The sequence below is a fragment of the Pinus tabuliformis genome, chromosome Q (genome assembly GCF_031772625.1).
Source record: "Pinus tabuliformis cultivar Carrire ecotype Pingquan chromosome Q, CPIR1, whole genome shotgun sequence".
In the NCBI taxonomy this organism is placed as follows: Eukaryota; Viridiplantae; Streptophyta; class Pinopsida; order Pinales; family Pinaceae; genus Pinus; species Pinus tabuliformis.
Window position 1 is genome coordinate 511,801,155 of NC_142296.1, and position 288,358 is coordinate 512,089,512.

A 288,358-nucleotide genomic window follows, 5' to 3' on the forward strand; every position below is an offset into this window, starting at 1 on the left:
AGTGCTTGAGGCTTGAGGATGTTTTATGCGCTAAAATAAGAATATCAAGCTTAAGGGAGAGGACAAGTCATAATCTGAAGGATGAAAGGGGCTCAATGATCCTTGTTGATGTGCCATGTGCTCAACTAGAAAATCCTATGCCAAAAGGAGGGTGTAAGGCACAATGTGAAGGCTAAAGGAGGCTCTATGTTCACTACTGATGCACCATGCACTTTGTTGAGGGATTAGTAAGGGTGTAAGGAATATATTGAAAAGGGAAGGGAGGTTTATTGTTGTTTGATGATGTGTTAGGTGCTTGGCTGAGAAAGAGGATTGGTTTTGGGTACAAATCAAAAATCGAAGGAGGGGTTGTTTCTTGGGAGTGTGCTATATGGTTTGGGAGAGCGTAGGGTGCTGTACGAGAAAGGAAGGATTCCTCATTGGGTCTGAACAGTGTTCTATATTCTCTCTTAGACTTGGTGGGTAGATTATACAAACCAAAATTTGTCTAATTATGAAGGATAAGACGAGGAAAACATAATGAATTAAGCACAAAATCAAGTGCGAAACATACCAACTCATCAATTAAAACTAGACAGGATTAAATACTGAGAAATACACATCAAAATGCTAGTTCTCAAACACTCTCCAAGTACAATAGACAAAGTGTGTGTGACTGTGACTGAAAGTGTCATTTTATGACTAACCAATTTGTTATAACGAAGGAGTACATTATGGATGTTATAAACAATGCGATGAGACTTAGGAATGAATGTGAACACTTGAAACATGTAAAATGGCATGAAAAAAAATTGATATGATAGTTAGGAAGGCTCCAAGAGTTGAATGTAGAAAACTTTTGGAGGGTGTTGTGGTTGCAACAAAAAATTCTTCCAATACATCCCAAGTTTCATGTCCTAAGAAGGGGCAACATATTAGGGCATGTGATGGACTAATCATACCACCTCATCCATGGAAATTTTCTCATATAAGTGGTTCATTTTGACATGGGCTCACCAAAGAGGCCATCTGCTAGGTGATCTAATAAATAGCCTCTTGAAGGTCTCGTTGTGGCTCTTCTATAATAGTTGACAATATCCCTCTCAATATCCTTATTCTCTAAGTTGTTTTAAATATATGTACCTATGAGGAGAGAGATGATGTTCACACTACGATTGTTGATCATGACTTGTGAAAAAAATTGGTTTCTTGTTCACCTTATTTGAGTGGTCTGATTCTAGCCTTTTTGTGCCATATGGTTTCTTCCTAGCTTTAACATTCTTGGTGATGGTGAACATGAGATGTTTATTGCCTAGATAGATCAACTGACTTTCTTTCCAAGATTATTTTCTATTGAAGATAAAACATTCTTTCTTCAAGTTGTTTTTGGGCCTAAAATACATTACCAAACTCCTCTTGGTTACATTTATTTTATGTATGATTTTAGATATTTGAGATTTTTTTGGAATTGTTGCATAGGTGATCCAATGGTGGGTTGACTTCCAAACACTAGTCATTTTTTCTGTTGATAAAAGTTGGATCATGAATCCAAAATCTCTCAAGATGAAATCATGTGTTTTTTGGTTGTACTTTAATGCCCAAGTTCAAGCAAAACAACTAGTGATCTAATCTTCTATAACACATAATGGAGGGTTCCAAGAAAAGGTCCTTTTACACATGGATTCAAATATAAGGAAATGCCTAAGAAAATACAAAAATTTATAGGTTTTCCTCTTTCATTTTTCTAGCTAAAGACATTCAACTATTTCTAGATCAATTAGAGCCAATTTTTACATTATTTATGTGAAGCGATCCACCTTCAAATCTAGGCTTCTCACTCACCCTATCCTTTTATCTAGAGACATAAAAGCATTGCAGTCCCCTCCAACAATCCAAGGGAGAAAATTAATTAATTAATGAATATTGTTTAGTGTATAAAGGAAACTTACCTTTTCTCCTGGTATATGTGGGTCACAGATATTGGAAGCATATCCTTCTCATTTGATCCTATGGGCTTAAATCAAGTTTAAATATCCTAGGAGAGGTGAAAAAGGCTTTATGGAGAACTTCTTCATGGTGCTAAATAATTTCTAGCTTACTTCCCTCGCCTTTACATATATGGTTATTCTTATAGCACTAACACAACATTTATAGGTGATAGTAGGTACTTGCTCACAAGAAAGCTTATTCTCTTGGATCATAATTCTTTTTTCCTAAGCTTGACATATTTTACTTCGAAGGAGCATCTTCTTTCATTTATCATTGAAGCCTCTTGGTTTCCAATATATGATTTTCATTAAGAAAAGGAGCTAGGTAGGAAAATGGCTCTATCATTAGATTTATTCTCCTCAAATTCACAAGCATTTCCCTAGCTATTGTAAGAATATTTTGTTCCTACTATGATCTAGATGTTTTTCACATCTACCATATTTAAGTTGATGTTTAAAAGACTATACATTGACATCCAAACTAGAAGACTAAGAGATATTAATTGTGAGATATTGTGGGTGGTGTAGCCTCGATATCGATCATTTTTCTTTAGAATTTGAAATTTATGGCACTCTAGGATTGAATTTGGACCCTTTCCCTTCAATTTTTACTGCCATTTCATAGAGATTGAGGGAGCCAAAGTTCATGTCTTCCATGCCATCTTGTGATTCCTGGGTTAGTAGCTCTATCATTACCCCTTCATTCTCAATCACAAGTTGTTTCCCTAGTGGTACCAAATATATCAATGGTTTCTAATTACATGTAATAACTCCTTTCACCTTGTATTTCTTATGGTGGAATGATTGTTGGGTACAACATTGAACCCCACCCTCACATATACTACCTTTAGATCTACTAGTTACTCAAAATAATTTTGTGTTGGGATCACTAAATTTGAATATTTAGATGGTTGTGATTATGGGTATTTAAGCTCAGGGTTTGGATTTATGAATCCATACTTGTCTTTAGATGGATCTTGATTTTAGGGAGGCGTTTTTAAAAAAATGGGAGATATCTATAAATATGCCCATATTCATCACAACTTCTACATTATAAAGGTAGGTGTCCATAGTCTAAGGGTTACTTCAAGATTTCTTCCTAATAGTATTTTTTAATGGAAGATGGGAGGGGTAGTGATGTAGGGTAATGAACACAGATCTAGGCATAGGATGTATATTTTCTCCTTCTCCTACCATATTATGCTATAAAGAAATGGCCAAGTGAATTTTAAATGCCTTGAAAAGTCTCTCCCTCCTAAAATTCCTTTGGAACTGAGAAGAATTGAATCAAACGTGTTGTGGCTAACAAGTCCTCCTTATTAGGGTTAAACATTCCATCCAAAAATATATATATATAGGCCAATAAAGTTAAAACATTAAGCACCATTTTCAAAATTTTTTGTAAGATATTTCATATTAAGAAAGGTGACTAGAAATAATCCTTTGAGACCTAGCTCTAGGCCTATTTATCATTTCAACTTTCATTTTTTTTGGATCTATGTGATGGGGGATTTTTCAGTTGGCCAAAACTCTAGAAACATTCTAATAAGAGCATGAGCTTTCATATATTGGATGTATTATCCAATTATTTATTATTTGAACTCAAATGCATGTTTTGTGGTAGCTTTTGGAATGTAATGAATTGATCCATTGGATTTCCAGACGACTCCATCCAATTGCTTACTAGAGGAACTAGGGTGTGTTACACAAGATTTTGGCACAGCTCCTACACTTCCCTGTGACATACCCCGAAGTGCCTGCAACATTACCATAATGCAGTGTACTCATTCATATATGTAGTTCACATCCTTCTTAAGACATTGACTGGAGAATTCTTTGAGCTTCCCTTGAAGGAAATAACTCTTAAACCCTAATTTGAGAATCATCGCTCTTATGAGTCTAAAAACTGTGATGGTCACCTATTACACTATACCAGAACCATGATGGCATCACCCTAGTTGCTTGTATACCTGTGATGATCCCAAAAATAAAATTTTCCCAAAGAGGATGAGAAGCTTTATGATCTAGAAGTTTCCAGAGTAGCCAGCTGGAGGTTGTTCGACGTAGATGAGGTCGAATTATCCCAAATTATCCTCTTTATCTTATCCCTATGAGCTATCTCCTTGAGATGAGGACCTAATCCTATTTTTGGAGAGGTCCTAATTCCCTTTCCCGGGCTATATATTCATCCTCTCCCATTCCCAATGGTTACTGGTTGGTTGGTCTGTGCCTATTTGCACCCTTATGCTAAGATTGTGCCTATATGCTACTCATTTGGCTTGTAGAAGGAGTGCTTGGAGAGCCTAGCTTGGACTTGGATATTAATTCAAGGAGAGCCTATCAACATCAAGGCTTGGTTGTATGCTTCCCCTTATTTTCTATTAATATACAACTTCTAGTTGATTTTCCCTGAAGGTGTATGCTCATGTATTATTTAGCTTAACATTACTTCATCAGTTATGTAGGTTGTTTTGAATATGCTATTTGTATTTGCATGCCTTGTTGTGTCTTGATCCCTTGTGTAGGTGCATAAATAGTGAGAGAAGTAGGAACAAGCCTGTGATGCAAGTGATTAAAGGTCTTCAACAAAGGAGATCGAAATAGCATCAGAACAAGGTAGGTCATCTTCTTCGTCTCTATTTTCAATTGCAACTTATGAAAATGTCTAGTAGATTGTCACTTCACTTGCTAGACCCACTCATTGGGCTAGAGGGATCGTCTATGTCTGCAGAGAGGATTTACCTAGATAAAAAAAGGGCGACTCCACTTGGGAAGCTATAACCCTTTCCATTCAATCCTTCCCCTTGGATTTGTGATGAGTTTGACCAAACATCAATTTTCTAGTTGGTTTGGTTTTCTGTAACTATTTTCATTTGCTTGTGATTGCTTGAGGACATTGATTTTTGTCTATTCTTGAAGATTTCTTATTTTTTCTTTATTTTTTTTCACCCATCGTGAGTTTTCCTCTCACAGTTGCGATGACATCACAGATGTTTTAATTACAGTTGCGATTATCATTGTTTTTCCTATGATAGACGCAATGATCCCAGAGTGTAAGAAAAAATAAATTTTTTCTTCTTGTTTTCAGTCTTTATGTCCTCTATCAGTGATTTTCCAGAGTGTCTATGGTCTTTTTGATTGATTATCTTGACTAATTTGCAAAATTTGTCTCATTAGTTTTGAAGTGAAATATGATTGATTTCTCAGGTTTCTATTCAACCCGTCATCACTTGCTGCTTGTTGGTGTCATTTAAATGTCTGTTTTGCTAATTGATTAAGTGTTGTTTTCTGCGGAAATCATTGGAAACATCGTTTGACAATTGTTTTAGCTTGTATTTCAAAATCTCCTTTTCGTGAAAATGCATTAGATTAGTTGTTTTGAAAAGTTATTTTTTGAGATTCATCAATGAAAATAGATCACATTTTTCAGTGATTGAAAGCTAAAAACAATATTAGGTGCATCAAATCATTCAAAATGGAATGAAAAGCATGATTCATACAAGTTCATCTTTGTAAGGTAAAACCATTTTTCTTTTGAAAAAGTTTCACTTAAGATAGTTAGAATTCCAAACCATTTTTACTTTTGGCATTGCATTGGGAAGACGAAAGTGAAAGTTATTGGAAGGCATTTTGCACGATGTATTTTGTTTGATTCATTTTTGGTTGAAATTTATTCCCTTGGTTAGTCCAGCTTTCATTGAAGTGGAAAATTTCCTTTTCTCATATAGTTGCATCATAGGTGTTCAGGTGACATCATTTTGAGACTTAAAACCGAAACATAATTTCAATATTAATTCTAAAATATATCAATTAATATAAGGAGCATTTGAAACATTAACATTCATGCTTAGTGGTGTAGGCTGGAGACGTCTTCTGGGATCTATAAGACTTAGCAGTTGTCATTCACTCTTTCATTAGATAGTGCTAGCATGGATTTGTGCTCCCCGTACCATCGAGTATATAAAGGGAGACCCTCATAGGTTGCAAACCTTTATCCATAGGAACCCAAGTCTGTTGCCCTGTAAATGTGGTACAACAAAAACAACATTCGAGGAGATTGCATGCACGTACATAAGTCCCTAGTAAATTTATTTTCTAAGGTGTATATTGTAGTTCACGGTTACTTGGTAATCCCTTTTTCCTAGAGTATCCTGAGTAGTCATCTAGATCTTTTCTTACTCCTTAAACATCAAAAGATCATCAAGCACTTGTCCTTTCAAGCTCGCTAAAACTTCAAAAGTGATTAGAGTCGCATTTTTGTCCTTTTCTCAACTCTTAAAACATGAAAAGGAAAATTTTTTGTTTCAAACTATAAAATTAATTGACCACGGAACAACATCCTTCCTGTGGAAATACTTCATAGTGGATCTTAGGTTGATACTAATGGAAACATTTCCTGAGTCTACTAGTTAAGGAAACCGCTCTGATGGGAATCCTAGTCTTTTTCCTTCTTTCGAAAATATTGGTGCTCCTTATATGGCAACATTGGCCCTTCCTAGATTGACAATTGGTTGACCAGTTTGGTTATTTTCGATCTAGGTGATTCCGAGTGTCCAAACTGCTTTTACGCCAAGTTCTCCTCCACATGAACAACATCAACATCATGATGATCTTAAAGTTGACCCCTCGCCTTCTTCGCCTGTCTCTTATCCCCATTTTTCCTCTTCCCCTGCTGAAAGTTTGGATTGTAGTAATGAGGAAGCTAAGAAGAAGAAGAAGAGGACGAAGAATAAGAATAAAAATAAGCAAGGGGACAACCAAGCATTCATTTATACGTATGCAAATGATGTAGAAAAATCTTCAAACCATCCCCAGAAAGTAAAATGCCCTTACATGTTATGTAAGGTTGACCACCTTCTTCGGAATTGTCTCAGTATTCCCAAGGTCTTAGAGGTGTGGTCTACAGGTTCACATCAACCTTTGTCATCAGCCTCTGGTGATCATGCTAGTGACAGACCCTCAACTAGTAACATTAAAGCTCATGGGAAAATGTGAAAAGTCAAATTTCCCTTTAAGTTGTGTGAAGGTAATCATCCCATTCACCTTTTTCCTCTTATGGATGAGGCCTCCAAAGAGTTGGAAAACCTTACATCCTCTCAACCTTGTCTTCCAACTGGGTATTGAAAGCTTTCCCCTGATCCTTCACTAATTGATCCAGTCATTGATCAAAAGTCATCTTTGGTCAACCCCACTATCTTTGAAAGTGAGTCTCATGAGTTTGTTCTCGACTAACCATTGGTTGAGAAACTAGTAGAGTTGACTCCACCTTTAGTTAACCATACCTTTTCAGTAGAGAGTGAACCTCATACTGCTTAGGTTCTTCTGGTTTCTTCAATTTCAAATGAACTAGAGGGAAATATTCTCATTCCCTAGGTGCATGAGAGTAGTTCTCATGTTCCCATAGAGCAAGAGGATAGTGCTCACGTTCCTACAACATCCCCTCTAAGTAGTTTAGTCACTTCTTTTGATTGGAGTCGACTGACAGAATATCATCTTCCGTCTTATGTGCCTTTCCAGATTATAGTACAGGCTTACCATATGGCCATACCTAGCACAGTCATAGACAAGGGAGCATCTGTTAGCATCCTATCCTCAACTGCTCGGCAAGATTTAGGTTCTCCTCAACTTGTTACTATCATCCAAAATCTGTTAGTTTTTAACAGAGGAACCAGTAAACCATTATGGATCCTTCCTAAGTTATCTATTACTTTAGGAGGAAAGACTATCTATATAGACATGATGGTTGTCCAACGCCCTTTATATTTTAATCTACTCCTTGGTCATGACTATGTTTACATTGTGGGAGCTCTTGTTTCATCCCTCTTTCAAGTGATGTGTTTCCCGCATGAAGGAAGCATTGTGATCACTGATCTAATTGGCCTTGAATTAGCTCCCACTCCACCATCATCTGTAAATGGTTCTTATGTGCATGTAGTATCATCCCATGTATTGGGGGAATTGGAGCCCGATTTTCCATTTGGATCCCTAGACATGTATCCCTTCTGGAGTGTTTTTCTCCCATTTGATGAGAACCTCTTGGAAGCCATGGCCTCTATTTGTTTGTGATAAATGGATACGGAGTAGAGTTCCTTGTCTTGTCTCAAGCTCTTTAAAAAATGAAACAAGGTATTTGGAGGAGAGTTCCTTGTCTTGTGTCAAGCTCCTTAAAAATCAAACAAGGGATGTGGAGTAGAGTTCCTTGTCTTGTGTCAAGCTCGGTAAAAAATGAAATAGGTATCGTCAACATGGTTATTTTCTTGTGTCAAGATCGTTAAAAAATGAAAAATATCCCCTTATGAGTTGAGCCTCACCTGATCTTGTAAGTCAACCTTCATTCCATCCACTTGTTAGTAACCAGTAGTCTACTTAGGACAATGAAATGAAGCTTGGGTGGCATGTACCTCAAATTGAGTCATTATGCCGGGGGAACAAAAAATCATCTCAAACATAATTTATCTTTATTTCAAGCTTGTGTACAAATGAACCAAGTCCAAGAATATTTTATATTTGTTTCAAGCTTGTGTAAAAATGAAAACAAATCTAGGCATAGTTTGTTTTCGTTTCAATCTTGTGTAAAAATGAAACCAAATCCAAGCATAGCTTCTCTTTGTTTCAATCTGGTGTAAAAATGAAACCATATTCAAAGTATACTGAAGCATAGTTTCTCATGTTTCAATCTTTTGTAAAAATGAAACCATTCCCATTTTACATCTTATGATTATTGTTTTTATCAGCCTGTCTCTCCAGATGAGCCTTGGTTTTATCATTCCATCGTCACCATCTGTTTGGATAATCATATGATTTCACTTGGCTGTTTTACCTATGCTTGAGGAATAGCTACGATGAGTGTTATTATTAGTCAGAGCCTTGACCATTACATGTTTTGAGCAGTTCTATCATGGCCGGAAGTGGTTGTTATCGTTTTATACCACTCATTCCTCCAGGTGGAGTCCCCTTTCAGCTCTTTTAGGACTCCAAAAATATGAAAAGATTGCCGAGTACTTGTCCTTTCAAACTCGTAAAACTAAATGAAATTACGTCTACCCAATATAAGTTTAACACTTTTCCAAACTGATATAGACTATTGTATGAAAACGGAACACCTCAGTCGAAAATGGCTGAGAGGTTCTCTCAAATATTGTTTTCTACCTTTTCAGGTTGGAGAGACAAATTACAAAAAGGGACTTGATGGAGTTTTCTTGTCACCATGATGAGACCAAGATTCTTCTTCCTAGGACTCGTAAAACTTACTAGGATGGATTCATCCGAAGGGTGAACTTATACGACAAGAATATGGTATCCTCTTCAAGCTTGTGTAAAAATAAAGCGATACTCACTAAAAATAGTGGGGAAAAAGTGAAATTGAAACATCTATTGTATAGGAAGCATGTCGCTCTTCAACATGACACTCATCTGCATCTCGTGTCAGGTTTGGGATATCTTCCCTTAGTCACTTATCTTTCCAGGTTTGGGTGATCCATTTTTCCTCTCATCTAACTATTCCACTTTGTCATTATGACCATTAGTCCTATGTTGAGTATAATTCTCCCACACTCCAGAGTCGTGTCGCCAATATGTTCAAGATAAGTCATATCTACAGTGATTTACCTATGTATTGTCTGACCCACTGTTACAGTATTTGATCATACTCATTTCATTCCACTTTATTCCTTGTTTCATGCTAATGATGGGGGACTCATTATGACCCTCCTTCAAAGGTTCTCTTCCTGTCGACTTCAGCTCATTATCCAGCAAGATGACTTAGAAACTCCATTTCAGTACCTTACAACTTGCATTCTCTAATGGGAAGTTCTTCGCATCCGATGATAGGTTTTCACTATTTTCCTTCAATTGGGTGATTCCATGATTGTTTGACTTCAACTTTGCTATCACATTCATGGATTGTATTGTCATACCTTGAGATCCATTGTCATTATGGGTGGTTCCTCTTGTGCCCGTTAACGGTCCACATCAATGGCCTATAATCAAGTGATTTTCTAGCATGGTTTAACTGTGACACATTCATTTGCATGTTAGAATTCGTACTTTAATCGGGTTAGGATGGAGCACAAGACCCTGAGTTTTGTTCGATATAACTCAGAATGTGTGGAGTTATGTATTGTTCATGATTGTACACATGTTTCTTCTATACGGATGGTTGTGATCATACTGTGGGACTTTACATTTATGATAATCATTCTATATCAGATGGCTGCATCTATGCCTTGGATCTTAGATTACAGATGATCCTTCTGTATTGAATGGTTGTGCCCATGCCATGTATCCTTTCATATAGTCCTTACTATCCAAATGGCCACGTCCATATTATCGATTCATGTTTTGATATCATCTATGTATATGTATACACATCCTTGATTTGTAGGTCTCCTGATGGTGATTGTCCTCTTCCTTACAAAATTGCGTAAAGCATCTTGGCCATCACTCCTCGTTTTCCCTTCATGCTTTATGAGGCATCTGTTACACAGTATTTTGGCACACCTTCTCCACTTCCTTGTGACATACCCCAAAGTGCCCGAAACATGACCATAATGTAGTGTACTCATTCATATATGAAGTTTAGATCCTTCCTAATATCTTGATTGGAAAATTCCTTGAGCTTCCCTTCAAGGAAATAGCTCTTAAACTCTAATTTGAGAATCATCACTCTTATGAGTCTAAAAGCCACAATGGTCACTTGTTGCACTATACCAAACCCACAATGGCATCACTCTATTTGCTCATATACCTATGATGATCCCAAAAAGGAAAATTTCCCAAAGAGGATGAGAAGCTTCGTGATCTAGAAGCTTCCCGAGCAGCCACCTAGAGGTTGTTTGGTGTAGGTGAGGTTGAATTCTCCCTACTTGACCTCTTAATCTTATCACTATGAGCTACCTCCTTGAGATGAGGACTTAATACTATCTTTAGAGAGGTCCTAACTCCCTTTCCTAGCCTATATATTCATCCTCTCCCATTCCCAAATGGTTAGAGGCTGGTTGGTCTATGCCTATTTTCACCCTTATGCTAAGATTGTGCCTATATGCTACTCATTTGGCTTGGAGAAGGAGTGCTTGCAGAGCCTAGCTTGGACTTGCATATTCATTCAAGGAGAGCTTATCAACATCAAGGCTTGGTTGTATGCTTCCCCTTATTTTTTATTAATATACAACTGCTGGTTCATTTTCCATAAATCTGTATGCTCATGTATAATTAGGTTGCTTTTGAATATTCTATATGTATTTACATGCCTTTTTGTGTCTTGATCCCCTGTGCATGTACATAAACACTGAGAGTAGCAGGAACAAACCCGTGACACATGTGATTCAAGGTCTTCAACGAAGGAGATCAAAATAACATCAGAACAAGGTAGGCCTTCTTCTTTGTCTCTCTTTTCAATTGGAAATTAGGAATTTCTCTAGTACATTTCCACTTCGGTTGCTAGACCTACTCATTGGACTAAATGGATCATCTCTATCCACAGAGAGGATTTACCTAGACAACAGGGTGCCACACAACTTCCTCTAGTTGTGCACCTTGCTAGTGTGCATTGCACACATATCTAGTTAGATCCATTACATGTTCATCCCTTGAAATCAAATTTTGATAAGATGGGGATGGACCCCATCCCTCTCCACACTTCATCTATGTAGTCAGAGACCCCAATCAAAGAACTTTAGAAACCATAGGTTGTAGGAAGATACCTCCAAATGAATTTTGACTAGTATTAAGCATAATTAACAAATTTATGGTCCCAGATGCGGGTGGTTTTAATGTATAACAGGACAGTGGCTCGTCATAAGGGCATGTGTCCGCCCGGACGAGCCACGTATACCAGGACGATACGCATATGGTCTAGCTGCGTGATGCATTAAAGTTCGGAGGCGATGGTTTATTGCAGTCGAGTCCTTTCGGCATTTACTACCCTTCTTGGTAACCGGAGAATGGCGCTACAAAGCCATGGCATTTCTGTCATTCTCCCGCAGTTTGTGTTGGCTCATGCACTGGTTCTGAGGGAGGTTCTGGTGGTTCGCTCTCTGGTTCTGAGGGAGGTTGCGAGGGGGTATCTTTACTATCTGAACAATTCGGGGATGTATGGCATCTCTGTCATTCTCCCGCAGTCTGGCATAAGGTTTGGGTGCTCGGAGGTGGTGTGGGCTCATTCTCTGGTTCCGAGGGAGGCTGCGAGGGGGTATACCTGCTATTCGCACAATTCAGGGATGCAGCGAGAGCGCCAACGAATGATAAGTCGGCGCGGGAGTTCCAGAGGACGGGCATCGTCTCAGAGGCCAGCCCCCTCCCCCTCCTCCTCAATCGAGGTTTCTTCCGACCGCAGGCGCTCCAGGGGACGGGCTGTTGGCAGAGGTAGAGCAGCGGAACACCGAGAAATTATGGACTGTGGGCACTCTGCGCATCCCATGGTGAGATATTGTATTCCATGTACTCTGTCGAATTCTACTTTCTTTGTTACGGTTTCGGTGGAGCATTGCAGCAATCCTCGAGGTCAATATGATGCTCTTCAAGCCAGCCTGTCGCGGATTCCTGGGTTGGCTCCCACAATAGATATGCAAGTTCCAGCCACTGATATGCTGCACCCTATTCAAGACAGCTTCTCCCCAGATCCTGGGGCAGGCCCAAGTGAACCTGTGCAGCGTAACATTCTCACCGAACCGGACATCCACAAGCTTCCCAGATGCAAAACGGAGGAAGATCCGCACACCACTGATGATGACTAGTTCGCTCTGCAGTTCGCCTCAGGTTTCTGAGAAAGGAATTTTTTCACTGTCTGCTCTCACCGCTATCTTATATGTGTCAGGTCTTTGTCCTTATGTAATTCTGTCCTTATCTGTTACAGTGACGGCTATCCATAGTTGTTCCAGTCTTTATGTGTTTCAGTGTCGGCTAATCGTGTATGTTCAGTGTCGGTCTCATGAATGTCGATTTGGTTCAAGTGTCGGTCTTATGTAATTTTGGAGATGATTATTCCTGAGCTTACTGTCAGTCCTTCGACAGGAATCACAGGGCTACGGCTCTTTTGTAATATGTTGTAATTTTTGCCTTTTTGTAATATAATAGCTTAGTCTTATTCAGAAAAAAAATAAAAATAAAAAAATTAACAAATTTATGGTAAAATGGATATTGATTTATAGTTAGTATTTATAATTTATATATATGTCACATGTCTATATATAGAAATATTCTTATTTCTAATTATATGTTTATTACTAAACTTCCATTATGGTTACCAATATGAATGATCATTGCTTAAATTTCTTTTAATGTGATATTCATGTTATGATTTTTTACCAAAGAAATTGTTTAGAATTTTATTAAAAAAGAACTTACAACATAACACATTGAATTGAATTACTTATTATTTTTATTATCTTTTGTTATATTTTACATTTCATTACCTTTTAATTGACCCAAAAGTATGTTTAATATTATTATTATTATTATTATTATTATTATTATTTTATCTAAACTTCCACAACAACATCTCACTTAACACATTGTTACATAATCTCCCGATCCACATAAAAATAATTAAATAATAACCATACAAATAACCTGAGAATCATAGTTTCAATAATAATTATGACTCCTTCATGCAACAAGCATATAATACAATGAGCATAATCATAAAACAACAAGTATAATGATCTAAGAGTGATGGGATTATGAAGATTTTGGTATCTAGTTTGGATTGTATATTTGTTTAATTGATATATTAGTAATGAATTAAGTGAACCTAAAGTTTGGATAAATTTATTTAGTGTTGGTAATAACTAATCAAGTCTTGATTAACAAATCTAGCTAATTAAACTAAACAATGCTAATATTTGTGACACAACATAATCCCTCCCTCTATCGCTATTTAATTGATTCTCTTTGCATGAATTTTTTCACACAGTGAAAACTCTAGCCACTAATGTAAATAGTTTCTTCCATACTCAATAACACCTTTCAACCAACCCTATTAATTAATAAATACAGTTGCATTAAAGGCTTTTATTTATAATATTTTAATAATAGATTCATGTATATGATATTATTGGTAATATTTTAATTGTACATAATGTTTATCTTCATATTCACACATTTCAGTCAACCATTCACATTTTTTTTATTAATTGATAATTATGTTCACAATAAAGGGTTTTATTGCTAATATTTTAGTCAACGGTTTATGTATACATTGTTATTGGTAATATTTCAATTGTAAATAATGCTTATCCTTGTGTTTTAGAATATCTATTTGTTTAGGATGTTGTGAGGAAGTGCTCTTTGTGCAAATCTTCGCACTTTGCATTAAATTTTTTTTGTTTATTAGATGTGTAGAATTGCAGAGAAACTTTATTGTGCGGAAGCATCTTTCAACTTTTCATTGTGTGGATCTTTGCACCCCAAGCCGAGGGCTTTCATTACTAATGTTTCAGTATTAAAACATAATCCATATTTGTTGTTCGCAATAACATAGTTTATGTTTATATTATTTATAATATTTAAATTGTAAATAATGCATACTACTACCATTTGATTGATTCTATACAAAACCACATTTCATTAAGAAAAAGCTTTGTTTATGTGTTGTGCGGAAGTACAGAGAAGGTTCATTGTGCAAAGGAAGCTTATTTTAGTAAGTGGTTGATGTATACAATATTATTGGTCATATTTAAATTGTAAATAATGCTTATTTTCATATTTTTGATATCTATTTCTTTAGGATCTTGTGTGGAAGTGCTCTTTGTGCATATCTCTGCACTTTGCATTAAACTTTTTATTTATGAGATGTGTAGAAATGCATAGAAACTTCATTGTGCGGATCTCCACACTTCACACTTAAGGCTTTCATTGCTAATATTTTAGTATTAAAACATAATATATATTTGTTGTTCGTAATAACATTTTTTGTTGTTTATATTATTGATAATATTTCAATTGCAAATAATGCATACTACTGTTATTTAATTAATTCTGTACAAAGCCACATTTCATTGAGTAGAAGATTTTCTTATGGGATGTGCAAAAGTGTGGAGGAGGTTCATTGTGTGGAGGAAGCTTTTAGGCTTTCATTATGTGGATCTCTGCACTCCACAGTGAAGGATTTTACTACTAATTTTTGAGTAACAAAACATAATCCATACTTGTTGTTTGCAATAACATTATTTATGCTTATATTATTGATAGTATTCTAATTTTAAATAATGTATACTGTTTCTATTTAATTAATTCATTATGAAGCAGAATATTTGAAGACTTCATTGTGTGGATCTCAACACTTCACATTGAAGATTTCATTTCTAATATTTTAGTATTAAAGCATAATGCATATTTGTTTTTGCAATGAATTGACTCACTTCATTTTACAGCACAACACAGTTTATTTAGCAATACCATCTATGAAGAGGAGCCTCAGTTATTTCCCCACAGTGGAACCTATGGGCACTTTCATATAAATCTACTTGTGTGGTCAATAACAAATTTCAGTCAACTATTGATTATGCATTACGGTTAAAAGATCCCTCCACGCTTCCTTCGTTTCACACAAATTCCAAAAATTCATTTTTTCTCTACATAACCTATGCACATGCACAACATACTTCACTATAAATACTAATCTTCCTTTTTTCATGGAATATATTGTTATCTTGTTTCATTCACAAATGTTTCCAAAACTGTGCAGAATGAAGATTGACATAAAATATTGCTAATATTTTAGAAGGCAAATGATGTATACGATATTATTGGTAAAATTTTAATTGTAAATAATGCTTATCTACCAGCACCCCCACCACCCCACCCCCACACAAGCTTCTCCACAAGGATTCATTGCTCTATAAAATTAGAGCTCTACATAACTGTGTTCCCACACATACTCTGTCTTTCACACAAGGAAAGATTTTAACATTAATTTTGTCCGTCTGAATAAAGTTCTCTATGCACCCCCATTCTCCCATACATACCACATATTGCATACAATAAAATCTCTACACATTGAAACATAATAATATTAATTTGGAATTTTTTCATAGTTAAACTGACTAAAGTTTCCTCTACATCCCGGTAGAAATTTTTCGATAGCTAAACTAATGTGTTCATAATAATATTGATATTTTAGCTATAAATAATGTTTATCTATATATTCCCTTTTTCTCAAAGAGACCTTTGGATTAAAAAACCATATCTTGTTGAGGAAAAAGTTGGTTTATGGTTATGTTCCTAAAATTAGGTAAAGGCTCATTGTGCATGTCTTTGATAATATTTTAATATTAAAACAAAATCCATATTTGTTGTTCATAGTTAGATTTTTTATGCTTCTATTATTGATAATGTTTTAATTTAAAATAATGCATATATTCATATTTCCAAATATGTTTCAAATTAGGCACGTGTGGAAGTGCAAAGGAATTCCATTGTGTGGAGGAAGCTTTCATTGTGTAGATCTCTGCACTTCACACTAAATAATTTTATTGCTAATATTTTAGTGTTAAATAATGCCTAATTTAAGCTTATATTATTGGTAATATTTTAATTTTAAACAATGCATATTGATGGGCCCAAAAATTGGACATTTTATAAGGCCCATTTGGTCTTTCCTAGATACCTAAAACATTTATTTAACCCATTTACTTGCACATTATGGATTTAATTCATAGTATTAATGTGTCCTTAGGAATTTGATTTATCCTTGCTTATTATGTGCATAATATTATTATTTTTTATAGAATATTGAAAGAATATTGAGTGAACTATAAAAAATCTGCAAAATGAGATAATCTAGGGACGTTTTCCCCGCCAATAAATGAATGGAATATTATGAAGATATTAAGCAGATTTTGGAGTTCCATTGATTGAGAAAATGTAGGGATGTGTTCCCCACCAAAATAGCATCTTGAGCTTGGCTGGCCTACATAGGATGTATCATCCTTGGAATTATAATTCAATCACGAAACAAGAGGGAAACAATCCCCTTCTTTAAGGAGGCTGCCACTCAAGTATTTTTGTATAAATAAAGTGACCTATAATGCCAATAGGGCATTCAAACCAGTGGAGAATAGGTTAGGAGAAGTAGCAAGATTCTTTTCCTACTATTTTGTTATGTACTATTTTGATAGTGAATGAAATCCATCTTATTTTCATTCTTATCCATCTTTAGAGGATTGATTCCTCTTGGGTTAGGGCCCAACCCAAAGGCTCTAGTCCCTCCCTTCTGCGTATTGTATTCATGCATATTTTTTCTTATACGTAGATAGAAGTATTTACTTTCCTTTGTGGCATAATTCACTTATGAGAGAGTTGGTTGTGAAAGTCTGTTAATCACCTCCCTTGTGGGAAGTGTGGTTGTATATATTGTGTTGGAAATCCAAAAATATAGATAGTTATTGTTTGAATTGTTAGATCTTCAATTAGTGTCCTTTTTCATCTATGTTTTCTGCAATTAAATCATTTTCTTGGTAGTCCTTTCAAGCATCAAAGGGACAATATATCTTGTGCGCATGTTATGGTATGGGATTATAGGGCTAGGACTCATCATTTAAACTTTCCACTCCATAACCAAGATTTCCCTTCTTTCTCCAACAACCTCTTCAAGCAAACTATTTACAAATATCAGTTTTTCAGATTTGTTAGAGGCTACTATGTGCATCTCTCGTTGTGAAAGATGGGCTTCTCAGGAGCGCTAGGCTTGATAAGGGATTAATACACTCTTCCTCTACCTTATTCTACCATATCATTCCTTCATAACACCTTTTAAGCCCACATATTTCTCTCGGATCTGATCCTATAGTAAAAGAAAACAATCTTGTAGCAGTTTGTCCTGATCCTGCAACACTATGAAAAAAAGCCTCCAATTGCAATGTGATTTGACCCACAACACTGTTGAACAATCCTAGGCACCCCATAATTATCCAAAGACCATAAAAATGAATAAAATGGATTCATATACCTTGTAGGAACTTTTATTTGGTTAATAAAGCAGATAGACAATCATTCCCAACAATCTTTGTAGCAAAAGAATAGTAGTTTTCATCTATTTATTAGTGCATGTTAACGAGGCTCTTTTGAGTTGATTCCACTTGGATTGAATCATAAATAATTTCTATATAATAAAAAAATTCACCCCATAGAATTTTTACTTGTTTAGGTTAGGAATTTGGTAAGTTGACTAGGTTGCTCACTAGTTCTAGGATTTCCAGTGTTTAGAGTAGTAATTTTATGTTATTTTTTGGCACATGTTAACAGCGGTATTTTTGAGTTATTCTAGTTGGAATGGAGTCCTAGGAAATCCTATTTAGTAATAAAAAAATTTCCATATCTTTTTCATTTGATTCTCTTGGGCATTTGATAAGTTATCTCGAGGGGTAGCAATCCTATGACAATGTTATAACAATCCTGTAATAGTTTGTTTTGAAGATCTTTATTGCCCAAATTCTCTCCAAATTCGTGGTATAAGTAGCTTTATAGCATATGAATTATCTGAGGCCACTTTAGTTGAGATAAGTCATGGTTAGGTCGCTATTTAGGTCTTACATTGCTTTCCTCTTGAATGTTGAATTCTGTGATTAGATTAGATTTCCTTTTTGCACTTTACTTTATTCAAAGTGTGATTTACTTCATACAGGCATAATATAGGACTCCTTTAATTCCATATCATTTCAATCAAGATATATTAGATTTTATTAGTTTTCATTATTCTTTAAATTTTTACAAATAGAATATATTTCCTTTCTACCATTTACTTTCTGAAAGAAGTAGAATAAGCTTTCTTATTGTTATTTATGTTTTGCAACATAGGATTGGGAGCTTACTTAAATATTTGATCATTTGAAGTTACTTCATTGTCCTATTTCACTTGCATCAAAGGGATTTAGGCTAGGAAGAGGAAGTTGTATGTTGCACATACAATGTCGACCCCTCTTAAGTTTGTAGGAACACTAGGTTGATAATTTAAGTTGGTAGCACTCAGAGTTGCAACACTACTATTGTAATAAAAGGGCTCATCACTTTTTGGCACCATTTCTAGGGAAGGTGTCCAAGTAAGCACTCTCTTGTTCTTGAAATTATTCCCTCTTTCTATTTATACAAAACATGAAAGTTACGTTAAGCGTATTTCATTGCATTGCATTAGCATTCTCAATCAAATAATTTTATAAAAAGAAAAAAATATTTCTTGAACACCACGAACCCCCAACTTGATCATGTGTAGGTAGGAGAATAATGCATGGAAGAGAAATTAGAAGGAGGCATGGAGCATCCCTACTCAAATAAAAAAGATACGAACTACCCCTCCTCTTTCAATGCAGAATTTCAACCTTTTCTTCCACCTAGCACCTCACCTTGGTCTCCATGGTTTTATCCTTCCCAATGGAGTGATTGACATTCATGGTCTTATACTCCTCAATATGTCATTCCTCCCTTTCATCCTCAATAGGATGATCCATGTTTCCCTCAACACCCTCAATATCCTACATACAACACTCAAGACTATCCATCCCGTCAACCTCCACCACAACCACATCCTCAACCACAACTGTTTCAAACACCCACCCCCACTCAACTACCTACACAACCATTCCCAATTCCAAGAAATAAAGTAACTCAACCCAATTAAAATGCTAAGATACCAAATATCCAAACAAATCCTCTTGATTCAAATGATATTTATTTTGGATCAAAAAGAGTATCAAAAAGAAGAAATTCCCTTTCTCCTACTAAAGAAAAACATCAAAAAGTAGAATATCTAGAGGAGAATAAAGAATCATGGAACACATTCGAGGGAGAGCATCCATTGGAGCCTAAAATTGAATAATTTGTACTATTCTTATCAGCAAATCCTTTATGTGTTTAAGGGACCAATAAGAAAATAGTAGAATATTTGAATGACATGGAAAATGAAGACATGAATAATGATCCACATGAGCTAGCAAAACAAGGGCATCACAACTATATTGAACTTTGGTTCCTGAAAACCACTAAGTTGGAGAAGCACTCTCTTCAACAATGTTTGGCATCATCGAAATCAAAGCAGTTGGACTCTCATATTCAGGTACATGAAAAAGTAGATGTTTCGACCCTACACATGATTTTATCTATCATATTGTTATGCACATGGCTCCATTGGAAGTATTCCTACACTTGAAAGAGATTTTATTTGTTCAAGTAGAGTAGTATAGAGGAATAATAGAAAAAATGAAAAATAGGAGAAGAAACTAAGAGAAAAAATAAACTCTTAGGTGAAAACCTCCTTTGAGGTGCTTGAGATTGGCTCACTTATTGAAAACCTCCATTAGGAATTTAGTGTCTTGCAAAGAAAAGTAAAGAGAGAAAAAATATAGTAGGTGAAAACCTCCTTTGGGGCACCTAGGCAGACCTGCTAGTTGAAAACCTCATTGAGGCAACTAGTAGGCCTAAAGAAAAAAAGAAAAAATAAAAGAAGAAGATATTTTTTGTTCCAGTTGTGTCTATGTGTTTCATGTAGGTACTATTCTACCCACATAAGTAAAAGAAACAGGTCAACACCACAAAAAGGGAAAAGAGAAAAATGAGTAGTTAGGCAAGCCGAAATCCAAAAATAGTCAACCTTGGGCTTCATACCTCTTGTAAAAATTTCTCATGAATGCCCAACAAAAGGTCAATTCACCTCTCTCCATCATCCTAACATGATTCCATACCTTTTCCCCTTCCATTTAATCAATTTATAGCTCATTTGTAGCATGGTCTCAAAATGATATAGGATTGTCCTATAATGCTACCAGATACAATTAGACTTGTTAAAAAGATACAATAGGAACACTTTTTTTAATTTCTAAAGGAGAGGAAGGTGTCTTTTGACTCAAAAAAAGTATCCCCACCTATCCCAAGTTTCAAAATTCTGCTCTCACAATCCTACAACATCATCTCATGCTCGTTGTAGTTTCATTTATAAGTTTGTTTTAGCAAAAAGCTACACCAACAAATTTTTCTTGTAAATTTGGCTTGGGGAAGGCATCATTTACCTTATAAATTAATATTATATCTATCCTCTGAATCAAAATTGGAATCCAAGCACTTTAATTATGGCCTAAAATTTCCCCATACATTTCTAAGTCATTTACATAAAAAAAAATATAATCTTATTTTCTTCATCATTTGAGGAAAATAAAGGCATCTTAACACTCCTTACCTTCCCCATCAACCCAATCAAGAACATTTTGATTTCAACCAATTTCAAAATATGGTATGTTTTTCATGCACTGGTTCTTCCTCCTCATCACAGTCAACATTTGATGTCTCTACTTCCCACTTTTAGCCATGGATACATGTGCCATCACTTTACCTAATTTCCATTAAGTTCCCAAAACAACAAGAGCTCCAATAAATGGTGATTTTATGGAGTATTTGTGACTACTATAGGAAACTCTCCTTCCTTTAGAAACCCTTAAAATCCCAAGAAAACCACCACTACTTAGCATGAATTGAAGAGAAGAGGCGAGGAGGGCCCTGACATCATCAATTTCACTTGAAGAATACTCCAACAACAAGGAAAGGAAGGTTGGAAAACCATGAAAGAAGCACAAGAAGATATAGCCACAGATCCAAGTAGCTAGACTGGAAGTATCAAACCCCTAACATCAGTCATCAACAGAGTATCAAGCCTCCATGCAACACCTGTAACAAAGTCTTTGGCTCCAACAACACATGAAAAGCAAGTCTTCAATTCAAAGCATCGATACCATCAAGAAGCTCCATAGGTAGGAAAGGTACGTAATCAAATCCTTTAGGATTCATGAGTGCTATGTAATTTATGTTCTATGTGTCTAAGTATTGGGTGTCAATAAATGCAACCATCTACAAGCTAAATTATTGGACAAACTCAATCTTTACAAAATACTGATGGTTATTGTCCTTGTCCTTACAAAATCGCGTAAAGCATCTTGGCCATCACTCCTCGTTTTTCCTTCATGCTTTATGAGGCATCTGTTACACAGTATTTTGGCACACCTCCTCCACTTCCCTGTGACATACCCCAAAGTGCATGAAACATGACCATAATGTTGTGTACTCATTCATATATGAAGTTCAGATCCTTCCTAATATCTTGATTGGAAAATGCGTTGAGCTTCCCTTCAAGGAAATAGCTCTTAAACTCTAATCTGAGAATCATCACTCTTACGAGTCTAAAAGCCACGATGGTCACTTGTTGCACTATACCAAACCCACAATGGCATCACTCTATTTGCTCATATACCTACGATTATCCCAAAAACGAAAATTTCCCAAAGAGGATGAGAAGCTTCGTGATCTAGAAGCTTCCCGAGCAGCCACCTGGAGGTTGTTTGGTGTAGATGAGGTTGAATTCTCCCTACTTGACCTCTTAATCTTAACACTATGAGCTACCTCTTTGAGATGAGGACTTAATACTATCTTTAGAGAGGTCCTAACTCCCTTTCCTAGCCTATATATTCATCCTCTCCCATTCCCAAATGGTTAGAGGTTGGTTGGTCTATGCCTATTTTCACCCTTATGCTAAGATTGTGCCTATATGCTACTCATTTGGCTTGGAGAAGGAGTGCTTGCAGAGCCTAGCTTGGACTTGCATATTCATTCAAGGAGAGCTTATCAACATCAAGGCTTGGTTGTATGCTTCCCCTTATTTTTTATTAATATACAACTGCTGGTTCATTTTCCATAAATCTGTATGCTCATGTATAATTAGGTTGCTTTGAATATTCAATATGTATTTGCATGCCTTGTTGTGTCTTGATCCCTTGTGCATGTGCATAAACACTGAGAGTAGCAGGAACAAACCCGTGACACATGTGATTCAAGGTCTTCAACGAAGGAGATCAAAATAGCATCAGAACAAGGTAGGCCTTCTTCTTTGTCTCTCTTTTCAATTGGAAATTAGGAATTTGTCTAGGACATTGCTACTTCGGTTTCTAGACCTGCTAATTAGGCTAAATGGATCATGTCTATTTGCAGAGAGGATTTACCTAGACAACCGAGTGCCACACAACTTCCTCTAGTTGTGCACCTTGCTAGTGTGCATTGCACACATATCTAGTTAGATCCATTACATGTTCATCCCTTGAAATCAAATTTTGATAAGATGGGGATGGACCCCATCCCTCTCCACACTTCATCTATGTAGTCAGAGACCCCAATCAAACAACTTTAGAAACCATAGGTTGTAGGATGATACCTCCAAACGAATTTTGACTAGTATTAAACATAATTAACAAATTTATGGTAAAATGGATATTGATTTATAGTTAGTATTTATAATTTTTATATATCTCACATGTCTATATATAGAAATATTCTTATTTCTAATTATATGTTTATTACTAAACTTCCTTTATGGTTACCAATATGAATTATCCTTGCTTAAATTTCTATTAATGTGATATTCATGTTATGATTTTTTACCAAAGAAATTGTTTAGAATTTTATTAAAAAAAGGAAATTACAACATAACACATTGAATTGAATTACTTATTATTTTTATTATCTTTTGTTATTTTTTCCAGTTCATTACCTTTTAATTGACCCAAAAGTATGTTTATTATTATTATTATTATTTTATCTAAACTTCCACTACAACATCTCACTTAACACATTGTTACATAATCTCCCAATCCACATAAAAATAATTAAATAATAACCATACAAATAACCTGAGAATCATAGTTTCAATAATAATTATGACTCCTCCATGCAACAAGCATATAATTCAATGAGCATAATCATAAAAAAACAAGTATAATGATCTAAGAGTGATGGGATGATGAAGATTTTGGTATCTAGTTTGGATTGTATATTTTTTTAATTGATATATTATTAATGAATTAAGTGAACCTAAAGTTTGGATAAATTTATTTAGTGTTGGTAATAACTAATCAAGTCTTGATTAACAAATCTAGCTAATTAAACTAAACAATGCTAATATTTGTGACACAACATAATCCCTCCCTCTATCGCTATTTAATTGATTCTCTTTGTATGAATTTTTTCACACAGTGAAAACTCTAGCCACTAATGTAAATAGTTTCTTCCATACTCAATAACACCTTTCAACCAACCTTATTAATTAATAAATACAGTTGCATTAAAGGCTTTTATTTATAATATTTTAATAATAGATTGGTGTATACGATATTATTGGAAATATTTTAATTCTACATAATGTTTATCTTCATATTTACACATTTCAGTCAACCATTCACATTTTTTTATTAATTGATAAGTATGTTCACATTAAAGGGTTTTATTGCTAATATTTTAGTCAGCGGTTTATGTGTACACTATTATTGGTAATATTTCAATTGTAAATAATGATTATCCTTGTGTTTTACAATATCTATTTGCTTAGGATGTTGTGAGGAAGTGCTCTTTGTGCAAATCTTCGCACTTTTGCATTAAAAATTTTGTGTTTATCAGATGTGTAGAATTGCAGAGAAACTTCATTGTGCAGAAGCATATTTCAACTTTTCATTGTGTGGATCTTTGCAACCCAAGGCGAGGGCTTTCATTACTAATGTTTCAGTATTAAAACATAATCAATATTTGTTGTTCGCAATAACATAGTTTATGTTTATATTATTTATAATATTTAAATTGTAAATAATGCATACTACTACTATTTGATTGGTTCTGTACAAAACCACATTTCATTAAGAAAAATCTTTGTTTATGTTTTGTGCGGAAGTACAAAGAAGGTTCAGTGTGCAAAGGAAGCTTATTTTAGTAGGTGGTTGATGTATACAATATTATTGGTAATATTTTAATTGTAAATAATGCTTATTTTCATATTTTTGATATCTATTTCTTTAGGATCTTGTGCGGAAGTGCTCTTTGTGCATGTCTCTGCACTTTGCATTAAACACTTTTTATTTATGAGATGTGTAGAAATGCAGAGAAACTTCATTGTGAAAAAGAAGATTTCAAGTTTTCATTGTGCGGATCTCCACACTTCACACTTAAGGCTTTCATTTCTAATATTTTAGTATTAAAACATAATATATATTTGTTGTTTGTAATAACATTTTTTGTTGTTTATATTATTGATAATATTTCAATTGCAAATAATGCATACTACTGTTATTTAATTAATTCTGTACAAAGCCACATTTCATTGAGTAGAAGATTTTCTTATTGGATGTGCAGAAGTGTGGAGGAGGTTCATTGTGGGGAGGAAGCTTTTAGGCTTTCATTATGTGGATCTATACACTCCAGAGTGAAGGATTTTACTACTAATTTTTGAGTAACAAAACATAATCCATACTCGTTGTTTGCAGTAACATTATTTATGCTTATATTGTTGACAGTATTTTAATTATAAATAATGTATATTGTTGCTATTTAATTAATTCATTATGAAGCGGAATATTTCAAGGCTTCATTGTGTGGATCTCAACACTTCACATTGAAGATTTCATTTCTAATATTTTAGAATTAAAGCATAATTCATATTTGTTTATTGCAATGAATTGACTCACTTCATTTTACAGCACAACACAGTTTATTTAGCAATACCATTTATTAATAGGAGCCTCAGTTATCTCCCCACAGTGGAACCTCTGGGCACTTTCATAGAAATCTACTTGTGTGGTCAATAACGAATTTCGGTCAACTATTGATTATGCATTACAGTTAAAAGATCCATCCACGCTTCCTTCAGTTCACACAAATTCCACAAATTCATTTTTTCTCTACATAACCTATGCACATGCACAACATCCTGCACTATCAATACTAATCTTCCTTTTTTCATGGAATATATTGTTTCATTCACAAATGTTTCCAAAATTGTGCAGAATGAAGATTGACATAAAATATTGCTAACATTTTAGCAAGCAAATGATGTATACAATATTATTGGTCAAATTTTAATTGTAAATAATGCTTATCTACCAGCACCCCCACCACCCCACACACCCCCCCCCCCCCCCCCCCCCCCCCCCCCCACAAGCTTGTCCACAAGGATTCATTGCTCTATAAAATTAGAGCTCTACATAACTGTGTTCCCACACATACTCTGTCTTTCACACAAGGAAAGATTTTAACATTAATTTTGTCCATTCTGAATAAAGTTCTCTATGCACCCCTATTCTCCCATACATACCACATATTGCATACAATAAAATCTCTACACATTGAAACATAATAATATTAATTTGAAATTTTTTCAGAGTTAAACTGACTAAAGTTTCCTCTACATCCCGGTAGAAATTTTTCAATAGCTAAACTAATGTGTTCATAATAATATTGATATTTTAGCTATAAATCATGTTTATCTATATATTCCATTTTTCTCAAAGAGACCTTTGGATTAAAACACCATATTTTGTTGACGAAAAAGTTGGTTTACGGTTATGTTCCTAAAATTAGGTAATGGCTCATTGCGCATGTCTTTAATAATATTTTAATATTAAAACAAAATCCATATTTGTTGTTCATAGTTAGATTGTTTATGCTTCTATTATTGATAATGTTTTAATTTAAAATAATGCATATGTTCATATTTCCAAATATGTTTCAAATTAGGCACGTGTGGAAGTGCAAAGGAAGTCCATTGTGTGGAGGAAACTTTCATTGTGTAGATCTTTGCACTTCACACTAAATAATTTTATTGCTAATATTTTAGTGTTAAATAATGCCTAATTTAAGCTTATACTATTGACAATATTTTAATTTTAAATAATTCATATTGATGGGCCCAAAAATTGGACATTTTATAAGGCCCATTTGGTCTTTCCTAGATACCTAAAACATTTATTTAACCCATTTACTTGCACATTATGGATTTAATTCATAGTATTAATGTGTCCTTAGGAATTTGATTTATCCTTGCTTATTATGTGCATAATATTATTATTTTTTATAGAATATTGAAAGAATATTGAGTGAACTATAAAAATCTGCAAAATGAGATAATCTAGGGACGTTTTCCTCGCCAATAAATGAATGGAATATTATGAAGATGTTAAGCATATTTTGGAGTTCCATTGATTGAGAAAATGTAGGGATGTGTTCCCCACCAAAATAGCATCTTGAGCTTGGCTAGCCTACATAGGATGTATCCTCCTTGGAATTATAATTCAATCACGAAACAAGAGGGAAACAATCCCATTCTTTAAGGAGGCTGCCATTCAAGTATTTTTGTAAAAATAAAGTGACCTATAATGCCAATAGGGCATTCAAACCAGTGGAGAATAGATTAGGAGAAGTAGCAAGATTCTTTTCCTACTATTTTGTTATGTACTATTTTGATAGTGAATGAAATCCATCTTATTTTCATTCTTATCCATCTTTAGAGGGTTGATACCTCTTGGGTTAGGGCCCAACCCAAAGGCTCTAGTCCCTCCCTTCTGTGTATTGTATTCATGCATATTTTTTCTTATACGTAGATAGAAGTATTTACTTTCCTTTGTGGCATAATTCACTTATGAGAGAGTTGGTTGTGAAAGTCTGTTAATCACCTCCCTTGTGGGAAGTGTGGTTGTATATATTGTGTTGGAAATCCAAAAATATAGATAGTTATTGTTTGAGTTGTTAGATCTTCAATTAGTGTCCTTTTTCATCTATGTTTTCTGCAATTAAATCATTTGTTTGGTATTCTTTTCAAGCATCAAAGGGACAATATATCTTGTGTGCATGTTATGGTATGGGATTATAGGGTTAGGAATCATCATTTAAACTTTTCACTCCATAACCAAAATTTCCCTTCTTTCTCCAACAACCTCTTCAAGCAAACTATTTACAAATATCAGTTTTTCAAATTTGTTAGAGGCTACTATGTGCATCTCTCCTTGTGAAAGATGGGCTTCTCAGGAGCGCTAGGCTTGATAAGGGATTCATACACTCTTCCTCTACCTTATTCAACCATATCATTCCTTCATAACACCTTTTAAGCCCACATATTTATCTCGGATCTGATCCTATAGTAAAAGAAAACAATCTTGTAGCACTTTGTCCTAATCGTGGGACACTATGAAAAAAAGCCTCCAATTGCAATGTGATTTGACCTACAATACTCTTGAACAATCCTAGGCACCCCGTAATGATCCAAAGACCATAAAAATGAATAAAATGGATTCATATACCTTGTAGGAACTTTTATTTGGTTAATAAAGTAGATAGACAATCATTCCCAACAATCATTGTAGCAAAAGAATAGTAGTTTTCAAATATTTATTAGTGCATGTTAATGAGGCTCTTTTCAGTTGATTCCACTTGGATTGAATCATAACAAATTTCTACATAATAAAAAAATTCACCCCATAGAATTTTTACTTGTTTAGGTTAGGCATTTGGTAAGTTGACTAGGTTGCTCACTAGTTCTAGGATTTCCAATTTTTAGAGTAGTAATTTTATGTTATTTTTTGGCACATGTTAACAGGGGTATTTTTGAGTTATTCTAGTTGGGATGGAGTCCTAGGAAATCCTATTTAGTAATAAAACTTTTCCCATATCATTTTCATTTGATTCTCTTGGGCATTTGATAAGTTATCTCGAGGGGTAGCAATCCTATGACAATGTTATAACAATCCCGTAACAAAACTTTGTTTTGAAGATCTTTCTTGCCCACATTCACTCCAAATTCATGGTGTAAGTAGCTTTATAGCATATGAATTATATGAGGCCACTTTAGTTGAGATAAGTCATGGTTAGGTCGCTATTTAGGTCTTACATTGCTTTCTTCTTGAATGTTGAATTCTGTGATTAGTTTAGATTTCCTTTTTGCACTTTACTTTATGCAAAGTGTGATTTACTTCATACAGACATAATATAGGACTCCTTTATTGCCATATCATTTCAATCAAGATATATTAGATTTTATTAGTTTTCATTATGCTTTAAATTTTTACAAATAGAATATATTTCCTTTCTACCATTTACTTTCTGAAAGAATTAGAATAAGTTTTCTTATTGTTATTTATGTTTTTCAACATAGGAGTGGCGGCTTACTTAGATATTTGATCATTTGAAGTTATTTCATTGTCCTATTTCACTTGCATCAAAGGGATTTAGGCTAGGAAGAGGAAGGTGTTTGTTGCACATACAATGTCGACCCCTCTTAAGCTTGTATGAACCCTGGGTTGATAATTTAAGTTGGTAGCCCTCAGAGTTGCAACACTATTGCTGTAATACAAGGGCTCATCACTTTTTGGCACCATTTCTAGGGAAGGTGTCCAAGTAACCACTCTCTTGTTCTTGAAATTATTCCCTCTTTCTATTTAGACAAAACATAGAAATTACGTTAAGCATATTTCATTGCATTGCATTAGCATTCTCAATCAAATAATTTTATAAAAAGAAAAAAATATCTCTTGAACACCACGAACCCCCAACTTGATCATGTATAGGTAGAAGAAGAATGCGTGGAAGAGAAATTAGAAGGAGGCATGGAGCATCCCTACTCAAATAAAAAGGATACGAACTACCCCTCCTCTTTCAATGCAGAGTTTCAACCTTTGCTTCCACCTAGCACCTCACCTTGGTCTCCATGGTTGTATCCTTCCCAATGGAGTGATTGACATTCATGGTCTTATACTCCTTAATATGTCATTCCTCCTTTTCATCCTCAATGGGATGATCCATGTTTCCCTCAACGCCCTCAATATCCTCCATACAACACTCAAGACTATCCATCCCATCAACCTCCACCACAACCACATCCTCAACCACAACTGTTTCAAACACCCACCCCCACTCAACTACCTACACAACCATTCCCAATTCCAAGAAATAAAGTAACTCAACCCAATTAAAATGCTAAGATACCAAATATCCAAACAAATCCTCTTGATTCAAATGATATTTATTTTGGATAAAAAAGAGTATCAAAAAGAAGAAATTATCTTTCTCCTACTAAAGAAAAACATCAAAAAGTAGAATATTTAGAGGAGAATAAAGAATCATGGAACACATTTGAGGGAGAGCATCCATTGGGGCCTAAAATTGAATAATTTCTACTATTCTTATCAGCAAATCCTTTATGTGTTTAAGGGACCAATAAGAAAATAGTAGAATATTTGAATGACATGGAAAATGAAGACATGAATAATGATCCACATGAGCTAGCAAAGCAAGGGCATCACAACTATATTGAACTTTGGTTCCTGAAAATCACTAAGTTGGAGAAGCTCTCTCTTCAACAATGTTTGGAATCATCAAAATCAAAGCAGTTGGACTCTCATATTCAGGTACATGAAAAAGTAGATGTTTTGACCCTACACATGATTTTATCTATCATCTTGTTATGCACATGGCTCCATTGGAAGTATTCCTACACTTGAAAGAGATTTTATTTTTTCAAGTAGAGTAGTATAGAGGAATAATAGAAAAAATGAAAAAGAGGAGAAGAAACTAAGAGAAAAAATAAAGTCTCAGGTGAAAACCTCCTTTGAGGTGCTTGAGATTGGCTCACTTATTGAAAACCTCCATTAGGCATTTAGTGTCTTGGAAAGAAAATGAAAGAGAGGAAAAATATCGTAGGTGAAAACCTCCTTTGAGGCACCTAGGTAGACCTACTAGTTGAAAACCTCATTGAGGCAACTAGTAGGCCTAAAGAAAAAAATAAAAAATAAAAGAAGAAGATATTTTTTGTTCTAGTTGTGTCTATGTGTTTCATGTAGGTACTCTTCTACCCACATAAGTAATGGAAACAGGTCAACACCACAAAAAGGGAAAAGAGACAAACGAGTAGTCAGGCAAACCGAAATCCAAAAATAGTCAACCTTGGGCTTCATACCTCTTGTAAAAATTTCTCATGAATGGCCAAAAAAAGGTCAATTCACCTCTCTCCATCCTCCTAACATGATTCCATACCTTTTCCCCTCCCATTTAATCAATTTCTAGCTCATTTGTAGCATGGTCTCAAAATGATATAGGATTGTCCTATAATGCTACTAGATACAATTAGACTTGTTAAATAGACACAATAGGAACATTTTTTTTTATTTCTAAAGGAGAGGAAGGTGTATTTTGACTCAAAAAAAGTATCCCCACCTATCCCAAGTTTCAAAATTCCGGTCCCGCAATCCTACAACATCATCTCATGCTCGTTGTAGTTTCATTATAAGTTTGTTTTAGCAAAAAGCTACATCAACAACTTTTTCTTGCAAATTTGGCTTGGGGAAGGCATCATTTACCTTATAAATTAATATTATATCTATCCTCTAAATCAAAATTGGAATCCTAGCACTTTAATTATGGCCTAAAATTTCCCCATACATTTCTAAGTCGTTTACATAAAAAAAATTATGATCTTATTTTCTTCATCATTTGAGGAAAATACAGGTATCTTAACACTCCTTACCTTCCCCATCAATCCAATCAAGAACATTTTGATTTCAACCAATTTCAAAATATGGTATGTTTTTCATGCACTGGTTCTTCCTCCTCATCACAGTCAACATTTGATGTCTCTACTTCCCACTTTTAGCCATGGATACATGTGCTATCACTTTACCTAATTTCCGTTAAGTTCCCAAAACAACAAGAGCTCCAATAAATGGTGATTTTATGGATTATTTGTGACTACTATAGGAAACTCTCCTTCCTTTAGAAACCTTAAAAATCCCAAGAAAACCACCACCACTTAGCATAAATTGAAGAGAAGAGGCGAGGAGGGCCTTGACATCATCAATTTCACTTGAAGAGGACTCCAACAACAAGGAAATGAAGGTTGGAAAACCATGAAAGAAGCACAAGAAGATATAGCCACAGATCCAAGTAGCCAGGCAGGAAGTATAAAACCCCTAACATCAGTCATCAACAGAGTATCAAGCCTCCATGCAACACTTGTAACAAATTCTTTGGCTCCAACAACACATGAAAAACAAGTCTTCAATCCAAAGCATCGACACCATCAAGAAGCCCCATAGGTAGGAAAGGTACGTAATCAAATCCTTTAGGATTCATGAGTGCTATGTAATTTATGTTCTATGTGTCTAAGTATTGGGTGTCAATAAATGCAACCATCTACAAGCTAAATTATTGGACAAACTCAATCTTTTCCTAGCCTTGTTTTCATTATCATTAACCTTGTTTTCATCTATCCTCGTTTTCATCACCACTAACATCATTTTCATCTCCCATTAGCATCGTTTTCATCTCCATTAACCTCGTTTCCATCATCCTTAATCCATTTTCAACTTTAATGCATCATTTCAAAGCCTTTCCCATTATTTTACTCATTGTCTTATAATTGCTATAGGAAATTTATGGGTTGCTATAGGATTGAAAAAAACATAGAGCGTAAATTTTTCTTACCACATCTAAAAGCCTATGCATCTTTTTACTGAGATATTTCTTGGAGAGATTCATAAGGATGATGGTAGCATGCTCAAGGAACTTCAATAGATTCAAGTGCATACATTTCAAGAAATTGGCCTCCATCACCTACAAACATTTTCCATTTTTCATGATAATCATGCATCCATTGGGAAATATTTTTAATGGGGATATGCACAAGGATGATTGCAACATGATAAAAAAAATTCAGGTGAATCCAATCTACCATTTGAGATAAATGGATTAAATATGTTTTCTATAGGATTGTCTTGTATTGCTATAGGATTGTCCATAACTTCTATAGGATTATGAGTGGCATAGAAAGAGGGTTAAAATATTTTTTTTTTACATCTAGGAAAAAGAGGAGGGATCCACGACACCTTCATCATCCATTTTGCACACCACTTTGCCTCTCCTGCACCAAAACCTCCACTTTTGTCCATGAAAAATGCTCCTTTTCACCCCTTCCTCCATCCCTTCCACCACAGGAGAAGTCTCTAACCCTTGACAACATGATGCTCATGAATTATCAGTATTTTTAGAGGTATTTCATACAAGGAATTATTATCCTAGAAGGATTTGTGTGACTGCTACAGGAATACACACAGTCCTGTAGCAACTTGCACAAACCCTATAGGACCATTGTTGGAGCACCAGATTGAGAAACCAACCATAACAAAGTAATTGGGAAGTAATTTCTTTAACCTTCAGAACTACAAGAATCTACCCAAAACTTCAAAGAAGAGAGGAAACAATAAGAATAGAGGTGATGTTGTGGTGACCAAAAAGAAATGGATGTGTAGATAGTGGAGTAGCAAGAACAAGGAGTATACCAATATATAGAGAAAGGAATGAATAAACCAATGATACCATAGAAATAGAGGCACATGGAGGACAAGTAGAAGTATTTAGTTGCTGAAGGGTAAGAAACAATTTCAGTAAGGGGGAGATGATATGCCCCAAAATTGGACATTTTATAAGGCCTATTTGGTCTTTGCTAAACACCTAAAACATTTATTTAACTCCTTTACTTTCACATTATAGAGTTAATTCATAGTATTAATGTGTACTTAGGAATTTTATTTATCTAGGTTGTTTATTATGTGCCTAATATTATTATTTTTTATAGAATATTGAGAGAATAATGAGTGAACTCAAAAAAATCTGCAGAATGAGATAATCTAGGCAATTTTTACCTGCCAATAAATGAATGGAATATTATGAAGATATTAAGTATATTTTGAAGATCCATTGATCGGGAAAAGGTATGGATGTGTTTATCCTCACCAAAAGAATATATTGAGAGCCACTGACTTGCAGAGGATCTATCCTCCTTGGAATTTGAATTCAATCAGGGAACCAACTTCACAATTTTAGGAAATTGGAGGAGAACATTCCCCCTCTCCAAGGAGGTTTTCTCTCAAGTATTTTTGTATAAATAAAGATACATAGCATCCCAATAGGGGGTTTAAATTAGTGGAGAATATATTAGGAGTAGCAGGCTTCTTTTCCTAGTATTTTGTTATGTGTTATTTTGATAATTAATGAAAGCCATCTTATTTTGAGTCTGATCAATCTATAGAGGGATGAGTCCTATTGGGTTAGGGCCCAACCCAAGGGCTCTAATATCTCCATCTTTTGTATTTTATTCAGCATCTTCTTTCTTGTATCTAGTTAAGAGTATTTCCTTTCCTTTATAGTAGATATCGCTTATGAGAAAGTTTCTTGTGCAAGTATGTTAATTATATCTCTTGTGGGAAGTGTCGTTGTAGATATTGTGTTGGCAAGAAAAAACTTTAGTTGATTTCTTGTTGGAATATTTATATTTTGAATTAGTTTCCTTTCTCATCTATGTTTTTTGCAATCAAATCATTTGTTTAGTAATCTTTTAAGGCATCAAAGGAACACTATATCTTGTGTGTAGTTCAGGGTATATGTTTATAAGTATGAGCATCATAATTTACACTTTTCATTCCATCACCAAAATTTCCCTTCTTTCTCTAGCAACCTGTTTCAAGAATATGGTTTACAAATATCACTTTTTTTATTTGGTAGATGCTACCATGTGCATCTCGCCTTGTGGAGGATGGTATCCTAAGGAGAACTAGGCTTGGAAATGGATTCATACACTCTTCCCATAATTTATCCCACCATCTCTTTGCTTCATAACACCTTCTAATCCCACATATTTCTCTTAGATCGGATCCTGTACGAAAATAGGACAATCATGTACCACTCTATCTCTTTATTGTAGCACTATGAAAAAAAGCATCCAATTTCACTAAGATTTTCCCCACAACACTCCTGAACACCCCTAGCCACTCCACCATGATCCCAATATCGTAAAAATGAATATAATATATTCATAGACCTTGTAGGAACTTTGCTTTGGTTAATAAGGTAGATAGACACACATTCCCAACAATCCTATAGCAAAATAGTAGTAATTTTTTGTTATTTTTTAGCACATGTTAATGAGAATATTTTGAGTTTATTACACTTTTATTTAGTCATAAAAACATTCTATTTAATAACAAAATTTATGCCATATAATTTTCACTTGATTAGTCTAGGCATTTGGGAGGTTAACTACCCCACTAGTTCTAAAATTTATGTTTTTTAGAGTAGTAATTTATTGTTATATTTTAACACATGTTAATAGGGGCATTTTTGAGTTATTCCAATTTTAATGGAGTCATAGGATATCCTACTTAATAATAAAAAATTTCCCATCTCATTTGAATTTGATTTTCTTGGGAATTCAACAAGTTATCTCGAGGAGCAGCGGTCTTGTAGTAGTCCTGTAGCAATTTGTTTTCAAGATCTTCCTTAACCAGATTCACTCCAAATTCATGGTAGACTTATTTTTATAGATTATGAATTCTTTGAAGCCACTTTGGTTGATCTCAGGATTTTTTAGGTTGCCTTTTAGGTCTTACATTACTTGCTTCTTGAAAGTTGATTTCTGCAATTAGTCTAGATTTCCTTTCAGCAATTTACTTTATACAAAGTGTGATTTCCTTCTTGCAAGCATAATATAGGACTCCTTTAATTCCATTTCCTTTCTAGGAAGATATATCATATTTTCTTATTATTCATTATGCTTTACATTTTTTCAAATAGAATATATTTACTTTCTGTCATTTACTTTCCAGCAAAAGTAGAATAGGTTTGCTTATTGTTATTTACCTTTTACAACTTAGGATTAGCGTCTTACCTGGATATTTTCTCGTTTGAAGTTGTTTCACTGTCTTCTTTTTCATCAAAGGGAGTCAAACTAGGAAGCGTAATATGTTTCCTACACATATAGTACTAACCCCTCTTAAGTTTGTATGAACCCCAAGTTGATAATTTAAGTTTGTAGCCTTTGGAGTTGCAACACTCTTGTTTCAATATTGGGGCTCATCACATATCTTGATATTTTTAAATATGTTTCAAGTTAGTGACATGTGTGGAAGTGTGGAGGAATTCCATTGTGCAAAGCATGCTTTCATTGTGCGGATCTCTACACTTTGCATTAAAGGATTTTATTGATAATATTTTAGTATTAAGTAATGCATACTTGTTGTTGACAATAAAACTAAAGAAATCATTGGAATTATGTGATATTGTTGATAATATTTTAGTTATCAATAATGTATATCTTTGTATTTTCTTTTACTGGAAGATCAATCCAAATTATTTTTCATAATATAGAGGCACCACTTGCTTATCAAGCACATCAACTTTCGCATCTTTGATCACAAGATTTGTTTATGGAATTTTTTTCTAAAATTAGGCATGTGTGTAAAAGTGTGGAGAAAGTCGATTGTGTGGAGGAAGCTTTCAATATTTCATGGTATGGATCCCTACATTCCACATTGAATGCTTAGTGTCAATGTTAGAATACTCTTGTCCATGGAAAGGATCCCCATTTTTTCAATAAGACTAAGACATGTGGGGCATACATATGATATTATTGGTAATGTGTTAATTATAAATAATTCTTTTATCACTAATATTCTAGTATTGAATAATCCATTTTTTTCATTGCCAATATTTTAGTTATAAATAATGCAATTTTTCGTGTTCCCAAATATCACTATTCAGTTGAGCAAAAGTTGGATTGTTTTGTTATGCAAAGAACCTATAACCACATCAATGTTTGAATCATTGAGCATAAGATTTTTTTATGGCTATCTTGCTAAAATCAGGCACATATGCAAAATTTCAAAGGAGATCTATTGTGGAGAGGAAGATTTCAAGCTTTCATTGTGTGGATTTGTGCACTTTGCATCAAATACTTTTGAATATTTTTCTTGAAATATGTGTGTGAGTGGGGAGGCTAAGTAGGAAAAAATTCAAATCTAATATACAACACCGCATAATCACTTCATTACCAATATACAATATCAATTTCCATTTATCAAATTTAGTATTGCATATTGTACTTGTTATTTGTGCAGTATAACATTATTGTTTATAAAATATCTTATTATGTAATTATTGTAATGATAACAACAAAAAAAAAAAGAAATGTTTGAAACATTTAGCTTTTCTTCACAATCAAGTTGCATTAACTGTGCATTATCTGGCTGTGTGTTTTTGAATTCTAACAAAAAATTTCGGGAAAGCTGCTCAATATTTCAATTTTTACATATATTCAAAAAAGTTCTCGAATTTTTAGCAAATGTTATTTATACTTTCTGATTGTATGAGGAAGATTTTTTTTATGGTTATCTTTTTGAAAGTATGCAGATGTTCAGAAGTGTAGACAAAGTTCATTGTGTAGAACAAGCTTGGAAGATTTGATTGTGTGGATCTCTAGGCTTCACATTAATGGATTTTGTTCTAAAATTTTATTATTAAATAATTCATATTTTGTATTCACAATAACAACTAGGAAAGTAGTGATCCATATGATTTATTTATAATAATTTAATTTTAAATAATTCTTTTATTCCTAATATTTAAATGTTAAATAATCCATGTTTTCTCTTCATAATATTTTAATTAAAATAATGTGTATCTTTGTATTCCCGAATATCAGTAGTCAGTTGAGTAAAGGTTGTGTGGAGTGTGGAGAAAGTTAAATCATTGAGAAAAAGCTTTGTTTATGGTTATGTTGCTGAAACTAAGAAGTTGTATGGAGTACAGAAAAAGGTCAATGCGCAAAGGAAGATTTCAAGCTATGATTCGATGTACCCCTTCATTTCATCCATGAGGTTTTTGTATATTTTTTATCGGAACACGTGCATGATTTTAGAGTCTGACTATGGAAAAGTTCAAAGCTAATCAATCTCACACAATCATTTTGTTGCCAATATATAGTATAATTATAATTTATGAAATTTGATATTGCATATTATACTTGTTATTTGTGTCGGTTTATAACATATTTTATTTCGCAATTATTGTGCATTCTACCTTAATAGTTGCAAGGGCTAGTGTGAAATCAATGAAACACAATGGTTGAAATCCTAGGCTCACATGAAAGTAGGTTTGGCCAGTTGAGCTATTAAGAGCTCTATTTTCATCAGTTAGAAACGTTAGTCACAAAACTTCAATTTGACACCTATAAACAATGCACCAACACATATCGAGTATGTTAGATCACAGGAAAAGTGATATTTATGTAAATGGACCTGGTTCTAGTTCTTCCCTACCATACTCAATCTATTTCGAATGTTATTTCTTGACTAAATATTTTCAATCTTATTTCTATTGTGATATGCCTATATGAAAATGGATAGTGTTATTTAGTCATATTTTTCTGGTGATGTTCAAATGGTTTTTGGCAATGAAATGATAAATTACAAGTTTTCTGGATGCTGAAAGTTTTGTTAAATTGTTTAAGAGTTTACAATCAAAGATTTTGTTGTGCAGGAAAGCTTATAATAGTTTTTGTATGCTAGTTCTTAGCTTAATGCAAAATCGTAGAAACTATACAAAGTTATAAATTGTTACCCAATTTACTTATTTCAGTAAACATAGTTTATTTAATATTTGGATAATGTGCTAAGGCAATAAGGCATCTAAGTCATGAATTGACATCTAGGATCTGAAATTACTTCTGCAAAGGAAGAGTTGGCCGATAATGAGGAAATTCTACATAGTAAATGTAACAAATACGTGTTGGTTCAGTGAATAATTATAGAAAATACTTTTATTTATTGAAAAATGAGATTTAGTTAATGAAAATATAATGTGGTTCATGATATTAATAAAATATTATCTCGATATCAATTTCACAAGTGTGTAAGACAGATTAATCATGAAACATAATCATATCAATTGGACTATGTCAAGTTGGAATTTAAGTAAAGAATATATGATTAAAAGTAATAAATTTTACAACATTCTTTTCTAATTAAAGATTAGGAAAATTAGTACTATCCATGTTGATGACGATCAATGGTTAATGGATACCATTAAAATCGATAGTAGTTAAATTCGTTTCAGAACTAAGGTATAAATTCATGATTTAGATGACTTATTACTTCTGACACATTATATGTACAGTTGTTGTCTGTTAAAGAAAAATTGTCAACGTTCATTCTGTTCTAAACTCATTACTGCTTTGCTGTCATGAAACTATTAAGTGTTATAAGGTTTTTCTTTATAATTTTTCTATTTTTTTTTTAAATTTGTTACTAGCAACGAAGAAATTGCATAAAGAAAATATGGAAGGAGCACAAAGGGAGATGAACACGCAAAGAGGAAAGATATCATAATTTTGAGTTGAGATATTTTAATGCTTAGCAAAGATATTTTAATTCCAATGGATAAAATAGTAGAACTTCAACAAATGGTTAAGTGAATCAAAGATGTACTAGATGTTGTAAGAATGTTGTGAGAAGAGCTCTTACAAAACATGAACATAGGCATTAGTTCTCAAATATAGTAGCATATTAAGTAGAAGTGTTAATTTTCAGAAACAACAGTTAATTAGTAACAAAATCACAACCAATACAACCAATTTTTTCTATTTGCTGAACCAATTTTCAAATTCAGAATATCCTAAAGGCTATGTATTGTAATGTTCTTAGAAGAGTTAAAGAAAAAAACATATCAAACTATTATAGATTAGAGATGTATGTATAAATGCAATATATTTTATAATTTAATCGTAATATTTCTTATTTGGTTTAGAATTTCATTTCAACCTTGAATGGCACTAACTTGTTCGTATATTTGTTTAAATCCTATATGGAATAACATTTTAAATAGGAAAGAAATACTAGATTGGTCGAAACTATAAACAAATAAAACCATGATTGTAAAGTAATGTCACCAAAAATCACAACATAACCAACTTATAATAGTGCCAGAGTAGTTATAAAACATGAAAATTTGATAAATCAATGAAACAATGTAAGAAATTAGACAACAAGAAAGTAAAATGGCATAACATAGTACAAAACATATACCTGTAACAAAATATAGTTCATTGGATTACGTTTATGTACAATGTCATACTAGCATTTGCATTAGTAGAATAAATCATCTTGTTCGCTCTGATGATTACACTTCTAATATTGTTCCCATGGGCATATTATATTGATATACAATGTGAAATTAGATCCCAAATATCGAGTAAAACAAAAAAGTTGTTCGACATAAAAAATGCAATTCCTGAATCAGAAATTTTGAGGCAGTGTTAAGATGCTTGGCAATGCAAAGAAAGAAAATTGTTCCATTACCAAAATTCTTAACAATGTAAACACATAAACCTATCATCGTATACATACAACTACATTTTGATGGTCTATTGTTAATGTGTCATGCCTCTCAAAGTTGGTCAAGGTTTCAATAACATATGTTTTCTCTGCAGAGTATTGTTCATAGAAAAAAGGTTCTAATGCAAGTAATACGTTTTCTAGTTCGACTCCCCTTAGAATACACTATATTCTAGTCCTGTCACTTACATATATGATGCAGTTTAACCGATGAAAATAAATGAAGCTAGAGTCCTACTTACAAGCGTTGAAGTAAAGCATAATTTTATTCATAGTTCTACTACTTCTAATTGGAGTACTGCATCTCGCACATACAGACTCGAATGGATTCTTACATGCACTAATCGCTTTCAGGTATCCTTGGAAGTACTGTAAAATTGATATATAAAAAAGAAGTTTAGTAACATGAAATCAAATGTATTTTTTATTTCTCATTCTTTATCTATGTCTATTTAAAAAATGTGATATAGTTTACCATGCATATTCCACTTGGAAAGGAAAGTAGGTTTTTTAGACTACTGGCTTTCTCTCTTGTTTTCAATGCACATATGAACGTGATTATGAAGTGCAGAAAAAAAAATCTTGTTTTTTAACTATATTTCTTAGCAAGATCAATGCAAAAACATTTTGTTGCAAATCTTTTCAAATTCAAACACATGTTGAAACAAGTTTATCATGTACATGAACCTCTTAAATATGAAACATTTGAAAAAAATACATGGAAACTGTATAACAAATGATGAATTTTATTTATTTATTTATTTTTATTTTTATTATATATATATATATATATATATATATATATATATATATATATAATTTTATATTTTTTGAACATTGGGATATGAAAACCTCTACATTTTAACTTGTTTTTTATTTCAATGAAAACTATTTTTTCTGGTGAGGGGGAAAACAATCAAATCGACAATAAATTCCTAACAATAAAATGTTGAAATAAAACAAAACTGATTGTAGCCCTGTCCTACTCTCCATTTTTGTCTTTGATTTCAGTACATATTCCATTTTTGTCTTTGATTTCAGTACATATTGAATTTCTGTGTGCATTTTATAAATTTCAATAGCTGCGATTATGCCCACTAGAAACGCATCGTCTTTTAGTGACAAATTTACAATTGTCATGTTTGGGAAAATTCGATACTTTGCACAAATAGGACACATGTTTTGCTAAAACTATTTAAACAAATAGTTTATTCACAATCACTGATATCTTATTGATTCTTTGGATTTATTTTAAAATATTTGCCTTAAGATTTGACTCATGTTGTTTGATTAACGGTGATGGCACATGAAATGTTGTTGTCAGTTATGCTTCCATATCTATTAAGTCTACACAAAGTATTTATTTTCACATATTTTCTTTATCCAACAATGTTTGATATGTAACCATGATAATGCCATGAAAAGTCCTCCTGGTTATATTATTACATATATCTTCAATCAACAATAGTGTAGACTCCACTTCCTTTTACCTAGTCACGAGAATTGAATTGTTTTTTTTAAGAGAGAAAAGAATAAAAAATAAAACAGGGGAAAAAGAGAAAAAGAAAAAAAAAGAAATCATATACAAAGTTAATTGAGCGTCCACAGAAGAAACAATTTGTATTTATTTCTTCTCTAGTTTCTATTGTTTTTGTTTTGTTTGTTGTGATATCTTTTTATCTAATATTGCTCATTGTTATCTCTACACTCTCGTCCATATCTAATACAATTTGATAACTCTTTCCTATTCACAAGTCTAATACCCCCGTGTTCTTGTGAATACTCTTTAAGTAGATGAACTATTGTTAGTAATGGCATGGAAGCCATAATTGATCTTTCTGGAATTACTATGATGATGTAATTAATAGATTTGAATCATTTATGTATTCAGGCTACTGTGATCCATAACAACTTTAAAATATCACTTTGGAAGGACTTAATTGGAAAATAACAAATGAAATAATGTGATTAGTATTCCGATCTCTAATCCAATGTAAATAGATAGGATGGAAATAAAGCTTTCCAAAATCACTCCTAAAAAAAACCCTAGGAGTGGATTTATATGATTAATTAGATGGGGAGAGAAAAATATAAGAAATCACCCAGTGTGGGGGAAACTACATTGGAATGGGTGGATAAAGCACCTTAGTGGAAAATATGAGCTTTAAAGGCAAAAAAAAAAAAAAATCTTTTAAAAAAAATAAGAAAAGCCTATGCTATGCTATGGTGATTGACAGAACCTAGAAAAAAGGGATGTCATTATGTAGAGTGTGCTAGGGGAAGTGAGGCATACAAATTCCTTTACCAGAACAACAGAGGTTATTGATTCTGGAGGAAGGAGGATCTTAGCATGGGGGAGAACCAGAAGAGAAGGTTCATGGTTGAGATGAAAATCGTTCTTTCCAAGTTATTTTGGTTGTCAATGTAAGAAGTTCATTAGATAGGAAAATATTTCTAAGAACTTTATAATGATGATTTATTTGAGAGAATTTGGATGAATTTAATTATATTCTACAAATATTTAGGTTGTGATTTAATTGTAGTAAAAACTTTTTAGTTTTAATGAGTTTGGTTACTTTCTACCATTTATCTATGATATGCACCAGAGATGTTAAAATTACTTCAACTAGGATGGGTTGGAAATATTGCAGTAATTATTACAGGAATTAATATTACACATAATAGTTTGTATTGTCTAGAATTGTTACAGTTCAATTAATTCTAACAGGTAGAAAAACTATTACAATAATTACTTTCTATCTTTTATGTTCATTAATTATTACTTGTAACATCATGAGAAATAATCTTGGGGAGGGGGCATGATTGTCATTAGAGTAAACTAGAGGGACATAAATTACTAATTCATGACTATAGTTCTCATGCACAGTGTAAACAATGTACAAACCCTGTCATATGAGGAATAAAGCCCCGTATTATCATCCTTATTTCATGATAAAACTGTAAGAATTTGCTGCAAATATTAATATTATAGTGCATGTTGTTAGTATCCCAGATGTACAATTAAGTCAGGTAAGCTGGAAGAATTTTTTGGGTCTAACTAGGAGAATGAGAAAACTGGTAAGAGATATTAAATAACCATCCCAAAGGTCATCCCGAAGTCTAAATGCCATGTGAGCTACTGCCAATTTATTTAAATTATTTAACACCCCTAGGAAAAACTAATTAAACCTAGTTGTATCCGAATAGAATCCTTAAAATCTCTAAATATCGGCTTCGTTACACAACAGAGTGAGCATTAATGGTTCTCCATTAGGGGAGTCCCAAAATCTGTCATCAATTCTGTATCAGAACGGAGAAGCCTTTAAACAATATACGTAAGACAAATATTAGGATAGAAACCATAAATTAAGGTATTGCATTCCATTTAAACAATTTTAGATTTGCAGTAAGTTTTACTGTATATGTCCTGAGAGAAGTACATTCTAGAAAAATAGCAGAAGACTTTTGTTGTAGAAAAAAATATATACACATATCTATATAATGACTGCATAATTATTTGACATGAATTTTAAAACTAAGTAGCAGGGTAAAGAGGTGAAAATCCTTATATCGTAATTATATATGTAATATCTGTTGTGCCATAACATAGTACAACTTCAGCCGTCGTAAAAAAAAAAAAAAAAAAATTGTCAACAAAAGGTTATGATGGGTACACAAAAATCAATACAAGGAGCAACCCCGACTCAGGTGTAAAGTAAAAATGAGCACACAATTCATAAATTATTTATCTCGAACAAAGCATTAACAACAAGCACTTATTAGGGGACATTAGAATAAAGTTAAATCGAGCTCATGCTCTAATTAAATTATCTATAACCAACAAAGAATTAAATAAAATATGTACATAATTCCTAAAGTGTGAGCACTAAAGAAATTTCCATCTATAACACTTGCATTACAACACTAACAATGAGCATAATAATATAACGATGCCACTCCTTGGCCAGAAGTGTCACATTAAACCTCCATTTATAATATGTATTGTACATAAATAAACTATAAAGAAAAGGGTTGGGCTCAAGGGCTGGCTCTTCAACCCTAGCCGCACACAACCGTTTTCAACAAGAAGAAGAATCAACAATCTTAGAAACTTAAATATCAAGGTGAGTTCAAGACAGGTGTTGGAACCTTCCCATCTACTAATGGTGGTAGAGTCGCCCAAGACATGAATATTGGCCAAGATCACCAACCTGTAAGTGAAATGACATGTGTAAGTGACCACTGAATGCTCAAAACAAAGTGGGTTCATGGGACCATATTCAGGTTGACAACATACCTCTGAGGAGAAAAACACATTGAATAGAAAACCAACGAAGTGTATCAAACCACGAAAATGTAGGTAACTTAATCTGGTACTGCACATGATATAATTACATGGGTAAAGAACTGGAAGATGAATTATCGTATTCTCTATCTTCGGTTTCCGATTGAAGGTGCCTATCCCAGACGCATAACCAAAACTTTCCCAAGAACCACGACATATGCTAAGGATGCCATGGGGAAAATCAAATTATAGGGGTAGACAAAACTTTATACAAAAGGGTAGTTTCGAATTTACCTAAACATGAGGTTCTCATCTTGGAAATACACATGCGCTTCTCGCTGTCTACTGAAGCCTTGTTGTCGACCCTGTTTCATAAACAAAGGTCAAGCAATTGAGAAAATGAAACCAAAATTTTGCTAGAATAATAATAAGCTAGGTAATGATTGAAATGATGAATTAAAGAGTGGTGGAGTGTTAGTTACCGGTTAAGAATATTGTTCATATAAGTTTATATATAACCCTCTGATGATAGGGAAAATGTTGCAGACCAAGACTGAAAAACCACCTCTACGCAACACGACATTGACCAAGTGACAATATATCGAATGAATAGAATAATAGGTGTTGAGTGCTACAGACTAAGACAAAACTCAGTGGTGGACACACTAGAGGCCACCTGAAGCCATGAACAAACCCTAAGCTCTGGAGGCAGAGTCACAAAATAAATTGAGTTGAAGTGATAGACTCTAGAAGTTATGGTTATTGAAGATGTGCCTAAGCCATATATCGGTTGCAGGAAGATCTGAGGCATCAACATCCTTTCAAATTAGAAATGATGTGGGACCACATGACCAAACATCCATGGCACATGGTCAGCGCTGATGTGTAGCATCAAGGAAATGCCTCATGGACTCCTTCCTTGATTTGTCACCTTGCATGGGCGGTAACCTAGGATGAGTGGGATGTTGATTGATGGACTTTAGAGCTCAGTGGGTACATTAAAGTAATTGACTTAGAGGAAAACTAAAATTGGCTTAACATAGTGACTAGAAGCATGGAGTAAGGTAGATTCATTAAATAAAATATGACCTAGAAACATTTAGGTGCCTTTGAACCATGGAGGTGTAATAAGGATTAGTATAAGTGGAAATCTATATAGACGTGAATAGTTATTATGTTTGAGTAATGTATAGGTGTTCCAAACCATGTGCTTGTAGCATGGTAAATTATTATCATCATGAAATTAAGAACTTAGGACAACTGTAATTTTAAATATATATAGTGGGTTATAAAAAAATAAAAATCAACAGTGCATTATCTATTGATTTTCATGTTGATGACATTTAAAATTAAAATAGGTAAACTTTGGAAGAGAGGTGTGAAAAGTGGTATGAAAGGTCAATTACCACACTAGGCTTAAGATGAAAGGAACCACCGTAGTTGTAAAGTTAAAATTAATAGAAGTAAATGTAACATACTGATGGTAATTGGTTTGTTCTCGTAGGGTGTTGAATTGAAGTAGACCACAATGAAGGATGGAGAATTATCCCGCAACTATTATTGGTGGGGATGGTTTATATGTGGAACTCGGAGAAGGTATTACCCCAATAACCACTCAGGTTTTGGAGATAGTTAAAAATCTGCCACAAAATTTAGCACAACTCTGGAGTAGTAATGAGCAGTTAATAAAAGCTAGTGACAAACAAGAAAAACTTATTAGCGAATGGACCGAGAAATCTAGCCACAAGAGTGTGGAGCTAGAAATGGTCAAAACGAAGGCAGACAGAGGAAATGCTGGAAAAATATGAAAGTGCTGAAGAATCTAATAAAATATATTCAAAGTCTCGTAGGATAAAAAACAATGGAATTACAGGGATAATTCCAGAAAATTAAACCCCCTACCTTTGACGGGGAAAGGGAGGAAGATGCAAAAGCTTGGCTTTCAAATATGGTCAAATACTTCCAAGTGTATGAATATGAAAGTAACTTGAAAGAAAGACTGGCTTTTTATCAGCTACAGGGGAAGTCACCTTGTGGTGGGAGAAAACAAAAATTATATATTTGTTGGATGAGAGGACAGTCTCCTGTGAGGAATTTCAACATAAATTTAAATCTCATTATTTGAGATACTATGACAAACCTGCAAAATAATTCTATGAACTAAGGTTAGGGAAGCTTACTATGGATGAGTTTGTGACAAAATTCACTAACTTACTTCGGTATGTTCCATACATAAGAGACAAAAAAGCCAAGTTACATATATTTATGAACTATGTAACAACAATGTATAATGAAAGAATCGGATTTGGCAATCCAAGGACTATGGATGAAGCAATCACAAAAGCCATACTTTTCTACATATAACTCAGAAATTGGAATGAAGGTTCCAAACCATGGCAGAACAAAGATAAAAATAAGAGAGGGATGAATATGAAAGGACAAAAGCCTACTTGTCTGAAATGTTTTGGGAAAGATCACCGGGGATTTGTTTTTAACAAAGGAGATCAAAGTCAACTGGCACAATCATAGACGAGATTAAAACCCATGGAATTGACCAACAAAAAGAGCACTGGAGGTAGAGAAAGGGAGCCACTGAAATGTTGGGGTTATGGAAAACCACATCTATTGAGGGATTTTCCACATAATCCCAAATCAATTCAAAATGTGTAAGCTATACATGAGGCAACTATTGTGAACAATGTGGCCAGAAATATTTCGAGGATTAGTGCAACATTAGAAGATCAGAAACCTAAACGTCAACCTACAATGGTTCAAATTGAAGGTAATATCCAAAACCAACCTGTGTTTATTTTAATGGATCTTGGGGATAGTTTAAGCTATATTAGCCCTCATATTTTGGAAAAGTGTAAATTGAAGTCAATTTTTTTCAAAATTCTTGGTTGGTATAGTTGACCACTAGTACCAAATGAAAAGTAGCACATGAATTAAAAGAGTGTATGGTGGATTTAAATGGATATTCCACAGATTTAAAATTAAATATGCTTCCTTTAGGACCATATGACATATTAGTTGGTATTGATTGGTTAGAACAACAAAAATTTATTATTAATTGTTTAGAAAAAAACTGTAAATTTCATCGACTCACATGGGCAACTATTCTTGATAAAATGAAAACTAAAACTAGTCTCAACCAGACAAATATCTACCTTACAAATGGAAAGCACAACAAGGAAAGGATGCCAAGTTTATATGGTTCATGTGGAAAAATATGAACAACAAACATAAATAAAAAATGTTAGAAATGTTACCTGTAATAAGAGAATTTCATAATGTTTTCCTAGAGGAAAATCCCAAGTTACCCCCTTTAACAGCCATAGATTTATCTATTTATTTAGTTCAAGGTGCTATGCCTGTATCCAGAGCTCTGTATAGGATGAGTACACCAGAACTGTTATAATTGAAAATGTAACTATAAGAACTGTTAGATAATGGTTATATCAAACCGAGTGTGTGACTGTGGGGAGATCTGGTACTTCTTGTGAAGAAAAAAATAGAAAATTTAGAAGTGCATTGACTATAGGTAGATAAATAAGTTCACCATCAAAAAATGATATCTCGTACTCTGGATTGATGATTTGTTTGGCCAGGTTAGGGAAGCAAATATTTTTTCAAATATTGATTTGTGAACTGGTTATCATCAGTTACGCTTAAAAGACGAGGATATTCCTAAAACAACATTTATAACTTGGTATGGTCATTATGAATTTGTGGTGTTACCTTTTGGTCTTAGCAATTCACCTGCAACCTTCATGTGTCTAATGAGGGGTGTACTCCACAACTATCTTGACTTATTTATATTAGTTTTCAGTGATGACATCCTAGTGTACTCTAAAAATGAAGAAAAATAGGAGCATCTTAGATTAGTGTTACACACATTAAGGGTGTTAATCAAGGTTGTCAATGGTGTCAATATGGCATTGTTGGAAATGGTAAATATTCTTGTAATACATGAATTACCCCTATGTGATGTTTCCCTATCCTCATGCAAACCATAGAAAAAACCCTAAGCATGAAGATGACGCATAAGTCAAATTATGTAGCTACATGATAAAACCCTTACCCTTAATCATAATCCCTATTTATTTGACTGTAGTTCTTAAATTTGGTAATCCTTCAAAAATCCTAAAGAAAAACCTATACATTAGCCCTAATTATATAACAATCTTCATATTACATAATATGCATATGCTCCATTACCCTCCAAATTACATACAAGCTCCATATTACATAATACGGTGAATACATATCACGTTGAATGAATTATGCTAGTCAATGGACGACTTTAAAGTCAGCTCCACCACACACGTGTTGGATCTCCTTCTATGTAACTATTAGAATCACGAGAGATCGTATTAATAAGATGATAACTCGAACGAATTTGAGAAAGAGATCTGAAAACAAGGAATAGACAACGGAGTAAAGTTCACATCTCATGAAGTAAGAAAAATTAAATCTATGATTTAATTAAAAACAAAACTCAAAAACTTGTAATCCCTTAAAGATGAACTCGAGCCTGAAAAATGGATTTTGACTTAGGCTCATTTGAAAGTTTGTATGGAATCTCGCTCACAGTGATATCGGTAAAAAAATAGAGCGTATGGAGTTCTATTGAAGAAATGAAGATAAATCTTTGTTCATCGGACCTGTAGATACAAGTGTTATTATAGAACTATGGTAATTTATGTGCATGGTTTAGAAATCTTTGGAAGGTTCTCCTTGTGCACTTCTGTTTGGGAGTTTCTGATAATGGAGCAAAAAGGGTGTCCACATCACAGTAAAGTTTATTGACTTTCGAATTGAATTTTTCGTGTTGACTATTCTGTGGGTTTCAGATCTATGGAAAAGACTCGAACCTGTAGTTATTTTTTTCATTGAACCTTGTAGCATCAATTTTTTTTGGTGTGTGGAGCATTACAAACGTATAGATGTTGGAGTACTATATTGGACTTCAGATATTGTAGATTGAAGCTCGAGTTTGTTGGAATCTCATTGAAGCTTGAACCAACAATAAAACGTTAAGGAATAGTAAGCACAATTTTGTGCATAGGACTCAGACATACGAGAGGGCTCAACATATAAACCTCACACTATAAAAATCCTTGCTTGTGGAATCTCATTTAGAGCTTGGATCTTACCTCTTATCTGAGTTTGAACATTGAAGTTTGGGACAGTGATTGTGACCATTGCTAAGGTGCAGACCTATAGCCTCAACAAATAAACCTTGGATATATTGTGGTGCCTCAAAGGGTGTGTGAAAACTCACAAGCTTGGACTTGTGGAAGTGCAGAACTAAAGTGGCTCGGTGCAGTGATTATAACATAAACCTTGAAGATATTCATCACTAACAGCTACCTATGTGGACAGTGATACTAGACCTGGTGCAGGTGACTGTGGTGCTGGGACTATACATCCATGGATATTGAGACCTGTGTTCAGTGAAGACCTCAGATATCTCAAAGTTGTGGAAAGTTTCTAAGACCTCATATCTTGGAGAACTATTTCTTGGACCAAGCATTGCAAACTTGAGAAGCCTTAAGAGATCTTGAAGATAACACTGAAGACCATGATGCATTAGTCATCATGAAGTGACTTAGAGAATCTGATTGGGTACCATGAAGAACAGTAGAGACACCTCCATGTGAAGATCATGGTTGTCATTGATGACATGACGTGGAGACACTAATGAAGTTGAACATTGGCAGGGCCCAGTGAAGAAGATATTGGGAGCAGTGAAATACTATCAAACACATATAGGATTGGATCCTTGAAGGATAGGGTTGGATCCCTAGAGGACCAGAGTCCTCAAGAAACCAGGTCGATGCCTGAAGTAGATATAGGATTGGATTCCTTGGGGTTGGTGCTTCAAAATTGACAAGGTCGGTGCCTTGGAAAGTCCAAGTAGGTGCTTAGCATATACCAGGTTAGAGCCTGGGTGTCATCGAAGATTTGTGGATGGGTTTTCAAAGCTAACTTACCCCATTATCTGCCTATAGAAGAAGGGAGTAAAGTTTGAATCGACATGAAAATGCTAGGAGACCCTCGACAAACTAAAGCAAATGCTTACAACAACTCCTATTTTAAAGATAACATATCCAAATAAGGAGTTTACGGTGTGCAGAGATACTTGTTTAGAAGGATTGGGAGCCGTGATATTGCAATACAGTGTTGTTATAGCTTATGAGTCAAGAAAACCGAAAAAGCATGAACAAAATTATGTTGTATATGACCTAGAACTAGTTGCTATAATACATGCCTTGAAAATGTGGAAGCATTATTTACTAGGGAATTTTTTTTGATAACTGACCATATCAACCTGAAGTATTTCTTTAGCAAGCCCGATTTAAATGAAAGGCAGGAAGTATGGTTAGCATTCCTTAGTGAATTTGAATTTGAAATATAGAATATCAAGGGAAAATAAATCAAGATTGTTGATGGACTAAGTAGGGATGCTCATTCCTTGATAGCAAGTGCATGAAGTAGCATCATGATAGGCTTTGAGGAACAGGTGCAACTAGTGGTGGAACAAGACCCTCGATATCAATAATTGCAGTTTAAAATACAACAAGAAGAAATTTTAGGGTATGCTTTAAACCCAAAAGGCCTAATTACTTATCATGAAAGACTATATATACCCAATGTCATGGTATTGAAACAAATGATACTGGATGAGCACCACAAGAGACCATATGTTGGTCACTCGGGATACCAGAAAATGATAACTAGATTGAGGAAAAAAATATTCTGGCCAGGTATAATGAAGGAGGTAGTGGATTATTTGACATGATGCTTAGAGTGTCAACAAGTGAAAGTGGAGCACAAACATCCGACAAGATAACTAAATTGATTACTCATTCCAAAATGGAAGTGGGAGGTGATCTCCATGGATTTTATGATCATATTACCAAAAACCAAATATCAACATGACTCCATTATGGTAGTGGTAGACAATTTGACTAAAGGGACAGATTTTATACCAATACAGTCTACCTTTGGGACTACACAAGTTGCTAACATTTTCATGAAAGACATTTTCAGACTTCATGGCATACCAAAAATGATAGTTTCAAACAGAGATGCAAAATTCACCTCCACATTTTGTAAAGCCTTGTTTGGGGGGTTGGGGACTAATTTGAAGTTTAGTACTACATACCATCATGAGACAGATGGGAAAACGCAAAGGACTAATCACATTTTGGAGGATATGCTCTACATATATGTAATTGATAGACCCGCAAAGTGGGAATATTTTTTGCACTTAGCTGAGTTTTACTACAACAAAAACTATAAAATTTCTATAAAAATTAGCCTCTTTGGAGCTCTATATAGAAGGAAATGTGATAACCCACTCAGTTGGAGGTAGTTGGAGGATAGGTTGATTCTTGGGCCATATTCTTTGCAAGAAATTGAGCAATCAATGCATAGAATTCAACATAATATTAAAACATCTCAAGATCAACAAAAGATCTATGTAGACAAAACGAGAACACATAAGGAACTCAAAGTTGGAGAGAACATATATATCAGGGTTAAACCTCATAAAAGTACTCTCAGAACAAGAAGTTGTGCTAAATTAGCATCACGACTCTACGGGTTGTTTGAAATTTTGGACCGAGTGGGTTTAGTAGCATATTAGCTGGCTCTACCAAGTCATGTTGAAGTTTATAATGTATTTCATGTATCATTACTAAAAATAATATTTTCATGATCCTTCTCATGTGGTTGACTGGAATGTGATATAGGTGGAACTTGAAGGAGACTTTCTATGAGAGCCACTTTGTATCTTGGATAGGAAAGAGATGGTGCTCCAGAATCAGGTAGTCAACTAGGTTAAAGTGCAGGGGAGGAACTTTACTCCCAAGGAGGCTACATGGGAACATGAATATAGCATAAAAGAAACTTATCCAACTATGTTTGGAGGGGAAGTAGTAGAATAATAAACACCGCGGAAAATGTTCCTTTTTTTATAGGGGGACGATGTAATAGCCCTCCATTTTCTTGTGAATAATCTTTTAGTATATGAACTATTGTTAGTAATGGCATGGAAGTCATAATTGATAGTTCTAGAATAAATATGATTATGTAATTAATATATTTGAATAATATTAAAAATACCACTTTGGAATAAATAACTTGGAATATAACAGGTGAATTAATGAGATAAGTATTCCAATCTGCAATCTAGTTTGAATGCATAGGATGAAAATAAAGCTTTCCAAAAGCACTCCTAAAAAAGCCCTAGGAGCAGATTTATGTGATTAATTAAATGGGGAGAGAAAAATCTAATAAATCACCTAGTGTGGGGGAAACAACACTCGGATGGGTGAATAAAGCGTCGTAGTGGAAAAGATGGGCTTTAAAAGAAAAAACGAAAAATCCTTAAAAAAAATAAGGAGAAGCCTAGCTTATGGGGATTGGAAGAACCGAGAAAAATGAGACATTTTTATGGAAAGTATGTTAGGGAGGTGAGGCATAAGAATGTCTTCACCATAACAATAGAGGTTGTTGTTTTTAGAGAAAGGAGGATCTCAACGTGAGAGAGTATCAGAAGAAAAGGTTCACAGTTGGGAAGAAAATCATTCTTTCCAAGTTATTTCGATTGTTACTGTAAGAATTTCATTAGATAGGAAAACGTTTCAAATAAATCTATAATGATGATTTCTGTGACATCATTTGGATGAATTTAATGATATTTTGTGAATATGTAGGTTGTGGTTTAATTGTAGTACAGACGTTTTAGTTTTAATGAGTTTGGTTACGTTCTATGATTTATCTATGATATGCACCAAAGCTGTTAAAATTACTTCAACTGGGATGGGATGGAAATAATGCAATAATTATTACAGGAATTAATATTGCACATAATAGTTTCTATTGTCTAGAATTGTTACAGTTTAATTAATTCTAACCGGTGGAAAAATTATTATAAGAATTACTTTCTATCATTAATGTTCATTAATTATTACTTGTACCGTCATGAGAAATAATATTGGGGAGGGTCATGATTATCATTAGAGTAAACTAGAGTGATATAAATTACTAATTCATGACTACATTGCTCATGAACAGTGTAAATAGTGTACAGAGCCTGTAATAAGAGGAATAAAGCCCCATAATATGAGCCTTATTTCATGATACAACTGTAAGAAATTGCATTAAAGATTAATATGATAATGGTTGTTGTTAGTATCCTATATGTACAAGTAAGTCAGGTAAGTTGGTAGAATTTGTTGGGTCTAGCTCTAAGAGAATGAGAAAACTAGTAAGAGATATAAATTAATCGTTCCAAGGGTGGGTTGGAAGTCTAAATTACCTACGGGCTAACGCTAGTTTATTTTAGTTATTGGACACTCCCAGGCAAAACCACTAGCATAAAATGGCTAATTACTTAAAAAAATTGACTAAAATTTTCATATAAAAAACCATTTTTCAGTCGGTGACCCATAGTAGTTGATTTACAGTATCTTATAATGCGACCAACTTTTAGTCATTTTTGGCTTAGTCATTAATTAGTTGTTTCAATTTTATCATCTAGTATTATATTTAGTCATATATTTGGTCATTGATTTAGTAATTAATTGCCACAATTAATGACCAAATATACAAAAAATATATTACTATATGATCACCAGAGAAAACAAATTAATAACAAAAATGTTGGTCATGTTATATACTGTAAATTAGCTACTAATATTCATATATATGCAAATTTTAGTCACCATTTGAAACCAATTAATGACCAAAGAAATATGACTATATTTTTTTTCATGTTATAAGATACTATAAAATAACTATTAATAGTCATATTATTGAAAAATTTGGTCGTCATTTGTAATAACAAATTTATCATTGCAATAGTCATTTATATTTTTTTGGTAGTTTCATATCTATTATATAAATGACTAATTTAGTAGTTTATATCCATTTCATTTACTTTCATTAATAATTATTATAAACGGATCATATCAAAACGTTTTTTGGTTATTGACTGAGCTCTGGCGATTCAAATTCGACTCCCGCGCGCCTGCTCCTGCCCCCCAGGCCCTGCCTGGCTGGGCCTCCGCCCTCCTCGATTCCCTCACGATCCTGTCGTTCCTGCTGGTCCCTGCCTCCGGGGGCCCAGCCCTTCCCTTTAACCTGCGTTGACCCTTTCACGCAGCCCCTGCGGGCCTCCAATGGCCGGGCTCGCTCCCCCCCCTCCAGCCTCAGAGAACCATGAGGAAATATTTGCCTCTTTATTTTCTGAATCTACAGATGCAAGACCTCGCCCCTCTGTGACCAAGTTCATCAAAAAACTCGATGAAATCCCAGAGGTTAATCTCCCTCCTTCTCTTCCAAGGAAGTCAGCAATATCTCTCGCGGAAAGAGGTCTTGTAGGCCAGTTCACTGGTCTCTGGCCCTCTCCGAGATCAGTTCAGAAATGGGTCGAGCGCAACTGGAGCGCGATGATTCAAGGGAAGATCGCCATCAGATTCTGCGGACGCGGATACTACACATTTCTCTTTGAATCGAAAGAAGACAAGAACCTCATCTTCCGTAATGGCCCTTACTTCATGGATTCAAGAGGACTCTACTTGAATAGATGGACTCCGGACTTTGATCCGGAAATGGATATCCCAAATGCAGTCCCAGTATGGGTTCGGCTTCCTCACTTGCCGCTCCATTGCTGGGGAGATGAATCAGTAAGGGCAATAGGAAATGCAGTAGGAAAATACATTGACAGATCTGAGCCAAGGGAGAACATGCATGCGTGCACGAGGATCTGCGTGGAAGTAGACCTAGGGAAAGGCCTGCCGGAAGCTATTAAGATCAAGGTGGATCAATGGACGCATATTCAGCAGTTGGACTACGAGCAGCTTCCCTTCAAATGCAAGGTATGCCACGAGTATGGTCATTTCGCAAATAGATGTAGTAAGTTAAAAGTAAATGAATCTGCTGATAATGAGGAAAATCCTGAGGGTTCATGGGAACAAGTAAAAAGGAAAAAGCCTTCCCCCACCCAAGGACCCAACTCCAAAACCCCTCCGGAATCCCTCCCCCCCCCTCCTCCTCCCCCCTCCAGTTCAGCCTTCCCTTCATCCTCCAATCCCTTTGAATCCTTGTCCGCCGAAGAACCTTCTTCCCCTCCCCCTTCCCCTCGTGCAGCTTCTCCCCGCTCGATCCCTCCCCTTTCCCCCCCTCCTACCATTGAGAGAATCCTTACCAGAAACAAATCGAAAGAAGCCAGTCAACCCACAGATCCTCCGAGAAAAGTTGGCCGAAAGTCAAATAAAGAACTCAGAGATGAAACAGCGGCAAAAGAGATGGCAACGGGAGCGCAGCAACCTATGGACTCATATTTAGGCAAGCTAAAAGGGAGTGGAGAAAAAGTAAAGGAGAAGAGCGGACCTCACCCAACAAATGGTAAATAATGATCTTGGTCTCTTGGAATTGTAGGGGGATGGGCTCTTCCTTAAAACTAAAAGCAATCAAGGACTTATTAAAACAGGAGCAGCCAGACTTTCTCCTTATCCAGGAGACCAAAATCACTGAACAGGACTTTCAACAACAACTCCAAAACTCCAAAAACTTCACAGGTGTATCAATAGGCTCAGAAGGTGCTTCAGGAGGAATAGGAACAATATGGAATAAGAATAAATGGGAAATTATCAACTCTCAATTTTGCAACTGGTGGGTCAGAACAGACTTGAAAAACAAAGGCACTCAGGAAGTCTACTACATCTATAATATATATGCCCCAAACCATTACAGGGACAAAGTCCGCTGTTGGGACACCATAGCCTCAGATCTTCAATCTGTACAAAACAGGAGAATAATTTTGGGAGGAGACATGAATGTAATAAGAAACGTGGAAGAAAAATTAGGAGGAAATTACCATGCAGATTCCTCAAGAGATATGCTAGAATCCATTATACAGTCTCACAACCTGATTGACATCCCTCTGTCCAACGGGAAATACACATGGAGTAATAAAAGATCCGGCTTCCATAATATTAAAGAGAGATTGGATAGGTTTCTATTACAGGAAGGAATTGCAGCAAGTTTTCAGTCTATTAAGAGTCATTTAATTCATGCTTCAGCCTCCGACCACAAGCCTGTGATCCTAAATCTGGACAAAGGCAGAAATTTGGGGCCACTCCCCTTCAAGTATAATAAAACATGGGATCTTCAAGAAGACTTTCGCACCCTCATCCAAAATCAGTGGGCCAAGGAAGTAATTGGATCGCCCCATTTTGTTTGGGAAACGAAACTAAAACACCTAAGAGCAGTCATCAAACAGTGGGCAAAGGAAGCAGCGATCTTGGAAAACAAAAAAAAATCAGATCTACTCACGAAGATGGAGCAGTGGCATAAAGACAAAGAACTCATACAATATACAGCTGAAGACTTAGAGCAGGAAAAAGACATGTACAGGGAACTCTTTCGACAAAACAGAGTAGAGGAAGAGGATCAAAGACAGAAATCCCGGTGCCTCTGGCTGAAAGCCGGAGACAAAAACACATCCTTTTTCCACAACAATATCAAACTCAGGCGAGCTGGAAACCAAATAGATAAAATAGAGGCTGAGGGAAAAGAGATTACTGACCAAGAAGAAATTAAAGAAGCAGCTTACAATCATTTTAATTCACTTCTTTCTGCTGCTCCTCAGCAAACGGACAGCTCTGACTTTCTCAGTGCAATAGAGAGCAAAATATCAGATACTCATAACAAAGAGTTGGACCAGGACATTACAGAAGAGGAAATTCGGGCAGCAACCTTTAGCATGCAGCAAGATAAGGCCCCGGGCCCGGATGGGTTCACGGTTGCCTTCTATCGACATCATTGGGAAACAATCAAAAAAGACTTTGTGCGGATGGTAAAGAATGTATTCAGAAATCATAAGATGGGAGAAAACACAAAGTCTTCCCACATTGCCCTGATCCCTAAGGAAGCGAACCCTCTCTCGTTTGACAGGTTTCGTCCCATATCCTTATGTAATGTCTCTTACAAGATTGTAACAAAAATCCTAGCCAATAGGCTAAAAAAACTCCTTCCTCTATTAATATCTGAAAACCAGGGAGGTTTTGTTCCAAGCAGGCAAATAACCGACAATGTCATATTGATCCAAGAAGCTATCCACAGCAGCCTTAACAGAGGAGAGCGAGGGATGATAATTAAACTTGACATGGCAAATGCATTTGATAGAGTTGACCACTCCTTCCTAACAACAGCACTCAAAAAATTTGGGCTCTCAAGCAATTTCATCAGCATTATCAATGGGTGCATCTCCAACCCTTGGACTGCTCCCTTGATCAATGGTCGCCCCAGCAAATACTTCAGAAGCTCCAGGGGGCTGAGACAAGGCTGTCCTCTTTCCCCATTCTTATATATTATCATGGCTGAGACTTTGAGTATCCATCTAGAACATCTTCGTAGACAAAAAGAGATCACTGGAATCTGTATTGAAAGAGGGATAAAAGAGATAAACCACTCGCTCTTCGCGGATGATACACTTCTCATTGGGGGAGCTTCCAGCTTAATGGCAAAAAGATTCAAGAAAGTGTTGGATGCCTTCCTAACAGCCTCAGGAGGTAAGTTGAACAATAGGAAATGCAAGATCTACACCTGGAATGTCCCTCTTCAAATACAACAAAGAATATCCTTGATACTGGACATCCCAGTTCAAAGGAATTGGAGCTCTTTTTCCTATTTAGGTCTGCCTCTTGCTAAAGAAACAGTCAAGGCTGAGATTTGGGTCAAACACATAGAAAAGATGAGAGGCCTCCTTCAGAGTTGGGGAGTGTCTTGGCTCAATTTGGCAGGCAGAACGATCCTTATTAAGGCCATTCTCTCAGCTCTTCCAATTTATCAGTATGCGGTCATCATGGCCCCGGCCAGTACCCATAAACATATGGAACTCATCATGCGAAGTTTTCTATGGCAGGGAGGAAAACAGGAGTCCAAGAAATTTAGCCTTGTCAAATGGGATCAGGTAACTCTACCATATGAAAAGGGAGGCCTATCCATTAAAATTCCAAGCCTCTCCAATCGAGCTTTAGGTTTCAAATTGATTTGGAGAATTCTCTCAGGCAAAGGATCGTGGTGGGTGGAGGCCATAAAAAGGAAATATCTCAGAGGTTCGAACTCTAATATTCTTACTGAATCAATAGTTGACAGACCCTGCACCCCGGTCTGGAAACTTATTAAAAAAGTTCTTCCTCAATTCAGAGAAAATGCATCCAAACTCCCTGGAAATGGAAAGGACACAAATATTTGGTCAGATAGCATTATGGGATCTAAGCCGAGAAACCTTCTCCAAGCCTTCCGACCTCTGCAGATATGGATGGAAGAAAGAAAGCTAACAACCTTGTTTGACATATCAATTTGGAACCAAAACAACTGGCAAGACTGGAAGGACCTTCAAACCCCCATTGACCTCAGAGATCTTTGGCTCAATCTCAAGCTCTCTCTCTCTGGTTCCGCGCCTATCAATATTGGGATTGAAGACAGGTATATCTGGGACTCCAGTGGAGGGAAATTCACGGTAAAAGAAGGATACAAAACCCTGCAAGCCACAACTCATACAGCAAATTGGAACCTCTACACAACTGTCTGGAAATCAGAGTGCCTTCCAAAGGTTAAACATTTCAACTGGACTCTCCTTAAAGGTAAGATCCTCACAGCTGAGAACCTAAGGAGAAGAGGAATCCTGGGGCCATCAATATGCTGCTTCTGTCGTGCAGAGGAGGAAAACATTCAGCACACCTTCTTACTCTGTCCCTTCGCCCAAAGCTGCTGGAAGCAGGTGACAAGCCCCATGGGAATCCGTGAAAGTTTTGATCAGATCTCCACTCTTCAGAAAAATTGGGGAAAATGTTATCCCTTCCCCAGGAAAGGCAAACACAACATCAGTAGAATGTGGAAATGTATTCCAGCCACCCTTTGCTGGCATCTTTGGCTAGCCAGGAATAACTATGTCTTCAATAATAAAAAGCCCAACATGACTAGTATCCTTGCTAAAACATTTGCCAGCATCTCTGAAACCATTAGCACAAATTTCATAGCCCTCCCAGATCAGTCAAGCTGGCATCAAGAAGAGAGGGATTGGTACAATAAATTCAGCCTCAGTCACACCAAAAACCAATACCCCCAAGCAAAAGCACGCAAGAAAAGGATGCACTGGAAACTCAGAGGATCCAAGGAAGAGGTTAATCAGTGGATTCTCGATCAGAAGCGCCCTACACTTCATTTCGATGGCGCCTCCAAGAATAACCCAGGGAAAGCTGGAGCAGGGGGCATCATAAAAGATCACAATGGGAAAACTATCCTAAGCTATGAATGGGGTCTGGGGAAAGCCTCCAACAACGTGGCTGAAGCGTACAGCCTCCTTCTCGGCACCTCAATTTTGAATAGAATGGGAATAAGGAATGCAATCATTCTGGGGGACTCGGCCATTGTCATCGCTGCCATAGTCTCGGGAACAGAGTTCAGCAAAGCAGTCCTCAATAATATAAAGATCAGGATTCAGGACAATCTCAGAAATATGGGAGAAATAATTTTCAAGCATGTCTTAAGAGAAAATAATACTGAAGCGGATTTTTTTGCCACCAAGGCCGTCAGCAGACAGAGTGGCCAAATCAGAGAAAATGAGCGAATATATGTTAAGGCAATCCCATAGTAGAATCAGCTGTCAGACAACCTCTCTGAACAACACCATCAGTATACGTTTGAAAGCAGGTCATTTCAGCCGTCACACTCTCCTCGACTTTTTCTATCTCTCCTTCGCCAAGCCAATACCATTCTGCTCCATCGTGATCAGTGCAACACCTCCTTACCATCACACATCCTGGACTGCTCCATCGATCCGACCACCTCATGTCTCCCGTGACCCCTTCTCTTGGAATCCTGGCAAATGTCCCCCTATAATCCATATCGACTGCACCAAGGATCTTACGCATGATCCGGATTCTGCCCAAATCCAAGAAAATATCCCGATCTCCCATCATGCCCAGCCTCCCTTGATGCTATATATCTCCCCTCCTCTCCTCGCCCGACTCAGAATGCCTTCGATCTTTCAGAAGCAGATTAGAGAAGCAGTGAGATTAGAGAAGCCCTTAGAAGCTCTCAGCAGCAGAAGCAGCCAGCGGTCTTGCTCCCCCAAGCATCCTCCGTTTCACATTTGGATCCAGCAGCCCAGCAACAAGCGAGGCAGCCCCCAAAGCAACTTCGAAGAGCGCTCTCCTTTTACTGTACTCAGGTATAAATTGTGTTATTTACAGGCTCTTTTATTGCTGACCCTCTTCTCCCTCAAGGCTGTCTTCCTAGCAATGGCAGAGAACTCAGAGAACAGAAGGCAGAATGAGACTCAGGAGGGCCAAGAGCAGCCGGAGAACCCGCTGGACCGTGTGCTGGGCAACAACACTTGCACCCTTTGCAAACAGCATTGTTTCATGATTGCCAGGTTCATTAAGCATTTTAATGAACTTAAAGAAGACTTCCAGGCAGACAGCCGGTCCAAGAGGAAAAAACTCGAAAAGCAAAGAGCCGAGATCGAGAGCCTTAAAGAGAAATGTAATCATATGGAGGAGGCCTTATCCCACATCAAGAACATCACACAGAGCATGCAAGCTGAGGCATCAACCAAAGCAAGCATCAAAAAGGAACCTCAGGTCGAAGACTCGGTCAACCAGTTCTGGTAATCAGCCATATGTCCAGCAAATTTTGTCTTCTCGCTGGTCTCTTTGTTCGGCAATACAGCCGCTACTTATTTCAATTTATCCTTTTCAAGTTTAATTTCAAGAAGTCAGGGTCTGCGCACCCATTTTGGACTTCCTTTCTTCTACTTTCGCCAATCTATGTAACAGCACTTGCTTTAAGCAGTTTTTTATAATATAAAAGTATCCGACAGTGTTAAAAAATATATATATATATATATTATAAACGACTAATTTAGTCGTGTATTCATTTTATTTTTGTTCATCATTAGTCAATATGAACTACTAATTTAATAGTTTTAGATTGATTTTATGTGTTCATTATTAATCAACACAAATTAAATAGTATGATTTTGTGAACAACTAAAAATAATGGCATACAATGTGCATATTCATCTAGTATGAAAATGCAAAGTTACATATGTTAATTACAATACTAAATAATATTACTTACAACTATCAAGAATTTCAACCATAAATTATATTGTATAAAGTCTCAAGTATTACAATATGATTTTCCAACTTAATATTGGTTGCACTACAATTTAAACATGAAATATTGTTTCATTGCTTCAAAACATTATCACTGTGCTACCAATACATTGCAAGTGAACTCACCAAATTTGAAGACTTGAGATTCAATCTCTATCTGTGTATCTTATGCGAGAAATTGGCTCTAAGGGTATCACTAGACTAGTTCTCTTCTTTCTCTTTTTGCATTTGTCGCTCCAGTTTTAGTGTTCTCCTATTTCTTCAATTCTTGATTTTTACCATCAATATTGAGTTCCTCTCCTGAAAATGAAAGAAGATACAATGTAGATTATAAGACATGAAATACGATGAATATTGGAATATAAACTAAAGTAGACTATAAAATATTTATACGACATATACCTCAACATCAACAATGTCAATGCCATTTTTCTCCATAAAAGTAAGAAACTCGAACAATTTTTCTTTAGTTGGGTCGGATAGTGGACACTATGTGGTTAAATGACCTGTATAAACAATGAAATTCAAATATCACCATAGAAAAGAACAACTTAGTAACTTATTATTCAACCTTTAGAGAAATCTTACGCACAATCAAGCCAACTAAGTTACATGCTAAAAAGCTCAGACTGTAGATAACTTGTGAAAACAAATAATCTGAGGTGTGATGTCTAATCCTTGTCATTTTATTCACAACACATTTCATTCTCTAACACATGAACTTGGTCAAGTATATAGACAACCTATGCTCAAATAACAAGATGAAATTAAAATTTTCTAACAGTCATGATATTTTCTTAACATAAAATAGCTAAAAGGATTTCAATTGATATCATGTAATACTAATCTCATATTCAAGCATTTGATGTTTAAATGGGCATGATACCAATTTTTTTCAATTTCATTGTTAAAAAACATAACCAAATCAAAGGAAACATTCAAAATAAAATAAAACAAAAAGACGAGATATCATGGAATGAACATTTCAATTATAAAATATTTGTTTACCTGTCCACCTGTGTCTTGTCTAGAATTCCTAAAACAAATTTTTTCCCAAAATAGCCATTAGGTGAAAGAATCACAACATTAAAAATCATAGGAATCCCTACTAGAAACATTCCCAAAGTTGACGTCACAAGTCCCTAAAGGATCTCCAACAACAAATGAATCATATCCAATATATTCTCTACATTGTCTCCCCATCCTTTTTCAATCGCATTTCCTATAACCTTCCCACATCAGAGTCAAGCAAAAATCAAACGAATGCATTGCCATTTTTTTATATCTTTGATATCTATAAACTTTGAATTTGATTTGTTCCAGGAGCATATTAATTCATATTTAAAGTCTTCCTGTCATGAGAAGGTATCAATCAAGTAGGACAACACAAAAATCAACCTTAATGAGGTAGGAAAAGGAACATATATGCAAAATAAAAAACCATATATTACTTTTGTTCAAACTTTGTATATGGTGTATTCCTAGGTTGATTTTTAAGATGTTCCTCTACCTTTACCGAAGCATATTGTAGCTTGGTTAAATTCTATATCCTTTCATTCAACATCAATTTCTGCAAAATAAATGTCACATGTTATTATTTCCCATTTCTCAACATGCTACAAATGATAAATTGAAATTCACATAAAACCAAGAGAAAACCCTTTTCTAACCAAAACAAACAAACAATGCCTCTAATAAAAATTTACGCCTCAGAAATTACTCTTCCATGTACTTAGGCTAAAGGTGACATTCTTTTAATCATCCTTAGGTAATACTTAATGGGATATTCATATTTTTATCGTGATGTAAATTTGGTGTTAAAAAAAATATATAAATCTAGGTTATTATCATTTCCACTATTGGTCCATTCTTAACTAGTTGTACCCCATAGTATCATTTTCACATGTTATCGCCACATACCAACAAAAAATATCAAATATGGAAAATAATGGAATTTTGGAATTTTTTCTAAAACTATGTCATTTACACACCCTTCCAATGTATATGACCAAATGTACCCACATGAATTTCTTATTTCATATTTATTTAAATCCTAAAAGATATCCATTTCAGAAACCAAGACAACCCCAATATCTTTGGATCCTAACACTCATCCATATATGATACAAACCATAGGAATTACTAATCTCTTACAATTAAAATTTTTAAGTATAATTGTTTGATGAAGAATAAATAATGGTAAGAGAATAATAATTCTCTCAGAAGTAATTACTAGGATTGTAAATTCAACGTGTAATCAAATCTCAACACTCATTTGGAACCAATGATATGACTTGCACATTCAACATTCTTATATATAAATATTACTTATATTTAAATGTTACTTGTCCTATTATGGATACTACCATATTCCATATATTCTGAATATTTATTAGTGTACAAACCTTGTCTATTACAGACTCATTGAAACCTACCAAATATTCAAGAGAATTAGCAACAACAAATTTTTCATCATGGGGATACCAAAGAAATGTTTCTCCGTTGGATTAGTTATATAAGGTCAGAGGATGATCTATCAAGGCTCTCAATTGCAACCTGACTTTATACATTTCTTCCAGGTTGGATGCATACAAAGTCCAAGCTAAGTTTAAGCTTCATATTTCTCTCTTGTAATTTCCATTGAGTAAATTATTTGTCTTTTACTAGCCCACAAGATTATAGAGCCTTATCTATGAATTGTTACTTAAATTACGACTCTAAAATTTATTAGCTTTATTCAATAAATCTTACACATATTCTTTAAATTTAAAATATCTTCATCGATTAGTGTTAGTGAGGATGCCCTTGCATACAACTTACCACTACTCTTAGAATTAGCTACAATGTGCAATATCTTTAGCTCAATTGGGTGAGATATTGTTCTATGTTCTTCACAAATTGTTTCTATGATCTTTTTCAACTTGTTTGTCTTAGGTCATAGACTGATTGTAATTGGAAATAGAGTAATTAGTCTCAAGAGAAGAAACTCATATAAAGAAGAGACATTGAGTTTGAGAAGAACTGACCTGTGAAAGAAATCTCCACTTGTTTGACTCTCAAGGAAAATTTTTATTTAATATCAATTTGATAATGAGAAACAACAAGAGAAAATCATGCTTGGAAACTAGCTCACATGAATAGCTTTAGTAGAATAAACTAATTCAACTGTGCTTGGAAGGTAAATGGGACAGTAAAATGAGGAATTTATTTATCTGTTTATATGCAAATATAATAATATTGAACAGATATGAAGAATACTTTCTTGACTTTCAGTCACATGCTAAAGTTGAAAACATATGAGAAAAGTAAGTTTAAGATGGACAAAATAGCTGAATCTGAATTATAAATTTCTACATAGTTAGTTTGAAGACATCCATATAAAATGTATATTCTTCATGTGAGAACACTGGCTTATAGGATGATTTTCTTAGTAGTTAGGCAATAAATATTTTGTCAAAGGGATAGACAATGCTAAAGTTTAGGGATCTCACAACTATTTTTTTCCTTCAACTCTATTAAAAGGAATATCATTGACCTGCACCAAGAAGAGTAGGGACTCTACACCAGACTACTTACCATCAATGTAATTGAATATCTTACAGTGGGGCATCTCTACTTTAATAACACTTTTTACCTTCGACAATGTCATGATCCTCTCATTATTCATGTAATTGTGTAGTTGTAAGGATACATTGAAAGGGTGGGATGGATCAAATCATGGAAAAGAAAGGATGGGGATGGTATGGAAATCAACTCACCAATAAGGGGAAAAAATTAAGGTATAAGACAACATGGCTTGAGATGAATGGTGGAAAAACTATGAAATGGGAAACTAATATGTAGTGGAGAAGCAAAGAGGGAAAGGGGAAATAATATAATAGAGTTAAGAAACATAATTTATTTATCCACAAATAAATAAACTTGAGAAAATATAAATGAGTGAGTCTCAGTTATCACATGCCAAAGATCAAAATAAATGAGTTTAAGATGGAGAAAATTCACCTGAGATTTGGCATTATGGATTGTATGTCCATGGATATCTTCTTGAAAAAGTCTTTGTTGTTGAATTGATGAGACCTTCTCACTGGCACATTTGATGCATACCTATCAAGGCTCGGTAAAACTAATTCCAGCCTCCATATCAAGGTTGTGATGGATGAACCTAGGAATATTCTTCCTTATGTGTTTGACTCCCTAATGAAAGAGGGAGTTGGCTGCTAAAATGGATAAGAAGAATCTTGGGTTGATGCCCTATTTGGAACTAGAAGTCTAAAGTTTCCCTTGGGAAAGGGGAGAATGATATCAAGATTCTATTGTAGGTCTATGATCATCATGTGTTGGTAGCCAATTGGGTTACAAAGCTTTTCTGATTAATTTAAAAGTACTAATGATGGAAAAATCACAACCAATGGCTACTTTCGGCTCTCCTATGATGAGAATAAATCAATATTCTACAGCACCCAGTTCTACTAAGGCAAGGTGTATGGTAGAGTTAGGGGATGGGCCTTTCATCGATTTAGGGAACCTGCATTTCATCGATTGTGTCTAGTTCTCTCTTGGAACCATGATTGGGTGTATGGCAATTTTATTTAGACCTTGTATGACAACAACTGCCTCCCTTTTAAATGGATTAAAAATGGCCAACATTACCACTAGTCTTTTATAAAGGCCACCAAAATTCCTATTCTGTCATGTTATTCCACATCCTTATATAATCCTCAGAAAATGAAGGTGTAGACACTCCACACTCAGACATTAGCTTCCAGTTAGCAACCAAAATATCTATCCAATCTATTAAACGTGTTACATCTTTTTCGGCAAGAGCTTCAAATTTTTTGGAAGTTAATCAAGCAGTATTCTCAGTCCCAAGCCCCTTCATATATGTAGTTGTAGGTGGCTTGCCAAAGAAATGAAATTGATATACGTAGTCGTCCACTACCCTTCCCAATGTATGATTTCTACTCACTTTATTTGAATTGATTTTTTGAATGTGTTTGAAGTGGAGGTCACCATAGAAATCTAATGAAATCTTGTTTGAACCATAGTGAAAACAATAAATCATTTTACATTTGAACCTCTATTGCATGTGGAAGAGTGGCGTTGTTTTTTCTAGCTTGGGAATCATTTTATATCCAACCTCTATTTGAACTCTGAGGATTGTTGTGTTATGAAACCAACTCACAAAAATATAGAAAAGATAGATCAATGCCTTGAATTCAGCCTCTTCAAGGGGGCAACCTCCTTTACATTACACAAATGAACAATTCTTGGATGATACAAATGACAAGAACTCCTTTCTATATATAGGATTCTAAGGGGTCATAATATAATTAGAGCCGACATAACAATAATAATGTAAGGGCACAATAATAACAATAGTGGGAATCTATGGGGCACAATAGTAACAATATGGGGACTACATGGGTACAACAATGTAATAAGGGGGTTGTACTAATAACAATAAGGGGTTACACTAGTAATATAGGGGCCTAACATGCCCCTCTCCTTCAAAAAGTGTTGTCCTCAAAGATTGAGTAGTTCTTGATGCTTTTGTATAAAATGCTTGTCCTCCCATGTGGAATCTTCAGCGGTTAAGTTCTTCCACTTGATGAGATACTCTGAAATTGATCGATTTCGTAGCTGTCGGGTTCTTGTTTCCATAACTTCTCTAGGTTCCAATATGATTTTTCCTTCCTCTTCAAGCTCTCGCAATATTGTTTGAATTGGGATCTTCTACAACTTTTGAATGAGTTGCCACACTTCTTCATCCTTCTTCCATTCATCCCTTGCTTCATTTATCCAATTTGGTTGGATAATAGAAATAGCACAAAACAATGCTTCCACATCCTCATCCTTTCTTAAGTGCATCTACAACAAAATTTTTCTTCCCTTTTCTATAGATGATGTCAAAGTCATAACTCAACATATTTGTGACCCATTTTTTCTATTCTTCTAAAGATAATATTTGATATAAAAATTATTTAAGACTATCATGATCCATTTTTAACTTGACGTGTCTTCCCATTAGGTAAAGCTGCCATTTATTAAGTTCATGTAGTATTTCCAACGTTTCCTTCTCATCAATATCTTGCTTGAGATGTAGCCGTAAAAATAGCCAATCACCTACATCAAAACTACTTTCATTGTGATGTTGATCTGCCTCTTGTTTCATTCGATTCTGCACCAAAGTGGTGTTATCCTATAAAAGTTGGAGAACTTGTTGTTGATGCTCGATGTGATCTTTCACTGCTTCAACCTTTTTATTCTTGATATGTCCTTCTATCTTTAGAGTTTGAGGAGTGGTAATTTCTTCCAATGCTTTACATGATATTGTCGGATTCATTTCTTGATGCTCGATGTGCTCTTTCACTTCCTGAACATTTTTCTTCTTGATATGTCCTTCTATCTTGATAGTTTGAGGAGTGGTAATTATGACCAGTGCATTACAAGATATGGTTGGATCCATTTCTTCCTTCTTGATGTGATCTTTCACTTCTTGAATCTTTTTCTTCTTGATATGTCCTTCTATCTTGAGAGTTTGAGGAGTGGTAATTCTTGCCAATGCTTTACAAGATATGGTCGGATTCATTTCTTCTTTCTCTGGGGTTGGTTTGTGGTGCATATCCTCTTATTTTGATGTTTCTTGATCCTTTTCTTCCTCCTCTTCATAATCTATGCAAAATAATTTCTTCTCGGCACACTTATGACCTTTAGTGCATTTGCTATCACAATTGTAATAAAGCCCTTTTTCTCTTTTTTCTTCCAATTGTTGTGGTGTCACCCTTGTAGGTTGTGGAAGGCTAGGAGAAACAACACTTCCATGTTTATAGTTGTGAGGGTAGAATTCCTTGTTTCCATAATTTTGTTTTCCACTTTTCTTGCCAACCTGAATGCCTTCTCCAATGAATCAGGTTCCCAGAGACGAACCTCATGTTGAATGTTATCCTTTAAAGTCCCTATGGAGACATCAATCTTCTGCTTCTCTGGAGTATCATTTTCCCTTATATTCAATTTTTTTAAGTCCTTAATGTGCTATGCCATTGAACACTTTTGTTTGAGATTTATCAATTGGCTAAAGAAGGTGTTTCTCTTTGTATTCTCATAATGTGCTATCATTTCCTCCATGAAAATTGACCACGTGACAAGTGGTTTAAAAGAACAAAGCCCTTTATACCATAAAAATTGATTCAGTTCTAAATAATTAGATGCAATACATACCTATTCTAATAGTGGTACACCATGTAGATCAAAATATTTCTCCATCTGTAGTATCCAATTTACCAGATCCTTGCCATTAAACTTCCTCATATTGCTTTTTCTTTATTTTAGGAGCTTTATCTTGAAACGACTGTAACTTCGTAATTTCAGATCTTCTAGTTCTAAAATCATGAAATCCAGTAGTCCTCTGCGTCCTCTTTCCAATGCCAGCAATCTGATCAAAATTGGATTCTGCAAGAAAGAGTTTTGCACAATCTCCCAAGATGACCTGATTATATACCTTTTCAGAAGAGCGAACTTGTATGAAGTGCCACGTGTCACTGTTTTGACCATAGGATTTGAAAAATACACACAGGAAACTACGGTTAGTTATCTTTCTATAACTTCTTATGAAATTTCAATCTGATGCTCAAAACAAAATTTATGCCTATTTTCCCTAGGTCACCTATTTGGAATGTAATTCGGGAGTATGCAAAAAGGCCAACTTCCTCAGATCATATGTACGCAAATATAGCTCGAAAAGCTCTAAAATTTAGAACCAAGGCTCATAACGAGTTCAACCCAAATGGGTTTTTTTTTTAACTTCTAAAACATCACAGAAAAAAAGTTATAGTGAAAATACCACGATGACCTATTTGGAGCAGCGAAACCCTAGAATCCAAAGCTCTGATACCAAATGTTATGAAACCAACTCAAAAAAATATAGAAAAGATAGATCAACGCCTTAGAATTTAGCCTCTTCGAGGGGGCAACCACCTTTACATTACACAAATGAACAATTCTTGGATGATACAAATGACAAGACCTCCTTTCTATATATAGGAGTCTAAGGGGTCATAATATAATCAGAGCCGACATAACAATAATAATGTAAGGGTACAATAATAACAATAGTGGGCTTCTATGGGGCACAATAGTAACAATATGGGGACTACATGGGTACAAAAATATAATAAGAGGGTTGTACTAATAAAAATAAGGGGTTGCACTAGTAATATAGGGGCCTAACATGTTGGATTAGTTATGTAAATGGTCAAGATTAAATCTGGCATTGAATTCTTGAAAAATATCATGTGCTTTTGGCACTTTAATGCTATTGACAATGACTTTGGGTTCATGGCTATAATTGGTGGGAATTTAGTAACACCCCCAGTTTTAGAATGGGAAGACGAACTTAGATTATTGAAATAAGGTCATAATTGTATGGGTAAGGTTAAGATTCTATTGTTAAATATTACACCAAGGAGCTACTATTTTGAGAAATTCTCCTAGTTGCATATATGATAGAACTTTAGCACTACTAACAAAGGGTTTTCCTTTTGTGAGGGTACTTGTTTTATCAAATAAAATGCACTATATTTTTTTGGCATGTGAAATGTGGGTCATTGATTATTTCACCAACAACATAAGAAATAACACTAGACATACTTGAGGGTCATCATCGAAGAATTGTGATCAGTGAGACGCCTTGATATATCTTCCCCACCATACGAGAGAGTCGCACCTACTATTGGCATAGTGACTCCATCCTCTATACACAAAATAGATGCACCTTTAGCACCAATATTCACAACACATGAAGTCAAAGCTTCATTTCCAAATGTTGCAGAAGATATTCCTGGTGGACTATTGTAGTATTGAGCTACAAGGCCCACAAAAATTATTTCAGTTCATGATTGTCAAATTTTTCTGAACCTATTTTCCTCGGCTCTCAAATTGTTTTCTTATTTTTCTTTTTGTTTCCTCTGAAAATATGTCAATGGTTCCATCTTCAAAAAATCATTGTACACGCTTTGATTGAATTTCAAACCCACTTCCTTAGCAACGGAATCTTGCAAAACTTCAAGCTTAAACTTCTAAGAAACAATAAGTGAAATGAAAACATCGAAGATACCATTCATCTTCTTGAAATGGTTATGTGGAAAGCAAACTCTCACAACTGAAACAATATCTTCTAGACACAAAATTCCACTGATAAAAAATGTGTAATATTTTATTTGAAAATTCTTCGATGTTTTCCGTTAAGTTATCAAATGTGAGATTTTAATTACACTCTCTTTAAAAAAAAACAACAAATCACACTCTTGACGATCTACTTCAAGAAAAAAAAGCATCACACAAATTTGGCAGTAGTTTAAATCCAAAATTATTTTTTTTCCTTCATGGATCCTCTTAAATCATCTCAAAAAAATCTTAAACCACATACCTTTCTAAAGTCCCAAACTACTAGTAGATAATTGAGGTCGCTCATTCTAAAAAAGTCCTCCTCAGGCCATAACATTTGTTGCTGGTAAGAGAATATTTCAGTCAAATAAGTAGTTTTGAAGTTAATAAACTTTGTTTTTAGTTAATTAAAAAGCTCCTCAATTTATAGGTCAAGATTATGGCACACCATTAACAAATCACAAATCTATGCATATTCAATATTTGATAAAAATACCATTGCATTATGTGTATGGCATGCGCATTTGAACCTGATGTTGCTACCATTTTGTAGTTCAAATGGTGCTTCTAGGCTATAGCTTAAATGTTGTTTTTCTAGTTGAATTAAAAATTTACGAGATACATAAAAATTTCTAAAGATTTCACTAAACAATTTCAGCTTCAAAATTTCACATGGAACCTTGAAAGTGCATGGACAAAATTCTCCATATAATTCCCAAAATATTAACAGTATGATAAATTGTCAAACAAACCAACCTATGTGCAAAGATCTGCATTTCATATCTCTTACATGAACCTACATAGTTCATATTCATTCCTTATATCCTTATATATCCTTAATCCTTATATATCTACATGGGGGGGATTAGAATTCAGGAGGGTAATGCTTGTGAAGAGCTATTTTACTAGTCATGTAAACACTGCAAGGAAGGTCCCTTAAAATACTAGTGATACTAGTATCACATACAATCTTATTATAATGAACATGATTTTAAAAATAAATATGCATCCACTTACCTCTGACTTGCTCATTCTGTACTCCTGCAAAGCCATAGCTTGTCTGATATGGAAATAGCCTGCTCCTCATAAAATCATCTTCCTACTCTTCTATGTTAATAGCTTCAGAAACCACGGTTTGCTGACCAAAATTCAGGAACCTTTTCAGTCCCTCAAGAGAAACCTATTGGAATTGCTGAGGAGAATTAGTAATCACCCTCCTAGTAACATAACTATCAGAGCCCCCCATTAGATGCCCATATTTTTCTCTGTATTTTACCTCTCTGGAAAATGGTGGAATTTTCAATGGAGACAAATCAGGTGTGTTAAATCCTCTTTTTTCTTCACAATCATAAGGTGTTGTATCTGAAGGGAATTGGGCATATGAGAAGTTCATTCTATTGTGCTTACCCATGCTATACTTTTCTGCATCTATAACATTTGATGATTGAAAAATACTACCCTGTTTGTCTACACTTTTATACCCCATGTTCTTCAGAGGAGAAACTTTAGCTTCAGTAGTTCCAGGTCCAATGCTTACTCCTGGTCCTCTGCCTTTGGTGAGGAAAGGTCTACTTTCAATAGAGCTACCATTTTTGTTTTCTTTGGAAGCCTTCAATGGGCTCAGTATACCTCTTTCATACCTTGGGCCTGACAAACTCTTCAATTCACTCACACTGGCACAAATTTTCATCATATCTTTGTTGCGTCATTTCTTCTCATTCATATTATTTGCAGATAGAGAGCGGTTAACCTGTACAGAAGAAGCAGATTGATTGCAACTATTTTTCTTATTTTGATGTTGTGCATAAGAAAAATATCCTGACTTTTGATAAACTGAAGTGAAACCAAAACCAAATTTCCCCAGAGAGGGTTTGGTATTTTCCTTTTTAAGATCTGTAAAGTTGGGAACAGATCTAGCTAATTGGTTTTTAGCCATACTAGATTGATTCCTTTTCTTATTTGAAGAAATAGAAATGGGAGTTGTAGTGAGACAAGGGATTGGTTTGGATGGTCTCGTTTTCCTTGGCAGGTCCTTAGAAGATGGAGGAGAAACCATCACAGCAAGAGCATAATTTTTGAATGTAACTTTCTTACTCTGCTTGTTACCTTTGTGTTCCTTGAATAAATCATCAGTTTCCTCTTCTCCATCCTTTGCAGTTTGGGTCAGAACATTAATATGGCTAGCATGATTTCTCTTCCCTTCAATGTCTGCTTTACTCTGTTCTAGGAATTTCTCCATCACCTTAAATTTTTCTTCATTCTCCAACCTTTTTGAAGGCTCTTCCTCCCTCAACTTTGCTTCTCATTTCAACATGTATAAGTCATAGTGTTTCCCTCTTAGCTCCTAAGAGAAACACCCATCACCCAACTACGCCTGTTTGTTCCTGTTTTCAATCATTTCTTCCAAAAGTTGTAGATTCAAATCCATGGAACTTTTGAACATTCCAGAATTATCATCTATTTCCTTCTCAGTGGTTGGTTCTTTCAATGCCATACCTTCATAATCTTCAACATTGATGTTCATTACTAGAGCATCAGGCCCAGCATGGCTTTTGAATTTTCCAGTAGAAGGTGCTTCAAGTTTTCTGGCCTTCTTCCTTATCTCTTCATTCAACTGAAGTTTGGTGTTGCAGTTTTCAACAAACTTCCTTGGAAATAGAATGGGTTCATCTACCTTCAGCTGCAATTGCATCTCGGTGTTTTGAAGAACATAATTCTGTAGACAAATATGTTCTTCATTTTCATTGCTGGTGGACTGTTGCAATGATAAATCCATGCTCATGTCACTCTCTCCACTCCATCTCCTTGAACTCATTTCTCCCGTAGACAATAACATTTGATTTTCTGAATCTATAGATTTATACAACCTTCATTTGAATCACTTATGTTGTTTTGCTTGTTTTCAAATAGACTCATTGTAGCTTGAACGCTCAGTCTTCTGGTGACCGCGTCATAATTATTACTATTTTCATGACTTGCAGATTCCATATTCAAACGTTTGTCTCTGTCAGGGGAGTGAATGGTTGTATTTAAAACTTCCTTCTTTTGAAATTTAGATTCCCAACTTCTCTCGTCTCTACCCATAAAGTCATTGGTTCTAGCATTGGGTTCATTTGTGACTTGAGAATTTTTCATTCGCTATCAAGCACAATCTTACCATAATCCTTAAAGTTCTCAGTGTTAGCATTATCAAAATACTCTAAATGACCAAGTGGGGGGCCACTAGAATGACAGGGCTCCGACTCTTTCTTTTTTTGTTGAAGCTTCCCAAAAGAAGAAATAGAATTTTGTTTTCTAAACATATAAACATCCTTCTTAGCAGGTGCATCGACTGAGATGGATCCTGATTGTCCATCAAGTTCATCATATTCAAATTCCTCTACTTGCCTATTGCTTCCATTTTTATTGGATCATTTGGATCCTAACCGGTCCCTAGATTTTTATATTGGGCTGAAGTGGTTGTACAGTACAGAATAAAAATGACAATTTATTTCACATGAAACACAAAATTGTCTGTAACTTAGTTATTGCTGTCAAGAAAAAAGTTAAAACCTAAAACATTTACAACATCAATAGCCTTGTTACACTTGAATGGGAACTAAATCCTCACCTCAAACGAGTAGCTCCAAAGTATTGTGCGAATTGGAGGAGGTTCTCCAAGTGATCTACTGAAAACCCTATAGCATCAGCACAAGCTATGGCCATGCCTAATTCTTTATGTAGTGCTATGAGTCAGGCATCAATGGCACACAAAAGTTCCTTTCTGTAGGAATATTTAAATGTTGTAATTGTCAAAGGACAATAACCATGTAATAATAATATAAAATTGCAAGAAGATGATCTTGATAGACGACTATTGTCGTGATTGTAACATATATTAGAAAAATAAAAAAACTCACTTAGAGGTATCTATCAATTCTAGTTGTGAACTCACCTATAAAAAAAAATTCAGAGATCAAAACACTGTGAAGGGATATCCAGAAACACAATTATAAGAATAATCACTGACTTGTAAGTTTTCCTAATAAATAATATAGCTATGCTTGAATTTTTTCTAGTAGAACAGGGGTTCATGTTCAGTAGAGAAAATGCATATTTGTAAAATTGTACCTTAAAGGATTCTCTGCAAATGCTGCTATCTATATCAAACCACAATATATTGAAATCTAATAAACAAATATGTCAAATGTAATCTGACTATGGCATGCTAATTTCTATTCCTATTTTTAGATAAAAAGAGTAGTCTAAATGCCTAAATTGAAATATTATATTGTGCAATTGATTCTAAATGAAATGTGCATTGAACAAATATCTCTATTATAAAATTTGTGTAATCATTAATTTTCCATGCCTTATGTATTGAAGTCATTGTTAAAGATACCTGTTACTGATGGCAAACTGGAAATTTCATCGGCATCATCCTGGAAAAATAAACTTATTACATCTTAATATAAGAAAAAAATTCCAATCAATCATTATGCATACAGAGAGAGAATTACCTGTGAATACAAACCAAGCTGGAAGTTCTTGGCTTCCTCCAACTATGAAATCTCAGACTCCAATATGTTTACCTGCTCGATAACTTTAGGATTGTTTACGAAATTTGAGAATCTAACCACAAAACAATATCAAAAATCATTTAGTCAACCATACCACTTTCTCCAACAAACCTTAAATGGTGGCCAGGCCTGATTTCATGCCATAGATTGGACTTGACAGGAGAGTGCATTCATAATGTGTTTAAGGGGAACCAAAGGAAAACTTGACAGAAGTCAACATTATGAATTAATTTATGAGCTTTTCCAAGATATATACTCAATTCTGGGTAGGGTTTTGATAAATTCCCTTAATTTCTATCATCAGATAGCAAAATTCATACATATTGAAGTTGGACATGCTCAATTTTTCAATCTGAAGATTGCTTGAAATTTAAAAATCTCAATTTTTGGATGAGAGTCTATGGTGGCTTTCATACGACCCATCCACACCTTCACCATTTTATCTAGTCTTCCACCATAAGTGATAAATGAACTATCATGGAGATCCAAGGTAGTGACACCGATGCATTTAACAAGACCACTATGCCCCTCAATGCAACATATTTCGATGTCATCCACTTCCCTTTTCCAAACCCTAATCATCGTATTGGCTGAGCCACTAAGGAGCAGATCACCAATGGCCTCCAGACAGAGAATGGAGTGAAGGTGTTCTGTAAGGAAACTGGAGTAATAAAATATTTGGTCTGAGCCATGGTCTTCCTCCCAGTAATGAATATATCCATCGTTACATCTCACTTACAAAATGGGCAAATTATCCAGACCAAGGGCGAGTTATTTCACGTGGATCGTTGCATGTTGAGAGTCATCATTAAGTTGTGTTGCACTCATCCATGATTTAGTTTATTCACGAAAATAGGTGCTGAAAAAATCGATGAACATATCGAAATTCAACCCTAAAACCCTAACTGTGGGTGAATCACTAGAAAACATATAGAAAATTTATGTGAAAATGTAGAACAAATATGCAGCTAAGGCATCAGAGTTCAATGGATTTGAAGAATGGGAATCGATCTAGATATCCTAAAGATTGATCAAGTGACCAATACTTGTTTCCATATATTCCCAGTGAAGATTGGAGATTGATATTTCCCTACCGAACTATTGTTCTCACCTTTGTCTTTTTGGTGGGAATTAGATCATGGTAAAATATGTTTAACAACGCACCCAATTTTGAGCAATATGTGTTAAATTATGGGATGGATAGATATATTTGAAAGCGCTCAATTTTGAGCAATCTATTTTAAATTTATTTGAATATTTTCGACATTTATTTTCTTCTCGACATTTTTTTTTTTAAATGGTGTGGAAAATAAAAACTTTTCTTCATTGTGAAATGTCACAAAAGTATGCATGTTAATCATTTTCGAGGTCAGAAGCTTCTAAGAGCTTAAATATTTGAGATGAAAGTGAGATACTTGACACAATGAGTTTTTACATCTCTGGTAAGATCTTTGTTTCACTTTATATATTAGAATTTTTCGATGGGCACATTATGATGTTAGTAGTGTTTGGTAGCTTACAAAAACATATTTTTCATTTTTTCATAGCATAGGTTTTTTCATCTGCACATTGAGTAGGGTTGTATTCATATGCTCATGCACATCATTGTAACCTTGCTCATCATATCATTTTTAGTAGCGCTCAAAATTTTAGTGATACCCTATCTAGTAGAAATTTCACATACATAGCTCCACCACTAAATTGAGAAGAAAGTGGTGAAAATATCCATCTGGGAGTACCTATTGTGACACATTAGGCCATGATCGTCAAGGAGCATCATCACTAGTAGTTCACCTCCCATGAAGGATCCCTTTCTAGATCTTAAATGCTAGTTTGTTAGTTAGTTGCATATTTTGTTGTTTCTTCTAGCCTTTAATTTGTATGCATGCCAAATTTAAGGATTGACTCTTCAATTGATGATCTCTTTGTAAAACTATAAAAAATCCATTGCCAAATGAATAAGAACCAATAATTTTTCTTTGGGATTCATTTATGGTTTACTTTCTCTATTCTCTGGGTATTGTTTTTGCATTTCTTTGTGGATGTTTGAGATAAATATCATTAAACCTCATAACTTATTCTTCTACATGAAAATTTTCTAGGTTTTGACAACATACCAATAAGACGATGAGTGACATACCTAGACCCTTAGTCTAAGGCATGTTACCATAAATCCAACTTTAATACCATTTTGAAAGAAATGAATGTATGTTGTCTGACATATAGGCTCATGTGACTGTCCATGATTTTAAAATTCAAGAATGTAGATGAATTAATCATGCAAAAAAACATTTAAACATACACAACATAAATTGAACATAACATTCAAGCATAACATTTACATATTAAATAACAGAGTGATTGGAATATTTATCCTTATAAATGTTTTACACAACTAGCTACAAATGTCAAATATTCCATCCAACCATAGTTATTTTTGGACTAATTCTCTCTATAATAGGCCACCCCTAATCTAGGGCTATGATTCCACAAAGGTGAGCATGCTCCTATGGATGTCTATAGTCAACACTAAGAGACCAATACCTACTAAATTAAGAGTGATGTGACCCCTACAATAATTCCTACAATCATATTTCACAATCTAAGGATGATATTTATTTCTATGTATCATAGTCCCTTATACAATCTCCATCCCATCTAGGGATCTAACATAGATTGGTAAGGAATCTCTTAGTTTTGGGATTTAGGAAATCTAGCTACTAGTGGAGCATTTACAACAACCTTTACAGAAGCACTTGAGTGATTTCTAAATGAGAATCCCTTGCAAACATGAAAAGCTAGTTATTATCATAAATATCAACACTAGAGATTGGTTTTGAAGTTAATCATTATTAATTCTTGGACTATAGTAGTCATTTAGGTCAATCATTATTAATTTTATCACTTATTATCGAGTCGTATATTTTAGTACTGCACTAAAATAGTCATTTAAGATAGCCACTTTTGGTTTGGTCACTTATTATCTAGTTGTATATTTTATCCCTAGACTAAATTAGTCATTTAAGTTAGTCATTTTTAGTTCCGTCACTTAAAATTGCTCAAATTTAGAAGTAATTCACTTGAAATAATTGCGGCGACTAACGTTTGTAGTCACCTGGTCACTAATTTCATCATTTTCTACTAGTGAGTTGATTAATCCTAGTTTTATCTGAATAGAATCACCAACATCTCTGAATACTAGCATACTTACACAATAGAGTGAGTATGAATGGTTCTCCATCATGGGAGTGACAAAATATTTCATCAGTTCTTGTCTCCAAACTAAGAAGATTTTAAAGGAAATCTATAAGACAAATACTAGGAAAGAAACTAGAAATTAATGACTTGCATTCCATTTAAACAATTATAGATTGACAATAAGTTTTACTGTATATATCCTGAGATAAGTACAATATGGAAAAACAGAACAAGAATTTTTTTGTAGAAAAAATATATACAACTACCTATAGAACAACTGCATAACTATTTGACATGCATTTTAAAACTAAGTAGTAGGGTAAAGAGGTGCAAAGTCTTAAATCAGAATTACATACTTAATATTCATTGTGCCATATCATAGTACAACTTGGGCCATTGTAAAACACAGAAATTGTCAACAAAAGGCTATAGTAGATACACAGCAAGCAATACAAGGAGAAACCCCAACTCAGGTGTAAAGAAACAATTACCACATAGTTCATAAATTATTTATCTTGAACATATCATTAACAACAAGAACACATTTCTTCAACATAAATCATAACCCAGTTGCCATTCGGAAAGACTAGTGCACAAGACTACATGGGACATAAGAATAGAGTTAAATTGAGCTCATGCTCTGATTAAATTATCTATAACCAATAGAGAATTAAAGAAAATATGTACATGGTTATTAAAGTGTGAGCACTAAAGAAATTTCCATCTATAACACTTGCATTACAATACTAACAATGAGTATAATAATAGAACAAAGCGAGTCCTCAGCTAGAAGCACTGCATTAAACATCCATTTATAATATATCTTGTACATAAATAACTTATAAAAAAAAAGGCTAGGCTTGAGGGCCATCTTTATGGCCCTAGCCACACACAACCATTTTTAACAAGAAGAAGAATCAAAGATCTCAGAAACTTAGATATCAAAGCCAATTTGGGATAGGTGTTGGAACCTTCCCATCTACCAGCGATGGTAGAGACAACCAAGGAATGAAGCATGGTAAAGAGCACCGACCTGTAAGTGAAATGACCCATATAAGTGACCGTAGAATGCTCAGAATGAAGTGGTTTTGTGGCTCCAGAATCATGCCGAGAGCATACATGCGAGGAGAAAAACATAGTGAATTGAAAACCAACGAAGTGTATCAAACCACCAAACTGCATGTAACTTAATATGGTACTGCATATGATATAATGACATGGCTAAAGAACTAGAAGATGAATTATCACATTACCTGTCTTAGGTTGCCGATTGAAGGTGCCTATCCTAGACACGTAACCAGAACTTCACCAAGAACCACAAAATATGTTAGGGATGCAATGGGGAAAATCAAATTACAGGGGTAGACAAAACTTTACACAAAATAGTAGTTTAAAATTTACCTGAACATGAGGTTATCGGCTTGGAAATACCCATGCCCTTCTTGTTGTCTACTAAAGCCTCATTGTCGACCCTGTTTCAGAAACAAAGGTGTAACCCTTGATAAAATTAAACCAAAATTTTACTATAAGAATAGTAAGCTTGGTAATGATCAAAATGATGAGTTAAAGAGTGGCTAAGTATTAGTTACCTGGTAAGCCTATTTTCCATCATAGTTTATTCATAACCCTATGATGCTAGGGAAAATGCTACAGACAAGGATTGAAAAAACACCTCTACGCAAGACGACATTGACCAAGTGACAATATGTCGAATGAATAGAATAGCAGGTGTTGAGGGCTACAAACTGAGATAGAACTCAATTGCAACTGCACTAAAGATCACCTAAAGCCATGGCCAAACCATAAGCTCTAGAGGCAAATTCAAAAACGAAAATGAGCTAAAGTGATAAACTAGGGAAGTTATGGTTATTGAAGATTTGTCTAAGCATTGGATCGTCAAGGGAAGATCTGAAACATCGACAACCTTTCACGTTAGAAACGATGCAGGACCATGTGACCAAGAGTCCAAGGCACATGACCAATGCTGATGTGTAGCGCCAAGACAATGCCTCGTGGACTCCTTAATTTATTTGTCACCATGCATAGACAGTAACCTAGAATGGGTGTGATGTTGATTGATGCACATTCGAGCTCAGTGCATACATTAAATCGATTGAATTAAAGGACAATTGAAATTGGCTTATGATAGTGCCTAGAAGCGTGGAGTAGAGTGGGTTCATTAAATAAAATATGACTTAGAAACATTTACGCGCCTTTGAACCATGGAGTTGTAAAAAGGATTAGTATAGGTGACAAACTATATAGGCACAAATATATATAATGTTTGTGTAATGTATAGGTATGACAAAAAATGTACTTGTAGCATGGTAAATTATTCTCAGCATGAAATTAAGAACTTAGGACAACTGTAATTTTAATTATGTATAGTGTGTTATAAAAAAAAATCAACATTGCACTATCTATTGATTTTCACATTGATGACATTTAAAATTAAAATAGGTAATCTCGGGAAGAGAGGTGTGGCAACAAATAATACAATATAATCACTTTCTAAAAGGACATTATAATTGAAACTAAGTAAGAACTATTTAATGAAAACATCATAGGATAACACAAAGTCATTACTATTGTACATAAATTCTAAATATATTTCAATTTTATCAAATACAAAAGTTTTATAGAAATGTTCAAAGTACCTTTCGCCTTGTAACTGTTGTCCTAGATTAGAATATCTAAACATCATATGTTTCCTGTAAATTTAAAAATATTTTCTTTAGTTATAATACATTAAAAAATATGGCCCAGAAGTGGCGAGGGCAAAAAAAACACAATGGGTTGTTTAATGCAAATATAATCAAAGTAAAATAAATAAATAAATAAAAGTAGCTCTTGGAAGAGTTATCATTATCCTTAACAGTTTTTTCTCGCTTGTATTATTTTCTTCTCCTATGATGATATGAGTTTGATCCAACATAAAATGATGATATGAGTTTGATCCAACATAAAAAAAATAAGAAAAATAAGATGTTCTAATTCCATAACAAAGAAGTACTTCAAACATCATAACTATATGACAGTAACATATTTTGTCTAAACATGCTTTGAAACTTCACATTATAGTAATTGAACTTTGTACATCATTTCTACAAGAGTGTATTGTATATTGTATAAACGTTCCTACTAGTTGCATATAAAACAAGAAATGCACTGTTTATCTGTCAATAATACTACATGTTTTTCACTTTTTGAATAATATTGTACAACCTAGAAAAGGATTCTATTTGTAACCAGCCCTTTGGAAAACTAGTTTAACATGCGTTCGTAATGTGTAAGTTAAAAAGTTTGCATGATGAACACTTTGAAAATGCTTCTATGGAGAACACAAGAAAAAATAGTGGTTAGTATGGTCACATTACCATATAAATATTGAACAAACATATTAGGTACTTAATAAATATGGACCGGCAAATAGGAAAAATTGCAACAGCAAATTTTTTTTTGAAAGTCAACATATTTTGATCACGAATGTTTAAGTCTAATGCCTTCCTTTTAAAAATAAAGAAAAGAATCAATGTCACATGTTCGTAGATGATTAATTTTTTAACATTATTTGGAATAAATGCTTAACTCGTAAATATGATTAATTTCATTAATTTAATAAAAAATTAAAGCTATAGTTTCAATCATGTCATTACCACTGTGGAAATTTCCAAGAGAAATATTGATATATTACTTAGTTGACCATCCAACAATAAGAAATAAACCTTAAAAATATTTCCTAGACTTGTGTCCAGCTTTGGTTATGTAAAGTTTTCGTTGCGAGAAAATCTCCACACATTGCTTCACATGCAAAGCTTCGTAGGCTATTTAAAGATTTTAAACACGGTTTGGGAAAAAAATGTTTAGATATTTTTAATAATCCATTTTTGATACTAAGTATATTTTTCTTTTTTCTTTTTTTTCTAAGAGCACAACATGCTAAATGGTAGTTTAAAGATCTGAAAAACTTTCAGGAAATATTGTTAGAGCGAATCAATGAGATCATCAATTACTTTTCATTGGTTTTGATTATGCTATTTCTTTGTGATATTATGAGTGATTTGACAATGTGTTATTCCTCTAACCAATGGTGATAAAATTGATTTGTTTTCAAGTCTTTTTGCAAATCTGGAGCAAACGGGAAGCACTAAACAAATTTTCAAGTAATATTATTATTTTTTCTTTTGCAGAGTAGTTGATAGGGTATGTGGGGAAAACAACAATGAAGACCAAAAAATTATTATGTGAATAAATTTCATAGACTATTTCTTGAGTTGTGATTTGTAGAATACTATTTATTGTTAGTTTTTTGATAATGTTCAGAGAAAATTGATTTTTTCGCAATGTCATAATGTTGAAAGTTTTATGCATCCTTAAATTTTTATTAAGATATTATCAATATTCTAGTCTTTATTTTTTTTTTATTTGTGGAATATACTATTATCTTCTTACATTTACAAATTCTTCTGACATTGTGTGAAATAAATTAACTGATGTGGGTTTCACATATCATGGGGAGTAATAAATCGTTAAGAAATTCGTTCCTAAGTAAGAATTAAAAAAAAAATGTACGTTTATTATTTAAAAAAAATGCACAGTCCTTTGGGAACAATTAAACCTATGTGCAGAAGCTTCTTCTGAACAGCTATCTATGCACAACGACATCCATAGTTGTGAAATATGTTCCTAAATAATATATATATATATATAATCTTAATACCTTGTGCAGAGTTTCACTTGAGCAGAACTTTCACTCTGTAGGAAGCTCCGCACATGGCTTGTTTGCACAAGAAATGCTTCATAAACTGCTTATTCCTCTTGAGAAAACTTGATGATTATGATAAAGGTACTTAACTTTTGTTTTTTAATTCTGAAGTGAGAATTTCCATTCACATTGTCAACAAGGTTTCATTGGGAGCGCAATTCAATATATACAAAAAAAAAGATGGTTACCACTTGGCAGTTTGCCTGACTTGGCATTCTTTTAGAGCATTAAAATATTCAATCTAAAATCATGATTTTCGAAGCACTGAAATATTAATACTAACATATATTTCCAAAATTAAGACAAATTAAAATCTTTAAATATTTCATTATGATTTTGAAAGAATTTAAATATCAATAGTAACATATAAACAGTCACTAATTGACTTAATTGACAGAACAAGAAGGGCCATTCAAATTCGAGGCCACAAGACATCTAATGTTCAAGTTCATTAATATTCTAATGTTCATATTTTTTTACTAATATGAGTCTACTGTAGAGTGTGGAAGTAGACGTGAAATTTTTATTGTACAAAGCATTTTTGTGCCTTTTCTTACGTACGCATATGGATTTTATGTGAAATTGTAGAAGCTTAAATTATGCAACGGGATAGCCAATGTTTTCATTGTACGAAGTGCGGGGTGGCAATTAACTTCTTTCTACAAATATTTCACAATGTGCAATGCATTAATATGGTAGAATGTGCCGAAAGCAATTTGTGCTACTAAATTTTTGTTTATTATTTATGAATTCTCTTTGTACAATGAAATCTCTCGGCATAATGAAATATTCCCTGCACAAGGAAATTTGTTCACAGAAAAATCCATTGCTAATTAATTCGTTAAAGGTTTCGTAGTGCCACACAAAAAAAATTGAAACTAAAATCGCATAAAATTAATATATAACTTTCATTTCGAAATATAGAAAAATATTCCATTATATACAATATTGAGATACAAGGAAAGTGTAATAAACTCCTTTTTCAGAATACTGTACTTTGAAAAAGTTTAAAAATATGAAGACAATGAACTTTATTCATCTTTCATAGAAATTAGAACTATTTTCACGTTTCATGTTATTTCCATTTATGTACCGATGACATAATATAGGTCCTCAAAACATAAGTATGTATCAATAAGCAATACAATCATAGTAACAAGAACTCTGTCAGGTTTTAAATTCCAATCAACATAGTTATAATTAAAATAAATAAACATAATACAAATGTATATAAGATCAGATGAAAAGCATTAAAAATTATGATTCTTAGTGGGAATCGGTTATATCAGTAATGAAAATCCTCAATGTTTCACTTCACTAGCTCATTCACTATGATGTTTTGGAGTCTTCTCTTTAACTACCTGCTCCTGCACTCAAGAAAAGTAAATTCATGAACCATAACACAGTAAGAGGGAACTGCAAAAGAAAGCAAGGAACTTCATTTGGAAATTAGACTATCTGACGTTAATAAAATTAACAAATCATGATGACTAAATACTAGTAAATGAAAAACGAATATGTGGATACTTAAGGAAAATTGCAATTTCTAAAAGCACATGCACCAATTGTTTCACTATCAGTTTTCATTAAGATGCAGGGCATATTGAACCAATTTCTTCAACTTAGCTTCAATGAATTATTTCATTGGTCCCATTGTAATCACTAGCCTCACATTTTTATTGAATAATTTATTTTCAATCTCCATCACCCCATATTGTAACTAATCAATTAATGGAAGCTTCTTAGTATTAGTACTGACAAATCCAACTAGGAATTTAATAATTTCTTTTGAAGTAAAATCAGTTATATCATCAAACTATTTTTCCATTGACTGTTTCATCTTAGGCCAATTCAAAAGTTACGATAGATTTTTTAATCAATTCAAAATTCCATATGATACATGGGTAAACTAAATATTGAATAATTTGCATCACCTTTACAAACCAATCACTTCTCCTATTCTTTATGCTCTAACTTTCAGAAATAATGTTTTCATTTGTACTGATTCTTTCAGACCATTCAACTTTGGTTCTCCTCGTTTGATTAGCATTTGGTAGTTCTCTATCTTTCTTGTGAAAATTAGACAACAATTCAAGCATTTTACTAAAAGAAAGCAAGTCATTGTTAATGTAATTCTTTTCTTTGTTAGTATTATTTCTCATGAAATCGAGAAATGAGTTGATTTCCTTTACTAACTGTAGCACAATAGAAACCACGTACCATGCATGTTAAATGATTTATAATCTTTGTCCTATATTAGTGAAAATATGACATCTGACTACACTAACCAACTGCAGAGCTCTAATAGATCCATGAGATGTGCTAGCAGTGGGAATTGGAAAATTCTCAGTCTGTATTGCAATCATAGTCATAAAAAAACGACCCAGATTTAAATCATTTTCCAAATTTTCTATTGTTTCTTTTACTATCGAGTTCTTTGCTCCCGTTACTCACTATATCCTAAAAGCACATTCCTGGATAGCTTCATGGAATATAAAAACATATGTGGTTGCAATTCCAGACACATGAACATTCCTTTTTCCTTTATCAATATTTTTTTTACTATGCATCCTTAATTTTTAAATTTTCAATATTTTACCATCCCTATTATAGTTCGCATCTTTAAAAGTGGCAAACTGATCATTAATAATAGAAATTTCTTTCACAATTTACTCTATTACTTTCTGATTTTTTTTCAAAGCAGTATAGATCCAATCAGGTAGCGTAGTTTCAATTTCCCCGTTTATAGTTTCTTAATTGTTTCTTATCTCTAGAGGACTTTTTCATTTTTCGAATTCATTCATGTGCATTTTCTCTAAGGTTAATGTTCAACGATTCTCCTTTTCATCTTTTCCAACTAATAGTTGACCATGAATAAACTTTGAAGCTTCGCTATCTTTTCATTTTATTTCTCTTAAAGATGAATCTAAATAAGTTTCAGATATGCAAATAAAATATTGTGCACATTTTCCACTTCTTTTCTTCCACTTTTTTTTAGTGTTTATAATTTCTTCTTCAACAATGTCTCTAATATTCATTGCTGCTTATTGATTATTGCTTGCAACACCGTGACTCTTTTTGCTTTCATATAAAACCTTTTTTGACAAGCTATCACATTTGACGATGCCTAGATATGTGATAAATAGGCTTTCTATATGAACATCTCACCATCTTTAAAATTCTTCTAAATTAAAACAATGCAAATACTTTGCAAACTCTGTAAGGTGGCTTCCATTCTCCAAGATTACTCATCCAATAGTAAATCGAAAAGAAATAATTTGTTTCTTATTTTTTTTTTTTTAAATTGAACTTGCCAATCGTAGTATTTCCAATAGATTTTGGCAAAAAAATACTTGTCCATAACCATTATCGGAAGAAATAATGGTTTACCTCGAAACCCATAAACTTGAATAATTATGTTATTTCCTCTTTCTTCATGTATCCCTTTTCCCTAGGGGAAAAATTGTGTTTCGCCAAATATTTGATGGGGCTCCAATCTAGTTATCATTCAAATAACTTTCTTTACAAAATTATCTTGAACTGGACCAATTTTTGAAATAGCTTCCTGCCTCCACAGTATGGGATAACAAAGCTACATTGATTCTTTATAAAATTTGAAATTAGTGTTATGTGGAAAGCCATCAAAAGTATTACTCAAGATGGGGGTTGTTATCGAATAGGCCATAATTTAGAATCTATCCATTTTTAACGAATTCACTAATTGAAAATACAATTCATTTGAAATAATATAGGCCCAGTCAAATACACATTTTTCTTATATGAATAATGGATAACATATAGGATAGGTCTTCGGACACTGGTCGTAGTTTCTTGGATCATTAAACATGCATACATCGAACAAAATTCTCTGAACAGTTCTCTCTAAAAAAAATTAGTATCTAAAGAGGAAAGTTTAGAAGGAACCTCATAAGGTGGAGAAATGAACTCTTGTATGATTTTCAAGCCACCTACCTGTGATTCTAAAAATCTAAGTACATATCTAGAATTTTTAGCTTCAATATCTACCTGAATGTCTCTGAAGTCAAATAAATACGAGTATCTTTGGTTGGTAGCCTAATTATTTTTGTTATTAATCAAATTTATTTGCACATAAATAAATGATTTCTCTGAAATCAAATACTCTTGGAATGCATGCAACAGTTTCTAATTTGGTATACCAAACCTTGTCGTTATTCTTTTCTTAAGCATAGAGATTCACATATCACTAATATGTAGCCAAACACTTAAATATTTGATCGATGAGTACAAGTGAGTTAATAGTATCAACACAAATAACTTCTCTACTTCCTCCCAAACCCATTTCTAGTTTGTACTTTTAAAATATTTTGTCAACCAACGACATTTTCAATGTGCCTTAGGTATAGTTAATTGATATGCTAAAAACAACGACCACCTATTATTACTATGCATGTGAAATATATTCTATAAGACACTTTCAATATATAGCAAGTCAGTATAACAATGTATTCATTTAGGGATATAGTAGAAATAATTAGCATAATCTAAATGGGCCACAATTTTTCCCAGAAAACAATAGAAACTCCAACAAATATTTTAGAAACATGGGCACAGATTTTTGGTAATCGGATTATAGTTTCCAATCTTCGAGATTTTTTGTATCAAGTTAATTGTTGATAGTACTAAATTTCCTATTGTTTTTTGTTTCTACAATCTATTAGTATTCTGCATGTGAAATTTTTTTGGTGAAACATTTTGAATAAATAGTAATTCAACAAAAACAAAGCATATGTTTCCGATAAATAGCAAAAATAGTTTAAAAACAAATCTTGAAATTCATAAACCAGATACTCCATGTATGAAACAAATTAAATGTGAATATTTTCTTCTAATGACAACTAGCTTGCATGTTGTAAACAATCGTATCCACTACTATATCGATGTAAGTTTAGAGGTAATAGGATTTATATTCCATATTACATGTCAATCCATCCATTCACCAAAAGGATACGTGACCATTAATGTCATTATGCCATGTAAAAAAAATGAGAAAAACATACTCTACACAATTCTTTTATCTTCTAACCTTCTTTTAGTTGTACATGATGCGATTTTTTAATTGCATATCCTTTCCATCTGCAGTGCGTGCCTCTCGCATTTAATACAATCACTGCTAAAAATTCTGACACAACATTATTAAATTTTTTTTTTCCAGTTGATAAAATTTATTATTAGATATTGTTATTTAATTTAAATTTATTATTTTTAGGTTTACCGTTGTTTAATAAATTCTTTCATTGTGTGGTTGTAGCTTCGTGTGCATAATGTAAGCTTTATTATGGGCTTGGGGCAAGAAATATTTGCATAGTGAAACATGTTTCTATATACAACATGAGTTATGTAAATACTTACTTCTATAGATGCATTTGTTCTCCACATAACCTCTCTATAGACACAACCATTTCCGCCAAACTACTTTTGTATTCAATAATGCTCTACAAATACTTATGTATAATTGATTCTTGAAAGTTTTATGATTTACACTATAATATTTAATATGAGTGTCGGACAAGAAAAGCTCCTCCCAATAAAACAAGTTTCTATATCCATCATAACTTTTTTAAAGTATGTATTTTCTTTATGAAAACAAATACTAGATGTCTATAACCAAATTACTTACAAATATTGGTTTACAATTAACTATTGCAAAACGAAATATGGAATTTTTTTCACAATCCTTCAAGAGAAAATATCTCATAATTTGATGTATTATTATTATTATTATTATTATTATTATTATTATTATTATTATTATTATTATGTTTTACAAATATTTTACTCCCAATATTAAGCTTTCTCTGCACAATGAAAACTCTCATTCTAAGCGTCGTAGAATGAAAACTCTATAAAATGAAACATTGACGTGTGAAATTCTTGCTTGTGTACATGCATTAAAAAATAAAGAGAACTAGGATAGAGAACTGGGACATAAAGAGAATTGGGACAACAATTGTAATTGTGTTCAGATTCAAATGCCAGCCACAAAAATGTAACAAATATCTAACAACCAAAACTTTTGTTAATCATTCATCTCCATTGTAAATAGAACTAGAACATACTAAAGAGTCTTTGTGCTTCACAAGCCTTGAAAAGTAACCAACACAATTACAACAAAAATAATTGTATTAAGATTCAAATCCTAATAAACCTGGTTATAATTCAAATTAACATCACAAATGCAATAGATATCTCTGAACCAAAACTCTTGCTAAATGTTTATTTTCATTTCCAACTATTTTTGTACAATTACATAGAATATAAAATACCAAAATCATAGTATCATGATCTTATTTTCAATCAATGATACTGAGAAATGATAAAGAATCCATAGTAAAATAAGTAGACATGCAAAACATTATCTAATAATGATTTATATAACTAGTAAAACAATTTAGTATTTGAACAGAGTAGACATAAATCCATTTTAAGTATGATTCATTACAGAACATTAGCTAAAATATAAAAGCTTAAAGCAAATACTGGGAAACAGTTGTTCAATTATTGTTTCTTGTATAATGTTAGAGAAACTAGGTCCATACAACATCCCATGTGAAATGTTATCTTTAAATTGTTTGCATAATTAGTAATCATACTAAGAGATAGAAAAGAATGTAACTAGAATTCAAATAAACTATGATTATAAATCCATGGTCCAGGAAATAACCTTTGTTGCATAAAGAATTTATGAAAAATGTTAATACTTCAGTCGCAAAGCTAAATGCATTCATGCCAATGGAAACTTCAATTCGAATTTCGTTGACTGTAATATCTAAAAGTCATATGCAACAAATAACAAGGAACTACATTCGAGAATTAGACTATTCCATCATAACACAAACAAAATATTTCAATAATAAAATGCTTTGATGACAAAAAAAAATGTTCCAATGTATTAAAACACTTACAATATGAAAAATCACATCCTTATATTCTTTATCCCTCAACTATCTCTTGGAATCAGGATTCTTGCAAGGAATTATCACTTTAGCTTCAATGAATTCTTTCATCAAATGAAGTACAATTTCCTACTTAACATGTTCATTCAATATATCCTCCTCAATTTATATATCTTCTTATTGCAACTGAAAAACCGAGGCATAATACTCTTTGTTGACACTACCAAAATTAATTAACAATTTGCTACCTTCCTCTGCAATAAAATGAGTTATGTCATCGAACTTTGTTGTCTGTGATTGTTTCAACCTCTCCAAATTAGCCATCAACTTCTCATTCATGATTAATCAAGACTCATATGTAATTCATGAACTATCTAAATCCTAAACAATCGCCACTGCCTTGATTTTCTAAGACCATGCAACCTTCATCTGCCTCATTTGATTAGCATTAGGCAATCCTTGTTTATGTTTTTCTAGTTCAGAGAGTGAACCAGGATTCCAAATAAAAGTTAATAGGTCATTGTCTACGAGTTCCTTTTCCTCCTCCAACTCACTTTTAACCAACTCAAACAAAGACTCAGTTCTCTTATTTAAATGTCGCAAAACAAAAGAAAAGTTCCATGCATATTTAATAATCCCCAATATTTTGGATATATTACTAATGATATATGATTTCACTTCACTTAGAAGATTGACATGTTTCTCAAATCTATGAAATCCATCTAGATATTTCCAATGGAAGTTCACGTATCACTAGTGGGGTGTTCAACAAAAGACCCGGGCTCAGAGTATCTTATAACTCTTTTATTTTGGAATTCAACTTCATATTTTCTACTTGTCACTAACTAGCAAAATTTTCAAGCACTTCACCACTATGTTGATGCAATTCCATCAACCTTGGCATTGTAAGTGGAGACAGATCAACATTCATTTATGCCTGATCAAAAGGCTTTCTGTCAGAAATTGGCACCCTTTAAATCTTCAATATCTTACATCCCCTATTATAATTTTCATCCTGCAACATAAGAGAACAATTATTGAAAGTAATTTCCTCCATTATTTTTTGATTTTCTTGCAAAGAAGTACTAAACCAATCAGGTAGTACAACGCTTTCAACTTCCATTCCCATGAATTCTTCAATTCTCCCTATTTTAGGTGTAGTATTGGATCTAGATGATCCATTCATGTGCACTCTGTCTAGATTTACTTTACAATGAGGCCCTTTGTCATACCCGCCACTTGATAACCTATCGAAAACTAGTTTTCTACTTGCAATAGTTCTTTCCTTTTTTCGCTGACAAATGAAGTCCCACTACCAATGCATGTGAAATATTTGAGATTTTCCCAATGATCTCTTTTTCAATGATATGTCCAACATCTACTAGCATTTTTTGATCTTATGTTGATACATTGTGACTTTCCTTGCTTTGCTCTCTATTTCGTATGAACAAGTTCCCCTACCTCATAGACTCAAGGTGATCCATGAAAATTATTCCTCTATGAAATCCTTTAATAGCTTAAGATTCAATTAATTTCATCTAAACTATTTCCAAAAACGTTAGTGTGACTTGTACTCTTCACAATGACTATTCCAACAGTAAATGGAAAATAAATAAATTGTTTTTTCTTTCTCTGTTTAAATATAGCCAACCAATGATGATATTTCCTACAAAATTCAGAAACGAAATACCTATCTAGAATTAATATTAGTAAAATAAATGTCCTATCTTCAAAACAATAGGTTCGTATAACCATATTTCTTTCCCTTTTCTCATATTCCCCTTTGCTAGATAAGAATGCCTTATCCTCTCCAGATATTCATGGAGGTTCTTGTCTAGTTACCATGCAATACACTTTTCTTACAAAAACATCTTGAATTAAACAAAAATATTAAAGAAACTTCGGTCTTCCACAATATAGGATACTATAACTGCATTGGTTCCTTGCGAAAATTGAATCTAGGATTACAGGGTAAACAGTCAAACACATGCCTTGACATGAGAAGAGTTATTAGATACATCATCATAAAGAAGCTATTTTTCATGGCTAATGTATTAACTGAAAAACTAATTCATTCGAAATGATGTTAACCCAATCGAAAATATGATTATTTTTTATGTCTCATAAAGCATATAGGAAATGCATTTGAGAACATGTGATGTACGTTTTAGCGCTACTACATAGGAAAAGAGGTAAGGTAAATCCCTAAACAGATTCTTAAACTAAAGAATATATACAATAGAAAGAACATAAGGAACCTTATATATTAGAGAAACAAATTCTCACACAATGTTGATTCCCCATCCTTTTGGCTCCAAGAAATTATTTGCAACGGAAAATTCTAAATTCTTATTTAGTTATGGGAACTTGAAAAACCATTTGAATGCGTTGGGATTCAAAGGAACCTTTGTCACTGCTAGCTTAATTTCCCTCATTCTTAAATCAAAATTATTTGCAAAAAGATAAACAATTTCTTTGAAACCAAAGACCTTCGAAACACATCCAACATTCACTAATCTGATACTCCAAATCTTGTTGCTTGTTTTCTCTTCCATGGACAGGTTCACATATCACTGATATTTTATTGACCATTCAAATCTATCATCAATATCATCAAGTGAGTTAACAATATCACTGCAAATAACTTATTTCTCTTTCCTACTACCCATTTTATGTTTGAAGCGAAAAATACTTTGTCGATAAATAACATAAATTTCAAATACCATTTCACTCTACAATTTCTCATTTGCTTCAAAAATACTGCATGTTACTATTACTCGTGTGAAAACCATTACACATGAAACTTATAATAAGTAATAATTAAATATAACAAAGCCAACTTTTACATATAGTAATAGGAAAACATTCTGAAATTCCAAAAGCATCTTACCCATTTACTTCACACTTTTCTCCTGCTTCATGATAATTGATATACATGTCATAAGAAATAAAAAATCAAGATAAAAAGTAATAGAAGTTTTCTGCAGAGGCAGTTGGTTCGCCCACATAGCCAAAAACCACCGCAACCTAGATTTTTTTAGTTTTTTATTAAAAACCGAGTAGAATGAGTGTTTGAATCATGTTTTGTGATAATGGACATGGATTCAACATCATCAAAAACCCCATCGAAATTTTTCCCATACTGCCAAAAATCACCGAACCGGCATTCTTTTTGTTTCTTTAATAAAATATGACATCAAGAGTTTTGAAACATGATTGACAACCAAGATGATGAATTTTGTCCGATGTAACCTTCAGTTACAAAATATTTCCCACCATATTTTATTAAGAGTGTGACAAATTTTCCATTCTTTTTTAGGTCAAATTTTAACACTTGTAAAGCTATCAATAATAGCTACAATTAGGAAAGTGTGGAAGTATATTCAAAAATAAATACTACCGACACGTATTCAACTATTGTCTACAAAAAATCAACTTGACTATTCGTCCCCACTGCTTGGTAAAACCAAACCAATTTTGATTTACCAATGAATTGACACACCTATTTCTTGCAAAAATTGACACAAAATTTCAATGCACGGGAACCTTATTCCACGCAAAAATATGTAATTTTAAACTCTTTGATTTTTGTGGATGCAAAAAATAGTTCAATTACTAAAAATTGACAGTCATAACCTCGAGTCACAAAAAATATCACCATATTTTATCAAGAATGTGCTGAAATTTCCATTGCATTTTCTAGTCAAATTTGAAGACTCGTAAAACTATCAATCATAACTAAAAATATTTAAGTTACCTTCTACGACAAACCAACTTTTCAACTGATCTCCTCTACTTTGTAAAAAAAATTCAAATTTGATTTACGAATGGTTTGACACATCTATTTCTCACAAAATTTGGCACGCAATTTTGATATAGTGGGAACCTCATTCCACACAAATGAATTTAATTCAAAACTCTTTTATTTATGTGGATGCGAAAATAATTTAATTACTAGGAACACAAACTTTAATTCATAATGTAACATCTACAACTACAAAAAATAAATAAATTGTAAACTAGAAATAAATAATATTTCGTTGATTAAATACTTATTACTATTATTCAATGTTAGATTAAGTGTCCTTTTAATGGATCCCAACAAGTGTTACAGTGCGCTAGATAATATGTAAGAAACAAAGATGAAAAACTTTGATACCTTCTGCGTATCAATATATTGAATGAAGACATGCGCACATAACTACATAATAAATTGAGTGTTTTTTGTTAATAAGGAAACAATCATCGGAATGATTAAAATATGAATGACAAAAAAATCCACTTAATATTAGGATTCATTCAAGATAAAAAATCAATGACTTTGACTAAACTACATAAGTCAAGGAATGGAAACTAACACTATGTCATATACTTTCAACATAACACAAATGCATATACTATTCCTATGTCAAAACTACTACACAACATTATACATATCATAAGAAACAAATTTTTACCATACAAAACAATTCAAACTAACTATAATCATCATAATACTCTAGTAAACTTGCAAATGTGAACAAGAAAGCAACAAAAGTGAATTGGTTTAAAAGCTTGTCTACGAACATTTGAAATAGCTAGTATAGTGAGGGAAATCAGTTATCTACATTTCATAAAATATAAAATATGTTTCAAGATCATTTATATACATGTCATAAGAAATAAGAAATTAGGATAAACAATAATAGAATTTTTCTACCGAGGCGGTAGATTCAGCCATATATCCAAAAACCACGGCAACTCAAATTTTTTTGTTGTTTTAATTAAAACTCGGTAGAACAAGTGTTTGAATCATGTTTTTTCATAGAGGACATGGATTCAACATAACAGAAAACCCTATCAAAAAATTTTCCCACAACATCAAAAATCGCCAAACTGACATTTTTTTTTATTTCTTCAGTAAAAATATGATATCATGAGTTTTGACACCTAATTGACACCCAGGATCATGAAATGTGTCTGATGTAAGATCGACTTACAAAAAAATTCCCACCATATTTTATGAGTGTGCCAAAATGTCCATCGTTTTTCGGGTCAATTTTTAACACTTGTAAAACTATCTATAATAGCTACAAATAATAACGTGGGGAGCGACATTAAAAAATAAATACTATGCCAGAATGTATTCAAATTTGTTCTACGATGAATCGACTTGACAACTGGTCCCCACTACTTTGTAAAACCAAATCAATTTTGATTTCCAAATGACTTGACACACCTATTTATCGCAAAATTTTACACCTATTTTCAATGCAGTGGACACCTTATTCTGAAAAAATGTTTTTAATTTTATACTCTTTGATTTTTGTGGACAAAAAAATAATTTAATTATTGAATGTTGATAGTCGTAACATCGAGTCACAAAAAATATCGCCATCTTTAATCAGGAATATGCCAAAATGTTCATTATTTTTTCTTGTCAAATTTGAAGGCTCATAAAAATATCAATAATAGATACAAATAGTAAAGTTAAGTTCTAAAAAAATCGACTTGATGGATGGTCCCCACTACTTTGTAAAACCAAAACAAATTTGATTTACAAATGGTTTGACACATCGATTGCTTACAAAATTTGACAGGCGGTTTCGATGCAGTGGGAACCTCATTCCACGCAAATAAATTTAAATCTAAACTCTTTGATTTTTTTGGATGCAAAAATAATTTAATTACTGGGAACAAAAACTTCAATTTGTAATGTAACATGCACAACTGTGAAAAACAATTTTTAAGCTATATTAAGCATCCTTTTAATGGATCCTAACAAGTACTGCACCGGGATAGACCATATGTGTGAAACAATGATGGGAAACATTGATACCTTGTTGTGTAGCAGTATATTAAATTAAGGTGTGCACACATATCTACACAATAAATTGAGTGTTTTTTATTAATAAGAAAACAATCATCGTAATGATTAAAAATATTAATGACAAAAAATGCCACTTAACATTAGGATTCATTGAAGATAAAAAAATAATTACTTCGGCTAAACTACATAAGTCAAGGAATATAAATTAACACTATGTAATATACTTTAAACGTAACACAAATGCATATACTATTACCTATGTCAAAACTATTACACAACGTTATATGTGTCATAAGAAACAAAAAATTACCACAAAAAACAACTTCAAACCAACTGCAATCATGATAATCAACTAAGAAACTGCCAAATGTGAACAAGGAACGAGTAAAATTGAATCGGTTTAAAATCTCTTAGTATTGTAGAGATTTTGTATTTGTGCACTACTACTTTCAACCACAATTTAATAGAAACATCATTGAATATGCAATCTCGCTTAAAAGGTAATAGTTTATGCAAGGAAACAGAAACTCAGAAAAAAAGCTAAGCTCTTAAACGTAATTTGCAAAGAGAAAATGCTACATCGTCCGCTACTCAAAATACGTAAATGATTATAAAAGGATCTTATCAATATAAAAAAATAGCTTGTTTCCTTTCTCCATCAATGATTTCAAAATTTGTGTCAACATGTTTCCCTATAAATCACCACTTGTATGTCATGAAATCTCTAGATCATAGATAAAGTTAACATCCATATCTCTCTATCATTCCAATGCATGTCTTGTCATTAGTATTTATTCCTATTATTATATTCTTGGTTTACAAATATAACAATTGGAATGAAGTAAGTTATTTTTTCTATAACCGCAAATAGTGTTTCTCCTTCACTATACTATTTATTTCAAATGTTCGTAGACTTGTTTCCATAGAAATCACCACATCCCACTATTTTGCGTCTAAAACACTCTACAAAGATAAATCTTCCATCCATATTTTTTATCGTCCTGATGTCTATCCTCTAACTAATAGAAAACAACCCTTAGATGTAAATATTGGTACTCTCAACATTCAATGCACCGACTGCACACCTTACCATGCATTAAAAAAACCACATAAGTAATGAAGCATCAAATATAGAAACATGGTTTTCATATACTTTCAACATGATGTTGGACAGTTGGCATTATGTAGATGGGAAATGGCTTAGTGATGGAATCTGCAAGTGTTTTTCTATTTGATGTCTATAGTCATGCTAGGGAGATGTGTTGGGAAGTTGGCAGTGCCTAATGATAGGGAAGAGCATTGGCATTGATGTCAACCAAACAAGCTTGGTGTTTTGTTGCAGAGGATGGTGGTAGTCATCGCCTAGAAAGAATCTCTTGGTAGCTACAGGATTCATGTACAAAATCATCATAGTAGAAGTCTTATTCGAAAATCCATAAAATTATGATTACAGGGATGGCCTAAGATGAAAGTCCATGGGAGCTACAGGCCTCATGCTAAGGACACATTGTGGATGTGATTCCTAGATATCTAGAGAGTATATGAGTAGAATATTTGCAGTGAGGTTGGAGCCATATTTTGAAGTATCATATGGGCTCAATGGATAATTGGACCCCTTCCATTAGAAAGTACTCTAGAAGAGTTTTCGAACGATACGTGAAAGTCCAGAAATGGACTTGTGGGTCAAACGTTATGACTAGTTGAAGTTTAGGGTGCTAAACCCTTAAGCATGGAATAATCCCGCATATCTTAAGTCCTGTAAAGTGGAGGTCCTTGCATATTGACGATCGGGGTATTCAAGACTCAGTGCATAGGTCCCAGAGAATTGCATATCGGAGGACCTTGTGAATCACAATCGATGATTGGAGGACCAGTGGTGCAGTGCAACAGCATATGCATTTCGCTAATTAGAGACTCACAATATTGGTAGCCAGAGATCCCACATATCGTAAGTCGTCATGAATAAGAGGTCCCAGCGAATCACAATCGATGATCCTTCGTGACTGGCATTAGTGCAACAAACAGAAAAATGTTGGGAATTGAGGCATCCTTTGGTAAATCCTCGGGAAGGCCAAAAGAAAAAATAAAAATGAATTTGATAAAAAACAAGGATAGGCAGGCCTCTTTCTCTCTCCTCTAAGAGGAAATGTGCAAGCATTTTATTCGCTCTAATAAGGAAAAAAGGAAGCATTGTAGGAGCTCCTATGAGGACTGATGGTCAGATTTGATTGATTCTGATAAGGCCAAGTGGATGGTGACATCAGCATGATGTGAAGGTACGAAGGGACACGTGGCAGCTAGTTTTGGTGTTCTAAGGTGGCCTAATGGGCCATATTCAGGTGACACGTGTCACCACTCAAAATTCACCACATGGCAAGTGATGATGTCACATAAACGAATGGTGATAGAAGGTTTGGAATGGTTGGCTCATTGGCCATCTTATTGAATTGATGTTTAAGGGGATCCGATATAAGTGCTCGAAAGTGGTCAAGAAGAGTCAAAGAACCAAGGGCTAGGGTTGAACACAGAGGGCCATCGGTGGTTGACGATCAAAGGTTTGTGATGGATGAAATATGGTCACAGTTACAACACCACCAATTAAAGGGATTTGATATGAGATCTAGCAAGCAATCACGAGGTGTTAAGGAACCAATGGCTAGGGATAAACAAAGGGGCCTATCGGAAATCATATATTCGTGATTTTTGGTTACAGACATTTGGTCACAAAGTGGAAATCACTAGTAAGGGGACTCAGTATTAAGTTCTTGGTTGCGGAATAAACACAAGATCAAAGTTATAGATCCATAACAAAGGAAAAAGGATCCCTGCACATTGTTGAAAGACTTAGCGGCCGAGGACTTGGCACTTGATCACCGCACTCAGTCCTATGAAGGGAAATTCAAAAAAGGGGATAGAACATAAGGGCAAAGAATGATCAAAATTCGTTGGTTTCACATGTTTGTTTGTGAATAAAGTTCTGATAGTGGAAATTCTTTGATGGAGCTCTAGAGTGCAAATCCTCTGATAACACAATAGTAAAAAGGTGTATTCATGTCATATGGGTTGCCAACTGTAGGAGTGAATGCAGAACAAAGGTATAGTCACATGTTGAAGGTGGACTGTTGAAGATCTCTGAGAACAAGGCAATAAGGACAATGGTCCATAGAAAGACCATGCTTGGGTAGAGAGGTGCCATGCTGGAGTATTGAAAAGATCTATAATCCATGAAGAGGCATGGAGAGTCTCAGTGGAGCGTGATGGTGGACTAAGATTAAATTCTCATCATGCAGAGCCTCAGTGATGTAAGAGTGAAAAACAAAGAGAATTATGCCTGGTTTGAGTGTGTATTGGACTGAGAATCAAAATCTTAGTATGGAGGAAACTATCACTTGCCCATTGTCAATGAATACAGTGGTAGGGACCAATATCAACGTAGATAGAAAAATGCAGGGACATGCCTAAGTACAGTGGAGAGTGTTAAATAAGAACAATGTGGTAACATTGATTCAAGTGAACAACAGAGAAACAAAACTGAGGAGTTCTGATGAGCAAGTGGGGGAAATGTAGCATATTTTCTAGTGAGCCTTAGAGAAAAGAGCTATGTGTGTGAGTGCACTGCTGTGTAAGGGTGTGTGAGAGCCAGTTCTGTAGAGAGAGGCCAAGAGTTATTGTGCAGAGAAAAAGAGACCTCGAGAGTAGTTCTTTGTGTGTAAAGGCTGATAGTTTCCTATGTGCTTTATGGAAGGCCAAAGGTGCCTGTGAGCTACTTTGAGCATAAGGCCAAGAGATGAGCCTATGCAGTGTGATGCAAGGTTAAGAGAAGCCTATGTGCTATGGAGAGTAGAGAGGCCAAGAAATGAGTGACTGATGATGTTTAGTAGATCAGAGGGTTGCTGAAGATTGCTGAAAAGAGCTGTAAAGTGTAGCAGAGTGAGCTGAGATTAAAATTTTTTATTATGCAATGTTGCTACCAAACTATAAATAAAAAAAATTCTTGGTTGAGTGTGGGTTGGTGTCTACAATCAGGAAGTTGGTGATTCCATCTCTAGTGGAGCTTGAGAAGTCTTGGGGGTCAGTGCCTCCTACAAGTTGGTGCTTGTATAAATCCATGAGCTACAAGTTGGTGCTTGCAACAAATCCATTAGGTCGGTGCCTAATATGGTGCTTTTGGTAAGCTAGATAGGTGTCTACAAAAAGAGGGATTTGGTGCTTCCTTCTAGTTGGTTCTAGTAAACGATCAAAGGTATTTTGTGCTTCCTGTGAGTGGATGCTCACAAAACAGATTGATGTAATATACTAGGAGCTCTTTATTTACATCAATAACAACAATACTTGTATTTTTTTCCCGTAAGGGTTTCCACGTGAAAAAACCTTGTGTCTAATTTGTATGATTCGTATGGCTTGTATGATTGCATGTTGAGTTAATGTAGTTTCTACATTACATATTTCTACTGGTTATATGGATGGGTGCCAAGTTAAATAAGAAAATAAAATTGGCATAAAGAAGTAAAAAATAGCCTTAATATTGGTTCACCCCCCCTTAGTATTATCATTGTTTCCAACACATGATAACACCAATCCATATGTGTGCGACTACAAGGAAAATCCATTGCGTAACCACCCACTCCCACATTTACCCATTTTCACTGGCCTACCAGGGAAAACATTAAACAAAGAGTTATTATGACATGGCCCAACCTACAAGCTCTAGTTATGGAAGTGGGGCCGACAAAATGAACACAGACTCATAACTCACATCATCCCTCAAGGTTACATTACATATTGATGATGGTTATATGGATGGGTGCTAAGTTAAATAAGAAAAGAAAATTAGCATTATGAAGTAAAAATTATCCTTAATATTGATTCACCCCCCCTCTTAGTATTATCATTATTTCCAACAATTGGTATCGAATCCACATTCCTTCATAAATAACTTAATTTCTAGAAGGTATATCAATGGGAAACAATGGCTAATGAAGTTTGGCTAATCGAAGTAGGAGTTACAACTTTAAATGAATCAGAATCTGGGCTCGATTATGAATTGTTGAAGGTTTTAACAATGGAATGTTTATTGGCCTTGAATGTTGACTTGTGGCACTCTATTGACTATAGAGGGAAGAATGAGGAGAATGCAAAATAGAAGGAGGTCATCATGAGAGGGCTATCTAAGCTAGATGTTGAAATAGTGAGGAATTATAAGTTAGCAACATATGTGATGGGTATTTTGCAATGTCTACATAGTGTAGATAGCCATGTGGCTCAAGAAGAGGCTGAGGAGCCTTATTTCTCTAGAAATGAACCAAAAGGTGGAGAATTTGTTACTCATCACACTTTCGTTGAAGAAGTAAAAGTATCAGAGGAGTGACCATGATGCTTAGAAGGTATGATATTGCCTTGTGATAAATATAAAGAAGTATGTCATTCATTATCTATATGCTCATGTGAAGATAGAGACAACCGTGCATCTAGTAGCTATAATGAAGATAGACCTAGTCTAGTAGCAATAGAAAAGAAGGGATCCTTAGATGAAGAAGAAGGAATAAGCATTAGACCTGTGGAAGACTCCATGAACACAGAGATGGGCTTAGATATTTACGATACTTAGCTAGCACCTTCCATAAAGAAAATAAGGATCTAATTGAAAGTATATTTTCTATAAAGAAGTGTTGGCTTGATGGGGCCTAACCCATGTTCAACATTATCTACGCCAACAAACAAAACCCTAACTCTTGTCCAATTCGGCAATATCCCACATAGCGTGGGCTAAAGTCTCACACGAAGAAGTATTGGGGGATGACAGAACCAGGTTTCTACATCCAAAGGTCAATGTGATAGATTTCCTGAGGTTCCTAGGGCTTAGATTTGTCTTCGCAAACCCCTAATCCTTCCGAGCAAACAATTCCTATAAATGCACTTAAAAAACTTCCATATATTCACAAAGGCTATTAATCATCTATAAGATGAACAATTATTACTGATATACTATTTTCATTCTCCAGATAAGCATTAACTCATATAAATTATAACACAGAGAAAAAATACAAAAACTTGCAGAAGTAATAAATAATACACAGATGCATCAAAATTGGCTCAAAACTTGCATAGGTAAGAAATAATACACAGATGCACCACTACAGACTTCTTTTCCCTATGCATTCATCTGCAAGGGCCCACGCACTTAGTTGTAGGATCCTTCCCCTTTCGCTTAAGTACAGGAAATAGACCTTTCCTGCCTTAGCTTACTTTCCCTTACAAAAATTCTTATCCAATAGATACCCTGTAGACTCACTATGGATCATCTAAATATAGAATTTCTCTTACAATACCATGGTCCATAAACCATGGTCAGGTCTCTAAGCCTCCCTATCACTTACCCACCTAAGGGACTAAAGCCCCTTTTACTCATACTAACTTCGCACTCCGCTTCCACATTTCGCAGACACTTTACATATTTACAAAATTTGACCAAAACTTAACCCCCAGGAACCCTATCCCAATAGGCCGCCAACAGAAATTGGGTGACTCACCCTTGAGTGACTCAACTGGTGCTGCAATCTTATTCTATAGTTCATGGAACTCCATCTTCAAAACTTGAAAATCAACAGTAACCTGCACCACAACTTGTTGTACTTCTTCGACCAACTTCTCTGTAGTAGGGCCTTCCACCACGAGGCCCATTGTCCTTTTTGTCTATTGGTTCCACCCCTTGATGGGGCAACAGAGTGATCTTATGGATCAATATATCAGTAATAGGGATGGGTTCTCCTAACCAGAGACACCCATCGTGTACCAGGGTGAGCAGTTGTCGAAAAACACTCTGTTGACGTTTGTTCTGCTGAAATGTGACACCCAGTGCATGCTCAGCAGTCCTGCTTTCTCAACCCCCATGATGCACTTCATTGTCTCTAGTCATGTCACTCCAGTCTCTTCATAGTAGATCTTCACCAAATACTTATTCAGTGAAGGTTGTGGGAAGTTCTCATGATCTGCTAGATCCCAATCCTCCATCTTGAGTGATATAATGTGCCCTAATAATGTGCCTTCAAACACCACCTTCTCTGGTAGCAGTGGTGTAGAAACCATGAATTTTGCAGTATCTGAGTCTTTTGGCACCTTAGCTTTTCCTTTTCATGGTGGGATATATTTCGGGAACTGAGTCATAGGCTCACACACTTTGGCTTCCATCTCTTCAATTCCTTTATGAAGCTCTTCTTCATCAATATCAAGGGGATCATATGATTGATGTGACTTATCCATTTTCCCCTTTTGGTGAAGCTCAATGGGATTTTTCAGCAGTGACTTTCTCATTGGAACTTTTTGCAGCTTCTTTTGTTTCTAATGAATGGGAGATGGCTTAGGTATAGGAGACCCAAGCGCCACTGGAACAGGGGGCGGGACTTTAGTGGTTGCAACTTCTATGGGGCAAGTCATAGTCATTCTCTCCAAGATGATCTCTCGATGCCATGCAGGTAATAAGCTAGTGAATTATAGTCGTGCCGAGATATCTTGCCAAATATTCTCAGACATACAACAATCTCTCTAACAGCAAGGATTAAGGAAAACTCATTGAATGCAAAGTGTTTGAATGGTGGTGATCTTGCTATATTTATAGGAGAATTTGAATTCAAATCCAATTGTTCCCTCCAATTTTCTATCATTAATGCATCTTTGGCGAATATTTCCAAATATTTTCCCCATAAATGCACCCTCCTCGCTCCTTCTAACGGAAAATTTTCCATCCAGTCATCTACATTGCACCCAGTGACTACTTTTTGACCTAGCTACATGGCACCGAACGCCATGGTGCAACTCTCCTCAATGATCTATTTCCTTCCATCGTGCAGCCCCCTTACCTCGTCTTTTCAAATTTTTGGTAGTGTAGTTTATAGTCTCATACTTCCTTGCAGCTGCCTGGAGTACTAGGAGTATCCCACCATCATATATTCATTTCATAGGGGCGGGATCACCCATGTACAACTTTAATCGATTTCCATTGACTCTTCCTGAAAGCAATTCCCCATTCAGCTTCGCAAATTGAACTGTGCCACCGTCTGTAATTTCTTTGACAACATATGGTCCCAACCAATGCATTTGAAATTTTCCAAGAAACTTCATAATTTTCTATCATAAAGTAACACTAAATCATTTACTTGGAAGGTGCGCTACTTAATATGTCGATCGTGCCAAGCCTTTTCGCACTCCTTTTGTACCTGTTGGTGAAATCCTACCAAAAACCTATCTTATTCCAACTCCATCAACTGCATGAGGTGCTCCTCCATAGTCTCCCGATCATCCATATCAGTGAGTGCTGCAATGCGTAGGCTCAACACAATATACTCCATGGGCATCATAGCTTCTATCCCATAAACCAATCTGAATGGAATTTGGCCTGTCAACTTTTCACACATTATCCTATATGCCCATAGGAGTGCTGGTATGCATACATCCCAATCATTCTATTTCACATTGCAGACCTTTGTAAACACGCTCTCCAGGATCTTATTGAATGCGTCAATTGTACCATTAGCTTGAGAATGATAGGGCGTACTCTTTTGGTGATAAAATCAGAATTATTCCAACATCACAGCAATTGTTTCGTTCAAGAAATGCATACCCTGTCGCTCATCAATATCTTCGGGCAACCAAACCGATTTAAGACAAACACAAAAAGGAGCTTTGTAGCTATAGTAGCACTACAATCTTTGACCATCTATGCTTTCACCCATCTCTTCAAATACTCAGCTGTAGTAATGATGTATCACGCGCCCATATTCTTTCCTGGTGGTTGTATTGCACCCACAAAGCCAATCGCCCATTTTTCAAACACCTATAAAGAAATATGTGGGGTTAGGGTCAGTTCATACCTCCGTGATGCCTTTCATATCCTTTAACAAGCATCGCATGCCATGCAATATGCCTTAGAATTGTTATGCACCATTGGCCACCACAATCCTCCGCATGGGATCTTTTACGTGGTTTCTCTACCAACATTATGTCCTCCCACCACTCCTCCATGTGTTTCAGTGAGGATGCTCGATCTTTCAATCTCTGGAACATATCAGCGTAGAATTTCAATGAAGCCCATATTATACAAGTGTCCAACGACAATAGAAAAATGATCCACGCAGACCACCAATTTCTTTTTTTACTATGTAGAATATCCCTCTGGGTCTCTCCAAGTGGTTAGAAACTGGATTATGTCATCAAATTGATCATCTGCAACACATACAGCAGAGATATGTGCATTTGGCAATCCTTCTTCGAAACTGTTGGGTTTTTTGCCTGTCAAAATTCTGGATAAGTGATCTGGGCCGCATTCAAGTGCTCGGGCTTCACAATCACCTCAAAGTCATACTCTTGAAAAAGAAATAGCCATCTATAGGTATTCTCCCCCACACAAGCTTTTTGACGAGGTACTTGAGAGGGGAATGATCTGTGTACATTTTGAAGTGCACACCCAACAGGTAATGTCAAAATATTTGTAGTGCGTACACCATCGCCAACCCTTCGCGTTCTATAGTTGAGTAGTTCTTCTATGCCTTTGATAATTTCCTGGTCGCGAATGTTATAGAATGATTGATCTCACCTTCACCTGGCTGGGTCAGTACCACACCTAATGCAATATAGGAGGAATCCACATGAACATGAAATTCTTTCTTCTAGTTTGGGAACACCAAAATGGGTGCAATCACCATCTTTTACTTCAAAACATCCAAAATATGCTCACACTCTCATCCCAACAGAGGTCACGTCCTTCTTCAGTAATTTCTCCATTGGTGAATTTATCTATGCATAAGCTTTGATAAACTTCCTGCAGTATTCAGTGTGGCCCGGCGTTGAGCGTAGTTATTTTACATTCTTTGGAGCATCTAAATTGACAATAACAACTATCTTCATAGGGTCTACCATTAATCCCTTCTTACATACCACATGGCCTAGCAATATCACATAGGGCACATAAAAGATACATTTCTTCGAATTCAGGGCAATCTAGTATCTGCGACAAGTATCCTACATAAGGCACAAACTTGCAACGTGGTTATTTACCAACATGAACACAGTCCAGTCATCAAAATAAAATTCTAAGAATTTATCAATGAACTCCTTAAAAGTTGTAATTACGATCCTTGAGAATATCACGGGTGCATTCTTTAGTCCGAATGGCATCACTGTGTGCTGGAAGCATCCCCATTTCATCACGAAGGTAGTCTTGCTGTGATCCTCCAGCGCGATCTTAATCTGATGGTACCTCGAGAACCCATTAGTGAATGAATAGGCCTCCTACCCTCCAACATTCTCCAAAACTTCATCTGTAAATGGCATTGGAAATGGTCATGAACACACACATCGTTGAGCTTCATCAGATATACACATATCCTGATTTCATATTGTTGCTTCTTCTCCTGAACAATCATAGGGCTCACCCAATCGGACTCTTCCACCGGCTCAATGATTCCAGCCTCTAGCATGTTGCTTGGCTCTTTGTGCACCCTCTACTTATACTTGGGATTTAGATGGTAGGGTCTTTGTTTCATGGGCTTTACATTGGGCTTTAAGGTGATCTTCATTACACCCATATCCCCTACTATTCCCTTCGGGTCTGAGAATTTTGTGGGAAACAAGTCCTGCTATTTTCACAATAGTTTTGCAACCTTATCAACTGTATCTTCATCCCAATAATTTCTTATATTTGCAAACTCACTGGGGTAATCACTAGTATTATAGGGACCTAACATGCCCCTCTCCTTCAAAAAAGTGTTTTCCTCAACGCTTGAGTAGTTTTGGATGCCTATATATAAAATTATCATCCTCCCATGTGGAATCTTCAGCGGATACATTCTTCCACTTGATGAGATACTACGAAATTGATCGATTTCGTAGCTGTCTAGTTCTTGTCTCTGTGACTGCTTCCGGTTCCAATATAATTTTTCCTTCCTCGTAAATTTCTGGAAATATTGTTTGAACTCGGAGCTTGTCACCTATAACCTTCTTTAAACATGAAACATGGAAAACTCGTTGCACTCGAGAAGCCGCAGGAAGCTCCAATTTGTATGCCATAGTACCAATCTTTTGCAACACCTTGTACGGACCATAATACTTTGGTGATAATTTATTATCCTTCTTAGCTTGCTTCAGGGATATTTGTTTATATGGTTGTAGCCATAGGAATACCCAATCACCTACATCAAAACTTATTTCGCTGCGATGTTGATCTGCTTGTTGTTTCATTCTATTTTGTGCCAACACAAGGTTATCCTTTAAGAGTTGGAGGACTTGTTGATGTTCGATGTGATGCTCCACTGCTTGAACCTTAGAATTTTCTCTTAAATATGATGTGATGGATGGTGGCTGATATCCATAAAGTTCCATAAATGGGGTCATTTTTGTTGCAGTATGGAAGGAAGTGTTATACCACCATTCAGCCAGAGGAAACCATTTGACCCATTGTGTCTGCTTATTAGAGACAAAGCAACAAATATATCCTTCCAAACATTTTTTTACTATCTTAGTTTGCCCATCAGATTGAGGATGATAAAATGAGCTATGAGCTAACTCAGTACCAAGACAAGAAAATAATTCTGTCCAAAAATTTCCAGTGAAGATGGGATCTCTGTCACTTACAATAATCTTTGGATTTCCATGTAGCTGTTGAATTGTTTCCATAAATGCAGTATAAACTGTACTAGCTTTAAATGGATGTGATAATGCACAAAAGTTTGCATACTTGGTAAGTCTGCCAACTACCACCATTATGACACTCTTTCCCTCGGACTTGGGTAAACCTGTGATAAAATCCATTGAAACCTCCTCCCAACGTTGGCTTGGATTGGATAAAGGTTGTAATATACCTGGGGTCTTAATTTTTTCAACTTTATTTTGTTGGCAAACCAAACATTCTGCCACAAACTTTTGAATATCCGATTTAAGGCCATCCCAAAAAATTCCTTCGTAACCCTGTGGTAAGTTTTTAAAAATCCTGAGTGCCCTCCTAAGCGAGAAGTGTGCAATTCCATAAGAATCTTTTGTTTGAGTTGGGAATTCTTACAGAGTTCTAAGCGATCTTTGTACCATAACGAATCATTTTTCCAGCTAAATGTATCAGATGTACTCGAATCTTGTTGTCACTTTCGAATAAGTGCCCACACTTCTTCATCATTCTTCCATTCCTCCCTTTCTTTGTTTATCCAATCTGGTTGGATAATAGAAATGGTGCACAACAATGCTTCCACATCCTCATCCTTTCTTGAGAGTGCATCTGCCACCACATTTTGCTTCCCTTTTTTGTAGATGATTTCAAATTCATAACCCAACATCTTTGTGACCCACTTTGTTGCTCTTCAGAGGATAATCTTTGTTCTAAAAAGTGTTTAAGGCTATCATGATCTGTTTTTACCTTGAAGTGTCTTCCCATTAGGTAGGGTTGCCATTTCTTAAGTGCATGTAATATTTCCAACATTTCCTTCTCATAAATAGCTTTGTGTAAAAACTTTCCCTTGATTGGACAACTTTCCCTTGATGGGTCTTTCATCTTGCATTAAAACAACACCAATTCCATTTCCTGAAGCATCACATTCCATAATAAAGTTTTGAAGTCTGGTGTGGCTAAGACCGGTGCTTGGCACATTGCCTCTTTAAGATGTTCGAAGGTCTTTGTTGCTTCTGGAGTCCATGAAAATGCATCTTTCTTCAATAATGTTGTTAGAGGTGCTGATATTCTCCCATAATTCTTAACCAAACTTGTGATAATACCCTGTCAACCCGAGAAATCTTCACAGATGCTTTATGGATGTGGGAATTTTCCATTCCTTAATGGCTTTAATTTTGCTAGGGTCAACCTTAACTCATTCATGAGATACAATATGACCCAGATATTCCACCTCTTGTACTCCAAAGAAACATTTGGATCTTTTTGCATATAATTGTTTCTCCTCCAATAGTTGTAGCACCCTGTTAACATGTTCAACATGATCCTTCCAAGACTTGTTGCAGATTAGTATATCATCAAAAAATACTAACACAAATTTTCTAATGAGGGGTTTGAAAATGGAATTGATCAAACCTTGAAATGTAGAAGGTGCATTGGTAAGGCCAAAAGGCATGACCAAAAATTCATAATGACCCTCATGAGTTCTAAATGTTGTTTTCGAAATGTCTTCAGTCTTCATTCTGTTTTGATGATATCCTGAAAGAAGATCTAACTTGGTGAAGTAAATTGATCCATGCAATTCATCCTGTAATTCATTAATGACAGGAACATGAAACTTATCTTTAATAGTGAGCTTGTTGAGCTCCCTATAATCCAAACACATGCGCCATGATCCATCCTTCTTGTGCACCAATACTACTGCAGCAGAGAAAGAACTTTGACTAGGTTGAATTATACCAACCTCTAGCATTTCTGCAACCATACGTTCAATTTCACTCTTTTGGGCATATGGATATCTATATGGCCTGATGTTTGGAGGAACACTTCCTGGAATCAGATGAATAGCATGATCATAATCACAAATAGGTGCGAGACCTTTGGGATTCTCAAATACCTTGGAATGATTGTCCAAGGCTTTTTGGAGATATGGAGAAATATATGATTCTGATGTGGAAACATCTAGCAAACATAATTGTGCAATTACACCTCTTTGTTCCTTTTTTAGAAGCTTTGTCATACCATTAGAGCTGATTATCTTTCCCATTTTCCTTGCAATACCCCTTAATTCAACTTCCTTTCCTTCCACATAAAATTTCAAGAAAAGTTCTCGAAAATTAAAAGGTATTGTACCCAAGGATTGTAGCCATTGGACTCCTAGTACAACATCGGCACCTCCCATTGGAATAGAAAGCATTGGGCTAGTCAATACATATTCTCCCATGGATAACTTGATATTATGGCACTTTCCAGAGCAATTTATCATTCCTCCATTTGTAACCATCACTTGACACTCTGGTGCTGGATATCGGAAGAAATTTAATTCTTTTGCTACCTTACAATGAATAAAATTGTGGGTACTTCCTAAATCAATCAACACTATTACCTTTTTCTTCTTGATTTGTCTTTCTATCTTGATGGTTTGAGGAGTGGTAATTCCAGCCAATGCATTACAAGATATGGTTGGATTCATTTCTTCTTTATCTAGGCTCTGTTCTTGGAGTATATCCTCTTCTTTTAACCTTTCTTGCTCCTTTTCTTCTTCCTCTTCAAAATCTATGTAGAAAAATTTCTTCTTGGCACACTTATGACCTTTAGTGTATTTGCTATGACAACTGTAACAAAGCCCTTTTGCTCCTTTTTCTTCCAATTTTTGTGGTGTCAACCTTATAGGTTGTGGAAGACTAGGGGCAGCAACACTTCCATATTTATAGATGTGAGTGGTATGCTTCCTGGTTGCCATAATTTTGCTTTCCATTTTTCTTGCTAACCTGAATGCCTTCTCTAATGAATCAGGTTCCCAAAGGCAAAGATCATGTTGGATATTATCCTTTAAAGTCCCTATGAACACATAAATCCTATGCTCCTCTGAAATATTTTTACCCTTATGTTCAATTTTTGGAACTCCTCAATGTGTTGCATTATTGAACCCTTTTGTTTGAGGCTTATTAATTGGCTAAAAAAAGTGTTGCTTTTTGTATCCTCATAATCGGCTGTCAATTCTTCCGTAAAAATTGCCCAAGTGATAATTCATTTATGAGAGAAAAGCCATTGATACCATAGAAACTGATTTGGTTCCAAACATAAAGTTGCAATACGTACCTTTTGTGTGTTTTGCGCATTATTGAGATCAAAAAATTGCTCCATCTGTAATATCCATGTTGCGAGATCCTTGTCATCAAACTTCCTCATATCGATTTTTGGAATATGGTGGGTCTTCGATCCAACATTAAAGTCTATGAAATCGTTATTAACATTTCTTTTGTTCTCATCATGAGTTTCCTTTACTACCCTTTCACCATTGGTAAGCATTTCTTGTAGAAACTTTGTCAAATCTGTCTTCAAATCTTCCATGCCTGTCTTCAAATCTTCCATGCTTTTCTATAAACAATCCATCTTAGCTTCTACGCCTTTCCTTAAACCATCCATCTTAGCTTCTACATCTTTCTTTAAACCATCCATCTTAGATTCTATTGCTTTTTGTGCAAGTGACACTTGTTGCACTTGGTCTCGTAATTTTGAAATATCATGTTGCATTTCTTCCTCTTCTTCATGAGCTATGCTAGAGCTTTCAGGTTGCCTACTAGGATTTTGCATTTTCTTTCCTCAAGGCATCAATTACCAATAATAATGCTTTACTCTGCCCTATGAATTCCTTCAAACTAATTTTTCAAACCAATCTTATGCAAAAATTTAAAAAAAAACTACACACCTTTTTTCACTTTGTAGGAGCTTGATATTGAATCTGATGTATCTCTGTAATTTCAAATCATCTAGTTCTGAAATTGCAACCTACGGTAGCCGTCTATGTCCTCTTTCCAATTCCACCAGTGTGATCCAAATTGGATTCTCCAGGGAAGAGTTATGCCAAATATCCCATAGTGACCTGATTATAGACTAGTTTAGTAGAGCGAACTTGTATGACATGCCACGAGTCACTATTTCGACCTTCTGCTCTAAAAAATATATAGAAGAAACCAAATTCTATCCTCTTTCTGTACCATTATACAAAATTTCAATCCAATTCTTAGAGAGAAAGTTATGACGATTTTCCCTAGGTCACTTGTTTGGAATGTAATTCAGGAGTCTGCACAAAGACCAAATTCCTTAGATCATATCTCCGTAAATATAGTTCGAAAAGATCTGAAATGCGGACCCGAGGTTTAGTGTACTTTCATCTCAAATGGGTTTTTTTTTAGCTTTTGAAACGTCGTAGAAAAAAAGTTATAGCAAAAATTCCACGATGACCTATTGGAGCAGCGAAGCCCTAGAATCCAAAGCTCTGATACCAAATGTTATGAAACTAGCTCACAAAAATATAGAAAAGATAGATGAACGCCTTAGAATTCAGCCTCTTTGAGGGGGAAACCTCCTTTACATTACATAAATGAACAATTCTTGGATGATACAAATGATAAAACCTCCTTTCTATATATAGGGGTCTAAGTAGTCACAATATAACCCAGCCGACCTAACAATAATAATATCAAGCCACAAAAATAACAATAGAGGGATTCTATGGGGCACATTAATAACAATATGGGGACAATAGGGGCACAAAAATATTAATAAGGGATCCAAATACAATAGTAATGGGGTAATCACTAGTATTATAGGGACCTAACAGCGCATTAGATACAATGTTCACCTGACTAGTCCTTAAAGGTTCTGTTATATCAGGGTTTGCTACTTTGGGTCCTTCAACCTCGTGTTGTCCCTCGTACTCCAGAATGTTGATATTTCATGGATCCAATTCTTCTTCTTCTGCATTAATGTTGTAGCATTTTAGCACGTGGCGCAATTGTGTATTCCAATTCATTTGAACCCACTCTACAAGTTCCTGAAGCATCCTGAGGATTGCAGCCTTAATTTCCTAGAGTGCTTCAGCAATACACGCAAATCCATCCTTAAAGCTGAAAGTTAACAAGAAACTTTCCCTCAGGATATCCCACTCGATCGTCCATTGGCATAGCTCCATTTCCAAGTACCAGTTCATCATAATATTATCCAGGGTGTGACAAAAGATATATACCCATTCTGGTTGAGGCTCCTCCCCCCAGGCTTTAGTCCATCATGCTGAATTCTTGCGTAGATCATCCTTGCCTGAGTATTTCTCTGTAAAGAGGGTATTTGCATCCTCAAACCTTAGCTTCATCATTCGCTTGTACTCATTCCACTCAGAGAATCTATTCTTGTGTGTCCCCCACCATCTTGTACGCGTAGTGTGCAATGCCAGATCTGGCACTTGGAATCAATATTCCTATGGCACCTCCTTTTCAAACTGATCCAGAAACAAGTTAGAATCATTCAAGCCATCATAATGAGGTAGATTTTGTACCTCTATAGATACGTAGCAAAGCGATTTTGTCATCATGTTGTAGCATATGGTTGAGACTTCATGTATCCTATTCTGCCAGTGCTCGAGTTCTTCATCTGAATCTAAGGTACAAGAGCTATCTCTATCCCATGTAATTCACCCATTCGCAGTGGGATTGACTAATATTTATCAAACGCAATGATCTTGTATATTTGATCCAAATAATCTTCTTCTTCGTACTCACGGACTGGTTCAATGTAGAGCACTCCTTTAGTGGGATCCAACGAGAAAATAACCCGAAGTGCCTTCCTTTCAAATGTCATTCTTCACTTTTTCATAATAATTATTGCATCCATGTCAAAGGCCCAATCAATTCCTAATAGCACAGGGTAAGGATTGTTTTCATCCACTATTTCAATTACTTCAAAGTTAGCTAGAGCACTTTCTCCCTCAATATCTATTGTTACCCCATACAAGTGCCCCATAGGAATGATCTTCTGTTAATTGGCCATGTGTATCTATATAGGATACCATTGTACTGCAGGTCTCCACATCATTTCCCACATCTACTTTGGTAGCACATTCACATCAAATCCTAGATCTAGGATGACTTAATCAATTTCGTACTCTCCAATCTGTGGGTTCAACCTCATTTCACACCATGTCTAGTTCTTATGTTTACCCAATTTCCTCATAGTTTGTTGTCCACTAGGATTCTTGGTTTTACCTGTACAATTTTCAATTATCTCATGGAGCCCTTCCACTCCCTTCCTATCCCACAAGAAGTTCATACAGATTTTCAAAAAAGTATCCAATAGTGAGGGATCCACATCCTACGCTTCATTTTTTTCAATTGTTTTCTCTTGACTTCCTGACATAGAAGCCTCATCAAAGTTCTTCTTGGCTTCCATAAAAGTTTCTTTAGCCTTGTTGAGATAAAACCAAACCTCCTTTTTGGTAGTCTTTCACACCTAGCCTTCGGTTTCTAGTTGCCTTCCTTTATCTTCTCTCATGGAAATACCACTTCACGTCACGATATTGATGCTATGGTCTTCTTCTCGAGGCTCATCCCTCATCATCTGTCCTTTCTAAGTAGTTGGTTGAGTCCTTTTCTCTCGCATTTTGGCTATCAACACTGCGAAATCTTCTATCACATGGTCAAACTGTCTACAATACTGGTAGGATGGATGCATTGGGTTTTTACATTCACATGCAAAATGTCCTGCTTCTCCACGGTTGTAGAAAATAATTTGCCCACAACCTCTTCTAGCCTCTCCTTCTCTTCCTCTTCCTTGGCCCTGGAATCCTCCACGCACTGCACCCATGCCATGATCCTGAGGTCAAGTGTCTGCTTGCATTTGATATGTAGGGGTCCAATCCATCCTTAATTTGTAGCTCAACAATTTTTCTCATCATGCCCAACCAATTTACAGAAGGTAGAAAACAACTATTGTTGAGTCTGTACAAAATTTTTCAAGAGGTGACAATGGTCAGTCACATGCTTCCTAGCTATCTGATAGATCGCACACCATAAGGGTACTCCTGCGCTTGGTCCCGCAATGTTCTACGTCTTCAAAGGAATAATACCTCCTCCAATTAGGTAATTCTGATAAACAGGACAATGATCCTTATCATGTCCCTTATCTTTACATTTTATGCACCAAACTTCTGCGCACACCTCACATTGAGCTTCCTTTCCTGTCTTCAATCTCTACAACTCCGTGTGTAGGCTTGCTAGCTACGACTGAATTTGTTGTACTCCAATGTCTGTATCTCTATGTTGACCATAGGTGATCTTGATACTAGCCTGTCGGATCAGGAATTTTAACCTTTGATCGAAGTCCCATGCAGACTCGGTTACCCTTTTTTGTATTTCCTTAAACTCTATTACAGAATGTGCCTAAGACTTGAGCTTTTTAAACTAATTTTTTAGTGCCTGTTGAGTCTCTATCATCGTCATGCCTAGTTGATCCATACATAACTTGATATATGACGTCAATGCCCTATCCTGTAGTGTTGTGACCAGCCATGATTTCTTCCTATTATCGTCAGTAATCTCTTATGCCTTCCACACAATATCTGCTCCTAGCCAAAATTGTTCAGGGTCCTCGCTTCCCACCCCTTTAAAGATCAACATCTTCATCATGTTCACCATGTTGGATTGTTGATGAAACGGTAGAGGTGGAGGTGGAGGTGTTGATGTATGCAGCAGAGGTGGAGGTGGAGGTGGAGTGGATGGATGGGGTATCCCTGGGACACCCTTGCTTACTATATGCAGCGTGCTTCATGGTGTTCTCAAAACAATTCCTTCATTGTTTCTATCAAAGTATCCTAATAGCAGACTATATTTAGAGCCTCATTATTCATTTCTTCTTAAGGGTTTTCCACTTCGCCTAGTCCCAAACATCAATGTAATGGCATAACCCACTTTTCACACAATAACATCTTTGATCCAGGTTTTAAGAGAGTTTAAGTACTTACCTCTTTGTCCCTTGAAGAACTTCTGCTCTGCTTCACTATAGCTAGAAGACGAATCGATCGCGAACTCAATGATGAATCCTCCTAGAATACGATCAATCTAGTGATCAACGACCCACATGATATTATTTTCTGAGGCCTCCAAACACTTCACTAGTTCTGGGGTCCACACAATGGGTTCATCAAGCTTCCAGAGACCCTCACTATCCACTAACCTAGACGACCACTCATGCAATTCACTAGGAATATAACAAAAGAATATTTCTATCTCCTCTATGTACAGGTATCTATTTAGCCCCTTTTTCTTGGAAAGGAGTGGATTTCTATTTTCTTGCGCTGCAAGAGTTTACAATTTTCAATCAATCCACTTCTCAATTTATTTCTTCATGGGGAACCATTTATCACACATCCCTTTAGCAAAATCCCAATCCCGAAAACGAAATCATTTGTTTGCTTGATGGGGTCTAATCCAAGTTCAACATTATCTGTGCCAACCAAAAAAACCCTAATTGTTGTCTTGTTCAGCAAAATCCAACGTAGCACAAGATGAAGTCTCAATCGAAGCAGTATTGGGGGATGATAGAACTAGGTTTCTGCATCTAAAGGTCAATGTGATAGGTTCCTGAGGTTCATAGGGCTTAGATCTATCTTTGCGAACCCTTAACCCTTCTGAGCAGAAAATTCATGTAAATGCACTTAAACAACTTCTTCATCTTCGTGGAGGCTCTTAATAATTCATAGCATGCACAACTATTACTGATATACTATTTCCATGCACCATATAAGCATTAATTCATATAAATTATAACACAGAGTGAAAATACAGAAACTTACAGAAGTAAGAAACAATACACAGATGCATCAGAGTTGGCTAAAAATTATCTTTATTAATTATAATCAATTCAATACATACGTCTTTTCCCTGCACACTCAACTGTAGGGGCCCATGCACTCAATCGGTGGACTTACCAAGGTCTCTATGCACTCAGCGGCAAGAGCCTTCCCCTTCTGCCTAAGTACAAGAAACAAACCTTTCTTGCCTTAGCATATTTGGCCTTACAAAAGAATATTATCCAATAGATACCTCTTAGACTCGCTATGACTCATATATATAGATATTTTCTTCCAATACCATGGTCCACGAACCATGGGTGGGGCTCAAAACATCCCTATCACTTACCGACCTAAGGGACTAAAGCCCCTTTAACTCATACTATCTTCACACTCAGCTTCCACATTTCACAAAGACTTTACATATTTACCAAATTTGACCAAAACTTAACCCCTAGAGACCCTATCCCAACAAGAAGTTGATCTCTGCTCTAAAATAGATCAAAGAGCTATCAGAAGCAAATCTTGACAAGAAATAGGAGAAACTAAAAGTTTATGATCTTGAGAATGAGAAGTTGAGAGAAACAATAGTTGAACTAATTTCTCAACAAGAAAAGGCTAGCAGTCTGACTAGGAGGTTAACCCATTAGCTGAGTATAAAGAAGGCTTGCTATGACAGACTACAAGCTGAAGTAGTCTCATTGATACATGACTTAGATTCAAATAGAGATTTGTCTCAATGTCAAAGTCTTGAGGGTTCCAACAACGAAAAAAAAAATGTTGTTGGATAGAAGAAGCAGCAAGGAGTGCAGCAACAACAACAGAAAAAAAAGTAGCAACAGAAGGCTAGGATGTAGCAGGTTGTAGTGCAGCAAAAGCCAAAGCAACACCAGCAACGAGTACAATAGAAGAGGGCAAGGTAGCTACAATGGAGAGTGCATGATAGAAATGATTACTATCATAGAACAAACAAGAAGAGCCAACAGAGGACCCCTCCTTCGAAGAAAAGGTAACCTCTTTCATCAAAATCCTTTTCATGGTTTTTGTTTTTTTTTGCAAAATTTTGGACATAATGCCTTATACTGTAGATGGCTTGCAAGGAAAAAAAATGTGTTGGGTAGAAGAAACCCAAGAATGTATAGAAAGGTTGGGATAAGGCATATTGCCCATGGTAGGATTTTTGAAAAAATATTTTTCAAAAGGAGTAACTCCTCTGTCCCATTCTTAGGCCAAATTAAAGGCTGCAATTGTCGAAAATTTGGGCACAAGGAACCTTGTTGTAGGCATGGGAAGTCCAAGCATTTATTTCATTCAATGAAATGAAATGAATCCAAGGATGTCTTCACTGCTCTGTGTCAAAAGTGAAATCTACATAGAGCAGGAAGAATTCCAAAGAGTGATCCTCCTACTCTTGTAGAAGTCCCTTATGAAAGCAAGAGAGGCTCCAAGTGGATTTGGGTGAAGAAAGAGGAGATGAAAGAAATATTTCCTATGCCCATGTGCAACAAAGAAGAAGCCCAGATAGGGGAAAATAATAAGCAAGATGGGAATGCTTCTGTCAAGTCTCGACCTTTAAAGGTCTGGAGACAGCAGGGGGATGATCTTCTCAAGGGGAGTAGATCCTCTATTTCACTTTAGAGAAGGAAGAGAAGGGCCTCAAGGGAGGCCAAGTAAGTTAGATGAAAGAGGAAAATAAGTATAATAAGAATGGTGCATATGATGGATGAAGGAGGAGTGCAGCCAACATGAGGATTATATAACAATTTTTTTGTTGTGGGAAGAAGATGGTCCGCAGCTCACATTCATGTCAGGTCCACAAGATTAGTCCCCACACAAAGGAAAGGAAGCTTTGCAGGAGATCAAGGAGCATTGGCTTGGGGGGGCTGCTTTGACAAATAAGTAGTAGGAAACAATGGGTAACCTCAGAAAGGAAGATTGTTGAGCAAAGAGAAAGGTTTGCATATTTGATGAAACACTTTTATTTCATTTGCGTTGTAAGTGTATAATGTATATCAGTCTTTCGTTCATGAAACACAATTGGTGTATGATTTTGCATGTCCCTTAACCCTCAATTGGTATAGTTATGTCCATTGGTTGTAATGGGCTCATGTTGAGTAACCATATGTGAAAATGGAAATTTCTTTCTAAGAAAAGAAATAACAGAGTTTCCCTGGTATAATGTTCCACTTGTATCATTTCTTTTGATGTAATTGGTATGATTTGTGAAGAATTCCCCATAGTATGATAATGATCTTAAGGGTAGAAGTGGAGAATCTTAAGAATGAGAGCAGTCTTAGAAGAAACAACAACAACAACAAGGGCGAGCCAAAATGCATCATTATAACTTGGTAATTTCAACAACAACAATACCATGCACAGTTCAATGGGTATCAATATTTTTGACATAAAAGATGCATTGGTGGATAGAGTTCTCAGCAAATAGCCATAAGGTGTCCAAAACTAGAAAGAAAAATCATAGGTAGTATAGGTTCAGGGGGAAAAGATGACATTTACTCAGTTTATGGAGTAGCAACAACCATGGTCCTGGTAGATAGGTCTGCAAGGCAAAATGCACACTCCAACAACTAGACTCTGGTCCCCACAATTAGTGATAGCATGAGGAGAGTAAGCTAGTGTATGGGCTCTTGCCATTGATGTCAAAGGGGGAGAAAAGTTGTGGATAACTTGTGATGGAAAGAAGGTAATTGGTGATTCATGCCATAAGATGTGTGGATTTAGCTTGAGGTCGTCCCGTCACTTGGAGAAAAGGAGGGTGTGTTGCCATCAATTCCAACCGGGGAGATTGTTGGATAGTTGGTATTTTGTGGATGGTCAATGTCCTAGTGAGGCAATCTGCAAGCATGTTATAATTTTATGTCAACAATCCTATTGGGGGGATGTATTGGGTAGTTGGTAGTGCCTAACAGTAGGCATGAGTGTTGGCATTGATCTCAACCATACAATCTTGGCTTCTTATTGTAGAAAATGGTGGTAGTGATGGCCTGGGAAGAATCTCATGGTGGATGAAGGCTTCATGTAGAGAATCATCATAGTAGAAGGCTTATTAGAAAAGCCATAAAATGATGATTACAGTGATGGCCTAGGATGGAATTCCATGGGAGATGCAGGCCTCATGATAAGGACACATTGTGGATGTGATTCCTAGTTGTCTAGAGAGTTCAGGAATAGAACAATGGAAGTGAGGTTGGAGCCATATTTTGAGGCATCAGGGAGCTCAATGGATAATCAAACCCCTTCCATTGGAAATTTCTCTAGAAAATCTTTCCAACAATATGAAAAAGTCCATAAACGGACTTGTGGGTTAAATGTTATGACCTGCTAAAGTTTAGGGTCTTAAAGCCTTAATTAGGGAAGAATCCCACACATTGTAGGTCCTAATAATCAGAGGACCTGACATATCAATGATCGTGGGATTCAAGCCTTAGTGCACAGGTCCCATGAATCACATATTGGAGGTCCTAATGAATAAAAATCGTTGATTTGAGGATCAATGGTGCAGCGCAATAGCGTATGCATTTTGCCGATTAGTGACTTGTGATATCGGTGGTCAATGATCCCGCATATCGGAACTCCTAGTGAATCAGAGGTCCCAACATATCACAATCAGTGATCCTTTTTGGTTGGCATCGGTGCAACAAACATGAAAATTGTCAAGAATTGAGGAATCCTTTGTTAAATTGTCGGGAAGGCCAAAAGGATAAATACAGAGGAATTTGATGCAAAACAAGGATAGGCGGGCCTCTTTCTCTCTCCTCTAGAAGGACACATGGAGAAATCTAATTGGCTCTGATAAGCATAAAAGGCAGCACTTGAGGAGCTTTGATGAGGACACATGGCAAGATCTGATTGGTTCTGATAAGGCCAAGTGGATGCTAACATTAGCATGACATGATGGTATGAAGAGACACGTGGCAAGAATTTTTGGTGTTTTGTGGTGGCCTAATGGGCCATATTCAGTTGACATGTGTCACCACTCAAAAGACACCACATGGCTAGTGATTTCATCACATTGGTGATCAACGATCAAAGGTTTGCAATGGTTGGCACATTGGCCACCTTAGTGAATTGTTGATTAATTCACTCTGATATAAGGGTTGGAAAGTGGTCACAAATAGTCGATGAACTAAGGGGTAGGGTCGAACACAGAGGGCCATTGGTGATCAACGATCAAAGGTTTGTGATGGATGGCAGATGGTCATAGTTGTAAAATCATTGATTAGGAGGCTTCGATATGAGGGCTAGCACATGGTCATGAGGTGTTAAAGAACCAAGTGCTAGGGCTAAACAGAGGGTCCTACCATCAATCGACGATCAAAGTTTTGTGGTTGCAGACACTTGGTGACAAAGTGGAAATCACCACTAAGGGGGATCCGATAGTGTTAAGTGCATGGTTGCAGAATAAACACGAGATCATAGGCATAAATCCTTAACGAAGGAAAAAGGCTCCCTGAACGTCGCTGAAAGACTGAGTGCTTCAGGACTTGGCACCCGATCACTGCCCTTGGTCCTATGAAGGGAAATTCGAAAAAGGGACTAGAACGAAAAGGGCCAAGAATGATCAGAATTTGTTGGTTTCACATGTCTATTTGTGAATAAAGTTCCAATAGAGGAAAAGCTTTGATGGTTCTCTAGGGTGTAAATCGTCTGATAATGAGCCAGTACAAAGGTGTATTGATGGTGTATGGGCCAAAAATTGTAGGAGGGAATGCAAAACATATGTGTAGTCACAGGACAAAGGCGAGATGCCAAAGATCTTTGAGAACGAGGAAATAAGGATAATGGTCCATAGAAATACCATGCCTAGGTACAGAGGTACCATGCTGGAGTACTAACAAGCCTTGTAATCCATGAAGAGGCATGGAGAGTCTCAGTGAGGTTTTCTAGTGCACTAAGATTAAATTCTCAGCATGGAGAGCCTTAGTAATGTAAGAGTGGAAGACAGAGAGGATTGTGCTTGGTTTGAGTGTATAGTGGACTGAGATTTAAAATCTTAGTATGGAGGAAATTGTTAGTCAGGTGCCCATTCTCAATGAACATAGTGGTATAGATCAAGACCAATGAAAAAAAAAAATGCAGGGCCATGACTAAGTAGAATGTAGAGCGTTAAACAAGGATAGTGTGGCAGCATCAATTTGGGTGAACTGCAGAGGAAAAAAACCCAAGAGCTCTGATGACCAAGTGGGAGAAATGCATCATAGTTTCTAGTGATCCTTAGAGAAAAGAGCTATGTCTATGAGTGCATTGTTCTGTAAGGTTGAGTGGGAACCAGTTCTGTAGAGAGAGGCCAAGAGTTCTTATGCAAAGGAAAACAGACCACGAGAGTAGTGATATGTGTGTAAAGGTGATATTTGCATGTGTGCTCTGTGTGCTCTGTGGAAGGTCAAAGGTGCCTATGAGCTGCTGTGAGCATAAGGCTGAGAACTATGCCTGTGCAGTGTGATGCAACGTCAAGAGCAAACTATGTTTTCTGGAGAGTAGAGAGGCCAAGAGCTGAGTGACTGTTGATGTTAAGAAGATCATAGGGTTGTTGAAGATTGCTATAGAGAGATGTAATGTGTAGCAGCGTGAGCTAGGATCGAAACTTGTTATCAGGTAGAGTTTCTACCAAACTATAGAGAAAACTTATTCTTATTTGAGTGTGGATTTGTGCCTGCAATCAGGAAGTTGGTGCTTCCATTTCTAGTGGAGCTTGTGAAGTCTTCGGGATCGGTGCCTCTTGCATGTTGGTGCTTCCATAAATCCAAGTAGCTACAAGTTCGTGCTTGCAACAAATCAATAAGGTCAATGCCTCATATGGTGCTTCTGGTAAGTTGGATAGGTGTCTACAAACATAGGGATTTGGTGCTTCTTGCTAGTTGGTGCTAGCAAACAATCAAAGGGATTTTGTGCTTGCTGTGAGTGGGTGCTCATAAAATAGATCGATGTAATAGAGTAGGTAATCTTTATTTACATCAATAACAACAGCAAGCTTTGTGGTTTTTTCCCAGAATGGTTTCCACGTGAAAAACCTTGTGTCTAATGTGTATGATGTGTATGGTTTGTATGCTTGTGTGTTGAGTTAATGTTGCTGCTACATTACATATTGTTGATGGTTATATGGATGGATGCCAAGTTAAATAAGAAGAAAAATTGGCATGAAGAAGTAAAAATTAGCCTTAATACTGATTCACCCACCCTCTCAGCATTATCATTGTTTCCAATGCATCATAGCACCAATCCATATGTGCAGGACTGCAAATCAAATCGATTGTTTAACCACCCACTCCCACATTTACCCATTTTCACTGGTCTACCAAGGAAAACATGAGACAAAGAGTTATTATGACATGAACCAACCTAAAAGCTCCAATTATGGAAGTGGGGCTGAAAAAATGAACACAGACTCATAACTCACATCATCCCTGAAGGTTACAAGACACTCATAGGCCAAAGGAACACCCCAGGTGCCCAAAACCTAAGATACAACTCTTTTTCACTAACCTAGACTCCCAATTGCATGCATAAGCCTACAAGGGAGCGGTAATGACCCTCTAGCAGCATTCACAACAATGCCTCTAAGTTGTTGTAACCCATCTTGCCCAGTTCAGAGGGTGCGGTCCCGAGATATGAGCCACAATTCAGGGCCAGCCTCTAGACCACTACCCTGAACTGTCTAAGATTTTCCGAAATGATTATCTACAAGAGGACAAAGTTAAAAATTCAAAGTCAAATAAAAAACTTGACCTAGACTATCTAAAACACACTAGACATTTTATCAAACACATGGGAACATGTAAGATATAGGTCATGAATGCATATATAATCATAAAAGACTGAGATTCACCTTAGATTCACCAAGATGGCCCTAATCCCTATCCACATAGCATAAATAATACTTATTATTCCATACATTCATCAATTAACCAATAATTAATGATTCATGATGAACCATGGATGGTACACATCATATAACTAGCATATAACCAGAAATGAACTAGTATAGAGACCATGGAAACTCATTCATAATACCACCAACATAGTCACTAGAAAATATACATGAATCACAATAGAATGATAGTTGTTATTAATATATGAAAGTGTTGATAAATGCAATAAGAAAATCATAATTTAATTTTGTCCTTGAATTAAATTAGGAATTAAATTGTAATGCTAATTCGCATCGGAAGTTGTAATAGTTAACTAAGATAATTTGACCTAGTTGGCTCAGTTAATTGGAGTTGGGGGTCTATCTAGAGTTGTTTAGAGTGGTTCCTAAATTTTAGGGGCCTAAATTGAGTTCTTTTGAGTTTCAATTATGTAATTCAGTTTAACTGAGTTAGATTTAGTTAAACTAGTTTCGATGGAGGAATTAGTGGGAGATCTAGTAGTGGGGTGTAACTAGCACTGCTCAACTAGTAAACTAAATATTCACTCACAATTAACTCATGAATGTCAGATCAGAGAAATACCCAGTTGAAGTTGGATTTTAGGAAGTGTACTATTAGTTGTATAATCATCTAAATTGTACAGGTGGTCCATGCAATCACAGGGAGGCCTATGATGGATTGTGAACTTATGGATGAGGAATTTCCGAATTGAATATGGGTTAATTCCCTAGGAAACTGCACAAGGAAATAGGATCTCGGCAGGAAGTAGATTTGGCTAAGTATTGGCTTAAGAAAAGTATTTTAATCTTCTCATATTTTATTATTAATTAAATATACATATAACAAGGGTTTTTAAGTGTGGCTTTCCCCAAGAAAATATTTTTTTATGTGTGATTGAATTCTTTCTCTTTTATGCTTCATGATTTCATCAATCATTTATTATTTCCGCTGATGAGTGGAGTAGATTCAAGTAAATTATTTTATCATATCACAATTTGTATGTTGAATCTACAAGGAATTTCTACATGGTATTGGAGTTGAAATCACTATAAAAGAGGAGAGTACGAGTTTGTCTTTTGCAAGAGAAATTGAATTTGCATTATCATAGTTCAAGAGATAGAAGGATTTCATTCTATGGATTGAGACTCAAATATGGCCTTGAGGGTAGTGGTTGAATACAACAGGCTAAAGGAATTGATAGATAATGATATCTCGAAGCCTCCAACATCTGATGCTAAGGATCTAGGAATGTTGAGAAAGTTTATGGGAAAGGCGAGAAGGAATATCCTAGGAGGAGTTCGAGATCATATTGTCTTCAACCTCCATGGTAAGGAAACTCTATTTTAAATGTGCAAGGATGAACCTATTTCAAAACAACAATGACCACAGGAAGTTAGCACTGAAGGACAAGCTTAGAAAGATCAAGATTGAGAAGGTTGACTCAATAATAAAGTACTTGACCAAGCTTATCCAATGTTGGGATGATCTTGGAAGTGTCGGTGTTACAATTTCTGAAGAATAACTCGTAAGCCTAACACTTCTAGGACTTACCAAGAGATGGTACAACTAGCAAGACTTAGTTAATGTGAGGGAGAAGCTACAAGAGTGGGAGCTATTATGGTCCAACTTGGTACAAGAAGAGATCCGATGGAACACCATAGATGGATCCTTATTAAAGCATGATGATGAACATAATTGTTCCTTAGCTGGAAAGACGAAGAAAGAAAAGGGGAAGTCATCCAACTCCAAATCATATTACAGTCATGGAGGAAAGAATAAGGACATGTCGAAGATTAAATTTTTTCATTGTCTCGAGATGGGACATTTTGCCACAAAGTGTCTGCAAAAGACGGTCGGTAAGAATCCCTCAGGAGGAGTAGCAAGTGAGGCTATTTATTCAAAATTCGAATTGGATTTCACCCTCATTGCTTACATGGTGACATCATTGATGGGTAGTGTGTGGTAACTAAATAGTGGAACCTCATTCCATATGACTGGAAACAAATATTTCTTCAATGACATGGAGGAGAAGGACCTCCAGATGTACATCGATATGGGAGATGATGGGAGGTATAGCGTGACCAACATCGATACTATTACCTTTCAGAGGGAGTATGGTTCTCCTCTCACATTAAAATATGTCATGTCTGTTCCATATTTAATGAAGAAATTGGTTTCAATTTCCATGTTAGAGGAACATGCCTACAATATGATATTTAGTAGGGGATAGGCTTTCCTTCATCACATAGCCTCAGGACAAGTGAAACAGATCAAGGTTTAGGTGAATAAACTCTACAAATTGAATGTAGAAGATTTGGTTACTTTGATCACTAAAGCAGAGAATGTGTAGATCTGAGACATCAATGAGTTTTGACATATAAGATTGGGTAACTTGCACCATGGAGCCTTGAAGGTCATGAAATAAATTTCTGTAGGACTTCCCAACAGTACACTAGAGCAGAGAGACACGAGAAAAGGGTGTACATCGGGAAATTAGACAAAAGCTTCATTGCATGATAAATACATTTGAGCGCAAGTAATCCTTAATAGATTTCACTCAGATTGGACCATTCTTGACAACATCCATGGCCAAGCACAAGTATTATGTAATATTTTTTGATTATTTTTCCCAAAAGTGTTGGATTTTATTCATGCATAAGAAAGATCAAACATTCACTAAATTTTGTGAATTTAAAGCACTTTTCAAGAAAGACACTAGCGGGACAGTTAAATCTCTCAGAAGCAATAATGGTGGCGAATATGTGTCGAATGAATTGAAGAACTTATGTACATCAAAAGTCATTTGACAGGAGTTGATAGAACCTCATAACTCATAGTAGAATGGGGTCACTGAAAGGAAGAAAAAAAGTTTTTTAGGAGAGGCATGGGCGATGTTACATGACTAGAGCTTACCATTGCACTTGTGGGAAGAAACATGCAACATAGGCGTTTATTTGCAGAACATAAGCCCTCATCGAATTCTTGGGATGATTACACCAGAAGAAGAGTTATCAGGTAACAAACTAGATGTAGCACACTTCAATATCTTCGGTTCATCATTCTATTGTCATGTTACCAAGGATTCACAGAAAAAGATAGAGCTAATAACTAAGTTGGTCATATTTGTGGGGTACATTGGTACACCTCACAACTATTAGGTGTACCTAGCATCCAACAGGATGATAGTGGTTCATAGAGAGGTGAAGTTCAATTAAGAGAAGGCCATGAGATGTTCCCCTGAGATGGAGATTTACTTACATGCAAATGACAAGGTTTTAGCTCCAAAGGAGGAACCACAATATGATTTGGAGCAACCACATGTAGAGTAGCAGAGAGTGGAAACACCCACTCATGCAGAGACTTCCATAGATGGAAGTTCACCAAAGAGGCTGATATATTGATGCATGATGCTAGAGAGAATGTGGGATCTCCCACGTCATAATGCAGGTAGAGGAGGTCACCAGATTGGTACACTAGGTACATGGCTCTGATGAACGAGAGTGTAGAGATGGAGCTATCCTCTTTCAAGGAAGCAGTTCAGCAACCAGTATGAGTTTATGACATGGTTGAGGAGTATGAATCCATTATCAGAAACAATGTTTGGGAAGTGGTCCCAAGACCAGCAAACAAGTCAGACGTGAGTTCTATATGGATTTACAAGGTAAAGCAAGCAACAGACGGGAGTATGAAGAAACACAAGGCCAGATTTGTGGCCAGAAGATTCTCTTGAGTGGAGGGCATTGATTAGAATTAGACCTTTTCTCCAATAGCAAGATACTCATCAATTAGATTTATTCTATCATTGTCAGTGTAGATGGCATGGAAGATGCATCAGATGTATGTGAGGACAACATTCCTTAAAGGTAAGATTGAGGAAGAGGTTTATATTGGGCATCCAGATGGATTTGAGACCTTCAACAAAGATTCGCACACGTGGAGACTCAAGCGAGCAATGTATGGACTAAAACAAGCATCCCATCCTTAGTATACTAGGATTGGCAACTATTTCACCGAGTTGGGCTTCATGAAAACTAAATCTGATGTGAAACTTTACCATATTGTGGTTGAAACTAAATTATTAATTAGAGTATTAGATGTTGATGATTTGGTTCTAATAGGTGACAAGAAGCTGATAAACTCTTGCAAGAGTATTAGAGATGAACGACCTAGGGCTCATGCATTAATTTCTTGGTATGTAACTATGGTAAGGAGATGAAGACTTTTTTGTCTCCCACGGAAAGTATGCCAACGAGATACTGAAGAAGTTCCACATGGAGACCAAAAAACCCATGGAGACTCCTCTAGCACGTTACTGGAGGAAGGAGGATGTTACTTCAGGTGAAGTAGTGGAGGCTATTATTTATATATAGCTTGTGGGTTTAGTGTATTTGATGAACACATGACTGGACTTGTGTTTTATTGTTAACCAACTTAGTCAAGCCATGGTTAAGCCAACCAAACTCTATTGGAAGGCAGCTAAACATGTGTTGAGATACCTCAGAGGAACCACTCAGTTTGGTTTTTGGTATAGGCAAACAGAGGGAGTAAAGATTCAAGGATTCACATATGCAAATTGGGCAGCGAGTCCATCCGATAGGAAGAACACATTAAGGGGAATCTTCAGTATTGGGTCAACAGGAGTTTCTTGGTACAACAGGAAGAAAAGATCAGTTGCACTCAGTTAAATAGATGCAAAGTACATGACTGCTGGTCAAGCAACTTGTGAGGTTATATAGATGTGGAAAATCCTTTTTGGGTTATTTTGTCAACTCGACAGATCCTACAGCGATTTATGTGACAATCATAGTTGTATCCAACTCTTTGATAATCCAGGTTTTCATGATCGATACAAGCATATTGATATCCAGTATCACTATCTATGATATTGTGTGCAAAGGAGAATCATGTTGCTGGAATACATTCCTACAGAGGAGCAGGATGCAGAGGAAGGATCGAGGTAGAAGATAATCCCTTTCTTGCTGAGAGGGATTTTTTAAAAATGCAACAAGAAAGTCCTATTTTAATTTTTTTCCTTGAATTAAATTAGGAATTAAATTTTAAATCTAATTCTCATAGCAACTTGTAATAGTTAACTAAGTTAATTTGACTTAGTTTGTTCAATTATTTCAAGATGGGAGTCTCTCTAGAGTCGTGTAAAGTGGTTCCTAAATTTTAGTGGCCCAGGTTGAGTTATTTTTATTTGGAATTATTTACTTCGATTTAACTAAGTTAAATTCAGATAAACTAGTTCCAACTGATGGAGGAGTTAGTGGGAGATCCAGTAGTGGGGTGTAACCTCCAGTAGTGTGGTGTAACCAACACTTCTCAACCAATAAAATGAATATTCACTCATAATTAACTCATGCATGTAAGATCAGACAAACACCAAGTTGATATTGGAGTTTAGGGACCATGTTCTATCAATTGTATAATGATCTGAATTGTCCAGGTGGTGCATGCAATCAAAGGAAGGACTATGATGGATTATGTAGTTATGGATAAGGAATTTTCCAATTAAATCTAGGCTAATTCCCTAGGAAACTGTGCAAGTAAATAGGAGCTTTGTAGATAACATATTTGGCTAAGTATTGGTTTGAGCTTGTTTGTGAAGCAGTGAGATAGATTGAGATTTTGCAAAATTTTCTCAGGCTTGAGAAAAGCATTGTAATCTTCTAATATTTTATGATTAATTCAATATACAAATAGAAAGGGTTTTTAGCTATGGATTTCCCCCAAAAAATATCGTGTTATGTGTGATTTAATGCTTTCTATTTTATGCTTCGTGATTTCCTCGATCGTTCATTGTTTTTGTTGATGATTACAGTAGATTCATGTCAATTGTTTTAGCATATGACAATCTGCAGTTTGAATCTATGAGAAATTTCTATAGAAAATATTGACCAAGCTAGGGGCATCCACGTACCACCCAACCATAGATTGGACTGAACCAAATATCTCTTTCAGCCAATCACCTATGTGCGATATTCCAAGCATGAATGTGGGATATCAAGGAATAACGAAGGCAACCAAACTAAGGCTTCGGGAGGTCAACCACCTCAATCCTCTGCTAGTGATTCCACCTCTCCAGTCATACATCACTAAAACGAACCAGATCGGTCTCTGACCAAGTTATCTAGGGATCTAGGAACTAATAAATCAACCCACAACCTTCTACGGCTCCAAAGAATTTGTCCAACCCTACTCTACGGACTAGTAGCTCAACCCACCAAGTTCTCTAGAATCGCTTGTCCCAACCTAGGATCCATGACTAGTAACTCAACCCAAGTTGTTCTGTGAATTCTAAAGGATTTTTTCCAACCCATAGTTGTAAGGAACTATGAGCACCAATCATAAAACAATCAAGTGGAAAACCCCACAACACCATGGCTTTCCAAGAAATGGAAAGGCAAGGCTAAAACCACTGTCACTCAGGGAAAATCTCCATGCCAATGAAAAAAATAACCATAAAATCACATGCATATACCATTCATCCATAAATTATCAAGGAATTCACACATGCAACATGTTATCGGCAAAACAATCTAGACGTAGCTCTTGATCCACCTGTCCTCTTCTGTTTTCCTACTTTTTCTTTTCCTTATTTCTCCAAATCCATTGTATGCCAAAGTGCTCCAAGAATTCTGTAATTGTGCAAGAGTGTTAGAGAATGAGAGACTGAAATAGAGATCCAAGGCTTAAATAAGAAAAGCTTAACTCACAAAAGCTCAACTGACAAAAGTTGTGAACTGGTGCTCATAAGCCTTTTTATCATTAACGCCTCTATTTTCTTCATTTCCCTTCATTTTTCTTTCAATTTTCCTCTCATGGAAGTATGTGTCTCTTCACCTCCCTTATCTCCTATTTTCCTTTATTTTATAAAAAAAAAAAATCCAATTCTTTCCACTTTTTCTTTGCCAATTTCCATGGCCATTAAGAAATTACCAGTGATACCCATCACTATGTTTTTCCCAACATTCAACTTGGAATACATGTCTCATGACATTGGTCTTATTATTTTCTTTTACATAGAAAATCAACCATGGTTTGTTACAAACCCCTGCCCCTATGCGGAACACTATCCTCAGCGTTCTATGGCACTTGTGACCAACAAACCGCTGAAAAAATGTACTTCCTATGGAGAATTATAACCTAGATCATCGTAGTATTTACAATGACTGCTGCTCAAAAATTCCAATCATATTGTTTAATGGAGCTTTGTAACACATATCGTTATGGTATTTACAATAAAAACCACATATATACTCATGCACATCTTATTCAACTACAAAATAACCATACCATGTATGGAGCATTATATCTACAACTTGATACATTATTTACAATGATATACACATATGCATATGCACATTTTCTCTAACCAGAAAATAGAAGGATACAATGTATGTATCAATCAACAAGGGAATCCAAAGGCTCACACCTCCACCCTCAATAGTAGTTCCGGGATTCAACTCCTTTCCAGGAAGTCCAAAATACACTTCTAAAGTCAAATTTGAATCCAATGTTAAGGACTATGATCCTTGCGCTACTTGTTCTCTCAGTGAACAGTTACCAACTCATTCTTCTAGGGCACACTCCTAATTTGTTTCTTTCTCCACATGGAAATGCTAATCACCAAAATGAATTCATTCCCTGACCTTCCCTTCTTTTCTACATAGTCTGTCAGGCAATTTGGTAACCCCCTTTTATGCAATCACACACCTTCCAAGTTTTGTTGACATCCCCTTCTCTACTACACAATCCCTTAAGCCATCCGTTCCGTGGCAAAGTTTCCTCACTTCGAAAGGTACAAAAACCAAGGCATATCCTTTCCTCAAAGCCATCATACTAGCCATAGAATTGTCATGGAAATCAATGGACACTATTGGGTACTAGTGTCCCATAATGGCCCTACTCCTGAAGTGATTTACCAACATATTATTACATGTTACAATTCCTTTCACTTATGATTCTTACACTGTTGAATTTGGTTTCAACCACCCAAATGAGCCATTTCTCTAATTTCCTATACCAAGCACATAATTTCCATTAAACTGAAAAGGAATTGAAATTAATTCAAATCATACCTCATAGGTAGCTCATCAATAAGGTACACCTCCAATTTTGTTTACATCTTGTCACAGCAAGTCAAACTAACTCTTTAATTAGATCATCATGTATAAACATATCGCATCCAATTAGCTCAAATGCAACCATCATAAATCAAAATCATAGATCACATTCATAATTAAAAGTGAAAATAAAATATTTATACTTATCCTTCCAATAACTATTTACTTCTTCCTTTGTTCTTAAGTCCTTCACGTACACACAGTGAATTAATTGCCAAACCCAACAAGCACCTAGAGCCTTCTCTTCTCTTCATTCATGTACACATACATGTAGTATACGTCACAACACATACACCCAACCATAGTGTACCACACAATACATACATCTACACCTGTTATACAATGCAACAACTACACCTACACTCGGTGTACAACACAATACATACACGTACACCCTGGTGTACAAAAAAACATAGAATTAGGGGTACAACATGTACACAACACTACATGTACAACATGTACATAGCACCACATTTACACAGCATCACATGTACAACATGTACAAGCCACCACCTATACACAACACCACCCACACAACATGTACACAACACCACATGTACAACATGTACACATCACCACATGTACATAGAACCACATCTACACCACACCACATGTACAACATGTACAAAACACCACATGTACAACATATACACAACACCACATGTACAACATGTATGCAACACCACATGTACACCACAACAATACTACAAATCCATAGACCAAACTGTCTCTACCAAGCAACCTTGCTTCTATTGTATTTCCACTATCCATGCTTATCGTAGCACGCCGCAAATCGCACTAATTTCATTCTACTGATGTATTCTTATCATAGTGTATCCATAAAATAAACATAGGCATAGAATAAACACAATATTAATTCATGTCCACACTATACTAACCTCATAGATTTGTCAAGGCTACTCTTCTAAATTGATTCCTCATAAGACCAAGAACCTCTTCATGCCATTCACCATCATAAGTAATCATTCGTCCATAATTAGGATCCCTTACAACCTTTTCAGAGAATTACATACATATATACATGTACACATATATAGACATCAACATAATCATGATCACAACATAGTTAAGAGATATCATAAGGTATAAGTTGAGACAACTCAATTTATCCAAGCGCATCACACACAACATTGAGAACAATAGTTCCCAACTTATCCAAGGAATTTGTTACCTTAATCCCATTTACTTTACCTTCAATGCTCCCTTACCTTCCTCATGATTGTCCTTCCATTTTCCATTTACCCCAATGCACACAACCAACCCAATTGGTTGTCATGTTCTTGCCTTCAGATTCACTTTATTCATGCACCAGGATACATGTGGGTCTTTCACTACCTGTTGGGTACCACAAATCTATCTCCGTTCTCCAATAACTTTCATTTTTCCCAACCAATTCCCAAGACCCTCAAAAGATAAAAGGAGAGAACAAAAGGAAAACAAGAAAAAAACCATGGAAAACCAACAACAATATAACAAAACAAACATAATGGCATGGCTATGTACTAGAGACAATAAAAACTGCAAATGAAGCACAAAAAAATCACAACACACCAAAGCACAAGACTTACAATAGAGACCATGAAACAATCCCTATGGTTTCCCAGTGCTTCCAAGAATTAATGAGTGAAATCTCAGCTCAAGCCTTATTGAATATCTATGGAAGTCCCTTTTGAGATTTGATTCCTTGCATTACACAAGATTAGCTCATGTATTTATTCATGCCTTTACAAGATTAGAAATCATACTTTTGTCTTAAGTATCAACCTTAAGATAACAACCTTCCAAATATATATTCATGAATATAATACATATGTCCACAAAATGTCAGCCAAAATTAAGGTTAAGAAAAAATTTTGTATTCATGGAAAGCACTCATTCATTTCGAATTGAGGATTTCAAACATATCCAAAAGAAATCTCACACAGTTCCTTTCTTTTACCTTTTTACCTTGCTGGAATTGTGTGTTATTATGTGCTATCGTATTCACACATATGTTAGTTATATAAAAAAATCAACTATTACCTTGTCATGGTAATACCATGCATGTTTTCCCTGCAATGTTTAACACATGTTGGTCACATGTTCCAAAGATCAAGACATCATGTCTATTAATTTGAAATTATCATTTACGAAGACTAGCGTTCATGCCATAGTCTACAATCAACTCATAGTGATTAGTGATAGTGCTACAACTTGCACCCACTTGCTCTTAAGTGCATACAAGTTGGCTCAGCACATCTTGTGTTAGTACAATTGTCTTGAAACAAGATCATTCCTTTGTACAATATTATAAGCACATACTCATTTCATGCACTTAATCGAGCATTCAAACAACCTGTAAACATATCCACTTACTATCCATGATACACAAGGTGAAAGGAGGTAGCTACTATAATGGCTTGATCTCCAATGTCTAATTATGGAAATGGGATCTCCAAAGCTCTACTAAATTTAACCATACTTGCAAAAACTTGATTTTCATTTCTTGTACATTTTCTATAAGACCAAATTAGAAAGATTACACTTATTCCACTTGTAACATACTAACAAAAAACATGCCACATAATCATGCCAGTTTCCCATTTCCTTACATGCAACTTTTCAAATTCCTTGCATGCAACCTTTTAAATTCGTTGCATGCAAATCTTCAAATTCTTTTCATGCATATAGGCATAGATTAAATATAGCCATATTATCATATTATAATACTACTCCATCCAAAAAATAATATTTCATTCAAACAATTTGTAGGGAATCACGATTTCCATTAGACCAAAACACGCAGGTGTTAGTCAATATCACATCTCCCTAGAAACAGATCCATGAGAGGTGGTTAGTGCATGACACGAAACACATGGGGATCATTTGTTTATCCAATATCCAACAATATCACCCCAACCTGAGCCAGGTGTGTATCAAACTCGTGACCTACACTCTGATACCACTTGTTGGGAATCACAATTGTCATTAGACCAAAACCCGCAAGTGTTAGTCAATGATCACATCACTAGAGATAAGGATCCAAGTGTTATAGACATTTTTGTGCCTTGCAGCTCCAAGCATGAAATTTCCATAAACCAAGGGATCCTAAGTCCCTAAAAGTGTTGTTCCAACCCCTAAAGGAACAAGGTCAACAAATTACAGCTTCTCCCAGAAGTTCTCCACCAGAAACTGCTCAGAATAAGTCAAAACAAGATCATTTCAACTGCTCCACTGGCTAGCTGCGTTGCATAGCACCTAAATACACTAGCTAGGTGCATTGCAACGCACCTAAGAGCACTATGAGGGTGTGCTGGGCGAGAAATGACAAATGGCAGTGTCATTCCGCGAGGTGGAAAGACAATGGAAGCTTCGAGAATCTTCTCCTATGACACTTGCCTCACTGTATTCGACCAAGGATGAGTAAGAGGCTTTTAGTCTCCAAGTGGAAGCAAGAACTGACAGAGAGAAGACACTAATCAAATCACAGGCTGACTCATCCTCTTTGCATACATCTATATATGGATCCCTCATCCCAGAGATCCAGAGGCTGGAATTTTGTACATTGCAAGGAATTGCTGTTGGTTTTGAGATAGATATCAGAGTATTGGGTGATTTATGCTTTGTTGGAGGTGAAGAGGGGCTTCTTTGCTGGGAGGTTGATGCTGGGTCAGGAATCATCGGTTGTAACTCCTCCTGGATCTTCTTGTATATCAATAAAAACTATTTGAGTTTCTCCTACATGCTTGTGTATCATTGATGCTTGTTACATTTGTATGGTTAGCTTAAATCTGATCCTAAGCTATTTATGAATATAGATCCATGTCTTTGTATAGTTTTCTTCTTCTGTGATCTTACAGGAACTTGGTGAAGTTGGGAAAGTAAGGGAGCGGGTAGCTGGAAGCTGTCAAAGAAGAGAGGGATTGGATCAAAGGATTAGCACAAGACACAGGTCGGTTATTTCTATCCCCCTCTATCTTTAATTCATATAGGAAATACAAAAGTAGTTTTCTCTGTTTGTTTCTAAGGCAGCTGTCACACCTTAGTGGGATAGAGCAGTTCTAAATAGACACTTTTCCCGGTAACAAAATGGCGACTCCGCTGGGGAGGATTGTCTAATTAGTTTGTTTGTGTATCTTTTTGTTGTTTGTTTCATAAACTTATAAGTAGCATTCGAACTGCATTTGCCATAACAAATGCAAAGTAGACATCTGCTACTTCAATCCATTCACTGGATCTATTGATGATTTGAACAGCTGATTCACAAATGATCTGATTGCCCTTTGTTATAGCTCTTAGACCCTCCTTAGATCTACCCTCTGATTGTGCATTACTGATTGCTTTTACTCGGCCAAAAACCAAAGACTAAACTGCAAACCGTGACCCAGAACCCGGACAGATTCTCGTTTCTGGCCCAGCGCAGGTACTGTTAAGAGTTCCTGCATTTCAGTGCACTTCCCGAAAGGGCAACCTGCGCTGCAATCCAGTTTCTCTGTGTTACAGGTGCGCTGATCAGACTAGCCCTGTGCAGCTGAGGTTCTTGTGCTTCATTCTTTCCAGTTTTGTCTCTAATTTTTGCAGCCTGTGATCAATATATGTGTCTGTTTAAAACCCCTTTTTCTTGCTGTAATTCTGCCTCCTTTGTACAAAAGAACTGTAGATGTTTTTGTGTGTTTGTGGCGTCGTTTATAGTTTTCCATTGCAATAGTAGAATAGTCGTACTGTCGTCCTTTGATTTAGATCTGTCGCATGTGTCGATTTCGATCATAGGAGAAAGTTTGTTTGTTGTTGATGGTCGACTATACTTGTACTATTTCCTTTGGTCTGAATTTGTGTTTTTCTAGTGTCAAAAACGAGTGTTCATTTCAAAATCATAAAGTGTCGTAATCGTCTTTATCTTTTGATTTGGAAAAGAAGCTTGTTTGTGTTTGTCGCTTGAAAGCAAATTCAGATTTGTACATCAACTTTCTTTTTAGCATCAATACCAAGAAAGTCAAAACCAAATACATGCACATGTGCATTTGCATATTGACAGTCTATTTGGCTTGATTTAGGAAAGTGCATTTACAGTGTGCTCTTTGCTCTTTGTGAAAATATTGTGTCTTTCTTTTCCCCTAGTAGCTAGGATTTTCATTGCTGAAAAGAGATAAAAGTTTGTTTATCATCTTTAGATTGCATTTTAGGAATTACATCTACATCTCGTGGTGAACCCAAAAGGCAAACTTCATAAGAAAGATCAACCTAAAATAAATTCAATGAATCTAACAATGCTTTGGAACTTAACGCACAACATTTAGAGGTCTAGGCTAGAGACGTATTCCGGCATCGTAAAGCCGGGTAACTGTTGTCCTCATTGATGGTTGGGTGATTCCTCCACTTTGAGACGATAAGTGCCAGTACGGACTTGTGCTCCCACGTACCGTCGAGTATATTTTGGGAGACCCCTATAGGCTTAAATCCTTTATCCATAAGAAGCCGTGTATGCCGCCCTATTGATCGCAATGCACTGAACACAACATTCGGGAAGATTGACTGCCGTACCGTAAAACGTATTCTGCAGTTTTGCGATTGGTTTGGTACTCCCTCTACCTAGATCTCCAGAGCAGTCCCTTTCGTTCCTTTTCAAACTCCTTAACGGAAAAGGTCCATCTGAGCACTTGTCACTTCATGCTCATTAAAAATCGAAGGAGACTAGAGTCATCTTTTGTTTTTTCTCGACTCTTAAAAGGAAAACAAGTTGTGTCAAAGCGTCTAAAAATTTATTTTAAATGGAATATTCATTACCCTTTCCTACGTTGATCTTGGGTTGAGAAAATGGAGTCTACCAACCAAGGAATTCCCCTTGGAGGAAATCCTAGTCCCTTCTCCTCTTGGGGAGATGTTGGTGCGCCCCATATGGCCACATTGTCGCTTCCAGGACTGACAATTGGTTTTCCTGTATGGCTCTTCTCAACCTCTGTCATTCAGAACACCACTATTCCTGAACAATCGAATCAGCAATTAGACGAGTCCAGAGTTGCCCACCAACCTTCTACTTCATCTAATTCTTCCTCTCCTCCTTCCTCTTCGCTTGATGGGGCTGGTAAAGCCAAAAGTCAGGTTCCTAAGGAAAAGAAGGAAAAGAAGAAGAAAGAGAAGAAAAAGAAGGAGCCAAAGGCGAATGGGGGAAAACGAGTGTCGTCTAACGAAAATCCACACACTGCACCGACCAGGTCTAAATCACCATATGTCATTTGCAAAGGAGACCACTTTCACAGATATTGTCCTTGCATCCCTCGAATATTAAGGGACTAGTCTCCTAGATTGCACAACCCGGTGTCGTCAACCTCTGATAATCATGTTGAAAGCACACCATCGACTAGTGAAAGTGAAGTCCCAGGACAAAAAGGAAAATATGTATTTCCTTATAAACTGTGTGAAGGCGATCATGCCATCCACCGTTGTCCCTTCTTAGACGAAGCTAAAAGAGTTTTGGATGATCGTCCGGTTTCACCGTTACGACTTCCTCCTGGATATAAAAAACTCTTGCCAAGTCCGTCACTAGTTGAAAATCCGGCTGGCCCGCTCAGGTGGTCGGCTGAAGCACCTATCATTGAAGATAAACCATCTTGATCCATACTAGACGAAAGTCAAAAGGTCGAGGTGGCAGTTGACCCGGTCTTGCTTTCAGAGGTTTCATCTTCAGATGATACAGTCACTGAAGAGAACAAGGATGACACCGTCCAAATTCTTTTCATAAGCACAGACTCCAACGAACATGGGGGAAATATACCCGTTCCTTTACCGCAGGAAGGAAGTTCGTCATAGTCGTACCCGGCTGTCTATTTGGTCCCACCTCCAAGCAACCTAGTTCTCTCCTTCGACTGGAATCAACTAGGCAGACCCCGTTTACCGGCAAGCATACCATTCCAAATTATTGTTCAAATATATAGAATGGTCATGGCTGGTACCATCATAGATGAGGGGGCTTCTGTGAGTATCCTTTCCTCAACTGCTTGGAAAGAGCTTGGTTCGCCATCGCTTTTGCCTGAGATGAGAAATCTGATAGGCTTTGATAAAGGAACCAGTCGACCTTTAGGGATCCTTCCCGATGTGCCCATAACATTGAGAGGGAAAACCGTTCACCTGAACGTAATGGTAGTTCAAGGACCCCTAGATTACAATCTACTCCTTGGACGAGACTATATTTATTGCATGGGAGCGATTGTCTCCTCACTCTTTAGAGTAATGTGTTTTCCGCACGAAGGAAGAGTGGTCAAGCTCGTGGACCAGCTTTCATTCCTCGGATGATATAGAGAAAATAGTCACATACCATCCCTGAATGGTCTTTTCATGCAAGAAATGTCTCAATCTCCAGTCCGTCCTCCCGATGAGTGCGATAAATTCGGAGGGATATGACTGAAACCCAGGGGGGCATGCATCCTGGTTTGCTTCGACAGGAAAACTTCGGGTATATGGTAGGTTTTCGCAGGAGAATATGACTAGTCTGTACCCCCGTCCGTGATTGGAAGAGGGGGTTATTCTGGAACAAGATTTTCTTGTCAAAGTTATGTGAGTTGGCGGGCATCGTCGCTCACCTTTGTTTGTTTCGATAGACATCGCCGAAGAAGTGTTTTGTTTGCAGTGCGAATAGAACAATCTTTGGGTAACCTGTAAGAGGTAGGCCTCTCTCGTCAAAACAAATGTTTTGGCAGAGAGAAGTAGAGGTAACCTTGAAACTCTGTTTTATACCTGGGGGCATGCAAACCTTTTGGAGTGCAAGCAAAGAGCGACTATTTATTTTTTTTAAATTTTTAGGACCTCTAACCCTTTAAACTCGTAGGATTGGTCGTCTCCTAACTTGCATAAAGAAAGGATGTGGGGAAAAACTCTAAAAGTTGCCGTTTTTATATGAGACATTCTTATCATATGACTGGATTAATCGAGCAGTGTTACCGCGAGGTTCAAGCTCGTTAAAAAATAAACCCGGACTGAGCAAATGTTTCCACCCGCGTTTAAGCTCGTTTAAAAAATGAACTATTCCCCGGTAAATAACCACCGTGAATGTAGTACTTCAGCCATTAAAGCCTTGGTCGTGTTTGCACCATCACCTCCACTTTTACATTGGCCGATCATTCACCTCCATTTGATTGTTTACCCATTTTGAGGAACAACTGCGAAGAGTGATTTCACTAGCCATCCTTGTGACACTGCCGTGATTGGAAAATTCCAAACCTTACCTGGAATCAGCTACTACCCATTTTATCACTCGTTCCTCAAAAGACGAGTCTTCTTTAAGCTCTTTTCAACTGACTTGTAAAATATGAAAAGATTGCTGAGCCATTGGCCTCTCCAGCTCGTTAAAGGGACAGGAAGTGCTATCCCTCCTCTAGATTTTAATCTTTTTGGACCTGAGGGATTATTTCACAAAAATATCGAGCGCTTGATTTGTTCGGCTCGTTAAAACTATCGAAAATTCATCCCTTCTATATTGTTTTATACTTTTTCGGACTTAAGGGATTAGATGACAAAAAAGGAATTTTGGAGTTACCTTTACGTACCTTTTCAAACTCTCTAAAAATGAAAAGGACCGAGTTATCTTTGTCGTTAAACTCGTTAAAAAGATTAATAGCGACAAACTTGTCTTTAGATGAGAATGAGTTTCACTATCGCTAGGCTCGTTAAAACATAGCGATGGGTTTGCCCGAAGGGAAAATTATAGAACAAGCATATGTTATCCTCCTCAAGCTTGACAAAAATAAAGAGGTACTGGTCAGCAATGACTGGGGAAAAATTGCGAAGAAAACTCAAAGAATCTTTATTGGTAGCAAGTCGCTCTTGAACATGACACTTCCACTCCGTGTCCGAGTCGGGTTGGGTTGTTTCATTCACCGGTCACATCGCCATGGTCACGCCATACCATCCACATTTGGGGTTAATGCTACCAATCCATCACATAAGTGTCGCCGACATGTTTAAGAGAAGTCATCCAGAGAAGTCACCTGTGTCCCACCCACTACCATACATTATACTTCATTCTTTCATGACCACCACCCTGAACCGTATATCATCAGATCATTTTCACCTCCATCAAAATCGTTTGCTCCGTTCCGTGTCATTGATGTGGGATTCATTAAGGCCCTCCTTTGACGGATCACTTCTTGTCGACATCCGCTCATTATCCAAGAAGTTGATCTAGGAACACCCCATTCAGTACTTTGAAGCTTGCATGCCTTAATGGCAAGTTTCTCACTTCCGGCGACAGGTTTACATCAATGGCCTTCGACCGAAATATTTTGCGTGGTGTTCGACGCCAAGTCCTTTATTCACACCACGTGAATTGTACTGTAGTACCTTGAGGGTCATTATCATTATCGGTGATTCCTCTCGTGCTTGTTAACAGTTTACATCATTGACTGGTAATCAAGCGATGTCTTTCCATGTTCGACTTCAGAACATTTCTCACATGGATCAAATTGTACATCGAGTGAAGATCGGATGGGATTGAAGACCCCGATCTAGTTTCATCCATCCGGGCTGCGATATATATTCAGGAAAATAGAGACATTAAATGTACAGCATTGCAGCACAGATAATCATCCTACCAAAAGGATGGTGGCTCTATCAGAATCATCAGTCTACAATCAGACGATTGTCTATCCTATGTACATGAAAATGAATTTATAAAGCTGAGCATGGGAATTCCCGCCTCAGCTAGATCATGAAAATCAGTATGAAGATAATGTATTGTATTGTATCTTATTACAGGTCTCCTCCCAGCATTAAAAGAACTTCGTATCCTCCTAATAAAGCATTTCACCCGATTAACGGCCTCATACTTTAGGGGGAAACTGTTATAGACATTTTTGTGCCTTGCAGCTCCAAGCATGAAATGTCCATAAACCAAGGGCTCCTAAGTCCCTAAAAGTGTTGTTCTAACCCCTAAAGGAACAGGGTCAACAAATTACAGCTTCTCCCAGAAGTTCTCCACCAGAAACTGCTCAGAATAAGTCAAAACAGGATCATTTTAGCTGCTCCACTGGCTAGATGCATTGCATAGCACCTAAATACACTAGCTAGGTGCGTTGCAACACACCTAAGAGCACTATGAGGGTGCTCTGGGTGAGAAATGACAAATGGCAGTGTCATTCCGCGAGGTGGAAAGACAATGGAAGCTTCTAGAATCTTCTCCCATGACACTTGCCTCACTGTATTCGACCAAGGATGAGTAAGAGGCTTTCAGTCTCCAAGTGGAAGCAAGAACTGACAGAGAGAAGACACTAATCAAATCACAGGCTGACTCATCCTCTTTGCATACATCTATATATGGATCCCTCATCCCAGAGATCCAGAGGCTGGAATTTTGTACATTGCAAGGAATTGCTATTGGTTTTGAGATAGATATCATAGTATTGGGTGATTTATGCTTTGTTGGAGGTGAAGAGGGGCTTCTTTGCTGGGAGGTTGATGCTGGGTCAGGAATCATCGGTTGTAACTCCTCTTGGATCTTCTTGTATATCAATAAAAACTATTTGAATTTCTCCTACATGCTTGTGTATCATTGATGCTTGTTACATTTGTATGGTTAGCTTAAATCTGATCCTAAGCTGTTTATGAATATAGATCCATGTCTTTGTATAGTTTTCTTCTTCTGTGATCTTACAGGAACTTGGTGAAGCTGGGCAAGTAAGGGAGCAGGTAGCTGGAAGCTGTCAAATAAGAGAGGGATTGGATCAAAGGATTAGCGCAAGACACAGGTCGGTTCTTTCTATCCCCCTCTATCTTTAATTCATAAAGGAAATACAAAAGTAGTTTTCTCTGTTTGTTTCTAAGGCAGCTGTCACACCTTAGTGGGATAGAGAAGTTCTAAATAGACACTTTTCCCGGTAACACCAAGAGAGGCATTTATTCCATGCCGTAGAACACATGGGGAGTGTTGCTTTATCCAATGTCCAACACAATTACCATACTATTATATTTTCTTCAAATAACTATTATACTATTACATTTGCATGTAATCATTTCTTCAAACACTTACACACAAACTAATATGGAAAACTCTTCGCATAGAAGTTAACATTTATTAGCTACAAAAATACTATTACATATTGATACTATCACAATGACAAACAACATACTCATTGGGGAATTTTATCAAACAATTTGCATGCAATTAATCATTTAACCATTTAAGAATTTCATCAAACACTTTTCATTCAAACTAATATGAAAAAGGATTGAATGCATATATCTTAAATTGTAGCATCAAAATTTATGAAAATTAAACAATATGATTAGTTTGACTCTCCCTCACTATGGTTCAAGTCTCAACTTCTGAAATTTCATTGATGACGATTTATAGAAAAAATACCAACACAATCCTATTTGGTGCACAATTCTAGGAGCATTTAAGAAGCTCTATTTCCACTGGTCATATATCCTAAAATATAGCAACATAATGTCTAATTTTTTTATCACAATATCAGTGGGATTTCCCCTCAATTTGGAAAAGTTGTTAGCTCCTAAGTTCACCCAGAAGAAAAGTTATAACATATATTCCAACGTGACCTCTTTGAGGCCTAATTTTAGGAGCATTCAAAAGGCTTGACTTCCTCTACTCATATCTCGTAAAATATTGTGACCCAATATATGAAATTTTCACCACATGATCAATGGGATTTCCTCTAAATTTGGACAAATTTTTAGCTTCTAGAACCTAATTAAAGATACATTATTAAATAATATCCAATATGACATGTTTAATGATGCATTCAGGAGGATCATCTTCCTTAGATCATAATTCCTAGAATATTGTGAACCAATATATGAAATTTTAACCACATTATTAGTGATATTTATACTCAATATGGACAATGTTATAGCTTCTGAAACAAATCGATTATACTCATTGATGCCTTTGTTCATCATTTCATCTATGATAGATTCCATCCAATCCAAGTGTTTGAAACGAGAAGCTCTGATACCACCCTGTGGTATCATATATCACCCAAATAGAACAAAAACTTGTTATGCTACCACCCTATAACCACCGCCTCCCACATTTAAATTTAACTGGCCTCCTAGGGTAAACATGAGACAAAGATTTACTATGATATGAAACAACCTTCGAGCTCCAGTTATGGAAGTGGGACCAACAAACTGACCAAAAATGGATAACTCACATACTCCCCCAGGGTTACAAGACACTCAGAGGAAAAAGAACCACCTCAAGTGACCAAACCCTTAGTTGGGGCCCCTTTTCACAGACCTAGACTCCCAAACGCATGCATAAGCCTACAAGGATGCAGTTATGACCATCCAACCACATAAAAAACATTTCCTCCATGTGGTTGTGACCTAACTTACCCACTTTAGAGGGTGCGATCCCAAAATTTGAGCCACAATTCCCAGCCAACCTCCAGACCACTACCCAAACTTCCTAAGACTTTCTAGAATCATTATTGGCATGAAGAAAAAGCTAAACATTCAAACTTAAATTAATATATTTATCTAGAGTGCCTAGAACACACTAGACATTTCTTCAAACACATGGAAACATGTAAGCTATAGGTCATGAATCCATATGTGATCATAAATATCTAAGATTCACCTAAGAATCATCAAGAAGCCCTATGCCATCTCCACATAATTTCAATAACACTTATTAGTTCATAAATTCATTAATCAGTCGATAAATAATGATTCATGAGAAGATCCATATATGGTACCCATCATATAATCAACATATAACCATAAATTAACTAGCATAAAAACCATGGAAACTCAACCCTAATATCACCAGCATAATCGCTAATAATATAAATGAATCACAATAGAAGAATAGTTCTTATTAATATATGAAAATACCAACCAATTCAGGGACTTCCATATACTACCTGACCATATATTGGGCTGAACCAAACCTCTCTTTCATCCAATCACACCTGCACCATATTCAAGTATGAATGTGGGATCTCATGGAATAACCAAGACAAAACCAAATGAGGGAACATTATCTTGAAGAATTCATTTTTTGTCTAACTTGTAGCATTGTAAAGAAAACTCAAAGGGATACCACAAAAATGAAATTCTTACCTTGGAGATCCTAAATTACATAGTTACAACTATTTAAATATCAAGCTCCAAAAAGCAAGAAAAAAAGTGTGTATTGGTTTTTTTTTAAAATGGATAACTTTCATTAGAAAAATCAGTTTGAACTGATTCTAAGGGCATAGTGAAGCATATATATTAGTATTGGGTTCTAAAATTCCTCCCAAACAAAGTAATTTTACAGTCATTTAGCACTGAGAAAGATCTACTATGACGAATGAAGAGGAAGAATTGCAACATGATATATCCAAATTATGGGACCAAGTGCAACAAATTTCTCTCTCACAAAGAGAAGCTAAAGATTAACTAAAAGGGGACATGGATGGTATAAAAGAATAAATAAAAGGTTACATGGACGGTATAAAAGGCAACATGGAGGTTTATAAACTAGATATGGATGTGATGAATGTTGAGTTGGAAGGGTTGGCAAAGTTGTTGCAAGAAAATCTTCCCGATGATGACAAGTAATCCCTGAAAATCATGATGAGGAAAAAAGGAATATGAATTATAATTTTAGAGACTCCAATGTGGGTTTTAAGAACCACCACATTCTAAATATAGATATGATGAAGTTTGATGGCAAGGATATGGTAACATGGATACTACAAATGGAGAAATATTTTGACTCACAGGATGTGCAACCCTCACAAAAGGTACGTATTACATATTTTTATTTAAAACCCAATAAATTTGTATGGAATAGATGGCTTTATACTTATAAACCACTTGTCACCTAGTCAATTTTCACCGAAGAAATGATAGCACATTATGAAGATACAAAGAGAAACACCTTCTTTAGCCAATTGATAAATCTCAAACAAAAGGGTTTACTGATGAAGCACGTTAAAGACCTCCAAAAATTGAATACTAGGGTAACATATATTCCGGATAAGAATAGGATTGATGTCTTAATAGGGACTTAAACATATAACATCCAACGTGATGTTTTCCTTTAGGAACATGATACATTGGAGAAGACATCGAGGGTGGCAAAAAAAGTTGAAAGAAAAATTATGGAAAAAAGGATTCTTCCACTCACAACTATAAATATGGAAATGTTTTTTCTCCTAATCTTCCACAACCTACAAGATTGACACCAAAACAATTGGAGAAAAAAAAAGAAAAAGGGCTATAGTACAATTGCAATAGAAAATACACTAAAGGCCATAACTATGTTGAGAATAAATTATTCTACATAGATTGTGAAGATGGGGGATAAAAGGAACAACAAACATCAAAAGATGAGGATGTACACCAAGAACCAACCTCAGAGAAAAAAGAAATGAATCTAGCCATATCTTGTAATGCATTGGCAAGAATTACCACTCCTCAAACTCTCAAGATAGAAGGATATATGGAAAAGAAAAAGGTAATAATGTTGAATGATTCAAGTAGTAGCCATGATTCTATTCATTGCAAGATAACCAAGGAATTGAATTTCTTTCTATATCTAGCATAAGAGTGATAAGTGATGGTTGCAAATGGAGGAACTATAAATTTCTCGGGAAAGTGCCATAGTATCAAGTTAACCATGGGGGAATATGTATTAAATACTCCAATGCTTTCCATTCCAATGGGTGGTGTTGATGTTGTACCAGGAGTCCAATGGTTACAATCTTTGGGGATGGACTTTCACTTTTCAAGAAATTTTCTTGAATTTTTTTGCAAAGGAAAGGAAGTTGAATTAAGGGGTATCGCAAGGAAACTAGGAAATATAATCAACTATAATGGTGTGACAAAGCTTTTGAAGAATAAACACAGGGAACAATTGCACAATTATGCTCACTAGAGGCTCAAACATTGAAATCATTTATTTCTCGAGATATCTAAAATGTGTTGGACAATCATTCCAAGTTGTTTGAGACTCCCAAAGTCCTCCCACCTATTCGTGATCATAATCATGTTATTCATCTGATTCTAGGAAGTGTTCCTCCAAACATTAGGCCTTATAGATATCCTTATGCCCAAAAGAGTGAAATTGAACATATGGTTAAGGAAATGCTAGAGGCTAGTGTAATTCAACCTAGTCGAAGTTCTTTCTATGCTCCATTAGTATTGGTTTAGAAGAAGGATAGATCATGACGTATGTGTCCAAATTATAGGGAGATTAGAAAGATCAATATTAAATATAAATTTCGTGTCCCTTTCATTGATGAATTGTTGGATGAATTACATCAAGAAATTTAATTGACCAAGCTGGATCTTTTTTCAATATATCATCAAATTAGAATACAAATTGAATAAATTCTGAAAACAACATTCAAAACACATGAGGGTCATTATGAATTTTTTTTCATGCCTTTTGGCCTTACTAATGCACCTTCCACACTTCAAGGTTTGGTGAATTCCATTTTAAAACCCACCCTTAGAAAATCTTTGTTATTATTTTTTGATGATCTACTAATCTACAACAAGTCTTGGAAGGATCATGTTCAACATGTTGACAGGGTGCTCAAACTATTGGAGGAGAAGCAATTATATGAAAAAACCTCCAAATGTTTCTTTGGAGTATAGGAGGTAGAATATTTGGGTCATATTGTATCTCATGAGGGTGTTAAGGTAGACCCTAACAAAATTAAATCCATTAAAGAATGGAAAATACCCAGAAAGATAGAGCATCTTCGAGGATTTATCGCATTTATAGGGTCTTATCACAAGTTTGTTAAGAATTATGGGAGAATAGTGGCACCTCTAACATCATTACTAAAGAAAGATTTATTTTCTTAGAATCCAAAAGCAACGAAGGCCTTTGAACATCTTAAAGGGGAAATGTGCCAAGCACCGTCTTAGCAATGTTAGACTTCACATAATCCTTTATTGTGGAATGTGATTCTTCATGAATGGGAATTAGTGTTGTTTTAATGCAAGAAGGAAGACACATTTCTTTTGAAATTTGTCCAATAAAAGGAAAGTATTTACACAAACCTATTTATGAGAAAGAAACATTGTCAATACTTCATGCACTAAAGAAATGGTGACCTTACCTAATGGGAAGACACTTCAAGACAAAAATAGATCATGATAGTATTAAATACATTTTGGAATAAATATTATCTTCAAAAGAGAAGAAAAAATGGGTGACAAAGATGTTGGGTTATGAATTTAAAATGATCTACAAAAAAGGGAAGAAAATTGTTGTTGCAGATGTTGTATCAATAAAGGATGAGGATGTGGAAGCATTTCTTTGTGCCATTTCTATTATCCAACTTGAGTGGATAACCGAAGAAAGGGATGAATGGAAGAATGATGAAGAGGTGTGGACACCCATTCAAAATTCGTAGAAAGATCCCAATACATCTGATACATTTAGCTAGAAAAATAATTCATTATGGTACAAAGATCACTTATATCTTTGTAAGACTTTCCAACTCAAAAAAAAATTCTTTTCGAATTGCACACCTCTCCCTTAGGAGGGAACTCGAGATTTTAAAAAACTTACCGTAGGGTCAAGATGGATTTGTTTGGGATCGCCTTAAATATGATATTCAAAAGTTTGTGGTAGAATGTTTGGCTTTCCAACAAACTAATGTTAAGACACTTAATACCCCATGTCTGTTATAGCCTTTAGCCATTCGATGTCACCATTCGAAGGAGGTCACAATGGATTTTATTATAGGTTTACCCAAGTATGATGGAAAGAGTGCCATCATTGAGGTATTTGATAGACTTACCAAGTATGAAAACTTTTGTGCATTATCTCATCCCTTTAAAGATAATACAGTTTAAACTACATTTATAGAAACAATTCAAAAGCTTCATGAAAACATAAAGATTGTAGTAAGTGATAGAGATCCCATTTCGACTGAAATTTTTTTGACAAAATTATTTTCTTGTCATGGTACTCAATTAGCTCATAGGTAATCTTATCAACCTCAATCTGATTGACAAACTGAGATAGTGAACAATTGTTTTGAAGGATGTCTTTTTTTCTTTTCATCTGATAAACAAACACAATGGGTGAAGTGGTTACCTCAAGTCGAATGGTGGTATAACACTTCCATTCATACTACAACAAAAATTACCCCATTTATGGCACTTTATGGATCATCTACCATCCATCACATCATCTTTAAGAGAAAATTATGAGGATCAAGTAGTGGAAGATCACATCGAGAATCAACAACAAGTTCTCTAACTCTTAAAGGATAACCTCACTATGGCACATAATCGAATGAAACAACATGCATATCAACATCGCAGTGAAAGATGTTTTGATGTAGGTGACTGGGTATTCTTATGGCTACAACCATACAAAAAAATGTCTCTCAAGTAAACTAAGAATGATAATAATTTATCACCCAAGTATTACAGTCCTTACAAGGTGTTGTAAAATAATTGTACTATGGCATACAAATTGGAGTTGCCTGCATCTTCCTAAGTACACCCAATATTCCATGTTTCACGCTTAAAGAAATTTATTTATGACAAGCTTCCAGTTCAAACAATGTTTGCAAAACTTGATGAAGAAGGAAAAATCATATTTGATCCTGAAGCACTCACCGAAACAAGAATCTGACAACTATAGAATCGATCAATTTCAGAGTATCTCATTAAGTGGAAGAACTTACCCGCTGAAAATTCCACATGGGAGGATGCGAATTTTATACATATTCATCCAAAACTACTCAAGCATTAAGGAAAATACTTTTTTGAAGGAAAATGGCATGTTAGGTCCCTATAATACTAGTGTAGCCCCCTTATTGTTATTGTTAGTGTATCGCCCTTATTGTTATTGTTGTGCATATGTAGCCATCATATTGTTATTGTTGTGCCCCACAGATTCCACTATTGTTAATTTTGTGCCCTTACATTATATTTGTTATGTACGCTGTGATTATATTGTGACCCCTTAGACTCCTATATATAAAAATGAGGTCTTGTCATTTATATTATCCATAAATTTTTCATTTACTTAATGTAAAGGAGGTTCCCCCTCGAAAAGGATAATTTTTAATTTGTTGATCTATCTTTTCTTCTATTTTGTGAGTTGGTTTCATAACACTTCCACACAATCTACTAACATGAAAAATAGTTGAAAACACCTTACAATTAGAATATACTTCTACACGTCGCTCACTCCGCTCAAATTCTATACATCCCTCATCCTACATATGAATTTGTTCTTCACATAACGACTGCACATGCACAACCGCCTTCGCATAGATTTTTCCACACAACTACCTCCAAACTCAATAATGCCCTTCAATTAGTCATTAACATTGAAATTTGATATTAATAGATGTTGGTCCCAAATATCATAGAGAGGAAGCATTGGTTGTGAAATACATTCCTAAATAATAATGGGGGAAAGCAAGGGCCTACTACAAGTTCTATTGCTTGAAGGGAGTGACAATACCACTTATTATGAATCCCCTATCCGAGAGACCAATGACCAAGGAAAGGGGATGCCCCTAGATTATGGGGCATGACCTTGACACTTACCTATTTGGATTTATCGAGTGATCGGCCCTGCAAATCCGAGGTCATTATTGCATCCCGATCCTAATTCCAAGTCGAGGAGGTTATTGTAGGATCAGTCGAGCAAATATAATGGTACAGGGGTAAATTTTTCGGCCCATAAATTATTTTGGTATGAGTTCTAGCACTACAATAGTCTCTTTCCTAAGGAAAGAGCCCCTATATCTTATCCTTGAAAGATTCTAAAGGAGGAAAGACCTATATAAGGTTGATGTTTATCTCTATAACAGAGTGTGAAGCCCCAGCCTTCAATTATTTGTATATTTATTATTTTAATAAACTTTGGACAAAGCTTTCGACAAAATCAAAGGTCTACACCCATGCATTTTTTCTCTACACATGCTTCCTCTAAACAACACTGTCCATTGTCTACAAAAATATCTCAAGCTTTCAATGTATGAGCCTCCACACTCTGGAAAATATATTAATAATAAAATAAGCATTGCACTTGTGCACAATATACTAATATCAAAACACATTAAAATTAAAATATCCCACCACACTTCTCTTATTTCACATAAATTTTTCGCATGCATTTGTTCTCTGCATAATCTCTGCACACACACAACCACCTCTGCACAACATCATCCACATAACTGCTTTCACACTTAATAATTCATTAGGTTAGTCATTGACATTCAAAAAAGATATTAATTAGTGAGCACACATTGTGAATACGTTCTTAAATAAGAATTAAAAAAGAGATTTGTATATTTATTATTTTAATAAACCTTGCAAAACTATTTCCACACAGTCAAATATTTGTGCACATGCATTTGTTTTCTACACGTGCTTCCTCTAAATAGCCAACTACACACAACCACCTTCGCATAACTCCCACCGCACAGCTACTTCCATAGTTGTGAAATACATTCTTAAACAATAATTAAAAAATATATTTGTATATTTATTATTTTAATAAACCTTGCACAAAGTTTTCCAAACATTTGGGAAACCAAGAACTCAACTAACTCCAAGGACTAACATGTACTAGCTCCTTTGAATGCAAAGATTGAATTAAATCACTTTGTTTTACTGCCCAACGCTTCTTATTCACACAAATTGAAAGCACAGTTTATTTAGCACCCTCGTCTATGCAAAGGAACCCCACTTCTCCTACAAAAATTCCCTAGTAATATAAATTGGAGATTTGTTCACCCCCTGATCCCGAGGGCCTATGGAAAAAATGTGCAACCTCATCAACTCTTGCATCGTTGAGCATAACACTAACATAATAGTATCCTGCAACTGCATGTCACACAAATTGAAAACATAATTTATTTAGTATTACATAACGAGACTAGCTTTTATAGTGTAAAAATTACGAAAATTGTTAAAAAAATTATAATACGTCACTTTGCACACCCATTAGTGTCAAAGTACCCACATGTATGCAAAGGATCCTCAATTCTCCCACACATAGTTTGTCCTCTACACGGTATAATTTCCGCACAATGAAATCGTACGAATTATCACAACGTTGATTAGTGTCACAATGCTCACTATGAAAAGGACGCTAATTCCCCCAGCAATACTTCATCCTTCAAACAACAAAACATAATAATATTAATTCGACATTTGTTCAGCGCCCCTCTCCTATGCCCTCTACACAAAAAATCTACAATCACATCAATTCTCGCATGATTTAGCAGAGACTTGACATAACAATGTCCTATTATGACAATTGTTAAAGAAATCATACTAGTTGCCTCTGCACCCTGTCAGATTTGACCCCCCATGGGGCCTATGCAAAAAACGTGCAACCACACCAATTCTCCAATCATTGAGTAAATAATTAACATAACAGTGTCCAACAACCGCATATCACACAAATTGAAAACATGATTTATTTAGTATTACATAATAATAGTAGCTTTTATAGTGCAATGATTACGATAATTGTTGAAAAAAAGTATACTAGCTGCCTCTACGCCACTGTTAGTGTCAGAGCACCCCTATCTATGCAAAGGACCCTTAGTTCTCCCACACATACTCCATCCTCCACACACTAAAATTTTTGTCCAACAAAATCGTACCAATTACCGCATTGTTGATCAGTGTCACAAAGCTCACTAAGGACCCCAATTCTCTCAAACATACTTTGTCCTCCACACAAGGAAACATAATAATATTAATTCCACATTTGTTCAACATCTCTCCCCCTCCTTAGGGCCTATGCAGTCTACCTGCAAATCAATTCTCATATCATTGAGCAAAGCATTAACATAACATTGTTCTATTATGATAATTGTTAAATAAACAATACTAACTCCCTCTGCACACCCATTAGTGTCAGAGAACCCTCGTCTATGAAAAGGACCCTTGTTCTCTTGCCCATACTCCACACAGTAAAAGTTTTGCACAACGAAATTGTACCCCAATGAAATTGTACCAACTATCACTTCGTTGATCAGTGTCATAATGCTCACCATGCCAAGGACCCCCATTTTTTGCACATACTTCATCCTTCTCACAAGGAAACATAATAATATGAATTCGACAGTGCCCCACCCCACGGGGCATATGCAAACAACTTACAACCACATCAATTCTCGCATGATTGAGTAGAGCACTAACATAACAATGTCCTGCACATCAATGACCAGGATGCTAACATAACAGTGTTAGTGTTAGAACACTTACCAAAGCAATGGTCACTCATAAAATTAATTTAATTTTAATTTTAAAATGTATTGTCAAAAAAGTGATGATAAAATGCTCTCCACTAGGGGAATTACTTCCTCAGCCAATGCGAAATTAGAAATAATATTTACTGAAATTTTGAAAACTAATTTTGAATTTATGCAAAAATAGAAATATTAAGTATTTTCCTGAAACTTTAGTTAAAATTGCAAAAAAAACCAAATAATGCAAAGACCTTTAGGAGAATACAAAGATTACTAATAAATGTATATAAAATAATAAAAGATTTCCATAAATCCTTTTTGCATATATAGTTATGAATCCTAATATAGATGTTTGTCAAAGTAATAATATAAATCCAAATACAGATCTTTGTCAGAGTGGTGTTACTAATTTTATTTTAAATCTGAATAAAAGCTGCCATTAACCTCTTTACCTGTACCTTTTTTTTTTTAGTTTTTGTTGTAAGTTAAAATTAAAATTCCCAAATAATAATGGAAAAAATATCATTTATAGATTTGTATAAGATATAAATAAAAATACCAGAAAACATAAAGCTGTAATCAAATTATATCAATCCAAATGCAGAAAACATAAAGCTGTGATCAAATTATATCAATCCAAATGCAGATTGGAATGTGAAATTCCAGCCGTCTCTTTGCGCACTAACTATGTGAGAGTATCGCGGAATTCAACTACATCAACTCAATATTTAATTCAATTCTATATACGCATGCAGCCACTTATCTATCAACTGCCATTTTAATTTACTGAGTTGATGCCATACTTTGGTGACATCTGGAGTGCTTTTCCCATGAAGTACTCCACTGTCCTTGCCTTCAATAACTCGTATTCAGATATTTGTGGATGCCACATACTAGATTTCCTTTTGGCACTGTTGTTGAAAGGAAGCCAGGCTGGTGGTTTGTTAGAGAGCTCGATACGTAACTAAGAACCGAAGCGCGAAAGGGAACTAGGCTAATGGTTAGTTAGAGAGCTCAATACGTAACTAAGACGCTGAAGCGCGATATATAAAGTTGAAAGCTTCTCAGATTTTCCAAGTGAATAATTTATATTCCTTAACTCCTATAAAGCAATGCATGAATGACATCATAGATGAAAATTCCCTCTTCGACTCATCTAAAGTTGAGGAAGGCAAATGATTCGCCGTACCATGACTGAGGCTGCAAATGACATCAGGGATAAGAAATCCACGGCGATGATTCTAATTTACTGTGCATAGACATTGATAGTGATATAAACAAATTTGCTTCCTCAGTGGACGAGAAACAATGTCAACTGAAAACTGTGCTTCATTGAAACATATTTGTTGTTTAACTTCAGATCGAAAAGTCCGATACAATAATGATAACATATTGGAAAAATTAAAAACACTTGCTAGTAGTATCTTCATATTTGAAGATTTGTAAAAGCAAAATGCACTTTGGAAAAGAGAATAGCACCGCGTAAAAAAAATAAAATAAAAAGTGGATTTCTTTACCCACATGAAAAAAGAAAAGCTATAAGTGAAATATATAGATTCCCTGAATATGGTCAAATTCACTTCTGCCGTTAGAGAAAATATTATGTGCTCGATGTATGAAGGCCATGAACATAAGAATGGAACGAGATACTCTACGGTAAATGTCTGGGTCCCATGCACCGGCTTCTATCAGCTTACCGAGAAAGATAAAATACTTTAAACTCCTTTGGTCACTCAGAACCCACTTCTATCGGTTAGCCCATGGAGATAAAATACTTCAGATTCCTTAGATGGCACACATTCCTCACTTTTGATGCAACCTAGAAAAAAGAAAAAGAAGCGCGTTTCTTAATCCACATGAGAGAAAGAAAAAGTTATAGGCTAAATATATGTGGATGCCATGAATATCGTCAAAAACACGTCTCCCGTTAGGGAACATATCTCATGGTCGATTTATGAAGGCCATTCTTATTGAAAAAATGCAATCAGAAGCTATATGGTAATTGTTTGAATCCCATGTACCGACTTCTGTCTGCTAAACGAGAAAAATGATATCATTTAAACTCGTTGCATGGTCACCCTGAACCCACTTCAATCTCGTAGCCGACGGAAAATAATTTTGAGTCCTTACACGCTCAACCTCCCACCTGCAATTCATTGGAGGCATGGCACATATTGCCCACTTTTGAAAAGTGAAGTAGAATACATTTGATACTTCGGTTTTGAAGTAATTCTAAGACAAATATATTAAGAATAAGCTTAGATGGAATAATTCGCATGGCTGCCTATTCCCTAGCTTCACAAGAGATTTAACAAAAACCTAAATAAAATAATTCCCCTGGCCACCTATTCCCTAGCTTCATTATAAGAAATTTAGCATGGCATTTTGGAACACAGAGGAAGTTATGATCTCATCTTAACCGCTCGACCTACCCTTACGTTTTCAACTAATTTTTAACAAACACATCGTTTGCACCTTAAAGCATTAAGGTGTGCTTGACCAGTGCCAATTCTTAATGGTCTACACTAAACAAAACGTAGTATTAGGTTCCAATTCTTAATGGTATACACTAAACTTGTTAAAACTAGTATTAGGTCCATTTTATTTATGGTCAATATATAATTATATTGGTTAGGCTTCATCACAAGAAATTTAGCATGGCATTTTGAAGCAGAGGGAGTTATGGTCTCATCTTAACCACTCGACCTACTTTTCATGTTTTCAACTAACTTTTAACAAACACATCGTTTGCACCTTAATTACATAAAGCATCAATATGTCCTTACATGTGCCAATTCTTAATAGTCTACACAAAACTTGTTAAAACGTACTATTAGATTCCAATTCTTAATGGTATACACTAAACTTGTAAAAACTAGTATTAGGTTCATTTTATTAATGGTTAATATATAGTTATATTGGCTCGGCTTGGCTAGACTTCATCACAAGAAATTTAGCATGGCATTTTCAAGTAGAGAGAGAGTTATAGTCCCATCTTAACTACTCGACCTACCCTTCACGTTTTCAACTAATTTTTAACAAACACATAGTTTGCACCTTTAAGTATATAGTTAATGTCCTTCACAAATGCCAATTCTTAATGGTTTGCACTAAATTTGTTAAAACGTAGTATTAGGTTCCAATTCTTAATGGTATACACTAAACTTGTTAAAACTAGCATTAGATCCATTTTATTTATGGTCAATGTATAATTATATTGGATTATAAATATGTTATTTTTAATTTTATTATAGTTTTATTAATATTCATAAATATGTTATTTTTAATTTTATTATAATATTATTGATAAATATTTTTATTTTAAGAAATTTAATTTAAAATTTGATGAATTTAAAATTAAAATAAATTTATAGAGATTTTTAGGATTAGAACGAATTCTCATGCACTCCATAGTGAAACAGGTGGTTGGGCAATTCCTAAAACACTATGGATGGAAAGGATCTACCATATATGTGAGAATAGGAACATCGCGGATGAAAACCACTTCCTCTTACAGCTCCCCCAGTTCATAAAACACCATGGATGGAAAAGATCTACCATATAAGTGAGAATAGGAACATCGAGGATGAAAACCACTTCCTCTTAGAGTGCCCCGCATACACGCAGTTCCTAAAACACCATGGATGGAGAGTGCCCTGCGTACGAGCAGTTCCTAAAACACCAGTTCCTAAAACACCATGGATGGAGAGTGCCCCGCGTATTGGCAGTTCCTAAAACACCATGTATGGAAAGGATCTGCCATATATGTGAGAATAGGAACATCGAGGATGAAAACCACTTTCTCTTAGAGTGCCCCGCGTACAACCACATGAATAGGAACATCGAGGATAAAAACCACTTCCTCTCACCATGGATGGAAAGGATCTACCATATATGTGAGAATAGGAACATCGAGGATGAAAACCACAATAGGAACATCGAGGATGAAAACCACTTTCCTCTCACCATGGATGGAAAGGATCTGCCATATATGTGAGAATAGGAACATCGAGGATGAAAACCACTGTGAGAATAGGAACATCGAGGATGAAAACCACTTTGTCTTAGAGTGCCCTGCATACAACCACTATATGTGAGAATAGGAACGTCGAGGATGAAAACCACTTTGTCTTAGAGTCAGTTTCACAATCTTTGTTACAATACTCACCTTCCTAGCCTTTTACAATGTCAAAATTATAGTGAGGGGAATCTAGCCTCGCGACCCACTAGCAAGGCCTGAACCCCAAGGGCTTCGAGGTGATTGGACCCTATGACCTCTCGATGGCAAGGCACTGATTTTGACCAACTGAGCTAACCCTTGGGGCTTTTAGATATTTCATATTATTTTAATTTAATTTTAATATGGAATACATATCATATATACATACATGATGATGATGATGATGATGATGATGGTTAACGTCCGCTGAGACCAAATAATGGTCTATCAGACCTAAAGAAACAAATTATCTATTTTGATTTAAGATTTTATTGCTATGCTCAAAAAGCTTGGAGAGAAGCCTCCCGAGCTCACTATAATTTTGACATTGTAAAAGGCTAGGAAGGTGAGTATTGTAACAAAGATTGTGAAACTGAGATCTAATGTGGTTATACGCGGGGCACTCTAAGAGGAAGTGGTTTTCATCCTCGATGTTCCTATTCTTACATATATGGCAGATCCTTTCCGTCCATGGCGTTTTAGGAACTGCCCAACGACCTGTTTCACTATGGAGCTCATGAGAATTCATTCTAATCTTTGCTATATTAATTTTCTTCTTTGAGCTAGTTAAAATAGAGAGATAATTTTGATCTTCTAGGGTGGGGTTGATGACCTTCTTATAATAACTTAATTTTCTTTTAGCCGCTAAGTCTTTCTCAGACCACATTTTTTCTTTGAACTTAGAAGTAACAATATCTTTAATGTTATTTATGTTTTGCAATGCATCATTTTCGTTGATCTCCCAATAGTTTAACCAGGCCCTTGTGTCTTTATGCCACCCTCGATTGAGCCTTAGGTGGTTTTGGCTAGAATTTAAAGCTAGCTTAGGAAGTCTATGATCGTTTATGTTACTGATTTTGTGCTTGTACAACAGAAACCTAAGAATAGCTAGGCTCTCAATAGGGGAAAGACCTGCCTCTATAAGGAGAATAGGATAGGCAGTATTACTTTTAATTTTCAGGTTATAAGTTATAAAACGCTTCTGGATTTGCTCAATCTTTCTCCATGATTCTCTAGAGATGCTGCAACCCCAAACCTCACAGCCATATAAGATTAGAGGAGTGACTAAAGTTTCAAAGAGGAACTTCTTTTTATCCCACATTACAAGGTTTGCAATTTTACAATTATTTTCAAGACCATAGTAAGCTTTCCACCCCCTATTAATCCTTTTCTCAATGCTATGGTTCCAGTTGAGCTTGTGATGAATATCAATTCCTAGGTACTTGTAAGAATACACTTCCTCCAAGTTATTATTGTCATACATAAAATTAGCGTAAGTGTCCTTCTTGGATTTGATAATCATAACTTTTGTTTTGTCAGTGTTAACAGTCATACCCATGGTAGAGCGGAAATCCTTAAGAAGCCTGAGTTGCTTATTAAGATCAGATGGGCACCTTGCCAAAAGAACAATATCGTCAGCATAAAGAAGAAGGATGATGACTATCCCAGCTAAGATCGTGCCATCACATCCTGCTTCCTCTAAATAGCCTTCGAGCTTATCGATGTAAATGCCAAATAGGGTAGGGGAGAGGGGGCAACCTTGTTTAACTCCAATGTTACACTTAATATCTTTCGACCACCCTTCATTGCTCTTTAGCTTGGCAATTACATTCTCGTATAACCTTATAGCGGCAGCTCTTAACTCGAGAGGAACCTTTATCTCTTCTAATCTATTCCAAAGGTTGGATCTAGGAACCGTATCGAAAGTCTTTCTAAAGTCCACAAAGCAACAAAATAAATTGGATTTATCATTACGACATTCCTCCGCAATGATCCTAAGCGTAACAAGGTGGTCTGTTGTTGAGTGATGCCTTCTGAAACCTGCTTGGCCTTTAGCCTACTTACCTTCACTTTCAAGCCATATGCTTAACTTTTTTTCCAAAATACTACCATATAACTTGGCTAAGAGAGGGCTGATCATAATTGTTCGATAATTAGAGGGGTTATTTGTATCCCCACTTTTAAAAATAGGGATAATGAGGCTCATACAGATATATATATATATATATATATATATATATATATATAGAGAGAGAGAGAGAGAGAGAGAGAGAGAGAGAGATAATTCTCAAAATATTTTTTTATTTTAATTTACACATCTAAATGGATCTTAGTTTATAGTTTATATATATTTCATATCTTTAAATCAAACTAAATATAATTCTCAAAATAACTTTTTTTTTTTTTTAATTTACACATCTAAATGGATCTTATTGTTTATGTTTTATATATATTTCATATCTTTAAATCAAACTAAATATTTTGTTTCTTTAGGTCTGATAGACCAAAATTTGGTCTTAGTGGACGTTAACCACCATCATCATCATTATCATATACAAACATTTTTATTTGTAATTATATATTTTCTAATAAAATTTATTAAATTATATGTTTATTAACTATATGTCCTAAAATTGTTTGGGGTATAGTTTAGTTTGGGGATCTTGAAGTATTGTGTAAACTATGAAACCCAAGGCTAAATCCCCCATAAGTAACCCCGTTTATGGAGATGACTATAGGTTGTGTGCCTCAAAAAAGTATGGTGATAGGGATACACCGTGTCAATACATTCTTTTTTAGATTCCTCTGGTTACAAAGTTCTAGTTGACCATAGTTGACCATTCCTTTATTTGTAACAAAGTTCAAGAAACTTACCTCGAGCAGTATGCGGCATGTTTCATGTCACCAAATGAGTGGGTTCAAATCCCTAGAGACATGTAATCTAGCCTTTGTAGCATTTATGAAAAAGTTGTTAGACTGTTACATATTTTATTAAGTGAACTATTCTCATTTGGGTGTATATATATATATATATATATAGATATAGATAGATATCATAATTAAATCATTATTACTTAAATGTATTTTCATGTGATACATATACTTTTGTTTTTAAATTATTAATTAAAAATTGCAATATAATAATTTGAATTAGATTGATTTTTTATTTTTATTACATTTTATTTTCTATCTTTGTTAACTTAAATTATTATTATTATTATTACTATTATTCTTATTATTATTATTATAGGATGTAGAAGATGTCTAAACACAAAAAATATGTTTTATTACTTTATAATTATATAATTATGAAAATCAATAATAGAAGTGAAAATATGTGTGTGGGGTAATTTACGGATTATAAGATATATTTTTTATTAAAATAAATTTTCGAAAATATGTGTGTGGGGTAATTTACGGATTATAAGATATATTTTTTTATTAAAATAAATTTTCTAAAATTTTCTTATAGAGTTATTTTTATTTTTAATTTATTATGTATTAATAAGGATTATTTGTTCCTTGTTAAAAGAAAAAATCGATTTAAAATAAATATACACAATTTAGGAATTACAAATCTCTTTCATATGAAATAACACAATTTAAACATGTTTAAAAAAAATATATATCCTTATTTTCAATTGTTTCATATGGAAAAAAACAAATGATTTTGAAACATTTTGTTCAATTTAAATATTAAAATAAATTATTTACATTCATCATACAAATACTATTTTTGTTATTAATATTTTGTGATGTATCATTTCTCAAAAAATTCCAACTTCTTTATACCAAAAATAAAAAATACATATACACCATAAATATTTTATTTTAATTTCAATTAACATTTATTTATAAAAATTATATCATTTGTTTTACTAAAATAAATGTATATTGAAATATTTTATTTCTATATATTTATTTTTTATTATTATTAATCTAAACATCACTAATAAAATTTATACTAAAGTTGAAAATCAAAATATTCTTCACGGTCTCTTTTAAATGCCAATGTTATATGAATATGTCGAAGGTCAATGTAACTAAAAGGTACATAAAATTACTTCCTAAATTTCACATTAAATTGGATTATTTCGAGAACGAGTAATAAATAGAGATGAAAATTGATAGCAACCATGTAGTTACGATCTTTTCCGCAAAGACATTGTTTTTAAGCTTGAAAAAAATTGACACGATAAAAGGTAAGGTAGTATCATATTATTTATGATTTTTTATTTCCAGAAAGAGTAAACACACTTTTTTATTAGATTGAAAAAGAAGTATATAATGTAGCATGTCATTGATAGATTTTTATGAGTTTTTCGGAATAGGGACAAAAAAGGTCCTCACGTGTTTTTAGAAACTAACATAGAAACTAGTAGAATCAAGTAACAAATTCTATAAAGTTTGGATTTACATACAAAATAGTAAGCAGTCTATTTATATCTATTTTATTGATCATAGCCAAAAAAAAAATACTCCAACCCAAACTAAGTCTCATCAAGAGCGAAAAGAGATTGTATAAAGAAATTATGTTATACCATTAATAAATTGATCACCCAATGACATCTTGAGTTTTCCATCCCTTACAACTTCGTCACCATGCCTTTCTTGAAAGTGGATAAATCCAACTACATTTGTAAGTGCTTTCTTATATAGAAAATCAACCTTTTGATTTCACTTTCTGTAAATATGCTTAAACCTGAGATCCACAAAGTTCCTTCTCAAGCCTACTATTATGTCAATCTATTGGTTTAATTCCAGGCCATTTAATTTTGAAACATCATTTGATGACCGAGAAAACTGCCTAAAGGCAATTTCCCTTTCATTTCATAAAATCTTACATGAACTTGTGGGTTATGGCCCACTTAGACAAATCGGAAGCCTTTACATTGGTGGGTTTAAACAAAAACCAGACCAATCACCTAACAGTGGAATAACAAATAATCCGCCAATCAGAGCACACCAATCTCGAATAGCCCTTCGTACATAATCAAGTTCACATTACTTCCTCAACCAAACCCAATAAACTCTCAATCGCTTCTCCACCATTATCACTGTTGCATACACATTCATTTATATGTCAAAACTCTCACATCCACTGTAACAGAACCATATTCAAGCATATTCACAAGCATTGTGATATATACACACAATCATTATGGGATTTCCTCCTTATTCACAGATACACAAAAAAATCCTTTGGATAACCATACATACAGACAGATCACATACAGACCCTCAACCAATATTAACTCAAAAGATATGAAACTTCTATTTACTAATTAAAATATATGTATACATAAACTCAATGGCCTGATTTACGTTTAGTTTACCTTTCTCATTTTAATGACCATAGGCTCACAATCCAACCCTCCTGTCCGCTAACTCTCTCACTAACTCTCTTTTTTAAGCCTTCGAGTCTTACAAAATATACACAAAAGGATTTTGTTAACCAATTTTGGTTCAGATCCTGAATAATTTCACCTGAATCCTAAATATCCTAATCTAATCCCTAATATCAAGAAACTAACTCCTAGTTCCTCTAACTCACACACTATTCTTGAAATCTCTCTTAACGAGAATTTTTCATTACAATATCCTCACTATTATAGAACCCTCATAAAAACATAGGAAAATAAATAATCAATCACTCTTTAGGGAATCGGGTCCCTTGAAACACAAGAACCTATGCTTACTAAAATACAATGGTTTTTCTGAGCACGATGCTCCTGCATTAGACTCCCCATGTAAGAAAATTTATGACCTCCTAGTCATAAGTCTGGATAATTGATTCCTCCTGGATCCAAGACTTTATTTTGTAATCTATCTTTGCTTGTCAGCGATTCTATTTTTGCTATTTTCTGCTACTATTCTTTAGGTCTCCATACCTTATGTTGCAATGCTCCACTCGCCATGCTTTCATAGTTTGTTGATGTCTTCCTCTTGTTGTTGCTTCTTTTCTCTCTTGTTGTTGTCTTCTTCTGAGACACTTTCATCATTAACCTTCTTACCAACCCAATTTATTTGTCCAGTATATCCTCTGTCTGCTGATTGCCTTCAACTCTTAATTGCTAAATTTTCATTTTTATTGTCGCCCTTACATCCTTACCCTCTTGTTCACTATTGTCTTGCACCTTTTTAGCGACTACCATATTGTCTTTCAAGACAATTTTCTGCTTCTATTTACTGTACCTATCAACTTCTTCTTGACTGTCATTTATTACAATTACTTTGTCATCCTTCATCAGCAATTTATTCTGGATATTTATCCTCTATTGTTCTAGCTTCCTCCTTTGAAGGTCTAACTCTCTATATAACTCAATGATTTTATTTGGAGTAAAATTTGGAAATTTTACACAATCTCCCATTTCTTCATTTGTTATTGACCAATCATCAGACGATCCTTCTTCCTCTACTAAATCTTCCTTAACATCTTTCAGTAGATGTTCTTTCTCTTCTTATTTCATTTGGTTGTCCACCTGTGCCAAATATGTTCTAGTTTCTGCAACAAAATCTGCAATCATAAGACAATTATCAAAATAAAAAATATCAGGCCTTTGTGCCTCTTCTTGCTCGGTCAACCTTTCAGTATGATGCTCTGATCTTTCCTTTAACTCCTCTGTCAACACATTAGTATATTGATTCAAACTCAAAGAATTCTTGAGACTGTCAACAAGTCTCTTTTCCACACCATCTGTTTTAATGATGCCTCTCTACACTTGTTCACTGTAGTGAATTGTTTCTTCTCCAGTCTCATTGTCATACTCTGCTTCAAAACTTTCATCTTCTGGAAGGTATTCTTCCATGTTTTTGAAAGCTTTAAAAAATTGCCTATCTTCATCCAAACCTACAACCATACACAAATTATCAGTTTTAAAAACACAAGACCTTACGGTCTCATTTTATGCTTCAACCATCAAGTCTTCTAGCTGCTCTGAATCATTCATATGATTCAACTCCTCTGTCTCTTCATTACTTTCAAAAAGTAATGGTCCATGTTTTGGTTCACATGCCAGAACTTCAACACCTTCTCTAGCATTTTCCTTTGATGTAGCTCAACTCCTTTAAGATTCTTTGTCTTCAATTTGACATCTATATTCTATTCAAGCTTCCTCATCTCCTTTATTAACTGTATATTTTTTTGTTGATTCCTCTTCTCTTGTAGCCTCTGCCACTTTACTTTCTTTCTCATGACATAACCATATTTCTGGTCCTTCTCATTTCTCTGCAACATTTCCATTAATACTTCAACCTGAACTGCTATCTCAGCCATCTCTTTATCATATTTTTCCTCACTCATTCTCATGCCATTTGCCTTGGCATCTTTCTTCTTTTGTCCTCTATTGTGGTCTCTTTCAAAACCTCTGCTATGACTATCACTAGTCATCATCCTTTCCATCTCTATGAGTTCCTCATCCACTTCACTATGAGTTGCGCAAGCCTCTGCAACAACAAGTCTTCCCTGCTCCCACTTACCTCACCAAGCTCTCCTTTGGACTTGGTCTTTTGGCAAGTACTAGTCCTCTATCTGGAACCTCCTTGAGCATTTCCCTCTGCTCCTTCTAGGCTTCAACTCCTCTGCACTTTAAGAACACAATTATCCTTTTCTTCCAATCTTTAGCTGGGACATTTAGGTTCTGCCACATTCTGTTTCTTTCAAAAACTTTTGCCAGTTTCCTTCATCTCTACTGAAATATTTCCTCTTTGCCTGCATTCTAAATTATGCAATATAACCTTCAAACTAGTTAAAATAAAAACATATAATCTCATCTCAAGATCTCTGTCTGATCTTGTCATCCCATTCACCTACACTTTGAATGGACTGTTCTTTTATCCAGCCTTCAGTTGTATCTTCAAACTCTTCCACTCTTCAAGAACTTGTAAAAGTTCCTCTTATAGTCTAACCACTGTAATCCTACCCTAAATTTTCACTCATTCAATTTATGCTAATCATTAAACAAACTTGCATACCATCACCTGTCTTCAGGATATCACCACTCCTGCAAATCCGTTTCAGCAAATCTTCATGCTTCCACTACACAAATTTTCAACATTCAACTACTGTCAATCAAATTCAGAATCTGATTCTTTCTTTCAATCTCCTAGCTTTATCTTGGTGAAGCCCTAACTGTCATCAAAAATTACTCCTTCGCTGAGTTTTCTTTCACAGTTTCGTCCTTGCTCTGAGTTTCTTCAAAAAATTTACATGTTCCTTTTGCATGCAAAATCTTCTTTATCATTGTAGGAAATCTTTCACTGCTCTAATACCACTTGATGATGAAGAAGGCTTCCTAAAGGAAATTTCCCTTTCATTTCATAAAATCTTACGTGAACCTGTGGGTTATGGCCCATTTAGACAAATCGGAAGCCTTTACATTGGTGGGTCTAAACAAAAACCTGACCAATCACCAAACAATGGAATAACACATAATCTACCAACGAACGTCGATCCACCTGAATGCACAAGACCAAACCCCCATTAAAATAAACTCATGTCCATAAACTTCTCGTTTCCACTCAGGCCCAAGTCTTATCAGCTTCAATCTCCATTGTTGATCTCCTCTCTCCATATTTAACGGTCATCACTCACCCCGATCAACAAAACAGCTTGGTGTTCCTCCACCATTGATCAAAGCACACTTGATCCAACGGTCAGTAGCGATATCAGACGGGGATCATGCGCAAGGATTAACCACCCTTACAAACCGATAAGGAATATAAATCCTTGGTGTATAAATGTTTGGGTTTGATCTTGAAATTAAAGTTCGATCACTTTATGACCCGATATCCGTTGGATATAAGAGGCCATCAAATATACAGTTTGCTGGACTTCAACTAGCACACGGATTAAAACAGGCTTAACACCCATAGTTGAATGTTATCTAAGAGTTGAATATGAGATTGACGGCTAGGATCGAGTGCAGGACTTCAGCCACGATCAAGAAAATCCGTACTCTCCTACCTGGGCAGTGGTTGATCACCGTCGATCTAATAGATCTGTCGATCTAACGATCTAGATCTGTTCCTTCGCTCGAGATTCCGCTCACTCTGAAATCCACTTAATAACAATTTCACTTCATCGTGGTTCCACTCTTCCACCAAACTTGGTGCTTCCACTAAATTTCCTTCTCACCTCTAGATCGACTTGCTACCAAGTTCAACTCTGCCAACTCCTTTCTCCGCTTCGAAAGAGTGTACAGAGACTTCTCTAATTTCTTTACTCTGCCTTGCAACTATACCTAATTATCCGACATTTGACAGTGAATATGGATCTTTGAATCCACTCCACTTTTAGTTTTCGAACTCCTTCCAACGGGATTGCACCGATCTTGGATAGCCCTTCCTACAAAATCAAGTATGCATTACTTCCTCAACCGAACCCAATAAACTCTCAATCAATTCTCCACCATTATCACTATTGCATACACATTCATTTATATGTCAAAACTCTCACATCCACTATTACAGAACCATATTCAAGAATAGTCACAAGTGTTGTGATATATACACACAGTCATTATGGGATTTCCTCCTTATTCCCAAATACAAGGACAAATCCTTCAGATAAACATACATACATACAGATCATATACAGACCCTCAACCAATATTAACTCAGAATATATGAAACTTCAATTTGCTAACTAAAATATGTATATACATAAAACAAATGGCCTGATTTACATTCAGTTGGCCTTTCTCGTTTGAATGCTCGTAGGCCCACAATCCAACCCTCCTGTCCACTAACTCTGTTTTTTAAGCCTTCGACGCTTACAAAATATACACAAAAGGATTTTGTTAACCAATTTTGGTTTAGATCCTGAATAATTTCACCTGAATCCTTAATATCCTAATCTAATCCATAAAATCATGAAACTAACTCCTAGTTCCTCTAACTCACACACTATTCTTGCAATCCCTCTTAACGAGAAGATTTCATTACAGTATCCTCACTATTATATAACCCTCATAAAAATATAGAAAAATAAATAATCAATCACTCTTTAGGGAATTAGGTCCCTTGAAACACAAGACCCTATGCTTACCAAAATGCAATGGTTTTTCTGAGCAGGATGCTCCTGCATCATCATTTAAGCAATTGATTATAACTTTTGAGTCCCTATACATTTGTAATCTGTCAATTGTGAAGGAGGCTACCATTAAAAGGAGAATCCTATAGGGAATGATTTATGCTTTTATATTTGATACTCCACTTGAATGCATCTAGAAGTATAAGTGTGAATCCTCTTTATGACATGTTACTACCCCTCCTCCACAATTGCAAGAATAGTATCCTCAAAAATTATTTTATTTCTTTCTTTCCATATGCTCTAGGCCATAAAAGCTCGAAGGGTCTTCCAAACTCATTTACCTTTAATCCACCAGTAGATACTTCCTTCCAAACTACCTAAAGAACAAACATTCCAAATATTTAGAATATAACAAACATTATTCCATAAGCATTGTGAGAAAGAGCCTTGAAAAAATAAATGGTGTGAAGATTGAGGCTCCCTAAGGTATATCATATAGATATTTAGACTTGAGAAACCATGTTTGATCAAATTGTTCCAAGTTAAAATTTTATCCTCCAATGATAACCAGCAGAAGCACTTACTTAGTGGGGATTGACTAGTTCCATAATTTACTAGACCACCATTTACTCTTGCCAGCATCGAAAGAATCCACTAAAAAATCGTAAGTTATCCTAGTAGTAATTTGGCCTGTAGAGGAGTTTACTGTCCAAACCAACTAATCCGTTGAAACTGAGATCAACAAATTTGATAAAATTAGTGAATGTGTGAAAGAATCCCACTCAAAATCCATAGAACAACTTAAAACCAACCTAGAAGAAAACATCCATTGCTTTTCAAAAGAGTCTAATGATGCCCCTTTGAACACTTGAGATAGGTTTATAATACCTCTTTCCTTTAGGAAGTCAATCAACTGAGATGACATAATGTAAATAGAAGATCCACCAATAAGAGGGACCATACCGAGAGGGATATTGTTTACATTGCCCAGTTTCCAAGAAACATCCTTATTTATGAACATTAACACTTCCACTACACCTTTCCACATATTTGAACCATCACTTCAAGGCCCCGAACATTCTCCCCAAAGGAATTATACAAAACATTTTTTTAAATACTTCATTAAAACATTTTGACTCCATATGCCCATTCTGTTGATGATCTCCAGGAATTCTTCATTTTTTATAATATTCCCCAACCACTCAATGTTTCTTAAGCCCCATCCACCAAGATTCTTTCGTAATGTTAAAGACTCCCATCCAGCTAGGTGAAAACTAACTGAAATTTTTGTTCCTGTCCATAAGAAGTGAAATATTTTTTGACACATCTTAGACAATATGGATTTTGGTACCTTAGATATTGAAATCCAATAAACATGCAGACTTTCCTAAAAATATTTTATCAACGTAAATCTTCCCCGTGCAGGGAAATTATTAAGGAATTTAGACTTCTGTGATCCATAACATTGTTAAGATAATCTTCGGCAAAATCACATAACCAATCTTTTGTCGACGCGTTTCGAACCAACCAGTGTGGTTCATCGTCAGGACAAGTTGAAGATCTAATCAGGCTTAGCTCGATTAAATAGAGTGTGCAGAGACTCCAACAGCTATAAGGTAACGGCTAATTTGACCCAATGAACCTGGTCAAACTACTCAAATATCTAATTAATATTTCAAGAAATAGTTAAAATAGGTAAATAAAGAAGTTTATATGTTAATTTAAGGATAATATTAATATTTTAATTATATTGGTCATTATATAATATATATTCAATGATTTAGTATTATTAATTATCATTTAAATAAATTAATTTAAATTTCGATATATTAATAATATTATTTCGAATATTAAGAGAATCTATTAATATTTTAATTACAATGGTCATTATATATATATATATATATATTAATTGATTTATTATTATTCTATTACTAGATAATTATTATTAATAATATATTTATTTAATAATAAAAGGATATATAATTGAATTCATTTGTTAGTTTAATATTATTTCAATTATCTACATGGTCATTATATAATATATATTAATTGATTTATTATTATTCAATTACCCCCCAAAGATAATCACCTATGACCCTAGAGGTTTGTTCTTTTAACCGCTCGGTTGAGAATCCAAGAACAGTCAACTATTTTGTAACAATTTGGCTTAAGTAAAAAGACAAGATAGGAAAAACATTGATCCAAACTTTCCTCTTAGAAAGGAAAGATAGTAGTAATAAAACTATTGAGTGCTTTGGAACATTTAAATGATAAAAACAAGACTTTGAATCATTGCTCTTCATTCCAAAAGAAACACATAAACCTTAGTGATATCCTCATATGTAATCCATTCTGGGGTCAATCTAGTTCCAAATATGAGGACACCGTCCACAAAGAGAAAATTAGAGATAAAGAGGGGAGAGGAGATTTTAATCCCTGTAAACTTTTTCTCCAGCTTGGCCTGTGAAATCATCCTACTTAATCCTTCAACAAGCAAATGATTCTAGATAATAAGGTTAAGAATTGCTACAAGAAAACAAGGGTCTTGTGAAGACTGGGAGTGTAAGAGGCATTGGGAAAATTGCAGACCTGATCTTAGGAAATTTGGACATAATGATGATACGTCTCATTAGGAATTAAATAGGCCTAACTAAGGGGTTTGTTTATACCACCTCATATTAGTTAGTTCAGTCAGGCCATGGGCCCCTATTGGTGGGATTTTGGTAAAATGGGCTCCTATTTTTTCAAAATTTTAAAAGGTGTATGCAGTTATTGTTCATAATGACCACCTATGTACACATTTTAATAGTTGGCAGAGTCACGTATATATTTTGAAAAACATTTTTTTGAAATGAAGACAGGTGTGCAAGGGGAAGGGAGTTGCTGACGCCATATAAAAGAATCGAGTCTACATGAGTGCTGAAAGATGCTATAACATGTAGATAAATACCTATCACTATATTTTTGTATGCACTATTGTATGTGTCACTTAATGAAGGCTACCAATAGGAGCTTTGATACCTTATCTTTGTGTATTCCCATTCAAATTAACGTGTTATAAGCATTGCCTCTACTTTTCAAAATGGGAATTATCATTGCAGCTCATTTACATCATGTTTTCAATCCCACACTCATTATACGTCCATTTTCTTTGTTACCTTTACCTATACTTGTTGGAACAATGTTATTTCTCTTATTTTCTTTTCTTTCATTATTGGATTTGCAAAAAACCACAACAATTAGTCATAGGCTATGAATATAAATTATATTAAAAATAAGATACTATTAATAATATTAATTACTAGTAAATCATTGAGTTTCGATTTTGAATAACAACCAATAAAAATTCAACAATCGTATCGAAATTAGGCCATGTTCACATATTTCATGCCATTAATAATATAAAACATGTTATCATAGATATCTTATGACATTCACATGTTAGGTGTTTTAATATTAAAATCAACGACAATTGTAACTTTGGTATCTAATATCATTATCATATGTGGAAATTAGACATCTGCTTACCCATTTAGCATATAAATCACAACATCCCCACTAATACAATAGAGAGTGAGATTAAAACACATAACTAACAAGGATTGCAGGCAATGGTAGTCCCTGCCAATTTGAAAGTACATTTTACATTTGCTGCTATAATGCATATTTATGGCATATACATGTTTCAGAATATAAGGCAATTGCATAGTCTATATTTTCCATGCAAAGTTTATGAATTTGGCAACTTAAACATGGAAAATTCAGAATTCATAACTTGTTAATTTATGAAGAGGAATTCGTAATTTGTTAATTTACAAAGTTAGACAATATTATGAGAGTTTCGTTGCCCCAACCTATTCTTATAAAATGTTTATTGTTCACGGTTCTAATGTTATACAACCATTTGTGATGGGCGTACACAGCAACCCTCGGTGTTCAATGGCCTCGACTTAGCCAGCCGTGCTAGTGGATGAATTAACTATAATTCGATTACCACTGACATTTATTTATGAATTAAGATATCTGCAGGTCGATTTTTTGCCTATGGAATATTCATCATACATAGCAAGAGAGAGCGATTGAACTAATTTAATGAATTTTTAAACCAGACTTTGAACAGTATAGTGTTGCCTGTCAAAGTCTAAACCTAATTCGATTGTATATTTTATTGGCTGTCGCAAACATATTCACCGATCAATATGAATTGGCAAGGCAATACTAACATATGATTCCAGAAAGCAACAATAAACATAAAATAAAAAAAAGTTTCTCAATTCTAACAATAACATAAGATTCCGGAAAGCAACAATAAACATAAAATTAGGAAAAAAAAAAAAAGGAAAAGAACATGTAGGATAGGCATGCAAGGCTTGCATGTAGCCCATGTGCCCCACCCCCACTTAGCCAAGAATCTAACCCAGGCCAGTCGTTCATTCCCATGGAGTGCATCAAAGCAGTGAAAACTCCAAGGCTCAGATTGTTGCAAGATAATAGTTGAGTTTATGACTGTTTTTTTGGACCAGCCTGTGTAGATTCGACCTGTAGTCATGGGAACCTGCTAGCGGCAGTTTCTTTACTCAAGGGTCAAAGCATGCAAACCATGTTCATTTCTTTCTTCGACCTACCAGTAAGAGAATTTGTAACTATTCCGCCAGTAGCAGCGAGGGGCATCATAGCAGTGAAAACTCCAAGGCTCAGATTGTTGCAAGATAATAGTTGAGTTTATGACTGTTTTTTTTTTTGGACCAGCCTGGGTAGATTCGACCTGCAGTCGTGGGTTCCTGCTAGCGGGGGTTTCTTTGCTCAAGGGTCAAAGCATGCAAACCATGCTCGTTTCTTTCTTCGACCTACCAGTAAGAGAATTTGTAACTATGCCGCCAGTAACCAACTCAAAGCCAGTAGCAGCGAGGGTCTCGGTCCTCCCCTTCGAACATACAAAGGATTTTCTGGTGGCCTAAGTTGCTGCTGTTGTATGAACATTCCTAGGAATATAAGAAAAGTAACACCACACGAGTAAAATGATTCTCGTGCCCCAAAGCAACAGGAGACGTGCTTGACCAGATCGATCCCTATGCATAGGCAAAAAGCGAAATGAACCATCTTTAAAGAAAACAAGATTTGTGCAAGGCTGTTGTAGTAAATCCCAAAGATTTTTTCTTGGTCTAGTAGTTGTTCGGGTAAGGGTATTCTAAGAAAAGGCATAACATCTTTGTTTGCCGGCATAGCTGTTATGGGTAGATGGCGAACCGAACCAATTCGATGTACTCAGTTCGGTATCAAGACAAACCTATCTTTCTATCGAACTTGTCTTTCTATCGATTATAGCAGTGAAAACGCATTTAGGTGGAACAGGATAATAAAGTGTGCGGAGAGAGGATCTATACCCGGAATCTCCACATTCATTCTAAACATTTTCCAGCATAGCCATTATGGGTAGATGGCGAACCGAACCAATTCGATGTACACTCAGAGTGGTATCAGGACGAACCGGTCTTTCTATCAATTATAGCAGTGAAAACTCATTCAGGTGGAACAAGATAATAAAGTGTCGAGACAGGAATCTATACCCAAAATCTAAACATGCATTCTAAGCATTTGAAACAAGTGCCAGGGTGATGAAGCCGAATTGATTATCTTGATATGCCAAGAGCTCATCTATGCATTGCTCCATTTGCCTAGATATGAATCTCCCTTTCCTTGATCAAGATTAACTAATTCAGAAGCAGAAGCAACTGCCCCCATAATGGGAAAAGTAAGTACTGGCAACCTCTTCTGGTAGTTTAGGCCTTATTTTGTTGTCAAATTTCTTCGAAGGCTTCAACCCTTTCATGCTTTTACTCTTTTTTACTAAATAGTTGTTTAAATAAATTTTAGAATTCTACCTCCATGTAGATATTAACTAGAGAAATTCACAATGCATTAGAAGTTGGTCTGGCCCTCATAAACTGCTTCAAGTTGCGGGAAGCTATGCAACTGGCTCAGCTTAGCTCTGCGGGAAGCAATGCAACTAAAGAAAGTGGAGTGTTATTCGTGAAGGAACTCCTCTCTTACCTCTATGAAATGTAAGGTAAAGAATTTTTTTTTTTTAATATAGAATTTCATCCATAAAACCTGAGTTGCAGTCGTACACTATCAACAAAATAGATGCATTTTCCGTTGAGTTTTTAGTAAGGTCTTCCTGTTCAATATCAATAATATTGTCTGCAATAAATAGACATAGTTAAAGGACATACACTGTTAAAGTACATAAAATGGATGCATTTAAAGCACAAGAAATTAAAGAACGAACTCGATGCATTTTCCATTGAGTTTTTGAGTAATCTTTTGGTAAATTCACATTGAAGTTGTGGCATTAAATTTATGCTCGAATAGGGTTTGCAACATGTTCTTCATCATTGTCTATATGTAGAGGAATATCATAGAACAAGACAGAAATATATCTCAAATATCACAATCAAGGCAAAATACTACATCACCTAATAAAGGAACAAAGATCATTTCAATAAACATGCCTGGAACAGAGATCATTTCAATGAATTTTCATCCCAGCAGCCTCAACAAACCCGAGCGGAAGCTAACATGTAATGGAATGAAGAGCGAAAGAACAACATGTTTGCAATGCAATGAAGAGGGGAAGAGGGCGTAAGAGGGTGGTCGAATGAAGCTGGCAGCTGTAAACAATCCTGGTAGCCAGCAGTGACAAGTGTAAGCTTGTAAGCTTGTAAGTGGCATCCAAGAAAATGGTAGTGGCAGCATACAGGAAGCGAAAGTTACTTTGGATATAACAAAATAGACAAAGAAGGCTCTGCATTTAGGAAATGAACTTTGGATAAAAACACTTTGTATATCTAAAGTTTCCTCAGGAAACATGAAGTTTCCAATAAGAGGTCGATTTGAAAACTTTTCTTAAAATTTTGGTGCAGCCAAATTGCCAGCAAAAACTTTGGTTAAATATTTGTACACAAGCAAAATGTTTAAAATAACTTTGGTTAAAATACAAGAAACCCAAAAAAAAGGGTCAACTGATGAATTAATAGGCGGTCAAACATTCGATCGAACGCTATAGTCCCTGCTATGCTGGAGATAGGGACTAACAACTGAACATAAATATCTCAACCACTTTGGACAATTTTGGTCATAGATCAATCATAAAGATAGCATATAATTTCTTTACGTTACACAAAAAAAACTATTTTATTATGTTTAGAATTGAAAAGGATATTTTAAAACCTAGGTACATTTATAAGTTTTATGTTCTTCAATAATTTTAGATGTGAATTTGGAAAAAATACTTTATCGCCATTAGGAAGACTAAAGTTAGAATTACAAAAATGAGAATTACAATTCTATTCATTCAATTTATAAAATGATCAAATCTTTATTGTTTTATTCTATAAAATGATCATTTCAATAATCATTTCTCTTTTTCCAATTTCTTGCATCTTTGTCTTTCGCATTTTCTTACTATCTTTTTCTTCTTCTTAGAAAAGTTGGCATTACTATGATGATAGTTTGCAACTATTTTGAGAATGCATCACAACACTCTTTCTCCCTACATCATCCCAAGCCTCAGAAGAAAGAGACTTATTATTTATAAAGATTTATGCTTAGAACTATATCTTTGAAGAGAGTAGGATTCTAAAGAAAGCTAGCAAGAAGGTAACATAATTTTTATTATCATTGAACTTATACACTTGGGATTAATATTTAACATATTACTCTTTCATTCATTTTTCAGAGTTTGATAGATAAATGAACAATCAATTTCACGAATAAAAATAACATTCTTGGTGGTCTTTATGAGTGATTTCCTTTAATTCCTTTGTTCTATAGACTGTGGGAACATCCAAATCATAAAATTATAAACCTCAATAATAAACAATGGCGGTGGTCATGCTAAATTGTCATGTTCTAGTATGGTATCATCATTGCAATTAAAACATTTTGATAAATTGTCACCTTGAAACAAATACCTTGAAATCTATTACATTTTATTCATTTCTAATGAGATTTATAATAAACATGACTCTCCTAATCAAGGAGTATTGGGATATGCTCAAAATATGAATATAAGATTCGATGTTATTGTATTATATGGATACGTAGATGACATCCTCTCTTATATGGGTGTTCACAAAATTTCATGATGTCATGATTGTGTCTAAAGTTTTATGTTTTCCTTTTTAACGCTTTGAAATTCTTCCAAAGGAAACATGATTTATTGGTTATGAATTATTATTATTATTAATGTATAAATAACCCATCAAATAGTTATATATGAAATTACAAACCATGATTATTATTCTGTCGATAGGTGTGTCTATTTATTATTACTAATTATTAGGAGGATGGTAGACATTTAACCTCCATGAAATATGTCAAAATATTCATAGTAGTATTCACAGATGAAGCGATAAGATTTCTCCAAGTTAGTTATGTTATTTTAATTAATTTATCTCAAATTAATTCATTAAAGAAAATGTAGCAACACTTGCCATATTGGGCATGTGGTATTTGTAAGACATGGTATTGTTGTGCCTTATTGTAACAAAAACCATTTACAAGGTAGAATTTTTCATGGTAAAGTGGGGGTGAATCTCCACGGTTAAGAATATTGTTACATGTTTTTCAAAATGTATATATGTTTAACTCATTTATTAATTATTTTTATAATAAATAATAATAATAATATTAATTTAAAATAAAACTACAATTTCATATATATATAAACTTATTTTTCTAGGAAATGTGAGATGTATCATAGGGTACGTGGTTTCATCATTATCATTTATTGATTCATGTCGAACATTTAATCATTTAATCTATATGGATATGTGAGTTACTTTATATAGAAATTTGAATTGATATATATGGTTGCTTGTTAAGTTGAAACGTTTTAATTACAAGGATATATTTTATTTAGAAAATATTTTTTTGAATTGAGAACCTAATATATTCCTACTAAATGAAATACAACTAGTTTTGCAACTTTTAGTCATGAAAGGCTTTAGTGAATATATAACTTTAAAATTAAAATTACCTAGCAGAGATCTATCCTCATCCTAGATCTATCAAATGCGACGAAGTATCATATCTCTCAATGTGAATATATATTTTTGAGTGCAAAACATGAAGAAATATTTTCACCTCAAGAGATTTATTCCCCTCAATACTTGATAGATCCAGAGTCTCTCTCTCTCTCTCTCTCTCTCTCTCTCTCTCTCTCTCTCTCTCTCTCTCTATATATATATATATATATATATATATATATATATATATATTTTTAATTTTATTAAAACCCTAATAATACATATAGTTACATAAAGTGTTATGCATGGAATTGATTATGCGTGTGTGTGAAATTCTGAAATATCATGGTTATGAATATGAATCCTCATTCTTTTAATCTATATGCTAAAATGGATCTATTTTTTCCTTATCCTAATGTTGTACATTGATTGATAAGGAGTTCTCCAATTCAATAAATCCTTTTTTTTCTTTGAATTGTGAGTCATGTAGACAAAGAGTTATCCAAATCAAAGGGGTGATCTGCATCCCTTCAAATTGGTGTTATGACTAGGGTTCGAGGTGAGCCTAGTTCAGTGTGAGAAAGAATTCTCTCCACATCCATCCGTAGAAATTTCATCTCCTCCACTTGTGTATGAGGTTTTAGAAGCATGCAATATATCAAGCAAAACATTCCCTGGAATAATTTAATATCCCAAAAAATATCAGTGGTTTGAAAATAGTGGTTATGAAGGCCTTTGGTGTTCCTAGTATCTAGGATCCAAGTTTCAATACCATCCATAACCTCAAATTATGGTATAACATAGCGTTCGTTTCACACTTCATATTTAGTTACATTAAATTTTAATTACATGTTGGAGGGAGTGTGAGCCTGATATTTACAAGAAGAGGAATCAACTTGGAACTAAGTTTGTGATCCTCCAACACTCCCATAACCTCTATCATCTCATAAACTAGAGGCTTGTTGTCATTTAAAAGAAACCAAGGGAATAAATAAATGAGTATGATTTGATGGAAAAAAAGATTAAGTTTGCAACAAGTGGTGCATGTCCTCCATCATCCCTTAATTTCGATGAAGATAGGAGGAAATATACAGGGAATATATTAGGTAGAGAATTATTAAAGGAGGAAGTGCAATGAAGAGTCATGATGGGAGGATAAAACAACTTGCAGGAGATAACCATAATGAAAATGGAAATCATTTTATTGAGTTTTGAGAGAGAACCCCTGACAAGGGAGTTGGAGGAGCCAACACAAGAAAGTTCAATACAACCTGCCTTGTGAGGGGATGATGTGTCACTACGAAGGCTATGTTTAATGGACTTGCTAGTTGGTTGGCACATTGGGATAGGAGAGTTTGTGAGCCCTAGATCAACTTTCAATAGGTCTATCACCTTCAACCATAGAAACTCCCATTGGGAAGGAAACATATTGAGAGGATAAAGGCATATAATACTCTTCAATTTATGTGTAGGGAGTGCTTCCCATGAGTTATTATACAGGGAAGAAGGGACTTGACATCCTCCAATGGCAAACATATCTGCTAATTCATTTATTTGATTTCTAATACAGGTTCATGCATAATTACAAGAAGATGTATGAGGAGGTCATAAACTTAGAATAGGAAGATTTCAAACCTCCAACAATATGAAATTTGATGTGCGGAGGACCATGTAGTATCTTTGTAATCATGGAGATGACTACCTGTGAGTCTCCCTTCATACATAATTTAGTGAAGTCTTGTATAATGGATTTCCTTAGACTAAATTCATTGGTAAAATATCTATTGCATTATTATTTTTGACACCCATATTTCCTACATAGAGGTGAAGCATAACCCCATCATATGAATGGGAAATTCCACCAAATTCCAATGATCTAGGATTACCCTTCAAAGCTTTGTCAAAATTGAGTTTTACATGTCCTAATATTGTACATAATCAATAGTGTCGAGAGAAGGGAATACACACACAACGACAAAAACACACACACACACATGAGGGAGCATTGATATTTTGAGAGAGCTGTAAACCCCTTAGAATTAGAGCCTCTATGTTAGTTCCCTACAACACTAGTGACTACCCCATTACTATTGTAGTTGTATCCCTTTTTAATATTGTTGTGCCCCTATTGTCCGCATATTTTTATTACTATGCCCCATAGATTCCCTCTATTGTTATTTTTCTACCTTTATATTAATATTTTTAGGTCGGTTGGGTTATATTGTGACTCCTTAGACTCCTATATAGAAGGGAGGTTTTGTCATTTGAATCATCAAGGAATCATTCATTTGTGTAATGTAAAGGAGGTTTCCCCCTCAAAGAGGCTGAATTCTAAGGAGTTGATCTATCTTTTCTATCTTTTTGTGAGCTGGTTTAATAACATTTGGTATCAGAGCTTTGGATTCTAGGGTTTCGCTGCTCCAAATAGGTCATCATGGCATTTTGGCTATAACTTTGTTTCTGCAACGTTTCAGAAGTGAAAAACAAAACCCATTTGAGACGAAATCACACTGAACTTTGGCTCCGAATTTCCGAGCTTTTTGCACTATATTTGCAGATATATGATCTGAGGAAGTTGGTATTTTTGCAGACTCCTGAATTACATTCCAAATAGGTGACCTGGGGAAAATCATCTTAACTTTCTCTCTGAGCATCGGATTGAAATCTCGTAAGAAGGTACAGAAAGAGGACGGACTGTAGTTTCTCGTATATATTTTTCAGAGCCAAAGGTCAAAATAGGGACACATGGCATGTCGTACAAGTTCGCTCTACTGAACTAGTCTATAATCAAGTCACTGTGGGAGATTTGGTATAACTCTTCCTTGGAGAATCCAATTTGGATCAGATTGGCGGCATTGGAAAGAGGACACAGAGGGCTACTGTAGATCACGATTTTAGAACTGGATGATCCAAAATTACAGAGATACATCAGAGGCAATATCGAGCTCCTACAAAGTGAAAAAAGGTGTGTATATCTTTTTAATTTTTGCTTAAGCCTGGTTTGAAAAATTATTTTGAAGGAATTCAAAGGGCATAGTAGAGCATTATTATCGGTAATTGATGCCCTGATGAAAGACAATGCAAACACCTAGTAAGCAACCTGAAAGCTCTATCATGACTTGTGAAGAAGAGGAAGAAATACTACATGATATATCAAAATTACAAGACCAAGTGCAACAAATGTCACTCTCACAAAAGCTAACAGAAGCTAAGATAAATGGCGTGGAATCTAAGATAAAGGGCCTGGAAGCTAAGATTAATGGCGTGGAAGCTAAGATGGATGATTCGAAGATAGATTTGAAGAAAGATTTGAAGGCAGACATGGCATATTTGAAGATAGATTTGACAAATTTTCTACAAGAAATACTTACTAATGGTGAAAGGGTAGTAAAGGAAACTCATGATGCAAACAAAAGAAATGTTAATCATGATTTGATAGACTCTAATGTTGGATCGAAGACCCACCATATTCCAAAAATCGATATGAGGAAGTTTGATGGCAAGGATCCTGCAACATGGATATTACAAATGGAGCAATTTTTCGATCTCAATAATGTGAAAAACACACAAAAGGTACATATTGCAACTTTATATTTGGAACCAAATCAGTTTGTATGGTATCAATGGCTTTGCTCTCGTATAAATTATTACTTGGGAAATTTTTACGGAAGAATTGATAGCACATTATGAGGATACAAAAAGCAACACTTTTTTTAGCCAATTGATAAGTCTCAAACAAAAGGGTTCAATAATGGAGCACATTGAGGAGTTCCAAAAATTGAACGTAAGGGTAAAAAATATTCCAGAGGAGCATAGGATTGATGTGTTCATAGGGACTTTAAAGGATAATATCCAAAATGATGTTCGCCTTTGGGAACCTGATTCATTAGAGAAGGCATTCAGGTTAGCAAGAAAAATGGAAAGCAAAATTATGGCAACTAGGAAGCATACCACTCACAACTATAAAGATGGAAGTGTTGTTGCCCCTAGTCTTCCATAACCTATAAGGTTGACACCACAACAATTGGAAGAAAAAAGAGCAAAAGGGCTTTGTTACAGTTGTGATAGAAAACACACTAAAGGTCATAAGTGTGCTCAAAAGAAATTATTCTACATAGATTGTGAAGAGAAAGAAGAAAAGGAGCAAGAAAAGTCAAAATAAGAGGATATATTCTAGGAACAAAGCCTAGATAAAGAAGAAATGAATCCGACCATATCTTGTAATGCATTGGCAGGAATTACCACTCCTTAAACCATCAAGATAGAAGGACAGATCAAGAAGAAAAAGGTAATAGTGTTGATTGATTCAGGAAGTACCCATAATTTTATTCATTGTAAGGTAGCAAAAGAATTGAATTGCTTCCTATATCCAGCACCAGAGTGTCATGTGATGGTTGCAAATGGAGGAACAATAAATTGCTCTGGAAAGTGCCATAATATCAAGCTATCCATGAGAGAATATGTATTGACTAGCCCAATACTTTCCATTCCAATGGGAGGGGCTGATGTTGTACTAGGAGTCCAATGGATACAATCCTTGGGTACAATAGCTTTTAATTTCAAGAACATTTCATGAAATTTTCTGCGGAAGGAAATAAAGTTGAATTAAGGGGTATTATAGGGAAACCAGGAAAGATAATCAGCTCTAATGGTATGGCAAAGCTTCTAAAAAAGGAACAAAGAGGTGTAATTGCACAATTATGTTCACTATATGTTTCCACATCAAAATCATCTATTTCTCCAGATCTCCAAAAAGTCTTGGACAATCATTCCAAGGTATTTGAGACTCCCAAAGGTCTCCCACCTATTCGTGATCATGATCATGCTATTCATCTAATTCCATGAAGTGTTCCTCCAAACATTAGGCCGTACAGATATCCCTATGCCCAAAAGAGTGAAATTGAACGTATGGTTGCAGAAATGCTAGAGGCTGGTATAATTCATTCTAGTCAAAGTTCTTCCTCTACTCTAGTAGTATTGGTGCACAAGAAGGATGGATCATGGTGCATGTGTCCAAATTATAGGGAGCTCAACAAGCTCAATATTAAAGATAAGTTTCCCATTCCTGTCATTGATGAATTACTGGATGAATTGCATGGATCAATTTACTTCACCAAGTTGGATCTTCGTTCAGGATATCATCAATCAGAATGAAGACTGAAGACATTCCGAAAACAACATTTAGAACTCATGAGGGTCATTATGAATTTTTGGTCATGCCTTTTGGCCTTACCAATGCACCTTCTACATTTCAAGGTTTGACGAATTCCATTTTCAAACCCTGCCTTAGAAAATTTGTGTTAGTATTTTTTGATGATATACTAATCTACAGCAAGTCTTGGAAGGATCATGTTTAACATGTTGACAGGGTGCTACAACTATTGGAGGAGAAACAATTATATGCAAAAAGATCCAAATGTTACTTTGGAGTAAAAGAGGTGGAATATCTGGGTAATATTTTATCTCATGAAGAAGTTAAGGTAGACCCTAGCAAAATTAAATCCAGTAAGGAATGTAAAATCCCCACATCCATAAAGCATATGCGAGGATTTCTCGGGTTGACAGGGTATTATCACAAGTTTGTTAAGAATTATGGCAGAATAGCAACACCTCTAACAACATTATTGAAGAAAGATGCATTTTCATGGACTCCAGAAGCAACAAAGGCCTTCAAACATCTTAAAGAGGCAATGTGCCAAGCACCGGTCTTAGCTACACCGGACTTCACAAAAACCTTTATTTTGGAATGTGATGCTTCAGGAAATGGAATTGGTGTTGTTTTAATGCAAGATGAAAGACCCATTTCTTTTGAAAGTCATCCAATCAAGGGAAAGTTTTCACAAAAAGCTATTTATGAGAAGGAAATGTTGGCAATACTACATGCACTTAAGAAATGGCAACCCTACCTAATGGGAAGACACTTCAAGGTAAAAACGGATCATGATAGCCTTAAATACTTTTTAGAACAAAGATTATCCTCTGAAGAGAAACAAAAGTGGGTCACAAAGATGTTGGGTTATGACTTTGAAATCATCTACAAAAAAGGGAAGCAAAGTGTGGTGGCAGATGCACTCTCAAGAAAGGATGAGGATGTGGAAGCATTGTTGTGCGCCATTTCTATTATCCAACCAGATTGGATAAACGAAGCAAGGGAGGAATGGAAAAATAATGAAGAAGTGTGGACACCTATTCGAAAGTTACAACAAGATTCCAGTACATCTGATACATTTAGCTGGCAAAATAATTCGTTATGGTACAAAGATCGCTTATACCTTTATAAGAATTCCCAACTCAAACAAAAGATTCTTATGGAATTGCACACTTCTCCCTTAGGAGGGAACTCAGGATTTTTAAAAACTTACCACAGGGTTAAGAAGGAATTTTTTTGGGATGGCCTTAAATCAGATATTCAAAAGTTTGTGGTAGAATGTTTGGTTTGCCAACAAAATAAAGTTGAAACAATTAAGACCCTGGGTCTATTACAACCTTTATCCATTCCAAGCCAATGTTGGGAGGAGGTTTCAATGGATTTTATCACAGGTTTACCCAAGTCTGAGGAAAAGAGTGTCATCATGGTGGTAGTTGACAAACTTACCAAGTATGCACACTTTTGTGCATTATCAAATCCATTTAAAGCCATTACAATTTTCTTGTCTCGGTACAAAATGCAAGATATTTCCATCAAAGGATTTGGAAATATCAAGATTGATGGAAATATCTTGCATTTTGTATGTTTTTAGTGAATGGATTACCTCATGTGTCATTATGATTCCATCTAGGTTTCTTCTTCCTTCAGCATAGCCCAACTCTTATTTAGAGATGGGTGATGGAAAAAATTACCTTAGCATGTTAGCTATTACTTTGGAAATGATCTTTTCGATAGTGTTGCAAAGGGCTATAGGATTAAATTCCTTAGGATCATCTTCATTTCCATTCTTTGGAGTCATATAGAGAAAAGTGTTATTGAGGGATGGTATCACAAAAGTATTTCTCCTAGATTCTTCCACTACCTCCCAAATTTCATGTCCCAAGAAGGGCCAACAGACCTGGAAGAAGCTAAAAGTAAAGTGATATGGTCTTGGAGTCTTATTTCTAGGCATTTGAAGGACAACTCTTTCCACCTCCTCCATAGAAATTGGTCATATAAAGGCTTCATTTTTATCTCAGGTCACCAAACAGGGTATGTGTTAGGTGATGGAAAAATTATCATCTTCATGGTCCCATTATGTCTTAGCTAAAAGTGTTCTATAATAGTTGAAAATATCCCCCTCAATATCCCTATGCTCTAGCATGTTTTAACCATCTGTCATTTTGAGGGAAGAGATCATGTTCCTACTACGAGGGTTGATCATGGATATGTGAAAAAATTTGGTACCTTTTTCACCTTCTTTGAGTGATATGATTGTATCCATTTGGTTCCATATGATTTCTTCTTAGTTATGACATTCTTCTGGTTAGTGAATTAGAGTTTTTCATTCACTAGCAAGATCATTTGACCTTCTTTCTAGGATTACTTTCTAGTGAAGGTAGACCATTCCTTCTTTAATTTGTTTCTAGGCCTGAAATATATTATCAAACTCCTATTTTTTCCAGTTTTTATGTAAGATTTTAGATATTTGGTGGGTTGGCTTCTAACCATTAGTCATTTTCCTTGTCGATAAAAGTTGGTCGTGAATCCAAAATCTATGAAATTGAAATGTAATTTTTTTGTTGTTGTACTTTTATGCCCAGATTCAAGTGTCTCGGCCAACAATTAGATCCTTTACAACATAGGATGGAGTTTTATGAGAAACGGTCCTTCTCGAACAAGGATTCAAAGATAGGGAAATGACTAAGACAAGAAGGAACTACATGGGTTCTCCTCTTTCATTGTTCTATGTAAATACCCCATTGACAAATTCTAGATCAATTAAAGCCTTACATTGTTATTTTAAGTGATCTACCTCTAAATCCAGGTGCTTGAATCCCCCTCTCTTTTTTTTAGATACTTAAAAATATTGTAGTTCCCTCCAACAATCTAATGGAGCCAAAGAATAAATTTTTGAAGATGGATTAGTGTATGAAGGAACCCTACCTTTTCTTCTAGTATATTTGTGTCATAGATATTGGAAACATGTCCTTCCTCAGTTTATCCTATGGGCTTGAATCAGCTAGAAATATTCTAGGAGATGCCCAAAAGTCTATATAGATAATTTCTTCATGCTGCTAGATAATTTCTAGCTTGCTTTCCTAGTTGTTTTTATCTATTGTTTGATCAAAGAACCAATGAAACATTTGAAGGTTAGGGTAGGTATATGATCACTAGGGCACTAATTCTCTTGGATCATAATTATTATTGCCTGACCTTGACATATTCTACTTCGAAGGAGCGTCTTCCTTCCTTTAGAGTTGAGGCCTCTTAGATTTAAAGATATGATATTCATTAAACAAACATAGCTGGGTAGGAAAATGGCTCTATCAGTAGAGTGATTTTCCCTAAATTCAAAAGCATTTCCCATAGCTCCTGTAAGATTTTTTGTTCATTTTATTACCTAGAAATTTTTCATCTTTAACATATTTAGGTTGATCTTTAAGAGGCTGTAATTTAACACTCTTATTGGGAGACCAATAGATATTAGTTGTGAGACTTTTTGGGTGGGGTATCTTAGATTTTTGTAGGATTTTCTTTAGAGTTTGAATATGGCCCTCCATGATTGCATTTGGATCCTTTCTCTTCAAATATAGTACCATTTCTTAGAGAGAGAGGGAGTCTAATTCCATATCTTCCATCCCATCTTGGGATTCCTAGGTTAGTACTTCTATCACTAGCACTTCATTCTCAGTCGTGAATTCTTTCCCTGGTGGTATCAAAGTTATTGATAGTTGTTGATTGCATGTAGATATTCCTCATGCCTTTTTTGTCTTGTAGTGGAGTGATCATTGGGATCACCATTGGGCCTCTCCCCCACTTCAACTTCCTTTAGATCTCCTAGTGACTCAAAATAGATTTGAGTTTAGATCAACGAATTTGAATATTTATATGATTGTGATCATGGGTGGTTAAGCTTAGGGTTTGCATTTATGAATGCATCCTTCTCTTTAGATGGATCTTGATTCGAGGGAGGGTTTGGTTGCAAAAGTGGGATATATATGTAAATATGGCCATATTCATGACATCTTCTCCAATAGAAAGGTATGTGTTCATAGTCCAAGCATTATTTCAAGATCTCATCCTAGATTCTATATTAATGAAAGATGGGAGGTTTAATGATATAGACACATGAACACAAATCTAGGAATATGAAGTATATCATCCCCTTCTCGTGATCTATGATGTTTTAAACAAAATGGGTAGGTGAATTGTCAATGCCTTGAAAGGTTTAAATCTCCCAAAATTCCTTTGGAAGATAGAAAAGTCAAATACAAATAGGTGTGGCTAAGAAGTACTCCTTAGTAGGGCCAAACACTCCATCCAAAAACAAATATATAGGCCAACAATGTTAAAAAATTAAGCATCATTTTCAAATATTCTTCTATGATATTTTAGATTGGAAAATATGACTATGAATAATATTTTGTTTCCTAGTTCTAGGTTTATTTAGCCTTTCAACTTCCATTTATTTTGGATCTAGAATATGAGGGATTTTTTGCTCGCCAAAACCCTAGAAAATTTCTAATGAGAGAATGATATTACATATATTAGATGTATTATCTAATTCTTTTTTATTTGACTTCAAATTTAGAGTCTACGGAAACTTTGGGAAGGTGGTGACCCAATGCATTTGATTACTAGGTCACTCCAGCTAATGGCTTAATGGAGGAACTAAGGTGTTTCACACTATCCCCTAGTCATCCACCTTGCTGCTATGCATTGCATGCAACTCCTGGTTGATCCATTACATGTGCATCCCTTAATATTACATTTCGATAAGAGGGGGACGGTCCCCTTCCATCTCCATGCATCATGTATGTAATCAAAGACTCCAATCAAAGAAGTTTAGAAACCCTAGATTGTAGCATGATACGTCCTAAAGAATATTTGACTAGTATTAAACATAATTAACCAACGTATGCTAAAATGGATATTAACTTATAGTTACTATTTATAATTTATATATATTCACATCTTTATATAAAGAAATGTTCTTATTAGCCCCAAGGGATAGCTGAATTGGTCTAGCCCTTGTTGCTAAGTACCTTGCTTATTGGGAGGTCACGAGATCAAATCTCCTCGATACCCTTAGAGTTAGGCCCGATATATTAGACTGCATTTGATGGATCTGTGTGGATTACTACCCGTGAACGTATGGACGTAGCGACCACTCAATGACCACAAACTATAATTACCTTAAAAAATAAAAATAAAAAAGAAATATTCTTATTTCTATTTATATGTTTATTATTAAATTTATTTTATAGTTACTAATATAAATCATTATAATTTTAATTTGTTTTATTGTGATATATATATTATGAAATTTTAATAAAATAAAAAACAAAAAATAAAATTAAAAAAATAAAAATAAAATATTTATAATTCTATTAATAAAAACAAAATTAAAATTTTAATGTGTTTTATTGATATATATATATATATATATATATATATATATATATATATATATATATAATGAAATTTTAATAAAATTAAAAACAAAAATTAAAATTAAAATTAAAATTAAAAGATTAAAAATAAAATATTTATAATTCTATTAATAAAAACAAAATTAAAATACTATTAACTTTTCACAATAATATTTTACATCACATTACTATAACAACTCCAATATAATAAACTTTTGAACCTCTCCTAACTCAATAATGACTTTTCCATTTCCATCACTCACCCCCGAAAACTCCCTATTCTCTTCGCAACATGTTCTTAATTAAAACGATTTTTTACTTGGAAATTATTTAAAAACTAGTTAAAAATTTGACATGACAAACATAACCTACATAAAAAGGATGAAATCATACCCATACAAATAACCCAACTTAAAAGTTCATAGATGCAATAACCATTGAAACTCCTCCTATGCTATAATTCAACAAGCATCTAATGCAACGAGCATAATCACTATTAAACAAGCATCTAATGCAACGAGCATAATCACTATTAAACAAGCATCTAATGCAACGAGCATAATCACTTAATAGTGATGGGCTTATGAAGCTTTCGCTACTCGTTTTGGATTCTAATTTTTTTTTAAGTAATAAATTATTATTTAGATAATTGATAAATTATCAATGAAATAAGTGAATTTAATTTTTGGATAAATTTATTTATGGTGGGTAATAGCTAATTAAATTATGATTAACAAATTTCTAGTTAAATAAATTGAATAAATTTATGGGAAATAATAAAAGATTTCAATAAATTGTTTTTTTGGATTATGGGATTTGTAAATATTAATTAGCTATTAATTACTTATCAAGTTAAATGTACATATATGTGAGGTAATGTTAATAGTTTTATTTTAAATATGCGTAAAGTAGAAGATTGATTTTTTTTAAATAGTGGGAAAATCTATTATAATGTACTTGTCAAATTAATAGTGGGATAATAATCACTAGTTATAGGTTTACTCATGAGTATTATTCCACCATGCCACTTATAATTAGCAGATGATTGACTTAATAATTTTTTTGGGTAAATTTAAGAAATTTGTATTAATGGAAAAAGTCTCAAATTACATAGATTAATTGATTATGTCCCAAAGGAGGACTCTAATGATTCTTATTTTTCTACTAAACCCAACTTACATTATACAAACTTTTTTCTCGAGCTCCACATCCGAAACTACAAGCTATACTTGTTATGAATTGTTACAAAATATAATGTAAAACTACATACAAAATTTCTCCCCCACCTAAGCATCCAATACTACAAGTAAAATTGATGGAATATTACAAAACATGACATAAAACCATCCATAACTATAAAATATAAATGTTATTCTGGATTAGATGAAGAGATGGGAGTAGGATCCCTAGAGGAACTCCCAAAGGAGGTGTCTCTAACCATGAGCCAGTCTTGAGTCAAGTTTGTGGATAGTGAATCACTTATTTTTCAGTATCCTTTTTAAGTTTTCCAATTAGGTAAACACATTGTACCATTCTACCTATGTGCCTTTCAAAACTAGGCCCAACCGTGTCTTCATTTGCTACTGAAGGGAAAAATAGTTGACATATTTCTTTGTGTGTCCCTTGGTATGCCTAGGGTTTGTAACTAAGCAAGAAACACCCTTTATGATCTTAGACTTAGAGAAATATTGTATCTTCAGTCCATCTTCACTTTCCAACTTCCTAATTTCTCTCTTAGTCTCCAAAGGGACTACATTGAATTTCATAACGACTCAGTCGTTAATGAAGAGTTGATCCCTCCATTGACCTAGTGAGTTGCTTCTACCTCCACCCCTTATGCACTGCATACGTTTTTTGGGAAGCATGGCAGGCTTGAGGGGGTAACACTTATAATAGAAACTAAAGTGACCATGATGAGGGAAGTGACAAGTGACGAACCTAGTCCGACCCTAAACTGAAGGTGGAACTAGCACAATATCGAGACTATCACAAGTCATATAAAAAACAAAACCAGGTTTAAAATTCCTATGAATATACCCCTTGGAATTGCTTCTACACTCTAGGTAACCAGCATGAGTGCTTGAGAGTACAATTGGAGGCCAATGCCAACCTCCCTTGTTGAACTCAAAATCCACCAACCATTTTGCCTCACTCCACCAAAAGTTCTTCACCTCCTCTAATTCCCCAATATCCACTGCAATGATTTCACCCCTCACTTCTAACCATGGTATTGGATTTGCAGATCTCTCACCACAACAAAACTCAACTAACTAGAACCTAATTTCTGCTACCAAATTTCTTGTTTGCCTAAGAAAAAACCACCACCTTGACTTCTCCAGCTCCAAACAAGAAACCTACGTCATAGAAAATGGTCGAGGGGTAAAACTAGACAGAAATACCTCGCAGTAGGGGCAGCCCTCCGCCATCACCACTAAATGTAAAACATCAACCCACCACTATTATTTAATGCCAAAAGGAAGGTTGCATGCGACAACATGCCAAGGACACATTTCTCCTCCATTTACTCATGTTCACGTGGACGAGGTGGTCATCTCATTCCCACGCCACCGGGGTGGTGTTGATTAACCTCCTTTAGTTGTATCCAAATATTTTTTTTTCTAATTATAATTTGAAATTATACTAGATAAATAATAGTGGAAAAACATGATATTTATGAATTTGTATAAAATATAAGTAAAAATCCCCAAAAACACAAAACTATCATCAAATTATATCAATGGAAATGCATGAAATTTCGGTTGTCTCTTCGCGCACTGAGACTATGTGAGAGGATAGAGGAATCAAACGATCTTAATTCAAATGCTCTGTTTCTTTTTCTTTTGAATTTTTTGAAATTTTTGTTTTGAGTTCAACAATTTCTTTCTTTAGATGATGAATTTCATGGCTAACTTCCCCTAGGGTCAAGGATCTAGGCTTTGTATGTTGTTTGTTTCTTTGAAAAGACTTTGCATTCTTTTCATAAGAGGCATCCACAAAAAAAGCTTTTAATATGGTACCTTTTGAAGAACTAATAGCGCCTCTGTGTATGGTTTGCATGAATTTTTCTAGGATTTTTTCTTTTAGTTCCCCTTGTGCAAGCATCTTGATGCTTGACATTACTTTAGATCCATCATCATCTATGGTATGTTCCATACACACCTTTTCTTTTTTTGTAGTTTTTTCATCTTGTTCTTTTGAATTAAAGTCTGATTCAGTTTCAGAGAGGCCGCAATGACATTCGTACCTGTGCAATCAAACTATTGTATATGCATGTTTATATGTTCATCACTATAATCTAGGTCTGAATTGCTAGACTCAGTTGCTTTTGGTGAACTACAACAGTCTTGTTTCATCAAATGTACTTCATCTTTGAATTGAACTAGTGGTCTTCTTACGTATCTGTGAGTTCTTCTAAGGAATTGTTCTTGTGACTTTCTGCCTCTATTTTCACTGTATCATTTTCCCTTAGGACATTTATTTGTTGTATGACCACTTTCTCCACATATCCAACAAGTGATCATTTGTTGCCTCTGCGATTTGAGGTGAATATCCTTTGGCGCAAAATAATGTGTGTTTGTAATAGTCTTGTAATACCCCTTTCTGGGATGTTTTCTTTTATTCTCAGGGAGATTGCGGGTTGGCTGTTTTTGTCTTTTCTTCAAATTTTTTCTGATCTTTCTTTTCTATACAATAGGATCACCAATTGATAATCCTTATTTTCTGTAGATAGACTTATTGTCAGGTAGTCTAGATAATTTCTGTAGAGACGTATATACCTTCATGCTAGTATATAAGTCTACCAATGCTTTTGTGATGTAACAATATATTTCTCCCCATGTATATGTCTCAAAAGATGTTTGCAAAACTTCCTCCCTTTGGATATATTCTACAAATTTAGATGGAAGTGCTACTAAGTAGACTTGTTTCCATAATGCGTTTTGGCTGTCTTTAACCTCATAAATTATTTGAGTCCAATCCATGGGGAAATTCTTCATATTGTGAGAGTTTTCTACATTTTAGATTCATTAGAATCATTTCGTGTTTATTTGCAAGTTCAACAGTTGCCCCACACTAATGTTCAAGGATGAATGAGGTTAAAGCTCCTATCATGTTATTTTGGGGATCTTCATCTTCTTTATGGAATATATCTCCTTCTTCATCTTTGACTACTTATGCTTCCATTTTATCAATTAGAGCAGGAGAAGACTCTACTTCCCACCATCTCTGTAAGGTGCTTGTGAAACATTGTATGAGTGTTTTACATGATTCAACTTCATACTTTCCCCCAATACACATCAGTTTGTATTCAGTATACATTTGGTCAATCATTTTCCTGATTTGACTAGCACTTAGTCCATCCATATTCCACTCTTTGTAGTAGCTAGACTGAAAAGTATCTGTCTTAGGAAGTTTTCCATTTCCACTGAGATCACGAGCTGGATATCTAATGTATTGACTGGACAATGGTTCATAGACGGGAAAACGATGATGACCCGAGGAGTCAAGTTTTTCTTCTTTGGATATGTCTTCTAGGAATGAATAAATAGACTTTTTAGGAGACTCAGCCTGTTCTTCGAGCGTTTCTTTGGGGAAGAGAAGAGGGAATTTCTCTATAGATTTATTTGCATGCTGGATGGACACATGATGGCTAAACAACATGGAAGTGGGGATGTTTTTATCTTTTGGACTTATAGTGAGCTTGTCAAAATGCTCAGAAAGTTCTTCTATGAGGTGTTGAGTGGATTTGAGTCCCGAATCCATTCTTTTATCCATCTCTTTTATCTATGTTGAAGATTCTTTGACAAATCCTTTCAAATCTAAAACTGAAAAATTCATATCATTCAAGTTCTTATTTACATTATTTACAAAAACTTGTATAGTATCAAAGAATTCCTTTTTCTCAATGGTTTTTTCCATATTCATTTCAAGCCCTTTAATTGCAGATTTTGTCCACTTTATTTGTTTAATGGATTTTTTTATCCTTCCATCTATCCTTAGGGCTGAGTCATCCTTTGACACTAAAGGAATGGCTTTGGAAGTGTTTGTTGCTTCTCCTAGGAGAATTCCCTTGAATGGAGGGAAAGTACTATTGGTTTCTAGTTTGCTTCCATCATAGGATGTCTAGGAATGTTTCTCTATAGATGATGATTATGGATCTGCCATTTGTACTTCTGTTTGGTCTCCTAATTTTCTCCAGGGATAAAAGGAGATCCATGAGTTTGTCTTGTCCATAAAGCTTTTCCATTGTAGGGAAAGTGTATTTTTCTCTTGAGCAGTTTTACTAAGACCAAATTCTTGGGCCTTAGCGTGAGTATGCAGATCCCAATTTAGCATATTTTTCATCCATTTGGCATGAATTCTATTCTTTGGGCATCCATTAATAAGAGAGAAAAAATTATACATCTCTGGTGTTGATGGATTTTCACGGTCTCTACGAACAAAGTTTTGGAATCTTGACGAAGGAATTATACTATCAAGTTGTTCAAGATATTCTAAACCATATAGCTAAGTTCCTAGAGGATGCATCTTACTAAACATTTCAATAGGATGTGGATCTTCATTTTCAAGAGACAGTAACTCATGTATCATCATGATAGTATCATGAGGAAATGATGTATCTGTACATTTAGGATTTGGGCAGGAATTTGCAGAAGTGGTAGGAGGAGCTTCACTAGTACAAGGATTATGGGATTTTATGGATAATAAGCTCTGCAAGAGATTGTAAGCAAACTACTGTTGGGCAGATAGGACATTTTACTTTGAGAGTGGAAAAATGTAATAACTGAGCAAGTTCAAATAAACCAACATGTGAGCAGCTTAAAGATGGAGTATTTATAGATGTCTAAGTATATGGATGACATGAAATATGATCTGTGTTCATATGGTATTTTTTTGCTTGATAGGTTTCTTGTATTCTTTTGCGATCCAAAGTAGATCTTCTAGGGAAGGACAAAGTAGATTTAGATAGTCCTTCTTGTATTTGAGCGGTCGTGATACTTTGAACTTTGGGCGACTGAGGTAGATCTACTACCTAGCTTTCAGGAAAGCTGAGATCTCCCATTTGATGATCTGATGCTCAATTTTTTTATTGTGAGCATCAGTGATTACCAGAGTGCTGGATTTTGACTCTTCACTAGGTGTATTCAGAATGGCTCGATATAATGTGTGGGTGTGCCTGAAACACCCTCTAGTATTAACTGCAATGTTTGTCCTTTTTCTTTTCATATCAAAACCACTGGTTGTGATTTTCAATTGGAAGATGTCCTTAATGTGTTCATCATACACATATACTAAGAAATTTGGGTGGAAATCAAACCATACAGGACCATTTGATAAAAGATCCATAATACCACCAATTAATGAATCTGTATATCTGTTATGTGTGAGATCTCTGATAGTAGCCAACACATATGTATTAAGCCCTTTTTGGGTTAAATAATTTATGCCCACCCAGATACAGCGAAGATATAGATAATAAGTACCATGTCTTCGAGTTTCTTCCTTAATCATTTTAGGATCTAAAAGGGAAATGGTTTGAATGGATTCAACATTTTCTTGGATTTGAGAGACACATTATTTAACAGTGACTATAGTTATAGCTTTCAAATGACACATAGATAAATCACCATAAAATTTTGACAGGCTTATGGAAGGGAGAGCCCATGGGGCTGATGGTTGACTTTCTATTAGCTATATTTCTGCAGAGTTAATCATTAAAGATGATGCACTATGAAACATATTTGCCATATCAAAATTATTTTCTTGTGTTTCTTCTTTATGAAGTTCTGTAAATGAAACAGATATTCTTCCTAGTTCCATGCTATCTTTTGAGAGAGTTTAAAAGATAAATACTCGTATGAACCAAACGTTATTGGCTTTGATACAATTTTTTTTGAAGCAGGGGCTTCCTTCGAAGGAGAAAATGAATTTTGCAGTGCAATTTTGATGTCTTTTGTGATGAATACAAAAACTCTTACACAAACCTCTAGATATTCACACAATAATGCTCTTCAACGGCCTCTTGCCAACACGAGAAAAATGTCCATCGATCCTCGATGAACCTCTGGCGAACCTCAGATGAACCTCTCCTCTCAAAGAATATTTACAGGAACGTAACACAACATAAACGCATGTGGAACACATTGAAAAACTTCTCTCTTTTATTGATTTCAAAAGGTGAATTACAATGCTGGAAGATTTAGAGAAACTTCAATCAGAGATAGACTGCTTGGGCATTTATTAGACGATGCACCTTAAATTAAGATGCACTCTAGAGGCTACCTAGCTCTTTACAGACTCTGTCTTTGAACTTTCTAAAACAAACAAAGACTCAAACTTAATGAGTTCAACCATTTTAGGTTCTTACAAGGGTTGTTAGGCCCTGATACATAGGCTTTCCAAACTCGACTATAAAGAGACTTTCTTCATGATGCAAGCAGATCAAACATAGACGTTCACAAATGTAGATCAGGAAGATTATCTGAGACTTCAAACAACAAGATTCTCTCTCTGAGACTCTCCAACTCTGAATGCCCCAATGAGCCTTACTTGAACTCTCTTTTTATAGGATGAGAAGGGGACAAACATCATAAAATTGCACAGAGATTCTAAGATATGGATCAAATCACACCAAAAATCAAGCGTCCTGAGATTCCAAGACGCCGATCAAATCACACCGAAAGTCGGAGAAGTGCTCCGAGTCTCGAAAATCAGTTTTTTTTTTTCTTTTACAAAGTAGATATTATTCCAAATTCTACAGAAAATATATTTACAACATGGAGATTTTTTGTTGTAAAATCCCACGAAAATTGGTCACTATCAAAGTCAAGTGACAAGACATTACTGTACATTATGGATGTTTTTTAGGAGGAGCCCACGAAAACCCTTGGAGTCTTTTAAGTTATGTTTGCAATGGATTTGTACCAGGGAATCGACCATTATTATGATCGTATGATCCACTAGTCTCCCATGCTTTTCTATAAATTCTTCTGATAATCATTGGTTTCCCGAGGATAATTTGATGATTTACTTTGGTTAACACTAACCAACGATAATGTTCTCTCATGAAGTAGCCTAATATGCACTCAACAGAAAAATTATTTAGATCTGCAATAGTCTTACAGGGAAGGTGAAAACACTCCATGCACTCCTGGAAATCACTTTGAAAGTCTCTTTCAAAGTACCTAGGATCCATGGAAATCATATTTATCCCATACCATCTCCACCATTCCTGTAACCAAGTTGGTTGTAACAGTAATTGTGTAATGAAGACAGGTCCAAATCTTAATAATGTGTAATGTATTTTTGATTTTTCTTCTCTGCATAAGGGATCCTACCAGAGATCTTTATAGCCCTGGAAATTATAAACAGTGCCAAAAAATACAAGGCTCAGATCCTTTTGTGGCCACATTATTCTTGAAGGATGTTCAAGATATCTCGTTCTATTGATAGTATAATATTTATGGAATTTTTTGGTTCTATTAATTCCCTCATTCCATATCACACTGATATCATGAAAACTTTCTCTTAATCTTTCGTCTACAAGATTAGAATAGATCATTGAATTCTTATAGACTGTATCATGTATCCAAGTGTTGGACTTGGGGTGAATCTTTCTTTCTGGTACAAGGTGTTGTAAAACTTAATGAGGCTGTAAATTTGCATCCATAACTTTGGTGTTTTTTAATTGCCGAGTGGGTTTCCATTTTTCCGCATAGATTGGACATGAGGTGCTGTCTGGGATATTTCTAAGTTCTTCTTGTTGTGTTATAGGGTCCCATTCAGTGACAATAACCACTAGATGATTTTCTTTTTTTAGATACTCCCGACTCAAAAAATTTGGTAGACAGTTTCTTTCTCCCTTTATATGCTCAACATCAAAATCAAAATTTGCAAACAATGCTTGCCATCTAGAAAACATGGATTCACTAGACTTTTTAATGTCTTTTGTCAGAATGTTTTTGAGTGCAGAGGCATCAGTTTGGAGTAAAAATTTCTTATGTACAAGGTGGAGATCGAACTTGTCAATACAATTCCAAGCCGCTTTGACTTCCTTTTCAATTGTTGAATAAATCTGTTCGGCCAAATTTGATGTTCCTGAGCCAAATTGTATGACTTGTTCTTCTCCATATTTTATTTGCTTTAAAATTCCTCCCCATCCAATATTATGGGAATCACTTTCTACAATTTTTGGAAGATTTTCATCTGGAACATAGAGAATGGGTAAGTTTTTTATCTTGGCTTTTATTTTCCACACTGCAATAGTATGTTCTTCAGTCCATGGTATTGGTTCTTTTTTCAACCTCTGGTTCAATAGGCTTCGGTCTCAAGCACATCCTTTATAGAAATTACTGACCTAATTTAGGCATCCTAAGAATCTCTGTAGTTGTGTCTTATTTGTAACCTTATCAGGAAATTTGTCGGCGAAATCTAATGCATGCTTCTATAGTGTGATCTGCCCATCTTCAATACTATGGCCAAGGAATTTAATGGTTGTTTGAAACAACTCCATTTTCTTCTTGCTTAATACTAGACCATTATTTCCTTATTATCTGTGAGAATTTCTAAACATGTTTAAAATGCTCTTCAACAAATTTTGAAAAAATGAGTATGGATGGTGCATGATTTAAACCAAAAGGCATAGCATTACATTCATAGTGCCCAACAACAATACCAAAATCAGTTTTGAACCTATCTTCTTCTTCTATGGCAACTTGCCAAAAACCAGATTACATGTTGAACTTTGAGAAGATTTTGGCACCCGCTATCGTGCTTATCAAACTGCTTTTGTGGGGGCATTGGATATGTGTCACCAACTAGGACACTATTCAAAGGTTTGTAATTTATAACCAATCTGGGGACCCCTCTAATCTGTTATGAGTGTTTGTAGACATAAAATCCATAGTAGTTCTAGGGACTGCTAGATTCTTTGGTTAACCCTCTCATATTCTTTGTTCATAGGAATTGCCCGACTTTCGCAAGGCTTTCGTGCATAGTCTTCTTTGAAGGGCAATTTGACTATGGGTTGCTTCAACAACATTGTCTTTCAAGATATTCTTTTAGATCTAAATCTTGTGTTTCAATTTGAGGGATTGGAGTTGTTCTTTCATCCTTAAGGAATTTTTGAAATCTTTCATTTCTTCTATCTTTTTTGTTGTCACACTTACTTCATGATTTGGACCATTGTAGAGATCCTAGGCATTGAGATAAATGGCAGAGTAATAGTCTTCAAAAAGCCTTTATAGTTGGAGACGGATATGAAATAACCAGCCTTATCATCTAGTAATCTGACTGACCCATGTGGCTCAACAGCAACTAGGAAAACATTTCCTAGGATACAATAGGAGAACATTTCCTAAGATACAATCAATGCGAATATTACCAAGTGCAAATTTTACATTCATACATTAATTTGAGAAACAAATTGTAACCTTAAGAACTTCATATTTGAATTCTCGTGTTCTTACTCCAATAAATGTGCACCTGTCCAAAATTTTGCAGAGATTAACTTTTTATTCAAAGCATTAATATCACCTCATGAGTCTATACTATGTACGCATGCAACAACTTATCTATCAAATACCATATAAATTTATTGAGCTGGTGCGATACTTTCGTGAGATCGCAAGTGCTTTTCACATGAAGTACTTCACTGTCCTTCCCTTCAATAAATGGTATTCTATGCTTAATTTGCTCAATGAGCGCAAATATTTGTGGATGTCACATACTCAGATGCCCTTCTGTCACTGTTGTTGAAAGGGAACCCATGCTAGTCGTTAGTTAGAGAGCTCGATACGTAACTAAGATCCTGAACCTCGATATGGCAAGTTTAAATCCTCTTAGAATTTTCAACTTAACAATTTATATTCCTTGACTCTAATGCATGACAGAAAATTCCTTGTAATAACATTAAGATTGCAAATGACATTACGGATGAAAATTCCTTCTTTCACTCATCTAAAGTTGAGCATGGCAAATGATTCCCTGTACCATGACTGAGGTTGCAAATGACATCACGGACAAGAAAGCCACGGCGATTATTCTAATTTATTGTGCATAGACATCGATAGTGATATAAACAATTTTGCTTCCCCAGTGCACCAGAAGCAATGTCAAGTGCAAGCTGTGCTTCACTGAAACATAAGTATGGTTTCTCTCGTTCACTTCAGATCGAAAAGTCCAATACAATAATGATAGCATATTGGAAAAATAAAAAACACTTGCGAGTTGTGTTTTCAGATTTGAAGACTTGTTAAAGCGAAATGCACTTTGGAAAAGAGAATAGCACTGCGTTAAAATAGTAATTGGGTCTGTTTACGCGCAATTAAAAAGAAAAAGTTATAACCTAAATATATAGATTCCCTGAATATGAATAAGGTCAAAACCACTTCTGCCGTTAGAGAAAATATTTTATGCTTGGTGTATGAAGGTGATGAATATAAGAATGGAACGAGATACTATACGGGAAATGTCTGGATCCCATGTACCGAATTCTATCTGGTTACCGAGAAAGATAAAATACTTTAAAACTCCTTTGGTCACTCAGAATCCACTTCTATCGTTTAGGCCAAAGAGATAAAATACTCCGGACACCTTAGATGGCACACATTACTCACTGTTGATGATGGCAAGAGCTAACGACCTTGCCATTGGGCATTAAATGCTAATGTCCGTTTAACTGCAAGCTCGTTAGCCATATAACACGGGTGCAATGATTTTCCAAACATTCTGTCTCCACCAAAAGTTATATGACTATCAAGCTTGCAACTAAGTGGGCATTTAATGCCCTATGGCAAGCTTGTTAGCTCTTGCCGTTGATGATACCTAAAAAAGGACAAAAGAAAAAGAAGCGAGTTGCTTTACCCACACGAGAGAAACAAAAAGTTGTAGGCTAGATATATGTGGATTCCATGAATATCGTCAAAACCACTTCTCCCTTTGGGGAAGATATCGTATGGTCAATTTATGAAGGCCATCCTTATTGGAAAAATGCAATCAGAAGCTATACGGTAATTGTTTGAATCCCATGTACCTGTCTGCTAAACGAGAAAGCTGATATCATTTAAACTAATTGCGTGGGCACCCGGAACCGCTTCTTTCTCGTAGCCAACATAAAATACTTTTGACTCCTTACACGCTCAACTTCCAACACATTGTAGGCATGGCCCATATTCATCACTTTTGAAAAATGAAGTAGGATACATTTGATACCTTGGCTTTTGAAGTAAGACAAATATATCATAAATATATGACTTACTAAAAATCTATTCCTCAGCAAGCACCCACATGGAATAATCTCGCTAGCCACCTATTCCCTAGCCTCATCACAAAAGATTTAACATGTTATTTTTTAACATTTTATTTTGAGGTAGAGAAGGAGTTACCGACATGGAATAATTCCCCTATTCCCTAGGCTCATCACAAGAGATTTAACCTGCCATTTTGAGGTAGAGAGGAAGTTACAGTCCCATCTTAACCATTTGGCCTACCTTTCCTATATACAACTAATTCTTAACAAGCACATGGGGTCCACCTGAGGTACATAAAGCATTGGCATGTCCATGACAACTACCAATAATGGTCTACACTAAACTTGTTAAAACATGGTATGAGCTTCCATCAATATATAATTATATTTTATTATGAATCTGATACTTTTAATTCTATTATAGTTTTTTGAAATGGATATAAATTTATATAAAAAATTAAATTTAGAGTTTAAGAAATTTAATTTAAAGTTTGATAAATTTAGAGTTAAGATAAATTTAAGACAATTTTTAATAATATTATTTATAATTATATAAATTTCACATTTCCATATATAAAAATATTTTTAGTTTTAATTTTATGACAATTATATATATATTTCTTTTACATATTTTAAAATTATTTCAACTTATTTTTTAATATGAAATGCATATCATTATATATAGATATTTTATTGTAAATATCAAATTTTTGTATGTTTATTGATTAAATTTAAATACGAAAATTTCAATATAAATCTTTATTTTAATTTACACATGTAAATGGATCTTATGGTTTATATTTTATATATATTTCACATCTTCATATATAAAAATATTTTTATCTATAACTATATGTTTCTTAATAAAATTTATTAAATTATAATTATATGTTTATTAATTATATGGTTTAAAAGTATTCATGGTGTATAGTTTAGTTTGGGGATCCTCGTGATATGAAGTATTGTCTAAACTATGAAATCAAAGGTTCAATCCCTCAAAAGTAACTCTCTCTATGGAGAGGAAGATAGGTTGTATGCCCCCAAGGTATTGTGGTAGGGATCACAATCACACCATTTCAAGTAAGTTCGAGTTGTCAATTCCTCTCGTTACAAAATTCTAGTTGAGGATACCTTTGGGTATAAAAAAGTCTAAGGAGCGTAGCACCAGTAGTATGACACATGTTTTATATCACCAACTGAATGGATTGAAGTCCCCATACTGTTCTAGTTGGTGAAATATGTATATATATTTTTTATTATTAATTAAAATATTGCAATATAATAGATTCAATTAAACTGTTTTCTTATTTTTATTACACTTTACTTTTTATATTTTTTTAAGTCATGCCATTATTATTATTGTTATCACCCCAAGAAACTCTCCTAGGTTGTATCTCGAAGACGCTCGGGAACATTACAAACTCAACAAAAATGTTGGAAAATGGTGGATGAATGGAAGGAATGATGCATATTCGAGCCAGACAACCACTTCTACTATGCTTAACCCTAGACATGGGTGAACACCCCCAGACTACAAGGCTTTAGACCACCAATTACTCACATTTTGAGGATTGAGTGAAGATGGAGAATATTGACCACACGAGCAGATGCACAGGACCCTGTGATGGCCGGCTGCAACCAGTTAAACGGTATGTAAATCTATTTCCTAATGCGCAGTAGGGATGACAGCTCTGTGGCATTAAACAAACAAAAACTTGCATACAAATTTAATGAAACATACTAGATTCTAACACAGAGGTGGGATGACAGACCCTCTAATGCTAAAATTCAAGAGCACATAAAACTTGCATAACAGGCACATCCTGGAACAAAGAAGAAGTGGAAAGTGAGCAATTAATAGCAAAAAAAGCTTGTATAAGCTGAAAATGAAGACCAGACGCTGCAGGTATCACAGTAGTTACAGTCTCCAGAAGTTGAACCTTACATCCGAATAACATTCATCAACCCTCATTACATCTTGTTTCTGGGTATATATGGAGGTTGATTACAAAAATATCTGTTATCCTATGCGTGGAGGGGTCATAACTAACCACTAACCACATTTACAATCCAGTATGGGTCTCTGCTGCAAACTGTGTGCTTTAATGAACAAAATAGGCCTTTTTAAGTACTCTGTTGTACTTCACGAACCGGTGGAATGCTAGATTGAAGGAATTTCATAACTGCTGAAGGCATTTAACTGCTTGAGGTTGTACTTTCCTTCCTTGGCCGTGCTGCTGGTTTAATGCGGTTGTTGCGGATTTAATTCACAGAGTGCTAGATCATGGCTTCTCCTTCCTTCGGAAAAATGGCAGAGGTTGGGGCACCAAGATTGCGTAGCGGATGCGTGGGCACGACGGGAAGGCAATAATGGCCATTGGATGAAGTAAAGGGATGGCGAAGATCGACTTGGAGTGGCTATTGGGAGCAAATGGGAACGGATGAACGAGGGCTGTCAGATCAGGGAGCAGCAGATCCAATGGTCATCGCAAGAGAAAGGTGTGCGGGCATTAATGGGCGGGGGACGTACATGTGGGCAGAAAGCGGTTTCCCCGCACCGCTCATCGGAGGTGGGCGGTATCCATATGCGTGGGCGCGAGCGCGTTCAATGAGCGACGTGTGGCTAGTGGGTCCGGCCGGAAACCACTTTCCCCACGGGCTATTGTACATGCAGGTTTGCGGGGCGGGAGCTGCGAATACTGTCAGATCCATGGGAAATGATCAGACGACGGACTTAAAAGCACGTGCATTTTTAACTGATGTGACGGGATAGCTACAGTAACCGTGTGCGCTTAATTGAATATGGTCATGTGGGTTTAGACTTTATGCTTATGGGGCCAACAGAACCTAAGCTTTCAAAGAAAAATAGAAGTGAAACGGAGGAAATGCATGCAGCGGGGGGTTAAGTAAATACGGGTTTAGGTTGAATTTCGGGGTAAAACAGGTATAGTGGGGTTTTATGGAGAAAAGGGAAAATGAAGGAGGAAGCGGGAAAAACTGTTGCGAGCCTTATGCAACCAAAACCAGCACTGCCCAAGCTATTTTTATCCATCGAATGTCAAAGAACATAGCAAAGCTAAGACTGGCTCCTTCTGGGGATGAAATCCTCCGTATGAGGTCTCAAGAACTTGCAGATCAATGCCTTGCTAATGAAAACCAAAATAACAAACTTCCTAGCGTTCCATTGAGCATGGAGTCTATTTTGCTAATAAACCCCAATATTTACAATCTTCAAGGCCAAAAGACCTTAAAACACATAAATTTTTAAAAACTGCCCATTAACTGGGCCATCAAAAACTGTTTCTCCTTCCATACTTCTCAGTATGAAGGTGTTGTTCCCTTGAATCTGTGAAATGATTAAAGGGCCTATCTAGAAAGCATCAAACTTCCCATGATTGCCTTTCTTTTCTTTCAATGCATCCCATTTCAGCACCAAGTCACCAACCTGAAAATTATCTGCTTTTGTCTTTCTGTCAAAAGCATCCTTGATCTTTTTCTGATGCGCTGTAGCCTTTTCAACCAGTTGTTCTCTAATCTGATGTACCTCTGCTAGATCAGTGATCCTCTTTGCCATGTTTTCTTCCTCATTTTATTCTGTTTGAAGGAATTTTGCCACAGGGAGAGTTGGCTGAATTGGGAATACAGCTTCAGTACCATATACCAGCTTGAAAGGAGAATTCCCTGTGGATTTCTTAATGGTCATTCTGTCAGCCCACAGTGCATACTTGAGCTTAGAATCCCAATTCTTTTTATTGTCCTCTAATAGCTTCTTAATTATCCTTATCAGGCTTTTATTAGAGGATTTTTCCAGACCATTTCCTTGAGGATAATATGAGGTGGAATGAACCAGTTTAATACCCATTGAATCACACATCTCCACTAATTCTTTTGCCCTAAAGGCTGTTGCATTGTCTGTGACTAATTTATGTGGACAACCAAATCTAGTAAAGATATTCTTTGTCAAAAACTTGATGACACAATTATGATCAGCCCTCCTGGTAGGGATTGCTTCAGTCCACATAGTGAAATAATCAGTGGCTACTAATATCCATATATGCTGGCCACTGAAATGTGGATTGATTTCTCCAATGAAATCCAAGCCCCATTGCTGAAAAGGTCCTTTTGCCTGTATTGGTTTTAGGGGGTAGGGACTTCAACTGCTACTTTCCTTCAAATCTTTGGCACTTGTCACAAGATTTAACAAATGAAAATACATCAGAAAATAAGGAGGGCCAGTAATACCCAGCTCTGAGGATCTTGTGGGTTTTATTCTTCCAATAATAGTGCCCTCCACACATGCTGGAATGAAATTGCTGCATAACTTCAATTGATTGTTCTTTGTCCAGACACCTCAAAAGCACTCTAGATGGATCCCTCCAGTAAAGTAGGTTTTCATTAATGCAATATTTAGTTGCCCTAAGCTTTATAGTTCTGGCTTGACTTTGAGTAAGTTTTGAAGGGATTTCTAGCTTCAGCAAGAAATTAACTATTGCAGAATACCAATCACATGAAGCTAGATTCTCAGCCACTGACTGCTCTTTCTCTGGTTCAGCTGCTTCCCTTTCTTCTGTTTGACCATTTTCTGCAATTGTGCACAGGAAATCAATATCTAATGATCTGCAATTTTCTTCAGCCAATAATTTGGCAAGACCCTGACCTCTGACTAGCTTGGTGGGCTTCAGTTCTATATTAAATTCAATCAATTTTGCAATCCATTTAGCCCTTCTTCCATCAGCATCAGGTTGTGTTAAGACATCTTTTATTGCAGCAGAGGGTACATATGCAATTATCTTGGAATGCAAAATATAAACTCTGAAAGCTTTCAAGGATTTGATAAGGGCATATGCTTGTTTTTCAATAATGTCATACCTCAGCTTAGGATTCCTTATGTTTTTGTTGAAAAATGCCACTGGATGCTCTGAGCCTTCTTCATTTGCTTGCGATAGAACTGATGCAAGGGTGTCGTTAGAAGCAAAAGAAAATATATGGAACTCGTTGTTGTAATCTAGACTTATTAAAGTGGGAGCCTCCATGATAGCTTTCTTAATGGACTGAAATGATTTTCTTGCTATATCAGTCCATTTGATTTCTGCTCTTTTCTTCAACATGGAGGTAATATGCTTCACATATTCAACAAAATTCGGGATAAACCTCCTTACAAAGTTAATCTTGCCCAGAAAGGACTGTATATCCTTCTTTGATCTCGGGACAGACAAAGCCTGTATTGCTCTTACTCTTTCTGGGTCAATTTGAACACCTGCAGCAGAAACAACATGTCCTAACAACTTGCCTTCTTCTAGAGAAAATTGTGATTTTTTAGGATTGACTGAAATCCCAATCCTTCTGCACTTCAGAAACACTTTTTTCAAATGCTGCAAAAGATTTTGATGGCTGCTGGAGTAAACTGTTATGTCATCAAGGTAGATAAGCACAAATTTATCCTTCTATCCTACAAATGCTATATCCATAGCTCTCTGAAAGGTAGCTCCAACATTCATCAATCCAAATGGCATCTTGGCATACATAAAAGTGCCACAAGGAGTGGTAAATGCAGTCTTCTCTTCATCATCTAGATGCACATCAATCTGATTAAAGCCTGAGAAACCATCCAATAAAGACATTACTTTGGCTCCTGAGACTTTTTGCAGCAAATGCTCCATCTTTGGTAGAGGATAGTTGTCTTTCGTACAACATTTGTTTAAGTTTCTGAAATCAACACATAGTCTGATTTCTCCACTTTTCTTCCTCACCACTACTAGCTTAGCTACCCATTTTGAATATCTAAGAGGGACAATGATCTTGGCAGCCAACAACTTTTTTATTTCTCTTTCAATCAGAGGAAGAAGCATAGGATTTATTGGTCTCAGCTTCTGTTTAAAAGTAATAGTGTCTTTCTCCAGACGGATTTTATGATGGATTATGTTCTTATCATACGTTTTCAGATCACTATACTCCCAGGCAAACACATCAGCAAACTTCTTCATTAAATTGCAGTATTCAGCATTTTGGGCAGCAGACAGATGAGTGGACAAATTTATGTATCTAGGCTGACCTGGACTCCCTATATCATGCTTACAGACTTCAAATTGGCCTTCTTTTTGGGCAGCCTTATAAGGCACATCATTTTGGTCAAACAGTCTTTCAAGAGGAATTAGACCCTTTGGAATATAATTGATGGGAAGTTGGACAATGCTATCTTTACCAAATTTATTTCTAAGTTGGGATTGGGAACTTTCTTCCGAGGCATCATTCTCTTGGTCAATTTGCATTTCAGTAAATTCATCAATGACTTGCAGAAACCTATTTATCTCATCATCATCTTTAAAAACTTTCCAATGCTGGACATTATCGGGCAAGGATGGTCTGTATTTCATTTGGATTTCATAAACTAGTCTGGAAGGCATGGGAGGGACAAACAGACTAGCAGACACAACAAGGGAATCAGCAAGCTAATTTTTGGCTCTAGGAATATATGAAATACAGAAATTATCAAAGGAATCTTTGAGTCTCCATACCTCATCTCTATATGCTTTCAGCCTTGGGTGCTTTGCCTGAAATGTTTTATTTACTTGCTAAATGATCAGATCAGCATCTCCGAACACCTTTATGTTCTTAATTCCTTTGTCTTTTGTTGCATTAAGGCCCAATAGCAGAGCCTCATACTCTGCTATATTATTTGTGACTTGAAAAGCAGATTGAAAGACAGTTGTATGTTTTCTTGTTTTGGAGATACTAGCACCACCCCTGCTCCTACAGTCTCCCTGGAACATGCTCCATCAAAGAACATCTCCCAAAGTTGACTTCCTTGCTCTTCCTCGGCCTGATTTGTTGGTTTCCTGAGATGCATTGAGGCCTTCTGAGATTCTTCTATTTGGAGGATACATGCTCCAAAATCAATGTCCACAGCATATATGGGATGATTAGTAGGATTCTTCTCATCACTGATGATGTATGCCAACTGTGCTTCTCTATACAACCTCCTACTTTCTCCTCCAAAAACTGGGACAGTGGCATAAGATAGATCATTCTGTAATGTCCCACCTAGTCTCTTAATCCATCCTCTAGACAGCAGCATGCCAAACTTAGAAGGGACATCTGCTACCACAATATCCATCATCATACTCTTCATGGGTAGCTAAGTTAGGGTAATGGCCAGGTCTTTGATCAATCCTAAGCATTTCACCTTCCTTGAATCAAAAGAGAATAAATCATGATATGGTCTAGTGATATCAAGGCCTAACTCTTCCATGACAGCTTTAGGCATTAAATTGTGGCTGGCCCCTGTATCTAGCAGGCAGTTGTGGAGGATTTTGTCATGAATGGTCAAGGAGACATAAAAAGATGGAGAATTATTATCATCAGGTTCAATCATTGGGCTAAGCACAATGGAAAGATTGTCATCTTGCAAATTGACAAAGTCAATGGAGGTCTGTGTAGTTTCTAGCTCAAGGGACTCAAGGATAGGCTTTCTAAATACTTCACTCTTCACCAACTCTATCAGAGGCACAGATATTTTCAATTTCTGAACTTCTAACTCTAAGCTGAAAGAGGAAGGTAACTTATCAGAACCTCTTACCTCTTGAATTGGAGCTTTGAGGATGACTGGGTCAGCTGCTAGTCTTTTCTGTCTGATATTCTTTGACTCTGTTTGGACATCAACTCTTTGGGCAGTATTCTCCTTGACATTCTTTGCATTTGACCTCAAATTGTATCTTTGCTATTCACTAGTCTGCAGAATAGCCTCTCTGTCCCATTCTTGGCTTATTTGTTCCTGCAGTAAAGACTCTTCATATGCAGCCAATGTAAAAAATGCAGCGCTGCCTTTATCTTCCATGCAGTGAATTTCATCCTCATCTTCAAACTGTTCCTCCTCCATGACTACATTTTGGAAAGGAGCTTTAACTTTATGTTCTTCATTTGGTTCTTTCCCCCTCTGAATAATTTGCAACTGTTCATTTTCTCTTCTGAAAGGATTTGGGTTTCTTGGAGCAAATGCGTTCTGCTGCCTTACTTTTCCTGAATTCTGCTGAACCTTTAGCTTAGAAATTTCAACAGCCAATGACTCTATCATCTTCGTCATTTTGTCTAATTTTGGCTCTAAAGATGATGCAGAGGAAGTAGAAGCTTCACCTCTCTGCCTCATTCTATCAGCATGACTCTTTAGCTTTTCTGCAGCCATGATATTAGATTCCACCTCTAGTGTTGCATCCTGCATGTCAGCTAGAGTGGCACATCTTCTTTCTCTCAATAACAGGCAGAAATCGGAGTCAAAAGCATTGGCATAAGTGAGTTTGGCAGAGGTGGGGGTTGGCTTTACCTCAGCTGGTATCTTACTATACATACAATTGAATCTTTTATTAAAATCAGCCAATGATTCCCCATTTTCCCTCTTTAGGTTTCCAAACTCTGTATGGTAATATAACAAGTCCTTTTTATCTCCCCATTGCTTCAAAAATGCATCATCTAAGGCTTCAATATCAGCAATAGATCCAAGGGGAAACTCTCTGAACCACTGTCTGGCCTCTCCATCAAGGCTCTGGACAAAAACTCTCATCCACACATCATTTTCACTTATATCTAAATTATCAGCATAACTATAAAAAGCTTCAAGGTGTTCTTTTGCTGTTACTCCCTCTGTGCCAGTGAACTTAGGCATGTATTTTTGTTACCCTCCAGCGGGCATAGCATTCGAAGTAGCAGTCAAGACCAGAGGTCCGTACCTGGCAGCTACAATTCTTTCTATCCTCGTGGGTGCTTGCTGGCCTGCCATGATTGGGATATGTGGAAGAACACTGGCAGATTGAGCAGTATGAAACAATGAAATTGATGGCAGAGACAAAGGGATGTTCTGGACTATATGGGAAACTTTCTTTGGAGTGAGATTCAAAGGGGAACTAGATGGACAAGGGGCTGTATTAATCTCTGAAGGAATTTCCTTATTAACAGTGTTGGGCTCTAAATCTTCAAACTGTATATCTTCAGCAATAACTTTATCTTTCAGAGATGCATGAGATTTCTTAGGCTTACCTGATCCTGATGCCCCTTTCTGTGATGCTTTCTTCAATTTGACAGTCCTCTCAGGGTCAGGCACTGGTTCAGTTGGTGATTTTTGAGGATTTCTTCGAGTATGTCTCACAAACTGAGCCAGAACTTCAATGTGGAGTCGCCAAAGGTTGGTCTTCCTCCAATGGAGTCGCCAGATAGATTATTACAACCAGAAATGTGCCCAGACCTTGTCTATCATCAAAATCTGGAACTGTGTCATTTTCCCAAGGAAGCTGAGCTTCAGTCTCCTCTCCCTGGAAATGGAGCCAATTAATGATATCACCCCAAGAAACTCTCCTAGGTTGTATCTCAGAGATGCTCGGGAACATTACAAACTCAACAAAAACATTGGAAAATGGTAGATGAATGGAAGGAATGATGTATATTCAAGCCAGATAACCACTTCTACTATGCTTAACCCCAAACATGGGTGAACACCCCCAGAGTACAAGGCTTTGGACCACCAATTACTCACAGTTTGAGGATTGAGTGAAGATGGAGAATACTGACCACACCAACAGATGCACAGGACCCTGTGATGGCTCGCTGCAACCAGTTAAAAGGTCTGTAAATCTATTTCCTAATGCACAGTCAGGATGACAGCTCTCTGGCATTAAACAAACAGAAACCTACGTACAAATTCAATGAAACATACTAGATTCAACACAGAGGTGGGATGACAGCCCCTCTAATGCTAAAAGTCAAGAGCACATAAAAATTGCATAACAGGCATAGCTTGGAACAAAGAAGAAGTGGAAAGTGAGCAATTAACAACAAAAGAAGCTTGTATTAGCTGAAAATGAAGACCAGACGCTGCAGGTATCACAGTAGTTACAGTCTCCAGAAGTTGAACCTTACATCAGAATAAAATTCATCAACCCTCATTACATCTTGTTTCTGGTTATATATGGAGGTTGATTACAAAAATAACTACTATCCTATGCATGGAGGGGTCATAACTGACCACCAACCACATTTACAATCTAGTATGGGTCTCTGCTGCAAACTGTGTGCTTTAATGAACAAAATCGGCCTTTTTAGGTACTCTGTTGTACTTCACGAACCGGTGGAATGCTAGATTGAAGAAATTCCATAACTGCTGAAGGCATTTAACTGCTCGAGGCTGTACTTTCCTTCCTGGCTGTGCTGCTGGTTGAATGCGGTTGTTGTGGATTTAATGCACAGAGTGCTGGATCATGGCTTCTCCTTCCTTTGGAGAAATGGCAGAGGTTGGGGCACCAAGACTACGTAGCGGATGCATGGGCGTGACAGGAAGGCAATACTGGCTGTTGGATGAAGTAAACGGATGGCGGAGATTGACTTGGAGTGGCTATCGGGAGCAAATGGGAGCGAATGAATGAGGGCCGTCAAATTAGGGAGCAGCAGATCCAACGATCATCGCAAGAGAAAGGTGTGTGGGCATTAATGGGCGGGGGACGTACATGTGGGCAGAAAGCAGTTTCCCCGCACTGCTCATCGGAGGTGGGCGGTATCCGTATGCGGGGGCGTGAGCACGTTCAACGAGCGATGCGTGGTTGGTGGGTCTGGCGAGAAACTACTTTCCCCGCGGGATATCGTACGTGCAGGTTCGCGAGGTGGGAGCTGCGAATACTGTCAGATCCATGGAAATGATCAGACGACGGACTTAAAAGCACGTGCATTTTTAGCTGATGTGACGGGATAGCTACAGTAACCGCGCGAGCTTAATTGAATATGGTCATGTGGGTTTAGACTTTATGCTTATGGGGCCGACAGAACCTAAGCTTTCAAAGAAAAATAGAAGTGAAATGGAGGAAATGTATGCAGGGGGGGGTTAAGTAAATACGGGTTTAGGTTGAATTTCGAGGTAAAACAGGTATAGTGGAGTTTTATGGAGAAAAGGGAAAACGAAGGAGGAAGCAGGAAAAACTGCCTCGAGCCTTATGCAACCAAAACCAGCACTGCCCAAGCTATTTTTATCCATCAAATGTCAATGAACATAGCAAAGCTAACAATTATTATTATTATTATTATTGTAAATCACTACAACGACTCTTTCATACTAGATTTTAGAGTATCTCTAAACACAAAAAAATATGTTATTATTTTATAATTATATAATTATGAAATTCAATAATAGAAGTGAAATTATATATATATATATATATATATATATATATATATATATATATATATATATATATATATATATATATATATATATCTATATATATAGATATATATATATATAGTGAGTCAAAGTACTTTCATTAGATTATTAGAAAAACAAGGAGTACAATAGATGTATCAACGACCCCTTTTTCCTCATTCTCACGAGACTTGTTGGAATTTGGGTCAGGAGAATACCACAAATAAGCTTGATCATACATTATTTCCGTTGGGCTTAGAAGAAATACATTGTTGAAGGGAGACAAAAAGATCACAAAAATGAGCACATAGACTAGCAGCAGGATATCATGGAGGCGGATTAGGAGGGATAATAGTGGGGGCAAAAAAATAGCCAGTACATTCATGCATATGGAAATCAATATGTTCTCCTTGGGCTTCCACATTGCAGAGGTGGTCATTTTTTTTTCTGATGGCTTCGTGGGAGGTTCTCCAACTGTTCCAATATTTCATTCTGAATTAATTGTATATCATTTATATATAAAACAAATTCATTATGGTCCTCATATATTTTACCACGAAGGATTTCCATATTGGCTTGTATATTCCTTAATTTATTTTCTATGGAATCCATGGAGGCTAGAGAAACTATGTGGCCTAGAGGGAAATCAAGAGCGAGAGCCACTTCACCCTCTCATTCCAAGCTGATAGAGTTTCTTGAAGAGGAGCTATGTCGATGAGCTGGACCACTTACATCTAATTGATGGCCACCTCGACATCGAGGTCGTCTTCTTTGGCGGGTCATAGCATTCAAAGCTAAAGAAACGAGAAATGGAGTCATATAACACCCCTCGAAACTCCTTCAAAGGATAACTGAAAGTAAACAGCAGGAAAGCAATAATATATGTTAGTCTTGAGAATACTAGAAAAAACACTAGGGTAGGCTCGCGAAAAGACATAGAAGGACTTCCATAGAGTGAACCAAATTCCCAGACATAACTCATCTTGACAGCCCACAAACCCACAATGGAAAACTCTTGCAACCCTAGTGTGTTGAGAAAAGACCCCCGAAACACCGCCCCCGAAACAACAACAAGTCAACCAACTAAAAACACTTAATGAAAGAAAGAAAAACCCCTTAAATGAGACATAGACATAGGAGGCTGCTAGAGGTGTTTGAAAACAAAGGAACCAACAAGAGCCATACTTATGAAACTCGGGTCTCTAACTAAAAGCAAAGACGCAATAAGGGTCATTCCAGACTTTCAAAATCAAACTGCAAAATTCAAGAGGGTTTCCTTCACAAGATGCCCAGAAATTGTGAGAGGAACAAAAGACAAACCACCTAGACCATGGTAAAATGAAAGCCAAATTTACCTTTGTATCGACTGAGGAGATGACCGTCGAGGACCTGAAATTCTAATTTGGGCGAGGGTGACAAAGCCACCAAAGAGATGCCACGCCAAAAGCCAATTCCCCTCTCTAGAGCGTTCCAGGGTCTTAGGTATTCATCTTCAAACCAAACAAATTCCACACTATTGCAAAAAGCCATTCCACTACATTGCACCTACCGATCCAGTTTCCTAGCGAGCAACCATGATTCCCAGTGATCTCTTTGTAAAGCATCCTACTCGCAAAATTCATCACCTGAAACTCCAATTGAAGAATGAATTCAACCTTCCCTTTTAACATAATTGAAGTACCCTCTGGATTCTCCTACAGGCGGAATGATCTAATTATGGAGCCGCTCATTAAGATGAGCATGTGCGCCACGTGGTAGAGGGAGGAAACCTAAAGGCCAGGATCCCAACGTTTTTCCACCCCCATCATGGGAGAAGTGAATATATATACATATATATGTGTATTTTTATTAAAATATGTATATTTTTTTATTTTGTTATAGATTTATCTTTCTTTTTAATTTATTCTGTATTAGGAACGATTATTTTTTCATTATTAAAAGAAAAAATCAATTTAAAGAATTGAATTAAAATGAATATACACACTTTAGGAGTTACAAATCTCTTTCATATAGAACAACACAATTCAATTTTTTTTTAAAAATGAAGAGATTTTTCTATTTTCAATTGTTTTATATAAAAAGAGACAAATGTTTTTTAAATATTTTGTTTAATATAAATACTAAAAGATATTTATATTTATCATCTAAATATTATTTTTGTTATTAATATTTTATAATATGTCAATTCTCAATTATATATGAAAAGAAATATCCATCTCCCTTATACCCTAAAGTAGAAAGCACATATCCAAAATAAACAAAAATCCTTTAAATTCCATCAACATTTATTTATAAAATCATATTAATTATTTTACTATTAAAATATTTCATTTCTATATATTTATGTGTTATTATAATTATTTTTAAATGTCACACCTGAAATCTTTTCTTCTTTTCCTTATTTTTCATTATAAATATATTTTATATATATTTAAAATCATATTAATTACTTACTAAAATATTTATTGAAATATTCCATTTCTATATATTTATTTCTTTTTATAATTATTTTTAAATGTCACACCTGAAATCTTTTCTTCATTTCCTTATTTTTCATTATAAATATATTTTTTATATATTTAAACATAAACGGTATCAAATTTCTTTATTATTTATTAGAAATATATTTAAATATAAATAATATTTTTTTTTCTCGGTAACAAGGCTAATCTATTAAATATATACAGAGTGCAAAATTACATCAGGTAGGACCAGTATGCTCTTGCCCTCGAGGGGCACCAGACATAGACAAAAACTTAGACTGACAAAGACCCAGACATAATTCCTCATAGCAAGCCCTCGCAGGGGTGGTTCCATGAAGTTCCAAGACTGTCCATAGACGGAAGCCCGCGCAGGGGTCTTAGACAAAAAGAATTGTTCAAGTCGTCCCGCGCAGGGGAAACAGTAAGTACTTTCATCATTGACACAGAAAACCAACAGCTTTGACATCCTAAAAAAACATTGACTGAAACAACAACAAACCAGGAGATGGCAACTGAGTCTGGAGCGACCTGGTAGAGCAAGGGCGCCGGCGTGATTATTCACTCGGCTCATCCAGTTGCTCTTCCACAATTCGGTACCAACCGTAGTAATCCGGCTCAGCATGAGTAGGAGAGGTCGCTTCCGTTTCCCCAGTAGTAGCATTAGGAGCATTCTAGGAATGCTTGGAATTTTCCTCGACGTTGGCCCGGCTCTTTCCTTCCTGCTCCAACTCAGCTGCCGGAGCCTGCTCTGCATCCCCATGGTAGTCCTGCATCCCATGCTCCCGAGCTTCTATGGGATCATCCACCTCAAGAGGGTTCTCGATGAACAGAATGGAAACATGAGCACTAATTGTCGGGTTTGCCGTAGAGCTGGTGAAGTTGAAAAAAGTGGAGCCAAAGGCTGGCAAGGAGGCCGAGCTGGATGCCCCGGCATCCATATGTTGGCCAGAGTGCAGTGGAATGGCTCCAATGGAGCTTGCCAGATTACAGTGGCAGCAATGCCTCGTTTCATCTCTCACAGGTCTGCTCGAACCCCCGCCTCTGGAAGAACCACGACGGCTCAGCAACCTCTGTCTAGGTCTCACCATAATGAGATGAGACTCCCTACAAACTGCCAAGTGAACCAGACTGTCGATTACCATAACCAGCTCCGTAGTATACCCAACCGCCTGAGAAGGGACCGCTTCAACGGCAGAGAGGCCAGACAAATGCAACACGACCAAAATTCCCTGCTCCAAACCAGATATATGCTCTTCATCGTCACCTACCCACCTCGAATTCCCATCCGCCATTACTGCAGCAATGCTCTGGATCGAGTGCACTCTCCGGGCATTCACTGCTGCCGTCCCCCGTCCCTTTGTATTAAACCGGGATTGATCTCGTCGTCCTCTCGCATGGAGTGCCACGTGATGCCCGTGGAGCGGCATGTGGCCAGCTTCCAACTCCCGTCCCATCGCTTTAAACACCCGCATCCGGGGGAGTTTCCTCCATTTGGACCAGTCGAGAGCATTCTTGGGCTTCCTCATTCGATAATATGTCATTCAGCTGTCCTGTAATTAGAGAGTGATTACCTCCCACTCCAACATTGGCCATGTAGTCCGCTATCTTATTGCCCTCCCTCTTTGTATGAGTGAAGGTGATAGCTCTGTTGCTTTGAAGCTTCTGTTCTATTGCCTCCAGACGTGCCTCTAACCTCCAGCTGGTTGCTACTTTTTTGGCTTGTGATCCGTTTAGGATTTTTTTTGCCATATTGATGAGGATTTGGGAGTCTCCTTCAACCTCCAAAGGATAGAGGTTTAGCTCCCCCGCGAGCTGCAGACCCTGCCATAACCCTTCCAATTCAGCTGAGTTGTTGGTGTCCCAACCGATGCTTCCATAAAAGAGTGTCATGGGAGTCCCTTCATGATTCCTGATTATTCCCCCAAAGCCTGCTAACCCAGGATTCCCCTTTGAGGCACCATCAAAGTTGAGTTTGAAGGTATGCTTTGGCGGAGGCTTCCATTCAGCTTGTTTGTCCTTGCTGTTTGCAGGGGGAATCTGCTGGTTTGTGCCGTTGGTGCATCTGAGCTGCCAATTGTCCATGATGGCTTTCTCATTGGCTAGGGTAGGCCAATCCTCCTTCTTCCATGATCTTATCATCAGAGTTTCTTGGATATTTTTGCAAAGCATATGCCAGATTGTGTCCATGGAGGAGCGTTGATTTTTGAAGATGCGCTTGTTTCGCTCCTTCCATATACTCCATAGGATTAGCCCAGGAATCAATCGCCAAAGATGATTGAGGATGTTGCTCTTATACGGGTCCTTTTGCCATTGTCGTATGGAATTCGTAATTTCATCTTCAAGTCTGCATCTCTTTTGGCATCGAAAGCTTGCTTTCTCCCATAGTTGGTTGGCTAGAGGACAAGAGTCCAACAAGTGTTGGAGCGTTTCCTCATGTGCGCAGCAGTTAACGCATATGGAGGGTCCGTGGAAATTTCTTCTTCGGAGTTTGTCCCAAGTTAGGATTCTCTGATGCCCTACCAGCCAGAGAAAATGACAGATCTTGGGCCACGAGCCTGAGTTCCATATTTGTCCCCAGATCGGGTCCTGAGGTGCAGCGTCATTGCAAATAATTTTATAAGCTTCAGACGTGGTGAACGCTCCCTTTGGTAGATATCCCCATCTTAGGATATCTTCCCTTTCGTCACATCTGATTTTTCTTTTGCTGAGCTCCGTTTCCAATGCTATGGATGATTGGCGATTATCATTTGAGAGGATTTGGTTGCCTGGTTTCCAGGTTCTGAATCCTTTCTCCAGATCCTGGGTCCAAAAGTGCCTGATTTTGACCAGCTGTGTTTCCTCCTCCATATGATGTATAGGCTGGTTCAGAGCATTGCTGAGGGTGGGCATTTGATTCCATGCGTCCGTCTAGAATCTAGCATTATTGCCATTTCTTACCTCCCAGAAGCTGTGCTTCTGGATCATCTTATAATGTTCCTTGGCTGCATTCCAAATTAACGAACCTTTGTTACAGGGTTCCAGTCTGATAAGCTCTTCCTGGGGTCGCTGGTTTGCATATTTGGCTGTCCATAGAGTGACCCACGGCTTGCCTGCATTGGTGAGCCATTGCCACCAGATCTTGGCTCCCATGATGGCATTGCTGTGCTCCGGATCCCTTAGTCCAATTCCTCCTTTTGCCTTTGGCTTGCAAACTGTGCTCCATTTTACCAGAGCCCACTTGCGATTGGTTGCATTGCTCCCCCAAAGGAAATTTCTCTGAATTTTCCTTAGTCTTTTTAGGACCCATTTAGGCACTGCCAAGATGGAAAAAAGGTACAACGGCATAGCTTGAAGGACAGCTTTGATAAGAACCGCCCGGCTGACAAGGTTCAGGGTTCTGTGAGTCCATTGATTGAGCCGAGATTCAAGCTTTTCAATTAAATTGCGCCAAGAGGAGTGAGTGATGGCTGAGGTAGTGAGGGGAGCTCCAAGATACTTTGAGGGGAGTGTGGCCATAGGGAATCCCAGGATACGGACTATGGCCGACTTGACTACTGGGGGAGTGTTGAAAAAGAAAATCTGCGATTTGGAGCAATTGATATTGGTCCCTGAGGCTTCTGTGAAATCAGTGAGGACAGCTTTGAAAATTGAGGCTTCTTGAACAGATGGGTACCCAAACAGCATCGTGTCATCAACAAATTGCTGATGGGAGGTAGCTGGCAGGTGGTGAATGGAGATACCCTTAAGCTGGTGCATGAGGAGGGCATTCTTAATGTGACGACCCAGTCCCTCAGCCATCAAAACAAAGAGGAAGGGGGAGAGTGGGTCACCTTGCCTTATACCTCGGGAGGGATAGAAAGGGCGAGAGGGGATCCCATTTACTAGGATGGAGAAGCTAGAAGAGGAGATAAGGCTCATAACCCAGCGAACCCAAGTGGGGCTGAAACCAAAAGCATATAACATTTGCTGAATATAATTCCAACTGAGTTTGTCAAAAGCCTTGGAAAGATCCAGTTTAAGGAGCATACCTGCCTGCTTTGAGTGCTTGAGAGTATGTGCAATCTCATGTGTGTGGATGATTCCGTCTAAAATCTGTCTGCCTTCCACGTAACCTGATTGTTCCGGCGAGATGAGCAATGGCAGGAGGGGCTTTAGCCTGTTTGCGATGACTTTAGAAATGACCTTGTATATGACATTGCATAGTGCTATGGGCCGGAATTTGTCCGGTTTGAGCGCATCCTCTTCTTTTGGAATCAGGGCAATGAAGGTGGTGTTGAGCGAGGGAAGTAGCCAATGAGCAACTCTCGACTCCTCCACCACCTCCCAGACTTCCATCTTAATCAAATCCCAGAACCTGTGAAAGAAAGTAGTGGTAAAACCATCCGGGCCGGGAGCTTTTCCATCTTTGAGCTGAGTCATTGCATTGTCTACTTCCTGCATTTGAATTGGGCTTAGGAGGAGCTCATTATGCTCTTCAGTGACTAATTTTGGTATATTGCGGGTAATTCTTTCAATTGCCGGATTTCTGTTGATGTCAGGTTCGTGGTGGACCTGCTTGAAGTGTTCGAGGAGAGTCTTTTCGATTTCCTCATGTTGCTCCACCTTTTCTCCTCCTGGTTTTTGAATGTATGGGATATTGTTGCCCATTCTGCGTTGCACTGTTGTTCTGTGAAAAAATTTTGTATTTCTTTCTCCCTCTTTGAGCCATCTGATTCTTGATTTTTGTTTCCAGTATATCTCCTCCTGCCTTCTTCTTTCTTCTAGCTGAATGTGGATGCTCTGTTCCTGTGCGAGTGTCCGCTCGGTATGCCCGCATGTGCTTATTTCTCTTTGCAGTTCCTCCAGTGCTTTTTGAAGATCATTTTGCTCCTTGAATATGTTTCCAAAGGTCTCTCTGTTCCATCTCTTGAGGCAGAGCTTTAGATGTTTGAGTTTCTGTTGAAACTGAAACATTTTGGAGCCGTCTTGCGGGCGGAAGGAGGTCCATGTGGAGTTGACGAAGTCTCTGAGAGAGGGATGAGTGAACCAAAACTCCTCAAAACGGAAAGGTCTTCGCGTTTTATTGCCTGGGCGTTGCCATTGTAGGGCAATCGGCCAATGATCAGAGCCAGAGTGAGGTAGAATGGCCGCCGAGAAATCCCCCCCTAAGTGGATCGAATTATCTGATATGAGAAAGCGATCCAGCTTGGAGGCTATTTGATGAGGGCCTGTTCTGCGGTTGCTCCACGTAAAAGTGCCATTGCAAAACTGTAAGTCTATCAAGGATGCATTCTGAATAAAGTTTTTGAAGTGGGTGTTTTCCTGCTCCAGCTTGTTTCTGCCTCCAAGCTTCTCCTCTAAATTTGTGATCATATTATAGTCCCCTCCCGCAATCCATAGAGGGTGCTTGCGATTGGCGTTGAGGACTTCTAAAGTGTGAAGGAGAGCCATCTTTTCCTTTGCTTCCTGAGGGAAGTAAACATTCGAGAGGTTCCCATGAATATTTGTGCCAACTATGTGGAAGGTAGCCTGAATGAGATTGTGAGAGGCATGGAAGTCCGACAGAGTAAGGGCTTGAGAGTTCCATGCAATGGCTAATCCCCCTGAAGCGCCCGATGCATCTACAGCGACTGATTGACATCCTGACCATGCTTTGGAGAAGATTCTTTCTAAAGTAGTGCTGTTACATTTTGTTTCCTGGAAAAAACAAATTTGTGGCTTTTCCATTTTAATCATATTTTTAAGCATTCTGAGCTTTCCTGGGCCGTTGAGCCCCCTGAGGTTCCATGAGATGAGCTTCATGATTCACTATTGGGGGAGGGCTTGTAGTACTTCGTAAGCTTAGCATACTTACCGGAGTCTACCAGAATCTTTCCGAGCGCGATTGTTCTTTGGAGGTCTGTTCTTCTTCCTCTTTTTTTGGAGTCTTTTGGGGTTTGGCTGAGATCCCAGTGACTGCCTGGCTGAATGCCAAGCTGATTTTGATAGTAGGCCCTGGAAATGACCATTTCCAGTTTGTCCAGCTGTAGTTCTGGGATACTTTCGTATGCTTTTCTCTTGCATGCTGCTTCTAGTTCAAGTATGTCTAAACCATATAGATCTATACTTTCCGGCTCTTCCTCCATTTGTTGCACCTGATTGTCTTCTTCCGCGGGAATACTTGGATCCTGGGCGGGGCCTGAGGATCCATCAACCTCCATTTCGTTTTCTTTGTCCTGTTGCTTCTCTTTGCTCTCCACAATGAGGATAGGGGGGTCTTTAGAGGGGTGGGTTTTGGAAGGGTGGGCCTCGGGAGGTGGCTGTGAAGAGGAAGAGGGGTGGTCAGAACTTGGAGGGGGGGAGGTGATGTGCTCATCCGAGATATTAGCCAGGATTCCAAAGCTGTTCCTGACTGAATGTTCAGGGCCTGTATTCGATTTGGGTTTCTTCCCTGTGGGTGGTTTTTTGTGCGCTCTCTTGCGAGTTGGGGCTTTGGTGAAGCCATCATTGGGCTGTGATTCAGAGGGTGAAGGGACTTTATCTTGAACATTCAGGGGGCAGTCTCTAAATAGATGCCCTATGGCATGGCATTTGCGGCAGCGAAACGGAACATGTTCATAGTCTAAAGGCTGAATCCACTCATAATCACGGTGAGAGAGACTTACCGATTCCGGCAGGGGTTTGTCCAGGCGCATGAAGACGCATAAGCGGGCGTAGGATGTGAATCTTCGGAGTTTCATTTCTTCAGCAGTCCTAATATATTCCCCTAAGCCATTTCCTATGTTTTTCAGAATGTTCTCATCCCAATATTCATCTGGTAATCCATAAAGTCTTATCCAGACTGGTGCCCATGTAAGATCCTCCTGATCTGGGTTGAATCTGGGACCCCATTCCCTCAGATATAGGCCCGCCGAGTTGAAGAAATAAGGACCCTCAACCAAGATTCTATATTTGTCTTCCAGACAGAAAAAGATTGCAGTGAAGAACCCTTTTGGGCCTAACTGCAGTGTCACATCTCCCTTAGGTTTCCACTTCGCAGCAATCCAACTGTACAGGGCTTTCTCCGTCGGCCAAAACCCTATGAACTTCCCAATGAGTGCATGGTCAGTCATGTATTGGATTCGTGCTTCTATTATTTCCCCTGGCAGTTCGATTCTGGGTCGATCTGTGGCTATTGGTTTGCATGTGGTTGAAGAGACCTTCTGAGTACCCTCTGTTGGGGTTGGCTTCACAGTCTCTCCATTTACCTTATCTTTCAAGTTCTCTTTTCCTTTGCGTTCATTCTGGCGTGAGATTTCTGGATTGATGACGTTCTCATGGATTGATCCAAATCAGATTGATCTCTCATTGTGTTGCTGTACTACATGTACGCTGGGGGAGGTTGCAGAGGCCCCCCCTGGGGGTCTCCCATTTGTCCTGCGCCTTTTCCGCCTTTGTTTTGAAAAGCCTGCGCAGGTCGTCAGGTCCTTGCTGGTTCTCTGCACTGAGCAGTCTGTGCCGTCTGAGCACACAGCCGAACCCTAGCTGTAGTCGCCAGAGCGCGTTCCGATCCAATTCAAAGGGACTCCTATGTGTTAATCTCAAATATAAATAATATTAAACTAACTATGGAATTTATATATAATATAATATAGCCTAACATATTCATGAAAAGCTCAAATATAATTATGTTGAAAATTCTACAACAAACATATCTCACTCCTAAAGTTGGAAACCAAAATATTCTTCATGGTTTCTTTTAAATGCCAGAGTTACATGAAATATGCCGAACGTCAATGTAACTAAGATTAGTACATAAATTTGACATTAAATTGGATTATTTTGAAAACGAGTAATGTGAAATTTAATAGCAACCTTGCAGTTAGAATCTTTCCGCAAAGATATTGCTGTGCTTTTAACCTTAAATAATATTGACATGATAAAAGGTAAGGCAGTATCAAATTATTTATGATTTTATGAACATTAAATTAATAAAAATATTTAAATATTTAAATTTAATATAGGGAAATATTATATATTTCTGAAATCTATTTATAATTAAGCTTGGATTTTATTGAATAATGAAAACGTTACGAGTGTTGCAACTCACCTCACTATATAACCACTCGATAAAGTACCTTCTATGTAATCATTGTATTGTGAGCAGCTGTTATAAGAATTTAGTTTAAATTTAAACTTTGGGAAATTAGTTAAAAACATTCTTTTTGATTTTTTTTGTTAAGAGGTTCATTTTATATATACGAGAGTGATGTGTAATTTTCATGGTGTTTAATATGGAGTTGATACATATTTCTTAAAAAAAAATTCTAAATAAAAAGATATTGGCTATAGAAAAAATATAAATAATTATATATATTTGATTAGTTTTAATTAAAAGCAATCTAACACATCAATGTCACAACATAAACTATATCACAATAGTAGCATAGAGAACTCGAATCACAAAATGTTCAAACCACATTTTATTAAAGGCCTAGAACCTTGTTCCTTAATCTCTGACAAATGATCACACTCTTATTTATACGTGATAAAGAAAAATCTAGAGTTCTGAAGAGATAATTCTTATTCTATACTTTTCGAAAGAAGTTGAGAAAAAATATGCATAACTTTTTCATATATAAAATATATTTTTTTCTCTTCTTCTTGTTCCTTTTTTTTTTTTACATATTGTTTCTAGACATTTTACATAACCTAGTATTTTCTTAAAATCTACAAAATCTACAATCCTCTAAAATCTTCTTAGAAAAATACATATTTTATTATGATTCTCTTGGGTGAGACTTGGGAGGTAGAAAATTTTATGACTTACTCGCCATATGTCTTCAACTATTTTACTCATCCTAGGTCCCACATATAATGTTGTTGCTGGAATGGGATTCTCCGAGTTATTATGTTGTTTTCTGTCTTCTTCCAGGGTCCCATACTTTGCTTTGTTGTCCAATTATCTTATCTACAAAATTATTTTCGTCCAATTTTCCTTTGTTGTTGATTCCTTGTTTCAATCCACTATATCTCTCCTTACAGATATTCTTCATAAGTTTCCGTAACTTGTCAATCTCATCATCTAGCTCTGTTCTTTGTTGATGCATATCATTTTTGACCATATTTTATTTTATTTCTACATACAGAATTGATATGGTTTGTAATATTTCTTCGTTATACTCATTATTCAAGATTTCTGCTCTCAAGTGTCCGAATTGATCTGAACTTTAGATCCAGTTTCTTCTTACTACTCTCCTCTTGCTGAAGAGTTGCAATGCCATTATTCAATGTTGGCTCATATGATTCATCTTTTTCGAATTCTAATATTGCATGTTGAATATGCACCCTTAAGTTCATTGTTCTTTTTTCCAGTAAATTTATCCCTACCTCTAAATAAGCAAAAATATCTTGAACTAGATTTGTAGACTCCCACGCAAGATTCATCCCTTGTCAACCATTCTTCTATATATTCATGAGGTCCTAGCCATAATTCTTCCAACAACACAATTTCTTCTATATGGATTTTTTTTCTTACAATTGAGTGATCGTTGGGATCACCATTGGGCCTCTCCCCTACTTGTACTTCCTTTAGATATGCTAGTGACTCAAAATATCTCTGAGTTCGGATCATTGGATTTGAATATTTAAATGGTTGTGATTATGGGTGTTTAAGCTTATGGTTTGGATTTATGAATGCTTCCTTGTCTTTAGATGGATACTGATTCTTGGGAGGGTTTGGTTACAAAAGTGGGAGATATATGTACATATGGCCATATTCATGACATCTTCTGCAATAAAAAGGTATGTGTTCATAGTCCAAGGGTTGCTTCAAGATCTCATCCTAATAGTATATGTCAATGAAATATGGGAGGGTTAGTGATATAGGCAATTGACCAAAAATCTAGCCATGGGAAGTATATCGTCCCCTTCTAGTGACCTATGATGCTTTAACAAAATGGCCAGGTAAATTGCTAATTCCTTAAAAGGTTTCTTCCTCCCAAAATTCCTTTGGAAGGTAAAAGAGTTGATCCAGATAGGTGTGGATAAGAAGCCCTCCTTATTAGGATCAAACACTCAATCCAAAAATGAATATATAGGCCAACAAATTCAACAAATTAAGCATCATTTTCAAATATTCTTTTATGACGTTTCAGATTGGAAAAGATGACTATGAAAAATCTTTTGGTTCCTAGTTCTAGTTCTATTTAGCGTGTTAACTACCATTTGTTTTGGATTTAGGTGATGAGGGATTTTTCAATTGGCCAAACCCAAAAAACTTTCTAATGAGATAATGATCTTGCATATATTAGATGGATTCTACAATTCTTTGTTTCAACTTCAAATTTAGAGTTTGTGGCAGTTTTGGGCAAGCAGTGACCCAATCCATTGGATTAGCATGTTGTTCTAGCTAATGGCTTAATGGAGGAACTAGGGTGTTGCACATCATCCCCTATTCATGCACCTTGCTATTGTGAATTACATGTAATGGTGGGTTGATCCATTACATGTGCATTCCCTAACGTCACATTTCAATAAGAGGGGGATGTCCCCCTCTCCATGCGTCATGTATGTAATTAGAGACCCCAATCAAAGAAGTTTGGAAACCCTATATTGTGGCATGATACCTCCTAAAGAATATTCAACGAATATCAAACATAATTAATCGTTGTATGGTAAAATAGATATTAGTTTATAGTTACTATTTATAATTTATATATTTTCAGCTATTTGATTGTTCGGAACTAATTCCACAGTCACCATTTAAAATTATCGACGTTTCGAGTCTATAGCAAGACTCATCATCATGACAATACCTGATAATGAGTCTTTCTATAGACTCGAAACATTGATAATTTTAAATGGCCATTGTGGAATTAGTTCCGAACACTCAAATCGTTGAATATTACCACCACAGAAATCTCCAAACAATCAATTTATATATTTTTCACATCTTTATATCTAGAAATATTCTTATTTATAATTATATGTTTATTGTTAAATTTATTTTATGGTTACTAATATAAAACATCATTATTTAAATTTCATTTCATATAATGTATATATTATGAATTTTTCCAAAACAAATTATTTATAATTTTATTAATAAAAACAAAATTACAATACACTCAATTACATTAAATTATTTATTATTTTATTGTTTCTTTTATTATCTTTTACATTTTATTAATTTTTAATTACTACTATTATTATTCTCTCTTTGAGCTATCTAATAACTTTCCAATTATTGAATTTAGGCTTCTGTGATCCATATCAAGTTTATTGAGAACTTACTGGTCTGGCGGGGAATGAGGTTTTTATATCGGCATCCTGTCATATCCCAGTAGGTAATGAGTTTCTACCGCCAAGGCTCCTTCCAGTCTCTGGCCCCCCCATTGAACGAGGGTGTCTCAGCCGACAAACATCTTCCGGTGGGGGAACGGAGGGGCGAGGGTTTATGAAGCATTATGTCTCTCGATGATGTTTCTCAATTAGGGAGGGATATGAATACCGCTAACGAGAATTACCCACATTATGTGGCATTAGGTGAGGTGGGCGCATTAGGTTGAGCGATACTGCGTGGCCTGTGCATTGATAACGCTTGTCCCCATTAGAGGTAGGGTAGGTAGGGCGCTGTCGAAAGAGCGATGGCGTTTAGTTCTTCAAGTTGATGGCGGCCTTTTAGTCGAGCGTGCTAACGCACCCTTATGGTCGAGCCTGCTGTAGCATCCTCTCACTCTCCCCGGTAATCCCGATGAACCACACTTGTTGGTTCGAAATGCGTTGACAAATGAATTATGATGTGATTTTCGCCAAAAAATCTTCTCAATAAACTTTTCAATTTTCATTCGTTACCCAAAACACCCTCTTCTCTTTGTAATATGTTCTAGTTTAAAAAGATTTTTTGATTTATATATATTTTTTAAATTATTTAAAAATATTACATGACAAACATAACCCACATAAAAAGGATCAAAACATAACCATACAAATGACCAAACATAAAATTTCATAGATGTAGTAACCATGGTGACTCCGCCTATACTATAATGCAACAAGCATAATCAAAATGCAACAAGCACACTCATTTAATACTAATGGGCTTATGAAGGCTTTGGTATTTTGTTTGGATTCTAAATTTTATCCTTTTTCTAATTTAATAAATTATTAGTGAAATAAGTGAACTTAAGTTTTGGATAAATTTATTTAGTGTTGGCAATAGTTATTTCAATCATGATTTAATTGAATTAAATAAATTTATGAGAAATACCAGAGGATTTCAATAATAAAAAAATTGGTTTTATTGTATGGTTATCAATTCAAATGTAGATTTATATTAGGGTAATGTTATTAGTTTTTTTAAATACGAGTAAGAATAGAAGATTTTTTATTAATATTTAAATTTTTTTTGTATAGTTATCCAACAAATGTAAATTTTATACTAGGTTAATGTTATTAGTTTTTTTAAATATGAGTAAGAGTAGAATATTTTTTATTATTTATTTTAAATATTAGGAAAACTTATCGTAATGCAGTTGTTAAATAAATAATGGGGACACTCATCATTGGATACTCTGCACTAATGCAGCTTGACTCATCATTAATGTAGGTTGACTCATCACTATTATTTAAGGAAAACCACACCACTTGTAATTAGCCATGTATTGATTGAAAAAATCTAAAGTTATCTATGAACTAGTTAGTTACCAAATGAGTACTTTGATTACTCCCGAAGATATGGGGTATTCATATTTTTATACTAAACCCAACTTACATTATACAAACTTTGTTCTCCATCTTGACATCAAAAACTATGCGCCATACTTGGTGTGAATTGTTAATAAACATAACATAAAACTAGATCAAAATTTGTCCCCACCTAAGCATCCAGTAGTACAAGCCAAACTTTATGATGGAATATTACAAAACATAACATAAAACTAACCATAGCTATCATAAATAAATGCTATTTTGGATCACATGAAGAGGTGGGAGCAAGATCCGTGACACTCAATCTAGGAGGAGCTCAGAAAAGAGGTGTCTCTCAACATGAGCCAACCTTGAGTTGAGTTTGTCTATAGTGAATCTCTTGTTCTGCATCATCATCATCCTCTTTATGTTTTCCAATAAGGAAAACATATTTTATCATTCTACATATGTGCCTTTCAAAACCAGACCCAACAGAGTCTTCATATGCTAATGAAGGGAAATACAGTTGAGATATTGTTTTTTGTGTCCCCTGGCATGTCTAAGGTCTGGAACTAAGAAGGAAGCATCCTTCATGATCTTTGAATTAGAGAAAGACTATCTCTTTACTCCTGCCTGAGTTTCCAACTTCCTAGCTTCTCTCCTAGTCTCCGAAGGGATTGCATTGAGGTATGTAGTGGTTGAGACTTGAGCGAAGAGTTGATCCCTCCATTGACCTAATGGATTCCTGCCACCTCTAGCACTTCTGCACCATATATGTTGTCTAGGAAGCAATAACAAACCAAATTAGATTTGGAATCCTTATGAGTATACCCCCGGGATTATTTCTACACATTAAGTAACCAGTGTGTGAATGATCGAGAGCACAATTTGAGGCCAATGCCAACCTCCCTTGCCAATTTCAAAAGCCACCAATCAGTTTGTCTCACTGCATCAAAAGTTCTTCACCACCTCCAATTGCCTAACATCCACTGTGAAGAGTTCTGCACTCACTTCTTGTTATGCTGTTGGATTCGCACCTCTCCCGCCACACCAAAGCTTGACAAACTAGAACCAACTTCCTCCACCAAATTTCATTCTTGCCTCTAGAGAAACCCACCACCCCCCAGTTCTCCAACTCCAAATGAGAAACCCACCTCATAGAAAATGGACCAAGGGTGAAACTAGAGTGAAATAACTCCATACCATAGTCACCTAAGAGGCTTGTAGTAGGGAGGTGGACTCCACCTAAAGGTTGCTCCAGTCCTCCACCTTCACTATTGGAATGAAAATGAAAAACATTAATCAACTATTATTATTGCACCAAGAGGTGCATTATACAATCCAGTATGATGTGTAAGGATGTTCGTCCTTCATCAAAGTTGAAATTTTTCTCACGTAAGCCAAAATATAAATTTTAAAAAATCTAAAAAATAAATAAATGTTTTGTATAGTTATTTATTTTTTTTATTGAAATTCAACATATATGATAGAATAACTATTAAACACATAAGATAGTTGTATAAATTTTTTTTTGAGGTGTGAAACTAATGCAAAAAAACTAATACAATTATATTATGCGTTTAACATTTATTTTATCATCCCCGGATGCGGGTGGCGGGACGGCAACGTTGGGCATGCCACATGCTATGCATGGGCTGCCCCGTGTAGACAATACGGCTTCCATATGAAGGCCGTCAACCGGCACTTGAACCCCCAGCTGCGATTAATGGAATTAATGGTGCGGGCGGTAGGTTTATGGATCTGTACAGGGCACTTAATGCGCGCCTGTTTCGAGAGCATGAGGCAGAGCATAACAAGAGCGATGGAGGGCGTAAGAAATGTATGTCTGGAGAATTTGGGAAAAGAAGGAATTGCTGAGAGCCGAGGCGGTGGCAGCTCTGTCGGGTTTCTTGTGGTTACTATCACTGCCATAGCCTCTCTGGTTACTGGTCTTGTAGTCGGTGGCACTTGGCTCAATTGCTGGGTGAGAACCGGAATTGGTCCACCTTGCCACCAAGGAACGGGTCTCAGAGAGGAAATTGGGTACCAGAGAAAGATTTGGGAAGTAATAGGTTCAGTCTTCGACTCCAAGCTCACCTGCACACACACAAGAGCAGAGTCAGTTTCACCATGGTTAAACTCCGTCAGCGACAGCCGTGTAGGAGAGGTCCAGCTAGAGGCTCTTCCTCGCGAGCTCCAGCAGTGGATGAGCATCACCACTGTTGTTGCTGCTATTGCCATCGAAGAGCCAAAGCTACTCCACTTCCCATCAGCCAGTTTTTGGAGGTTGGAAGTGCTAATGAGGACAACTCAGAGCCTCCCTCCTTTGGCTCAGTGGTTTTCACATTGCCAAGTGCTGAGAGCAACCCAGGGCTCAGTGCCCACATCTCAGTTATGTTCACAAGAACTCTGGAAGAAAATGGGGAAACTGCCCCTCAAAACTCGCAGAAGAAGCAAGCAGAGGACAAAGGCAAAGAAATTGTCCAAGGAGTACAGGAAGCAGGGGAACAAAGCTCCGCTTTGGAGCCACCAGCGTCTGAGGCTGGACAGCACGAATCGTTTCCTCCTGTGGGACCAGCTCCTCCGGATATTGCTGAAGAAACATGGCGAAAGATGTGGGAGGGTAGACCAGAGGGAGAGGGCTGGGCGTATATCGTGGAGGACAACAGCCTTGCCGACGAAGCTGATGCCTTCTTCGCGTCCCTTCCTTCTTCCTCAACACATCGTAAGGATTAAAATTGACACGGGTAATTCTCTCTGGCGCTTTCGTTTTGATGGCTGGCAGTGGATGCCTACATATTCGCCTTCTGTAATTTTGATTGGGAGCTGGTCTGGTCTTACTTTCAGTTGGTCAATTCTCAATTTCAATTTTGTCTGGTTGCTAAGTCAATCCCATCTGGCAATTCGCCCCTGGTTGTTAAGTCAATCCCATCTGGCAATTCGCCCCTGCGTGGGTAGTAATGTTTTGAATCCTCTTCCTGGGGCTCCAAGGGGAGCCCGCTGACGTCTAATTCTGGTTTTGCATATGTGGTCTGGTGCTGCCCCTGCGTGGGAGTGTTACTTTTGTGCTTGGTCTGTTTGGTTTTGTGAAGGCTTTCCCGGAGAGGGAGACCTCAGAATTTTGTTCTTGGTTCCCAGAGAGCTACCAGAAGCCCTGGAAGACTTGCTTCACAGTTTGTAATTTTCACTTGTACAGTTAATATATGAATTAGATAGCCTTTATGTAGAAAAAAACATTTATTTTATCATAAATTTACCTTCAACAAAATTTGTTTACCACATTAAAATTTCAAAGTAAAATTTTAAACATCTTTACTCTTTACTAAAGTTGATACCATTTCTTAAAATAAAGTAAAAAGGTTAACTCATCACAAAGAATAGAAAATCTTGCTCCAAAATATTTTAATATTTCTTTTAATTAAATATTTGTTAAATCATGAATCTTTAAAAGGAAAACTATATCATATGGATATATTAAAATATATAAAGACAAACATTTCTAGATCAAAATTGTAATATTTTAAAATTTTGATATCATTCCATGAAAAAATATCATTTAATTAATATTAATATTAATATTATAAATTTAATAACTTAGGATTAATACAATATTAAATTCAATATAATATTAAATTGCCCCCTTCTTCATCACCAACTAATTACTAACAAACAATTACATATACATATAGAAATATAACACTACAATTGTAGCATTCACAAACATTATCATCCAAATCCAAACATATAAACACACAAATCATTCAAAACATCAAAGCGCACACGTACAAACCATTGAAGGCAAGCAACAAAAACAAAATTAAAGAAGAGAATGATATAGTCATGTCAAATAAAGAAAAGATAATGTAAATTTCCAAGTGTAAAGTTTATCTCAAACATATACATAATAATGATAATCTAAAAATGTGTCATTGTTGGCTTGAATCCATCTAACTTTGCATCAATCATTGGCCCAACTGCAAACTTTTTCTCAAATTTTACTCCAAAAAGAAGATTTGCACCTCTAAAGATTTGATCCCTCTTGGCGCATAATAGATCCAGAGTGAAATAAATCTAAAATAATTTAATACAAAAAATAATTGAACACTTTTCTCCTCCTTCATTTACTCTACTTCATTGAAAGATAGTGAGCTTGTTCCCAAACTGCCCTACCATCTTGTACACACCTCATCCTTGTGCTGATTTAGCTGTACCCAATTAATCCTTTTCTATTATAAGTTGAAATGACAACAGCTAAATAACAATGGAGAAAAAATGAAATTTTTAAGTTTGTATAAAATATAAATAAAATTTCCACAAAACATAAAACCGTAATAAAATTATATCAATAGAAATGCACATGAAATGTGAAATTCCGGCCGTCTCTTTGCGCATTGAGACTATGCGAGACGATCGAGGAATCCAACTCTAACTCAATGTTTAATACAATATTATGTACGCATGCAGCGACTTATCTATCAAATGCCATATAAATTTATTGAGCTGGTGCGATACTTTCGTGAGATCGAAGTGCTTTTCACATGAAGTACTCCACTGTCCTTCCCTTCAATAACTCGTATTCTATGCTTAATTTGCTCAATGAGAGCAAATATTTGTGGATGCCACATACTCAGGATGCCCTTCTCGCACTGTTATTGAAAGGGAACCCAGGCTAGTGGTTAGCTGGATAGCTCGATCCGTAACTAAGATGCTGAAGCTCAATATGTAAAGTAGCGAGCCTCTTAGATTTTCCACCTGAAAATTTATATTCCTTGACTCGTATAAAGTAATGCATGACAGAAAATTCCTTGTAGTATGATTAAGGTTGCAAATGACATGACGGATGAAAAATCCTTCTTTGACTCATATAAAGTTGAGCATGGCAAATGATTCCCCGTACAATGGCTGAGGCTGCAAATGACATCAGGCATAAGAAAGCCACTTTTTCCATCTTTTGGATATCTGTTTTAAGGATCGATTAATCCATAAGCTATATTCGGATCTATTAGCATACCTGATTGTACATTGATATGCCTATTTTCTCTTTGTTGGTGGATATTTTATTGCCTGCTTGGTCACTAAGCTTTTTTTTATATATCTATCATTTCACTACTGAATTTTTAATTATATACAAAAACCAACGTTTTTTTCTCCTGACAAAAAGAAAGTCAGTTTCGTTATTTTTTATTGTGAATAGACATCGATAATAATGCTATAAACAAATTTGCTTCTGAGTGGACGAGAAACAATGTCACCTGAAAGCTGTGCTTCACTGAAACATATTTGTTGTTTCTGTTGTTCACCTCAGATCGAAAAGTCCAATACAATGATGATGGCATATTGGAAAATTAAAAACACTTGCGAGTAGTGTCTTCATATTTGAAGACTTGTTAGAGCAAAATGCACTTTGGAAAAGACAATAGACCGGAGTGAAAAAATTAACTGGGTCTGTATACCCACATGAAAAAAGAAAAAGTTATAAGCTATATATATATATATAGATTCTCTGAATATGGTCAAAACCATTTCGACCGTTAGAGAAAATATTTTATGCTCGATGTATCGAGGCCATGAATATAAAAATGGAACAAGATATGTCTACATCCCATGTACCCACATGTATCTGCTTACCGAGAAAGACAAAATACTTTAAACTCCTTTGGTCACTCATAACCCACTTCAATCTGTAGCCCATGGAGATAAAATACTTGATTCCTTGAATGGCTCACATTCCCCACTTTTGATGCAACCTAGAAAAAAGAAAAAGAAGTGCGCTCCTTTACCCACATGAGAGAAAGAAAAAGTTATTAGCTAAATATATGTGGATGCCATGAATATCGTCAAAACCACTTCTCCCTTTACAAAAATAAGTTAAATAACTTATGATCGATTTATGAAGGCCATCAATATTGAAAAAATGGAATAAGAAACAATACGGTAACTGTTTGAATCCCATGTACCGACTTCTGCCTTGTCTGCCAAACGAGAAAGATGATATAATTTAAACTCGTTCCGGGGTCACCCTGAACCTGCTTCTCCGCCAATACATTGTACTTACTCGTTAGAATTAATGGAGAATAGGCTCTTATTGTTATGTAGTTGTGATTTTCTTTTTCATAGTTATTCAGTGTTTATTTTTCTGGGATATGATTTGCTGTCCCTAACAAATTGTATCTATTTAATATTCGAGATTAATGTGAAATTTGTGCGGTGTTTTGCTTGAGGTAGCTCCTGGTGATCTGCACCTGTGAGCTCCTCTTGTGTTCGTTTGTCATTTGATGTCCTCCTTGTGCTACTCTTAAGAGTACACATACACATATTTCCCACTTTTGAAAAATGAAGTAAAATACTTTTGAATATTTCAGGAATAGACTCAACATAAGTAAAATACCCCTGAATATATCAAGAATAAACTCCGCAAGAATTTATAGTTATCAAATTTGAATTTGATTTGATTTTATATGGAAAAAAATGGCATGTGTAAGATTTAATATGGAAAAAATTTGGAAATATACATTTTAAAATGATTAATATATTATTTATTTTTTTCTTTTCAAATATTTTAAAAATTGAAATTAATGATGATTATATTAAAAATTTAGAAGAAAATTTATTAAATATTTCCTCGTAAGGATACTTTTGTTTACTTATCTCCAACATTCACCCTGCATATTGGTATAAGATGATCCAAAAGAAAATTCATTACATCTTAAATTTATGAAATCTTCTCTCATAGGGATGCTTTTGCTTACTTATCTCCAATATTCATCTTGCATGTCTATATAAGATAATTCAAAAATAATGAAAGACAAAATTCATCAAATTTATTGGTATTGCAAAGTAAAAATACCTTGTAAGTAAAATCTAATAACATAAATAATGAAATCTCAAATCTAAAGTTCAACACACAAAATGAGACATTGGATATTAGAATTAAGTTTAAAGTGATATGTCCATCTCAATCATGATTCTTAATGGATCCAAATTTATTTAACAAAAGTGTGTGTTATTATCCTTTGTAGGAAAATTACTTCTCTAATTAAATTCCATAACGTCTTCTATTTTAAATAGACACAATAGTTATGATAATTGTTCTCATCCAACAAAAAAAAATAAAATAATTAAAAAATAAGTTTTAAATTTTTTATAAAACACTTATATATTTTTAATATAAATTTATTATTATTTAACTCTAAATTTTTAATATAAAATTTACATAATTTTTTAATATAAAAATTATTATATTCAAACTATTGTTTTTTTATAAGAACTATTTGTTTTTCATTATAAAAGCTTACCATTATTCCACCCCTATTTTTCTAATATAAAATTTCAAAAAACATAAATTCTTTTTAATATAAAACTATGATTCACCAAACAGATCCGTATCGTATCAACATAAACATATTGTCCCACGAATCAATAAAATTCCAAAAACATAAATTCTTTTTAATATAAAACTACGATTCATCAAACAGATCGTATCGTATCAACAGACACGTATTGTCCCATGAATCGGATCGTAACGGCGAATTTTGGTTTTTTCCCCAATACAAGCGAACTTGGTAGCTATGTAAGAATCTATTCCTTAGCGAAAACCCAAATGGAATAAATTTTTCGGCCATTTATTCTCCTATTCTCATCCCAACAAACTTAGCAGGTCATCTCTAGGTAAAAACATAATTGAAATTCTATCTTAACCACAGTTCACGATTTCAATAGAATTAACATGTCATTTCTACGTTTTCAATAAACTTAATATGTCTTTAGTTAAAGTTTTATGGGTAGTCTAAGGAGGCGGAGGAGTTTTTGGAAAATTATGGAAATTCCAGTCATATTTAGAGAAAATTTGATAAGGATTTTTTAAATCTAAATTATAGTTGTTAAACTTCAAAATTTTAGGTGTTTTAAAAGCTTTTGATGATGCTGAATCCATTTTCACCATCAAAAGCACGATTCAAACACTGTCTCTACAAAAAATTTTGAATTTTTTTTGCCCAAATTCCAACCACTTTTGACCCTCCGAACAATTCCTCTACCTCGTTAGACGACTCCAAAATTCTATCTCAACCATTCAATCTACACACCAGATTTTCACTACTTCTTAGCAAGCCCTGATTTCCCCCGAGCTACGAGCTACATAAAGCATTAACATGTGCATGACGAGTGCTAATTCGTAATGCTTTGTTAAAACTTAGTGTTAGATAATCAATATATAATTATATTTCATTATAAATATGATATTTTTAATTGTATTATAGTTTTGTTGTTATTGATATAATTTAGAGGAAGAATCAGATTTATGAAAATGGAATTTTATTTTATTTCTAAAGAAATTTAATTTAAAGTTTAATAAATTTAGAATTAAGATGAATCAATAGTCATTTTTAATAATATTATTAATAATTATATAAATTTTATATTTTTATATAAAAATGTTTTTCATTTTAATTTTATGAAAATCATATATATATATAAAATTTGAGCATATTTTATAATTATTTTAGTTTTTTTTAATATATATTTTTTGTGTAGGACTATATTTTCATCATGTCCAATATATCACCTTGATCGGGCGGGGAATTGAATAGTTGACTTTACATAAAATAGTGCCTTAACAGAGCACCAGATCACTGTCTATCCAAGTCCCCGTGGACTACTTTTAAAAAAAATATGAAATGCATATCATTAATTATATGTATATAGATATTTCATTGTAAATATTAATTTTTTGTATACTTATTGATTAAATTTAAATATGAAATTCTCAATATAAATTCTTATTTTAATTTGCACATTTGGATCTTATCGTTTATATTTTATATATATTTCACATCTGTACATATACAATTTTTTTTATTTGTAATTATATGTTTCCTAACAAAATTTATTAAATTGTATTTTTGTAATTATATGTTCTAAAATTCCTTAAGTTGTAGCTTAGTTTGTGGATCATGGTGATATGAACTTGTTGTAGCGGCAACAACCACCCTCCAAAATTTTGGCTCACATGCAAATTTTGGAGCCTACCTTGGATCCTGCGATCGATCGTCCTTAGTCACTTGTTTCTAAGATGATGATCTTAAGAGTTGTTCATGTTCTCAACTTTATGCAGCATGTGTCATCTTTGGGCGTTGGGATTTTTGTTTGTCATGCAAAGGGGATGTTGTTTTGCTTCAAGGAAAAGCATGCGTGCATGAGTTGTTATCATCACATAGACATGTTTCACACTCACTTCATGCACTCTTGTCACAAAGGTTGTTGCCTCAAGAAGAGTATGTTTTATACATTCTGGATGGTCTACGTTGTATCACTAAGTGTTCGTGCGTGATCATAGTCGAGTCCTATCACTGTTTACATATGTTTCATTGATCACACACTTAGCTCATGTCCTGAGCAACCTAGCCTCATCCAGCTTCTAGGAAACATGCACTTTGGTTTTGCAACCCTCAAGCTTTCTCCCTTGCCTGCTAGAACTCCGCAGTGCGCAATGCGCAGAGATCACAGACTCCCTTGGCATCCAAAATTGCACAGTGGTTTCCTCAAGTGTCCTTCCCCCATCCGAAACCCGTTGTCTCCAGAAACTGCATAGTATTGTCCCTCATCTGCTCAGTTTGCCTTGCAACCTAAAACTGCACAGATGTGTCCTCCCAGAACCCATTCAGCAGCAGTGCCTTGCATCCAACAACTGTGTAGTATTTCCTCTCAGTTTCTTGGGCTGCACTACACTCAGAAACTGTGCAGAGGTGTCCTCCTAGCACCCCATCCTACAATAGTGTCATGTGCCTAAAAACTGCGTAGTGTTGTCCAAGCTGCCATATTTTCCTTGCATTCAAAAACTGCGCAGATGGGCCTCCCAAGGCTTCATCCTGGTAGCAGTCACTACCCGTTGAAACTACGTTGATCTATCTCTAAGTGACTACAGGAAAGTGTGACAAGCTGAGATCACTCCCAAGGAGTTGAGTAGAAGGACCTAGAGACCAAGTGATGGAAAAGGATTAAGACCACATGCAAACTCCGTCGAATGCATGATCATCTCGAGGTTAATTATGGTAAGTAAAGAACACATTTCGAAGTACACCTCTTATTTGAGTTTGCAACACTGCTTGTCATTGTCATATCATGATGTCTTCAGTAACATGCATATCTGAAAACACAAAAAAAAATCATTTCGTGTGTTTCCTCTTCAAGTCTTGCTTCCTTTTCGCTTGTTTGACCAACTGTCGTCTTCAACATGTTGATTGCTATCTCATGCTTGCGACCTTGTTCTGGTGATGTTGAAGGTTTGTCTTTGTGTGTATGAGTTGTGTTTGCTGTGTAAACATCTATCGCACCCACAAATGAATTCATAAACAATGTCGTGCAAGTGTCATCATGGTCATTCAGTGATATATCTCAAGTGCCACACTTGTTACTCTCAAACTTTAGACTGTCACACTGAGACATGCTGCCTTGTTGGTTTGAGGTGTCCTATCGTCGAGTCATGTTGAGTGTTTGTTGGCAAGGTTATGTATACACGAGTTCACTCGCTTACAAACTTAGCCATTTTTCCAAAACTCCGTCGACCGGATAACCCTCCATCAACCGGACCTCCACTCAGCTACAATGCGTAGTCTCAGCCCTTAGTGACCAAGTACTATTGCCCAAAACTGCGTAGAGCTTGAGGCTTCCCTCCAGGCAGTCTGCACTGCGTAATTCTAGAATCAACTCAACTGACTGGCACCTAGAACAACACAGAAGTTTCCCAAGAACCCATCTCAGTCTATGCTCCATGCAAGCCTGTCCATCAAGCGTCTTGTTGGTTAACCTGAGAATTTGACTTGAGTAGTGACCCAGGGTTACACGCATTCCCAAAACTGCACAGAGGCTGTCCAGCCTTCCTGCTTATAGTGCCCACAGAAACTGCGCAGAAGTTGTCCACCCTTCCAGCCTGCACTGCCCACAAAAACTACACAGACATGAGGGACAAGATCCTGCTACCTGTCACTACACTGTCCTCAGAAATTGCGCAGTTCTTCTAGGCAGTCCCCCTGCTAGCCTACCTTACTCCCTTGTTGCAAACTACGCAGTTTTCTTTGACAATCCACCTGCTCTCCACCACTCCTCTTAGCCCATAAACTACGTAGTCATGTCTTGCTTGACTACCTCCCAAAATTTCACAGTTTTGACTAGCAAGCTCTTACAGCCTTGATCCCGACCTCCTCTCGAAAACTGCACAATTTGCATTGCCAATGCTCCCTACTGCCCCGCATTGCCTTACCTGGAAAAATTGCGCAATTCTACATCCCAACTTAAGCATATCCCACATATGTCATTGTTGTCCTGAACTTCTCATACCAGCCTTCCAGTGACCTCTGTGCATTTTTTCCTTACAGTGTCCTCGAGCCTCGCATCCTGGCAGACATGTGCTCTATGTTGTTTCAAGCGTTGTCCATTCTCTCGGTTACCTACACCCGAAAATGAAAAACAATACATCATGGTAGACTAGGGGATTTCTGGATTTGATTTCCTCTCGTCATGAGTGATTTCAGAAACAGGTATATGGATGAGACATGGTGCGAGGACGAACAAGATGAACCAAGAGTGAATTCTAGAAGACTTGCTCGCAGTTAGACGAATACACAAAGCATACCAAATAGGAAGCAAAGGAGACACATGCACATGCATGAACAATCAAGCAAACACCAAGACCGTTGAAGACTCCACGCACTTTTCCATGCAGAGGTGAAGTTATTGTACACCACGAACACACTCATCACTCAACAGAACAACAACTCGACATGGACAACACATCCAGCATGTGCATACCAGCAGTTTCATGTCGAGTTGTGTCATGAGTCGCCTCAGCCACATCACTACTTTGGGTCATACTTGTGTAGTCAATGTAATGTAATGTGGAAGTCCAAGAGACCCACAAATGAAGTTAAAGATCCATGTAAGTCGAAGAGTCATGTAAGTAGAACAATCATGAGGGAAGTCGAAGAGTCACAAGGGCCAGTTTCACCCTTATATACCCCCTCATTTGTACATGTGAAAGACTTTTGACCTTAGCTCCTCCCACATAGCCTTTAGAGTTTGTAATCTTTTCTTTGAGGAGGAAGCAGTGGCTCCAACGCTCCACTATTGGGTCTAGTGATGTATAATGTATGAATGTGTCTTGGAACTTTTGCTTAATTTAGAAGCCTATCACGGGCCAGCAGGTTTTCGTGCATGTGTTGTACTCATTTGTAAGACTATTATTTAAACTCTTGTAATGCATGTTTTCTTAACTTGTACTAGGATAGTTGAACTACTTCATTTATTCTAGTGCATATATTATTGAAGATGTGTTGTAATGGTTGCTATTGTTGTCTCATCTGTGTGGACTACTCCGCTGAACACTAGGCAAATTCATTCTTGTATATTTTTTATTATGACTGTCGCATCCGTGTGGACTACTCCGTTGGGTGTTGTACATGCTATTCAGTTACCTTAGTGTTTGTGACTATTGTGTTTGTGTGGACTACTCCACCGGAAGCTGAACAGATCCTATTGTGTTGTGTGTCTATACCTGAGTTGGGACTATTCCCTCTTGACTTGAGACTGACTTTCACCCTCCCCCTCTGTAGTGAAGGAACATAGACACAAGTTACACTAAGCACTCACCAGGCACACATACCTCGCTATTTAGAGACTAAGTATACCACTCTCATGTGCTGACAAACAAGAGCTAAGGCATATCTTTAAGATAATGGAAACTAGGGCATCATACCGGATAGGACTCCTACACCAAACGATGTGAGGTCTAGTTGGGACTTCATACTGGGGAGATCCCCTGAATGTTGGTGGGTCCAACAACGTCAAGAGAAATATTGGGTAAACTATGAAATGTAAGGTTCAATCCCCTAGAATTAACTATGTTTATGGAGAGGATGATAGGTTGTATGTCCTAGACATATAATGGGAGGGATCAAAAACCACACTATATCAAATGAGTATGTTGTAGCTATCAATTCCTCTAGTTACAAAGTTCTAGTTGACTATTCCTTTGGTTGTAAAAATGTCAAAGGAACTTACCTTAAGGGGTATGACACATCTTTCATGTCACCAACTAAGTGGGTTCAAGTCGAAAGAGACATGTTGTAATCTAACCCTTATGGAATTTATGAAAAAGTTGTTCTACATGGTGAATTAGTGGCAACTATATCTCTAAGCTTAAAAATATATCATTACTTTACAATTATATAATTATTAAAATCAATAATAGAATTGAAATTACATGGTTTATATATATATATATATATAGATAACTAAAATTACCTAGTTTGTATATATAGAGGAGGTTAATTTAAGATTATGAGATATGTTTTTATTAAAATAAATTTTCTTTTTATTTTGTTATAGAGTTATCTTTATTTTTAATTTATCATGTATTAGGAATGATACATTTTTCCATATTAAAAGAAAAAATTAAGTTAAAATCAAGCTAAAGACTTTAAAATGAATATACATATTTAGAAATTACAAATCTTTTTCATATCAAGAAATACAATTTAAAAATGTTTGAAAAAAAAAAAGAATTCTCTATTTTCAATTGCTTTATATAGAAAGAGATACTAAAATATATTATCTAGGTTCATTATCCAAATATTTTTTGTTATTAATATTTTGTGACGTATCATTTCTCAACTATTTATGAAAGGAAATATCCATCTTCCCTATACCCCAAATTAAAAAGCACATTTCTACGATAACAAAAACCTTTAAGTTTCAATTAACATTTATTTATAAAATTATATCAATTATTTTACCAAGATGTATAATGAAATATTTTTATTTGTTATTATTATTATTTTTAAATGTGATGAATGGTCCGCATGGGGTAGCTCAAGTGGCGATGGTCATGGAATGAAGTCTCACCGAACCAGAGATCTTGGGTTCGAATGTTCTGCTACCCTCCCCCCATAATGGGGTGAATAATGGACATGTAAACTCGAAAATCAGAGAATCCTACCAAGCTTACAAAAAAAAATGTGATGCATGAAATCTATACTAAATGTAAAATAAATTATACATTTCCTTATTTTTTAATATAAATAATTTATATATATATATTTAAATATAAATTATATTAAATTAATCTTAATTAATATTTTTAATTATATTTTCAAAACTATAAAATTTATTAATAATTAACATAATAAATACATTTATTTCTTATAATATAATATAACATAAAACATTCATGAAAAACTCAAATATAATTATGGTGAAATATTTACAACCAGACCTATCTCACTACTAAAGTTGGAAATCAAAATATTCTTCAAGATCTCTTTTAAATGTTGATGTTATATGAATATGTTGAACGTCAATGTAACTAAAATGTATATAAAATTACTCCATAAATTTGATATTAAGTTGGATTCTCATAATGTAGGCTTTTGTGATTCATGATTAATATCGAGTATTTTGTGGACTAAATCACATAGAAGTTTTTCAGTCAACGCGTATTGAATCAATTACCGTGGTTCATCATCAAGACATAGATGGATAGTTGAACTAAGGAATTGATATATAGTAGAGATGAGTAAAAAATACCTTATTAATTAATCTATTCAATTATCTAATATTTAATTATAAAAAATTTAACGGTTGGCCCCAACAGTCACATTATTTTATTAAAATATTTGAAATAAATAAAAGAAGAAACAAATAAAGGAAAAAAAATTAAACATAAGCCAAAATATAAATAAGAAGAGCGATACATATTTAATAATTTTTTTTTTTTGAAACAGAAATTTAGATAGAAATTTTAAAGCCATAAAAAAATAAAAATAAAATGGGGGAAATTTACCCTAATGAAAAATAATTGAAAAAATGGGGAGGGGGAAATACCCAAAACTCTAACTCATAAAAAGGACGAGAACGAGCAAAAAAAAAGAAACAAAAGAAAAAAACAAATTTAAGAATAAAGGGATGGGATCCAACAATGGCTTAACTCCAAACCATTGTCTCTATTAAGAATCTTGGACTTTTTTTCAATTTCAATGGCCTCCCTTAACTTTCGGCGATGGAAGTGATCAATCCTGGAAATGACATGGGAGTCCTCAATAATAATGTGGTGTTGGATAGTTGACATTGTCGGTATGGCCAGTGGCCTACAGAAGGCATCTACAAGTGTGTTGGTATTGATGTCAATAGTCATGCTGTGGAGATGTCTTGGGCAGTTGGCAAGTCTAAAAGTTGGCAGGAGTGTTGGCATTGATGTCAACCAGACAAGCTTCGATGCTTGTTGCAGCATATGTTGGTAGTAATGGCTTAGTTAGAATCTCATGGTAGTTGTAGGATTCATGTAGAGAATCATAACAGTAGAAGGCTTATTGGAAAAGCCATAAAATGATGATTGCACTGATGGCCCGGGATGGAAGTCCATCAGAGCTGCAGGCCTCATGCTGAGGACACATTGTGTATGTGATTCCTAGTTTTCGAGAGAGTTCAGGAGCAAAAGATTGGAAGTGAGGTTGGAGTTATATTTTAAGGTATCATATGGGCTCAATGTCTAGTTGGACCCCTTCCATTGGAAAGTTCTCTGGAAGAGCTTTCCAATGATATGATGAACTCTAGAAATGGACTTGTAGGTCAAAATTTATGACCTACTGAAGTTCAGGGTGTTAAAGCCTTAAGCAAGGAAGAACCTTTCATATCGCATGTCCCGCAAATCAGAGGTACAACGAGATCAAAGGATCCTAAGGAGTAGCACACAACATTCTGAATCATCGATTAGGGATTAGTGATCCTGCATATCAGAAGTCCTAGTGATATCAACTATTGCATATCATAGGATAAAAAAGAATTGCATAGCGACGATCCTGCATATCCGAGGTCCTGGCGAATCACAATCAGTGATTCTTGGTGGCTGGAATCGGTGCAAAAAACAGAAAAAAGTCACGATTTGAGCCTCTAGTGTTAAATTGTCGACAAAGCCAAAATGGAAAATACAAAGGAATTCATTACGAAACAAAGGTTGGCATGCCTCTTTCTCTCTTCTCTAGGAGGACACGTGGAGGCATTTGATTGAGTCTGATGAGGACACCTAGCAACTAATGATGGGATTCGATGAGGGCGAGTGGCAAGATCTTATTCCTTCCGATAAAGGACACATGGCTGCTTACATCAACATGACGTCATGGTATAGAGGGACACGTCGTAGAGTGTTTCAGTGTTTATGGATGGCCTAATGGGCCATATCTAAGTTACATGTGATGCCACATGGCATGAGATGACATCACTTCGACGATCGGAGGTTTACAATGGTTCGCTTATGTGCCACAATGAAATTTCATTGGGATGTGAGATAGCAAGTGGTCGTGAAGCCTTAAGGAAACCAAGGGCCAAGGCTTAATAGACGATGTCTATCGCCTATCAGCAACCGACGATCGAAGGTTTTCCATACTTGGCACATTGGCCACATTTTGAAATCGTCAATTAGAGGGCTAGCGTGTGGTCGTGAAGTCTTAAGGAACCGAAGGCTAGAGTTGAACAGAGGGGTCTATCAACAATTGATAACCAGTGATTTGTGGTTGTTGGCATATGGGAAACAAGTGAAAAACACCAATAAGGGGGCTCCCTTGGTGCTAGCGCTTGCTTGTGGAAAATACAAGAAACCAAGGGCCCATAAATCTATAAAAAGAAGAAGGCCCCCGACAGAGTGCTAAAATACTTAGTCGACAAACTAGAACCAACTTCCTCCACCAAATTTCATTCTTGCCTCCAGAGAAACCCACCACCCCCAGTTCTTCGACTCCAAATGAGAAACCCACCTCATAGAAAATGGACCAAGGGTGAAACTAGAGTGAAATAACTCCATACCATAGTCACCTAAGAGGCTTGCAGTAGGGAGGTGGACTCCTCTACCTCAAGGTTGCTCCAGTCCTCCACCTTCACTATTGGAATGAAAATGAAAAACATTAATTGACTATTATTATTGCACCGAGAGGTGCATTCTACAGTCCAGTATGATGTGTAAGGATGTTCGTCCTTCATCAAAGTTGAAATTTTTCTCACGTAAGCCAAAATATAAATTTTAAAAAATCTAAAAAATAAATAAATGTTTTGTATAGTTATTTAATTTTTTATTGAAATTCAACATATATGATACAATAACTATTAAAGACATAAGATAGTGGTATAATTTTTTTTTTAGGTGTGAAACTAATGCAAAAAAACTACAATACAATTATATTATGCGTTTAACACTTATTTTATCATAAATTTACCTTCAACAAAATTTGTTTACCACATTAAAATTTCAAAGTAAAATTTTAAACATCTTTACTCTTTACTAAAGTCAATACCATTTCTTAAAATAAAGTAAAAAGGTTAACTCATCACAAAGAATAGAAAATCTTGCTCCAAAATATTTTAATATTTCTTTTAATTAAATATTTGTTAAATCATGAATCTTTAAAAGGAAAACTATATCATATGGATATATTAAAATATATAAAGACATAAATATTTCTAGATCAAAATTGTAATATTTGAAAATTTTGATATCATGCCATGAAAAAATATCACTAAATATAATATTAATATTAATATTATAAATTTAATAACTTAGGATTAATACAATATTAAATTCAATATAATATTAAATTGCCCCCTTCTTCATCACCAACTAATTACTAACAAACAATTACATATACATATAGAAATATAACACGACAATTGTAGCATTCACAAACATTATCATCCAAATCCAAACATATAAACACACGAATCATTCAAAACATCCAAGCATATAAACACACAAATCATTCAAAACATCAAAGCATAGACGTACAAACCATTGAAGGCAAGCAACAAAAACAAAATTAAAGAAGAGAATGATATAGTCATGTCAAATAAAGAAAAGATAATGTAAATTTCCAAGTGTAAAGTTTATCTCAAACATATACATAATAATGATAATCTAAAAATGTGTCATTGTTGGCTTGAATCCATATAACTTAGCATCAATCATTGGCCCAACTGCAAACTTTTTCTCAAATTTTACTCCAAAAAAAAGATTTGCACCTCTAAAGATTTGATCCCTCTTGACTCATAATAGATCCGGAGTGAAATAAATCTAAGATAATTGAATAAAAAAAATAATTGAACACTTTTCTCCCCCTTCATTTACTCTACTTCATTGAAAGATAGTGAGCTTGTTCCCAAACTGCCCTACCATCTTGTCCACACCTCATCCTTGTGCTGATTTAGCTGTACCCCATTAATCCTTTTCTATTATAAGTTGAAATGACAACAGCTAAATAACAATGGAGAAAAAATGAAATTTTAAAGTTTGTATAAAATATAAATAAAATTTCCACAAAACATAAAACCGTAATAAAATTATATCAATCGAAATGCACATGAAATGTGAAATTCCGGCAGTCTCTTTGCGCATTGAGACTATGCGAGAGGATCGAGGAATCCAACTCTAACTCAATGTTTAATACAATATTATGTACGCATGCAGCGACTTATCTATCAGATGCCATATAAATTTATTGAGCTGGTGCCATACTTTCGTGAGATCGGAAGTGCTTTTCACATGAAGTACTCCACTGTCCTTCCCTTCAATAACTCGTATTCTATGCTTAATTTGCTCAATGAGAGCAAATATTTGTGGATGCCACATACTCAGGATGCCCTTCTCGCACTGTTATTGAAAGGGAACCCAGGCTAGTGGTTAGCTGGATAGCTCGATCCGTAACTAAGACGCTGAAACTCAATATGTAAAGTAGCGAGCCTCTTAGATTTTCCACCTGAAAATTTATATTCCTTGACTCGTATAAAGTAATGCATGACAGAAAATTCCTTGTAGTATGATTAAGGTTGCAAATGACATGACGGATGAAAAATCCTTCTTTGACTCATATAAAGTTGAGCATGGCAAATGATTCCCCGTACAATGGCCGAGGCTGCAAATGACATCAGGCATAAGAAAGCCACTTTTTCCATCTTTTGGATATGTGTTTTAAGGATCGATTAATCCATATGCTATATTCGGATCTATTAGCATACCTGATTGTACGTTGATATGTCTATTTTCTCTTTGTTGGTGGATATTTTATTGCCTGCTTGGTCACTAAGCTTTTTTTTATATATCTATCATTTCACTACTGAATTTTTAATTATATACAAAAACCAACGTTTTTTTCTCCTGACAAAAAGAAAGTCAGTTTCGTTATTTTAATTTATTGTGAATAGACACCGATAATAATGCTATAAACAAATTTGCTTCTGAGTGGACGAGAAACAATGTCAACTGAAAGCTGTGCTTCACTGAAACATATTTGTTGTTTCTGTTGTTCACCTCAGATCGAAAAGTCCAATACAATGATGATAGCATATTGGAAAAATTAAAAACACTTGCGAGTAGTGTCTTCATATTTGAAGACTTGTTAGAGCAAAATGCACTTTGGAAAAGACAATAGACCGGCGTGAAAAAATTAAGTGGGTCTGTTTACCCACATGAAAAAAGAAAAAGTTATAAGCTATATGTATATATATATATATAGATTCTCTGAATATGGTCAAAACCATTTCGACCGTTAGAGAAAATATTTTATGCTCGATGTATGGAGGCCATGAATATAAAAATGGAACAAGATATGTCTACATCGCATGTACCCACATGTATCTGCTTACCGAGAAAGATAAAATACTTTAAACTCCTTTGGTCACTCAGAACCCACTTCAATCTGTAGCCCATGGAGATAAAATACTTGATTGCTTAGATGGCTCACATTCCCCACTTTTGATGCAACCTAGGAAAAAGAAAAAGAAGTGCGCTCCTTTACTCACATGAGAGAAAGAAAAAGTTATTAGCTAAATGTATGTGGATGCCATGAATATCGTCAATACCGCTTCTCCCTTTACAAAAATAAGTTAAATAACTTATGATCGATTTATGAAGGCCATCAATATTGAAAAAATGGAATAAGAAACAATACGGTAACTGTTTGAATCCCATGTACCGACTTCTGCCTTCTGTCTGCCAAACGACAAAGATGATATAATTTAAACTCGTTCCGGGGTCACCCTGAACCCGCTTCTCCGCCAATACATTGTACTTACTCGTTAGAATTAATGGAGAATAGGCTCTTATAGTTGTGATTTTTTTTTTCATAGTTATTCAGTGTTTATTCTTGTGGGATATGATTTGCTGTCCCTAATAAATTGTATTTATTTAATATTGGAGATTAATGTGATGTTTGTGCTGTGTTTTGCTTGAGGTAGCTCCTAGTGATCTGCACCTGTGAGCTCCTCTTGTGTTCGTTTGTCATTTGATGTCCTCCTTGTGCTACTCTTAAGAGTACACATGACACATATTTCCCACTTTTGAAAAATGAAGTAAAATATTTTTGAATATTTCAGGAATAGACTCAATATAAGTAAAATACCCCTGAATATATCAAGAATAAACTCTGCCCGAATCTATAGTTATCAAATTTGAATTTGATTTGATTTTATATGAAAAAAAAAATGGCATGTGTAAAATTTAATATGGAAAAAATTTGGAAATATACATTTTAAAATGATTAATATATTATTTATTTTTTTCTTTTCAAATGTTTTAAAAATTGAAATTAATGATGATTATATTAAAAATTTAGAAGAAAATTTATTAAATATTTCCTCTTAAGGATACTTTTGTTTACTTATCTCCAACATTCACCTTGCATATTGGTATAAGATGATCCAAAAAAAATTCATTAAATCTTAAATTTATGAAATCTTCTCTCATAAGGATGCTTTTGCTTACTTATCTCCAATATTCATCTTGCATGTCTATATAAGATAATTCAAAAATAATGAAAGACAAAATTCATCAAATTTATTAGTATTGCAAAGTGAAAAAAACATGTAAGTAAAATCTAATAACATAAATAACGAAATCTCAAATCTAAAGTTCAACACACAAAATGAGACATTGGATATTAAAAATAAGTTTAAAGTGATCTGTCCATCTCAATCATGATTCTTAATGGATCCAAATTTATTTAACAAAAGTGTGTGTTGTTATCCTTTGTAGGAAAATAACTAATAACTCCTCTAATTAAATTTCATAACGTCTTCTATTTTAAATTAGACACAATAGTTATGATAATTGTTCTCATCCAACAAAAAAAATAAAATAATGAAAAAATAAGTTTTAAATTTTTTATAAAAAACTTATATATTTTTAATAAAAATTTATTATTATTTAACTCTAAATTTTTAATATAAAATTTATATAATTTTTTAATATAAAAATTATTATATTCAAACTATTGTTTTTTTTATATAAAAACTATTTGTTTTTCATTATAAAAGTTTACCATTATTCCACCCCTATTTTTCTAATATAAAATTTCAAAAAACATAAATTCTTTTTAATATAAAACTATGATTCACCAAATAGATCCGTATCGTATCAACATAAACGTATTGTCCCACGAATCAATAAAATTTCGAAAAACTTAAATTCTTTTTAATATAAAACTACGATTCACCAAACAGATCGTATCGTATAACAGACACGTATTGTCCCACGAATCGGATCGTACCGGCGAATTTTCGTTTTTTTTCCCAATACAAGCGAACTTGGTAACTCTGTAAGAATCTATTCCTTAGTGAAAACCCAAATGGAATAAATTTTTCGGCCATTTATTCTCTGTGATGACTCCGGAAAAATGTAAATGTGGGAATTTTACTGTGGTAAGAGATAGAGTTGAAAGTTTGTTGTTCTTTTATTTTACAAAAAACAAAAGTCTAATCATATTATCCTATTGGTGAATTTAAAATATATTGGAAATATATATTTCTTGAAATGCTGGCAGCCTCTGAAAGGAGGATTTTAAAAAAAGATAATCAGTTATGAAAACTTACTGAAACTATCCTCCCAAACGGGGAAAAGTCCTGGGTAGAGGAAGGAGGAATTCTGTGCTGTGGGGACAGACAAAAGGATTCCAAAGAAAAATAACAAGAAACTGGTTAAGTCTGGTAAGGACCAGATGACCAGGCACAAGGTGCATGTATCTTGTTGAGGGCTGTAGGCCTGCAAGATAGCTCGGGGGGAGAATCCAGTCTTAGCGATGGATCTCAAGGTTGGGTGGTTAAGAGCGAATATGGATTGCAGGTGAATATTCTGAAGTGCTTATTCACAACACTGGCGAACCAGGTACGAGTTAGAAACAAAGAGAAATTAGTTCAGTAATGAATGTTGACCACACTGTAGATAAAATTTACAGTAGTCGACAATTTAGACCTTTGTAACATATATCTTCCTTTGATATCATATTGCTTAGTATATTTGTATCAGGTGAACATTTATATTAAAATGTCAGAATATTTAAATGCTAGACAATTATAAAAGAGATAACTAGTGCACTAAGGGTAGTTCAAAATAAAGAAAGCATATAAGAATTTAACACGGACCAGAACACCGTGGTGGATATTCAAGCAGTTAAGTACACCAAGAAAACAACTGGAATATCTTAAAGTTCCTGTGCAAAGGAAAGCCAAAGACCATAAATTTCTTTTCCATTAAAGCACGGACAGAAGTACGCCAACTGAATACCATTAAACAAATCATACATCTAACAAACTTCAGAGTTGAGAGTCTTAACGAAACTGTGACTGCAAGAAGAAATGTATATCCAGACGATTAGACCCATAGAGCAAACAGCCACCGGTAGGAGTAAACGCTACAAAACTATTGTATATCAGTAAAATCAATCGCAGTGAACCAAAAACAGTACTAAGAAGTAAACATTTCAAGAATGAATGCAACCAGTGGAGGTGTTCAACCGTGGCTATGAACACGGCCGCGTAGATAACCGCAGGTGTAATCATACAAACAACAGACAATATGCATATGTATTCACTGTAACGATACCATAAAACTTATAATAACCTAAACTCTGCAACGACTGGAAATGAAGCATTTCGCCACTGCATGAGTGGGATTTAAACCAAAGAATAGTAAGAAAGGAATCGCTAGCATTATTGAAATGATTTTACTATATATATAAGTAGATCGAAATCCCATACCGTTCATGGAGACGGACATAACATTTAACTGTATCAGAATAACAAACGACATTATCAAATGGGCATACTACAACCGTCCCAGAAGGACCAGGAATAAATTAGCAACATAGAATGCAAGATAATTAAGAGCGATGGTCTGAAATGTAAACATTGAAATATATATACATTCAAAAATCAAAATATGTGTTCATTTGTCCAGATAAAATATCCTTGACCAGCAAGGCCCGACACAGCGGCCAGTTCAACAACTCTCTCCACATATACATACAACAGAGGCATAAAATGCCTAAAAACACAGGAAGGCAAGATTGCCCTCAAATCGATCAACTGCTGTACGAGATTTAGGCGCAAGAGAAGTCTGCCTGTAGCTCATAGCTCAGCAGGGTAGGTCGAAAACGTAAAACCCTGAGAATAGGAAAACGCATGCAAGCCATGAGGATCTCCTCTGGAAATTCCTCCTCTGGTATATAACGAAAGAAAAACAGCATAAATAGGAAACATGCGGTAACATTCACAGCCTTTTGGCACACCATGGACAGAGTAATCCTTAGACTTTGACCCGGTTAAAGGGTCGACTGCTTACGTGGAAGGAGACGAAGGGGTCGAGACGCTGGCTTTGTCATCCCGCAAGTGGTAGGGGGAGTTGTAACGAGCCTCGTTTGCACACAACCGTAACGAAAATCACCAGTCAGTATGAGCTTCCAAACAGTAACAATCACATTCTAAATGCATGCAAGACCTGAGCCGAGTTGAAGGTGTATAGCCTGTAGCAAACGACTGTGTTGAAAGACAGAAAACCATTAAAAGTAAACTGTGTATGATATCTGTACAAAGCCCGTGAAGGGCAACCTTAAGACCTCGGTGCTGTAGACGAAGTTCAGGGGCGGCGATGAACGAAAACGAACCCGGTGCTTGAATAACCAGAGGGGTGCCGAGAGTCCCTCTTGTTCCCAAATGAACCACAGGCACGTTCTAAGGGGTTTATGAATGACCCCCAAACCCTTAAACATTTTCCAGCCCTCCGATCTGAGGAATAGATCTCTGCCGTTGAGGTAGCGCGGGAATCCAAAGCGGGAAGGCCGAGAGTGCAGAAACCAATGAGTCACATGGCCAAGCAGGTGAGCCATGCCACCTATCGAAACGCTGACAAGAGAATTAAATGCTGCCAACATCTCAATGCCGCAAAGGGCTATGGGTCGGACATAACGTTTTTCCGATTGCCGTTCAACACACATGTCACCCATGCAATCAAGCCAACCTTAAGTCAATGATTTGTATAAATGTTAAACATTTATCATAGGTCCGAAATATATCACCAGATTGCAGTTGTGTAATGGTTAAATCACACAGTGATGTTTATGGTAGAAGTTGAGTTTTATAATAAAGTTACCATTCGTTTCATTTAATTTTTTTTTATATTATTCAGGGGTGTGAGAATTTGGTATCTGAGCCAAGTTTCAACACTGTGGCCTCTGGAACAGCATGTTCAACTGTGCAGAAAACAATCCCATACAAGTGTAAGGGAGAGAGTTAAACAAACTAACTACTTTTTCTGTCCTATTTTTAGGGGTGAGACACAGGAGCAATAACAACTAATAGCCAAAAAAAAGAAAACAGTTAAAATGCAGAGAGCCGGCACCGCTCCTCGGGAAAACCCAGAGCTGTGGGTACAGCTTGGCGAGGAGACACGTAGTACAAACCTCGCAATACTGGAAACTGTTCAGGAGTTGAAGAATGAGATGGCACGGTTACGAGAGGATAATGCGCGACTGACGGTGGAACAAGAGAGAATTCTGAAGAGTTTGTCGGATAGGCAGAACCCACCACTAGCTAATCCCAGTGCGGAACAGCAGAGGATGACAGAAGAACGAAACTATCAAACTGGACCTGAAAACTCAGAGGAAAAGGAGGACCATTCCGATAATGTACTTGAACAGCAGACTTCAAAACGTCATAGAATGGAGCTGTAGGGAGAATTTCGAAAAATTAAACCCCCACATTTTGATGGGGAACAGGAAGAAGCGGCTAAAGCATGGTTAATTAACATGAACAAATATTTCCAGTTGTATGAGTATGACCATAATTTGAAGGCACGACTGGCTATCTTCCAGCTACAAGGTAAAGCAACCCTGTGGTGGGAGGAAATTAAGATTGTCAAGGGGGTAAGCGAACGGACCATAACATGGGAAAAGTTTCAGAAATACTTCAAAGAGAGATATCTGACCGAGCGCTTTTACGATGAAAAAGCAAGAGAATTCCATGATTTACGGTTAGAACAGCAGTCTATGGACGGATTTATTAACCGTTTTACTTCCCTGCTTCGTTATGTGCCCTATATTAAGGAGGAGAAAGCCAAGGTGCAAAGGTTTGTGAGCAGCTTACCTCTATATATAAGAGAAAGGATCGAGTTTGACAATCCTAGGACAATGGATGAAGCTATCCGCAAAGCTAGAATCTGTTACCAGCAGAATAAACAGAAGGGAGATGCTCCAAATAAAAGATGGAATGAAAGAAGGGGTAACAGGACTGTTGGAAATAGCAAAGGAAGTCGCAGTAATGGTAGTAAGGGAGCTGGCAAAGGACAGAACAGCAGAACTGTAGCAAGAGGTTCACTCCGGGCTAGGCCAACCAGTGAGACCAGAGTAAGTGAACAGCCTGCTAGGCCGGAGGGTGAAGGAATGGCCAGACCTCCAGTTCAATGCTGGGGCTGTGGAGGACCACACTATGTCAAAAACTGCCCGCAGCGGAAGGGTACGGACCAGATATCCCAGATTCACGAAGCATCGACCGTTGGGGATGTGGCACGTAGCGTACCAAGGATTAACGCAGCCCTGGATGATCGTCAAGCGGAATACCAGCCGACTATGGTGGAATTTGAAGGTAAAATTTCAAATCTTTCTATAGTTGTTCTCATTGATCCAGGAGCTACTTTAAGTTATATTAGCCCAAAGATAGTAGAACAGTGTAAGCTACAATCTGAAAAATTCAGAAATCCATGGCTAGTACAGTTAGCTACGGGAGCCAAGAGACGGGTCTTGGCAAAAATTAATAATTTCTCTTTAACCGTAGCAGGACAGCCAATAGTAGTAGATCTGAATGTACTTCCGTTGGGTTCATATGACATCCTGATTGGGATGGATTGGCTAGAAAAACACTGGTCATTAGTAAACTGCAAGACGAAAACCATCTACTATAAAGATGACCTTGGGGAGCAGCAGGAATTGCAAGGGATCAAGCACCCCGTGCAGATCCGACCCATCACGGCATCCCAGCTAGCTAAATGCATCAAAAAAAAATGTCAAATTTATGCCATTCAGGTAGGCTGTGCAAATCAGAAGGATAAAAGAGCTACGCTGGACAATATTCCAGTAATACAAGAATTCGCGGATGTTTTTCTAGAAGAGATACCGGGGCTGCCACCTAAAAGAGATATAGACTTTACCATCGAATTGACACCGGGGGCAGCACCAGTGTCACGGGCACCTTACTGAATGAGCGTACCAGAATTAACAGAATTAAAAATGCAACTGCAAGAGCTGCTAGATAAAAATTACATTCGCCCCAGTGTATCACCATGGGGAGCCCCAGTGTTATTTGTCAAGAAGAAAGATGGAACTCTTCGGATGTGCATAGACTATCGTCAGCTGAACAAGCTCATGATCAAAAATAAATATCCTTTACCTCGGATTGATTAACTTTTCGATCAAGTGAAGGGGGCAAAAGTGTTCTCTAAGATCGATTTGCGATCCGGTTATCACCAGATTAGGATCAAAGAGGAAGACATCGCTAAAACAGCTTTCAGAACATGGTATGGGCACTACAAGTTTGTGGTGTTACCTTTTGGCTTGACCAATGCACCTGCCACCTTTATGTGTTTGATGAACAGTGTGTTTCACAGGTTCTTGGATAAATTTGTGTTGATATTTATCGATGATATTTTGATATATTCTCGATCTAGGGAGGAGCACAAGAAACATCTTAGAGTAGTGCTGCAAACTCTCCGAGAACATCAGCTATACGCTAAGTTCAGCAAGTGTCATTTCTTTAGGGAAGAAATACAATACTTAGGCCATATAATCACCAAGGAGGGGATTGCAGTAGACCCTGAAAAGATAAGGACTATAATGGAATGGCTCGTACCAAAGGATGTGGCAGATATCAGGTCCTTTATGGGGCTAGCTGGCTATTATAGGAGATTCGTGGAGGGTTTTTCAAGGGTAGCATACCCTATCACCTCCTTACAAAAGAAAGGAAGGGTATTCAAATGGACCTCAGAGTGTCAGCGGAGCTTTGAGCAACTTAAACATTTACTCACCACCGCACCCATTTTGAGTATAGCTGATCCCAATAAGGATTACGTGGTATGTACTGACGCAAGTAAGGAGGGTGTGGGAGGAGTATTGATGCACGAAGGAAGAGTAATCGCATACGAATCAAGAAAGCTAAAGGAACATGAGCAGAAATACTTTGCCTACGACTTAGTATTGGCAGCCGTTATACACGCAGTAAAGATGTGGCGACATTATCTCTTGGGGAGAAAACTTATGTTGTTAACAAATCATCACAGCCTGACAAATTATTTCAGCCAACCCACCTTAAATACGAGGCAAGCCCGTTGGGCGGATTTTTTAAGTGGATTCGATTTTGAAATTAAACACTTAAAAGGGAAGGAGAACCGTGTAGCCGACGCATTGAGTCGAAAGGTGCAGTGCTTGTGTGAAATTTCGATCAGTAAATGGCAGAATTCCTTATTTGAAAAGATAAAAATAGCAGCAGATCAAGATTTTGAATACCAGCAAATTAAACAGCAGGTACAACAACTTTCTAGCGGGAAGTCACAGCAGGGATATGAATTAGATGATGCCAGAATGCTGCATTTTAATAAGAGGCTGTATGTACCTAACAAAAATGGTCTTAGGAATCTGATTTTGGATGAATTTCACATCAGCCACTATACTGGGCACCCAGGATACCAAAAAATGGTCACCGCACTTAGAAAAGAATATTATTGGCCAGGAATGAAAAAGAATGTAGTTGAATACTTGGCACGGTGTTTGGAGTGTCAACAGATTAAAGCGGAGCATTTGCATCCAGCAGGGCTGTGACAACCATTACCTATTCCAGAATGGAAATGGGAAACTATTTCCATGGATTTTATAACCAGGTTGCCTCGGACGAAGAGAAACAATGATTCCATTATGGTAGTGGTAGATAAACTGAGTAAGGTAGCACACTTTATACCTGTGCAGTCCACGTATAAGGCTGTGCAAATTGCTCACATTTTCATGCAGAATGTGTTCAAACTGCATGGACTTCCGAAGATAATAATATCTGATCGTGATGTAAAGTTCACGTCAACTTTTTGGAGAACATTGTTTGTTGAACTGGGAACACAGCTGAACTTCAGCACAACCTATCATCCCCAGACCGATGGTCAAACAGAACGAGTGAACCAGGTAGTGGAGGACATGTTGAGAGCATGTGTAATGCTGAAACCAACTCAATGGGAGGAATATCTACACCTGGTTGAATTCGCATATAATAATGGATATCACACGTCAACACAGTTGAGTCCCTTTGAGGTCTTGTATGGGCGGAAATGCCGCACACCCTCAAGCTGGGGTGGACCTGAGGATAAATTAAGATTGGGCCCAGAAATGCTCAAGGAAATGGAAGACATGGTGAAAAGAGTGTGTACCAATTTAAAAGCTGCTCAGGACAGACAAAAAAGTTTTGCAGACCAGAAAAGAAGATTCAAAGAATATCAGGTCGGTGACCATGTTTTTGTGAGGATCCAAGCCAGAAGGAGCACCCTGCAATGGAATGGGTGTGCCAAACTTGCTCCTCGCTATTTTGGACCTTTTCAGATCTTGGCAAGAGTGGGGCCGGTGGCTTACCAACTCGCCCTGCCAAGTCATATTAAGATCCACAATGTTTTCCACATTTCTATACTAAAAAAATACGTTTACGACCCTAAACATGTGATCAAATGGCAGGATGTTCGGGTAAGAACTAATCTGGTTGTTCTAGTTAAGCTTTTATCCCAGACAGAAAGTAACTGGAATTGTTGTTGATCGCAGGTCGAGCTGGAAGGTGAGGTTCTGGTCGAACCACTGAACATCCTCGATCGGAGAGAAGTGCGACTGCAGAAGCGGGTTATTATCCAAGCTAAAGTGCAGTGGTAGCACTATGGACCTGATGAGGCCACTTGGGAAGACGAAGAACTCATTAAAAAAGCTTACCCGGACTTGTTTAGGGGAAACAGACATCGGGACGATGTCCAATCTCAGGAGGGGGAGATGTGATGACCCCGGAAAAATGTAAATGTGGGAATTTTACTGTGGTAAGAGATAGAGTTGAAAGTTTGTTGTTCTTTTATTTTACAAAAAACAAAACTCTAATCATATTATCCTATTGGTGAATTTAAAATATATTGGAAATATATATTTCTTGAAATGCTGGCAGCCTCTAAAAGGAGGATTTTAAAAAAAGAAAATCAGTTATGAAAACTGACTAAAACTACGCTCCCAAACGGGGAAAAGTCCTGGGTAGAGGAAGGAGGAATTCTGTGCTGTGGGGACAGACAGAAGGATTCCAAAGAAAATTAACAAGAAACTGGTTAAGTCTGGTAAGGACCAGATGACCAGGCACAAGGTGCATGTATCTTGTTGAGGGCTGTAGGCCTGCAAGATAGCTCGGGGGGAGAATCCAGTCTTAGCGATGGATCTCAAGGTTGGGTGGTTAAGAGCGAATATGGATTGCAGGTGAATTTTCTGAAGTGCATATTCACAACACTGGCGAACCAGGTATGAGTTAGCAATGAAGAGAAATTAGTTCAGTAATGAATGTTGACCACACTGCAGATAAAATTTACAGTAGTCGACAATTTAGACCTTTGTAACATATATCTTCCTTTGATATCATATTGCTTAGTATATTTGTATCAGGTTAACATTTATATTAAAATGTCAGAATATTTAAATGTTGGAAAATTATAAAAGAGATAACCAGTGCGCTAAGGGTAGTTCAAAATAAAGAAAGCATATAAGAATTTAACATGGACCAGAACACCGTGGTGGATATTCAAGTAGTTAAGTACACCAAGAAAACGACTGCAATATCTTAAAGTTCCTGTGCAAAGGAAAGCCAAAGACCATAAATCTCTTTTCATTAAAGCACGGACAGAAGTACGCCAACTGAATACCATTAAACAAATCATATATCTAACAAACTTCAGAGTTGAGAGTCTTAACGAAACTGTGACTGCAAGAGGAAATGTATATCCAGACGATTAGACCCATAGAGTAAACTGCCACCGGTAGGAGTAAACGCTACAAAACTGTTGTATATCAGTAAAATCAATCGCAGTTAACCAAAAATGGTACTAAGAAGGAAACATTTCAAGAATGAATGCAACCACTGGAGGTGTTCAACCGTGGCTATGAACACGGCCGCGTCGATAACCGCAGGTGTAATCATACAAACAACAGACAATATGCATATGTATTCGCTGTAACGATACCATAAAACTTGTTATAACCTAAACTCTGCAACGACTGGAAATGAAGCATTTCGCCACTGCATGAGTAGGATTTAAACCGAAGAATAGTAAGAAAGGAACCGCTATCATTATTGAAATGATTTTACTATATATATACACCGTTCATGGAGACGGACATAACATTTAACTGTATCAGAATAACAAACGACATTATCAAATGGGCATACTGCAACCGTCCCAGAAGGACCAGGAATAAATTAGCAACATAGAACGCAAGATAATTAAGAGCGATGGTCTGAAATGTAAACATTGAAATATATATACATTCAAAAATCAAAATATGTGTTCATTTGTCCAGATAAAATATCCTTGACCAGCAAGGCCCGACACAGCGGCCAGTTCAACAACTGTCTCCACATATACATACAACAGAGGCATAAAATGCCTAAAAACACAGGAAGGCAAGATTGCCCTCAAATCGATTAACTACTGTATGAGATTTAGGTGCAAGAGAAGTCTGCCTGTAGCTCATAGCTTAGCAGGGTAGGTCGAAAACGTAAAACCCTGACAATAGGAAAACGCATGCAAGCCATGAGGATATCCTTTGGAAATTCCTCGTCTGGTATATAACGGAAGAAAAACAGCATAAATAGGAAACATGCGGTAACATTCACAGCCTTTTGGCACACCATGGACAGAGTAATCCTTAGACTTCGCACCCAGTTAAAGGGTCGTCGGCTTACCTGGAAGGAACGAAGGGGTCGAGACGCTGGCTCTGTCATCCCGCAAGCGGTAGGGGGAGTTGTAACGAGCCTCATCTGCACACAACCGTAACAAAAATCACCAGTCAGTATGAGTTTCCAAACAGTAACAATCACATTCTAAATGCATGCAAGACCTGAGCCGAGTTGAAGGTGTATAGCCTGTAGCAAACGACTGTGTCGAAAGACAGAAAACCATTAAAAGTAAACTATGCATGATACCTGTACAAAGCCCGTGAAGGGCAACCTTAAGACCTCGGTGCTGTAGACGAAGTTCAGGGGCGGCGATGAATGAAAACGAACCCGGTGCTTGAATAACCAGAGGGGTGCCGAGAGACCCTCTTGTTCCCAAATGAACCACAGGCACGTTCTAAGGGGTTTATGAATGACCCCCAAACCCTTAAACATTTTCTAGCCCTCCGATCTGAGCAATAGATCTCCGCCATTGAGGTAGCGCGGGAATCCAAAGCGGGAAGGCCGAGAGTGCAGAAACCAATGAGTCACATGGCCAAGCGGGTGAGCCATGCCACCTATCGAAACGCTGACAAGAGAATTAAATGCTGCCAACAACTCAACGCCGGAAAGGGCTACGGGTCGGACATAACGTTTTTCCGATTGCCGTTCAACACACATGTCACCCATGCAGTCAAGCCAACCTTAAGTCAATGAGTTGTATAAACGTTAAACATTTATCATAGGTCCGAAATATATCACCACATTGCAGTTGTGTAATGGTTAAATCGCACAGTGATGTTTATGGTAGAAGTTGAGTTTTATAATAAAGTTACCATTCGTTTCATTTATTTATTTTTATATTATTCAGGGGTGTGACAATTTGGTATCAGAGCCAAGTTTCAATACTGTGGCCTCTGGAACAGCATGTTCAACTGTGCAGAAAACTATCCCATACATATGTAAGGGAGAGAGTTAAACAAACTAACTACTTTTTCTGTCCTATTTTTAGGGGTGAGACACAGGAACAATAACAACTAATAGCCAACAAAAAGAAAACAGTGAAAATGCAGAGAGCCGGCAGCGCTCCTCGGGAAAACCCAGAGCTGTGGGTACAGCTTGGCGAGGAGACACGTAGTACAAACCTCGCAATACTGGAAACTGTTCAGGAGTTGAAGAATGAGATGGCACGTTTACGAGAGGATAATGCACGACTGACGGTGGAACAAGAGAGAATTCTGAAGAGTTTGTCGGATAGGCAGAACCCACCACTAGCTAATCCCAGTGCGGAACAGCAGAGGATGACAGAAGAACAAAACTATCAAACTGGACCTGAAAACTCAGAGGAAAAGGAGGACCATTCCGATAATGTACTTGAACAGCAGACTTCAAAACGTCAGAGAATGGAGCTGCAGGGAGAATTTCGAAAAATTAAACCCCCACATTTTGATGGGGAACAGGAAGAAGCGGCTGAAGCATGGTTAATTAACATGAACAAATATTTCCAGTTGTATGAGTATGACCATAATTTGAAGGCACGACTGGCTATCTTCCAGCTACAAGGTAAAGCAACCCTGTGGTGGGAGGAAATTAAGATTGTCAAGGGGGTAAGCGAACGGACCATAACATGGGAAAAGTTTCAGAAATACTTCAAAGAGAGATATCTGACCGAGCGCTTTTACGATGAAAAAGCAAGAGAATTCCATGATTTACGGTTGGGACAGCAGTCTATGGACGAATTTATTAACCGTTTTACTTCCCTGCTTCGTTATGTGCCCTATATTAAGGAGGAGAAAGCCAAGGTGCAAAGGTTTGTGAGCAGCTTACCTCTACATATAAGATAAAGGATCGAGTTTGACAATCCTAGGAAAATGGATGAAGCTATCCGCAAAGCTAGAATCTGTTACTAGCAGAATAAACAGAAGGGAGATGCTCCAAATAAAAGATGGAATGAAAGAAGGGGTAACAGGGCTGTTGGAAATAGCAAAGAAAGTCACAGTAATGGTGTTAAGGGAGCTGGCAAAGGACAGAACAGCAGAACTGTAGCAAGAGGTTCACTCCGGGCTAGGCCAACCAGTGAGAGCAGAGTAGGTGAACAGCTTGCTAGGCCAGAGGGTGAAGGAATGGCCAGACCTCCAGTTCAGTGTTGGGGCTGTGGAGGACCACACTATGTCAAAAACTGCCCGTAGCGGAAGGGTACGGACCAGATATCCCAGATTCACGAAGCATCGACCGTTGGGGATGTGGCACGTAGCGTACCAAGGATTAACGCAGCCCTGGATGATCGTCAAGCGGAATACCAGCCGACTATGGTGGAATTTGAAGGTAAAATTTCAAATCTTTCTATAGCTGTTCTCATTGATCCAGGAGCTACTTTAAGTTATATTAGCCCAAAGATAGTAGAACAGTGTAAGCTACAATCTGAAAAATTCAGAAATCCATGGCTGGTACAGTTAGCTACGGGAGCCAAGAGACGGGTCTTGGCAAAAATTAATAATTGCTCTTTAACCGTAGCAGGACAGCCAATAGTAGTAGATCTGAATGTACTTCCGTTGGGTTCATATGACATCCTGATTGGGATGGATTGGCTAGAAAAACACTGGTCATTAGTAAACTGCAAGACAAAAACCATCTACTATAAAGATGACCTTGGGGAGCAGCAGGAATTGCAAGGGATCAAGCACCCCGTGCAGATCCGATCCATCACGGCATCCCAGCTAGCTAAATGCATCAAAAAAAAATGTCATATTTATGCCATTCAGGTAGGCTATGCAAATCTGAAGGATAAAACAGCTACGCTGGACAATATTCCAGTAATACAAGAATTCGCGGATGTTTTTCCAGAAGAGATAACGGGGCTGCCACCTAAAAGAGATAGATACTTTACCATCGAATTGACACCGGGGGCAGCACCAGTGTCATGGGCACCTTACCGAATGAGCGTACCAGAATTAACAGAATTAAAAATGCAACTGCAAGAGCTGCTAGATAAAAATTACATTCGCCCCAGTGTAGCACCATGGGGAGCCCCAGTGTTATTTGTCAAGAAGAAAGATGGAACTCTTCAGATGTGCATAGACTATCGTCAGCTGAACAAGCTCACGATCAAAAATAAATATCCTTTACCTCGGATTGATGAACTTTTCGATCAAGTGAAGGGGGCAAAAGTGTTCTCTAAGATCGATTTGCGATCCGGTTATCACCAGATTAGGATCAAAGAGGAAGACATCGCTAAGACAGCTTTCAGAACACGGTATGGGCACTACGAGTTTGTGGTGTTACCTTTTGGCTTGACCAATGCACCTGCCACCTTTATGTGTTTGATGAACAGTGTGTTTCACAGGTTCTTGGATAAATTTGTGTTGATATTTATCGATGATATTCTGATATATTCTCGATCTAGGGAGGAGCACGAGGAACATCTTAGAGTAGTGCTGCAAACTCTCCGGGAACATCAGCTATACGCTAAGTTTAGCAAGTGTGATTTCTTCAGGGAAGAAATACAATACTTAGGCCATATAATCACCAAAGAGGGGATTGCAGTAGACCCTGAAAAGATAAGGACTATAATGGAATGGCCCGTACCAAAGGATGTGGCAGATATCAGGTCCTTTATGGGGCTAGCTGGCTATTATAGAAGATTCGTGGAGGGTTTTTCAAGGGTAGCATACCCTATCACCTCCTTACAAAAGAAAGGAAGGGTATTCAAATGGACCTCAGAGTGTCAGCGGAGCTTTGAGCAACTTAAACATTTACTCACCACCGCACCCATTTTGAGTATAGCTGATCCTAATAAGGATTACGTGGTATGTACTGACGCAAGTAAGGAGGGTGTGGGAGGAGTATTGATGCAGGAAGGAAGAGTAATCGCATACGAATCAAGAAAGCTAAAGGAACATGAGCAGAAATACTCTGCCTACGACTTAGAGTTGGCAGCCGTTATACACGCACTGAAGATGTGGCGACATTATCTCTTGGGGAGAAAATTTCTGTTGTTAACAGATCATCACAGCTTGACAAATTATTTCAGCCAACCTACCTTAAATACGAGGCAAGCCCGTTGGGCGGATTTTCTAAGTGGATTCGATTTTGAAATTAAACACTTAAAAGGGAAGGAGAACCGTGTAGCCGACGCATTGAGTCGAAAGGTGCAGTGCTTGTGTGAAATTTCGATCAGTAAATGGCAGAATTCCTTATTTGAAAAGATAAAAATAGCAACAGATCAAGATGTTGAATACCAGCGAATTAAACAGCAGGTACAACAACTTTCTAGCGGGAAGACACAGCAGGGATATGAATTAGATGATGCCGGAATGCTGTATTTTAATAAGAGGCTGTATGTACCTAACAAAAATGGTCTTAGGAATCTGATTTTGGATGAATTTCACATCAGCCACTATACCGGGCACCCAGGATACCAAAAAATGGTCACCGCACTTAGAAAAGAATACTATTGGCCAGGAATGAAAAAGAATGTAGCTGAATACTTGGCACGGTGTTTGGAGTGTCAACAGATTAAAGCAAAGCATTTGCATCCAGCAGGGCTGCTACAACCCTTACCTATTCCAGAATGGAAATGGGAAACTATTTCCATGGATTTTATAACCGGGTTGCCTCGGACGAAGAGAAACAATGATTCCATTATGGTAGTGGTAGATAAACTGAGTAAGGCAGCACACTTTATACCTGTGCAGTCCACGTATAAGGCTGTGCAAATTGCTCACATTTTCATGCAGAATGTGTTCAAACTGCATGGACTTCCGAAGATAATAATATCTGATCGTGATGTAAAGTTCACGTCAACTTTTTGGAGAACATTGTTTGCTGAACTGGGAACACAGCTGAACTTCAGCACAGCCTATCATCCCCAGACCAATGGTCAAACAGAACGAGTGAACCAGGTAGTGGAGGACATGTTGAGAGCATGTGTAATACTGAAACCAACTCAATGGGAGGAATATCTACACCTAGTTGAATTCGCATATAATAATGGATATCACACGTCAACACAGTTGAGTCCCTTTGAGGTCTTGTATGGGCGGAATGCCGCACACCCTCAAGCTGGGGTGGACCTGAGGATAAATTAAGATTGGGCCCAGAAATGCTCAAGGAAATGGAAGACATGGTGAAAAGAGTGCATACCAATTTAAAGGCTGCTCAGGACAGACAAAAAAGTTTTGCAGACCGGAAAAGAAGATTCAAAGAATATCAGGTCGGTGACCATGTTTTTGTGAGGATCCAAGCCAGAAGGAGCACCCTGCAATGGAATGGGTGTGCCAAACTTGCTCCTCGCTATTTTGGACCTTTTCAGATCTTGGCAAGAGTGGGGCCGGTGGCTTACCAACTCGCCCTGCCAAGTCATATTAAGATCCACAATGTTTTCCACGTTTCTATACTAAAAAAATACGTTTACGACCCTAAACATGTGATCAAATGGCAGGATGTTCGGGTAAGAACTAATCTGGTTGTTCTAGTTAAGCTTTTATCCCAGACAGAAAGTAACTGGAATTGTTGTTGATTGCAGGTCGAGCCGGAAGGCGAGGTTCTGGTCGAACCACTGAACATCCTCGACCGGAGAGAAGTGCGGCTGCGGAAGCGGGTTATTACCCAAGCTAAAGTGTAGTGGCAGCACTATGGACCTGATGAGGCCACTTGGGAAGACGAAGAACTCATTAAAAAAGCTTACCCAGAATTTTTTAAGGGAAACAGACATCGGGACGATGTCCAATCTCAGGAGGGGGAGATGTGATGACCCCAGAAAAATGTAAATGTGGGAATTTTACTGTGGTAAGAGATAGAGTTGAAAGTTTGTTGTTCTTTTATTTTACAAAAAACAAAACTCTAATCATATTATCCTATTGGTGAATTTAAAATATATTGGAAATATATATTTCTTGAAATGCTGGCAGCCTCTGAAAGGAGGATTTTAAAAAAAGAAAATCAGTTATGAAAACTGACTGAAACTACCCTCCCAAACGGGGAAAAGTCCTGGGTAGAGGAAGGAGGAATTCTGTGCTGTGGGGACAGACAGAAGGATTCCAAAGAAAAATAACAAGAAACTGGTTAAGTCTGGTAAGGACCAGATGACCAGGCACAAGGTGCATGTATCTTGTTGAGGGCTGTAGGCCTGCAAGATAGCTCGGGGGGAGAATCCAGTCTTAGCGATGGATCTCAAGGTTGGGTGGTTAAGAGCGAATATGGATTGCAGGTGAATTTTCTGAAGTGCTTATTCACAACACTGGCGAACCAGGTACGAGTTAGCAACGAAGAGAAATTAGTTCAGTAATGAATGTTGACCACACTGCAGATAAAATTTACAGTAGTCGACAATTTAGACCTTTGTAACATATATCTTCATTTGATATCATATTGCTTAGTATATTTGTATCAGGTGAACATTTATATTAAAATGTCAGAATATTTAAATGCTAGACAACTATAAAAGAGATAACCAGTGCGCTAAGGGTAGTTCAAAATAAAGAAAGCATATAAGAATTTAACACAAACCAGAACACCGTGGTGGATATTCAAGATGTTAAGTACACCAAGAAAACGACTGCAATATCTTAAAGTTCCTGTGCAAGGAAAGCCGAAGACCATAAATTTCTTTTCCATTAAAGCATGGACAGAAGTATGCCAACTGAATACCATTAAACAAATCATATATCTAACAAACTTCAGAGTTGAGAGTCTTAACGAAACTGTGACTGCAAGAGGAAATGTATATCTAGACGATTAGACCCATAGAGCAAACTTCCACCGGTAGGAGTAAACGCTACAAAACTGTTGTATATCAGTAAAATCAATCGCAGTTAACCAAAAACGGTACTAAGAAGTAAACATTTCAAGAATGAATGCAACCACTGGAGGTGTTCAACTGTGGCTATGAACACGGCCGCGTAGATAACCACAGGTGTAATCATACAATCAACAGACAATATGCATATGTATGCGCTGTAACAATACCATAAAACTTGTTATAACCTAAACTCAGCAACGACTGGTAATGAAGCATTTCGCCACTGCATGAGTAGGATTTAAACCGAAGAATAGTAAGAAAGGAACCGCTAGCATTATTGAAATGATTTTACTATATATATAAGTAGATCGAAATTCCATACCATTCACGGAGACAGACATAACATTTAACTGTATCAGAATAACAAACGACATTATCAAATGGGCATACTGCAACCGTCCAAGAAGGACCAGGAATAAATTAGCAACATAGAACGCAAGATAATTAAGAGCGATGGTCTGAAATGTAAACATTGAAATATATATACATTCAAAAATCAAAATATGTGTTCATTTGTCCAGATAAAATATCCTTGACCAGCAAGGCCCGACACAGCGGCCAGTTCAACAACTGTCTCCACATATACATACAACAGAGGCATAAAATGCCTAAAAACACAGGAAGGCAAGATTGCCCTCAAATCGATCAACTGCTGTACGAGATTTAGGCGCAAGAGAAGTCTGCCTGTAGCTCATAGCTCAGCAGGGTAGGTCGAAAACATAAAACCCTGAGAATAGGAAAACGCATGCAAGCCATGAGGATCTCCTCTGGAAATTCCTCGTCTGGTATATAACGGAAGAAAAACAGCATAAATAGGAAACATGCGGTAACATTCACAGCCTTTTGGCACACCATGGACAGAGTAATCCTTAGACTTCGCACCCGGTTAAAGGGTCGACTGCTTACCTGGAAGGAGACGAAGGGGTCGAGACGCTGGCTCTGTCATCCCGCAAGCGGTAGGGGGAGTTGTAACGAGCCTCGTCTGCACACAACCGTAACGAAAATCACCAGTCAGTATGAGCTTCCAAACAGCAACAATCACATTCTAAATGCATGCAAGACCTGAGCCGAGTAGAAGGTGTATAGCCTGTAGCAAACGACTGTGTCGAAAGACAGAAAACCATTAAAAGTAAACTATGCATGATACCTGTACAAAGCCCGTGAAGGGCAACCTTAAGACCTCGGTGCTGTAGACGAAGTTCAGGGGCGGCGATGAACGAAAACGAACCCGGTGCTTGAATAACCAGAGGAGTGCCGAGAGACCCTCTTGTTCCCAAATGAACCACAGGCACGTTCTAAGGGGTTTATGAATGACCCCCAAACCCTTAAACATTTTCCAGCCCTCCGATCTGAGCAATAGATCTCTGCCGTTGAGGTAGCGCGGGAATCCAAAGCGGGAAGGCCGAGAGTGCAGAAACCAATGAGTCACATGGCCAAGCGGGTGAGCCATGCCACCTATCAAAACGCTGACAAGAGAATTAAATGCTGCCAACATCTCAACGCCGGAAAGGGCTACGGGTCAGACATAACGTTTTTCCGATTGCCATTCAACACACATGTCACCCATGCAGTCAAGCCAACCTTAAGTCAATGAGTTGTATAAACGTTAAACATTTATCATAGGTCCGAAATATATCACCACATTGCAGTTGTGTAATGGTTAAATCGCACAGTGATGTTTATGGTAGAAGTTGAGTTTTATAATAGAGTTACCATTCATTTCATTTAATTTTTTTTATATTATTCAGAGGTGTGACAATTTGGTATCAGAGCCAAGTTTCAATACTGTGGCCTCTGGAACAGCATGTTCAACTGTGCAGATAACTATCCCATACATATGTAAGGGAGAGAGTTAATCAAACTAACTACTTTTCCTGTCCTATTTTTAGGGGTGAGACACAGGAACAATAACAGCTAATAGCCAACAAAAAGAAAACAGTGAAAATGCAGAGAGCCGGCAGCGCTCCTCGGGAAAACCCAGAGCTGTGGGTACAGCTTGGCGAGGAGACACGTAGTACAAACCTTGCAATACTGGAAACTATTCAGGAGTTGAAGAATGAGATGGCACGTTTACGAGAGGATAATGCGCGACTGACGGTGGAACAAGAGAGAATTCTGAAGAGTTTGTCGGATAGGCAGAACCCACCACTAGCTAATCCCAGTGCGGAACAGCAGAGGATGACAGAAGAACGAAACTATCAAACTGGACCTGAAAACTCAGAGGAAAAGGAGGACCATTCTGATAATGTACTTGAACAACAGACTTCAAAACGTCAGAGAATGGAGCTGCAGGGAGAATTTCGAAAAATTAAACCCCCACATTTTGATGGGGAACAGGAAGAAGCGGCTGAAGCATGGTTAATTAACATGAACAAATATTTCCAGTTGTATGAGTATGACCATAATTTGAAGGCACGACTGGCTATCTTCCAGCTACAAGGTAAAGCAACCCTGTGGTGGGCGGAAATTAAAATTGTCAAGGGGGTAAGCGAACGGACCATAACATGGCAACAGTTTCAGAAATACTTCAAAGAGAGATATCTGACCGAGTGCTTTTATGATGAAAAAGCAAGAGAATTCCATGATTTATGGTTAGGACAGCAGTCTATGGATGAATTTATTAACCGTTTTACTTCCCTACTTCGTTATGTGCCCTATATTAAGGAGGAGAAAGCCAAGGTGCAAAGGTTTGTGAGCAGCTTACCTCTATATATAAGAGAAAGGATCGAGTTTGACAATCCTAGGACAATGGATGAAGCTATCCGCAAAGCTAGAATCTGTTACCAGCAGAATAAACAGAAGGGAGATGCTCCAAATAAAAGATGGAATGAAAGAAGGGGTAACAGGACTGTTGGAAATAGCAAAGGAAGTCGCAGTAATGGTGTTAAGGGAGCTGGAAAAGGACAGAAAAGCAGAACTGTAGCAAGAGGTTCACTTCGGGCTAGGCCAACCAGTGAGAGAAGAGTAAGTGAACAACCTGCTAGGCCGGAGGGTGAAGGAATGGCCAGTGCTCCAGTTCAGTGCTGGGGCTGTGGAGGACCACACTATGTCAAAAACTGCCCGCAGCGGAAGGGTACGGACCAGATATCCCAGATTCACGAAGCATCGACCGTTGGGGATGTGGCACGTAGCGTACCAAGGATTAACGCAGCCCTGGATGATCGTCAAGCGGAATACCAGCCGACTATGGTGGAATTTGAAGGTAAAATTTCAAATCTTTCTATAACTGTTCTCATTGATCCAGGAGCTACTTTAAGTTATATTAACCCAAATATAGTAGAATAGTGTAAGCTACAACCTAAAAAATTCAGAAATCCATGGCTGGTACAGTTAGCTACGGGAGCTAAGAGACGGGTCTTGGCAAAAATTAATAATTGCACTTTAACCGTAGCAGGACAGCCAATAGTAGTAGATCTGAATGTGCTTCCATTGGGTTCATATGACATCCTGATTGGGATGGATTGGCTAGAAAAACACTGGTCATTAGTAAACTGCAAGACGAAAACCATCTACTATAAAGATGACCTTGGGGAGCAGCAGGAATTGCAAGGGATCAAGCACCCCGTGCAGATCCGACCCATCACGGCATCCCAGCTAGCTAAATGCATCAAAAAGAAATGTCAAATTTATGCCATTCAGGTAGGCTATGCAAATCAGAAGGATAAAACAGCTACGCTGGACAATATTCCAGTAATACAAGAATTCGCGGATGTTTTTCCAGAAGAGATACCGGGGCTGCCACCTAAAAGAGATATAGACTTTACCATAGAATTGACACCGGGGGCAGCACCAGTGTCACGGGCACCTTACCGAATGAGCGTACCAGAATTAACAGAATTAAAAATGCAACTGCAAGAGCTGCTAGACAAAAATTACATTCGCCCCAGTGTATCACCATGGGGAGCCCCAGTGTTATTTGTCAAGAAGAAAGATGGAACTCTTCGGATGTGCATAGACTATCGTCAGCTGAACAAGCTCACGATCAAAAATAAATATCCTTTACCTCGGATTGATGAACTTTTCGATCAAGTGAAGGGGGCAAAAGTGTTCTCTAAGATCGATTTGCGATCCGGTTATCACCAGATTAGGATCAAAGAGGAAGACATCGCTAAGACAGCTTTCAGAACACGGTATGGGCACTACGAGTTTGTGGTGTTACCTTTTGGCTTGACCAATGCACCTGCCACCTTTATGTGTTTGATGAACAGTGTGTTTCACAGGTTCTTGGATAAATTTGTGTTGATATTTATCGATGATATTCTGATATATTCTCGATCTAGGGAGGAGCACGAGGAACATCTTAGAGTAGTGCTGCAAACTCTCCGGGAACATCAGCTATACGCTAAGTTCAACAAGTTTGATTTCTTCAGGGAAGAAATACAATACTTAGGCCATAAAATCACCAAGGAGGGGATTGCAGTAGACCCTCAAAAGATAAGGACTATAATGGAATGGCCCGTACCAAAGGATGTGGCAGATATCAGGTCCTTTATGGGGCTAGCTGGCTATTATAGAAGATTCGTGGAGGGTTTTTCAAGGGTAGCATACCCTATCACCTCCTTACAAAAGAAAGGAAGGGTATTCAAATGGACCTCAGAGTGTCAGCGGAGCTTTGAGCAACTTAAACATTTACTCACCACCACACCCATTTTGCGTATAGCTGATCCCAATAAGGATTACGTGGTATGTACTGTCGCAAGTAAGGAGGGTGTGGGAGGAGTATTGATGCAGGAAGGAAGAGTAATCACATATGAATCAAGAAAGCTAAAGGAACATGAGCATAAATACTCTGCCTATGACTTACAATTGGCAGCCACTATACACGCACTGAAGATGTGGCGACATTATCTCTTGGGGAGAAAATTTCTGTTGTTAACAGATCATCACAGCCTGACAAATTATTTCAGCCAACCCACCTTAAATACGAGGCAAGCCCGTTGGGCGGATTTTCTAAGTGGATTCGATTTTGAAATTAAACACTTAAAAGGGAAGGAGAACCGTGTAGCCGACGCATTGAGTCGAAAGGTGCAGTGCTTGTGTGAAATTTCGATCAGTAAATGGCAGAATTCCTTATTTGAAAAGATAAAAATAGCAGCAGATCAAGATGCTGAATACCAGCAAATTAAACAGCAGGTACAACAACTTTCTAGCGGGAAAACACAGCAGGGATATGAATTAGATGATGCCGGAATGCTGTATTTTAATAAGAGGCTGTATGTACCTAACAAAAATGGTCTTAGGAATCTGATTTTGGATGAATTTCACATCAGCCACTATACCGGGCACCCAGGATACCAAAAAATGGTCACCGCACTTAGAAAAGAATACTATTGGCCAGGAATGAAAAAGAATGTAGCTGAATACTTGGCACGGTGTTTGGAGTGTCAACAGATTAAAGCAGAGCATTTGCATCCAGCAGGGCTGCTACAACCCTTACCTATTCCAGAATGGAAATGGGAAACTATTTCCATGGATTTTATAACCGGGTTGCCTCGGACGAAGAGAAGCAATGATTCCATTATGGTAGTGGTAGATAAACTGAGTAAGGCAGCACACTTTATACCTGTGCATTCCACGTATAAGGCTGTGCAAATTGCTCACATTTTCATGCAGAATGTGTTCAAACTGCATGGACTTCTGAAGATAATAATATATGATCGTGATGTAAAGTTCACGTAAACTTTTTGGAGAACATTGCTTGCTGAACTGGGAACACAGCTGAACTTCAGCACAGCCTATCATCCCCAGACCGATGGTCAAACAGAACGAGTGAACCAGGTAGTGGAGGACATGTTGAGAGCATGTGTAATGCTGAAACCAACTCAATGGGAGGAATATCTACACCTGGTTGAATTCGCATATAATAATGGATATCACACGTCAACACAGTTGAGTCCCTTTGAGGTCTTGTATGGGCGGAAATGCCGCACACCCTCAAGCTGGGGTGGACCTGAGGATAAATTAAGATTGGGCCCAGAAATGCTCAAGGAAATGGAAGACATGGTGAAAAGAGTGCGTACCAATTTAAAGGCTGCTCAGGACAGACAAAAAAGTTTTGCAGACCGGAAAAGAAGATTCAAAGAATATCAGGTCGGTGACCATGTTTTTGTGAGGATCCAAGCCAGAAGGAGCACCCTGCAATGGAGTGGGTGTGCCAAACTTGCTCCTCGCTATTTTGGACCTTTTCAGATCTTGGCAAGAGTGGTACCGGTGGCTTAACAACTCGCCCTGCCATGTCATATTAAGATCCACAATGTTTTCCACGTTTCTATACTAAAAAAATACGTTTACGACCCTAAACATGTGATCAAATGGCAGGATGTTCAGGTAAGAACTAATCTGGTTGTTCTAGTTAAGCTTTTATCCCAGACAGAAAGTAACTGGAATTGTTGTTGATTGCAGGTCAAGCTGGAAGGCGAGGTTCTGGTCGAACCACTGAACATCCTCGACCGGAGAGAAGTGCAGTTGCGGAAGCGGGTTATTACCCAAGCTAAAGTGCAGTGGTAGCACTATGGACCTGATGAGGCCACTTGGGAAGACGAAGAACTCATTAAAAAATCTTACCCGGACTTGTTTAGGGGAAACAGACATCGGGACGATGTCCAATCTCAGGAGGGGGAGATGTGATGACCCCGGAAAAATGTAAATGTGGGAATTTTACTGTGGTAAGAGATAGAGTTGAAAGTTTGTTGTTCTTTTATTTTACAAAAAACAAAACTCTAATCATATTATCCTATTGGTGAATTTAAAATATATTGGAAATATATATTTCTTGAAATGCTGGCAGCCTCTGAAAGGAGGATTTGAAAAAAGAAAATCAGTTATGAAAACTGACTGAAACTACCCTCCCAAACGGGGAAAAGTCCTGGGTAGAGGAAGGAGGAATTCTGTGCTGTGGGGACAGATAGAAGGATTCCAAAGAAAAATAACAAGAAACTGGTTAATTCTGATAAGGACCAGATGACCAGGCATAAGGTGCATGTATCTTGTTGAGGGCTGTAGGCCTGCAAGATAGCTCGGGGGGAGAATCCAGTCTTAGAGATGGATCTCAAGGTTGGGTGGTTAAGAGCGAATATGGATTGCAGGTGAATTTTCTGAAGTGCTTATTCACAACACTGGCGAACCAGGTACGAGTTAGCAACGAAGAGAAATTAGTTCAGTAATGAATGTTGACCACACTGCAGATAAAATTTACAGTAGTCGACAATTTAGACCTTTGTAACATATATCTTCCTTTGATATCATATTGCTTAGTATATTTGTATCAGGTGAACATTTATATTAAAATGTCAGAATATTTAAATGCTAGACAATTATAAAAGAGATAACCAGTGCGCTAAGGGTAGTTCAAAATAAAGAAAGCATATAAGAATTTAACACGGACCAGAACACCGTGGTGGATATTCAAGCAGTTAAGTACACCAAGAAAACGACTGGAATATCTTAAAGTTCCTGTGCAAAGGAAAGCCAAAGACCATAAATTTCTTTTCCATTAAAGCACGGACAGAAGTACGCCAACTGAATACCATTAAACAAATCATATATCTAACAAACTTCAGAGTTGAGAGTCTTAACGAAACTGTGACTGCAAGAGGAAATGTATATCCAGACGATTAGACCCATAGAGCAAACTGCCACCGGTAAGAGTAAACGCTACAAAACTGTTGTATATCAGTAAAATCAATCGCAGTTAACCAAAAACGGTACTAAGAAGTAAACATTTCAAGAATGAATGCAACCACTGGAGGTGTTCAACCGTGGCTATGAACACGGCCACGTAGATAACCGCAGGTGTAATCATACAAACAACAGACAATATGCATATGTATTCGCTGTAACGATACCATAAAACTTGTTATAACCTAAACTCTGCAACGACTGGAAATGAAGCATTTCACCACTGCATGAGTAGGATTTAAACCGAAGAATAGTAAGAAAGGAACCGCTAGCATTATTGAAATGATTTTACTATATATATAAGTAGATCGAAATCCCATACCGTTCATGGAGACGGACATAACATTTAACTGTATCAGAATAACACGCGACATTATCAAATGGGCATACTGCAACCGTCCCAGAAGGACCAGGAATAAATTAGCAACATAGAACGCAAGATAATTAAGAGCGATGGTCTGAAATGTAAAGATTGAAATATATATACATTCAAAAATCAAAATATGTGTTCATTTGTCCAGATAAAATATCCTTGACCAGCAAGGCCCGACACAGCGGCCAGTTCAACAACTCTCTCCACATATACATACAACAGAGGCATAAAATGCCTAAAAACACAGGAAGGCAAGATTTCCCTCAAATCGATCAACTGTTGTACGAGATTTAGGCGCAAGAGAAATCTGCCTGTAGCTCATAGCTCAACAGGGTAGGTCGAAAACGTAAAACCCTGAGAATAGGAAAACACATGCAAGCCATGAGGATCTCCTCTGGAAATTCCTCGTCTGGTATATAACGGAAGAAAAACAGCACAAATAGGAAACATGCGGTAATATTCACAGCCTTTTGGCACACCATGGACAGAGTAATCCTTAGACTTCGCACCCGGTTAAAGGGTCGACTGCTTACCTGGAAGGAGACGAAGGGGTCGAGACGCTGGCTCTGTCATCCCGCAAGCGGTAGGGGGGGTTGTAACGAGCCTCGTCTGCACACAACCGTAACGAAAATCACCAGTCAGTATGAGCTTCCAAACAGTAACAATCACATTCTAAATGCATGCAAGACCTGAGCCGAGTTGAAGGTGTATAGCCTGTAGCAAACGACTGTGTCGAAAGACAGAAAACCATTAAAAGTAAACTGTGTATGATACCTGTACAAAGCCCGTGAAGGGCAACCTTAAGACCTCGGTGCTGTAGACGAAGTTCAGGGGCGGCGATGAACGAAAACGAACCCGGTGCTTGAATAACCAGAGGGGTGCCGAGAGTCCCTCTTGTTCCCAAATGAACCACAGGCACGTTCTAAGGGGTTTATGAATGACCCCCAAACCCTTAAACATTTTCCAGCCCTCCGATCTGAGCAATAGATCTCCGTCGTTGAGGTAGCGCGGGAATCCAAAGCGGGAAGGCCGAGAGTGCAGAAACCAATGAGTCACATGGCCAAGCGGGTGAGCCATGCCACCTATTGAAACGCTAACAAGAGAATTAAATGCTGCCAACATCTCATTGCCAGAAAGGGCTACGGGTCCGACATAACGTTTTTCCGATTGTCGTTCAACACACATGTCACCCATGCAGTCAAGCCAACCTTAAGTCAATGAGTTGTATAAACGTTAAACATTTATCATAGGTCCGAAATATATCACCACATTGCAGTTGTGTAATGGTTAAATCACACAGTGATGTTTATTGTAGAAGTTGAGTTTTATAATAAAGTTACCATTCGTTTCATTTAATTTTTTTTTATATTATTGAGGGGTATGACATTCTCCTATTCTCATCCCAAGAAAATTAGCAGGTCATCTCTAGGTAAAAACATAAATCAAATTCTATCTTAACCACACTTCACGATTTCAATAGAATTAACATGTCATTTCCACGTTTTCAATAAACTTAACATGTCTTTTTTCCAGGTGGAAAAAGAGTTAAAGTTTTACACGTAGTCTAATAAGGCGGAGGAGTCTTTGGAAAATTATGGAAATTCCAGTTATATTTAGAGAAAATTTGATAAGTATTTTTGTAAATCTAAATTATAGTTGTTAAACTTCAAACTTTTAGATGTTTTAGAAGTATTTGATGATGCTGAATCCATTTCCACCATCAAAAGCACGATTCAAACACTGTCTCTACAAAAAAATTTAAATTTTTTTTGCCCAAATTCCAACCACTTTTGGCCATCCAAGCAATTCTCGTTAAACGACTCCAAAGTTCTATCTCAACCATTTGACGTACACATCAGGTTTTCACTAATTCTTAGCCAGCACCTGGTTTCCCCTGAGCTACATAAAGCATTAACATGTGCATGACGAGTGCTCATTCATAATGGTCTACACTAAACTTGTTAAAACTTAGGGTTAGATAATCAATATATAATTATATTTCATTATAAATATGATATTTTTAATTTTATTATAGTTGTGTTGTTATTGATATAATTTAGAGGAAGAATCAGATTTATGAAAATGGAATTTTATTTTATATTTGAAAGAAATTTAATTTAATGTTTAATAAATTTAGAATTAAGATAAATGGATAGTTATTTTTAATAATATTATTAATAATTATATAAATTTTATATTTTTATATAAAAATGTTTTTCATTTTAATTTTATGAAAATCATATATATATATATAATTTTTTTTTTGGCATATTTTATAATTATTTTAGTTTTTTTTAATATATATTTTTTTGTGTAGGACTATATTTTTATCATGTCCAATATATCAGCTTGATCGAGCGAGGAATTGAATAGTTGACTTCACATAAAATAGTGTCTTAAGAGAGCACCAGATCACTGTCTATCCAAGTCCCCGTGGACTACTTTTAAAAAAAAATATGAAATGCATATCATTAATTAGATGTATATATATATTTCATTCTAAATATTAATTTTTTGTATACTTATTGATTAAATTTAAATATGAAATTCTCAATATAAATTCTTATTTTAATTTGCACATTTGGATCTTATCGTTTATATTTTATATATATTTCACATCTGTACATATACAATTTTTTTTATTTGTAATTATATGTTTCCTAACAAAATTTATTAAATTGTATTTTTTTAATTATATGTTCTAAAATTCCTTAAGCTGTAGCTTAGTTTGGGGATCATGGTGATATAAACTTGTTGTAGCGGCAACAACCACCCTCCAAAATTTTGGCTCACATGCAAATTTTGGAGCCTACCTTGGATCCTGTGATCGATCATCCTTAGTCACTTGTTCCTAAGATGATGATCTTAAGAGTTGTTCATGTTCTTAACTTTATGCAGCATGTGTCATCTTTGGGCATTGGGGTTGTTGTTTGTCATGTAAAGGGGATGTTTTTTTGCTTCAAGGAAAAGCATGCACGCATGAGTTGTTATCATCACATAGACATGTTTCACACTCACTTCATGCACTCTTGTCACAAAGGTTGTTGCATCAAGAAGAGTATGTTTTATACATTCTGGATGGTCTACGTTGTATCACTAAGTGTTCGTGCGTGATCATAGTCGAGTCCTATCACTGTTTACATATGTTTCACTGATCTCACACTTAGCTCATGTCCCGAGCAACCTAGCCTCATCCAGCTTCCAGGAAACGTGCACTTTGGTTCTGCAACCCTCAAGCTTTCTCCCTTGCCTGCTAGAACTCCGCAGTGCGCAATGCGCAGAGATCACAGACTCCCTTGCCATCCAAAATTGCACAGTGGTTTCCTCAAGTGTCCTTCCCCCAACCGAAACCCGTTGTCTCCAGAAACTGCATAGTATTGTCCCTCATCTGCTCAGTTTGCCTTGCAACCTAAAATTGCGCAGTTGTGTCCTCCCAGAACCCATCCAGCAGTAGTGCCTGGCATCCAGCAACTGTGTAGTATTTCCTCTCAGTTTCTTGGGTTGCACTACACTCAGAAACTGTGCAGAGGTGTCCTCCCAAGACCCCATCCTACAACAGTGTCCTGTGCCTCAAAACTGCGTAGTGTTGTCCAAGCTGCCATATTTTCATTACATTCAAAAACTGCGCAGATGGGCCTCCCAGGGCTTCATCCTGGTAGCAGTCACTACTCGTTGAAACTACGTTGATCTATCTCTAAGTGACTATAGGAAAATGTGACAAGCTGAGATCACTCCCAAGGAGTTGAGTAGAAGGACCTAGAGACCAAGTGATGGAAAAGGATTAAGACCACATGCAAACTCCGTCGAATGCATGATCATCTTGAGGTTAATTATGGTAAGTAAAGAACACATTTCGAAGTACACCTCTTATTTGAGTTTGAAACACTGCTTGTCATTGTCATATCATGATGTCTTCAGTAACATGCATGTTTGAAAACACAAAAAAAAATCATTTCATGTGTTTCCTCTACAAGTCTCGCTTCCCTTTCGCTTGTTTGACCAACTGTTGTCTTCAGCATGTTGATTGCTATCTCATGCTTGCGACCTTGTGCTAGTGAGGTTGAAGGTTTGTCCTTGTGTGTAAGAGTTGTGTTTGCTATGTAAACATCTATTGCACCCACACATGAATTCATAAACAATGTCGTGCAAGTTTCGTCATGGTCATTTAGTGATATATCTCAAGTGCCACACTTGTTACTCTCAAACTTTAGACAGTCACACTGAGACATGTTGCCTTGTTGGTTTGAGGTGTCCTGTCATCGAGTCATGTTGAGTGTTTGTTGGCAAGGTTATGTATACACGAGTTCACTCGCTCACAAACTTAGCCATTTTTCCAAAACTCCATCGACCGGATAACCCTCCATCAACCGGACCTCCACTCAGCTGCAATGCGTAGTCTCAGCCCTCAGTGACCAAGTACTATTGCCCAGAACTGCGTAGAGCTTGAGGCTTCCCTCCAGGCAGTCTGCACTGCGTAATTCTAGAATCAACTCAACTGACTGGCACCCAGAACAACACAGAAGTTTCCCAAGAACCCATCTCAGTCTATGCTCCCTGCAAGCCTGTCCATCAAGCCTCCCATTGGTTAACCTGAGAATTTGACTTGAGTAGTGACCCAGGGTTGCATGCATCCCAAAAACTGCATAGAAGTTGTCCAGCCTTCCTGCCTACACTGCCCACAGAAACTGCGCAGAAGTTGTCCACCCTTCCAGCCTGCACTGCCCACAGAAACTGCACAGAAATGAGGGACAAGAACCAGCTACCTGTCACTACACTATCCTCAGCAATTGCGCAGTTTTTCTAGGCAGTCCCCCTGCTAGCCTACCTTACTCTCTTGTTGAAAACTACGCAGTTTTCTTTGACAATCCACCTGCTCTCCACAACTCCTCTTAGCCCATAAACTACATAGTCATGTCCTGCTTGACTGCCTCCGAGAATTTCACAGTTTTGACTAGCAAGCTCTTACAACCTTGATCCCGGACTCCTCTGGAAAACTGCACAATTTTCATTGCTAATGCTCCCTACTGCCCCGCATTGCTTTACCTGGAAAAATTGCACAATTCTACGTCCCAACTTAGCCACATCCCACATATGTCATTGTTGTCCCAAACTTCTCATACTAGCCTTCGAGTGACCTCTGCGCATTTTTTCCTTAAAGTGTCCTCGAGCCTCGTATCTTGGCAGACATGTGCTCTATGCTGTTTCAAGCCTTGTCCATTCTCTTGGTCACCTACACCCAGAAATGAAAAACAATACATCATGGTAGACTAGGGGATTTCTAGATTTGATGTCCTCTCATCATGAGTGATTACAGAAACAAGTACATGGATGAGACATGGTGCGAGGACGAACAAGATGAACCAAGAGTGAATGCTAGAAGACTTGCTTGCGGTTAGACGAATACACAAAGCATACCAAATAGGAAGTAAAGGAGACACATGCACATGCATCAACAATCAAGAAAACACCAAGACCGTTCAAGACTCCACGCACTTTTCCATGCAGATGTGAAGTTATTGTACACGACGAACACACTCATCACTCAACAGAACAACAACTCGACATGGACAACACATCGAGCATGTGCATACTAGCAGTTTCATGTCGAGTTGTGTCATGAGTCGCCTCGGCCACATCACTACTTTGGGTCATACTTGTGTAATCAACGTAATGTAATGTGGAAGTCCAAGAGACCCACAAATGAAGTTAAAGATCCATGTAAGTCAAAGAGTCATGTAAGTAGAACAATCATGAGGGAAGTTGAAGGGTCACAAGGGCCAGTTTCACCCTTATATACCCCCTCATTTGTACATGTAAAAGACTTTTCACCTTTTCTCCTCCCACATAGCCTTTAGAGTTTGTAATCTTTTCTTTGAGGAGGAAGCAGTGGCTCCAACGCTCCACTATTGGGTCTAGTGATGTATAGTGTATGAATGTGTCTTGGAACTTTTGCTTTATTCAGAAGCCTGTCACGGGCCAGCAGGTTTTCGTGCATGTGTTGTATTCATTTGTAAGACTATTATTTAAACTCTTGTAATGTATGTTTTCTTAACTTGTACTAGGATAGTTGAACTGCTTTGTTTATTCTAGTGCATATATTATTGAAGATGTGTTGTAATGGTTTCTATTGTTGTCTCATCTGTGTGGACTACTCCGCCGAACACTAGGAAAATTCATTCTTGTATGTTTTTTATTATGACTGCTGCATCCGTGTGGACTACTCCGCTGGTTGTTGTACATGCTATTCAGTTACCTTAGTGTTTGTGACTATCACGTCTGTGTGGACTACTCCACCGGAATCTGAACATATCCTATTGTGTTGTGTGTCTATACCTGAGTTGGGACTATTCCCTCTTGACTTGAGACTAACTTTCACCCTCCCCCTCTGCAGTGAATGAACATAGACACAAGTTACACTAAGCACTCACCAGGCACACATACCTCGCTATTTAGAGACTAAGTATACCACTCTCATGTGCTGACAAACAAGAGCTAAGGCATATCTTTAAGATAATGGCAACTGGGGCATCATACCAGATAGGACTCCTACACCAAACGATGTGACGTCTAGTTGGCACTTCATACCGGGGAGATCCCCTGAATGTTGGTGGGTCCAACACCATCAAGAGAAATATTAGGTAAACTATGAAATATAAGGTTCAATCCCCTAGAATTAACTATGTTTATGGAGAGGATGATAGGTTGTATGTCCTAGAGGTATAATGGGAGGGATCAGAAACCACACTATATCAACTGAGTATGTTGTAGCTATCAATTCCTCTAGTTACAAAGTTCTACTTGACTATTCCTTTGGTTATAAAAAAGTCAAAGGAACTTATCTTAAGGGGTATGACACATCTTTCATGTCACCAACTAAGTGGGTTCAAGTCCAAAGAGACATGTTGTAATCGAACCCTTATGGAATTTATGAAAAAGTTGTTCTACATGGTGAATTAGTGGCAACTATATATCTAAGCTTAAAAAATATATCATTACTTTATAATTATATAATTATTAAAATCAATAATAGAATTGAAATTACATGGTTAAGATATATATATATATATATATATATATATATATATATATATATATATATATATATATATATATATATATATATATATATATATATATATAGATATATATATATATAACTAAAACTACCTAGTTTGTATATATAGAGGGGGTTAATTTAAGATTATTGGATATGTTTTTATTAAAATAAATTTTCTTTTTATTTTGTTATAGAGTTATCTTTATTTTTAATTTATCATGTATTAGGAATGATACTTTTTTCCATATTAAAAGAAAAAATTAAGTTAGAATCAAGCTAAAGACTTTAAAATGAATATACATATTTAGAAATTACAAGTCTCTTTCATGTCAAGAAATACAATTTAAAAATGTTTGAAAAAAAAAGAATGCTCTATTTTCAATTGCTTTTTATAGAAAGAGATACTAAAATATATTATCTAGGTTCATTATCCAAATATTTTTTGTTATTAATATTTTGTGACGTATCATTTCTCAACTATTTATGAAAGGAAATATCCATCTTCCCTATACCCCAAAGTAAAAAGCACATTTCTAGGATAACAAAAACCTTTAAGTTTCAATTAACATTTATTTATAAAATTATATCAATTATTTTACTAAGATGTATAATGAAATATTTTTATTTGTTACTATTATTATTTTTAAATGTGATGAATGGTCCGCATGGGGTAGCTCAAGTGGCGATGGTCTTGGAATGAAGTCTCACCAAACCAGAGATCTTGGGTTCGAATGTTGTGCTACCCTCCTCCCATAATCGGGTGAATAATGGACATGTAAACTCGAAAATCAGAGAGTCCTACCAAGCTTACAAAAAAAATGTGATGCATGAAATCTATACTAAATGTAGAATAAATTATACATTTCCTTATTTTTTAGTATATATATATATATATATATATATATATATATATATAGATATATATATATATATATATATATCTATATATATATATATATATATATATATATATATATATATATATATATATATATATATATATATATATATAGATATAGATATATATATATATATATATATATATATACATATATATATATATATATTAAATTAATTTTAATTAATATTTTTAATTATATTTTCAAAACTATAAAACTTATTAATATATATTTATTTCTTATAATATAATATAACATAAAATATTCATGAAAAACTCAAATATAATTATGGTGAAATATTTACAACCAGACCTATCTCATTACTAAAGTTAGAAATCAAAATATTCTTCAAGATCGCTTTTAAATGTTGATGTTATATGAATATGTTGAACGTCAATGTAACTAAAAAGTATATGCAATTACTCCATAAATTTGATATTAAGTTGGATTCTCATAATGTAGGCTTTTGTGATTCATGATTAATATCGAGTATTTTGTGGACTAAATCACATAGAAGTTTTTCAGTCAACGCGTATTGAATCAATTACTGTGGTTCATCATCAGGACATAGATGGATAGTTGAACTAAGGAACTGATATATAGTAGAGATGAGTAAAAAATACCTTATTAATTAATTTATTCAATTATCTAATATTTAATTATAAAAAATTTAATGGTTAGCCCCAACAGTCACATTATTTTATTAAAATATTTGAAAGAAATAAAAGAAAAAACAAATAAAGGAAAAAAAAAATTAAACATAAGCCAAAATATATATAAGATGAGCGATACATATTTAACAAATTATTTTTTTTGAAACGGAAATTTAGATAGAAATTTTAAAGCCATAAAAAAATAAAAATAAAATGGGGGAAATTTACCCTAATGAAAAATAATTAAAAAAAATGGGGAGGGGGAAATACCCAAAACTCTAACTCATAAAAAGGACGAGAGTGAGCAAAAAAAAAGAAACAAAAGAAAAAAATAAATTTAAGAATAAAGGGATGGGATCCAACAATGGAATAACTCCAAACCATTGTTTCTATTAAGCATCTTGGACTTTTTTTCAATTTCAATGGCCTCCCTCAACTTACGGCGATGGAAGTGATCAATCTTGGAAATGACGTGGGAGTCCTCAATAATAATGTGGTGTTGGATAATTGACATTGTTTGTATGGCCAGTGGCCTAGAGAAGGCATCTGCAAGTGTGTTGGTATTGATGTCAATTGTCATGCTGTGGAGATGTCTTGGGCAGTTGGCAAGTCTAAAAGTTGGCAGGAGTGTTGGCACTGATGTCAACTAGACAAGCTTCGATGCTTGTTGCAACAGATGTTGGTAGTAATGGCTTAGTTAGAATCTCATGGTAGTTGTAGCATTCATGTAGAGAATCATCACAGTAGAAGGCTTATTGGAAAAGCCATAAAATGATGATTACAGTGATGGCTCGGGATGGAAGTCCATCGGAGCTGTAGGCCTCATGCTGAGGACACATTGTGTATGTGATTCCTAGTTTTCGAGAGAGTTCAGGAGCAAAAGATTGGAAGTGAGGTTGGAGTTATATTTTAAGGTATCATATGGGCTCAATGTCTAGTTAGACCCCTTCCATTGGAAAGTTCTCTGGAAGAGCTTTCCAATGATATGAGGAACTCTAGAAATGGACTTGTAGGTCAAAATTTATGACCTATTGAAGTTCAGGGTGTTAAAGCCTTAAGCAGGGAAGAATATTTCATATCGCATGTCCCGCAAATCAGAGGTACAATGAGATCAGAGGATCCTAAGGAGTAGCACACAACATTCTGAATCATCGATTAGGGATTAGTGATCCTGCATATCATAAGTCCTAGTGATATCAATGATTGCATATCATAGGATCAACAAGAATTGCATAGCGACAATCCTGCATATCCGAGGTCCCGGCATATCACAATCGGTTATTCTTGGTGGATGGCATCAGTGCAAATAACAGAATAACGTCGCGATTTGAACCTCTAGTGTTAAATTGTCGAGAAAGCCAAAATGGAAAATACAAAGGAATTCATTGCGAAACAAAGGTTGGCATGCCTCTTTCTCTCTTCTCTAGGAGGACATGTGGAGGCATTTGATTGAGTTTGATGAGGACGCCTAGCAACTAATGATGGGCTTCGATGAGGGCAAGTGGCAAGATCTGATTCGTTCCGATAAAGGACACATGGCTGCTTACATCAACATGATGTCACCGTATAGAGGGACACGTGGTAGAGTGTTTCAGTGTTTATGGATGGCTTAATAGGCCATATCTAAGTTACAAGTGATGCCACAGGGCATGAGATGACATCACTTCGACGATCGGAGGTTTACAATGGCTCGCTCATGTGCCACAATGAAATTTCACTGGGATGTGAGATAGCAAGTGGTCGTGAAGCCTTAAGGAAACCAAGGGCCAAGGCTTAATAGACGGTGCCTATCACCTATCAGCAACCGATGATCAAAGGTTTTCCATAGTTGGCACATTGGCCACACTTGGAAATCGTCAATTAGAGGGCTAGCATGTGGTCGTGAAGTCTTAAGGAGCCGAAGGCTAGGGTTGAATAGAGGGGCCTATCAAGAATTGATAACCAGTGATTTGTGGTTGTTGGCATATGGGAAACAAGTGAAAAAAGACAATAAGGGGGCTCCCTTGGTGCTAGCGCTTGGTTGTGGAAAATACAAGAAACCAAGGGCTCATAAATCTATCAAAAGAAGAAGGGCCCCGACAGAGTGCTAAAATACTTAGCGCCTTAAGGCCAAACCTCGAGTCACAACCCTCGGTCCTCTGGTGAGAACTGTGATGTAATGGTTGAGCAGAAGGAGCTTAAAAATTGGAGATCGACGATCACAGGCTTGTGGTTGCTGGCACATTGGCAAAAAATGAAAAACGCCGATATATGGGGCTCTCATATGGTTGGTGCTCGGTCACAACACCATTCCTATGGTGAAGATACAACAAGGATCTAATCGAAAGGGGCTTGAATATCGAAGGTTGAAAATTTGTAGTTTGCAATGTTGCGATGAAAACTTTTGATACAATAGTACATAGGAGCATTAAAGGCATATGGGTCGGCAGTTGCAAGATTGAATGAGCATAGAGGAGTTGGTCTCAGGAATGTATGGAGATTGTTAGATATCACTTGGTCAAGGGAAAGGACCACAATATTAATGAAAAGAGTGTTGGGTTTGCCATAAGATGAGACATGTTATTCCTATGCTCTGATGCATGTCTTAGTGAGTTAAGAGGATAGATGAATCATCAGAAAAATCTGAGATAATGAAACAAGGACAATGGTCCACAGAAAGGCCATGCATGAGTATAGTGAAGCCATGTTGAAGTTTTTTCAAGATCTGTGAGCCTTGAATAGGCATGCAGAGTCTCAGTGATGGGAGAGCTGCAACATAGAGAGGATTGTGCCTGGTTTGAGTAAGCAGGTTGACTGAGAATTAATTCTCAGTATGGGGAAACAGTCAAGTGCCCATTCTCAGTGAACACAGTGGTAGATACCGAGACCAATGCATAAAGCAAAGTATAGGGCCATGTTGAGGTACAACGTGCAGTGTTGACATAGAACGGTGTGGCAACATCGATTGGGCTGAATAGTAGAGGAAAAAAAAACTAGGAGCTCGATTGAGAATGAGAGGGGAATGCAACATTGTTGCAAGTTAGATCCAAGAGGGAAGTGCTCTTTGTGTGTGCACTATTGTGAAAGGCTAAGTGAGAGCAAGTTTTGTGTGAAAAGGTCGATAGTGCCTAAGCAGAAGAAAAGAGATCTCGAGAGCCACACTCTATGTGTTAGGCCAAAGGTGCCTGTTCTCTGTGTGTAAAGGCAAATGTTGCATGTGATGTGTGCATTAGGCCGAGAGGTGCCTGTGTGGTATGTGTAAAGGTTGATAATTTCCTGAGCTTTGAGACAACGTTGAATTGCCTACTCTCTGTGTTAAATGCAGAAGTTTCCTCAGCTGTGTGAATAAGGTTTTGTGTGTGCCTTAGAGAGCAGAAGTCCCAAAGCTGAGCCTGTGTTGTGTGAAGCAAGGCCGAGAGTAGACTATGTGATGTGAAAGCAGAAAGGCCGATAGTGGAGTGGTAGCTAATGAAGAGCAAAGAACAAATGGTTGTGTGGACAATGGCTAGTGACTAATGTTGAGTAGATCAGTGAGCTGCTAAAGATTGTTGCAGAGAGTTGTAGAGTGCAACAGAGAGTTTAGATCAAAAGTTGTTATCAGGTAGAGTTGCTTCCAAACTACAATTAACATTCAGTTCCTATTTGAATGTGGGTTGGTGGATGCAAAACAAGAAGTTGGTGCTTCAATCACTAGTGGAGTTGGGGAAGGTTTGGGGGTTGGTGCCTCCTGCAAGTTGGTTCTTGCAACAAATCCATGAGTTTGGTACCTCACATGGTGCTTCTGGAAAATTGGATAGGTGTCTACAAACAGAGGGATTTGGTTCTTCCTACTAATCGATGCTAGTAAACAATCAAAGGGAGTGGGTGCTTCCTGTGAGTGGGTGCTCACAAAACCAGACTTATGTAATAGAGTGGGTTCTCTTAATTTACATCAATAACAACAACAAGCTTTATGGTTTTTTCCCAAAAGGGTTTCCACATGAAAGACCTTGTGTCTATGTGAATGAAGCTTATGGATTGTTTTCTTATGTATTGATTTTATGTTTCTTCTAGATTATATACTATTGGTGGTTATATGGTTGGATTCCAAGTTTAAATAAGAAAAGTAAACTAGCATAAAGAAGTAAAAATTAGCCTTAACACTGATTCACCCCCCTCATAGTATTATCATTGTTTCCCAACATGTGGTGCTTAGTCTTTAGGATAAATTAGATTTATTTCTTCAACATATTAACAATCAATCAAGATCCATAAAATTCACCATGGAATCTGAGGTTAATGGCATCCTTCCCTTCCTTGATGTTGTGGTCTCTAAGAAGTCTCATGGTTCTTTTTCTCACTAATTTTTTCATGAGAAAACGAACACCGAGAAATATCTTCATGTTGTCTCCCATCATTATCTTGCCCAAAAATTGGGGATTCTAAACACTCTAGCTACTCGTGCTTTACGTGTTTCTGATGAACGTCACCTGATGGGTGAGAAAACCCATCTCCTTAATGTTTTTGAAATGAATGGTTATAGTAGATCCTAGGGTATCAAAGATTTTGTTAAGGCTAGCAAAGGTTCGAAGATTAAGAGATAACCTACAGAGTTTGATTCCAATGTCCAGCTTCCCTTTATTCAAGGAAATATGGATAAGATTGCTCGTGTTCTCAGGAAGCATCCTTTTTCCTCCACTTTCAGACCCTTGAACACGATTCGTATCTCCCTGAGATCAGTCAAGGACCCAGTGAATCCCAAAGACATGAAAGGTGTGTATTTGATCCCTTGTTCCTATGGGACTTTTATGTTGGAGAAATTGGTTGTTCCATTAATCAAAGGATTAAGGAACATGTGGTTGACATAAAACATTGCAAGACTTGCTCCTCAGCCTTAGCAGAACATGCAGAGTAGGCTAAGCACCACATTGTTATTGAGGACTCCTAGGTTATTGCCAAGATCGATCACCTCCATCACCATAAGTTGAGGGAGGCCATTGAAATTGAAAAAAGTTCCAAGACACTTAATAGAGACGATGGTTGGAAGTTAAGCCATTTTTGGATCCCGTCTATTTATTCTTAGGTTTTCTTTTTCTTCTTCTTCTTCTTCTTCTTTCTTTTTTCTTTTTTCTTTTTATTCTTTTTATTTTTTTTATTTTTTCGCTCGCTCTCTTCCTTTTTATGAGTTAGAGTTTTGAGTATTGCCCCCTCCCCATTCGTTTACTTAGTTTTCATTAGAAATTTCCTCTTTTATTTTATTTTATTATATCTTTTATTATTATTATTATTATTATTATTATTAATATTTTAATTTTTTTTATTGACTTTACAATTTTTATCTAAATTTCCTTTTGAAAAGAAAAAAGAATAATAATAATCTATTAAATAAGTATCGCTCTTCTTATATATTTTGACTTATGTTTATTTTTTTTATATATATTTTGACTTGTGTTTAATTTTTTTTTTTCCATTATTTAGTTTTTCTTTTATTTATTTCTTGTTTACAGATATGTAAAGAAATATTTTAATAAAATAATGCTACTGTTGGGGCTAACTGTTAAAATTTTTATAATTAAATAATAGATAATTGAATAAATTAATTAACAAAGTATTTTGACTATTGGGATTAGCTGTTGCATCTCTACTATATATCAATTTTGTAGTTCAGTTATCCATTTATGTCCTGATGATGAAATACAATAAGTGATTTGAAACGCGTTGACTGAAAAAAACTTCTATATGATTTAGTCCAGAAAATACTCTATATTAAATTAGATTATTTTGAAAACGAGTAATATGAAATTTAATAGCAACCATGTAGTTAAGATCTTTTATGCAAATACATTGTTTTTAACCTTAAAAAATATTGAAATCATGAAAGGTAAGGTAGTATCATATTACTTATGATTTTATGAACACCAAATTAATAAACATATTATAATATTTAATTTTAATAGAAGAAAACATTATATATGTTTTGAAATTTATTTATAATTAAATTTGGATTTTATTAAATAATGAAAAAGTTGTGAGTGTTGCAACTCACCTCACTATATAACCACTCGAGAAAGCACCTTCAATGTAATCATTACATTGTGAGCACCTGTTATAACCTTGCTTTGAGTTTAAATTTAAACTTTTGAAAACTAGTGAAGGTCTATTTTTAGGTTAAGAGGTATATTTTATAACAGTATGATTTGCAATTTTGTTTGTATTCAATATGGAGTTGATACATATTCTTAAAAAAATCTAAAAAAAGAATATTCGCTATAATAAAAATAGAAATGATTATGCATATTTGGTTAGTTTTAATTAAAGGCTTTCTAAAACATTGATAATCAAATGCAAGGGTGCTACAACAAAAGATACATCACAATAATAGCATAGAGAACTAGAATCATAAAATGTTCAAACCACATTTTATTAAAGGCCTGGAACCTTGCTTCCCGGTCTCTCACAAATGATCACACTCTTATTTATAGTTGAGAAAGAAAGATCTAGAGTTCTGAAGATATAATTCTTCTTCTATACTTTTCTAAGAAGTTGAGAAAACATCTCCATAACTTTTTCATAAATAAAATATATTTTCTTTTCTTTTTCTTTATTCTTTTTCTTCCTTTCTTTTGGAATTTTTTCTTTCTTTCTTACATATTATTTGTAGACCTTTACATAGCCTAGTATTTTCTAAAAATCTACAAAATCTAGAATTCTCTAAAATCTTCTTAGAAAAATACATATTTTATTATGATTATCTTGCATGAGACTCATGAGGCAGAAAATTTTATGACCTACTAGTCATAAGTATTCAACTTGCTTAGTCATAGGTCCCACATATAATGTTGTTGCTGGTGATGGGCTTGTCCCAGTTGTTTTATTATTTTCTTTATTCTTCTAGGGTCCCATAGTTTACGTTTTTGTCCAATTATATTGTCTACAGAATCATTTTTGTCCAACTCTCCTTTGGTGTTGATTCCCTGCTTCATTCCACTACATCTCTCCTTAGTCATATTCTTCATAAGTTTCCATAAACTTATCAATCTCAACATCTATCTCTATCCTTTGCTGATGCATATCATTGTTACACATTCCTTTTTTTCTGCATACAAAATTGGTATGGTTGGTATTGTTTCTTTGTTATACTCATTATTCAATATTTCTACTCTCAAGTCTCTGAATTGATCTGAACTCTCCTTCAGATACAATATCTTTGTAGTGTTTTCCTCTTGCCGAAGAGTTTTAATTCCCTTATTCAATGTTGGCTCATATGCTTCATCTTGTTCCAATTATAATCTTGCATATTGAATGCACACTCTTGAGCCCCTTCTCATGATCCTAGCATTATCTTCTTCTTAAATTTTCACATGGTCCATAAGACTTTCCATCAATATCCTCTCCTCATCCCCATCATCTTCTTCACTAAGGAGTGGTCCTTGGTTTTCTTCATAGAGGTAAACAACCTCTATCTCATACTTAGTTTTCCTAAGTTCTCTATTCTATAACGAGGAGCTCAAGTTTTTCTTAAGCCTCTCTTATAGCATAAGCCACTTTGCTTTTTTCTTCCTCAACACCCAACCATATCTCCGGTCTTCCTCCATTTCTTGTAACCACTACATAATTACACTAAGCCTCTCTTTCAACTCAGCCATCTCTTTGTTAAATTTATTTTTTCTCATTCTCCTTGTCATGCCATTTATTTTGGCATTTTGTTTTTTTCTCTGTTGTGGGTTGCACTTGAATCTTTGTAATAACTATCAGTAGTTATCTTCCTTCTTCCTCTATAAGATTCACGTGGATCATTGTGAACTACAACTAAAGCTCTTTAGTAAGAAGCCATCGCCATTAACTTGTTGCCCAATACCTCACCAAGCTTCTTCCTTAGCTCAACCTTTTGGTATTCCTATGATTCTTTCCTCTAGAACCTCTTGAGCACTCCTTTCTCTTCTAGGATTATGCACCTACTGACACTCTTGAGAACTTATCTTGTGCTCTTCTTTGCCCACCTTAGTTGGAACTTTCTAAGGTTATTTGACACGATCTTATTTCACCCAGTAACATCATCGGTTCTTTGTTACAACTCCATTATCTATCATTATTTCCCTCATGCCTTCTTTCACTACTACTACCTATTATCATGTCGAAACACACATCCTTTATTATCCACGCAATATATTATCTACTTCAAGATCCATTCCTACTCTGATACCAAAATGATAATGGAGTGTGACAATGGAAGCTACACCACAATAATAGCATAGAGAACTCAAATCATAAAACATTCAAAACAAATTTTATTAAAGGCCTAAAACCCTACTTCTAGGTCTTTAGAAAATTATTGCATTGTTATTTATACTTGAAAAGGAAAGATCTAGAGTTTTGAAGGGATAATTATCCTAATTTGAGAAAAAATCCTAATAATTTTTTCCTAAATAAAATATGTTTTTTTTTTACATATTGTTTTTAGACTTTTTATATAGTTTAGTATTTTCTAAAAATATACAAAATCTAGAATCCTACAAAATATACAAAAGCTCAAAATCCTACAAAATACATATTTTCTTATGATGCCCCTGCCTCATAATCCCATTCTCATTCTGCTCACTTGGTTTCTTCTTTGCATTGATGGGTCTATTCTAGAGCCTAGAATGATGGAAATGTGAGATTCTGTCCATGCTCAATGTGGAATTGGCACGTGTCTATTAAAAAAAACTCTAAATAGAAAACAATACCTTCTACAATAAAAACATAAATGATTATACATATTTGGTTAGTCTTAATTAAAAACATTATAAAATATCGATAATCTCACTCTCATTGTGTTCGTTGTTAATATTACAATTCGGTATAGAAGAGATGTGGGAAAAACATTTCACAATTCAGTATAGAAGAGATATGGGGAAAAAATTCACTTTCACTCTTCAAGTTATAAATAAAATATTCTGATGTTTATGTTAAAAATATAATTTCATATCAATTTTATAGAGATACAATTGTTGGAATAATGTAGAAATGATATGTCTAGATAGAGTTGATGAGTTGTGTTCTCGTAGTTAGTTTTTGAGTCTATCTGTCATGAATTGTGTCTTCGTAGTTTGTGTTGTGAGTCGGTGATCCAAATTATTTGGATCTAGATTGTCTTAGAAGCTGTATATGTGTGACTATATAATGT